The sequence below is a fragment of the Silurus meridionalis genome, chromosome 13, assembly GCF_014805685.1.
Source record: "Silurus meridionalis isolate SWU-2019-XX chromosome 13, ASM1480568v1, whole genome shotgun sequence".
Classification (NCBI taxonomy): domain Eukaryota; kingdom Metazoa; phylum Chordata; class Actinopteri; order Siluriformes; family Siluridae; genus Silurus; species Silurus meridionalis.
Window position 1 is genome coordinate 11,431,899 of NC_060896.1, and position 255,370 is coordinate 11,687,268.

General features: G+C 37.8%; 4 protein-coding genes across 7 annotated transcripts; 2 read left to right on the forward strand and 2 right to left on the reverse strand.

Annotated features, from left to right (window-relative positions):
• Positions 1-4,376: 4,376 nt before the first annotated feature.
• rassf9 (Ras association domain family member 9) lies at positions 4,377-13,406 on the reverse strand. Its single transcript, XM_046865335.1, has 2 exons — positions 13,213-13,406; positions 4,377-5,877 (listed from the first exon to the last, which is right to left on the reverse strand). Exons 1-2 carry the CDS (start codon positions 13,257-13,259, stop codon positions 4,611-4,613), a joined length of 1,314 nt encoding a protein of 437 aa, XP_046721291.1. The 5' UTR covers positions 13,260-13,406; the 3' UTR covers positions 4,377-4,610.
• A 2,008-nt stretch (positions 13,407-15,414) lies between these two features.
• nts (neurotensin) lies at positions 15,415-18,993 on the forward strand. Its single transcript, XM_046864829.1, has 4 exons — positions 15,415-15,736; positions 16,505-16,566; positions 18,216-18,428; positions 18,705-18,993. The coding sequence occupies exons 1-4, from the start codon at positions 15,676-15,678 to the stop codon at positions 18,840-18,842; spliced, it is 474 nt and encodes a 157-aa protein (XP_046720785.1). The 5' UTR covers positions 15,415-15,675; the 3' UTR covers positions 18,843-18,993.
• A 26,390-nt stretch (positions 18,994-45,383) lies between these two features.
• Positions 45,384-178,046, reverse strand: mgat4c (mgat4 family member C). Of its 4 annotated transcripts, XM_046863833.1 has the most exons (7): positions 177,672-178,017; positions 129,966-130,035; positions 114,815-114,913; positions 70,304-70,444; positions 52,334-52,479; positions 47,306-47,453; positions 45,385-46,672 (listed from the first exon to the last, which is right to left on the reverse strand). In XM_046863833.1, the coding sequence occupies exons 5-7, from the start codon at positions 52,460-52,462 to the stop codon at positions 45,516-45,518; spliced, it is 1,434 nt and encodes a 477-aa protein (XP_046719789.1). In that variant the 5' UTR covers positions 52,463-52,479; positions 70,304-70,444; positions 114,815-114,913; positions 129,966-130,035; positions 177,672-178,017; the 3' UTR covers positions 45,385-45,515. The 4 variants fall into 4 exon arrangements, with proteins under 4 accessions (XP_046719786.1, XP_046719789.1, XP_046719787.1 ...); XM_046863831.1 differs by lacking the exon at positions 70,304-70,444 and having other exon boundaries at positions 45,386-46,672; XM_046863830.1 differs by lacking the exons at positions 70,304-70,444; positions 114,815-114,913; positions 129,966-130,035 and adding an exon at positions 178,025-178,046 and having other exon boundaries at positions 45,384-46,672; positions 177,672-177,882.
• eps8b (epidermal growth factor receptor pathway substrate 8b) lies at positions 77,144-82,794 on the forward strand. The gene is made up of 7 exons (XM_046863834.1): positions 77,144-77,275; positions 78,124-78,217; positions 79,418-79,552; positions 79,695-79,785; positions 79,973-80,150; positions 82,049-82,181; positions 82,329-82,794. Exons 1-7 carry the CDS (start codon positions 77,265-77,267, stop codon positions 82,404-82,406), a joined length of 720 nt encoding a protein of 239 aa, XP_046719790.1. The 5' UTR covers positions 77,144-77,264; the 3' UTR covers positions 82,407-82,794.
• Positions 178,047-255,370: the final 77,324 nt, after the last annotated feature.

Genomic DNA, 255,370 nt, shown 5'->3' on the forward strand with positions numbered 1-255,370 from the left:
GTACCCAGTAAAAGGGAAATGCTGAAAGAAAATATCAATCGTGCAATCAATTATACAATCATGTTTCAGATGCTTGGCTTAAAAAAAAATTGGTATAAATTATGAAAAGCATGGGTTACATGGATGGAACACAGTGCTACTATTTCTATGTGTAATTATTTACTGATTCATATATGTATTTGAATTTTTCATGTGAAGACGTGTGTGTGTGTGTGGCGTTTTAAAAAAATTTGGTAAATAAATGGTGCGTTTTCCCCACAATATAAACAATCTAGTAGTCTAAATTAAACCACCATGATCATGAAAGGCACTTACTTTGGTCTTTATTTAAACTCCATATCTGACAGCTCACTCGCACCCGCATGAAAGTAAATACCTCCTGCTTGAGCGACTGTTTTGTTGCGATCCACAGCATCCCATTCATGATGCATAAAGTCATACAGAATGCATAATCTGTTTAATCCAAATGAGGTATTACATCCCTAATAGAGCATTATAATTAGTATTAACTTTTAATACTTAAAGAACTTAACAGTGACTTAAACATATTATAGGGAATGCCCATCTTTGACAGCAAAGTATATGGTTAAGAATGCTAGAAGTATGCATATCTGAAGGATTCACTGAAAAAAAAATGTGGACGAACAGTTTGATGTTTGATACTTAAGTTTTTTTAGGATATTTCAAATTATTGTATTGAATATGTTCAAAGCTTGTGCAATTTTTCTGATCAATTTCCTTCTTTCCCCGGCTTCAAAATGGCAGACTTTTCTTTCACAGACAGCTTCCTGTTTTTCAAGTTGTTTGAGCCTTTTTAAAAAAACATATACCAGTTATCACAGGTGAAACCCTGCGCTTAAAAGAAGAGTAGACTTTCAAAGTTTTTAATTGTTGAAACAATTAATTACACAGGGCATACCAGGGCAGCAAGTATCACCTGTTAGTCACATGTTCTAATATTTTAGATCGGTTGAAAAATGGGTGTGTTCAAATAAATGCAAACAGGTTCCTAGTTGTTTAACACATCTAGATGTAAACATCAGAAACTCCATGCTGAAGTTTTGGCCTCATTTTCGTCTTTTGATCTGAAACCCAAAACTCTTCTGAGTGTAACAAACACAACAGAATTGGTCTTGCTGTTCCAATCCGAGGCTATAGTAGGCAGAGGTTTACCAAAACATTTACAGGAGTTTTGCCTGACCTAACAAAACTATCCAATGACATGATCAAAGCAGGACATTCAATAGTAGCAAGGATTTAGACATGTTTAGATAGACAGACTTTTTTTTTTTACCACAATGCTTGTTTAAAAGATTCTTTACTCAGCATAATCTGTGCAGGAACATCTCGAAAAGACAAATGTAAATCAAATTTGAGGAAGAACGATTTTATTATTGTTTTCATTGCTGGCTGCATGTCCTGACTTTAATTACCACAAAATGTATAGCTTTGTGGCTGATGGCGGTTCCTCTAACAGTGTTTAGGGTTGAGGCAATTGCCTTCTGAAGCTGGTGTTGTTCAGGCATGCCATTGCTGTTTAATCCAGTGGGCTCTCTTTTGCTTCACTGACTCCCTTACCACTTTTGTAGGATTCTAAAGATTCTCTAAAACAGCATTTTAAAGATGTGCATTTTTGTGTTCTAGCAAACAAAGGAGCCAAATTTTATAATTTTTCTTTTGGCTTTATGTTCAAGATTTATCACAATAAAAAGTTTTAAAAGAGTATTGTAGTTGCTGTAATGAGTTTATTTTTTTATGTCTTTTGTATCTTATTATGCCACTAGGCCCAGAAACCAAATCCCTAATTTTTGTCTTTGATAATCATGTACAATGTAGAATCATTAAGAAATGACACTATACTTAGACCATGTTGGGGCTAGTTTAGATTTCAGCTGAATTTTTCCATTTTCCATGAAATATTACATCACCTGATCCATTATACAATAAAAAAAAAAAAATCTTTGCTTCGAATCATGTAAAACAATTTCAGATGGTTGGAATTCTTTCCGCCTGAAATACGAGGATGCCATTTTCTCAGTCTCGCATTGGAAAATTGTGTGTAGCACATGAAATCTATTATTGCATATAATGTTTTAAATAATCACTCTTTGTTATCACTAAGTTCAAACAAAAGAAGAATTGGCTTGCAGTTAAGTGAATTGCTTTTGTGTTTTTCATAAGCTGAGTAAGTAATAATCATGCTTCATGCATAGGTAATGAATTGCTTTTGAATAACACTGGAAATTTGTTTTCCTGAGTGCTAAAGGGAATGTGTGTGAAATTAATTGTCCTTGTTTTGATTAGCTAATTTGTAATCATCGGTTGATGTGATTTCACACAACTTGCTTTTGTTCAGAACCTACACCTAATCGAAGAGATTGTACTGGAAAAGAAATTGAAGATGTTGTTAATTACTTGGCCAACATGTATGTGGTTGCTCTTGGGTGTAAAGGCTAGCCTGTAGAATGACTCCACATAGTTAATTTAGTATGAACCAGCATGACTCCTCTGTCTTACTCAGTCAGTCTCTATCTTATCTCACTTGAGGCAAACCACATCAAACATGATGTTATCTCCTGTTGTTTCGGACAACAGCAAGTCTCTTGCTATGGCTATGACTCACTCATCTAATGTGATAAAACTGCTTAAGACGGTGCAGGCACATTGCACAAATTTGCACAATTACCTGTGTTTTGGGTCTTTGAATATTTTGCCCACACCTAGCCTGTAAAGCTGTTCGGTCAGCTACAGTCTAAAACAAGACGTGTTTCTTTAAAAACGGCCTCTGAAATGACTATTTATGAGACTTGGATCAAGTAACTGTTAGCGCACGAGAAGCTACTGCATCAGCAGTGGGAGAAGCAGTAATTGACGTTTTCAGCAAGGTAATTATGCCCATTTTGCAACACAACAGAGTTCTGGCAGGCCTCCTCTTCCTCCCAATGGATGAAAATAAGTCGCCATGGTAATGGCGGCATGATGAGCCATCTCTGATTTATTCCAGCACTGTTCCTTCTGGCAATTAAATTTATACAGTAAAAATATTCAGTCTATATACATAATATATATGTATAATATCATATTGATTCTGATGAGCTGTATGATTAGCATTATTTCACCCTTATCCTGATAAAACATTGTACATGATAACGAAATAACATGTCCCTATGTGAGTAAGCGGGAGATTACATTACATAGCAACAAAACAGCACTTTAATGAGATTGCGTTGGTCTGTTGCACATTTAGAGGCAAAGAAAATGTGGGAATTGCTTCATGCCAAACAGCTCAAATTTCTCTTTCCTAGCCTGAACTGAAGCCTGTGCAGTGGTGTTTCGATTAGAATTCCTCACTTACCCCATCATTACACCTGAGTCACACTGCATTCCTGCTGCTTGTGCTGTTTCATTGCCTCAGAGGCTATGATGATACAGTGTAGTTGTGAGTGGCTGTAGTAAAAAAAAGGTTTACACAATTTTACTGTGATTTTATTTAAAAAAAAAAAAGGAAGGAAGTAATGAAGGAAGGGGGTAGGATCCTATTGTGAATGGAAATTTGACATGTACATAAATTAAAACTCATTTATGCAAAAATACATTGTGAAACATAAAACCATGCATTTTTTTTCTCATTTAAGTAATGTAATAAATAAATTCTCCCCGTCTAAGTCATTTAAAATGACATGATTAAAACAATCGACTGTACAAATATGTATTAGTTCATATTATAGCTTTACAAAATGGGCTACATGGTGCAGATAAGTGTTATACAGGAAATCAAAAAATCATTTCTGAGAAGTAAGAAGTTAAAAGGTGTCTACATAAATGCTGTGGTATGTTTTAATATAAAACAATTCAACTTTTAATTATAAGCTTATTTTCATCAGATTTATTACATCTTTACCTCAAATATTTACATTTCTTATAAATAAGATGTACAAAATAAAGATTTATTTTTAAGAAGTTTTAGGAATTCTGCTCAAATGGAACGTTTAGATTTAGACCTATAGTTCCATTGAAGAGAAACTGTAAGGCTATAGCATTCAAAGACATTCTATACAATTGTGTGCTTTCAACTTTGTGAAAAAGGCTTTGGGGAAGAAACACATATGAGTGTTGATCAGGTGTGAACATTTGGCCATGTTAAATCACTGTTAACCCAGGTTTTCTGAATATATCTAAAAACCAACAATGTTCCGAATCTTGTAGAAATGTTTACTGTTGAAAGGTTTATAGATCAATCATCTTAGACCTAGCCAAGTGAAAATTATGTCTTGTATACAAAATGACACTCAAATATATGTGAACAAAATATGACTGCAAACAGCCTCTTTTACTTTTAAACATTATTCATTTAAAGAAGCGATTCGAAACACTGATACAGTTGATACTTTCTAATTTATTACTGACTGATACTGATTGAGATGTTGATTATGTCCACCATTAGCTCGCACAAGAGGTATGACTTGTCTTATAAATAATGCTTATTTCATAGCTAGGCTATTTATAAAAGCAAAATGATAAATGTACATTTTTCCACCACTATTGCCACTGATATATATGTATGCATGTTTTAACCATTTCTGTTGCTTGTTTTTTTACAGGTCTATCATTTAGACATCAGTGTCCAGGGGGGGCTGTCTGTCCATGCAAGGAGACAATGAGTCCTGACTATGAGTAGAGCTTATACCAGTATCCGAGTCAGTGTCTGTCACATCACTAGGTGAAAGTTTCTGTCTAAGAGTCCCTGTGGTCTGAGAGACACCAGGCCTGACAGAGCTCTTCGGGTAAACAGGGTTTGGTGGCTCAGCACATTCCTCCAGCTGCATTAAGCTCAACTGGGCTATAAGATGTTGGTACTCCTGGTTTCTTGACTGCAGCAATGTTGTGTTATATTGAAGCTCCTTTTCAAGGTCCTGGGTTTGGGTATGGAGGGAAATCCCTGCTCTCATACTAGCCTTCAACTCACTTTGCAAGGTATCCAGCTCTACAGATTCTGAAGACGACAGGGAAGAGATGGGATCATACTCCAAAGCAGGATTTGTAGCTGTTGCCCCCTCAAGTTCCTCAGTGTCCAATGTGCAAACGGCTTTCCTCAGCTCCAGGTCAATGTCTCTAGAGAGCTCATTAATGAGTTCCTGATGTCTGAGCACCTGTAGGTCTAATTGTGCAATTCCATCACTGGTATACAAGTATTCCTGCAGTTGATCCTCGTGCTGAAATACAGACATGGAAAGCAACTGGCTTTTTGCACTATCACTAAGCCCAAAATCAGACAGACAGCTTTCTTTCAGCTGCTGCTCCAAAAGCTCGAGCTCCAGGTCCATTTGCCTGATGTGGTGGAGCTGCTGTCGGATGGTATAATCCTGGGAGATGACAAGTTGCACCATTTTGTCAATTTCCTCCGAACCTTCCGAGCTTCCCACCTTCTGCATTTTCTCCAGTTTGCGAAAGGCCTTCTTCACCATGCGTTTCTGCCGCTCCACAGGAAGGGTCCTGGAATACTGCACTGAACCCTGCTCCCATCTCTTAGACCTGAGCCCCTTAGATTTCGAAGCCCTTTTGGGTATAAACTCAGAAGTCTTCACCAAGACAAACTGTATGAAGGGCCTCTCATCACCCCATGCATTCCACAAGCGGAGGATACGAGTAAGGGGAGGCAGAGCCCTTTCAAACCCCTTCCACCGCTCCAGAAGACAGAACTCTTTTGGTTCTCCATGTAGGAGCCTCTTACTTTCTGGTAATGTCTTATGGTCTTCCAGTAAAGCCTGAACCACATCAGCACAGGTTGTATGCTTGGTAACACCAGAAACAACTTTGTCCTCTTTGCCTACTAAAACTTGGATTTCTTTTGCTGGTGCCTCCTTTGTTTCATTGGATCTGAGAAAAGAAAAACAGGAAGCTAATTACAAAAGCTGAAATACTTGGAGAAAATTCAGTAACCACCAGAAAATAAAAGAAAACTATGCATAAATTGCTTGAATACAATAATCCACATTCATGAGTAATAAAATGTAAATGGATTTGGTTACACCAAATGTAACAAAGAAGTATAGCCAGAGAAAGACATGACAAGTTCATTACAAGGTTGCATGATTGTATGATTATTTTGATCAATACTGTTATCATATATTGTGTCAGGACAGTATGAAATCCAGCACATCATATCGGTGGAAAACTTATAATTTGGAAGAGCAGATTTAATAAACAATAGTCTCTGACTGCGGTGGTTCCCTGGTGGTCTAGTGGATTCGGCGCTCTCACCGCCTGGGTTCGATCCCCGGTCAGGGAACCAAACCCAGCCATTAGGGTTGCACAAGCCAGTGCACTCTTAGTGCCGGTCCCAAGCCCGTATAAATGGGGAGGGTTGCGTTATGAAGAGCATCCAGCTTAAAAACGTGCCAAATCAAAGACTTGCGGATCACGAATACGGACGATCCGCTGTGGCGACCCCTAATGGGAGAAGCTGAAAGAAAGTTTTAGTCTCTGACTATGGTGTTTCCACAGTTTTACATTTTGAATACAAAATCACAGGCAATCACTTTTCTGCAATCACTGAGATCAGAGCACTTCTTTCAATTTTTTTATCCTAATCACATTATAAAATTAATTTGTAAGTTGCCATTCTGTTATTTGCTCTTACAAAATTAATGTCATTCCCTTTGTTGAAATCTGTGTCATTTCCCTGTCCCCAACCCAGTTTAACCACTCACTGAGATTACTTTCCTAAGATTATTCTTTTAGCAGCAAAGGAAAAGTCTTGGTTTAAAAGTTTTCTTTTGAGTATAATATCTCCGGTACTCCTGGTCTGGACCTGAGTAGTAGAAGATGAACTAAGCCTGATGAATGTTCTATCTGGGTGAAAAATAAACGGCAGACGGAAAGGTCATGGCTTGTAAATAGTAGCACAATAGCACAAAAACTTTTCAGCCGAGATTGTTGACCTGGCCTTTTTTTTTTTTGATTTGTAGCCTGGTGCAACATTATCTAGGCTTTCACCTGGTACAGAAAAACAAGTGGCATATTGTGTGAGTCCTTGATAAAAGACCCCAAAGGAATGTAATACGTATGCAACAATGTGAGTGGCTGGTTAATGGTTAGAATATCCTGAGAGTTCAATTGAGCCAAGTAAATACCAAAGCTACTTACATTGCAAACAACTTTAAAAGATCTCCTGCATACACATAGACTGCCTATAACATGCTTTATAAAATGTACAGAGCTGCTGCCTCAGCAAATGTCTGGAAGGAATATTTCATTCTTCTGATTTAATTAAACTGTTTAAACAATGACAATGTTACTAAGGTGACATCAAAAATCCTATAGGGTTAAAACAGAATACTTTCTGTGATAAGAAAAATTAAATTCAGTGCGTAAAAGGGTCTGTGTATGACATAAAGTGGGATGTTTCTAAAGGATACATGACACGTCATACATGATTGCTGTATGAGCTATAACACATAATCCTAGTTAATCTTTTTATGGCATGTGTGGCAAAAAGCTGTGGTTAGCTTCACGTCATGTTGTGAACAAATGATTTCCAACAGTATAACCGATGATAAATTCTACTGCAGTTAGTGTACAGACACACACATTCTTTTTCCTACACAATTCCCTCCCACTGCAACCAAAGACCCAATGTGAATCTTGAACAAGTCATATTGTCTTTTAAACATGAAAAGAATTGCGGTCTGACTTTGCTATGAAAACGTTACTGGCATCTTAAAAGCGTCGATAGCACAACAATAGAGGTTAGGTAACAGAAATTAGATACAAGGAAATGGTTTTACAATGCATATTCCTGGCCTCAGCCACCTGCAGCCTTTTGGCCTCAAGTAGGTGCAAAAAAAGAAAAACATCAAACTACCCTCCAACAACTTTACACAAAATGGTATCAAAAAGTTTTGAGACTAATGGGGCTAAGTGGGTGCTATTCTGACCATGTGCTTTACAACATCTGCGATTACATCATGGATAGCAAGTTAAAACAAAGAGCAAACGTGAAATTCTGTGTGAAACTTGACAAATCTGTCCAAGAGACGTTTGACATGAAATACGTTTGAAATACGGCGAAGCTGCAATGAGTTTGTGTTTTAAATTTGGCAACTTGATGCATGAGCATCGTCGGCGAACAATTCACACGATCTCGATTCCGTCCCCGCCCTACTAACCAGAAATGGCTGCTGTGGACTTCGCCCTCTTCCTGAAGATGAAGGTCTATCACAAAGTTTTGACAATTCTTGCAAATTTCAGTACCACCTTGTAACACCTCGTACAATGCACTATGCAGCTACTGCAGTTCAGAAGCTAACATTCTTAGCTGGGTAATCAAAATCAGGCCTGCATTAATGTGTAATAATGTTACTGATTTGATATCGATTGACAAGCATATCCAGCAAATGACTGCATGACAAATGCACTGCGGTGTTATGACATGCGATTAGGACACAACTAAAGCATGTGATAGACAGAGGCAAATCAATCAAGCCTTAAATACAATAATGTATTTCTGTTAGTTGTCGTAAAACGTATACTATATTAGTGTTGGGATTCTTCCTGACTGCTTTCCCTTCATTCGAATATTCACTGCAGTGATATACTTATGATAACTACATGTGCATAGTTTTAAAGCTAAAACGAAAAACTTTGAGTTTTTACATATCGCTTAATCCATATAGTGGCTTTCCAAAGGACATATTCATACAGGAAAGTACCAAATGGGGGTTGGAAGCACCTGTGTTTGTCTTGTGTGAAAATCAGTGGACACCAGCGGCATCCTGTTACACACTTCCTGTCAGCAAATGTGCGCATTTCCATAGCAGTATCAGAACAAAAACAGAGATTAGAAGCTGAGGTAAAGGAAACTTTTTTAAAACAGTTTTGTGATTATTTACAGAGAAATCAAAAGCAGTGACTAAATGCCTGGATTTTACATTAACAAGTAATGTACTCATCTCGATAATATACGACAACCTACTTCTTTTGTGAAATAATGCTGTGCTTTCGTGACTATTAGAGACACACTGTATGTCGAATGCAATGCAGAACAACCTTGTTGTTTTCCTCCACACCCAGCATTGTGCTTGACCACTAAGCAGAAACAACTAATGCCATTTAGATGCTAATGAGTATATTTTCCAGCTTAAGGAACAATCTTGCAGGCGATATTACATGTACATTAGGAATGCTAATCCCCATGGTCAGATTCCTTGATTAATTATTGTTTGATCATGGAAATTCAGTACCAACATACTGTAGTTTGGTTTTAAATTTATCTATGAATTTCAAGTCAGTCATATAGAGTCCTGTACAATCATCAGCGCATGCAAAAAAAATGTGACCAAAAAATTATTACATTAAATGTTTCTATATAAAAAAAAAAAACCAATACGAATTTTGACAGTTTTTGAGGGAAAAAAAACTATTCAAATCTTGACAGTTTCTGAGTAACTCTGTCAATATTTGGTGTGACAACTTGTAGATTCAGGTAAATGTTTTGTCAGCAATTTAGAGATTATTACTGTGACAATGACTTTTTTTATATACAATTTTTTTTTTACATAATTGGAAAGATGCAAAAAAAAAAAAAACAGGTGATTAAAAAGGGTGACTATTTGCTCTGATCTGGACAAAGCATGATTGTTGATGATCATGAAAATGATTAGAGTGATCTGATACATACAGTGATATACATTATATATTTCCATCATCTTAAAGCATGGTCATTGCATCACCATGGTTACTAAGCAGCTATAAGTATTAGTAACTGGTATCATGTAAAAGTGCCTAATTGTTCAAGTTAAAATATAATCCTCCAAATAATCAACAATCACAAGTATGTTTAATTAAATATAATGGATGAGCTTGTGGCTTGTTAACAGACACCAGATTTAAATTCAGGAACAAACATTGATGATGATGACGATGATAATGATAATGATGACGTGAATTATGGAAATTCATTCCAAACAAATGTCTTAAAATTATGTGTATTCAGAAAGTCATCTTACATCTTTACTATATAACAGAATATTTTAGCTAGCTTTCACGTTATATAATCTGTTCTCGGATTCTTACTAGGCCACATGGATGGCATAAGCAATGTTTAATGCTCCTAAACACTGTCAAATGTATAATTGTATTTAGGTTTTTTATGTTTCAGATTTATATTTATCCGTAACAATAATCCACTTGTACTTATTGTTGCATAGTCACACAAAAATAGAACCCATTCAATTTGTACAGTCAGTACAAAACAAATATTGTTCACAAGATACCTAACAGAGCACTATTTGGGATTCAGCCACACAAATGTGTCAAGAACACTATGGCAAAATATAATGAATTATTAATTGTGTTGAGAAATTGACTTGGTAAAAAATTTCCTCATATAAACAGTTCATTACAGAGATTCATTTATTTAAATTAAATCCAGTAAAAAAAAAGCTATTAAGAGAACATCTAAAGGTGTGACAGCATGTGTAAGGTGAGTTCATTAGCGCTACTCAACTGGCAGTGTAAAGCATACAATAGGATTTTGTTGCCAGCTTTGACTGGAGATACATCAACAAGAAACACTTTTCCTGACTTTCCTAAGTCTTATCTACAGAGGATGAGGGACTCGTGCAGAGAAAAAACATGGTTGTTGATCTTTAAAAAGAACATCTTTAGCAGATAGTCATCTTCAGTGGAGACAAAACAATCTGAGAGGAGTGAACTCAGCGCAACATGTTTGGACAAAAACTTTGATTAATGTTCTGAGATTTATAATCTATCCATGGAATTACTTATATAATTAGATCCTACAACAAGGCAATTTAACTGTCACAATAATATGGATCGCCCAATTATTATAATAAACAGTCAGGACAAAGCAACCATATTGCTTATATAACTACCAATGCTCACTGGCACACAAGGACGATGCACGGGTGTATAATACAGCGTGTATAATAAGCACATGTGGCAAAGCTGTGATTTAATTCAAACCCTGGCTGGTGTGATAAGACTGCAGTAAAAGGGGGGAAAATCATAGCATAACATGCTGATGAATAAAATTATCCAAACATGCACTAGACTGTCTTTGTGCAGCACCACATGAAATAACAGACCATAGGAGTTGTGTTACTTTTGATCTGTTTTCCATCTCAACACTTGAGATAATTATAATGTGTGTTGCTTTTAAGGGGGTTGTGCTTTGATATACACACATACATACAAACATACATACATACATACACATGTGTGTGTGTGTGTGTGTGTGTGTGTGTGTGTGTGTGTGTGTGTGAGATCATACATAGAAAGATTTTATTTAACTTTTTTGTAGAGTCTCCAGTGTCAGTGATTTGTGCCCGCTGAACGTGAAGCTGTTACTTTGTGTATCGACATTGGAAAAGAGCACGCTGTGTGGTTTCTCAGTAACATGGCATACTTTCATATTTTACTTACCGGTTCACGGTTAATATTAGGCAATTTCGCATTGCAGGTACAAAACAGTACCTGCACTATTAGACATAATTTAGGTGTGTTTGCACTCTTGCTGCACAAACCTTTTCCCCAGAAAGTATTATAAACGCATCTGGATGGTAATGATGTTGAATTATCACCAGCCAGTCTACACAAACACAGCATGAGGCAAAACTGAAGTAAAAAAGAAAACGAATGGTATTCCTAAACGGTAAGATTTAATCATAGATAGGACTTAATTTGACCCTGTTCATTCATTTTACACTTTAAATTGGAATCTTTATTAGTTAATACCAACATCTACAAGCCATTTTCAAGCCTCAAGTTGTATGAAAAGATATTAAGGTTAATGGAACTGTTAGGGATATGATTAGCATTAATTTTTCCCTTGCAAAAGATAATAAAAAGAAATTTCACCCACACTGGCCTGGTTCAGTCGGATCTGTGTAATTTTTTTCATAAAGTCTGATAAGCTCATTTAAGTTTTCATTAAAGTTAAACTTATTAAAAATTTGCATTTAGCAATTTAACATTTTAGTTGTCATTTTATAATTGGTTTTGCATGAAGTTTTTCATGCTACACTGTGAGCAGATTTTTACATGTCCGTATGACTTAAACCCTTGGAAGGCAGATAGTCCACAATTGTTGTAGCATCACAACTGGAAACTGTTCAGGTAATGATATATGTATAGGCAAACCCTTTTGGTTCTTTCTACAGGTATTTCTTTTCCACTATTGTACAATGTGAGAATCTTGAGGTTCTTTAGAAGTCTGAAAAATTATACACTGTGTGTACTGTACACTTAAATAAACAATGTAATCTTTATGATTAACATTTGATCTGCAGTCTTGTTTGAGATTTATTTTGTAATATATGTTTTTAATCAGTTTTTACTCTGGCTAATGCTTTACAACAAGCTCATGCTGATAGTGGTGTAAGTGGAATAAAACATTTGCTTCATCTTTTCTTGATAAGACTGATGAAGAGAAGCTTAAGTCTTCTTGATGCCTCATTCTTACATTCTGCTCAAACAGATCAGGTTCTGAAGCTTTAACTTTCATACTAATACCACCGACACCATTGTGTTTGCCTCTCATAAACCAAGACGAATGGATCTCGGCTGCAACAACTGCGTTCTAAAGCTGCCAGACAGAGTTTGCTTTCCCCGTTTCTTCTTTGTTGGATGTCCCATTGAAAGTTTTCTAAAGACATTATTGCTCTGTTCGTTCTTTTTGGAGCTAACTATAAAACGTGACTATATCCATCATGTCCTGATACCAGTTAATATTTTCCCATTAACACCATTGTAACTGTGCGTTCAATGTGCTCTTAATGACGTCAGATCGCACACTTTTAAACTATATATGATTGAACAAAATACACCAACCAAACAACAGATTAACACCAATCGATAATGGGAACAAAAACATTCATAGACACACAGACAAGCCCCAAGCACCCGTGTCTATGCAAGCTGATCAGCAGAAACTCGAGACTCAGCCACCTTATGATCCAACAACACTGCAGTGTAAGCAAATCCTCGTATTATGACGTCACTCTCTCTCTCTCTCTCTCTCTCTCTCTCTCTCTCTCTCTCTCTCTCTCTGTATCTCTCACACACACACACACACACACACACACAACACTTAATTCAAAGAATTCTATTCAATTAAAAAATATAAAAAAAAACTAGAGATTTTCTTCAATGTGGAAACATTTAAATTATAGTTTGGAAATATGTACATACTTGCTTTTCAGTCGCGCTTTCAGAAAGTTTTTCCCAAACGGTGCCATTGTGATTCAGTGGGAAAGCGGTCAGTTCCGAGGCATCGCGCGATCCCCGGACACATACACTCCTGAGCGCAGCTCCTGCTCCTGGGCTGCTCCTGCTGCTGCTGCTGCTGAGGGAAAAGTTGGCCAACTTGTGAACAGAGTTCAAAGCAGTCTGGGGAAGCCTCCTGTCTCAATAGGCCGTCCCACCACGAGGAGGGAGCGGGGCTACGTCTCAAATCCGCACCTTACCCCACTACATAGTATGCAAAAAAAGCTTGAGGGATACTCTGTTACTAAATACTGGAGTGTTGATTTTTCTTTTTTTAGCCCAGAAGTCCTGGACTTTTATTTGACGACAAACTCACAGCATTTCAAAATGGGGACGAGAGGAAAACAGCCAGGGCAAAGCTAGTTCATTTTAATGCATGCATACTCATTTTACACACAACCATTGTCTCCCACTAGCTCAACTACTGGTAAAGGTTTTTCTACAAAGTCGAGAGAAGGAAAATAATCCAGTACTAAACCCAAACCCATTAAATAAGGAGTTCAACAATAACAACAATACAAACATATAAACTCCCACAAAATGTTTCTGCTTCTAATTGGTCCTGATCATATACACACGTATACCAAATAATATACACATGTTGACATTTTGCCCCTTTAACTGTATAGTGTACTAATCATAAGCACACGTCTGACATCCAAACTATGGGAGAACACGTATGAAATAATATAGTGAACAATAAATAACACAGAATATTTTCATTATTCAAAATAGTCATTTTTTGTTTTGATGACAGCTTTGCACACTCTTGGCATTCTCTCAGTCAGCCCCATGAGGTAATCTGAACAGCGAAAACGGAATTCTAGAAGTGTCTAAACTTTTTTTTAATTAAAAAACCTAAAATATCACATGTTTAGACCCGTTGCAACAACACTTGAAAATTAGCTCTGATGCCTCCCAAATCTCTTGATCATTGCTGAGATGTTTGTACACCTTGACTTAAATGTTTATTGAAGTTTATTGATTGGACATGATTTGAAAAGGCACACACCTCTCTATTGAAGTCCTCACAGCTGACAATGCATATCAAAGCAAAGATCAAGCCACGAGGTCAAAGAAACTGCAACAAGAACAGAGACAGGATTGTTGCAAGGCACAATCAGGGGAAGACTACATATTTTTTTTTGCTGCACTGCCCTCCATAATTCTAAAGTTGATGTGTGTCACAACCAGGTCTTTTCCAAGTGCTCGTAGTCTGGCCAATCTAAGCAATCGGGATGAAGAGCCTTAGTAAGAGAGGTGACCAAGGACCCGATGGTCACGCTGATTGAGCTCTGGACATCTTGCGTGGAGATGGGTCAAAGTTCCAGAAGGTGCAGCCTTACACTAGAGTGGCTAGAAGGAAGACTCTTCTCAGAGCAAAACCCATGAAAGACTGCCTAGAGTTTGCCAACAGGCACTGGAAGGATTCTCAGACTGTGTGGAACAAGATTCCCTGGTCTGATAAAACCAAGATTTAACTGTTTGGCCTTAATTGTAAATGTTATTATTGGAGGAAATTTTATTTGGATAAATTAATAAAAATTAATACACAATCATATGCCAATTTTAACAATTAAAATATGTCTATGTATTAAAATGAATAATTAAAAATGGATTATTTATTTTAATAAAACAAACATTTTCAAACAGTTCTAGAATTTAGTTTTCACTTTGTCATTATGGAGTACTGAGTGTAGATTACTGAGAAATAAAATAAATGTTAACAATTGTACAATCAGGCTGCAGCATAACAAAAAAAGAGTGGCCATAGATGGACTTGGCAAACATTTTCACTTTGTACTTATGCAAACAGCTCACCCAGTCATTGAAAACGTCACAAACACAAATCTGCATCTCACTTCCTAAAAAGGAGAAAATAACTAACTGAGCAGGTATAGAGGTTTTGACGTCAGCTACAAAGTGACAGACGTGTATTTCTCTCATGTCATCTGATGTCATCAAGATGCAGGATGTGAAGGTGATGGGAAAGAGGGCAGATGGGGAAGGATGGAGAGAGCAGGAGAGGGGAGGGAGGAGGTAGGATGAAGCAGCCTGTGACATCACTCCTGCTCTTATATACTGGGTGGAATGGAGCCCAGCGCTCCTCAGCTTATTCCTGAAAAAGCCAACAGGACACACAGCTCAACGGGCTGGATAAGGAACCAAGAAAAAAGTATCTGTTAGAGTCATTTTGATCTTTTCATCTCTTTTCATCTTGCTCTCTCTCTCTCTCTCTCTCTCTCTCTCTCTCTCTCTCTCTCTCTCTCTCTCTCTCTCTCTCTGATTTTACTTTGTTCACTCTCTTCACTTTATCTAGTCTTGACCTATAACTTTATGGACTCAGGCCTAGTTTAACGTTGCAATATCTGCGGGATTCTGAGCAAGATGTCAGTGCAGTTGACCTTTGTGGTTTTTGTCTTTCTGACCATCAATGGACTCTGCTCAGGTAGGAACTTCATCACTACACAGTCATCAGCACCCCATAAATATTGTTGTGAGATTTTCTACCTCACCCAATTCATCTAATCAAGTGATATTACTGAATATAAATTTGTGAGCTGAGGTACACATAGAGATTTGTAAAACAGACTACTTTATTTAATCATGCAATGCATTTGACATTTATTCAGTTAAATGCATTTATATGTGCAGATTGATCATACATCTGCTGCAATTCTAATTTTGTATTTTTTTTTTATTCAGATGTAATTTATATTTCATTAGCTGCTTTACCTAACTGTTATTAGAAAATTAAATCTTACATCACAGATAAAAAGAAAGAAATTAAAAGAAAGGGAAATGGAAAGAAAATACATTTATTTCAGTTTATAAATCATGTTGGTTAATGATGCAGTATAAAGTAAATAATAAATTCCACTATGGCCACTAAAGAACTCCAAGAGTCCACTGTTTCACTCTTCAGTTTATATAACAGTTAAATCATGCAATTCTGTGTTTAAAATGAAAGGCATTTTCTGTCTTTTTCATTAAAAAAGAAACAATCATGTAAGTGTATGTTTTAGGCAGATCTGGCCAAGTTAGGAAGGTTGTTTATTGTGAACTGAAGAGTGAACATGAGCAATTATTGCAATTTGCTAGGAAGAGAACTTCTATCTTCCCTGTAATAATCTTATTGGCTCTTGGCTAAGTTTTTGCTTTGCTTTTTTACGAGGTATATCCATGCATAACTAATGTAACCATTATTTCTTCCCAGACACTTATCAGGCCAAAGATGCAATGGAAGAAGAGATACTAAGCAGCCTCTTTACTTCAGAGGTATTACCATAGTTTAAAGCATACCATAGTCTAAAGCCACTTGCTTGGATTTAAATCATGTATAGTGATCGATTTGGATAGACACAGCTGTTTTCTTACAAAGCTAGTAAAAAGCTCCCTCAAGTGACTATAGATTTCAGCAGGAAGTCTTTGGAGTGTTGATTTGACCTTTGAGAGAAGGACGCTGTTTGACCATACTGGAAAACTTAAAACATGCCTGCTTTTTGTTAACGATTTGTCTTCTTCAGGATAAATCTTTAGAAATCGTATTTATATATAAATGGACAAGTAAGATATAAGTTTACAGTTTGTGGTGGGTAAGAAAGCTTTTAATCTTTCTGAATTGAACAATAATTGTATAATTGAATATGTTTAAACTTTATACAGAATGATATTAAGTTGGCTCCATGACACACACTATTTAATGCTCGACATATTTTTTATGAACCTTTTAAATATTAAGCTGTAACATCAAGCACTGTAAGAGCATTCAGCCTAAGCTAAAGCCTAATTATAGTTTGAGACTCATTACCTGTGTGAATGCATTTTAAAGATTCTACTCTCCTCTAGTTATCAGCACTGCAAGCACTACAGCACTAAAAGTAATAGCCCTCTTCTTTGGAAAATACATTGAATCACTTTATTGATTGGCTTGTTGACAAACTGCCTTCAGTCATTCGTCTTTTTTAAATCAGAACTCCCAGTGTTTGCTGGTTGTGTGAAGTCAAAGCATAAAACACAAGAGGTTTTGTAGTTCTGGTTGTGCTGATGTATAGCTGTATGGTTCTGATCCACAAGTGCAGATGGAGAGAGTGGACAAGCCTTGAAGTGTGCTACTTATCAGTGATTGCATCGGTTTCCAGACACATTTGCTTAACTGATGCAATTTACTCACAATCAGACATGAGACTGATTTCTGTAATAGCTCAGAATCAAATTATGCACCACATTCTCACTTAGAGGATTTGCTTTAAATGCAATTTGCTTTGCACACAGAAACATACAGCATTAATTATTTTGTAAAATATATGAAATCCAGATGTTTAATGAAATGTACAGTGTATTAGATAGGCGGTCTGCTGACCATTCAATGTCTGAAATGACTCATGGGAATAGAGGTAACGCAATGAAATATCTTCATCTTTTTTTATTCAGCTAGAAGCAAAGCCATCTCTCAGCTGAACCAGTTGCCCTCTCAGCCATAATATTGAATGATTTTTGAAGCAAGTTAATTGGATACAAAATGAATTTATAAGCTGTTTCAGTTTCTATTATGCTTATTACCATGTACCTTGAGCGCTTGATTGTAGACCTCACACAGCCGGGGAATTAAACAGGATTTATAGACCGCTTGTCAGGCTTTGATGAAGTTACTTGGTCCTGTGGATGCAATAAAATTAGTGCACTTAAGACAGAGAAACATGCAGCAATCAGGGGGGAAGTGGTAATAAGCCTTAAATGTCTATGCTATGGGCTTGCAGTTGTGGAGAATAATACTGCTTTAATTGTCACAAATAAACTTGATATACGATTCTATAAAATTTTCTCTCTCTCTCTCTCTCTCTCTCTCTCTCTCTCTCTCTCTCTCTCTCTCGCTCTCTCTCTCTCTCCCCCTCCCTCCCTGTACCTCACTTTTTCTGTGTCTGTAGCTAGAACAGAACAGACACAGCTCCCCCCTGTGGCAGATGCCTGTAATTAACATGTGCCGGATGTTGGCGAGGGTTAGTGAGCCCTGGCAGGAGGATTGGTACGCAAACAGGTTCCAGAAAGCTAATGATCAAAGGGTTTCCACTGCTGTGAGCCAAACATCGCAGGAACTCTATGACCTCCTGACCCTCTGCAGAATCCTCCATCCCAGAGAGGTGGGAGAGGAAATGTAAAATATGTGATTTGCATGCTAGCCCACGGTTACACAATCTTCTTACTCTGCAGATGCAAAATTGAAAGACACCGAATTAACACGTCTTTATAGCACATCATGCAATTTCAAAAGGAACCCAGAGCCAAAAAACAACTCCAACCACGACACGGCAGACTGCACTCTTTTCATTACACCTCCACAAACCCAGCATGCTCACCACATGAGAACGGAATGTGTATATCAAAGCTAAACCTGCTGTCTTTAACTCTTGTTTCAGCTTGACAAAGAATACCTTGAAGTGGACCAGAACAGTGACATGCCGCTGAAACGAAAATCTCCATATATTTTAAAGAGGCAACTCCACAGCAAGAAAGCAAGAAGGCCATATATTCTGAAACGAAGTTCATTTTACTGAACCCTATGACCATCAACAAACAGACACTTTACACAAATATGTTGCTATTTTCCCAGTAGTAAAAACTAAGCTGGTTTACGTGTATACTTTTGGTTTGCTCTATCTTATTGTCACACTGGAGTCTTGTCCCATGTTTTCTTCTACTGAGGGACTGGCTGTGTAAATAAAATCAATAAGCAACCACTTTATGTTTCCTTGAAATATCATTATATTTTATTCAGGGATTATTTATTTATGTTTATGACACAAATGACATAGAATTATTTAACTTAATGATGAACTCCTCAAAACATGCTTCTGATTATATGCCAAAACTAAACATTTTACACAGATATCACTTTTTTCTTTCTTACAACTAAATATAATATGGGTTATATGCTAAACATATAAGAAAACATAAATGTTTTCGTTATACGTTTACTTATAGTAATTGCAATTGGATGGCTCTTTGCTTGTATAGCAGACTTTAGTTAAAATAATTGGATCTAAAAGATCCAAGAAGTTATATTTCTGAATGATATCCAATTTTAGCCATTCTCCAATCAATATTATTGATTATTGAACAAGCCTTTAACTCCAAAGTGTAACATGACATACCAAAGAATCACTGAGCTGATAACTGAAGCATAAATCAAAATTATTTTATTAGTTAAATGTGTGGAATGAGGCATAATGATATAGCAAACCTGGATGGTTGGTACAGCAAGTTGAACAGTTAAGAAAATACTTGTGTAAATTTCTGGTCATTATCATGAACAAGGCCTGTAGTCAGCCACAAAACCAGATTAACTGGTGTTTACAAATTAGTTTAATAAAAATGTGTCAAAATGCATTCAAACGTTTGCATACCCCGAAGACACGATGTAAAAAACAAAGAAATAACATAATTACTGTATTAAAATAAGAACTATTACTTGAAAACTTCGTATATGTCTTTCTGTAAATACTCTCTACCTTACTGGTTCTGATGTGTTGCCTATCCTATTCTTTTAGTAATATTACCTGCACAGATATTATACATACGTGTTATAACCTGTAACAATCCTAGTGATACATTGTGTATGTCATAGTTTTACACTTCAGATAAGGAACTGCAGCCGAAAGCATCATAGAGGTAACAGTATTTTTCAGTTGATTGTTCCTTTTCACATTTTAGTTGTGCCTAAATGTTTATCCGAGTCAAAACAAACATAATACAAAAAATATTCTACCAGATTTTTCAGAAACTGTGAGTTTCTCTTATGCATATGTTGATCATTCAAAGCATGTTCCTGACACAGCTCATCTGCATATGCAGTATAGTGTTATAGTTTATATATTATATAGTGTTTTGTGGACACCCAAAAAACACTATATAAAAGTGAATGTGCTAAGGCAGCTATGAGCAAGAAATGAGCAATGACAGGCTGAAGGGCAAAAGTGGAAGTTATTTTGACACATCTATACCAAAAAATATGTATGAGATGTAAAATTCATGTTAATAATAATAAATGAACAGTATTTGTGTATGACTTTAGAACAGATTGGCATGTCCTTGTTTATATAGCAGCATTTCTAATTAAATAATTAGTTTCATTTGTTTAGATTTCTGTGTTTGTTTTGGCCCCTTTTTCTCAATTTTTTATAATCTTTAATTAATGGCAATAATATAACATGCCTGGGTTTTACAATGGTATGATTTTCACAATAGGATGGCTAATCCCTATCCTAGTGAACTAGCATGAGGATGGGTGTTTGATAACGACTACAAAGCACCTCTTATAAGTCATGCTGGATAAGGTCATCTGAAATATGCTATAAATGTAACTTTAAAAAAATGCAAAAATTGCAATTTTAAGCTTGACAGTACATGCCACATGTTATAATGAAATAATGCAGCAACGCATAAAAATGTAATGATGTAAGTTGATTAAGTCCATGTTTATATTTGTTAGTCTTCTAATGAACAAATTTATAGGAATTTTAGAATATCAAATTCCTTGTGTGAGTGAAGTTTTAACCTACATTTATTTGACACTATCAGAGTTTTTGAGAGTGAATGTGCTGGAGACATGTAGATATGAAAGATGCTGTGCTGTCTGTATTAGGTTGGATTATTATCTAGGTCTAAGCAGCATCTGAGCAGAAGAACTATAAGAACCCCTTTTGCTATGGAAGGTTTGTTTCCTGTTATTGTCAGATATATTATCATCATGACTGGTTACTCTTCTGTTCTGTATGTTTAATTATAAAAACAAGAAAGTGGCCATTAATTAAAAAACATTTTGACAGCCAGTGTAATTTAAGTTGTCCATTAAACCTCACATTATTTAGATGTGCATTTCCAGCCAGATTACACAAAGCTAAATTAATTTAGGTTTCCAGTGTAATTAGAACATTTATAAATGTGAAAACCATCAGTGGATGCTTATTTATACGGATATAAAAAGATATCAATCTGATTGATTATCACTAATCAGTCACACACTGCTTGCTTCGCTCTCATTAACGTAATGGGGTACACTGAGCACTCTGGATTTCATTTCTTTAATTATCTGCTTCTATTTACACGTACTATTGCAGCTAAGTAATTAGAGAAAAGGACACAGAGATGTGCATATAATGAATCCACTTACACCATCCGGCCCTGGACATTTGATAGCGTGCTTAATACAAATGTCAAATGCATCTCATTTAGGTTTAATGGGCAAAATAAATGTATCTGTACATATTAGAGGAATTCTGTTGGCACATCTAGGCCAGGAGATGGCAATAGAGAAACATAAAACGAAGAGAAATGGCCTTCTACAAACTTCTTATGTACTGTGTGTCACATCATTTATCTCACAATCAAACATAACACTTTGTTATAGTAGATGTCTAAGCACAGTGCACATATTGTTTGTTACGTTTCTCCCTATACCACAAAAGAAGCTGATGATAGCAGAAATCAATTAGTGCATCTTGTTAAATTCACATTATGCTGCCTTCAGCCTCCAGTCTTATTTGTTCATTATCTCCACCATACTTGGCATGAGCCATTATGTGCTTTCTGCTCATATGTAGAGAAGAAAACAACTGTCCCTGAAAAGATTCGTATGGCTGAATGCCAAAGAAACTAAGTCCTTCCCAAACATAATCTGTTATGCCCATGCTACTGCTTCATAGTGCATAATTGTTTTGGCCACAATCCATAACTGAGCCACTCTTTAATTTAGCTCAATTTTTGCAGATGGAGCTAAAGATGGACAGTTTAAGTTAGCCAAGGGGCTCTGTCACATTCTTAGTGCGATACTAAATGAAAGTCATCACCTTCATCTGTGCAAGGCGGTGGATCTTTGAGCAGGCCCTCAGATCAAGATAATTGCTTCTGAAAGAATTAGATTAGTTCTCTTTGTAAGAAATGTGATTTGCGAATTGGATGGTGGTATAACAAGCGTGACCTTGTTCTATGACAGCGCAGTAAATAATTAGGGCTTGCATATGGGTGCGCGGAGGATCAGGGAGGAAGATTGTGAAGTGACATTTCCTCATAGGATAGGTTCAATCCGACTTCTCTAACTGAAGCCGGTATTGCCATCATAGGATACTCTCTCTCTCTCTCTCTCTCTCTCTCTCTCTCTCTCTCTCTCTCACACACACACACACACACACACACACACACACACACACACTATTCTTACTATCCTTGTGCCTACAGACAGAGAGAGTATCCCAAGCTCAGGTTGAAAAATAAAAAAACAACGTTTAGAGTATTAAATATTTAATATAGAGAGTATTTATTATTATATGTTCAAACACATTTGCACTCCCACACATCTTCTGTACTGGTGGATGTTGGTTGTGGTCAATGTTTGCTCACGTTTATATTACAAAACTAGGTGGTTTTGTGCAATCTTGTGTGTTATTTATTTATGTTTTATGTACCATGTCCTGGGGGAACGTTGTTTCGTTTTACTGTGTATTACTGTACTGTATATGGCTGAAATGATAATAAAAGCCTATTTGACTTGGCTTGAACTCAAGGCCGTGCAGCTCTAATATTGTAAAACTACCCACTGCATCATCTTGCTAGTCTACTCAGAACACCTAAAAAATAAAAAGAGTGCTTTATTAGACAGGTTCCTGCAATGTGTCTTCACAACACATTCATCATTCATTAACATAACAATAACGGAGTATTTATGGAACACTTTTATGGAACACATTTAGACTGTGAGAGCAGTTTTATGTAATGTGACATGGAAGAGCAAAGACAGAAGATTTTTCAGTTATGTTATCATTAGTGCCTTATTTTAATCCTTGTCTACAGAATACATTAATTAAGCTCCAAAACATCAATTTCAATTTCCATTGCATTTAGCTGACATATAGGCTTCTTAAATCTAAGTGAAGCTGTAGATACATTAGAGGATCCTAACAGTGTTATAAATGCAAAATTGATTGCCACTACAGTTCGAGGGCAAATAATTAATTAAGCTGACAAACGAGCTTCTTAAAAGCAGTAAATGAATTGAGATAGTAAATGAGTAAATGAGGATGAGAACAATGTTGTTTAATCTGCAATGCATGTGGAACACAAACATATCAGCTGAGGAACATGGTAATGTATAAAGGAATGGAAATACTTGAAAGAATTGTTGTCAAAGCTTCGTGGATATGCAGTTAGTCAAGACAAATAACATCTTGCAGGTTCAGAATATTTTAAGAAATGACTGTCTCAGAGAGCCTGCTTTATAAAGAATATATTGAAATCATAGGAAGGTGTTATCAAGGACTAGTGTAGGTGGAAAAAGGTGAAGGGTTGAAATATTTGAGAGTTGACAGTTTGTGTCAGGCCAGGACCTGTTAAAGACAACTGAGATCATCGTATATAATCCTGTTTGGTGTCAGAGGAAAAAGCAACAAGGGGCATAAAACAAGCTGATTATGTTTTAGCCTGCCATAGCTAAAAAAGAAAAAAAAAGAATTCCCTCCTTGCTCACACACACGCACACACACGCACACACACACACACACACACACACACACACACACACACACACACACACACACACACACACACACACACACACACACACATTCACTCACTACTGCTTTGCCAGTCATCCCAACATTCTGTGAGGTTCTATTCGCTTGGAGTAAGCAGCAGCAACAGCAAACCAGAGCTGCTTCGTTCACTGTGCCACTGCCTCTCTCTCTCTCTCTCTCTCTCTCTCTCTCTCTCTCTCTCTCTCTCTCTCTCTCTCTCTCTCTCTCTCTCTGTCTTTCATGAACACTCTCCGAAATGAGGCACTTTTAAAGCAAAGCCCAGGGACAGCAGTTATCTCCACTCTCTACACAGGGAAATCCCCAGCATTAATCTTTAATTAAGGCCTTTAGAATGAAGAGGGGGAGCTGCAGCCATTTTTGTATAAGAGAAACAAAGACAGACAGAGAGGGGGAGTAAAGAAAGATAGAAGACCTATGGCTATGATAACAGAAAGATGACAAAGAGATTGATAACAAGCAACACAGTGCAGGAGTATATTAGAATCAATTTGTTTTTCCCTCATCATGTATGGACATCATCTATGGCTAAGCTAACTGACATTATTTTCTTTCACCACAGCACTGTTGAAAGCTGATTGGTCAGAAGTTATGAATTAGCTTTCTATGGCAGCAGCTCTGACAACAGTGCCACCTGCAAGGCCCATGTAATGCACTCATTCTGATATAATATGCTTGTGATGTTTTTTTAAGCAAAATGTGACTTCGCATAATCTAATTAATTGTATTTTATAAACATCAACATTTATAAACATTAGGTGAAGAGGAATTAAGTCAAAGCTTTGTAATGTAATGATTAGAGGTGGCTGTCCCTTTACATGTACAGTGTTCTTAAGCTCAAAAGGGCAAAAAGACTAGTGAGGGAATGTTAATAGCTGTTATGATGTATGTGATGACAGAAAATGAACTGCTTCATGCTGTTTCACACTATAAGTGCATAAAAAGATATTCAATTTGTTTAAATTTGTGGTGGTAGGATACATACATCAGGATGTGCTATAATAGAAAATTAATAAACTCCAGAACAGTGGAAATAACTCTCTGTGTTTAGCCAGTTCATACTAGTCAACCAGCATAACTTTTTTGTCATATGAAAAAAGAGACAAAGTCACAAGCTTTGTGTTTTATATTTTATATACCTTTGAATTATACAGTTGTTTTCGACATTGTATTTCCAATACAGGATTGCAAATTCCTCTTTTGTGTATATCTTGGGATGTGACTGATATTTAGGAAATGTTGGGTGGTAACTGTGACAGTGCACCGTATGCATGTCATATTGCTTATGCACGCTCCACATGCTGTTGCTGAGAACAAATGAGCAAACAGCTTGCTACCATGCTTACTGAATGCAAATCTTGCAAACTCCTCTTTGTCTGCTCTGCTTGAAAATGCTCATAAAAACAACAACAACAACAATAACACAAGCTTCTTATTCCCAAGCTGAGTGCTGTATATTATACAGTTTCACCTCCCATCTGAGTTGGTCAGCATTCAGTCAGATCAGATTATAATAAAATGCTGATGTACTATGATCTCTGTTCTTCAGCGCCGATGGCGAGCGCTGGCTTTATAGTGCTATCCCATTGAGAGTGAGTGTCATCAGACAGTAGTTAATGCCTATGAAAGTTTAATGCCTTCTTGATGAAAGCCATGGAGAGGACCAAGTGAGGGATGGCGTACTGCGCTCCGAGGGGAGAGAAAGAATAAATGGAACTAATTATCAGGTGAATGGGAATCTGGCTTCAGTTAGTGCAGTGTGTTGTGCTACAGTAGCTGGGAAGAGGCAGATGTAGGTCTTTGCTTAGCGCACTGCAGTAGTGCCAAATGAACCCAGTTGAGCTCCAGGGAAAGCAGCTTTATGCAGCTAGGGGACACAAAGGCACCTGTGGTCCTGATCAACACCTGGCTATCACAGTCAGTCTGTTATGTCATATAATTGCTTTAATGGGCTTTCCTGATGTCTCAGTAATAGTCACAGGCCTACCTAAGCCTTATTTATTCTTTTTAGTGTCGATATGCAATGTTGTAGGTCTTAGAACGGTTCTACAAACCCTATGTAGTTTCATATAAATACAGCAATTTTTATTTATACTTGTTTTATTTACTATTTATTTAACAGAGCAAACAAGTAAACACAAAACAAAGAACATGTAAAAACTATGTCACAGGAACTAGCTAACCATAATCTGAGACAAGAATAGGGACAGACACTGACCAGGAAAGACAAATGCAAAACAATGGGTGAGGTGCAAGGTGTGACTTGAATGCTCATTAGCTGAAAATGTGGCACACTTGCAAACTCAGTCATGTGAATTTCCCGTAATATATTAACATGCGAGTAATGCAGTGCGCATTTCTGTTTGACCATTTTCATTAAAAATATAAATAAATAATTATAAAATAAGCTAATTTATAAGATTCAATGCCACACACATTTATTTATAACGTCCTTTCTTTACTTAAACATAAAAAAACTTCAGTAAAAAATAAATTTTTAATAAAAAAACTGGAACAAAAACTACCATGATGCACACATCCGACAATTAAAACCATCTGTGTAAAAACACCGTGGTGTCCAGGTCCTGGGCGCGGCCTTTCTTGTCCCACCCCTTCAGCCCCAAAACCGCGGTTAATTCCAACATCTCAGAGTTTAGGGATTATGGCTATGGTGTCATGCCACAGGTTGAAAAGACGCTAGCACGCTATCTCTCCACGGGTTTGGCATCTTCCCTTAAACTCCCGACATTATGGGGCTGCTCAGGCAAGTGCAAATCCCGCGCGGTGCCCGTGGTCAAAGCCCCATGAGGTGACAGATCTGAGGACTGTCATCTCCAGGCAGAAGGCTTCGGCCAAAAAGGGCCTAACCCGACCTGTGGAGGGATGACCGGGCGTGTAGCACGGTCATCCTTTTCTTGGTGTCGGTTTTTCCCCTGGCCCCTTCAGGGACCTGGTTCGTTAACCCTGCCACAAAATGTGCTTCACGGCACAGCCAGCTACACCGAGCTCCTGAGGTCCCGCCCGGACCAGGGGGTCTCATTTCCAGAGCCATGTTTGGGCACTGCCATGGCTCTGGACACAGCGGAGGTCAGTCTCGAGAGAATGATACCCTTAAGGGAGAACCTGGCAGCTTGAAGGGCTTTGCCAGATGTGTGGGTCCTGCGTACTGTAGAGCAAGACTACGCGATTCAGTTCGGGTCTTGCCTGCCCTGGTTCAAAGGGCTCTCTCTAACTTTGGTGAGAAGCGAGCAGGCTCTGGTCCTGGAACGAGACGTAAATACTCTCCTAAGGAAAGAGGCCAATGAGGTGGTCCCTCTGTCAGACAGAGAGTCCGGGTTCTACAGACAGGACTTCATAGTTCCCAAAAAGGACGGTGGGTTGCGTCCTATACTTGATCTACGTCAGCTGAACCGCTTTTTGATGAGGCTCCGGTTCAGGATGCTGACCCCCAAGCAGGTCATGTCTCAGATCAGATCCAAGGATTGGTTTGTCACAGTAGATCTAAAGAATGCATACTTTCAAGTACCCATCCTCCCTTTTCACAGGAAGTTTCTGAGGTTTGCTTTAGGGTCAAAGAATTCCAATATTGGGTCCTTCAATTCAGCCTTGCCCTGTCACCCCGCACCTTCACAAAGGGACTTCAGGGCATCCGTATCCTCAATTATATCGATGATTGGTTGATATTAGCTTATTCAGAGCAGTTAGCGGCCCAGCATTGAGATGTTGTTCTCACTCACATGAAGGAGCTGGGGTTTTGACTGAATTCCGGGAAGAATGTGCTTTCTCCGTCACAGAGAACCACCTGCCCGCATAGCGTCCATCCTCATGGTGGTCAGGAAGGTCAGAGAAGGGCAGTCACTCACTGTCAAGCAGTTCCAGAGACTGCTCAGGCTCTTGGCAGCAGTGTCCAGGCATTCACTGGGCAGAGACCCACTCCTGACGAGTTTTCTCTGCGGCACCCAGAGGCTGAGGCATCCGATGCGTCCCAGAGTGCCTGGTTGGGACCTGGCCGTAGTGTTGGAGGATCTATCCAAAACCCCCATCAAGCCTTTGGATGAGACTTTGTGGAGGCACTTGTCCTTTAAAACCGCTTTCTTGCTGGCCATTTGCTCTTTGAGAAAAGTAGGTGATATGCAGGCCCTCTCTGTGGCCCCCTCTTTCCTGGAGTTTTCTCCAGGTATGACCAGTGCCTTCCTGCACCCTAGAGCACTAGGTTACGTCCCCAAGGTGCCCCCGGTCGTCCCACGACCTGTCAGACTCCAGGCATTCAACCCTCCTCCATTCCTGACCCCAGACCAGAAGAGATTTAACCGGTCCGGTGTTATGTCCACTGTACGAGTCCCTGGAGAAAGTCGGAACAACTGTTCATCTGCTACAGCCCTCCGAGGAGAGGCCTTCCTGCTCACAAGCAGATGCTCAGCAGGTGGATTATTGACGTTATTGCATCTTCCTACGGGTCCTCTGGTCACCCGCTCCATTCAGGGTCAGAGCTCACTCGACCCGGAGTGTGGCAGCCTCTAAGTCTTGTTCCTCTGTAGTGTCCCTCCAAGACCTCTGCAATGCTGAGGGGTGGTCCACCTCTCTCACATTTGCCAGGTTTTACAACCCTGACCTCTGTGCCACTCCTGGCACATCTGTCCTTCGACTCAGTTGTGCTCATTCACACTAGTCAGGGACTGGTCAGTGTAGTGTTATCAGACTCTCATTCCCAAAGCATTCCGACACAGCTCGAGTTTCTGAAAGGGAATGTCTCTAGGTTATGTATGTAACCCTAGTTCCCATGAAAAAAACATGAAAAACTCCCTGAGATGGCATAAGGAAACGTTGAGAGGAACGAGACTCAAGAGGGAACCTATCCTCATCTAGGTGGCACCGAATATCCATTTATTACAGCATATCGATGTTGAGGTGTGCAGTGATGGTGATCAAATGCAAACTGTAGTCCTGAGTCAGTGTAGCAGACTGTTGACATTAAGTACATTTCATTTGATGGGGAGCCAGTGTAGGCTGGCAGATTAAAACAGGGATGATGTGGTCACGTGATGTGGTTTCTAGATCTAGTTAGGAATCTTGCTGCTTCAGTCTGGACTAATTTATTTATGCACTTACTAGAACACCCAAACACTAAAGCGTCACAGTAGTCTAATGAAAATGTAACTAAAGCATGAACTAGTTTTTCTGCATCCTGTAACATATATATATATAGCAATTTGTTCAATATTTATACAATACAGAAAAAAAGTTTGGACACACCTTCTGATTCAAAGAGTTTTCTTTATTTTCATGACTATGAAAATTGTAGTCACACTGAAGGCATCAAGGGCTATTTGACCAAGAAGGAGAGTGATGGGGTGCTGCGTCAGATGACCTGGCCTCCACAGTCACCGGACCTGAACCCAATCGAGATGGTTTAGGGGTGAGCTGGACCGCAGAGTGAAGGCAAAAGGGCATCTCCTTCAAGACTGTTGGAAGACCATTTCAGGTGACTACCTTTTGAAGCTCATCAAGAGAATGCCAAGAGTGTGCAAAGCAGTAATCAAAGCAAAAGGTGGCTACTTTGAAGAACCTAGAATATGACATTTTTCAGTTTCAGTTGTTTCACACTTTTTTATTATGTATATAATTCCATATATAATTCCACATGTGTTAATTCATAGTTTTGATGCCTTCAGTGTGAATCTACAATTTTCATAGTTATGAAAATAAAGAAAACTCTTTGAATGAGAAGGTGTGTCCAAACTTTTAGTCTGTACTGTATATATATATCTTGAACAATATATATATATATATATATATATATATATATATATATATATATATATATATATATATATATATATATATATATAACAAATTGTGAATAAAAACAGAATGCAATGATGTGGAAGTTTCAAATTTCAATATTTTTATCAGAATACAACTAGATGAGATATTAGATGTTTAAACTGAATAAAATCTATAATTTTAAGCGAATAAAGTTGATTTCAAATTTCATGGCATCAACACATCTCAAAAAAGTTGGAACAAGACCATGTTTACCACTGTGTGGCATCCCCTCTTCTCTTTATAACAGTATGCAAATGGCTGGGGACTGAGGAGACAAGTTGCTCAAGTTCAGGAATAATAATGGGTTCCCTGGTGGTCTAGTGGTTAGGATGCGGCGCTCTCACCGATGCAGCCCGGGTTCAATTCCCGGTCAGGGAACCAACCACAGCCATTAGGGTTGCACAAGCCAGTGCACTCTTATTGCCGGTCCCAAACCTGTATAAATGGGGGGGGGGTTGCACTAGGAAGGGCATCCAGCATAAAAACTTGTGCCTTGTAGTTGCTGAACTGTCTTAGGTCTTCTTTGCCACATCTTCGACTTTATGATTCGCCAAATGTTTTCTATGGGTGAAAGATCAAAAATAGAAGAAGAAGAATACGGGTACTAAAATTTCCATTCTTCTTCTACGCAACGATGTGTGGTCTGGCGTTGTCATGTTGAAAAATGCAAGGTTTTCCCTAAAAGAAACGACGTCTGGATGGGAGCATATGTTGTTTTTGAACTTGAATATACCTTTTAGCATTGATTGTGCCTTTCCAGATGTGTAAGCTTCTTGCCACAGTTCATTTTAAATGAGCCTTGGCCCAGAGAAAACGCCTGCTCATCTGGATTATATTTAGATATGGCTCCTTTTTTAAACTATAGAGTTTTAGCCACAATAATGTTGCCAACTGACCTAATAAGTTGCAAATTGGTCCTCCAGCTGTTCCTTATATGTACATTTAACTTTTCCGGCCTCTCAATGCTACCTGTCCCAACTTTTTTGGAATGTGTAGCTCTGATGAAATCCAAAATAAGCCAATATTTGGCATGACATTTCAAAATGTCTCACTTTCAACATTTGATATGTTATCTATATTCTATTGTGAATAAAACATAAGTTTATGACATTATTGCATTCCTTTTTTATTCACAATTTGTACAGTGTCCCAACTTTTTTGGAATCGGGTTTGTATATACAGTATATATATATATATATATATATATATATATATATATATATATATATATATATATATATATATATATATATATATATAGCAGTGGGCCTAAGATAGATTCTGGTGGAACACCAAACTTGACCTCAGAAAGTGTAATGAACTCAACATTTACATCAACAAACTAATAGCTATCAGGCAAATTAGACCTTAGCCAGAAGACAGCTGTTCCCATTATTCCACTAACATTTTCTAGTCTAGCAGAGAGGATATTATGATCAATGGTCTAAAAAGCTGCATTCAGATCAGGCAAAACTGGTAAGGAGACGGAACCCTGATAAGAGGCCAGTAGCAGGTAATTTACCACTTTAAACAGCACTGTCTCTGTGCTTTGACGAGGCCTAAATCCTTACTGAACATTTCGAAAATGTTATTCCTAAGTAGGTTTGGTATTGGCCTAGAGTTGGACAGCTGACAAGGGTCAATGTCAGGTTTCCTAATTGGGGGTGATAACTACCAGTTTGAAATATTTAGGTACATAACCTGTGCTAATGGAGGAGTTTATTATTTTTAGACAAGGTTTAATTACATCTGGAATTATCTGTTTGAAGAAACATTGTGATGAGGAAATAAATGAAATTCATTCATTCTCTTCAATATGAGTAAAACGTTCTAATTGATTGTCTATTATAATTGTCGTGCATTCTACAAGGTTAATTATAAAATAGTTTGGGTTTATATTATATTTAGCCTGATGTTTTCAATTTTATTATTGAAAAAAATCATGAAATCATTACTGCATATTGATGGTGCAGTGCAGTGCGGCGCAGTGATTTTATTCCCTGTTAATTTTGCTACAGTATTGAATAAAAATGTATGATTATGCTTGTATTTTCTTCTATGAGGCTGAAGAAATATGCTGATCTAGCAGCACTAAGAGCTTTTCTATAACTCAGGAGGCTCTCCTTCCATGCTATATGAAATACTTTTGGTTTAATGGCATTTATGTTCTAATTTTGTGTGGTCTGTTTTAAGGGGTGCGTATGATCATTATTCCACGGTGCTATTTTTTTCCCCTGATCATTTTGGTTTTAAGGGGAGCTACATCATCTAGAGTGTAACGGAACAATGATTCTAGGCATTCAGTGACTTATTTAAACTCTGCGGGGTCAGACGGATATCTAATTAATGTGGATAACTCAGGAAGATTATTGATAAAACTTGTTGTTCTAGTTGATGTGAATGTATGATTAACACGTTAACGTGGCGAGGTACTTATAACTAAGACAGATTTAAAAAAAGATAAGGTAATGGTCCGAAATAGTCCAAAAAATGCTATGTAATTATAACTGTATTTTTTTTATATTGAATCCAAATATTAGTTTTAAATCAAGAGTGTGTCCATCGCTATGTGTGGGTCCTATAACATTCTGATAACTGCTGTTCTTAAGTAGTTTTTCTGGTTACCAAAATGAATATTAAAGTCACCAACAATTAATGCGTTGTCTAAAAAAGTAGCTAGATTTGTGATGAAATCTACAAATTCTACAAGAAAAACAGAGTAGGGCCCAGGGGTCTTTAAATTACTTGTTTTCGGATGCTAAATATTTAATATTTTTGGAAGAACTTTATATGTGTTACATTTGTGTTTAGTTTTTTGTGTGATGCTTAGATTACTATTATAAATAAACAGTTGTTTTAGCCTGTTTCCCTGCTCCCTGGCCTTGGCTCTGGACAGTCTGGTATCTGGTGTTGTTTTGTTGTTTTACTATAAGAAATGAGAGCAGCACCTTTCTAAATGGGATGGATACCATCCTGCCCGTGTCCTCAAAATTTTTTTAAATTATCTATGGACCCACATTATTTGGCGCACTATTCAGAAATCCAGCAGTTCAGTGACAATAACCTGCTGTAAGCTACATCGCCACACCGCATGGGGATGGAGCTGAGCATATTACTCCATTGGACATTGCCTTCACTAATTTACACACGTCTATAATGCTACTCTTAGTAACTTCTGACTGTCAAAGGCGTTTATCATTAGCACTTGTGTGAAAAACTATCTTAGAGAACCTATGCTTTCCCAGAACATAAGCTGACCTGCTATGTCCAGTGGCCCTTGCTCCCGGTATACACCTAACTTGTGCTGCTGGTGCCTCTAAAGGCCTAGCTAATTTCATGTGCCTCAGAATAGAGTCTCCTATAACCAGAGCTTTTTTGGGTTTCTAAGCGGGTGCTTCACTGAGAAGAGCAAACCTGTTGGACACGTGAAGCAGAAAGGAATGGTGCTCCCATGGGCAAGCCTTAGCATTAGCGTAGACCTTATACATGTCACACTCCACAAACTGAATGAGCTGGATGCTTGCCATATCAGAGAAATTGCATACCTAATGTGGTTACTGTAGTGTGTGTTCACAGTTCCGAAGGGAATATCCTCCACTCACTACATTAAAATAGAAAATAAAGTGCTGTTTCAAATAGAAAAAAGAGAAGCGCAGCTGACGTAAAGAAAAGAATACAGGAAATAAAATAAAAATTTAAGATTATTATTTAAGGGAAGAGAGATAAAAAAAAAACGTATAAGCCGATACAAACACGAAATTTGCGGCAAACAGATCAACAACAGAAAATTATGTCACATGTCACTATTACAGAACTGCTTTACTGTATTTTTAAATTCATGTTCACAGACCTTTTACTAAATATTTAACATATTCTTGTGCACAATTATGTTATGTTGTGTTGGTTACTCAAGTTCAGGTTATTATACTATATAAATACTGTATATGCAGACAGTTGCATAGATCTGATACACCTGTCCACTTGCCACCACTGTATTACCAACACCTACACTATACGCCTGCTTATTCATGCAGTTATCCTCACACATATACAAGTGAAGCAATCAGATACTGTGTTTGTTGTTGGTGCCAGATGGATTTGTTTCCTGAGATTTTCTCCTGGGATTTTCATGCACAGTCTCTAGAGTTTACACAGAATATTGGTAAAAAAAAAAGAGAAAATAATAAATCCAGTGAGCAGCAGTTCTATGGTCGTAAAATAATAATAATTATAATAATAATAATAATAATAAAACTCAGAAGGCTCAGAAATGTAAAATATCTATTTGCTAAATGGAACAAGGAGATTAAACTTAGTAAAACATGTCTAAAATGCTTAAAAATGTTATTATTGTTGTATGCTTATAATAGTTAATAATAGAAAAAATTTGATTGTGCACAAGACATTTTCACTTAACATGATGTTATTTACGAATGACGAGACTGATACAAGTTGATAAAAACCTACAGAAACTCACTTACCAGTCATTGGTAACATGGAGAGCAGCAAAATGAATCTCAGAATGAACGACTGAACATTTTATTTGGAAACACTGCAACAGAAGACCACATCAGCTTTGACGCCTATCAAACAGTTAAATATTGGAAAATCTTCGTCTGGCTTTACTTTAATCTTCAGCTGTCCACTTTCGATGACCTTGTGCACACAGTAGCCTCAGATTCCGGTTCTTTTCTGACAGGCATGGAATCCAGTGTGAAAGGCGAGCGTATATGTGTAATTTTGTTGTCTTTGTACTCATGTGTGGTTTGTATTATTGGTATTTTATGCCACTGTTACAGTACATTTCATATCCTTTCAAGGCTCAAAAATGTGTTATCCCATCTCATCTTTATCTCACTTTATACTCAGTCACAGAATAAAGCACCACTTTTTCCCCACACACTTCCAGATGCAGTCGTTTCTCATATTGTGGGACAGCTCAACTCCTGAACAGCTCATTGATTTCCATTGTGACTTGGCAATAAATTATTTTCACTGTACTCTAGCAGTCGGAGCAGTGCTGATACAGACCTCAGTCTCTGTCTGTTTTCTTTGGAGACACCCCACCCTCATCCACATCAGCACACAGATCACACCCCTGTCAACAGCAGCGCTGAGCGCGTCTAATCGCACAGGGACCTTAGATCAGCTGTCAGACAGTCACCAGCTTATTACAAGCCATTCATCACCCACATCTCTGTTCGAAGCTGTGCCGCTCCTCTGGGAGATGCTTTTCTACAGCCTGCTGTTTACCCATCAATCTGGCCGTGCTTTTCTTTGGCTCTCTTCATCAGGTCATAGAATGGCATCCATATTACTAAACATTTAGTCCATTCTGAGCTTCTCTTTTATAGAAAGTCTCCAGTCTGAGTGCTTAGTCCTGACAACATGGAAAATGCAGCCATAAGTAAATTTTTTTTTCTAAAATGGCAAAGCCAAAAACTATTAATGAACATGAGACAGCTTTTAGAATATGAGAGCGCTAATGGCCTCCAGCTGGGAGCTGTAAAAACCCAGCTCAACAGTGTTCTTACATCGAACAAACATGCTCTCAATAGTCAAAATATTAGGGGATGAACAAGAAGTTGCTTGAAGGCTGATCTCAGCAGGTGGGTAACACATTTTCAACTAGGTTTTGAATATCAGTAAACATTTGTGACTAGTTAAAAATTCCACAGATAAACATTATAAATTTTTTGCATACATTAATTCATATTAATGAAGTACATCACACACTATTTAAAATGGAAAACAGTATTTTGGATTTGGGTTCTATAACAAGCATTATTTAAAAAAGAAGACAGGTACATTATCAAGATTATGTTTCAGTTATTATGTTAGAGATGATAGATCAGCTTTGTTTCAACAACATAAGAAAAGTATTAATTAATTAATCATATCTCCACACATTACCGTTATTCTACGGTATATTATGATTGGCTTTGCATAACAGCACCACGCATAACCTGCACTTCAACCTGAAATAAGTGAACATGCCATTTTCCTGGTAAAATTGATTAAAATCTCTGTTCTTCATATTAGCTTATATAAATTCAAAGAGAACATTCTGATGCACAATAATTACAAAAAACACGTGTAGTTTTACTCTACTGCTGCTGATTATAATCTGTTTGTTCTTACTATGTAAAAAGACGCCTGCTCGGTTTTGAAGTTTATAAAATATATCTTTATACAATTATGAAGCAAATAACAACAAAAACAAATTATAAATGTATTAGTAAAGATTATCAAGTGCACACACAGAGGCAGCGCCAATGCTGACGTAGCTGATTAAAGGGAAATGGGCACAACGATGCATACCCCACCTTAGGATCTCTTCAGCTGATATTGTGTTTTTCTCATGTATTTATGCAGCACTGCTGCCATGGTAACCCAGAATCGATTGGGCGCTCTTCCACGCACAGCCTTGTCCAGGAGTTATTACACAGTATTGTTTTTTGTTTTTTTTGTGGATTGCTCTGACACCCTTTAACATGAACATTAGCGGTGATTTCCACACATCTTGCCTGCTATATTGACTCCCCCAAGTGTTAGTTTTGTTCTACCTTCGAGTGCATTTCTGCTTCAGTTTTCCTGTGCTCCTGTGAGGAAGAGAGAAACTACACTAGGTTTCAGATTCTTATCTGGAAAGTACAGGGTGCTTTGACATAGCTATGTCTGTCTTATTCTAGTCTAGAATTAGTCTATATTTAGTCTTAGTCTAGTCTTAGTCTATATTTACTTTTCATTCACTTTTCAAACACAATACCATGAACAACAGGTATACCAGAAAGATGACAATGGTATCTAAAAAGTGTATATAAAAATATTTAATAAATGAACAGAAAGCTTCTAAATATCTGTTCTTTTGAAAAAGACAAATAACTCAAAACTATGTTGTGACACCTGTCTGCAGAACATTTAAAAGAGTGTAAAATTTTGTTATTTTTTAAGGATTGTACCATTTAAAAAGCTAATTTTATTCATCTTTCAGCATTTTTTGGCAGACACATTTATCCAGGGGAACAATTATCCTATTTATACAATTGAGTAGTTAGGGACTTACTAAAAGCCACAGCAGCAGGACCATGATGCTACTGGGATTTGAACTCTTTGATTATCTGATTAGAAGTGCAACATCTTAATCATTGAGCTACCACTTGCCTTTTTTAACGTGTGAGTGCTGCATTTAGGAAGTTCCACCAGTTCTGATAAATGGCACGGAATCTGCAGTATTTTGTACAAACTCTGAGGTGTTATTGCAGTTTTGACAATTGTGGTTGTGAACAGACTTCAAAGGGTGTTAGATACATTATTTCAGGTGTCAACCTGAAGAAACCGCTAAAGGTTTAGGCAGTAGGAGTAGTAGTGGGACAGAAATCGAGATTCTTTTGCATTAATATCACAAAACCCCTATGGGGTAATTTGTTGTACATGTATGTAGCAGATCATCTCTTTTATGTATCTAATCACATGCATTTATATAAAATATTACAATAAAAGTAGCCCATTTTTTGTCACAGAGCGAGAGATGTTAGCTTAGCAAAAGATTTCATAGATTTTCATAGCATTTCTATTTGTGTATCCACTTGGCTGATTATGGTTTAAGATACAATAAATATTTAAGACGAATTAGCAAAAAGGCAGGTGTTTATTCTTTTTATGTTCAAACAAAAGTGTCTCAAACAACAAGGCACTAATTAAAAGTGGTGAGGTGAAGCACCACTATGGAAAAAACATGAACTATTTGTAATGTCTTTTTATTAATAACAATAAATATAGAAATACATTTGTGCCAAAAGTACAGAATGTTTCAAGAAACAAACAATGGTATACAATTAAAATGAAAGAAAACACGCTGGAACTGAAAACAATGAACTCGGGGGCAACAAATTAACATGGTTTTAAATAATCAGCATTCTTTGTTAACAGTTTTCTACATTTCCTTTTTGTTAGTCATGGCGTGTGAATGTGTTGTTACCATTATGGTGGCCATTTTGACATAAATCTCATTGGCTCGTGATTTTTAAATGGATTCATATTTGGATCACCAACTCCTGAATGTTGAGATTTCACCATTCATAGTGGAAATTACTTACTTACTTAGTAAGTATTAGTTCATTATTAATATTTCTGGTTTGGGTAATCAATACAACTCATTACTTAATGAACTGCATAATAAACCACTTCCAGAATGCTGTCAGAACACACACACACACACACACACACACACAAACACACACACAAAAGGTTTGTGTTAGAATAGTGAACTTAAACTTTAAACAAACAAAAATGGAAACTTTAAGTGTAAACAAAACTTGAACCACAATTAACAAAAAGGAAACAGGAAATAGCAAAACTGTTGCTAACATTTATATGAAAATGTTTGAATATTGAATACTTTTGGCACAAATGTAATCCTATATGCAAATGAATCAGCTTTGGTTAACTATTCATAGCTAACTGTTGTAACTCTATATTTATGTTAATTACTTATTGTGACAATTTTAAGCAAGTTTATGTAACTGGACCATTACAGTTTTTATTTTCAAAATGTGATTATACAGGTGCATCTTAATGAGTAATTTTTTCAGATAAAAGAAAATGTTGCATTTTATTTAGAAATCAAGGTCCCAGATTCTGGAGAAAGAGAGTCACAGAATCCCAGTTGCTTAAGGTCCAGTGTGAAGTTTGCACATTCAGTGGTGTTTGGGGAGTCATGTCATCTGCTGTTTAACATTTGGGAACTGGAGCTACATCGCAGCGCTTTGGGAACGCCTCACGTTGTCCACGCTCTGAACCACGTGTGAAATCTGGCCAATAGGCAAGTCGTAGCGTCATTGATGGGCGACATCACGACAACCAGTAGCTACAAAATGGCTGCACGGTGGTAGCGACATTAGCTTCTGCTTTTTTAGGTAAGCGTCCTGTACGAGGAGTTCCTTGAGGTCGTGACGCGGGCCGTATCCAAGTTCGAACTAGCTTGGCCGGTCGAAAAGCGGAAGCAGCACGCAACAGTAAGCTGGATGAGAGCTTCCTGCGCCCCGCACACCTGCCGCGTGTGGAAGAGACGCTAGCTATCTCTCCCCTAGCGTAGCATCGTTGCTCAAGGCCCCGGTGTTCCCTACTAAGTCATTGCAGGCTACGTCGGCCTAATTGGGAAAGGCTTATGTGGCAGCGGGTCAGGCTGCGGGTTGCCTCCACACTATGAGTGTGTTGCAGGCATACCGGGCTGACTTTCTGCAGGAGGTGGATGAGGGACTTAGCTCTGGGGCTGAGGTTGTTAAGAAGTTGCGTCGCGATGCCGACCTAACCCTTAGAGACACCAAGCACACGGCGCGGGCCACTGGTTGATCCATGGCAGCCCTGGTAGCCACAGAAAGGCATCTGTGGCCCACCCTGTCAGATCTCCCTGACATGGATCGATCTGTGCTGCTGAATGCTCCAATGGCTCCCTCTGGCTTGTTTGGCAACGCTGTAATGGCAGTCGTAGACAAGTTTCAGGAGTCTAAAAAGCAGTCGGCAGCGTTCCAGCGGTACCTCCCTCGCCGCTCCCATGGGGCTGCTCGGCGCCTGTTCCGTCCAGGCTTTGCGAAGCCCAAATAGAGAGCGTTGCCACCTTGTCCCTGGTGATGCTCTAGGTTCAAGAAGAAGCCAGCCAAATAAACGGGCCGTGGTGCGTAAGTCCTGATGGCTTGCATCTTGGAGGGCGGTGTACACCTCATGCTACAGTGCCTGTCCCTCCCCAGCATCACTGGGAGGCCAGGCCACTAGCTCTGCCACAAGATGTGCTTCAGATCACGGCCCCCCTCCAGCAGGTGTCTCCCTCCACCTCCGCCCGAAAGATTGCTGCAGATGGAGGAGGTTCGGCGCCTCTCAGGAGGCACTGACGGCTGCAGGGCGCTGCTCCAGCCGTTTGGGTACAGGAGGCTGGTCTGTTAGCCCTGCCACAAGATGTGCTTCAGGGCCCAGCCTCCCTCCAGTGGATTACTTCCTCTATTTCCACCATGAAGTTTGCTGCAGTTAGGGGGGAGACCTGCCGCCTCTCAGGAGGCTTCAACGGCTGCAGGGCAATGCTCCAGCCACTCTGAGAGGGTTGTAGGACAGCCTCTAGAGGCTGGTTCCCTTTAGGGACTTTCAGATGGCCTAGGGATAACTGCTACAGGTGTACTTCATTGTTCTGAAGAAGGATAGAGGTTCACTCATGAGGCTTAGGTTCAGGATGCTCACTCTCAAAGAGGTCGTGTCTCAGATCAAGTCCGAGGACTGGTTTGTCACGATAGATCTGAAGGACGCATACTTCCACATAGCCATCCTTCCCGCACAAAGGAGGTTCCTGAGGTTTCCCTTGGGGGGCAAAGCTTACCAATACCGGGTCCTCCCATTTGGCCTGACACTCTCACCCTGCACCTTCACAAAGTGCATGAATGCAACGCTAACCCCGCTGTGGTTTCGGGGCATCCGCATTCTGAATTATATCGACGACTGGTTTATATTGGTTCGATCTGAGCTTTAGGCGATCCGGCATCGAGTTGTCATTCTCGACTGGATGAGAGAGCTGGGGTTAAGACTGAATGCCAGGAAGAGTGTGCGTTATCCACGGCAGAGAACCACCTTTCTGGGCATGGTGTGGGGCTCGACCAGGTTGCTGGCATGGTTGTCTCCTGCCAGGATCAATGCTATTCTCACTGCAGTCAGTAGAGTAAAAGAAGGCCAGTCAATCACTGTGAAGCAGTTCCAGAGGCTGCTGGGTCTCATGGCAGCAGCATCCAATGTGATTCCACTTGGCCTACTCCATATGAGACCCCTCCAGTGGTGGCTCCAGGACAAAGGGTTCTCCCGGAAGGGCAATCCACACCATACCATTAAGGTCTCGCGGAGAACCCTTTGAGCCTTGGATGTGTGGAGAGAACCAATGTTCCTGTCCCAGGGCCCCATCTTGGAAACTCGTTGTCGTTGCGTAATGCTAACGACGGACGCATCCCTCACGGGGTGGGGAGCGGTCATAAGTGGCTGCTCCGCCCAGAGTCTGTGGAGCGGACCGCACCTCTCATGGCACATAAACTGCCTGGAGATATTGGCTGTGTGTCTGGGCTGAAACACTTTCTCCTAGACCTGAGGGCCCGCCATGTATTGGTCCACATGGACAATACAGTGCTGGTCTCATATAGCAACCACCAGGGGGGATCTCCGGTCTCTAAAAGCTGTTTATATCCTGGGACGGTTGAATTTGAGAGCAGACGCCCTTTCAAGGCAAGGGCAGAGGCCTGGGGAATGGAGACTCCACCCCGTGGTGGTGGAGCAGATATAGCAGAGGTTTAACAGAGCCCAGCTGGATGTGTTTGCCTGTTAGGGCTGGATGCCATGGTGTAAACATTGGCTGAGGCTGCGTCTGTACGCCTTCCCCCGATCGCGCTGCTCTCAGAAGTTCTAGAGAGTTCGCTGGGAAGGAGCCTGTCTCCTCCTGGTAGCACCTCATTGGCCAGGCAGACCATGGTTCGCAGACCTGTTGTCCCTCCCAGGAGGGATCTCCTCTCACAGCAGGGGGGAGCCCTGGTTCACCCAGCCCAGAGTTGTGGAGGCTATGGCTGTGGCCCCTGAGGGGGCACAGTTTGTAGCAGCTGGTCCCTCTGCTGTGGTAGTAGAGACCATCCTCGATTCCAGAGCTCCCTCCTCAAGAAGGTCGTATGCCGCGAGGTGGCATCTGTTCACTACATGGTGTGAGCACCACCAGTTAGACCCAATTAACAGCCCGGTTGGTTTAGTTCTGGAGTTCTTGCAGAAACATTTTGCCATGGGGTTGACTCCTTCAACCTTAAAGGTTTACGTGCCTGCTATCACGGATTATATTATTGCGCTTGCTGGGCAGTCGCTGGGTAGGCACTCTCTGGTGACACGCTTCCTCTGCGGCACCCGGAGGCTGAGGCCTGGAACACAACCCAGAGTGCCTGTCTGGGACTTGGCCATTGTGTTGGCAGCTCTATCTGAGCCCCCCTTCGAGCCCCTGGCTGAAGTGGTCCTTAGGTACCTGTCTGTGAAGACCACTTTCCTCATGGTGATTTCCTCCCTGAAGAGTCAGGGACCTGCAGGCTCTGTCCGTAGCCCCTTATCGCCTGGAGTTTGCCCCTGGCATGGCCAGTGCGCTTCTCTACCCAAAACCTGGGTACATACCTAAGGTGCCTATGGCTCCCTCACGACCTGTCGTGCTGCAGGCATTCTGCCCTCCTTCGTTCCTTGCCCCTGACCGGGAGAAGCAGAACCAGCTGTGTCCAGTGCAAGCTCCCCACTCCGCTCGGGGTCAAGGCTTATTCCACTTGGAGTGTGGCTGCCTCTACGGCCTGGTCCGCTGGAGTCTCACTCCAGGACATCTGCGATGCTGTGGGCTGGTCCACCCCGCTGATCTTCGTCAGGTTTAATGACCTCGACCTCAGAGCCACTCTGGGCTCCTCTGTCCTACATACTGGTTGTGAGGCTCACACACACTAAGCAGGGTCTGGTCAGTGTGGCGTGATTGGACACTTGTTTCCAAAGTGTTGCGACGCTGCTCGAGTTCTTGAATGGGGAACGTCTCTATTTTACGAATGTAACCCTAGTTACCTGAGGTAACGAGACGCTGCACCCCCTGGGCCACACTCCCTGCATCCCTGGGGCACTTACCTTCTCTCTTTTGCAGAAGCTGATGTCGCTACCACCGCGCAGCCATTTTGTAGCTCCTAGTTGTCATGACGTCGCCCGCCGATGACGTCACGACTTGCCTATTGGCCAGATTTCACACGTGGTTCAGAGCGTGGACACCGCGAGGTGTTCCCAAAGCATTGCAATGCAGCGTCTCTTTCCCTTGGGGAACTAGGGTTACATACGTAACCTAGAGACGGTGTTCGTCCACTGTGTTTTATCAGGTCCAAGGTCAGCACAACCATCTACCAGGAAGTTTTAGAGCACTTCATGCTTCCCTCTGCTGACCAGCTTTATGGAGATACTGATTTCAATTTCCAACAGGATTTGTTACATGCCCACACTGCTAAAAGTACTAATACCTGGTTTAAGGATCATGGTATCCCATGAGCTTGACTGGCCAGCAAACTCGCCTGACCTAAACCCAATGAAGAATCTATAGGGTATTGTATTGTAGAAGAGCCGAAGGCTGCTATCAGAGCAACCTGGGCTTCCATAACACATCAGCAGCGTCACAGACCGGTCGCCTCCATGCCACGCCGCATTGCTGCAGTAATTCACGCAAAGGGAGCCCTGATCGAGTATTGAGTTCTGTACCTGTTTATACTTTTCAGGAGTCCAACATTTTCTGTGTTAAAATTTTTTATTTATTTATTATTTTTTTTATTGGTCTTAAGTAATATTCGCATTTTTTGAGATACTGAATTTGGGGTTTTCATTAGCTGTAAGCCGTAATCATAAAAATTAAAAGAAATGTATATGAAATATATCAGTCTGTGTGTGATGAATCTACATAATATGCAAGTTTCACTTTTTGTATTGAATTGAATTACTAAAATAAAAAATTTTTTATTGATATTCTAACTTATTGAGATGCACTGTGTGTGTGTGTGTGTGTGTGTGTTTGTGAGAAAGTGAGAGAGAGAGAGAGAGAGAGAGAGAGAGAGAGAGAGAGAGAGAGAGAGACAGGGCAGAAAAGGGATGCTCTAAGGGAAAGTGAATGTGCAGTAAAAATGCATCATTTTGCTAATAATTTGAACATATAGGTTTCCACCTTGTTGTGATATTGTTATTGTTGTATTGTTCATGAGTGGATTTTTTTTGTATAAACACATTTTAAATGTTTTACTAGATAATGTTAAATTAACAGTAAAGTGGTGATAGTAAATTATAGATAGAGTGGAATGTTTGGAGTGAATTACACTGGAAAAAAATAAAGCTAGTATGTCTAATGAATGATTAAATTAATTATAATGTATTGTGGGCCACAATATATATGTATGTTATCTTACACACTAGCGAACAATTTAGAGTAAAATAAGTTTACTTGAGTTTTTAGGACATGTTTGTTGTTCAGCCTATCTGAAGACCGGATGTGTGCATCTCTGTAAACAGTGCGAAAAGACACATAAATAATTTACATTTTTTTCCCAGATCAAATGGCATTCATTTTTGTTTCAACACTTCAGATACAATATACAAGGCAAACAAATTCTAATGATACATGTAAAAAAATATACATCATTTTACAATATACATACAGTACCATATGACAAATGATGCAGTGATGAAATACAACATAAATATACATCATCGAGCATTCTCTTCACTTAAAGACCTATGCAGTACACTGAGAGATGTACACTGCGGTAGTAATTGGACCAATTATACCAGACCAAGTACAATACGTTGCTGGTCGAAAAATTCAAAGCAGACATTTTGGAGACAAGTAATAAAACCTTAAAACAAATAACAGGATTACTCACAATGCAATATTCTTCTCTGGCTCATGCACTGTTGAGTGATGTGTTTTCATGTGTTTCATTATTGAGTCAACAAACACCTTCCAGTAATGGTATAATTCAATTGGAAACCCAAACCCACCAGTTCCTCAGGTGGCTCTCTGAAAGAGGACCTGTGCTTTTCTTTAAAAAAAAGGGATTGAGAAAAAGATTGTTTTGCAGTTATACTTGCCTTGTTGCTAGGATAAAAAATAATTTATCCATAAAGGTTAAGAAAAATCACGATTGAAAAAGAAGGAACCTGATATTCACAATGGTAAGTTGAAGAGAATGAAGATTGGTACTTGATGAGATTTTCCCCTACTACTACACCATTATACTCATATTTTTTTAGCATAACATTTATACTGTTTAGACAATCATGCTGTTTTTGTATTGCTGCTTGGTCATTTTCCATTTATATGAGAATAGAGGACCCATCTGTTGATGGTACAGCTTTGGATACAGCAAGAAACCCAAAGAAAATCCAATTTACTTGGGCAAAATTGTGCTGAGGCAAAAGAGGGGGCAAAAAGAATGAGTGGATGGTAAAACAGGTCCGCCTCATTTGTCACTGTACTGTTCAATCACAAGCTTTCAAAGACGGGAGAATAGAAACACTGTGTTGTAGCCCATGCTTCTGAAGGAACACACCAAATTACACACTGCAATTTCAAAACACTAGACTAAAGGTGACCCTTCAGGCCTGAGGTCGATTGGACAAATGACATTCCTTTTACCATTTAGTGGGGAGACGACGTGAAGTGCAGTCGACTAAATTCATGCCACAATACATTGTATATTCAATGCCACATTGACCATATGCTTGCTGATTGAATGAGATAATGAAAGTAAATGGTTAAAAAAAATGGAACAAACAAAAATATCAAACAACAAATCTTTGTATTTATCAAGCAGCTTTATCATATGAGAATGTAAGTGGACGTCCCAAGGCTGATTGATAATGCCTCTGCAAAATGACGACACCAGCAGTCAGACTTCTGAAGAGATTATGGTATAAAAAACAAACAAACAAAAAAAACAGCATAAGCCTACAGTGTTCTTACTTGTTAATGTAAAGTCGGGAAAATATCATTTTATCAATTCATTACATACTGTTTTTTTTAATACATACATAATGTATGAAACAAAATGAAAGGGATATATATATATATATATATATATATATATATATATATATATATATATATATATATATATAATTATAAATAACCAAATAAATAGTAAACCTAATAAATAAATAATCAACCAAAAATTAAATAAATAAATAAATATACCCAGCAAACTAAATGACTGATTGTTGTGCATTTTGTGTGATAGTAGTGATGATCCAGAGCAGTTCTCATTGATTTGGAGGTTGAGTAGTCCACAGGCTTATACTTCTGATGATAAGCCATTCCTTCTGGTTGGCTGTAACCACGATGCGAACGCACTCAATATCAAAAGCAATTTTATGGTTCACGTTGTGAACCTCAATGTTCCCATGTTTAAACTCTCCTAATGTGATGTAGGAGGAGCACTGCCTGCCCTTTTTTGTTCCCACCAGTTTCTCTCCAACTTCTAACGCTCCATGGTGCAAAATGTCATTCTGACGGTCATCTGTTCCAGTGCTAATCTTAATTTTGCTGATTTTTGTCGGCTTGTTGAACACTATGACATAAAAGTCCCCGGTGGAAGGAGACTTGCCCCAGAAGTACTCGTCCACACTACTGTAAGCTTTGGCAGCATCATAGCTCTCAAACACGTTGATGTTTGTGTATAATGTAGCCGGGGGGTTATCTGGGATATCAAGTGAGTCCTCCTCGAAGTCGTCATCCTTCAGTTTATTCTCAGCCCCCTTGTACGAGGAGTAGTAGCCCATGTGTTGGAAAAGCGATGGCTTGAAGCGGATCACTTCCTTCTGGGCCAACAGGCCTCGGAAATGAATCAGCAGCCAGTCACAAGGCATCTCCTGATAGAACATGAGGAGAAAGTGTGCAAGTCTGGGAAGATCTCTAGAGTGGTAGAGCTTCCCGATGTAGCCGAGTTTAGAGAATTCCAGCGTGACCCAGTACGACCCCTCTCTGGAAGTGACAACCTTTTTTAGAGCGGTGAGAAAATTTCGTGAGCATCGCACATCGTCCTCCAGCATCATATAAAAGTGGGAGAGGTTGGTGCAGAAGTTGAGCAGGAAAGCATAGTCTACATTCTGCTTGGAACGGAACCGAACTCTATCCTCAGGGTCATTGTAATTTCTCTTTAGCCCGTCAAGAGATGGGTAAAATTCCTCGGGTGCATGAATAACCAGCAGGCGTCCTGCTATTATGTGATGTCCAAATTTGCGGGTGATCTCCTGAACCAAACTCTCACACCAAGCCAGGTCAAAATCCGCCAGGTGAACCACAACTACAATCTCTTTTAGCTCTTCGTAGCTTGACTGGTCAAAAATGGATTTGATGGTCTCCAAAAGGTAATTTCCTCGTTTTCTTTTTACGGATGACAATCCAATTGTGAGGTACTCTGTAAAATACAAATATTTAAAAGACAAACATGAAGACAAGATCAATGCCAATAATGTACACTAAATATGCAAGAATATTTGCAAAGCTCTTTCCAGCAAGCTGTATGCTTAATTATGCATAGACCAATATGTTTGTTAGAATTGATATATAACTTCCATACTGTAAACTTTTTTCTAAAGTTTGGAACATGACTGTGGGGATTTGTGCTCATTCAGCCTTAGTAAGGCTGGGCAATGATGTCTGGCAAAAAGGCCTGGTGAAAGTGCCTTCCAATTTTGTTCCATCCCAAGGGTGTTTAGTGGGGTTGAGATCATGGCACTGTGCATGACACTTAAATTCTTCCACACAAACAATGTCATCATAGATCTCACTCTGCACAGGGGCACAGTCATGCTGGAACAGGTTAGGGACTCTAGTTCCAGTGAAAGGAATTTATAATGCTACAGCATACAAAGATATTCTAGACAATCGTGTGCTATAGCTATAGGGGGCAGTGTCCACATTTCTGAATGCAACTCAATCATTGTGTCTCAGATTACAGTATATTCTGCATCTAGAAGTTGCATTAAATAACAACTACATAAAAAAAAATGCAACAGTACATCACATAGAAATGAATAAATAATAATACTTTTTCGAGGAAGTGGGGTCCCAGCAAGGTAGCGATAAGTTACGTTGATTGTTCCAGAAAAATTGGTGATGTCTTTGAAGGTGTGAACATATCGCTCAGAATTTAAGGGGTGCATTGAGACCTCTCTCAACTGCCGTTTATCCTCCTCCTGTGGACAGATAAGTATCAATACAGATATATATATATATACACATATATACACATATATATATATATATATATATATATATATATATATATATATATATATATATATATATACAGTGAGGAAAATAAGTATTTGAACACCCTGCTATTTTGCAAGTTCTCCCACTTAGGAATCATGGAGGGGTCTGAAATTGTCATCGTAGGTGCATGTCCACTATGAGAGACATAATCTAAAAAAAAAATCCAAAAATCACAATGTATGATTTTTTAACTATTTATTTGTATGATACAGCTGCAAATAAGTATTTGAACACCTGAGAATGTTAATATTTGGTACAGGAGCCTTTGTTTGCAATTACAGAGGTCAAACGTTTCCTGTAGATTTTCACCAGGTTTGCACACACTGCAGGAGGGATTTTGGCCCACTCCTCCACACAGATCTTCTCTAGATCAGTCAGGTTTCTGGTCTGTCGCTAAGAAACACAGAGTTTGAGCTCCCTCCAAAGATTCTCTATTGGGTTTAGGTCTGGAGACTGGCCAGGCCACGCCAGAACCTTGATATGCTTCCTACAGAGCCACTTCTTGGTTATCCTGGCTGTGTGCTTCGGGTCATTGTCATGTTGGAAGACCCAGCCTCGACCCATCTTCAATGCTCTAACTGAGTGAAGGAGGTTGTTCCCCAAAATCTCGCAATACATGGCCCCGGTCATCCTCTCCTTAATACATTGCAGTCGCCCTGTCCCATGTGCAGAAAAACACCCTCAAAGCATGAGGATTCTTCTTCCTCCCAACACGTTTAGTGGAATTATGACCCAAAAGTTCTATTTTGGTCTCATCTGACCACATGACTTTCTCCGATGACTCCTCTGGATCATCCAAATGGTCATTGGCAAACTTAAGACGTGCCTGGACATGTGCTGGTTTAAGCAGGGGAACCTTCCGTGCCATGCATGATTTCAAACCATGACGTCTTAGTGTATTACCAACAGTAACCTTGGAAACGGTGGTCCCAGCTCTTTTCAGGTCATTGACCAGCTCCTCCCGTGTAGTTCTGGGCTGATTTCTCACCTTCCTTAGGTGAGATCTTGCATGGAGCCCCAGTCCGAGGGAGATTGACAGTCATGTTTAGCTTCTTCCATTTTCTAATGATTGCTCCAACAGTAGACCTTTTTTCACCTAGCTGCTTGGCGATTTTCCCGTAGCCCTTTCCAGCCTTGTGGAGGTGTACAATTTTGTCTCTAGTGTCTTTGGACAGCTCTTTGGTCTTGGCCATGTTAGTAGTTGGATTCTTACTGATTGTATGGGGTGGACAGGTGTCTTTATGCAGCTAACGACCTCGAACAGGTGCATCTAATTTAGGATAATAGATGTAGTGAAGGCGGACATTTTAAAGGCAGACTAACAGGTCTTTGAGGGTCAGAATTCTAGCTGATAGACAGGTGTTCAAATACTTATTTGCAGCTGTATCATACAAATAAATAGTTTAAAAATCATATATTGTGATTTCTGGATTTCTTTTTTAGATTATGTCTCTCACAGTGGACATGAACCTACGATGACAATTTCAGACCCCTCCATGAATTCTAAGAGGGAGAACTTGCAAAATAGCAGGGTGTTCAAATACTTATTTTCCTCACTGTATATAATGTTCTTAATATTAGAATTAGTGCTCATCTAAATATTTTATAAAGCGCCAGTAACCTGCTGAAGTGACATATTTCCTTATTCACACTGTACCCATCTGTCAGCACCATAATCTAATGGAGAGGGAAAAGTGAGTACACCTATTTCTAACCAGACAAAAGATGGAGGTCTTGATGGGCTTTTTTTTTTCTCCTGTTATGGGGTTTTTCCAGACACATAATGTATCTCCAACAGCTTGAGGGCTGAGTTTGATAAATGGTTAGTTTTACTTAAACAGATGCCATGTTAGCCAAGCTCAAACATCAATTCTTCAGCAGCAGGCTAGTCCTGGTGCTGTCGCTATGTAGCAGAAGGCTTCATTATTCTGCTTACAGAGCAATGCTTGATTCTGCAGATTTCCAATAGATTTCTGCTTGTTTATTCCATGTGTTACATAAACAAATTATTAGTTTTTACAAAATCAAACTATCAGCAAAAAAAAAAAAACCTCCCAAAAAAACACCCCAGAGATTTCTATTCTGAGATTATGGTATTATTGTACAAACAAATGTATTGTACATACATGACTGGTTGTCTAACTTTCTGACATCTGTTTAAAAAAAGAAACATTGCATATATACCCGCTGACTATTTTATTGGGAACTCCTTTCATAATTCATAATGTATAATGCTATATTGAATGATCACATAAAAGGGGATCTCAGTTTCCTTGATAATAGCATGGTTATTGGTGCCTGACAGGCAAGTTCTGATATGCACAGAATGCTTAAATTTTGACGAGATCTAAGAAGTAGTTTGTAACTGACAGGAATAAATAAACAAATAAGCATTGTGTACAACTGTGGTGAGCATAAAAATATCTCATAACACACAGAAACTTGTACCAGATGAGCTACAACGGGTTTCTCTCAGGCCCACCAAAACGAACAGTTCAAAACTGTTACAAATGTTGCTTTTTTTTTTTCTATCTACCTGTCTGTCTGTCTGTCTGTCTGTCTGTCTGTCTGTCTGTCTGTCTGTCTGTATGTATGTCAATCTATATATATTTGAGATAATGTGGATTGTTCTCAGACGATCAACATGCACAATTTGGCGAATGGTTTCGACATTTTCAGGGGTTGAGCTCAATGAAAGTCTTCCTGATCTCTCGTCGTCTTCCAGTGTTGCTCTTCTGCTCTTGAAGCATGCGCGCCACTCAAAACACCCTGAACGACTCATTGCAGCATCGCTTGTATGCCAAACGTATGTCATTTCAAACGCCTCTGTTGCTGATTTGCCCAGTTTCACATTTGCGATTTGTTCTGACTTGCTGTCCATGATGAAATCACAGATGTGGTAATGCATGTAGTCAGAATAGCACCAGCACCAAAAGTCTCAGAACTTTCTAAAGCCAACTTGAATGTGTTTATGTCTATATATGATTGCTAATTAAACTCAGAAACCTAGTTTTGTAAAAAAAAAAATAATAAAAAAAAGGAACATCTGTTAAATAATTCAAAAGACAAATACACATGGTGTTGTGACCACAAAGTTTTGATCATTAACTCGCCCTTATAAAACAGTAAACAGACTTTCGCATTTGTAATGCATCATGAAATTTTAATTATGATACATTTTGAGATCCAGAATTATGCGTACAAGACATTAATTTCAATGCCACAATTTATAAGAACCTATAGAAGAACAAACAAATCTGGAAACCTTAGATTGTGCAAAAAAAATAAAATAAAATAAAAGTTTCCTCCCACAGATAATATTTTGTGGGCAGAATAACAGAAGTAAAACTTTTTGTGCAATGTCCAAAGTCTTATAGGCTCTGTTCTTGAAACTCTGCAAGAAATTGATTATGTGCCATCCTGTCTGAGTGGATTTGGATGAATCATTACCTTAACTTCATGACAGAGGCAACCATTGATTTAATGCAGTTTCTAGAATCTGAGAGTAGTTTACAAAATAAAGAATGATTTCAAGTATTAAATATTGCTTATGTCATTATTTTTGCCACAAATATATATATATTTTAGAGAAAATGCAATTATGTAAAAAGAACTTAGATTGACCTTAGATGAAAGATATTTACTTGCTCCAGCTGCCTGTGATTATTTTTTATTTCATGCAACCTCTAATGGCCATTTTCCCTTCAATAATTCTGGGGCTGACTGTAACAGGTCTGACCTGTCCTTTATAGAACTTCATCATTTATAAATGACAGAAGGAAATGGCCTTTAAAAATGGCAAAACCATTCAGTAACTGTGTGACACACTGAACCATATGCAGAAAACATGACATATCAAGTTAGTTGTGCACTGAAAAATGTACAGGCAGAATTCCTGAGTTACTGGAACCATTAGTAAAGAAAAAAAATTTAAGAAAAATTGGTTTGGAGTCATTTGTCTTAAACTCCAAGCCATCAGCAAAATACAATTGTTCTGTCAAAATGAAAACCAGGATCAAGAACATAATGCAACTGAAACAAGTTCAGAAGTTTACATTTAGAAATTTACACATCATTGGTATGTTTCCACGCAGATGGTTGTAATTGCCAGATGTTTGCATCATGGCGGCTTTTGGTGTTTGATTTAAGGCTTGCTGCATCAGTAAAACAAATGTTGAGTGATTACAATTTTTTTTCCGTTCAAGTTTTTTTTTATGTATTTATTTTTTATCTGAGTAAAGAAGGACATTGTGAATAAATGTGTGTTGCAAATAAGGTTTTAATTTCGCCTCTTTTATATTTATTGTTTTATATTTTTAATAAAATTAACCACAAATACTTTTTTTGCATTCTTATCACAAAAAAATACATTCTCTGCCGCTGAGTACAGCTCCACATGGACAGCCTAAAGATACAAGATTATTGTGGGTGGTAGCACTTAGAACCCATAAAGATGCCTTTGGCAGTTGATACAAACAATTTTGATATCATGGTTTAGGACTACAATTGCTGTGATAGCTTTAAGATTGCAAACGCCACAAACACTATACTGTGTCTTTGAGTCTGGATTCTCTCAAAGCTTTTTCTTCATATAATTTCACTGAGCTTTTCCTTTGCCACCATCTCCTCTAGCTTACTCAGAAGAGAAAATGTACAGGGATTCATTTAATTTAATATTTAACAATTACATTTTGTCTCCTCAATTAATCTATTAGCTGCTTTATGTCCATTGTTAAAAGTGCTATACAAATAAATAATTTTTGCTATTACCATGTGTTAAGATAAATGTAAGAGTACTCACCAGCACATAGCCATCCTCCATGTAAAGGTTCATGAAAAGCAGAAAGGTAATGAGAATCACCAAAAAGGGGATGGTGGAGCGCTTACGTAGACATCTCATTTTATCCAGATTCTTCAACAAAAGCCTCATGATGGAGACACTCAGATCTACCAAAAACAGAGAGCAACAACACATCAGTTGTGAATATCATGGTGCTAATTATAAAAATTACATTTTAAGTATAGGAAAATGCCAAATATTACATTTTCACTTAACAGCAGTAAGACACTTGGTGTTTAATGATACTAATTGGTTTCGGGTGGAAAAAGCAGGTTCTGTGTTAATCAGCAGCTTTGTATAAAGTGGATTGCCGAATGCTGTCTTGGCTATAAAAAGTCTAAGATGGTGCTGGGAATGGCAGACGCAAATGCTGTCATGAAAAGAGGCTTAGCTCATTGTTGCAGAACACTTGTACAATCATGTCTTCAGAGAATTATCCCAGGGCTCAAACTGCATATCTGTACAGAAAACAGAGTATAATCTATTTGTTTGTAAGGCAATGCACCGGGTAGAAATTCAATCTGAATTTAAAGCCACTTTCCCAGGCACTACATTCAGGAATTAACCTGAAAAAACAATGTTTGTACGCTACACTGCTGATTTCAGACAAGAAGAAAATGATAGGATTAATATTAAGACCCCCTTAGTATTAGCAAACTTGATACTAAGCATCTATTATTCATACTCATTAAAGTCTAAGCACGGGCAAGGCATTTGCTAAGTATTTTCCTGAAAATCCATAAAGAAAAAAAACATTTCCTTTCATCTAGGACAGGAAGAAATGGAGGACAATAGCATGATAAACCAAGATGGGATAAAATGTCTGCTTATTTCCCTAGCAGCAGAGGGCCATTTTGTTCTCAGTAGCCTTTATTTGAAGAAGAGTGGCTGCAATCGTTATCATCTTTTTGCTGGAGAAAAAAAAACAACAAAAGCGCTCCATTATGTGGAATATGCAAACTTGGGGTGTTCTTTCCAATGCTAAATTACACTAAACATGCAAAAAAAATTTGATATGAAATAAAAGTGCTGTTGAAGATTCTCATGAAAGCATCTGCATAGCCTTTTTCTAGAAATTCTGCGAACCACCAAGAACCACTAATGGAATACAGAACAGCTATATGCTAGATTCCTTGGCCAAATAGCTATCGATCTGGCTGACCACCAGTCTGCTTCACCAGGGAATAGGACAGTCAATTGCTGCCTGTGCTAACAGCAGTTAACGTGTTTAGACCAAACAACAGTCCATTTCAACACCTATAGAAATATCACAAATCACCACCTTCTGATCTTTTATGGACTTTTTAAAAAAATGTGGTAGATACCTGTTGTTAGTGGAACATGATATTCTAATACTGAAACTGATTTAGTTGTCCATGCTCTTTTCCCCTTTACTCTTGTTCTACTTTTAAAATCTTTATAGATAGGCGTAAATAAGGCCTTACATATTCACAGTGCGACAAGAGATCAGACATCTATCATCAAAGCAAAATGTCTGCAGGGTAGAACTGTCAAGGATGTTTTTGAAACTTTAGGGGCCTATGCCAGGCATTAATGCTTTCCTCTCAAGCCCAAAAATATTATCAAGCAATACAGATACACACTGCTTTGCATCGGGTGGTTCTTTGCTTTCATATGATGCATTCAAATTGTGTAACACACACTGGGCCATTGATTATCCCATTTATACTGTTGTGTTTGTGGGGCAAAATGTGACTGAATGGATAAAAATAACAGTTAATTTTTATTAGCTCTTCCACAGAGACAAAGTAGGGCTATAAAAGTATCAGCATTTGAATGAATTGAGAGAGAGAGAGAGAAAAGAGAAAGAAAGAGTAGAGGAACGTAGGTATGTATGGATGTGGATGTGTTTAAGTATGTGTGAATTAGGTGCATCTTTTCTGCATCTATACTAAAAATAAAACATTTGGTGTTATTACCTTATGCCATTTTCCATTATATTTTTCATTTTAAAAGTATCTTGAGTCACGGCTCATTTATTAGAATTGTCACGAATTCACAGAATTCACAGAATTTAAATAACACTCAAAAGTCATTCATTTTAAAACATAATGAAATTAGGAAATTGTTACTATAGCTCTATTACAAAAAAAAACTAAAACTACAGCCCCAATCTCAGAATCTGTGTAGAAAAATTTCACAAATGCATTCCTGTGGTACGGACATTATCCACTCCACAGTCCCTCTCAACCTTTGCAGTATATCTCACAATTGAAAACTGTACAATACGGTTCTATACAAGACAAACAGTGTTTCAACTTACACTTTGCCTTGTAAGTGTGTTTTTGTGGACATTTTATAGATTTCTTTATTGGTTGCTATAAATCTTGGGGGAAGAGTTTGCAACACAATCTGGCAACCCAGTTGTTAACTGTCTTTTTGGCCGCTCCTCACCCGTGCAAGGGGATTAATTAACTAATTTGTTTCCAACATGCTCCACAACATTAAATGTAACTATAAAAGTGCTCAGTTGATAAATAAGAATTGATAATCATTTGCAAATTGTTTTGGTATGAGAGGGCTATGCCAATTTATGATGTGCTGCTTTGGGTAGTATCAGTAACTTTGCTTTTTATCTGACTTTATCTCATCACTCCTAATTATTTGTCTATACCAGCATGTCATTCCTTACTTACATGCTATTCCTCCCTTGGAATTCCTTACTTATTTAAACAGAAAACATTTGATTAAAGAAACAAGCACAAAGTCACCTTAAATATATTTAGATTACAATGTCAAATCTTATTAGGATACATTGCCTGATAGATGCATGGATACATTCTTGAGGTCTACACCTTTGAACTCTGTTTTTCTCCTCCTTGCCTCAACTTCACTATTGTTAATAAATAGAGAAAAAAATCACTTTGCCAGACCAGTGGAGGTTTACTGTACAATTACACAATTGGATGGTTTTTAAATTTTCTAGTTCATGCTGTTTTGCATCTGAGTTGCACCGAGGTTATGTCATGATAATGCAGATTAATGGTGGGTCTGGATCCTTTCAGCTGTTTAGACTGCAGGTGGACTCAGCTTCGCCACGGGAGATCACTCGGGGAAGCTGCTTTACACTTTACTGCTGATGCGGTAAGAGAAACTGGGGCAGATATCTACACAGACCTTTCAGAATATGCAGCAGAGAACAAAACAGGGTGACACACCCCTGACTAACACAGAGATCCACCATGGAGAACTGCAATAGATCATGAGCAAGGGAGATGCATGTTTGAATGAAATGCATTTCTTTATTTTGCAAAAAAAAGAAGAAATGATTTATTAATATATTATGTGTGTCAAGCTTTCTCACCCCCTCAAATCACCCTTATACACACTCCATCCTCATTAGATATGCCCTCTGGCTCACTGCAAAAATGTCTATTAGAAATTTATTAAGCTGTGTGGATATCACTCATCACTAAACTCAAAGGGCTGAACTCTACTACCCATGCATACAACGATCTTGAACAAACAAATCCTCTGATGTGGGCTTTTGATTTCGGTTTTCAGATAATGTCGAATTTAACACTTAATTGTTTCAGACAGAGGCCAGACTGAAAAACAAAGCCCTGTTTACATCTTCTTGTCTGCCAAGGACCTCACTTCTGAAGAGATGCGTTTTGATGAGATTGCCTATTCAACGACTCATCACCTACCACAGTGGAAACAGTGCAATGGCAGATTAAGCATGTATACTACAAAAAGAGGTAACTCATCTGGACTGTGTTCACTGAACACACAAGATCATAGAAAATTCACTTGGGTTGCTCCAATATTGGCTCATCTGCACATTCATCTGGACTCATTAACAGATGACTGAACAAATTTACTGTTCATCTCAATTTTTCTAACATAAAAGTAGTACAGCAGCAAGCCTGTATATAGTTAAAGGAATTAAAGGAAGGCAACTCTAAAAATGTGTTTTTTTATTATTTGCACATTTAAAATAATTTTATCATTTTTTTTCTACAGTGATTTAATATAACAGTATTATTTACAAACATTTCAGCTTCATCAGTGTGTAGCATTTTCAAACTACACTAATCTTATAAATGCTTTAAAGCTCTATGTAAGATAACAGTTATGTAACAGTTTAGAACAAGTGTTTTTATCGTTACTACTGTATACATCATAGTGCTTTTTTTCCAGGGTTTTATTTATGAACTGGCATGTTAACAATTAACCACTGGTGCATCCATTAGCTGTAAAATGGCCAACCATTAGAGTCTTGCCCTGTTTCCTCAAAGCATTGTGGACCTTAACAAGACTGGTTCCAATTTCCAAACAACTACCACAAGCATCTGCACAAACAATTGTATGCAAATATTTAAATCTTGAGACACTGCATTACTTAGGATTGAAGGTCAATCCTAACTGATCCCCAACACAATATGAAAGGAACTGATGAAAGTATGTCATTAACCATTTAAACATTCCTATATCACCATGACCTGCATGTCTGTCATGCCATTTTGGATTTTTTTTTTAATCCTTTTCAGATCAAACAAACATCCAAATATATGCCCATACCAATTATTAAAGTATATACTGTATAGGGAATGAGGCCTTTAAAATGAATTACACCATCACCATCAAACATGGGAGGTGGCAGCATCAAGTATATAAGGACAAACCTGATTCCTTTATCAGTTCTATCATAGAGAATTTGCAGAAATGTAAGTAAATGTGAAACGATTTATTGTGGAATTGAAATAAAACTGTAACCAATTTAGCAAGTAAATTTATGTTAAAATTGAATGTGCAGAGAAAATTGAGCTTAAATGTATTTAGCCTGGGTTTATGTAAGCATTTTAAGTAAGGTGTAAGAATAAATATTAATATCGATCTCGCCTCACCTGCTATACCATACCATCATCACCATTGGCCCTAGAGTCTTATTACAATTGACTAAAGAAATAGAAAACCCATATTTTACTGTCAGGAAAGCAATGATTTCCATAATCTGTGTTTAAAAACTAATCTAAGAGCATGTATATATATATATATATATATATATATATATATATATATATATATATATAAGACACAATGCAACACAGAAATGGATACAAAAAGAGACAAAAATTGTATGCATTAAAAAATAAAAAAAACTTGTGTCAGGCACTTTCCCTCTAAGCTGACGGATAAAACCTGTGCCAGGTGAGAGGTTCTTGTATTAATTAGGACACAAAGGCATACCCTGCCTTAATATAAAACCTGGAGAGAGTGAATGGGGGAAAGCCAGTTTGACTAGGAAAGAAACAGATTAATAAAGCTGGCAAGAGAAAGCAATTCTCCAGCATTTGATCTTGTTATCTGTTTTACATTATTTCCCCTGGGTGTGCTGCACCTCGCTGATACACAGCTCTGCACAAATAATCAATTAAGCCTGCAGCCCTTACTCTCTTTGTGTCACAGCTTCTGCCAGTTAAATAGGGTTTTTTTGCCCCACAAAGTAGCTGAAAAATAGCAATAAATACTGTTGGGTGTATGAGATAAGACTGTTTCAACATTGAAATATATATGAAAATAAGACAGAACATTCTGGAAAGAAAAGAATAATGGCAAAAATTCTATTTTCATAGTTAAATAATGTTTATTTTTTGTTAGATAGAAATTCCTGTCTGTTGGTCATAAAAAAACAACATTTTAAAATACAATATGCAAACAGTATCACCAATAATACAATGTATGCTTTAATTATGTTTTTTAAGAAAATCTATGCTGTGTAGTAGCTTAAAAAGATGACTAGCAAATAAAATGTAAGTGCTTGTAAAAGAGGTTTTATGTTGTGTTTTCAAAGATTGCGCTCTGGATCGATAAATAACAAATAAACAAACAATTAAATAAGTATGTACATAACTCAATATGATACAGTATCTGTATCAAACAAAGTCAAATTCTCTCATTGTCATGATGCATAGAGGATGTAAAAGTGCTGTTTTGTCTGTTAATTTTAGGCACAACCGAATGGCAATAAATGTGTGAGTAATATAATAGTCAGTGCTCATATGAGGCTGTTGACTGATCATTTTCAACTGCCTCAGGAAGTGGCTAACAATACTGTTAATTATTAATGATTTAATTATGTTTCACAGCTTTCTACTGTTAACCCATTAACACCATGAATGTTGAAGCTCAGCTACACTTTATGCATGTGTGCTAGAGGGTGCCTGCATGTGTGTGTGTGTGTGTGTGTGTGTGTGTGTGTGTGTGTGTGTGTGTGTGTGTGTGTGTGTCGGAGGGGGATAGTTTAACGTAAGGTATTACAGAATGCTCCGTGAGTATTCAACAAATTCTTAGACTGTAATGTTAAAAAATGTTCAAATGCAATGTTCCACATCATTCATTTATTATGATTCAACTAAAATTTAGTTTTTAGATCCTTTTACTAATGTCAAGCTTTACATTATCATATTTAACTTTCATTTACCTTTAATTATTTGAATACACAAATCTACAGTTAATAATCAAGCTCAATCAATAATACTGAAATTAATTAATTAATAATTGTATATTTTATTTATTGTAAATACTGTAAACACTAGATAAATTTAATTATAATCCAGATATTTATCTTTCTAAGATCTGTAAAGCATCTGCTGTAGTGTAGAGAAGTCTTTTTTTTTTAGCTACATGCTAAATAGAACATTGTGCACACAAAAGTCCCAGTTAGACAAAAAAATAACATTATGGACATTTTTAAGTCAAAAAAGCTAAAGCTACAAATGTCGAAGGAATGTGTAGGAACCTTTTTACCACAATCCTCATTATCTTAACTTTTTAAATGTCACCGAAATAGTAGAAATACAATACAGTAATATGTCAATTAGTATTGATTACCTGCATGAATAATTACATCAATAGAAAGTGTTAATAAGAACAATAAATCAAGATAAATCCAGGAAGAAAAAAATTCAGTTCACCACATGCTCTGTGTGTGTGTGTGTGTGTGTGTGTGTGTGTGTGTGTGTGTGTGTGTGTGTGTGTGTGTGTTAGTTTAAAGGCACTGACAGTGTATCTCCTGGGTTTATGAGTTTTATTCATTGTCATATTTTCAGGCACAAGAATCCTCAATAGATTCTCAGGAGAAATACGCTCAGCTCGAGCCGAGTGCCTCACATATGTAAACATTCACACATATGTAAACATTGTCAGCTCTTGCTCTCTCTCTCTCTCTCTCTCTCTCTCTCTCTCTGTGTGTGTGTGTGTGTGTGTGTGTGTGTGTGTGTGTGTGTGTGTGTTTGTGTGTCTACTGTCTAATCTAGAGAATTGTGTCAGTGCTCCTGCCCACTCTTTTACTGCCAGAGACTTGAGCAGCAGCAGCATGAACTGCAAACACATTCACTTGTGCTTTATTATGTGTATTCAAAGCATGATCTCATAACCACGGGCACAGAGCACAAAGAAATCCAATTCAGGTAAAAGGTATGAATTTGATCAAGCCATAATTGGCTCCTGCACAGCGGAAAGTGACAACTCTTGAATAAAGTCAAATGTATCTAGTTTTTCCTATTATACGATTTCAATAAACCAAATATTATTATTAAACCCTAATGCCATTTATACTCACATTGAGCTTGAAAAAATCTTGTTTTATTATGTTCCTCATTTAAAGCATTGATTTCTATAAGGAAGCACAAAATACAGTATCTGCCCAAAGAATAAGATATCCAAAGGCTTACGTTGAAATGTCCACAAATAGGTTTAAATATCTTTTATTTGGTTTATCTTATTAGAAATATTTTTACCTGCTAATGTTTTTTTTTGTAGCATGAACATTTTCAGTTTAAGCTTTTTGCTGTGTGTACCACAACTACAGAATCTTTCTCTTAAAGTTTTCAAAACTAGGTGGTTTGCCTTCATTTTGATGTAACAGTAAATAAGTGAATACTGAAAATCTGCTCTGTCATCTTTATATATTTTTGTTAATCTCTCCAAATTACTTCAGTGTATAGAACTTTTACCTTGATGTTTCAATACTTTTAGAGAACACTATATGTGCCACCTTTTCATAAATGCTTGTTCCAATTGCTACTGCATGGATAAAGCATTGTGGGAAGGGTATAAAAACACTGAAATTCTCTTATAAAGTAATCTTTTTGAGGAGTCACAGATGAAAACAGTCTGATGAAATCTGAATGAAATGTGTCTTCAATTTTGAAATGAACAATCAGGCTACACAAGACTGTTGTTATTACATTTAAGAATAAATGGAAGGGAATGGCAATGCTACTGTAATAAACTTACAGTAACTGGCCTGTTTCTTTAAATGATTGCTATTTTAATGAGTGCCCTTTGACCTGATGTAACTACGTAGCACTTAGGCTTGTGATGGGGTAAAAAAAAAAAATATATGCTCTTAACACACAATTAAGAGCTGTTATTTAGGAGGCATTATCTCTTCATCTGGTTTGTATTGAGACAGTGGATTTAAGAGTATAATTATAGTGTTGCAGTGATTTGTCTCATCTTTCATTAGCCTGCACATTTTCACAAACACACACATACACACACATACACACACACACACACACACACACACACACACACACACACACACACACACACACACACACACACACGGACTGATCAGACATAATGTTAAAACCTTCAGCCTAATATTGTGCAGATCTTTCAAAACAGTTCTAATTTGTTGGAGCATGGGCTTCTCTAAAGGTGTGTTGTGTTACCTTCCACTAAGATATACTGTAAGCATCAGATATTTTAAGACATACAAAATGCACACTTGATAAATGTAAAATAATTACACAATAGCTCACCGATGTTTGTCTAACGCAGTGATCCCCAACCCCTGGGCAATTGGTACCGCCCCGCACAGAAAGAATACATAACAATAACATTATTTCCATTTAATTTATTATCTGATTCTGAACGATATTGTAGTTCCGGATTCTCTCCACCACATCTGTCCATGACTCACTCTTGATGCATGTCATGATGCTTGCCTCGGTCACATGTCTTACCTACATCCGCTACCTTCTTAAAGGGGTGCTCCAGCCGGTAACCCATTATACATTACAGCTAAATTGAAACCCCCAAGCCAGCAGAACGAACAAAAAACAACACAGTGGATTTACATTTATTATTATATTTAGAAAATACCAGTTTTCAGCCATGAGAATACCATTGGCATGGACTTGGTTTGCAAGAAAGCTTAGATAAGTAATACATTTCAAAAGTAACATCCAACTGAATGACAGGACCCAACATTTCCCACGAAAACATTGTCCACTGTGTCTTTCCATGTTCCATTCTGGTGCAATCCCCTTCCCAGGTAAGCAACACACATGCGCTTGGCCGTCCAAATGATTAAAAGGAAATGTGATTTTTTAAAACAGGCTGCATTTTTTCATTTCTTATTTCTAATGTGGCCTATTGTATGTGGTAGACAGGGGTCAGAATGGCACTTTAACCAGTTTCAGTCTACCAGTCAGAGGTAAAGTTCTCTTACATGGGAGACTCTTTGGGATAAAAAGATGCCTTTTTCTTGTCAATTTAGAGAGGGAATCCAAAATTACTTCATAGTTATAAACTCCACTCTGTAATAAAACTTAATAATGTGTTTATCAAAAAAAATATGGCTATGGTATGACAAACCACTGTATGTCATGTTATATTAGAAAATGATCAACTGTAACTTGAACCCAGCCATTAGGGTTGCACAAGCCAGTGCACTCTTAGTGCCAGTCCCAAGCTGGGGAAAGTTGCGTTAGGAAGGGCATCCAGCGTAAAACATGTACCAAATCAAATACACGGATCACGAAAGAGAAATTCATACCGGATCGGTCGAGGCCCGGGTTAACAACGACTGCCACAGGTATCGTTAGCCAACAGGGTACCGGTGGAAATTGGGCTACTGTTGGCTGAAGGAGGAGAAGGAGAGGAGGAAGACCACTACAGAGACGACAGGAAAAGGAGACGTGTAGGAGGGTGGAGCTTGCTGTTGGTGCTTTAATGTTGCTACTATTACAGGTAAAGGGAGAGAGTCAGCTGATATGATGGAGACGAGATGTTGTGTGTGTTCAGGAGACCAAGTGAAAAGGGAGTAAGGCCAAGAACATTGGAGGTGGGTTTAAACTGTTCTATCATGGTGTGGATGGAAAGAGAAATGGTGTAGGGGTGAATTTAAAGAAAGAGTTTAGTAAGAATGTAGTGGAAGTCAAGAGAGTTTCTGATAGGGTGATTATACGTGATGCTGGAAGTTTAAGGCGTGATGATAAATGTCATCAGTGCTTATGCTCCACAAGTGGGTTGTGAGATGGAGGAGTAGGAAAAATTAATGAATAGTTAAATGAAGTAGTAGAAGGTGTACCTAGGAATGAATGACTGGTGATTGGGGCAGATTTAAATGGGCATGTAGGTGAAAGGAACAAAGCTGATGAGGAGGTGATAGGTAAATATGGCTTTAAGGAGAGGAATGTGGAAGGGCAGATGGTGGTAGATTTTGCTAAAATGATGGAAATGGCAGTGGTGAACACTTATTTTAAGAAGAAGGAGGGTCATAGGGTGACATATAAGAGTGGAGCAAGGTGCACACAGGTGGACTATGTTCTATGTAGGAAATGCAACCTGAAGGAGATTGGAGACTGTAAGGTGTTGGCAGGTGACAGTGTAGCTAGACAGCATCAGATGATGGACTGTAGGATGGTTTTGGAGGTGAAGAAGAAGAGAAGGAGAGTGAGGACTAAAAGAATAATAAGATGGTGGAAACTGAAGAAGGAAGGACATGTATGAGGACAGTGTGACAGCAGTAAAGTGTGCAGTGAGAATGACAGACTGGTTCAAGGTGGAGGTTGGACTGCATTAAGGATCGGCCCTTTCCAGTTTGCAGTGGTGAAGGACAGGTTGACGAATGAGGTCAGACAGGAGTTTCCATAACCTATGATGTTTGCGGTTGATATTGTGATTTGTGGTAAGAGTAGGCATCAGGGTGAGTAGAGCCAGGAGGGGTGGAGGTACTCACTGGAGAGAAGGGGAATGAAAGTCAGTAGGAGTTAGACAGAGTACATGTGTGTGAATGAGAGGGAGGGCAGTGGAGTGGTGTGGTTGCAGGGAGAAGAGGTGGAGAAGGGTTGAGGTTTTTCTTGGGAGAGACAAGGATAGACAGGATTAGAAATGAGTTTATTAGAGGGACAGCGCATGCAGGTCGTTTGAAGACAAGGTGAGGGAGGCGAGATTGAGATGGTTTGGACATGTGCAGAGTAGGGACATGGGGTCATGGGGTATATCGGTAGGAGAATGCTCATGATGGAGCCACCAGGAAGGAGGAAAAGAGGAAGGCCAAGGAAGCGGTTTATGGATGTGGTGAGGGAAGACATGCAGGTAGTTGGGTTAAAAGAGGCAGATGTAGAGGACAGAGGAGTATGGAGACGGATGATCCACTGTGGCGACCCCTAATTGGAGAAGCCGAAAGAAGAAGAAGAAGAAGTATTATGATTCAACTGTAACGTAATTTAGATCAACTGTAGAAAGATCATCAGAAGAAGATCAACTGTAACTTAATTTTTTGCCTATAACTGCAGAAGTTGAAATTAAGCACTTCTCATTCAGAGATGACTTAATATGAAGATTTTCTTTGTCTACACTTAGCCATTTTTTCCTCTGGCACTGAGAGTGATGACAAGGAAGAACTTTTCTTTTCTTTTCCTTTTTGATGTATGAGCCACTCCATCCTGCTGCTAGAGATCTGGGCACAGTCCAGCCTGCAGCGAGACCCAGCTGCACAGGGGAAGGCTGCTTCTGCGAAACACTGCCTTGATGCTGACTACAAAGATGCTCTATATATGCTGCCTTTCTAGACGCAGGCATAAAAGAATGCAGATTGTCCAAATGAGTAGCAACAGACACAACAACAACCCAAAAGCCTGATAACATTCCAAGTGAGAAGAGTCTATTAGAAGTACAGTCCATATTTGCCTCACAATATTTCTTCCCCATTTTCAACTCTTAATTAACACCCACCACCCGGCCCAGAATTTCCCCATCATATGACAACTACAAACAGAGAAGATGGAGACTAACATGTGCTTCCTCTGAGACATGGGCCAGTTACCAAATCTTTTCAATCTGCTTCTTATGTTGCTTCACAGGGGAGCATAATACTCTACTGACCCTCTTACACATACATGATCGCACACATGCCTATGATTGGCTGTTTGAAAGGAAATATAAAATCTGATTCATGAAATAGTTGTATGACATCATTATTTATCAGTGCCATTATCTTTGCCATTTGCATAAGCCATGCATCCTCATATGTTCATATATTTTACCTCATATACATTCAATTTATGTACAGTAGGTAATGTGGGATTGAAAAGAAATACCATCCACTGGAACCTGGCGCTTTTGTTTGAGGCGCAAAACAGAACACAGATGTGAAAGTTTGCTGGAATTTGTTTTATTAAAAAAAGACAAACCCACAAAAACAAACAAACATATTTTTTTTAATTCAACCAACAGATTAATTAAACTAAATATTTTATTTAGGCTAATATTATTTTTAGAAATGTAATAGGTTTTAGCCATTTAAAGCTTTTATTTATTTATTTCTAAAAATGTGCAATGTCTTCCCAAGACATGTATAGGTTGTTACAAAGCTAATCAACTGACTAGGAGGTGGCAGTTCAGTATTATATACAGTTTTTTTATACAGTAATTTTACCGCGGTTCGAATCTCACGCCCCCGGTTTATCGCGGAATTGCATTTGCCACATAACTAATTTGTTTCGCTGATTTTCCCGCTCTCTCGTGGATAGCATTATAAACCAAAAAACATATGGAAGTTAAAGACATACGTCACCAGATTTAGCCAATGTAGGTAAAGAATGCTGTGACGTGTATCTTTAACTTAGCCTCTTTTTTTGATGTCATGGACACTTCAAACAATGAACAAGCAGAGAAACTATTCATAGGCTACTACAGAACTGTATACTGTACAGTACATGTACTCACTATAAATGTGATACAGTGTACTGTATTTTTACAAATCTACACAAAATTCATCTCGCTATATCCTTGCAAATGTTTCCTGTGTGTGTTTAAAGTGTGTGGGAGGAGGATTTATAGGTTAAACAATAAAAAATGCATTTTTTAGTTTGGGAACATAACCAGCGCGATAAACGGGGGATTATATATATTATCTGTGACAACTTTTAGACCCTCTCTAGTCTAGCAACATCAAAAGAATATTCAATATTCATCAACCTTTTTTGCCCCTCAGATTCCTTTTCTAAAAAATACCTTGATATTTACAATGCCCTTTCCCTTTTTATCCAAAGTCCATTAGTGGTTAAGCATTAGCTGACCTGATTTGCCAGAGTTTTGTGCTAGTGCAATGTTCCAAAGGTGCCATGTCGAATGGCTCTCTTTCAGCACCGTGGGGCTGAGAGTTTTGAGTCCACCTTTAAGGACAGTGTGACTCATGAAAGGCTTTGAAATTCTATCTGCAGCGAGTATAATGAGGACTGGAGGCATGAGAAATGATTTATGTGTGAGTGAACCTCTCATAGGCCCTTCTCACCAGTTAGCACTTTGACCCAGATTACAGTGTTAGCGAGGCCTGGAGACCTGGAGGCTGCTACGATACCGCCTGTTCATCTTTGCAATGAAATTCACATTTGGTCCCTCTGTTCATTTCTCATTTAAGCAATGCATCTGTGTATGTCTCTATATATATTGCAGATCCTGCAATGCCACAACCACCTTCCAATGGCATATTTAATTATTGAATATTATAAGCGGCAGATTCAGAGGCACTTATGTGCTTTCTTAAAGTGTGCATTTATCAGCAGCCAGTTAGTAAACAGACCTTTAGCAAACACAGTTCAAACTACTTCCTAAAATCTCCCTATTTTTTCTGTCTGCAAAGGGAAATCTGTGGGCACATGCCATTTCCTTAAAACCTCCAAAAAAAGGCCAAGGTGACTTATAGGATATGTGTTGATGAGAAAATGGCTCCAGGGTGAGCATCCAGTAGCAGATAACATAAAAAAGCACTATCTCCCCTCAGCACATTTAGTTGAAGGCAAGTCCAAAGCAGTCTCAAAACAGCATTTTTCTTTTTCTCTCTCTGTCAAAGAAAGCAAGACTTATGAACAGTCTTAATTTTATCCTGCTCAATAAGGCAGACAGTGAAAAAGTCTGTTAGTCAATTAAAGTTCTGCTTTATTTATTTTTATTCCACTTTATTCATTTATTTTTTATGTAGCATAAGAAAAATAGCTAAAATAATTGCCAGCATTAGTTTAACATGTTCTGCCACTTAATGTATCAGACAACCTCGCGATAAAAGTGCACTAATGCAACTATTTTTGGACTTTGTTATGTGCATGAATAACATTAAAGACAAGTTACAAGCTATTGCAGATTAAGATAAAACAAATATAATAAACAATATTTAAAAATACAGAATGTGGATTAATGTTGGCATGTGATCTTGGGAAAGATACTCCTATATGCAAAGATTAGACATCATTAGTCCTGCATGTCGCAGTGCACAGTTTTAGAAGATTGTGGAGAATTTATTATCAGTACGGTCTACAGTATGTTGTTTGGGATTGATAGATAAATCACTTAAAGTGAAATTTAATATCCAATTTCTTCTGATCTGCAGGCTGGATGGATGGTATAGTTTGTTATGTTAACTGGCCCATCAATTGGACATCGAGACCAAGCCACTGCCTTCTTCCCTGCAGGTCAGGGCCTTAGATAGGCACACCCTCCAAAAGGTGTTTTGCTGTACCAAGCCACTGCTTGTTACCATCGCCAAACAACACCAGGAATGGCTCTCGTTCCTAATCAGCTTCTCGCCCCATGCTCGTATCATGCTTGGTTTTCCCTGGCTCCACAAACACAACCCCTATATGGATTGGAACAGCGTGCAAGTCCTAGATTGGGGGGTGCCCTGCCAGACCCGCTGCCTCTCCCCAACAAGCCCTGGACATGTCCCGCCGCATCATGAGCCTCAACCTGATCTCAGCTCTATCCCAGTGGTCTACTACGACCTGGGGGCCGTCTTCAACAAGGTCAAAGCATCCTCCCTGTCACCACACCGGCCCTACGACTGCATCATTGACCCGCTGCCAGAAACCTCTCCTCCCAGTAGGCGTTTGTACCATCTGTCTGCAGCTGAGCTGGAGGCCATTAACCAGTATATTCAGAAGTCTCTCTCTGCCTGTATTATTCAACCCTTCCTTCTCCCCTGCTGTGCTGGGTTCTTCTTCATGGAGAAGAAAGGCAAGACCCTCTGCCCTTGTATAGATTATCGTGAGCTCAATGCGATTACTGTAAACAATCATTATCCCCTACCACTCATGGCTTCTGCATTCAAGCTCCTCCAGGAGGCCACCATCTTCGAATTTGGACCTGAGGAATGCATACTATCTTGTTCGCATTCGGGAGGGAAATGAGGAGTTCAAGACTACGTTTAACACCCCTCTGGACATTATGAGTACTTGGCAATGCCGTTCGGCCTGACCAACACTTCAGCAGTGTTCCAGGCTCTGGTCAATGACGTTTTATAAGACATGCTTAACTGTATTGTATTCGTTTACCTTGATGACATCCTTATTTTCTCTTGCACCTGGGATGAACACATCCACCATGTCGGGACAGTGCCTTAACACCTTCTTCTTGGTGTTCATACTCTCAGCCGAAAAGAAAGATATAGACCCAGGCCGAATCCAGGCAGTCAGGGAATGTCCTCACCCTGATTCCCACAAGCAGCTACAGAGGTCCCTAGGTTTTGCCAACTTTTATAGGAGTATTATCCAGGGTTAGAGCACCATCGTGGCACCCCTTCACCGGGTTACTTCCACCCATCAGCCCTTCCTGTGGGACTCTTATGCAGAAAAAGCCTTCTCCAAACTCAAAAACCTTTACACGTCCGCTTCTGTCCTGGCCAGGCCTGACCCCGCTTGCCAATTTGACAATCATTGACTGCTTCTCTAAGATGGCTCTCTTCATTCCCTTCGCCAAACTACCATCCGCTTCTGCTCCTACATGTGTTCCACCTACACAGCCTCCTGTGCAATATTGTGTCTGACCGGGGACACCAATTCACAGCTATCTTCTGGGGGGAACTTTGTCAGCTTCTGGGATCTCTGTAAAACTATTTTCTGGCTTCCACCCGCAGACAAATAGTCAGACAGAGAGACTCAACAAAGAATTGGAGACTGGAGACTTTCGCCCTTCCAGTTTACCCATGGCTACGAACCTTCCTTGTTTTTCACTAAGGAAAAACATAGGACATCTGTCCTATCTGCACTGGCCCTGTTCAGGCACTGCCATCAAGGATGGAGAATGTCTTTGTTGCAGCGTGCACTTCAGTCTCTGCGGCCATTTTGTGGCTGCCTGGTATTTAAGAATTTAATTCTCTGTCTCTGCCAGATTATCTCCTCGGATTGTCACTAAGATTTTCCAGGCATTTCTTCCTGCCCCTTTTCCTGCTGCCTGCATGGCTTTAAGGACTGTTCTATTGGTTTGAGTCTCTGTTTTACTAGCTCTGCTCTTTTGGAGTTTTTTTGGACTGTTTTTGCACTGTTTTTGCCTCGATTTAAATGCTTCTGTGTTTCACTTTTTGAACCTTTTGACTGATTTTTTAACTGTTTTTTTGAGGTTTTTGTTTTGGAACTGTTTGTTGGGATTCACAAAGTTGTTTTGGTTTGAGCTATAAAATTGTACACCTGGTTACTCCCCAGCTGTTTTTCATTAAAGGCTCTTATCTTAAACTCTTGGCTTGTGTCCTTCATTTGGGTCTCTCCAGCCATGACCTCAACCCCTCTGAACACCTTCAGCCAGGTCTTAAGGCTGAATGAGCACAAATCCCCACAGTCACAAAAAAAGCTAGTGGAAAGCCTTCCCAGAAGAATAGAGGTTATTGAAACAACAGCAAGATGTTTGCTGATACAGTGTACAGAATTACACTGTGACAAGATACCATTATTAAGCTGCTGTTACAATAAAACAGGAAAAACAATTTTGCTATCAATCCCTACAGTCAAAACTGAAATCTATATCAATATTATAACGTACAGGCCTCTTAATTTTAGTGGAAGGTTTTAGTTTAAGGTGTACCGTGATGGGGGTCAGTCTCTAATCCTTTTATGTGGTTTTCTGATATATTGGCACCATTAACAGTTTGCTTGGGATCTTTTCATGATTCTTTCTCATAATTTGGCATAAGGATGGGTTTGGGTGGTGTGATAGTGTGAGACAGGACCTGAAAGTGTGAATTCCATGCCAAAAACAAGAGTGTTGGCAACCCTGTCATTGTCCTTCGGCGAATGTCCTGACTATATCTAGGTTTCATGCCAACATGCTGAATCTGCTGCCACCATGTTTCAATCTGTTCATTCTCTCTAATGAAGACTACACAATTAATAAAAAAAAAAAGTAAACTAGTATTCTTAACTTTATTACAACTTATTACAACTACATGCTATTTTCTCATGTTTCCTGTTTTAGTACCTAATAGATTTACATATTTACATTTACATATTTACATATGTAGCGTCTATAGACTTGATCCCATGGCAGTAGAGAGAAGAAGCTAACATCTACCTAGGTTTGATGAGATGTAAGTTAGGCAATTTCACAAGAGAAGCTCCAGTTGAACAGCTGACAATTTTATTGCCTCCTTAACAACAGTGCAAAATAAATGGCACCATAAACAAAATTGACACAATAATGATAAAACAATAAAAAAAAATAGCTCTTTAAAATAATAAAGAAAAATTCGGTAAATTCCCCCTTAAATGTTAAATTTGTTCCTTAAGTGAATGTGGAATGTTGATCCAGAGTTCCATGAACATGTGTATTTAAGTGAACGTTAAATTCCTTGTCCTCAAGTTCACTTGTTGTAACACTACTGTGTGTGAATAATGCCTTAACTGGTACTTTTGACGTAAATCAAGATTCCTCTGGTGACAAATCAACTGCCTGGCCACTCCGTTAAAGATCATCTACCAGTCTCGCTGGGCTAGGCTCGCCATCTCGGTTCATCCAGACGTCCTAGTACTAAAAAAAAACAATCTGCACAAACGGTACAGACAACAACAATTTAGTTATCTTTTTCTTTTCTAACATGAGACCTCATTCACTTCTTTTTCTTTCAAAGTGCATGTAACCAATATGTAGGAATACACTCCAATCTATTAAGCAAGTTACATCAACTATTCACACTTACCAAATAATTACTTATAATAATATTTTCTGTTATTATGAGTTATTTATCAGAAAGTTATACATGAATTACTTAAAATTCCGCCATACATTAAAAATTACCCCATTTAACACAGGTTTAATGTTGAAATTAATTAGCATAAGTAATTAATAAAAAATATGTGCTTTAACACAAGTAAATAAATTGACCATGTACCTTGGCTATAATAAACATGTTGTATTCCATCATATTGCATAACCAGCAACTACAAAATAAATGGCATGAAATTTTATATGCTATCCGGAACTATTCTGTTCCACTTACATGCTAGCGCACCGATGCTTACGAGCTGGGGCCTTAGCCACTCCTTAGCATTGCAACACCATGAAGTAAATAGCTAAATAGATCAACCTTATGTAATAATAAGACACATTTCGTTTGGATTTTAACTTTACACATACCTCTACAAATACTCAGACTGTTTTTTATTTTTAAAGTAATTCCCCAATGAACATTTTTTAGCACACATGAAAAGTAGCATCATACTTGGCAAAACATGCTTCCACTTCCAGAGTTTCAATTGTTTCTACTTTGGCAGTGTTGCCTCAGTTTACTGTTTTCTGCTGGTTTTAGAATTTTAGAAGTTTAGAATTTCTTTATTTTTGCTGGCATTCACGAGCAGAAGAAATAGCAAATAGGGGAAAATGCTGGTAATCATAGGCTCTAATCAACACAGTCCCAAAGTGCCCCCTATGGTTGGAAGTGAAACTACAGTATTAGTACCCCTTATTTCTCTAAGGGTTACATATAGATCGTATCGAATCGTATGTTACACTTTACAGATACTCAAACCAATTACATTTTCTGACTGTTGTACAGTAGTAGTTCATACTGAAAAACTCTCAGTATGAAAAATGATACACAGAGGCTATTTGCAATAAAAAAAAAAAACAATTTGCACTGTACATTCAGTAGTTTTACAGAATGAAGCATTACTGCTTGATTCTGAACTGCAAGCAGAGTATACACTGAACAATACACACAAGAGAGGTTTGGATCACTACAAATTACTAGACATGGCAGAGAGTATGATGCACTCTCACAACCTTATTAACCAAACATTGAGATCCAATTCAGTGTGTGTTCTGGAAAAACAGTGGGCTAGCATATTGTGATCCATGTAATCCAAACAAAAAAAGCCTTGCAGTGGCCTTCCTCCAGCTCCTCTCAACAACGTCCAGCCAACTTTCAAAGCCCAGATGCATTCTTGATGAATATTTGATGAGGATGAGCATATGACTTCTCTAATCTCAGTTTCCTCCATTACATAACCAGACAGGAGACAAATTAAAGAAAAAAACAACAACATTCAGTATCCTAGTAGCGTCAGTGCACCTTGGTATAGATGTTGCAAGTCTTTGGAACAATACAGGATATTTCTATAAATGGTATTTTCATAATTGGTTGTTGTTGTAGAGTATAATGTTTATCATATAATTCCAAATATGTATAGGGTCCCTGGTGGTCTAGTGGTTAGGATGCGGTGCTCTCACCGCTGTAGCCCGGGTTCGATCCCCGATCAGGGAACCAACCCCAGCCACTCTTAGTGCCGGTCCCAAACCCGGATAAATGGGGAGGGTTGCGTTAGGAAGGGCATCCAGCGTAAAAAAACGTGCCAAATCAAGCATGCGGATGAGCTGCTGTGGCGACCCCTAATGGGAGAAGCCGAAAGAAAGTTTTTTTATAGGGTTTGCTTACTGTAAATGCCAAAGTATAAGATTAACATTTTTATATTTATATTATTTTATATTTATTAAACTCTTCAATGAGCTTTTGCATTCTGTTGATGAAGACAGAGTCATCCTACAAGAAACCACTCCCATCATGATAGAAATGGTCATCGTTCGATAAATGCAATAGAAGATCTTCATTCATATTTCAATATACTGTCTAATATGAGCCAAATATTAATCTTTATAAAGTACTGATCCATAACTCTAGACATTTCAAATTCCACTGAAATGCTGGTTATCATTTTAGAGTGACCAACAATTTTGCTATTTATAAGATAAAAGGCTATGTTCCATTTGCATATATGATTAGCATATTCACCACTCAACTCAGATAAATACATTTATTATTTCAAGTGGTTCCCAGAGCATCTGAACAGGGCAGTTAAACAAAAGATTTTTACATAAAATTGGGCAGTCAGTACTGTATGTCTATGATATAGAATCATGGTAAAGACTGTTAGATGAAAAGGTTGGATGTGGGTAATGTCCAAACATCAAAAATGTGTGCACTATGATGACCTTGATTCCAGCTCAAAGACTGTGAAAACTTACTCTTTTCTAGAATTGCCAAATTTCGGACATGCTTCAGGTATTGTGTGCTTTCTGAGATGTAGTTGGGCTGGAAAAATTAATAACCTGGTGACCCTGGTAATAATAATATTAGCTCCACTGAGTGTGTGCCTGGAAGACTATGATGGGAAAAACACCTGCTATATCAAACACAGTTGAAAAAAAGCACAACTGGGACCATTAAAAATGAGATGATAGATTATATGCTGCATGACTGCATAGTGTTGACTTCCGAATACAAGCTTACTTTAAAAATACACTAGATAGTAGCCAATAGCTTAACTGTGACAGCCTTAAACAAAATTAATTTAAAAGCTATGTCCTACTAAAATCTATGGTCATGAGCTGCTGCTGGATATCTGGATGCATACGATCTGTTAAAATAACTTTGTATTGATTTGCAGTAATTCATGTATCTAAGCAGACAAATGGCTGCAAAGCAAACCAACAAAACGTCCCTATAGCATAAGAGGCCAACCTGGTTTTCCCTTTAATTTGTCGCCACTGTTTACAACACCAGTTATAATCACTGCATCAAATACACATGGTGTCTGTTACCTAAGAATAAAGCCAATGCAAAGGCTAATTTCCACGTTGCTTACTTTTACGCAGTCATTATCATCTGATGAATTAAACTGTACTATTGCCAGAGGAAAGGACTACTTGTTGGCCCAGATTTATCACATTATGTAATTATGAACAGCTCTGAGATTGCCATTCATTTTTTTCCCAGCCTCCCTATTAAGTTAATGATTCTTAATCATGAGCAAGCTCCTTTCTGCATGCCACAATACTGTTAATCACTTAAGTGTGCTTCCATTAATAGGAGGCAGCTATCTTTTATATTCAGACTATCATTGTGCAAACAATGGATGTACTACAGTGTGTAGGAATTGGAAATTTCTAAACAGACGTGAAATTTCCATAGAGCTGATCACTGCCATTTAGAATAGTTAATGAAAAAATGTCGGCGAACAACATTATCAGATTTTTAGCAATGTTCCTCGGGCTTGGTGGGGGCGGTGGGAGGAAAAGTGCGTATTTTCTCCTTCAGTAAAGCCTGTTTAGACTGATACCCCGACAGAATTAAATGAGGCTGTAGCACATTTGTAAAGCAATCAGCCCTTAATTAATGAGCACTATTTTGTTCACTGACATTTCTGCTTGTAGCTATGTGGAATAACTTTCAGCCTGCAATCATTCTTCCAGATTTTAAGTCCTGTAACTCAGCATTATGCCACAGAATTAAACAGTCTTTGCCCTAGAATACCCAAATAATTACGAGTGAGCGTGAGATGTAGACTGTCAGAGATGCCAAGCTAAGTTTCCTATGTCAGAAATCTTTCAGAAGAAGATATGAATGCTTCAGAATTTAAGGTTTGACAGTTTACTGGTTTGACTTTAAAATGTCTCAGGAAGTCAGCGAGGATGGTTTTGTTGTCCTTAACGAAAGGAAACTCTTGCATGGATGTTCCAGACTACAGTAACACAAACAAATGTCTGTTATAAGACAGAAGTCTGTTGTGTATACAAAAAAGCATACTCTATATCATTAATTTAGCTTATGTCTTAAAAAACATGTTTTCAGCACTAATAGCAGAGGGATAGAACAACAGAACAACCAACAAAGGAGCAGCACATAGTCCCTGTGCTTTTATTATTTATGACAGCACAGGATTTACTGAAGGTAGAAATCTCTGCAACCCTTCCTTTGTTTTTTTCGCTCTGTCTCTTATTCTTGTTTTTCCTGTCTCACTCTCCAACTTGCTTTCTCTCTCTCTCTCTCTCTCTCTCTCTCTCGTTCATCTTTTGACACTGGTCTGAATCTCATTATTCTAAAAAGGAACTTACATACACCAATTCAGAATCTTTTTGTTTCTCCACACAATTTCTTCTTCTCCTAATCTAGTTCATGCAGTCTGGCTTCTAAACTTTACTTCCACAATCCTCTAACTTTTTGCAAGCTTCCAGGAAATGAATATGCATCAGTGAATATTGCAGGAGATCCATTTACATGGCGGAATGTTAATGAAGAGAAAGTGCTTTTAAAAAACACAATTAATCTTATGTAAAACGCTTGCTCGATGCCTCTAATTAGATGCCATTTTAATAACTGGGTATGTTGTACAACAAAGCCGTTTGGTAAACACTATTGTTCATTTGTTTGATGACATGCAGATGAGAGAGAGCCGATTATGTATGCCGAAATAGGACCATTCATTCTTTGATGTTAAATACACCTGCCCTTATGAATGTTTCACGTATGTGCTGTTTGAACTGCATTTCCACCACAATAAAAAAACCAACGGCTCTTTTTTGCTGAAAATATATCTCACTGAAATTTTAATAATGAATCAGTAGGCGAGAACTGTAATAACACAGCATGCACAGAGGAAATAGTCTTTTGTTTATTTAGATGGAAATACATTACATGAGTTATATTACAAGGTGGTTTCTTAAACAATTATATTTCATGTGTACAGTCACTGATGAGTAATGTGCAACATGGAACATTTAATGAAAAGTTCATTTGCTCATAAATCTGTATTTTTACAGAAAAAGTGTTTGTTTTTCTCCTGTATGCTGTTGGAGGTAAAATGTGTAATTTATAATAAAAAATAAAGCCTTGATCAGCCCATCATTTTTACTACAATACCACTGGGAATGGTCACATCTAGCTCACCATTCTATTTTTTGACACATCAATTTAACATTGTTATTGACTAAATTAAATATATTTTTCTTTAATCTTTTGCCCTTATTGCTTTATTGGTTTGAGTCCAAACTGGAGCATGAGCAAAAAAAAAGAAAGACATACTATTAAAGCATCAGCCTCTGTAAGCCTTCACTGACCAGTCGCATGAATAAATGTAGTTACTGACATTTATGGCTAATGCCACCTACCAATGTCATTATTCACCTTTGCATGTGAAATACTGGCCCAGTGAGGAGGAAATACTTAACAGCCAATATGGAACCTGTGTGTAGCCTGCGGCGATACATCACAGATTTCAAATCTATCTGCCAACATAGTCATATTAATGCTTGCTTCTGCTGTCAGTTGACTTATCAAGCAAAGGTCTGGCCTAATGGGAATTATATGATTAGATGAAGTAAATATTATAATTCAACCCTAATATGATTTTAAAGATGGATGCACAGAACATTCTAGACCTAAGTCCACCATAGCGTAAACCAACTGCCAGAGGACACAAATACCCTCATCCCAGCAAAATAACAACACAGAGACCAGTCTAGACCCCGGCTCCAGCATAATATCAGTCCAGAAAACATTCTAGACCCTGATCACTAGCAAAACCACTAACCTAGAGAGCATAGACTATAGACTTTTTGTCAGCTCAAATGGCCGTTTTTCTCTGACTTCTCTATGGAAATAGGTATTTCTGGCCTGCAAAACTGCTGCTCATTTTATTTTCTTTCTGCCATCATTATGTGAAAGACTATTATATGTAAAATATCTCAGATGATCAATAGTTTCCTAAATACTCAAACCAGTCCAAATTACCAGCAACCATGATACATCACTGAGATCAAATTATTCTTCATTGTTTAATTTGATTTGAAAGTTTACTGAAGCTGATGACCAGTATTTGCATGCTTTTTTTGCATTATGCTGTCACCATTATGCTGCATTTGTGTAATTGTCTAAATAAGCAGGTGTACATGTGTTCCTTTCAGAATGCTTGGTGAGCGTGCATCCAGAGTTCTGGTATTGGGATTTACCTATGATTTATTAAGACTTATTAACTGCTAGTTTTAATTACTACAAAAACATTTGTTGTATGTGAGTTGTTAGAAAGTAGAATATGTATCTGCGTATGTGTATATGAACGTTTATGTTTTTAAGTTTGTGTACGAGTTTGTGTGTGCACAATACAGGGCCGTAACATATAGTGCTAAGAAGCTGATATAATTATTTGCACATCTAGAGCTGTTATAAAAACTACTATAGCAACCAAAAAAGAATCTGTGCGTAGTGGAAAAGCTTGCTGGTTTCCCGTGTTCACGCTCCTAATTTATTTATAGACAGAGAAATAGACAGCCTGACAGAGGCCGGACACTGGAGGCAGTGCTTATCCTCTTCCCCTTGCTTCTGGACAAAAAGACGGGAGGAGGTGTGCACATTAAAGATGCATGGGGACCAGTGTGTCGAGTTTAAAGTTCTCCACGCTTTATGCAGGCCTACTAAAATATTCATGGACTACACTGCATGTGCAGGCTGCGGCACATCGACTTAATCTCCTTCCACTGAGAAAGAGGGTGCAGGGGCTCACAGCAAAGCAAGCGCTGGCTCTTCTGATTAAGGATGTTCGAGTCGTAAGTTGCTTGTTATAATACTTGAAATCCACTCTTTCTCATGTAGCATACTTGCAATCCTTTTCACATTCCCTTGCAGGCTTACATCGTATTACAAAGTGCTTATGATCAGCAGGATCTATAGAGACACATATTTCATTTTCAATTTAAAGTGTAACCAAAATTCATCTGTACTACTGTTGTGATAAATCTTCTTATTTTCCAATAAGAGCACTAAGCATTAGGGTAAGTAAATAAAACTCATCTCAAATTACCGTGTGCATACAAACTTTAAAGACAATGGTACAGAATGATGCAATTGAGAAAGTTTTGTCAAAGGCAATTTGTTATCTGAAAAGTAGCGGCTAAATTTCTGGATTATTACCTGGCAATACAAGGCACCTGCTGTATTTGCTCATCTAAAGCGAATATACACACATGAAAACAAACACACACACAGAGCGAGAGACAAAGAGATCATCCGCTGTTTATCCTAAGAGTCCCATTAATCCATTATTCATTCATATTCATTCATGGTTTACTTTTTTGCATATTTTTAGGATGCAATGCTGTAAAGAGATTATGTAAGGAAATAGGCTTTGCTATTATATGAAAGCCATGCAGCAAAGTGATGCAATGTTGCTGTTACCTCCCTGAAGTTGATTATATTCCAATAACATCACTTAACACATTCATTCATCATATACCACAGAAATTTCCCCATGCATACAATTTTCCACTTATTATTGAACAACACATACTTTTAAGTCTTAAATACTGTGGAAGATCTAAAAAAACAAGCTAATTCCTGCTACATCTGCTGCAGCATCTACTGTATCACTCTTTACATTTGTGTTTTCATTACGCAGGTCTAACACAGAACCAAAATGTGTGAAGATCCGCTACGACTTTGTGGCACGCAATCCCAATGAACTAACCGTGCAAAAGGATGAGGTGTTGGAGGTATGGATGATACTGAAAAAAGAGAAAAGATGTGGTGAAAACATAAAAATAAACAGAATAGGAACTGAGAGGTTGAGGGGATTTTATCGACTAAAGATGAAGTCATTATATCAAAGTGTTGTTGATATGCTAAGATCAGGGTCAAGAATTTTCTATTAGTTGGTTTTATACTGGATTCAGAGTTTAGACTGTTCTGTTCATTGGCTGTTGTTACATTGGACTCAGGTCTTGGGTATTCTATGAGATGCAATTAAATATAGATTCAGGTCTGGAATGTTCTATGGTGTCATTGAACATAGTATTTAGAGTTGAAAATATTTTAGGGCACGTTCTCACTTGGACAGCCTAATGACTGCACTTGCGAAAGATTATGATCAAGTCTTATTCATTATACAGTGAATATCGTTACTTTGATATTACAGTCCTAAAGCTAAAACTCTACTAAAATCAAATATGGCCCTGATATTCTATAGTAAACATTTGTGAAAGAGTAATGATTTATTTTTTCAATATCTGATGTCACTCAGATGAAGATATGTTTTTCCTTTTGAGTCTCAGAAAAGAAAAAGTCATCCTGGGAAGTTTTATTCTAATGTCTGTAAAGTCGATTTGTGACTGCTCTGCTTTGTAAATGTTCATTGTTAATAGCGATATATAAAATTTCATTTAATTAAATAGAATTAATTTAAAGTCAAGGGCTAGAATATTCTAAAGATTGATTTCATGACAGTCTGTGTCAGAATCTACAAATGGTGTGGAATTGTTGACCATTTGATATGTGCATGTCTGATAAGTAAGCAAGAGATATAGATGATTGATGTTTCTATTACCTGACTAATTATAACACTTTTTACATAGATTTTACATTTGCTTCATTCTCGTCGCTAAGTAAAAGGCCTGAGAATAATCAGCTCTCCAAATGTTTATAATTTTCTTTCATAAAAATGATCCATATTTTATATGTACATGGATATTACTTTCACAAAAAAAAAAAAAATTTGACCATAAGAAAATACATACGAGTTAAATTACAGCTAGGTGCAGTACACAAAACAGATTTAGCAAAACTAATTAGTCTGCAATTGGAAATTTAATGCAGACTGCTTTCTTGAATGTCATACGTAAATAAAAGAACAGCATAAAGCAGGAAGGCGGTGCATTGTGAGTGTGTGTGTGTGAGTGTGTGTGCACACACTCCAGGTACTGGACAGTGAAAAGCAGTGGTGGTTGGTGAGGAACCGCAACGCTCACACGGGTTATGTGCCCTGCAATGTGCTGGAGGAGCTAAAAGCAGGAGAACCGCAGTACAACCGTGCTGTGTTCTTCAACAGCCAGGTGAACCTCCACATCTACTGGCCTTTGCCTTCATTATTAAAGCTTTGCAAACACACAGTCACCTCCATGTGGCAGGTATAGTCTTACTTTCTTTTTTCCAGCTCGCCCACTTGCTCACACATTTTTTTTTTCCTCATTTCAGGCTGCGAATCCTTACAAAGCTACTTCTCCACCTGCCTTGATAAATCACGCTGAGAATGTGGAGATGAATAAATCCTCGCGGGATAAAGACAGTGCGTAGCTACTCTTATTCGTGCTGTGTAGTGGGTGTGAGATACAGAGATGAGTGAGTCAGGCAGAGAAATGCAGCAAGGCGAGCGTGTATAAGCGTAGATTGCATGCCAAGAACTCATTGTTTCTCTCTTTTGCATTGCGGCACACAATCTTTTCTTATTCTCTTCCTTTGACTTGTCTTTTTAGGCCGAAGTCAGCAGAAGGAGATGAACGATGAGCTCTTGAAGAGGATTACGGACAGCAAAGCTCAACCTCCTGCTCGCAACTTCCGGGTGGAACACCCCATCCAAACACTGCCTATCACTTATGACTCTCAGCCATTTGAGATTCGAGGCTGGCTCAATGCCAAGGGCTTCTCCAGGCCGTGAGCTCCCATCTGTTTGTTGATGACTTTGCAGTTGGGCCCTCAGAGTTAAAACATTCCGTAACAGCTTAACAGTGGTCAGGGTAGTGGTGCTGTTTTTTGCGGCCTATTAAGATTATTAAAATGGCGTGTGTAGTTTTCAGGTTTTTACTTGAGTACAATTCTTGGTGCAGAGGTTTTTCAATTGTGTCTAGATCACCCTTTAATACAAGTCATTTTTTTTAAGCCATTAACATTTCTGCAATAATAGATGTAGATGATTAAACAGAATGTAATTACTTGCAGTTATCACTTGCAATTTGGAAAAGCAAAATGTACATGACAATTGAAGAAAAAAAAAGATTATGTAACCTAATTAATTTTCTAATTAATTAGAAAACAAGTTACACTAATACAAAAACAGGACTCACAGTGACATAGACTGAAATAATAGGTTAACTGAGGCGAACTGAACTCTACTGCAATACATAAATATGTAGTCATTAGAAAACAAAAGATCAAAGTTTGCTCTTTTCTTTCTGGGGAAAGAAACAAGTAAAATAGGCTATATAGGTTAAATGTTCTTAAATAGCTGTCCCATATGCTGGGTGGTCATTGCTTTTCCTCTGCAATCTCCATTTCCCACTTACTAAAGAATAAAAAAAAACAGCCAGCCGAGCACCTCAGAGGAAATCAAATAACACGTTGACAAAACCATGAAAGATGGTGGCAACAAAGTGTTGGAGTTTCACATAAAATAAAAACATAGTACAAGCGTTATATGCAGTGCTTTTATAGCAGCACAACGATGCTGGAACATTAATGCAAGTGACACAGACTGATGACATAAGCCGTGTATTACAGTACATAATGTTTCACGGAAGGGGTATTTTTATGACGGTAGCGTCAAAGTACAGCTAGTCCCCGAGTTACGATGGAGATGCGTTCTGTGGACACCATCGTAACTTGAAAATATCGTAATTCGAGACATGGGCTAGCATGACCTAGAGTCTTAAAGAATAATGATCAGTATGGGGTAGAATACTGCTACTTCTTAATAATGTAACAAATTACAGTGCATAATTTAGCAAAACAGAGCAATTTATATAAAACATTTAATTCTTCATGAGAATGGTTAAGTGAACCTTATTAAACAGTTCTCTTCATTAATTTTGTACCCATGGTAAATATGTGAAACATTTGCTCTATTGTTAATACCATTGATCATTTATTTAAGAAAATCACAAAAATAATCTCATGGATAGCAAATAATTGCAAACACAACAAAATCTGATTTTAAAAAACTTAAATATATATGTGCCACAATTACTGTGGAGTCTCCTCATTAGTTCACCCCAGAGGTTTTCTATGTCAGGGGACAGAAATGGCCATGACTAGACTTTGATTATGTGGCCAGTAAACCATTTTTTGTTGGTTATTGAATCTACTGAAAGATCCCACCATGTTCCATTTTAAGCTTACTCATATTTACCAATATTACTAATGGGCACTGTAGATATACATGAATGTTCTTACTTCATTATTATAAAATGGCTAAAATGGGTGGTGTAACAGAGGCTTTACAGCTATTTAATTGCCAATACTTTATATGTTAAAGGATGCCACATTGTTGAATGCTAAAGATGTTCAAAATGAATGCTGGGGAATGTGTACTTAACAACTTGTAAAAAGATATTTTTGCACTGGCCCAGCACCATAACATACAGTATTTCCAAGAAACCCCCAAACCAAGGAACATCTCTGTTTTTGGCACCTTACCCATCATACAATGTTATTTATGACTAGGGGTGCACTAACCTTTAGTCTTTATATAAATATATGTGAATGTAATTTTAGTATGAACATGGCCCATTAGGAACAGATCGACTTTGAAATAGCTTTTCTATGTGTTGGATCAGGGTAGTGGACTGTCTGGGCATCCTGACAGGAGCTCAGCTCTTTTCTCTGAGTAAGGATGAAGTAAAGGCCGTGTGTGGTGACGAGGGCTCTCGAGTCTACAGCCAGATCAGTGTTCAGAAAGCACAGATAGAGGTCAGTTGCTCAGAAGATTACAGCAGCTTCATGTTACAGCTACATTAATATCACCAAATGTTATGATGCACACACTACTGTGTGTTTAAAATATTTTTGCATTTCATAGACCTGCTTGGTTAACTCTGTTCATTTCCTATTTTTCAGAGGGGCTATGGAAACTCGGAGCTGGAGGAAATCATGAGGAGGCGTCAGCGGGAGGTGGATGCTTTTACTTGGGACTGATTGCTCTCAAACTGCCTGTCAGTCACAACACATTTCCATCCTGTTCCTCCAGCTCACCTAACGAACTCCAAAGATTTAGCAGAGTTCGAATAAAGAACACATGGGTGCTGTAAATTACTTGTCTGAAATAATACAAACCAAACTTAACTCAACACAAAATGTTATATAATGTTTATTTATCCTAATGTTTTATTCCTATTTATTTGTCTGCCTATTTATCCACATGTATTTGCCAATATATTTGGAATGTGGTGAGCATCATATGTATATTACGTGTGTTTATATCTCTTTATGCCTCTTTAACAGGTCTGTAAAATTCAAAAAGGAATGTAAAACATTAATGTGTGATCAGGGAAAATAAAAGCTTGCAGATTCCATTAATATACTATATGTTATATGGTTGTAAGACTGGTACATGAAAAATGTGCTATACAGGGGCTTGTGTATAACACAATAAAGATTTTATCATCATTGTAATGCCTCATTTGCATGAAAACCGGTGTGGGAAGGTGGGCAAACCGCAATGAATAGTTTGCTGCTGGAAATAATAAAGTAAACAGATTATCAGACGGCCTTGTTCCAGAAGGGCAATTAAGTTGGGGGGAGGGGTTTCAATGAGGAGTGGGAGCTGTTGGGAGGAAGGTGGGGGGGCTCATTTGGAGCAGGAGCTGGTGAGTCAATTGCCACATGCATCAGCAGCAGGTTGCATAATCTCAGTGGAACGTGATTGCCAATCTAAGGCAGATTGATGACTAAGTTGCTCCAGCCATCAACATGTAAATGTACAGCCCCCTGACAGGAGTCCTGCCACTCAGCGCCTGAGGCATACAACTCTAACATAAAGTCAGCATTTAAGCCTTACACAAATCTAATGACTGAATGCGTTTATTTCTGACAGACCGCTTTCCTTTGCACTGAAAGCAGAACGGTGACTTTGTCATGTCACTTTATTTCTTTTGCTTTATTTCTGGTCTAGACGGCAAATGTTTCAGCCAGTATTGTCCCATCATGTTCAGTACGAGTCCAAATGACCTCTATCTTTCTTTCAGAAAAGCACTCAGCTGAGGAGTGAGAGGGAGTGGTCATGCATTGTCACAGTGATTCATGACACAAAGTGATTTTTAACGATGAGATTTTTCACAAAGAACATCCAACAAAGGATAAATATCCAGCTAAGTCTGGTTTAATCCTTTAAACGGCAACTCCAGGTTACACACATTATCACCACAATTTTAATATATAGTAATCGAAAATGAGTGTGTAACTTTTCTGTTCATCTCAAGGTACGTATATATGTGAAAATTGGCATGAAAAAAACCAAACCTTTATACCACTATTTAATTCCATTCAACTCAATTTAATTCAATTCCATTTATACCACTACACTTCTTCCATTAAGTTACTTGGCTAAAATCTAGTAAAACAATAATAATATGCAAACAAATTACTATTAAATGGAGCATAAACTATTTCAGATGATAGTACTGATGAACAGATAAACAAATGTATATGTGAGTTGAGTCCTTACGTAGTTCCTAAACAATGGCAGCGAGTAATATTACCTACTTTAGATTTTGCTATCGCTGACAAAAAAAAAAGAAAATACAGTACATCATGAAAAGAATTATACACTTTAGAATCTGAAGACTGAGATTCTGACATGAGACAACCTATTACTATCAATATGTCAAATGATGTTTCTCTGTCTTTGATAAACATACCATAAAATGTACTAGTGTATCTACTGTACATTAAGAGTTATACATTAGTATAAGAAAGTTGATATTCAGTTGCGTGTATAGATTAGCATCAAATCTAACACAAATTATAAAAATTACTACGGTTATAAAAAAAATATACAAAAGTTCATAAGCTGAAGGATGATAGTCATCTGACCGATTGCTGATATTCTACAGATGGCTTGTTGACTGTAGAGCGTCTATAGTGTACAAAGCAAGTAAAGTGTTATCAGTATTTGCATCATTACAGTGGCATTTATCTAACAAAGTACACACACACACACAGAGTCCTTTAGTCCTTTAGTATGACCAGGATAGTTATTCTCATTTAGCACCCCACATGACAGTGATCTAAGGGCAAGTAAAAATAGAGCAGGTTTAAAATGGTCAATGATAAATCATTTAGCTTCATTCGGAACGACTGTCCAATTAGTGAAAAGGTATGAGTGTGCACATAAGATATGGAAGATAATAAATAAAGGCTTTGACCTCTCATGGGGTTAATCAAGTTCATAATTCAATGAATAATACCCAGCCATCTACTTAATATCAAGCAATATATTAAAAATAGAAAGAAACTCTAGCCCTGTTATGCAAGCTTGTTTTTCTCCAACATTAGGCTAACAAACTGCGAACCGTAAAAGGTGTCATTAGTTTGAATGTCATTTCACTGTGAACAAGTAAACAGCCATAACTTGAGACAATTTTGGCATTTCAGAGAACCACCCGGGATTCTTCTGACAGTGTTTGTGTGTGGATTAGAGAAGCTATTCTCTTTTTTTCTCTCCTGGATGGACAACTGAATCTGCGTGTCACTCACACCTTGCTGTCGGCACGACGGGAGACAGACAGTAAAAAAAAACTTCGGCTCATCTCGCTCCTGGTGCTACTCAGCGGGAGGACACTTAAAATAGAAGACAATAACATGCATGAAGGCCTTTCCAAGGGGACAAGGATGAATGGGTCCAACACCCCATATAATACATCCCCTTCTCTCTACGCTCAGCTTTTTAATGTGGGTGTCGGTTTGCATAGCATATCCGATTAATGAGCGCCTGAAACATTAACACTTAATCAATGATCTATTCAAAAGCACACGTAGTGTGCACATGCACACACACACACACACACACACACACACACACACACACACACACACACACACACACACACACACACACACACACTCCTAGCATCTCCCAGGGTGTAGATTAGTTGGATAAAATAAAAGCCGAATTGAAACCTGCGATGCAGCACAGTATTATGCCAGTTAGAGAAGAGAGGATAACAGGATGTACAAGCAAAAAAAAAGCAAATATTAGTGAACCCCCTCCCCCCGTGTATTTCTTTACTGACAATTTTTTATCCACCACAAAATTTAAAAAATAAAATAAAAAAACGTGGTCCATTTCTGAGTAAAATTAAGTATTGTAAGATTTTTACGATTTGGATTCAGTGTGCACAGTCTGCTGGCTTGGAGGTGAACAGTGGCACATTATCTGGCTTTTTATTCTTCAAATGACATTTTTCCTCCTCCTTATAGACATTTAAGCCGTCCCCGCTAATCGTCGTTAACTAGAAGCTTGCCCTTTCTTTTTGACCTGACCTCCCTGACTTTAATAGATTTGATTAGATCAAATGTCATTCCGCACTTAGCTAATTTAATTTATAAAATTTTTTTTTTTGGCTGTGTGATGCCTGACATCTGAAGCGATTCATTTTCCTTTTTCTTCTTTGTAAATCGCCTAAGACATTAATTTAGATTTGCATCTAACAGCTTCAGGCATACAGAGGGATAGACATTGATCCACTTTAGGTCTCTTAGCATGCAATAGCGAATAGCAGCTCTCACACACACACACACACACATGCACAGATTGATTTGATGTGTGGAAAACCTCTTTTATATATAATCTGTAAAAATTAATCAGACATTATGCTTAAGTTGTTGTTCATAAATATATGCAAATGAGACAGGAAGTTGAAGGCACAAGAAATCCAGTCCATTGCCATGTGCCTTAAGACTAATAAACACAAGTAAGCACAGCCATCTAATCCTACTGAAAGTATGTAAGCATAGCCATTCAGTTCCACTGAAGTCAAACCCTGAAGCCCAGCTCAATCGTATGGTTGGAACGACATTGCTGATCACCTGAAGTTTACTAGTATATTGTGAAGCTTGCTACAAATACTACAAAGTAAAAAAATGTTTCACAGTAACAACAAATAAATTCTAAATGCTCACAAAGTGTTTATTTTTCAGTAACAGAAAAACGAATAATAATCTAGTTTAAATGCGCCATTGTTTCTATAGTAACAGCAAACCCAAAGGTTTATATGGCAGACACTCATACACAGACTAAAAAGTAAAATTGCTGATGTTTTTCTTTTGTGAGGAGATGCTTTTTGAAAAGTAAAGCTGCAGGAAGATGTCTGACATGGGAAAGTCTTCAAGGCAATGGGCTTTGTGGTTTCTGGGAAACATTATAAGCTTGCCTTATTAAAGTCTGTTTTTCGAAAGAGAAAAAAGAGAGGATTGTGTGGAAACAAACTATTTAGAACTATGTGTAACTGTAAATGGATAAAACTGGTGACAAAGACAATCTGAATAAAGCTTTTCTGTGGTATTTTGTTTATTTATTATGATGCATCAGATTTTTTCCCCAATGAAAATTAATAATTGTTGTCAGAGTTGTCTTGTCAAAGCATGCATTTTCGAACTGAACTGCCTTATCAATGTTTTGCTTTTGAATAAGAGTGATCTTATCTACCACAATCTGTTTATTCTTGGAATTTCTCCTTATCTGATGAGGTTAAACTGGAAGATTTTGGATTCAAAACTGAATTTGAAAATCCAGTTCTTAAAGTGGTGTCCTGTGACCCTCTGGTGTTTTTAATGTATAAACAGCGTGGCCCTTGTTTAAAACTCTAAAGGATCACTGTCCTGCAGGAAGCCCTGTTGTGACTGACCAAGTTTGAACTGTCTTGCTGTCTTGAGGCTTTGCTTTTGTATTTCTAAAAAGTCCTCATTTAATTATGTCACCAACTCCTTCATTAGCTCCTTTTCTTGTATTGGGGTTCAATTAAAACCTCTAGATCAGATCTTGTTTATTGTGAGGAGTTAATTGTTGCCTAGCTCCTCAATAATGTGGTGTTTGTGAGGTCCTTTTTTTATTTGTTTTATTTGCTTGTATGGAAATTGCTCCAGTGGAGGAACTTGATTTATGGAGGTCCCTTCTCTCCCTCTCTGTGGTTGTGTCTGAATTTCTTAGATTTTTTTCATGTTACCAAAGGCTAAAAATAACTGAGTTTAAAAGTAGTAGGCAGTTTTATAGCCACCGGTTCACTGTAAATTAGCTTCAAAACATTCATTTCATAAATTTTTTGAAAGATTGTTTAAAGTAACAACCGAACTTTGGACCCATGAAAAATCCAATATAGCGAATTAAAGCCTAAATTAATCTGTCTCTAACTGATTAATGTAAACAATCTCTAAACGGAACAATGTAGATGCCAAAACTGACTTTCCAAAGAAATGAATAATAACTTGAAATGTGTGGAGTTGTGAAACAGTGAGACATCATTTGTTTACTCTGGGTGTATGTAGACATTTGGTCTTAACTGTATTTGTTTTTTTTTTCATCTGTTTTAAACAAGTCTGTTAATTAGAAACAATGTATTTATTCATATTCGGTTACCTCCTCAATAAATACAAAGCCCAACTACAATTTTCCATTGTTTTTTTTGGCTTATATCTGCACACAAACCCAAGAAGGGCAAGGCAGAGTGCTGCCTGTAATTCTCAGAGAGATTGCTGCACAAGATTCAGCTTCCCAAACCCAAATCTTGCTCATCTGCTGTGGGAAATCCTCCACTATGCTCAGTTAGTCCTTAATCTAACACAGATCCAGACATGCAACACAAAGTTAACTGTATAGGCAAAAACTGCTACTATAGTCAGATGAGAATTGAGAAAATGGGGTGTCAATTCTCTTTAACAATACAGGTAATAACATACTAAAAAGTAATACCCCTATCTGTAACTTTTTCTAATTCCCCCCTTAGCATTCTGCACTTTATTTAAAATATCTGCAAATGACATTTACAGAAAAAAAAAGCATTACTATTATTTTTAAATAAATTTTAAATTTTAAATTTTTAAATAAGTCTAAAAAACATTTCTGGTAGCTGCATGCAGAGACTTATTTTAAAGCTGGCTAAGTCTGATCTCTCCATCTCTGTTTCTTGTTTTAGAGTGTGGGAGATGATGAGAAGTTGGACCGTGTTCATCATGTGCAGATGGTGGTCCATAATGAGTTTCTGACCAAACAGGACATGCTAAATCCAAACACCACAGAGTTTCATTCTCTAAGCAGCTCAGCCAGACAGATCATGAAGACGGTGAGTATTAGCTTTCAGCAGCTCAGTGGCAGAATGGTGAAAGTCAAAAATTCACAATAACACTAAATTAGTATGTCAGAATTTCTAAAGCAAACCAGCATGTACTTTATTACGTTCATATTCTTTTCTCTATAACAATCTATGTCTTGGTGACCCAGACCATTCCATTATACTTCATAGCAGCACAAGTATTAAAAATCCATTTCACACACAAAATCCTTTCACAAGCTTGAGAATCCTCACGAAGGAAAGGCGTGTGAGCTCAGGTGTGAGTGCAAATTAGTTGGAATTGGAGAATGGAAGACATTTAATCAGTCATTTTAACACCTCCAAGTTCCTCACAGGTAAAATATAGGCTGTGGATAATCTATACATTATAGTATTGTGGATGGAGTTTGTGAATGGAGGGCGGAGTTGGAGGAGAGGTGAGTGGTAAGGATCACATACCTGTGCTGAATATAGGTAACAAGTGTTCTCTGAGCAATGGACTGGGATAAAAGTGAAAAGGTGTAAGCCTTAGAAGAGAGAGTGAGTCACATAGAGCTGTGCATGTACTTGTTTGTGCTTTACTGAAAAGTGAATGTGGCAAAAAAATAAATAATAGCCTTCACACCTGCCTAAAATTTTCTCTTCTCTGAAACCACGGAGTTCTCCACAAACATATTTAGAGATTAAAATAGACATATACTGGTGTACAGTATGCCACAGTATAATGCCAGACTATAAGGCCTTTATCATTTCTTCAAAACTAGCATATAATTAATATGCCCTACACATTATTGCAAAATCATTATGTTGCAACATGTAATAAACTGTTACACCGCAACGCATTTGAATGCCCAAATCTGCAGTTTTGACTGAAAATCATATATTATTATGCTTGTTCGGACAGGTTACCTTTTCTGCAGTAACAACTACCACAGGGACCATAATATGGTGATATGGAAGGAGTCTCCAGGGTCAGCCTCAAATATGAAGCAATAATTGCCCATTTTCTAAAATGGGAGTTTTCAAGGCACAAACTGAGCTGGAGGAGCTGCAGTTATAGTGAATATGGTCCTTTTAATATTAAACCCAAATCAGCAAACACAATTGGGGTCAGGAAGAAAAAAGTCATAACCAAAAAATCATTAATAAAGAGTGTAACCCAGAGCAAAGTCATGAGAGTATAAGAAAGCATTAAAACCAGATGAAAAGAGCTTACAAAACCTCTTGAAGATAGTGTAATATATAAACAGACTTAATGAATGAAAATAGAGGGATGGACGTGATCAGTTGGCAGATGAGCATGAATGATGTAGGATAGTGGCTGGAGAATGGAGAGAACTGAAATGTGGTTTGGTGGTGGAGGAGAGGGATGTGACACTATCAGAAAGAGAGGTTTGTGATTTCTCTGTAACAGAACACTGCATTTATTTGTCTTACTGAATTTAAGAGAGAGAAAAAACAAGTGGTTTGGGAGGTAACAACCCTGTATAGATATTTAAGCAATAACAAGAACATTTTTCATGGACATTCTGCAACATTAAACATAAAAATGTATGTGATTGTGGAAAAGTGTTGGCTATGGTACTGGAGGAATAAATCTACTTTTACACTTAATTGATCTTTACATCATGTTGTGTCCTATTACTTAACTGCACTAAATAAGATCTCAGTGACTCGATGTTAGATCACAATTTTTTTTATTTACAACTGAACCTAAATACTTTCTTTCAGGGGTCGCCACAGTGGATCAGCCGCATGTTTGATTTGGCACATGTTTTTACGCTGGATACCCTTCCTAACGCAACCCTCCCCATTTATCCGGGCTTGGGACTGGCACTAAGAGTGGCTGGGGTTGGTTCCCTGACCGGGGATCGAACCCGGGCCACAGCAGTGAGAGTGCCGCATTCTAACCACTAGACCACCAGGCTTTCTTTCGGCTTCTCCCATTAGGGGTCGCCACAGCGGATCAGCCGCATGTTTGATTTGGCACATGCTTTTACGCTGGATACCCTTCCTAACGCAACCCTCCCCATTTATCCAGGCTTGGGACCGGCACTAAGAGTGGCTGGGGTTGGTTCCCTGACCGGGGATCGAACCCGGGCTGCAGCGGTGAGAGCGCCGCGTCCTAACCACTAGACCACCAGGGAACCTAACCTAAATAAGAAACCAATATTGGGAGATTGTATTTTTAATATGAGAATTAAAAAGAATTAGTATTTGGTATACTATCCTGGAATCTTAGGTTTTCTTTCTTTCTTTTTTTTTTATGTTTCTTGCTTACCTCCACACTATATGTTATTCTCCACTCCATTTGAACCCATTGTTCAGTCCTTAAACCAAGAATAACTTTCTCAGTTTATTTTGTGGATACATTAAAAATGAATAAGGGTGAATTATAGAACCCGTTTGTTCATGTCATAAGTTTGTCATTCTTGACAAATGCTTTTCTCTCTCCTGGGTGTGTGACAGCTAAGAGATATCGGCAAACATCAGATCTCGCACCACCTGACCTCCTTAACCCTGTGAGTTAATTCTATAAATGACTGAGTGTCACTGTCAAGAATCAGGGTGGCGGTCAGATTTATTAAATCATCAAGGTGGCAATAAACCCGTTCCATGAAAATAATGCTGGATGGTCTGCATTCGCTTTATTACATTGATTTTATGCTGAAGCCAAATGAAATAATGTGGATTATTTGGTATTATTACACTGTAATGACTGTGGAGCAGGTGGGAGTGGAGAGGGTAGTTTTCCTTTGAACACTCCTATTAGCTATGACATTAACAGCAAACAAGGGAAGAGCAGGAAATCAAGACTCCGAATATATGAAAGAGGCATTGCAAGGAAAATACTTTTTCCACCATCTATTTGATTCATTGCATGCTGTAGTGCAAAAATAGATGGTTATATCCTCCCACAATTCATCTCTATTGTGAAGGTGTGGTGCAGTAAAACTAAGTCTAGGTCTTAACTACTTGCAAATTCTACAATTGAAATGGCCATTCAAATGATATAGACATTTTTATAACAAAATATCAGTACCCTCCTACAGATGAAGTTAATTTTGGTTCATCTCTACACCTCCTAGACCTCCTGGTTCCACAACTTCAACTGACAGTATAAGACTGTAGAAAGGACATTATTAAAAATCACACACTCAGTTGCTCATAGAATTTCTCACTCTCGTGTATTGTTTTTATGATTTATAATTACACTCTTGATATCACCCAAATAAGGATGGGTTCCTTTTTGAGTCTGGGCCCTCTCAAAGTTTCTTCCTGATAAAATCTAATGGACTTTTTCCTTGCCACAGTTGCCCCAGAAATAAAGCGCTATAGAAATAAACTTGAAATTGAACACCTCAAACTGAGAAGTTTTAATATTTAGAAATTATAAAAATCCTTCTAAACAGCAGGCACATCTATCAAGCCACTATGTCAATGTTTTTTTTCTTTTTCATTACAGTTGATGAGAGGAAGAACACAAAACACATTTGGGGCTACTGCACTCTATAAAGAATATAATCAATTCTCTATTATTGCATTCGGGAAGCTTACAGGCTGTCAGGCTGCAGCAAAATGATATTGCTGGAGACCAGCCTAAGACAAATTTATGTGCATGGCGTCGGTGATGACAAATGGGATTGGGCGCTGTCCAGTTTGTGTGAGCCACATTAGTGATGATGGATGACCTCTCTCTGAGTGTCTGTGATGTGTCAACAATGACCTCAGGTACATCACGTGTCACTGTTGATGGCTGCGGTTTGACAACGCTGAGCGACATGATTCTCTCTTACAAAAATTACAGATATCAAACAAAGGGTCCCAACAGAATTTCTTGGATGTAATTGGGCGCATAGTAAACATCCAGACAGGTTATAAATCTTTCTGACAGTTTTATACTTATTTTACAGCCACAATAAAGGATGGCAGATCGGCAGCGTCTGAGCCTGTATTTCAGACCTGAGGATGTAGCTTTGATGCTCAGTAAGATGGCGCCATTAACAACATCTACTGTGCACACAGTAGTGCCTGAAACATCAAAAGCAGATGGAGTTCTCACTTTGTGTTTCTAAGCACCATTTAAAGACATGTTCAAATGCTTTTTGAATAATTCATCACATCCAGCTTTAATGGCAGCTATTCGTTTTCTCTCCCTCAAAACTTTTCGCTCCATTTTTCACTAATTGCATGTTTGTTTTCCATTTTTTGGAGGGAAACTGCAAGATGGCTCTGTGTAAGCAAAGCGATCAATACGCCTGAAACAAAAACAATAAATGCTGGCAATTTTTATAGCACATCCTATTAAACTAGAACATAAGCCCTCCAGGACCTGACTTTTGCAGTCAAAACCCTAAACAGTAATTGGTTTATCAAAGGTTAATTGCTCAATAGATACCAGACTGCTGGAGTTTAATTGTGCAATTAAATGCTCGTGCCAGAGCCCTGGGTTTAGGTAATGGATGTTATGATTTAAAAATATTATTTGGTGGCTATAAGACTGATAAGGTTGTCGAGCGCTGAGAAAGCAATGCCCTCAAACTCACTCGCTTACACTATGAAAAACAATGAGCTGAGTGCCAAGCATACACACACTTACTGAAATGAATAATTATATTTGACCAAGGTCTATTAATCTAAATTCAGTTTAAATGACTCATCATTCACTTGCCAGCCTTTCTATAGCTATTTGCCTTTTTATGAATGAAGCTCATGCTTCTATCAGTCAGTACTACATCAGTATATGTAATAAATGAAGAACCACACAGACAAATTATATACAAGGGTACTAAATTACATAGCAGATATTACAAAACCTTTTTAAACTAATGCTACTTGAATCGTTTTCTTTTAGATACACTACTTTACAATCTATAATGTGTCTATATGCCCAGTGAGTGACCCTTAGGGATTTAAATGCACTGATATCAATACAATATTTTTATGTTAACTTAGACTACATTACAGATATTTTGTTAGTCTTCTTACATTCCAATTGATAACTGCTTCACTGGGCATTAGCACAGTCATCATTTCACATCAGTGACCTTGAATTGTGCTTCAAAACAAACATTCTTATCTCGGCTCCATTTATAACAACCTCAACCCTGGTAATTGATCCCAGAGGAGAATTTATTATGAGAAAGAGAGAACAGCAGACATGATTTACTATTCTGCAGTGTGAGGATCAGATGCCTGTTGCTAGATGAATGATAACAATCGAAAGCATTAACACATCCCTTGTTCAAAGTTCTATTTCCACCATTGAGGCAAATTTCTGCCTTATTTGGAAGTAGGTTTACTTCTAAATCATGCATCAGAAATCTAAAAGGCATCCCTGGATCCCTGATTCAAGAGTTATGACATTACCGTTTATCTAATTAGATTTTTCTGTCATCTTGAATTTTGTGTTGTTTGTTTTAACTGTTTTAAATTGAATGTCTGCCCAAGTGCAAACAAATCTATCAGTAAAATCATTAAACAGGATGTGAAGCTATATTGCAGCAATGACTTTGTGCACTGAAACAAAACTTTAAGCTCATGAAGTGAGGTTATTGAATACATTCAGTGCCAGGGCCACCTACTGGTCCAGAGTTATACAACAAGGCTTAATATGCTTATCATCTTATTGCCTTTATTTCTAATTCAAACATAATAATCTACTTCACTTTAGTTCATCTAGAAGTTTCTTAGATGGAAATAGATGGAACTGACTAGGATAGAAGGAAAATTCCAGCCACTATACGAACCAGTTGTTCTGAGTAATAGTTCATTCAGTTAGTGGCCTAGATTATGACAAACAAGAATGATTCAGTTAGTGGCAGCTTTAGCAGGAAAGCTTTGGTTTACAATCTGATTCATTAGAGTGTATGATTAACATGAGACAAAGAAGTGAGAGATCTGGACAAACTGAAAGATTACCACTCTGATGCACTCTGATGCATCTGTTACATGTTTGTTTAGACTGATAAGCTCCAAAGGGGTAAACCCCAAAGGCACCACCAAAAGGCACTGTGGATAGTGTACACCCCTTCCGTTTGTTGACATGAAACACACTTAGTAATTGAATAACACAGATTATCTGTTCATCATGGCACCTGTTATTGGGTGAAATATATTAGGCAGTAAGTGAACATTTTGTCCTCAAAGTTGATGTGCAACGCGTAAGGATTTGAGTGAGTTTGACGAGGACCAAATTGTGATTTCTAAATGAATGGGTCAGAGCATCTCCAAAACTGTAGCTTTTATAGGATGTTCCTGGTCTGCAGTGGTCAGTATCTATCAAAATTGGTACAAGGAAGGAACAGTGGTAATGCACGTGGGGAGTGAAGGCTGACCCGTGTGGGCCGATCCAACAGACGAGCTACTCAAATTGCTGAAGAACTTAATACTGGTTCTAATGGAAAGGTGTCAGAATACACAGTGCACCAGAGTTTGTTGCATATTGCAAGGATGCACTTTGGCAAGAAGGCAGTCGATGGACGCAGTGGGCAATGTTCTGCTGGTCGCTTACCTTAGGTCCAGCTATCCATATTGATGTTACTTTCACACATACTACCTACCTAAGCACTGTTGTAGACCATGTAAACCCTTTCAAGGTGGCCTCTTTCAGACGGATAATCTGTGGTGCCCCAAAACAAAAATGGTTCAGGAATGGTTTGAGAAGCACAACAACAAGTTTAAGGTGTTGACTTGGCCTCCAAATTTCCATCCAATCGAACATCTGTGGGATGTGCTGGACAAACAGGTCCAAACCATGGAGGCCCCAGCTCACAACTTACAGGACTTAAAGGATCTGCTGCTAACATCTTGGTGCCAGTCTAGTGGAGTCAGGTCAGGGCTGTTTTGGCAGCAGAAGGGGGACTAACATAATATTAGGCTGGTTGTAATTATATATACTGAATATATATATATATATATATATATATATATATATATATATATATATATATATATATATATATATATATATATATTTCTTTATGACTTTATGATCCAGTTCATCCCAGAGCAGTTCAGTAGGATTTAGTTGCAGTGACTGGGCAGACCATAACACTCCAGGTGACTGCTTACTCTTTACATACAACTTTAGTGATTTTAGATGTTTCAATTTTATGAGAGAAGATAGCTTCACTTTACAAAACGATGACCCAAAGCATACATCTAGTATGCTTTGGGTCATCGTTTTGTAAAGTGAAGCTAGTTCCAAGTACCCGAAGTCTAGATGGATTTGCATGGTGTTGAAGTATGAAATGGTGGCTATGTAGGTTTTGTATTTCTAATTCTGCTGCAATACATGCATGGTAGATAGATATAGGGTAACATATGTCTGGTAACATCTTCTCTCCTGTTCTCTGTCTTACATAAGTTTGTCTGTTAGAGCAAAACATGTCAAATTTGGAATCATCTGTCCACAGAACTTTCTACCAGTCATTCACTGTACAATTCTTGTGTGTTCTTACCTTTTACTTAGTCTGTCGCATATAAATAAATGGAACACCTATGCTTCTCTAAAAAAAAACTACAGTATTTCAACATATGTGTCAAACAATAGTTGTTAAATAAAAAATAATTATCTGCAGTGACTTCTGATTCATGCCAAGACTTAAAATATATCTACTTAATGTGTAATTATAATATACATATCCAGTTGTATGTCTTAATTTTGGAAGCTTTTATATATACTAACCCTGAATTTTGCCACAGCAACTGCAAACATGATTATTAAGCAGTAGTTTTATGTTTTTCATTCTGGGATTCATTGTACTCAATAATTGTATGAACATCAGTTAAGTATTTTATTCATTTCTTTAAATCAAACAAGTTATTTTGTTGTTGATATTAGAACTTGTTAATTTCACTTAGGCTCTATTATTGCTGAAGTGCACAGTTTGTCCATATTAACTAATAATTTTAAATAATTGAAACACGTTAAATAATGCTTTAAATTAAAAAAAAACCTAATCCGCATTATTAGAAGCAAAAATAAGTGTAGATTGTTTGCTTGTAGAGCAAAGAGCTTAGCTCGACTTTGCAAAAGTTATCAACTGTCAGCTTTTTCCTGCCACTGTTTGATCCAAACATGCCATCCAAATAAAAACAAACACCCCTGGGACAAAGAGAACAACATTTCCAGGAAATAGAGCCAGCTGTCATTTCCAGCACAGCAGAGATGCAGTGAAATGCTTGACAGTGTCAAAAAGCAGCGTCACCGTGATCTAATCCTGACCATCGTCAGCACAAAAGAGGTACAAGCCCTTTTCCATCTCGTCTGAGTGCTGGACCTGTCAATCTACTTATTCAAAGGTCTCCCTTTCCCGGGGTGAACCTGTTTCTTTCCATCTGCCATTCACCCCTGCCTGTAAGTGTCACTTTGGTTTAGAGCTCCAGCGGAAGGATCTGTGGGACCAAGGAAAACCACAGTTTCATTAGCACTATGGGAAGGATAAGCTTTTAAAGCAGTTTCGCATCATAGCACAAGGCCCTTCAGCTTGGCTGGATGTGAGCTAAGATTATAGTTTTTGCAGATCAAATGCCACTTTGGGTAAAGTGAGTGAGCTATCAAATGTATAAACTCATGTTTAGTACTTCTACACTTCAAGTATGAATGCTATATAATTACTGGGAAATGGCACAGAATATATGTTTGAAAGTAAATAAATAAATAAAAACAGCACCACTGGACTACACCGCCGAAGCTGAATTTTTCTACCATATACAGGTATTAAACTTGACCAGTGTTTGTTGCAAACGGCCAATGAACAGGAAGATGGGGATTTTGAGAGAAAAATCCTGCAAGCGAGGTGAAATTCAATATATTGCTGAGCACAAAATGGATGACTCCTAATCTTAGCAACTACCGACTGGTTTGAGAAACAAACAATAGATTCAGACTGCCACCCATACACAAACTGTTTTCACATTTCTGACTTAACTGCTTTACCCAATAAGCTTCTTATTTCCCAGCTTTTCCACGGAAAATACAAGTGGCAAACGCTGTATTTCATGCACAATATCAAATTTAGATATGGGACAATTTATTAAAAATATCACCATTAGTCTTTTCTGAAAGTCACTAGAACTTATCCAATCATCAATCACTAATAAAATAAAAATATCAGCTACCACCTCTTGGAAGTTATTACCAAAGTTATGCTGAACTAGCCTGACATCCACCTACCCATTTATTATACTGTATACTGTACACAGGGTAACCACGGAGACACTGGATGGAAGTTGGCCAACCAATCAGACACAATATGAACAATTTGGAAATGTCAATCAACCAGCAACACCTCTTTAGACTGGGGAAAGGAAACGAGTACCCACATGACACCACTGAAGTGCAGGGAGGTACCGCAAACAACGCACAAACTTGAGAGTACGGCAAACGTGCTAACCACTAAGGTTAATTGATATCCACCAAATAAATTATATGCTTCTCCTTAAGAATACTAATTTCAACAATACTTGTTAGTGCGTCTGAGCTACTGGCCTTGCACAATTGCTTTAGCACACTGTCTGCAAAATGTTGAGCAGCATGTCTGTGACTCAGTACATGACTGCACAGACATCTGATTAAGTGGTGAAGCATAAACTGATGGGCAGAGAAGGAACAGTCCCAATGCTAATCTCACACCCAGCACATGGCATGGCTAAGCCTCTTGCCTCGCACTTCTGCATTTTGTGCAAGGACATTTTGTCCACTAATTACATTAGGGGACTGTTTTCCCATTACCAGAACACATGAGTCAAAATCAAGACAAATAGTATGAAAAATATAGGGACTTTATCCTAAAAATAATGCAAACAGTGAAATAAAAACAATGTTAATGGTAACTGTTAAAAGCTCTGTACTCGCAATCAGATCACCAGATACTGTCAATGGGTATTGTAAGCTAAAAGAACATGGTGTACAATACTGTATAAGCAAAAACCTCAAAGGTTCTTGCACCAGATTTAACACAAAATTGGATGCTAGCCAAGAAGATACTTGAGAGGAAGACGGTAGTCTACAGCACGTTGTAATAACAATGGAGAAGCAAGCCATTAAACAGGCAAGAAAATGAAAAAAGGTTTTTTTTTTCAGGATGAACTGGAAACTTTCACAAATGAGGTGTCCAGAAAGCATCAAGGAGTAATTGGTACCTATTATGCTAGAAAATATGAATCCTAGTAAAACCTAGTTAAGGGTGCATGGCTTTTAGATTTCACTTAGTGTCTTAAAAATGATGAGTAAAGACCTACTTTTTTATTCAGTACTTAACAACATGTTTTTATCTCGCACTGACGTGTGTGTTTAATACTTCTAGTCCCTGACCTTGTGAACCATTATGAGGATATGTTTATTTATAGAGACTTTAAAGCACTTTTTAAAGTAGCTCTGGATAAGGGTTAAAAATGCTACACAATACCTACACACAATACAATACCTTTCTGCACAATTCTATGTCTTTACATTGTGTTCAGGAAGAAATCAGCAAATATAATGAACTCTAGAATAAACAATGGTGTTGAAGCCCAAAGTACTTTCCCCACTGCTAACAAATGTCTAGGCAGTAATTAAGTCTGTAGATATCGATGTGCACAATTTCTGTATTAACTAATTTTTATAGCCCTTGGTAAGTTTCCCTTAAGGAGTTTAATAATTACAAAGTAGTAATTTTCTCACATCAAAAATTTACACTCAGCCTAAGTTAATGTTTTACTAGTTTGGTTTCTTTTGTTTTTATATTGTGCTGCTATAGTAAAATGAAATACCATTATAACTCAAGAACCAAAAAGAAACAACTACATAAAATCAGCACATTTTTGGGTACAAGTAAAACCTTGTGGCAAGACATGCTTCTGTGTTACCCAAACAAATCAGTTCCTTAAAACCATTTAAGAACTGGAAATGAAATTATTTTTATTATTAGATTTAAATTCTATATTTGATATTGTTTTTAGTGTTAGTGTCAAGAACAAAAACTTGATCAAATGATACAGGCCAAACAAAATCTAGAATATAAATGCATCTGATGACACACAAACACAACAACAAAATTGTTATCTACACAAGACATTATATACTGGTGCTAATCAGGGTAAAATGAGGCACATGTGCAAGTGATAGAACATGTGATGCACTGGCAATGATGGGACGTTTGGTTCAGCGCTCTTTTGGTGTTTTCAAGACACTGGCATTCGATTTTAGTGTCATAGAGTCATTACTTCATTACTTCAATATTTGTTTGTATTTCTTTTTGACAGCAATAGAAATTCATGATACACTTAAATGGTTAAATAGAGTAGAAGATGAATTTGAACTATATGCATAATATGCCCACAAATATAGGAGGCATACACTATATGGACGAAAGTATTGGGATACCTGACTCCAAACTGTTACCACAAAGGTGGAGGCACACATTTGCATAGGATGTTTTTGATGGGGAAGAAATAAGGATATTATATGAGCAAATAGGACTAAATGTAGCACCACACACAAATCTTATGGTCAGGTGTCCACAATTTTTTGTCACTGAATTATATATAACATGCTATATTTGATTGTTAGTTATTTGTTAATTCTTCAGATTCTTACTGTTTTTTATGAATGAAATTGAACGCCCATGAGACAATGCATTCTAACTAAGTCTGATCACAATACATCAAACACAAATTGCCTAAAGGGTTGAAAGATGAGTTTCTCTGTAAATCTTGATCTCGCCCACATCTTTTTTGTTTTTAAAGAAAGCCGTACATATTGTAGGGGATTAAAGCTTCATACCAGACAGCTTTGTAGGTAATCTCATTCACCACAGCAAAAACCAATTTTTCATTTTTCTTCATGTCGATTGTAGAGTTGGTGTCTCTTTCAGTAATTACTGAGATCATCATCTGAGAGGAGAGCTAAACCTAAAGTATCACTGGAAGGCCAAACAAAAGAAATCTGTTCTATTTAGTTAGTATTCAGGTAACGCAGACTGCTTGTCTGTGTATGTTAAAGAGGACTGACAAGTAGTGACAATTAAGAATTGAGACAGGTCTTTGGCTTTAGTGAGAGAAAATACTGTTTTATACTGCAGCTGTGGTAAGACTGGGTTTAGGAAAGTAGTAACATTTATAGCAAAAAAATTGCAATACATCAGGATTTTAAATGTCATACCCCCTTTGTAGCGTTCACCCTATAACATGACAGAACATTAATTCAGGACCATTGAAAAATAGTAACAGAAAATTGTCTTGAACCCAAACTAAATAGAAACCCCCCAATGTTAAGCAGTGAATGTGAACCAGGGTGTCAGCATGAAAATAAATTCCATCATTTTGTTAGCTTAATGCCCATATCTCAATTGTGACTGTCAGGCCATGACTGTCAGGCCAGAGCTCGCTGAGCTCTGTTTCTATAGAGAGCTTTCTATATGGATGTGTGCTAGACATCCATTATTCAGCAATTGGAGAGTGTATATACCAACCAACCATAACATTTAAATCTACATGCCTTATATTGTGCAAGTTCTCTTTGTGCAGTCAAAACAGCTTTAATCTGTCAAAGCATAGACTGACTGTGTAAGACCTCAGAAGGTGTGCTGTGTAATCTGGCACCAAGACATTAGCAGCAGATCTTTTATATCCCTTTGTGTAGGGATCTGATTTGTTTATCCAGCACATCCCAAAGATGCTCAATCGAACTCAAATCAAAGAATTTGAAGATCAAGGTAACAACAAGTGAATGCTGTGTCATATTTCTCAAACAATTCCTGAACATTTTTTTACATTGTGGCAGGGCACATTGTCCTGCTAAAAAAAGACTACAACCTCTGGGAATGCTGTTGCCATGAATTACTTGGTCTGCCACAGCAGTATGCAGGTGGTACATGCCAGAGTAATATCCACATGAATGCCAATGATCTATGTTTTCTCTGCAGAATGTTGCCCAGAGCAGCCTCTTCACCTGATATTGTTAATGTAATGACAGATATTGAAAGTTATTTGTTACTTGTTTTAACTTAATATGATTTTAAGCTGGCCTATTGTGATTCTTGGTCTTCAACATTGTTACGCAAGCTTAAAAAGACAGATATCTCCAAACTAATTTGATTTTATCATAATCATAGTTGATAAAGACTCGTCTAATGATACCCAAATTAAAAAGAAAATGCTAAAATTCTTCATAAAAAACAAACAAAAATTTAATAAAAAAAAACAGCATGGATTTTCAAAGTAGAAAAATCCACACTGTATCAGTGTGATAATGATGTCATCCCTCCCAGTTGAAAAAAGAACATAACAGCAATAATTTTAAGCAATGCAGTGCAGCCTTAAGAGCTTCCCTATAGTACTTAAGCCTTGATAGCTCGAATTCTGTGATAGAAACGCAACCTTTTATGCCCAGAGTAATTTTACATAGCTCTCCATGGGCAGCTAACACATTTGTCACGCTGGCTGCAGTGATCCACTTGATTGCATTCTGCTGATTGGGCTGTAAGCGGCCTGCTCTCCCATGTTCCCTTTCCCCTTTCCACCTTTCTTTTTAACACTTACTGTGATTGACCAGGCTTGAAAACCAGACTAATGCAACACCATGGCTTAGTGATAATTCTTTTGCAATATTTAAAATGGAAAGTATTTTTTTGGAACTTGAATTTTCCTAATAACAGATACATAGTAGTAAACTTTCTAGTGATAATTCCTAAATAAAATGTATGAAAAGATATTAATGTTGTCTTTCTGCTAAAAGACACAAATACTGAACAAGATGCTTCAAAACAGCTCGACATATCCTATCTGTAGCCCAAATCACTTTTTAAACAGTCTAGCATATGTCTAACATAGAGTATGTATTTAATCCATATGTAGAAATAGTAGTAGTGAAGCCTAAAGTGTGCCTATTTTTAATTTTAAGGATATATACTAACACATAAATTACATCAGCTGAGCTTTTGTCTGCGCAGGTAAACTCTCTATTAGAAAATGCAGGTCCCCCAAGAGAGGCACTATGTTATCAGCACTCATCAAAGGTATTGTCAAGAAAATGGAAAATTGGGACTTATACGGCCTGCCTCACATGCTCCCTGTATTTAAATGAGACAACCTTATTAATTCTTCAACGTCCAGACAGAACCCAGAATCTCTTTTCAAACCCCCAGACTAATTTTGGTACAATTATGGAAACTAGAAACCTCAAACACCCACACAAATGAACTTAAAGTCCACTTCCATATTGAGCTGCTCCTTTCTGCATTTAGATGTGCAGCCTATGAAGCTGGCTGTCAATACTTATTGCACTTTAAAAAAAAAAACAGTAAAACCTATTATATATAGCAAGCATATCACAATACATAAAGCATGGGTTTATAAGACAGAGGAAGCTTTATCGAAGACTTCCTGGTGGTATACAATATTGTCAAATATAGGAAAGCATCATGAGAGCTTTTTATACATCAGTAAGAGCTGTTATATACAGTATGTGTGTACACTCCCATGTGTTTGCATTTAACATCTTTACAGCTGCACTGTACAATTCTACTAGACATTTATGGATATTGCAGTCTTACATTACAGAAATTATATCTGAACCAAATGCACTACTAGCGACAATCAGACTTTTAGATAAATTGCATCTATCATGACTTTTATACTGTAGCAATTAAAATGTCAAAACCCAGCAGTAATATGCTAATTTAACATTGTTTTTTGTGCACTCACTCCGATCCGAAATGACACTGAACATTGGAAAAGGCTTTAAAGCTCCACCTACTCAGCACAATCAACTCATGTCTTGCAGTACATCCTTTAAAATATTTATATTTTCCCTCTTAAGTTCAGAAAGTTGTAGATAACCTACATTTCGCTAAATTCACTTACATTCCTAATAATATTTAATGGCTTTTAGAGGAATTGATCCAAAATGTCTTTTACACTGAAATGTTTGTTAATATCTTTATATAAATAAGTATTCCCTCACTTGAATGATAAGCTAAGACTCTCTTGCTAGTGTTTCGACTGTGAAATTAAAATTTTTCTTCCAACATAATTAAATCCAAAATGTTATGTTTTTATAAAGAATGCTTTCATGCACATTTAATTAGGTGACATCTCATTTACCTCATTTCCAAAGATAATCACACATTGTAAAGAAAATCCAATAAAAAAAAAATGCTTGAAAGTCATTGACAGACTGATGGTTATATCCACAGTAAAAAAAAAATAACTGAATGATTCATCTACTGTGTCTTGCCTTAAGGTACTGCATAAAAGATATTTGCTGTCAAGTGTATAACTGAGAAGCAGGAAAGTACTTATATCGTGACCGATTAATTGGCCATTAACAAAATTTGCAATGTTAAGACAGAGGGAGGGCTATACAGAAGCCCTGGGACGCCGTCAAAAAGTGCCGCACTGACATTTGTAAGAAACCATCCGTGTGAGAAGCCAGATGTCAGTTTTTCCCACCACATTAACCTGGCTGGATTAGGAAGCACACATTGAAAATGTCATGTGTGCAATTTCATCGAGTCGAGTACATCGCTGAGATTTGCTCCGGCCTTCGCTCTCGTTTTCAAAATTATTCGTCATATTAAGACGTGCGTCGTATTAATTTAAATGGAAATGGGCTTTACGGCCTGCATGATGGAGGGAAGGGGGGAAAAAAAAAAAGCAGCTTGACTTTGAGGGAAGTTGCAAAATGAGAAAATAAGGTGATTAAATTGGATGAATCTCTTGTTGATACATATGTAATTGGAATTCACAATCAGGTTATCATCCATGAAGGACAGCGTGAGTGTGTGCACAAGCACTGCTGCATATTTGCAGTAGAGTAGCAGTGCACTCCTTCAGCACAGACTCTTGGGGAAAAGAAAAAGACAGAAAGGGAGGTCAAATGAATATGGAGAGGAGCCTGAATTCTATAAAAATGAAACCCTTTCTCCATTTCCCTGTAGACAACACCATGGCATAAAGAGGGATTTTTTTATATTAAATCAGTCTGCAAGAGTTGGAAAAATTCTTTCTCAGCTGTGGATTTATGCACTACATCAAAGCATTCATTATCTTGATTACACATACTTTTGAATCTATTAGCAGCGGCCACTTGGCACATCTGAGGCAGATCTGACAGTGTTTGTGAGAAAAGAAAAACAGATCTTTAACGCAAACTTTTAAAAGTATAAAGGACATATTTATGGATTTCATTGTCACCAAGAGCTTTAATTTGATCTTATTGCAATTTCCCCATTTTGCGTAAACTAATGAGCTGTTATTCATATCCATCAAGCAGCATTGATCACCCATTATGTGCATAGCAAAGAACAACACAGAAAAAAGCTTTCTTATTCTTATAAACCATTAAACCATGATGAACCTGATGAGCGACAATGTAATCTATAGCATTTTAGCATGTGCTTAATAACTAAGTGGCTTTGTTGTGTCCCATGCCCATTATTTATAATAAACCTCTGTTGCTTGGCTGAAATCTGGACAGCAAAGCCAGTGGCTAAATCTGTTTCCTTTTCAAACTAAATAATCGAATTACTCCTAACAAACTTAACAATGTTTTGCACTGTTGTTTTACTACAACCAGAACATAATTGCTCCTGAATGTTGAACTAAAATAACGTTGAACGACTTGAATGACGTCACATAAAGTGTGAATGAAAAATTATTTCAAATGCATACAGATACAACCAGCATGATAAAAAACAGGAACGTTTTGATCAGATTTGCATTTTCTTTCTTTTGTTTGTTTGGTTTGCGTTTTCCCCCATAATTCTGACTCAATTTTGTTACCAGTAATTTTCCACACACCATCTATCGTTCCCATTCATAAAACCAAACATACAGTCATACCAACAGCTTAGACGGTGTGGGCAAGCATGTGTTACCTGCACACTGCTGCTCATTCAATCACAGAGCAGCCTTACACACTTGAAGCAATGCTCTATCTACCTTCTTCCACATACATGATCTCACAGACACCTGTGATTGGCTTGTGCAACTTTAAATGACAAGGAATATCCCTTCTACCCAGACAGCAAAACTTTGGCTTCTGCCCACAGATGGCTAGGTCTCTATGTCCTGACAATAGGGTAAATGCTTTTCTGTTAAACCACACTGGAACTTAGGCTCATATGTTGTATAATAATGGTAAGAATAAACCAAAATCCCTGCATCAGTTACCCTGGTGCATGCATATAAATAAAGGTTGTCTACAGAGTGTCTGGTTTAGGATGCATATAAACAGTTCATTCGGAATCTGTAATCAGAATGAATTTATTTGGATTGGCGAAAAACTCTTCGCGTGTAAACCCAGCCATCGCTTCCCCTGCGAACAGTAGATTTGAACAATCAACCCAAACAGACTATCCCACAGAGGAACACTGCTGTGTGTTTTTTCCAGTCAGTGATTCTAAAGTGGCAGGCAGACATGCAGCACGGGTGGATAATCTGTAGCCAAAAATACAGGGGACAGGGGCATCCAGCAGTATCACATGCTACAATGGTCGAGTGCTGCTGCTCTGGAGGTCAACATCCAGCCGATGGTGAATCAGTGTGGCAGGAGACACCATTGTTCTGCTCTCTGTTCTGTGTGGAGACACTAAAATCTCTCTGCAGAGCTCTTAAAAAAACACTAAACAGTTCAAGGAAATGATTATAAAATAATCCTACTTTAGTCATCATTTGTTAGACTGAATTGTTTTAAAGAGCCGTTCTCTTCGACAAATGATACTTGTAGCAGGTTTTCTTTGCTCTCTGAAATGCCATATAGTCCTTCTTAAAGGTGACTGAAGGAGAGGGAATGTGAAATAGCGCTCTGAATTGGACTGCTCCACTGAAGACAAGAATGATCTCTCTTCTTTCCCAGAGAGAAGTGTTTATTTTCATGACCTTTATTAGACATTCAAGATTCAATACAACACACAGTCACCCAATGGATTGCTGTAATTACTTTTGCAGATAGAGGTGAAAGAGAGTTCAGGAGCATCAGAAGAGGGAGACTCACATTCTCCGGGTCTCCGTATTCCCCAGGTGTATATGTCATTGTAATCTCTAATGGTTTGCTCCTGCCAGTGAATGTTTTTTTTTTATCTTTGGCCCAGTGTGCTTTCCTAAATTTAGTCATTGCCAACTCTCAGAATATAACTATAACTATGCTTCCATGACCAGAAGATGACAGCCATCATGTTTTCATTCTGTCCTACAGTGTAAGCAGCAATGCTGAATGGCTTTGTACAACTAAAGGAAAGCATTAATTATTTCACTATGCTAAAGTGTAAATGCTGTGAATTAATCTATACATTACTCTAAAAAGACAAAGAAAGACTGTTGCTTTCAGTTCAAAATAGCCAGTCTTACAGCAGACTATATTAATATAGAAACTTGCTACTTTATTGAGAAGTTTTTTGTTTTTTTTAAAAGAATTGCTGATGAAAAAACTTCAGACAATCATGGTCAGGCAAGTTCAAGTTGACAGGAAAGCTACAATAACTAGAATGACCACTCTGTGCAGCCACGATGTGTAGACCTTTCAACCAAAAACAGGAATCTGTATCTATAGGGACAATGGTTAAATTGAAAAGAATTGCCAAACTAGGCCAAGACTAAAAGCTTTTCTTCTTCTTTTTTCCTTAAACGTTGCAAACAAACCAAAAAATGCAAGGTAATTTAAGCTGTGTCTATGTCTAAGGGTTTGCTGGCCACAATGCTACACAAAACTCACATTTTTGGAAAAAAACGTAATTGTTACTTGCTCAGTGATGTACTACACTTGGAAACCGAGCCCCCATGAGAAACCATTGTTATGCTTATAACACTCTGACTTCAAGAAGTAAAATGCAGAGCCACATACTTAACACAACAGCACAGACGACGGAGCCCACGCTATTCATATCTATGTTGGCCAAGCTGCCAAAGCAATCTTTCTTTCTTCGATCTTTCTTTCTTTCCAATCCCTTACCCCAGAAGGAGGATCCTGAATGCCACAGATGCACATTCCCTCACATTTCAAAGCAAAATGTATTTCATCATTATAGTCCTTTGTCTCATTTAGCTATTCATTTCTCATAAAAGCCGATGCTATTTCGAAAAGATTCAGTGTCTTAAGAGACCCTCTGGACCTCTCTCTCTCTCTCTCTCTGTCGCCTCCCTCTTTATTTTTCTCTTTTTTCACTCTCTTTCACATCTCTGTGTCACTTTTTGACTTAACCCAAGGGTGTGCATCTTAAGGAAGCTCTCTTTGTCAACTAGTTTTACAAAACAGCTCTCCATTATAGTCCTATAATGAGACTTTTTGATCAGAAGTCAGGTGATAACAACTAACCTGCATTAATCTCTCCGCCTTTCCACCAGATCCTGGTTGCACAGGGGAGAAACAAGCAAAACTCATCAGCTCGCCAAGCCTGGCAGGCATGACTGCACAAAAAGAGATCGCTTTGTTCCACTTTTTCATTCTCACCCTTTTTTTGTCACCGCACCTGCTCGCATTAGATCAGCACAGATAATTTAAGCTCAGCAAATGCTCTTGAGGCCAAAAACATTAAAGAACATTTAAGAACTTATAACAGTGCCCTCAGCCTTATGTGAGTCTTATGATTAGATTTTTAAAGCAAAAGAAACTCGCTTCTCTGATAGGAACATGATTAGTCAATAACACATTTTAAAAAATAGCATGATCATAAAAAAGGCCATTGACTTTCAACACTTACATTTGATTTATTATTTATTTTCCCATTTACCATTAGTGCTAAAAGGCTAGTTGATCTATCAGGAAGTCAGAATGCATGGGTGTAATTAATGACAGACCGTCTTGAGGAAAAAAAGGTTCTCTGCAGTCGTTCTCTCACTAGAAAAATATATGCATGCGTGTTGTATGAAGCTTAAATTATCACGTCCATCACTGGGCAAAAAAGCCTAGTTGCACTAAATGTCTGTCAATGCTGGATTTAATTTCAATAGAGTGCATGTTTTTATTTGAGGCACTGATTTGCGCACACACACAACATATTCAAAGGTAACCTTCCACAAAACATGAGGATTTCACTGACACATGGTTAAAAAACAGGGCCTGTATGTTTTTTTTCCCCTCTACCACTCACAGTAGTACAATCCTGAGTGCTGTTTTGTTTCTTATAACATTGCCATGCCCCTGTGCTCCTTACTAAAACTTCTTTTGCTCCAGTTCCATGCTAAAGAGAGAAAAAAGTGCCCTGGAAGGACCCTGATATTTAATATGAGGCTTGGAAAGACAAAGTAACCCACACCGTCACTATCACATGTCTTCGCACCGTTCACAGCCCCCGGCTTACAGCTGCTGTCAAACGAGGAGTAACACCTCGCAATAGTGCTTCTTCATTAGAAAAAAACACACCAGCTGTTATTTCTAGCAGAGAAAACAGGATTGTTACTGTGTTCTCCAGCAGGAACAGGCTCACCTGCACTGCTGACTATTTTGTGCGGTGGTGCAGCTGCAAAGGGGGTGCTTTTCTGTCTCTGACAGATAACTGCATTTCCATTTCATCAAGGTCTGAGCAGGAAGGACAAAATATTTATTCTTCATGTTGACTGAAAATCATTATTGCAGGAAAAATATGAAAGAGACCTGTGTGCATTGCGGTGCCGCCGGGAGCGAGCACATCACGTCAGCTGTTGCTCACTGGTGAATCCTTCGTGAGTTTTTGTCAGACACAGTTTATGTTCTCTCGAGTGAATGGCTGTTTTTGTTGTTTTGCTCTGAAAGATCTTCACGATTTATTGTTCTCCTGTGAGAGTTCAGCAATGACTGTGATGAAAAAAAGCCTTTTTAATATGATAAGCACTGTCTAATCTATAATAACAAATAACAGAAATCACATATAATCATTTTTATTTGTTGTAGCAGATCTGCTAAACAATTGCTAGTGGAGCAACTGTGTAAAAGCCCATTCAGATCCTTAAAAAGAGTGATCAAGATACTACAAAGAAATCTTTTGAACTGTTTTCTCAAAAATCTTTTGAGAATGTCAGAGGAAGAGTGATTTCACAGTGTTGAATTGAAGGGCAGATTTTAATAATTAAACGTTGAATCTTGAACAGCCAAATTAATGAATCTTTGTAAAATTTGTACTTTTGTTCATATGAGGAAAAAGTAATTGAAATTTCATATTAAACAGAAAAGATTCCACCAACACATCTACTCATGCAAAATGTGTTTATATTCTAAGGAGAATTAAGAAGCCAAAGAAAAGCAAAAATCTGACACCAGAAATACATTATGTAACTGTGAGAGTAAAAAAACACCAGGTTGTTTGTAAGGAATGATGGGAATTGTGAACTTCAGTGACATTATGACTGAACAAAAGACTCCACAGAAGAGATTCAGAAAGTAAACTAATCCTATGAGCCTATAAAGATCAGAAGTGTCGGGTGGTAAACTTTTAATTTGTGTTTCCTGTACAGATGTACTGCGTTTTCACATTACAAATGAATGAGTTATGTGCATAAAACATAACACCCAAAATCAAATGAATTAAACATTCTCAGGAAAAATTCATTAGTCAAATTAAACAAACCTTTTATTCATAAACAACCCATTGGTGGTGTGTTGTAAATCCAATTAGGTCATTCAAGAGGTAAACGTGGCTAGATATCAAATCAGCAACTAACAAATAATTAAAATAGGATCAGGGTTAAAAGATAATACACAAAATACAAAGAAATGCTCTATACCGTTTTTTTTAATAATTTTTTTTATTTGAAATTCTAATCATTCTGGGATTTGTTGCACTGATTTGATGCACTGAGGAAATATAGAAAATGAATGAACAGATTTGCACAAGCATGACAAAAAAAACCTCATATCTTTTTGTACTTTTGTATTATAAATCTTGCCATTTATAGTGATTATACCTCAAAGTGAAACATCATATAGGATAGTGTCTACACAAACCGCCTGATAATGGCAGCGGTGTGTTCAATACATTAATGCACATTCAAATAAAAACAACTGGAGGGCAGGTATTACAATTGTTTAATCAGTTACAAAAATAACTTATAATGCTCACTAAGCCTGAATTTTTGTCGAAATGACATACAAGGTAACAATTTTTATACAGAAGAATAAATGTTTTAAATGTTTTTATTATGAACATTTTCTCTCTGCCTTTGATGTCTGTTACACTTGAAGTGCAATTATGTACAGTAAACGTGAAGCAAACTTTACTCTTCTGGGAGTCTCTTTGAGATCTTAAATTGGCTCAGCTAGTTAAAACATTTAGCACATGCAAAACCACTTTTCATGTCATCATTTACACAATTACGCTTTGTAAATCAAAACAACTCGTGCAATTAAGTGCAATTAATAATTTGTGCATAGAAATGACTACTCTTTATTTGCCTTTCCTGTAAATCACAGTGTGCATGCTGCTTCGGAATAGTGAATATTATTTTTAATATGTTTGTGACGGGTTTTTTATCCATTAATTACACACAACTCAGCTGCTATAAGGTAGGGTCGTGCATATTGATTAGACACAACAAACATCAAACTGTCCCAAATCCACATTTTTATCTTAGTAAAATTACATTCCTCGTTTGCATCCTTATTTAGATGTCAAGCAGTCTGACATTCAAACTGATTTATAATAACCCGAATGCCTAGAATTAACTCGTGCTGAAACGATGTAAAAAGATATATTTTGAAAAGCAACCATTAGTGACACCTTCTCTTAAACGATTAATCATATTCCATGTGTGAAAAATATATACCGTATTTTTCAGACTATAAGCCGCGACTTTTTTCCTACGTTTTGAACCCCGCGGCTTAAACAACGAAGCGGCTAATTTCTGAATTTTTCCTGGGTTTTTCCCGGTTTCACAAACTTTAAGCCAAAAAACTGAGCCCCATAACAATGAAATTTCTGAACGGAAACAAAAAAACGCACCTCACCTGTGTTCCGAGCTGCACGGCATCGGTAGAAAAAAAGTTTTTTTTTTTTTTTTACGCACGACGATGCCAAAAGATAAACTCTCGAGAGAAATAGTTGTGAAAGGAAGGAGGAAGACAGTGAACAATGACTTACTTGGTCGGCTACTGTTTAGATACAAGCCATTGTAGGACATTGAGTCTGGGTGAAAGGATAGCTCGAGTTGTAACTCCAGTTGCAACAGAAATCATATAAGCACAGACAGGTTTCCAAAACTCGTGCTTTTTAATTTTTCTTGGCAACAGCGTTAAGGGTTAGTCAAAGAAACTTAGAAATGAGCATCAGAAAATAATAAGGACATAATCCTCGTCTTGAACACATGCAGTAATAATGGAAAAATGCAGTGGCAGCCTATTCCCAAAATACCTCTATGCTCCTAAAGGAAGCGCAACATATTTCACCCGTTACACCGTGTGTAACGTGTCTTTCGTTAAAGCCTGTGTAAAGTACATTAGTGTAGACAGGCTTATAGACAGGTGCGGCTTATTTATGTTAAAAATAAAAATATTTGTCAAATTCAGTGGGTGCGGCTTATATATGGGTACGCTTTATAGTCCGGAAATTACGGTATATATATATATATATATATATATATATATATATATATATATATATATATATATATATATATATTACTGCAGCATGCAAAACTTTCAACGCAACATACATTAATTCATGATGTCCTTTCTTTACTCGGATAAATTATTTTTAATAACTATACATTTGTTTTACTGATGCACCAATTCTTAAATCAAGCACCAGAATCCACCATGATGCACATATCCGGCATTTAAAACCGTTCGTGTGGAAACATAGCAAAAGTTCCGTTTGGTGATTTACGTCATTTAAAACACTATAATTTCTTTAAAACATTTCCAAGAATATTTTGTTTTCATGCTCTATGTTGAGTTTGGTTTCACTAATAATAAACATACATTTGCAAAGATTCTTCATATTTGTCCATTCCCATGTTGATTAGAGTAATAAACAATTCAAAAGTATTAATTTAAAGTACATTTAGAACAGATAAAAATGTGCGATTAAGTTGCGATTAAACACAAGTTCACTCATGACAATTAAATATTTTGATCGATTGACAGCCCTATTATCTCACACACACACACACACACACACACACACACACACACACACACACACACACACACTGCAACAGACATAAGGCAAAAAAAAAACAACAACAATCTGATTCTACTCACTATCACAATACTGGCAGATCTTTCAAACCAGCACACATCTGGCACAATACTCCAAACTCTTGAAACATTTCAGCCGTGCTTTTTCTGCACTTTGTCTGGTTAGAAATCAGAGCACATGGCTTTGCATGATAGCATTCTGAGCTAAGGAACAGCTGTTTGGATGAATCTTTAATGCTCATTCCAATCAACATTTCCCTCTGCCACTGTACAGCTGTGCCCCCCACCCCCTATGCTGTTCCAAATGCCCATCATGCATCAGGTCTATGCTCTTCCCTGCTCATTAAAGCTTGTGTCACCTGGCCACTTTTGGCTTCAGTGCCATTATGTACGGAAGATGGATCGCAATAGAACTGGCTATTACAAGCCTGCATGTCGGACCATAAGATCAACATTAATCAATTGTTTTACAATTCAAGCTGTTCCTGTTAGAAAGACATTCTGCCTACAGTACATGTTGTGTGCTGCCCAGGGCAAAAACGAAGATAACAATGACACATAATAGCACACATAATAAAATTTAATGTAAATGAGATATTGTTGAGCTAACTAGAACTGCATGAACAATATGCTCTCAATTTGGTTTGACACACACACCATGCAGCAAGACTGAAGAGTAACTCTTTACACTCTTTTTTTTACTTGTGCTTTTAACTGTCCATGTGTCAGTACCAGCTGTTTAGAATTGCGGAATGATTAAAGGGGAAAAAAAAACAACAACTGGAGAAACCGTGATGATTTTTAAAATGTATGCTTAATTGGAAGGATACAAATTTTACACCAATTTAAGTCTAGTGTCAAAGATTTTGTGGGGACGTGTAACATCACAAAAAATGCTTTGAATTAAAAAAAACAAAGAACAAGCTTTAACAGCAGTAGTTCTGCAGGGGCTCTCTCCCAATCCCCTTAAAAAACAAAAATCGCATCAACAGACGTATGGTTATGTTACTGAGTCGACTGAACAGCTTGCTACTGCTTCAAACAAAACTGAAATTACCATTGCTGGAATAACAATATCCAATATTCTATAAGATTCCATAATTACTGCTCTTCTGTCAATCCAGGCTGTAGACCCATGCAGATGATCAGTGACTGTTTTTTGCATCATAGTGTACAAGGAAGACATGCTTTAAAACTCTTTTTTGGCACCTACTTAATGAAACAAAATTTCACCTGATTTCCAAACAGCTGATTCACTAGCAGTCTTTTAACAATGTCCACGGATCTGCTCTCCCAGTAGTACTTACAACACATGTAAGTACTACAATATTTTGGTTTTGTGTCCTTATGAACAAGTATCAGAATGTTTTCACTGATACCGACTTCATACAGGCATCTGCTTAATGCCTTAAATGTAAATGTAAAATCTAATGTAAATGCATTAGGTCTAATATTTTTAAGCCCATATCACTGAAAATGCCTCACCAGCAGTGATTGAGATGGATTATTTACTTTATCATCTGTTTTATACCTGCCAAAATAAATTTGCATGGAAAAAATAAATGTAGTTTTATTAAGCACACACTGTACAATTTATGTAAAAAATAGCAAATGACAAACTTTTCTATTAATTAATCACATTTGCTATTCAGAGATAAAAACAACATTAGCCTTGTAAGGTATTATTCTTAATAATATATATTTTCAAAATCTTTGAAATCATGAATGCAGCTGCCTTTTTTTAACTATAAAGTGGTTATGTGTAAACGTTTGCCCTCATCATTATTATCATGCTATAAATGAGACCTCATGATATAATGCATTGCTCAATTTAATGAGTTCTCATCAGTATAGAATAATATAGTACTGTTGAACTTTAAGTAATGCACATTAAATCAAACTGCTTTTAAAAAAATAAACTATAATCCCATAAATTATTTCTCTGAGAAAAAAGACATCAGTTACAGGGCAAGAACAGCACATTCCAGGCATAAATTTATGCCATGTTTTTTTCTATGTCTTTGTGCACTTAAACTGTACATAATCAAATTATTGTTAAATTAAGAGGTAAGCTTGGGCTATACTCAAAAATGGAAACCCAAGAGCAAGACTTTGACTCATGCTGCTTTCATTATACATGGTTGAGTAGTGTGACATAAAAAATAAAGAATAACACGATTTACCTGTCTACAGAGCTTAGATGTTTTTCCAAGAGATGTTTGCCTGACGGTTGTAGAAGATGACTTGCAGTGCAACCTGCAACAGTGGATCGTCTGCTAGCTCTGAAACAAAAAAAGGGAGGTGGGGACGATTGTTCATTTACAGGCACAAAAGCATGGATTCCTGTGGGAGTTTAGAAGCCAAAGCTACGGGCAAATATAAGCCGGCATGCATGAAAAGATCTGTGTGTTAGTGTGAGAGACCCAATTGGCCAAAACAGTTGAGAATTCCATTTCCTTTTATTTCCACATTGATAGAGATATACTGTGCACCCTGGGGAGGTGGGGAGGGGTTGCTGGGGATATCGAGGAATTCTCAGTGTCTGTATTTGTGTGTGTGTGTGTTTGAGGACAGCAGAGTGCTGTGGGATCCCAGAGCACTCGTGTGCACACACACACACAAGTCGTAATTGGCTCTCGATGAAGAGCCATAACCATACATCACACGGCTAGTAAAGCACCATGTCCACAACCAACAAAGCTGAAGCCAGATCTATTTCTGCTGCACACACACACACACACACACACACACACACACACAAAAACCCATCAAATATGACTCTTTATACAATATATAATACACTCAGAAGCACACAGAAAAAAAACAGATAGCGCATTTAGACTGACAGAGACACACTATACTTTGCTCACTGGTATACATTACATCAAACACATAGGCACACCCACACACACACAGGCACTAAATTACACATAAAACATTCTGGATTTGCCAGATGTGTCTCTATGTTATCTGTTCGATCAAAGAACCAACAGAGAACAGCCATACCTTGAATCATACCCGCTTTTTACACCATGCCACACACTATGTGTGCGTAAGTGTTTTGTATTCACTAAACTCACAACTCAACTTCAAGAACATCTCCTTCACGGAATCCTACTTTCTTATATAGCATTAATCTAGATGCTTCCTCAAGACACATTTAAAGCAAATGTATGTCCCCACATCATATCCAGCTATAAATCCAGCAACAAAACCTACCTCAGATATGTGATGACAGGACTTGATATAATTTATCTAATTCATGTCTGAAAAAGTCTAACCTTCACAGGAACAGACAGTCTGTGCCTGACCCTGTTTCCCTGCCTTGAGGGAGAGAGAGGAAGAAGGAGAGAAAGTCCTCCATCTGGATCTTCACAGGGGAAAGACAGCGCAGGTTCCTGCTCATTATTCTGCCCAGGCACTCGAGGCCAAAGGAAATATCTCTCATTTTTCTTGTCAAAAGTCTCTGTTAATGGTGTGCTCTCAGTCAGTGGTGAGACACAAAGCTGGATTTGGCCCGCTCCAACCACGTATGGAGTCACGATAAGTACAGCGACCCGTTCTAACGAATGTTGCCTCCTTCTGTTTCTTCCTCTCTTGCCTCAGGCATCCTGAACACTTACTGCTAGACTAAAAATCTTTGTTTGGCTGATATTTACATGCTGCACTTTTTGATTTGAAGCTTTGCTCCAAATTGAATCCTAGTCAACTTTAATAATAAAATAACCATTATACTATATATAATACTATACTATATATAATTACTATATATAATTATATATTACCCAAGTTACTATATGAACTATATATTACAATATTTGCAGTAATATTATGTAATTTTATGTTATTAAATTATAATAAATGTTATTATATGTAATGTAATCATTGTGACATTGCACTAGAAAATTGTATTCACATTGCTTGGATATTTTTTGTTTTCATTTTGTATAAAGACTGCTGTGTCTGAAAATCCCAGGAGATCAGCATTTTCTGAAATACACAAGCCATGACACATAGATCACATATGTTCCATAGTCTAATGTGAACATTATCTGAAGCTCTTGGACTGTATTTACATTTCTTACAATTCAATTGTGTCCACCAACTATTGCTTTAATATCAGCCATTACATCCTTGCAGACCTTTGACATTTCACTTGTTCATCCGTTGAGGTAATCTGATGAAATCTCTAAGGGGAAAATGGCTCCAGTCAAGCCCTGCCCACAGAATATGGCATTGCTTTGCAATATAGACTGAAAGGCTTCCTTGTTTAAGACTTTTACCATGTATAAATCTTCCTTTTATCCCCACCAAAGCACCCCGGACATTACATCCCTTCCGCCATGCTTGACAGATGGCACCTAACATTCATCCAGCATTTCTTTTCTTTTTTTCTGTATGTAACAAATGTTCTCCTTTGTGATCCAAACACCCAAAATTAAATGTTATCTTCTTCTGGCTGTGTTCTTTGGCCCCTCTTAATCTTTTCTTTTTATTGGCCAGTCTTAGACTTTTTCTTTGCAGCCCTGCCTAGAAAGCCATCATTCTAGAATCACATCTTGACTGTTGACATCTTGACTGGTGTATTGTGGGTACCATTCAATGAAGCTGCCAGTTAAGGAGGTGTCTTCTTTTCAAACTACAGACTTTGATGCACTTGTCCTCTTGCTCAGTTGTGCACCAGGGCCTCCCACTCCTATTTCTATCCTGGTAACAGCCTGTTTGTGCTGTTCTCTGAAGAGAGTAATAAACACCATTGTATGGAATCTTCAGTTTCTTGGCAATTTGTTGCATGGAATGGCATTTCGTTTTTTAGAAAAAGAATAGACTGCTGAGTTTTAGAAGAGAATTGTTTCTTTTTGGCCATTTTGGGGCTGTAATCAAACACACTTAATCAATGCTGCTGCTCCAGATACTCAATGAGCCTAAAGAAAGCCACTTTTATTGGTTCTTTAATTAGCACAACGGTTTTGAGCTGTGACACCATAATTGCAAAACGGTTTTCAAATGATCAATTAGCCTTTTAACATCATAAACCTGGATTAGTGATGTGCTATTGGGACACAAGAGTGATGGTTCCTGAAAATAACCGTCTTTACCTCGAAAGGTGTGCTGTGGTATCTGGCACCAATATGTTAGCACTACAGATGCTAGATCAGATTTAGATATAGAGAATTTGGAGGCCAAGTCAACACTTAAAGAAAACATGACACAGTTGTCTAGTCATCACAATTTTTCCCCGGCAAAGATCTTTGTTCTTGCCCATTTTTCCTACTTTATTCTTTAACCTTATCTGACTTTTTGCTTGCTGCCTAATAAGTCCCACCCCCATGCCACTGTAATGAGGTAATCAATGCACTTTATTGATGTTTGTGATTTTAATGCTATACTCATTGTGTATATACACTCTGTTCCTTACTCTACAGTATAAGCATACTAGAGGTCACAGGTAATGTAGGGTTTGAAGATTATAGGATGTTGATTTTGTATGAAAGATTGTGAGCCATGATGCAACAAAATAGACATTTTCCAGTATCCAGTCTCTTCAAACAGTACACATACATAATTAGAATAATTGAAATGACAGCAAGTCACCTGCTTCTTTCAACCAGAACTGATGCAAGTGCTGCCATACTATCTGTCATTCATCAGTCTCCCTTTATGTATCCTGCACTCTTCAACCTCTAATACTGCACATTTAAATGTGCATCCCTCCATCATACCCGGTCTGGAAATCACTCAACATAGAGCCGAATGCTGTGTACAGGAAGTGCATACAAGCATTATTAAAAGAAATGTGCACAGCATATGTTGCTGCTTAATAGAGCTGAAGAAAATAGGCTTTTACAGAAGTGCTTTTGGGGTAAATGCTGGTCAGCACAGTAAAAAAAGAGGTCAGAGTGCTGATTCCTAAGAGGCATAGATAACCCCATGTTCTGTGGTCAGAGGCCTCATCTAGACTACATATTCATTTTCTGTTTACCTTCACTAATGCGCTTCATTGTGTCCCTGAACACGAGAGGAAACAGACTTCCTAGAACTATGAAACTTACATATATAATATATAAAATCTTAGACATTTCCAGAAATACAGATCCTCAAAATGTCCCAGTTTTTTATTTGTTTTTTTATTATCTTAGTGCTCCAACCATGCATCCTCAGCAGGAAATACAAATAATTGTAGTTTCTTCTTACTATGTAATGTATATGGCAATAAATATCTATTTGACTTGGTTTGACTGACCTATGTCCAGGATAAAAAGGTCAATGAAGATGAATGACACAACCTGAACACGGAGGAGGAGTGTGTGTGCATGCTTTCAATGTGGCTGCTGAATCGAATAGGCTAAAATTAATACATTTACAAATGTACATACAGTCCCTGACAAAAGTCTTGTCGCTTGTGTACAAATTGCCGCTAAAATATATTTCTAATCAAGATTCGTTTACAAGAAATGGTTCATTTTAATGCCAACAGCTTTTGTAATAATGTTTCAGTGCAGAACAAAAACTGTAAAAAAAATGTCTAATATTCACAGCTTGGTAAAGCCCATTGAGTCAATTTTTGCAAAGACATGTGTTGTCGCCTTGTGATATGAGCCTTACTTGTGACTAATAATAGATCATTTAGGTCTCAGGTGTGTATAAAAAGAACCCCATTACACTAAACCGTCACATCAACTGCAACTAGACCTCTGCAAACATGCCTAAGATTCACCCTGAGACTAAAGTTTTAATTATCAAGAGTCTGAAGACCAGATCCACTGCATGTGTCTCAGCGTCAAGTACAGAGGATAAAAAAAAGATTTGAAGAGACTGGAGACGTTTTTGACAAGCCCATGTCAGGCAGACCCTGCAAGACAACTACTCGAGAGGACCGTTTGTTGGCTCGAAAATCCAAGGCCAGCCCATTTTCCACTGCAGCAGAACTCCACGAGACCTGGTCACCTGAAGTCTCTGTGTCAACCAAAACAGTTTGTCGGATTCTGTGTCGAAATGGCCTCCATGGTCGAATCAGTGCCCAGAAGCCAGCGCTAAACAAAAGACAATTGAAAAACCGTGTGGCATTTGCCAAGGCCCACAGCCTGCTAAAAGGATGGACGCTGGAAACGTGGCAGAAGTTGGATTTTTTAGATTAATCTTCTGTTGAATTACACCACAGTTGCCGCAAATATTGCAGGAGACCTACTGGAGCCAGCATGGATCCGGGATTCACCCAGAAAACAGTGAAGTTTGGTGGCGGAAAAATCACGGTCTGGGGTTATCCAGTATGGGGGTGTGCGAGAGATGTGCAGGGTGGAAGGCAACATCAATAGTCTAGAATACAATATCTAAAAATCTTAGCTACCTCTTATATTCCCAACCATAAAAGAGGCCAAATTCTGCAGCAGGATGGTGTTCCATCGCATACTTCCATCTCCACATCAAAGTTCCTCAAGGCGAAGTAGATCAAGATGCTTCAGGATTGGCCAGCCCAGTCACCAGACATGAACATCATTGAGCATATGTGGGGTAGGATGAAAGAGGAAGCATGGAAGACGAAACCAAAGAATATTGATGAACTCTGGGAGGCATGCAAGACTGCTTTCTTTGTTATTCCTGATGACTTCAATCAATAAATCAATAAATTGTATGAATCCTTGCCAAACCGCATGGATGCAGTCCTTCAAGCTCATGGAAGTCATACAAGATATTAAATTTGGATCTTACCGCACCACTACTTAATTTGCTGACATATTTTTGTATTTGCAGTAAATTTGTTCAATTTCTGTATGGGCGACAAAACTTTTGTCTTGCCAAAATTTGATCTTTCTGTCTTGATTAAATGATACATTTTTTTTTCAGGGAAACTAATTTATTTAAACATCATTTGGGAGGGTTTTAGATTTTCATATGAGCTATTTCTAACACCAATTGATTAATTAAAAGTCAGGTTAATAGCAGGATAATCGTCAAGACTTTTGTCAGGGACTGTACACTTCTGGTTGGAAAAAAATAAAAATAAATAAATATATATATATATATATATATATATATATATATATATATATATATATATATATATATATATATATACAGGGAGTGCAGAATTATTAGGCAAGTTGTATTTTTGAGGATTAATTTTATTTGAGGATTTAATTTGAACAACAACCATGTTCTCAATGAACACAAAAAACTCATTAATATCAAAGCTGAATATTTTTGGAAGTAGTTTTTAGTTTTAGCTATTTTAGGGGGATATCTGTGTGTGCAGGTGACTATTACTGTGCATAATTATTAGGCAACTTAACAAAAAACAAATTCATACCCATTTCAATTATTTATTTTTACCAGTGAAACCAATATAACATCTCAACATTCACAAATATACATGTCTGACATTCAAAACCAAACAAAAACAAATCAGTGACCAATATAGCCACCTTTCTTTGCAAGGACACTCAAAAGCCTGCCATCCATGGATTCTGTCAGTGTTTTGATCTGTTCACCATCAACATTGCGTGCAGCAGCAACCACAGCCTCCCAGACACTGTTCAGAGAGGTGTACTGTTTTCCCTCCTTGTAAATCGCACATTTGATGATGGACCACAGGTTCTCAATGGGGTTCAGATCAGGTGAACAAGGAGGCCATATCATTAGATTTTCTTCTTTTATACCCTTTCTTGCCAGCCACGCTGTGGAGTACTTGGGCGTGTGTGATGGAGCATTGTCCTGCATGAAAATCATGTTTTTCTTGAAGGATGCAGACTTCTTCCTGTACCACTGCTTGAAGAAGGTGTCTTCCAGAAACTGGCAGTAGGACTGGGAGTTCAGCTTGACTCCATCCTCAACCCGAAAAGGCCCCACAAGCTCATCTTTGATGATACCAGCCCAAACCAGTACTCCACCTCCACCTTGCTGGCGTCTGAGTCGGACTGGAGCTCTCTGCCCTTTACCAATCCAGCCACGGGCCCATCCATCTGGCCCATCAAGACTCACTCTCATTTCATCAGTCCATAAAACCTTAGAAAAATCAGTCTTGAGATATTTCTTGGCCCAGTCTTGACGTTTCAGCTTGTGTGTCTTGTTCAGTGGTGGTCGACTTTCTGCCTTTCTTACCTTGGCCATGTCTCTGAGTATTGCACACCTTGTGCTTTTGGGCACTCAGTGATGTTGCAGCTCTGAAATATGGCCAAACTGGTGGCAAGTGGCATCTTGGCAGCTGCACGCTTGACTTTTCTCAGTTCACGGGCAGTTATTTTGCGCCTTGGTTTTTCCACGCTTCTTGCGACCCTGTCGACTATTTTGAATGAAACACTTGATTGTTCGATGATCACGCTTCAGAAGCTTGGCTATTTTAAGACTGCTGCATCCCTCTGCAATATATCTCACTATTTTTGACTTTTCTGAGCCTGTCAAGTCCTTCTTTTGACCCATTTTGCCAAAGGAAAGGAAGTTGCCTAATAATTATGCACACCTGATATAGGGTGTTGATGTCATTAGACCACACCCCTTCTCATTACAGAGATGCACATCACCTAATATGCTTAATTGGTAGTAGGCTTTCCAGCCTATACAGCTTGGAGTAAGACAACATGCATAACGAGGATGATGTGGTCAAAATACTCATTTGCCTAATAATTCTGCACTCCCTGTATATATATACAGTGGAACCCGCTTATCTCGACCTCGGTTATCTCGATAACCCTATTAAGTCGATGTCTTTGAAGTGGAACCGCCAAATTTTTGCTTTGTCTTAGCATTTTTTATCGGTTATGTCGATTCTTTTATGTCGCCGAACCCTGATATCTCGAGCACAAGTGGGGGAAAATTCGCCATTTAACGTCGGTTATCTCGGTGCAGCCGCAGAAGAACTCGCGGAAGTAGCAGAAAAATTAAGGCTTACAGCTGCTACAGGTGTTGTATTGTATACTGGTGAATCTCTGCTGTTAGTTAGTGCACATATGCCTTTTGTTGTTAAATGTTATGCGATGAACGGGAGGCGAAAGCCGCGCCGAACGTGGGATGAACAGCAAAAGCATAGAATGAACACCGGCAGGATCGGGGGGAATCCGCGGTGCGCTTTGGGAAGAAAAGAGCAGCCGTTGAGAGAGTGCCGGTGGGAAGACACGTACCGGGATACACATGAGCGATAACAATGACCGCCGTGAAGCCACATATACCAACAATAACGGACAGTGAGAGTGTGGAAGTTTAAATAGGAGCTGGTGATGATGCTAAACGAGCACCATATGTGCGCGATTGAAGCCGGGAGCTTCAGAGAAAGCGGCCGAGAAAGCACCTGACACGCTGAAGGGGGCCGAAGGGGGCATGGCAGGTGGATTCCTGACAGATAAACATGTACTGTATGTATTTTTATAGCATGCCTTCATCAAACAAATCGCTGCAACGCTGTTGTGTAAAAACCCTTCAAAACACGTGCATGCACATTCTCATTTATTAACGCACATCATGTACATAAAGAAATTTCAAGCACGTTAATATATTGTCGCCATTTTGATTTTCGTTTATCTCGATCATCGGTTATCTCGATGCTTTTTGGCGACCCCCTAGGACATCGACATAACCGGGTTCCACTGTATATATATATATATATATATAAATAAATGCTCAATGGCAAAATATCAAACAATATTACAAATAATGATCTAAATAAAAAAATTAGTCGACAGGACATTAGCGAGAATTATAAAATAGATAAGTAAATTAGCAAGAAATAGCATTGCCCCTTGGATTACTAAGGCCTTGAAGACAGATTTTGACAGAAAGAAGGGTCAGTGTTGTTCCATTCATTGCCAATGGAATAAACTATCAATGTATCTTTGACTCCATTTCACCAATCACTGACATTTAGGACATTTGGCAGATGCCCTTATCCAAAGTGACTTATAACTATTTAATTTTTACAACTGAGCTGTTAGGGGTTAAGGGTCTTGCTCAACGGCCATGTAATCACAGCTTAGTGGTGGTGCTGATCAGTAGTCCAACATCTAAACCAATGAGCTACCTCTCCCCTACACCCAATTACACACCTACTGTACCCACAGCCAATGTGTAAAAGAACTTTGTTTTATTAAAAACTTTGCTAAGAATACATTTAGTCGAATGGTTATCTTTTGAGACCAAGCTTTGATACCTCATTTGCTACTTGATCCTGATCAGTTTTTGTCTCATGTTTGCGTGATATTGTCTAGCTGCGATTTCAAATTTTTGTTGAGCATTTTTTGTTGAGCATTGCCTGTCTTTGACATTGAGCTTGACCTACGTGTCCAGTTGTTCGTTACTGTGTTTATTAAGTTTCCCTAATGTGCACTAGCATCTGTTTACTGCCTTTTACATGACAGTTTAAGCATTGAAAACATGCTGATTTTTACATCAAACATTTGAATCATTATCATGATTTTATCTTTGCAACCTAGATAAGTATAGAATTAAATTCTCCTGTTTCTAGCTTTCCCCGTTCACTGTAGCAAAAGCCTATTGACCAGTGGTTTGATTTTAAGACATTTCTTTGCCATTTTGGACTTGATTCTAGTTCCCCCAGGATTGTATTGTAAATAATGTATTACAGACATTTGGTCAAAACAGCAGACAGTGTGACAGAAAAGACTGATTAACATTCCTGCAGCTAAGAACATAGTACACTCATAAAAACATGAAGATGAAAAGGTTGTCCGAGTTGAAACTGTTTTTGATTTCTTTAAAAAAAATGATACTAAATGAACTTGCCACACAAATGTTTGCAAAATGGTTTCATCAGTCACTCCGTTTAAAAATTCTCTTTTTTTTAACTCCCTATTAGCCTTTGTAGCATTTGATGTTTTAAAAATGTTTAGCCAAAAAAAAAAAAAAACCTCAAGCATTTTATATGTTACATCTGTGCAAATACAAAGTCAGCAATTACTGTGTGTCAGGTTTGATAAATTGAAACAGGTGTTTCATTATGGACATATTCACCTAAAAATTTGTATGACTTTTACAGAACAGCTGTGACCCTCCTTGTGACTCTAATTTTATCATAAGTACATAAAGCCTATTGCATGTGTTTACAAGATCGTGACTATCCATTTTTTATGACTTGTAAAACTAGTCGAAATTTTTCCCTTAGACAGACTCTGAGAGTGTCATGGTGTGAAGTTTTGTAGTATATACAATTAGACTACAAGGAGTTGTCTGCAGTCTTGGTATTTAAAAGTACAGAATGAAAAACCATTAAATGTGTAGGGTTTAATTTTCATCCCAGCAGGTGCATAGCAAGAAGCAAAGTATGGAAAAACTTCTAAACTCCTTAACTTGCTTTTAATTATTGAAAATGGAAAATTTCCCCAAACATTTTAAACAGAAAGTATTTTAAAGCCAATTACTGCAATGACTTGGACAAAACTGTAAATGAAACAAACACGTTCCTGCTTTCCTCCCTTGCAAAAGCCTGTACTTGCCAACAAGAACCGACCGCCTTCATCAGCTAACGATCCTGACCTAATTAACTGTCTTTGTTTAATAAAATTGCGCCAGTCAGTTTACAGCTACATCTTCCCTCAGTCTGTTTTTACATTGCTTACTGATCACAGTTTTAATTAGCTCAGGCCCCTGCTGCAACAAGACTTGTAAATCCATATTGATATTTTGCTGAGTTTGTGGCGAGGGCAAATCTTCATATCTACCCCTCCCCAACCGTTAAGCAAGAAGGTTTATGCCTCAAATCACAAGTCTGCAACTACTATAAGCTCCTGGTTTACATGCCCCCGGAGGCAATTTTTTATCTTCTTCCATTTGAAGCAGGGAATTAACTATAGCCTCAAAAATGTAAAGCTTTCACTGCAGTAATTATCCTCTGTGAACATAAAGGGCTAGTTAAACCGAGGAGCTTAGATTTTTACATGACAATGTAGATTATATTTGAGATTTGATATTACAGGTTGTAATAACTAATCTCTGGATTTGACCCGGATAAATTAAAGAACATGCTATGAATTATCTCTGAGACCTAACTGCATATTTTATTTAATCCATGCTCATAATGACTTTAACACGTTAGTCTTTAAGATAATGGTGAGTGAGGAAGAAATAAAGCACGACTGGGTGGTTTTGAATGTTCTCCTGAATAACAGATTGTGCTTTAAGTGTTGTAGTCCTCTTTTTTCACAGCAATTCACAATCAGTACCTGGGCTTGTTTTTTTTTTGTTTTTTTTGTTTTTTTTTAGCAGAGTTGTGTGTCTTATTACCTCTGTAACAGTTGTATCATTTTATACTTCGCTTCTGTACTTAAATAAATTTATAAGTATCTTTAATTTATCAGAGCATGTTTTTACCTTGGGAATGGTTTCCATCACATTTTAATATCTAATGTCTAATGATTTATATACTTTTAATTTACTTTTTACTCCACTACTTTTGAAATAAATTTTGTTTTTCATTAGTTCTAATTGAATATATAAATTACGTTAAATGCGAACCTGTAACGAGAACACAAGCATAACAACTAGCTTTTACAATACAAACTTTCTCCTAAAAAACCATTTGATGCACAGAAAAATTATACTTTGAAGTACATAAATCTTAACAATACTGTTTTATTAGATCAATAGTTTTACTATGACTATCGATTCAAATACTAAACTACCAAACTACTTTTGTACTTTATGTAGAGTTAAACTTCTACTGCAGTAATATTTATGCGGGGGATAAACTAAAACTTATATGTGTATTTTGCAGAAGCACTGACCGACATCTAAAACCTTAATTCTAATATTTGTTCCATGAAATTGTAATAATTCTCTTGGCTGCACTGCTTCTAGTACGTGTACGTGGATGTTAGATTTTTTGTCCAATTAGATTTCAGCCTCTATGTTCTCCCATGTCAATCTAATTTGCCCAGGGCCTTCAAAGTCAATAATGCTGGCGCTTTTACCATAGTCTCCTTAAGAAATAGCTCTGTTTATTTAACCAATCAGTTAGCTGGCCCAGCATTTTTCCGTCCTCTGATTGGTTGGTCAAAGGGAAACTGTTACAGCCAAATTTGACTAGCTAACATGTGTGTAGCTCTGCATTCATTAATAAATCTGAGTTAGACTTTTTTATGCCTACAGAGGAAGAGAAAATGATTTGAAATGACATACATAAAAATCCATTTTCAAGAAAAGTTAGACATTGTGAGGAGGTCGGCCAACCCCGAAGCTAGCTAGCTTGCCCAGGAAAGGGTTTGTTCGCCACTTCCAGACGAGTGAATACGAGCGGTACCACTGGATTACAGCCTCTGAGTAGTGTTGCAAATTATGAGTCTGCATCTCTGGTGAATAGTTTGTATTTTAATACAAAAATTTTTTATGTTTTTATCATTTTATTGGACAAATATTGATTCTGAACTGCTTCTATGTGGCACAGTTGTGGTTGTAGTTTAGAGGTTTGGAGTCTTAACTGGGTTTCTTGCTCTAGTAAAATGGTATTCACCCTCAATATGTGAAATGCCTCTCTCTCTCTCTGTAATGCCACGTGTTGTTATATTGCGTTTTTATATAGTATTGATGGTTTCTAAAGTTGCAATGTGATAGTGGTTTTATTAAAAGTCGGGTAAGTACCCACTGAAGGCCCAAGTACCAAATGCATGGCCTGACACTGGTATTTTATCCACCCCTGGCTATTGATAGTTGATTTAGCAGTAAAAAAAAAAGAAAATACAACTTGTTACAGTATGTTAAATCTTGAAAATCTTTCCATTTGAGAAAAAAGCTATCATTGGCATATCGTATGTTACACATCAATAATTAAATGTTTTTATTACTATATAATATTTAAAAAATATGTTTCAAAAAGTACTTGTGCATTAATATTAACGGTCCTGTTACGTGAAACTACATGTGCTGCAAAAAAGAAAAAATAATGCGCATGTTTTGACCAATCAGTCTCAAAAATACATCCCTGCTGTGATGTGAAAAACAATGATTCAACACCTTCTGACCAATCTAAACAACAGTTGAAATCTGATGCAGTATAACTACTACAACACCAATACTGATTCTGTTTGCTCATCATGAATAGTATGACATGTCAAACTCAATGTGAGCAAGCGCCCAATATAAGTGTATATTCTTCACACTTATTATATGACTTGACTTGATCTGAAGATGGAGCACTCTGGGTAAGAAACTACTCTACTGCACACTATTGGTATAAACATTAGAGATGAAACAAGATGAAAAAGATGCTAGCACTCAAATCTATGTTAAGAAATTGATGCCAAAGCAAACACATTATGTGTAAAAAAAAAAACAACAAAGAAGAAAAGAAACTCTTGTAGGAAGAAAATTATGAGGATAACGATGATTGTAATGGAAAAGTTTATAACAGTGACAAAATATGAAAATACATGAAGCACTTTGGGTTCATCGGAGTCAGAAAGAACCCCCAGCAAACTCTGCCCAGATATTTTAGATTGTTCTTCCCCTTTGAAGTATAGACCGGTGTTAACCTTTAAATGTAAATTAAATGTAGGACATGTGTAAGAGAACAAAAGGCTGGGTGATACCACTCTCGAGCCGGAGGTCAGCAGGTGGTAATCACCAGTATTTACACCTTTGCTGGTGCCGGCCCCCCAGCGGGTCAGGTCAGGGTATTGTTTAAATGATAATCGTGGTCTTAGACACCTTTCGGTTAGAGATGGTCCTTGATGGCTTGCTGCCTCTCCCAGCCTGATTAAATTAAGACTATGATTAAGATTGATACAACTGAAATTCTATGTCAAACCTACTATGTCAGATGTTTTGCGGATGAGCTTAGTTTGATATAGCTTGGGGTGGAATCTGGGTTGGGGCAGACTGTAATTCTTACACCCTCAAAGTAATGCTGTTCCATGAATACAATGTAATACTATAAAATGCAAGATATATTTAAGTATGTCTGTCTGTCTGTCTGTCTGTCTGTCTGTCTGTATGTATGTATCTATTTACATTTATTTGTTTGTTTGTTTGATTGGTTGATAAGCAAGTGAGTTTTTTTCTCTATATTTGATTGACAATAATAAAAGACTGCTACTTTTGTTTTGTGAGCAGCTTGACATTTAGTTTTGCTTAAGTAAGAATACAGGCATTTCAAATATGAAGAAGTAAAAATTTAGAAAGTGCAATTACTGCAACTATTTTCCAGCTCTGCTTCAATGACAGTACAAACATTAATTAAAAATTAATATTTCAAACATTTCATTAAATGTAGGCAAATAATCATAAATATTAATGATAAAATAACCTTAATATACATATAAACTTAAAACCCCTTACAAGGAGAGAGGAGAGAGAGAGAGAGAGAGAGAGAGAGAGAGAGAGAGAGAGAGAGAGAGAGAGAGAGAGAGAGAGAGAGAGAAAGAGAGCTCCATTTTTACTTTCAAGAAGCCATTGTCAGGTTTTCCTTCCAATAACATGTATGTTGTACCTCCCCTCTCTGTCACTTTGATGGACATACGAATTCTTGTGTGTGTGTGTGTGTGTGTGTGTGTGTGTGTGTGTGTGTGTGTGTGTGTGTGTGACAGCTTTCTTTCCCACTGAGGAGGCTGAAGGAACTTCCTCAAGCTGTCAGAGATTTCCCGGCATCTCACATCATAGACAGACTAGCCAATGTCAGACACACACCCACACACACACACACACACACACACACACCCACACACACACAGCACATACACATTTTCCCCTGTATGTCTATCTATGCATGCTTTTTCATCTATTTCTAATTAAGAAACACACATAACCTTTTCTCCTTCACAGTTTTCAACACTCACAATCATATTCTCTCTCTCACTCTCGCTCTCTCTCTCTCTCTCTCTCTCTCTCTCTCTCTCTCTCTCTCTCTCTCTCTCTCTTACATACATGTACATTAAACTGCCATACAATGCATTCACTGTTCAGCCTGCCACATAGCTAAAGATGAGGTTACACCATAAAAATAAAGCACAACATGAAGTAGATTTCTTTTTCTCACTGCATTGCAGGTGTAATGACCTGAACACATTTGTAAAGTGGCTGAACAGATGTGTTAATCCATAATTAACCCAAAGTCAATCACACGGTCATGTAACAATAAACCGGGGGGGAACTTAACTGTAAAAGTTTATCTAATTGATGACAAAAGCAGAGTGTGAAGAGCTAAGCATTTATTGTAGGAGTGCCTTGTATCTATTTTATGCTTCTGTTAATCAAAAGCTTCCTGCAGAGCCTAAAAGCATAGCAGGTCGATACAGGTTTTAAGACATGCAGCCAATAAGCACAAGAGCACAAAAAGCAGGACGGATAAAAAAGGAAGAGGATGTCAATACGACTGTAAATACATCCAGCTGCACTTACTTATATTGCTTATCCTATGGGCCATTATTGGTTAAGGCTCTCACCACACATCAACATGCCATTTTCAAGACTGCAGGAAAAGAAAGAGCAAGAGAGTAGAGAGAAAGAGTGAGAAAGAGAGACACACACATTGAGAGAGAGAGAGAGAGAGAGAGAGAGAGAGAGAGAAAGAAAGAAAGAAAGAAAGAAAGAAAGAAAGAAAGAAAGAAAGAAAGAAAGAAAGAAAGAAAGAAAGAAAAACATTGTGGTTAAAATTTTACAATGTGAGGAGAGATAAATACACTGACAAAAAAGGAAAAGAAAAAAAAGAGAAGGGGTGAGAGAGGGTGAAAATGAGAAAGAGAGCTTGTATGAGGCTCATGAACACACCCGAGGACCTGGGGAGATAGAAAAGCCATTGATTTTTGACAGAAGTGCCAGTTCATCATTCTGAGAGACACTTGCGATCGATTTCTCCCTTCGTTTGTTTGTGATTTTGTTCGTTTAAAGCAGTTGCTATGATAAATTCCTCTTCAAACTGCAGTTTCTAAGCTAAGGATGGAGCGGATCAAAGGATAAGTCTAGATGACCTCATTTCCAATGGCTTTTATTTAAAAAAAAAATGTATACAGTAATTTTACTTGAGCAATTATAACAATACGCTCTTCAGACACATCAAAAAATAAAGTACCAACCTCCAGCGAAGTGTGACAATGCACACACAGCCTTAGAAAAGCAAAAGAAACAAAAAGGATTATCAAATGCTTTTTTTTCCCCCCTGCTCTTAAAATCCTATGCCTCAGATGGGACAGCAAAGAGAATGCTGGTTTCACTATCCCAATTTATCTGCACTTCTCCCCACTAGTAATTTCCCAGCAATCTTAGAGGCTGGTCAAAAGTCAGTGTGGCATCTGTACTCTAGAAATTGTGTCTTTTTTTTGTCAACATTGTTCACCCATGAGAGATGGAGACAATTTGTAACTTGAGCATAGACCCACTAATCAGTTCACGTTTAAGGCACAAAATACCAACCCTCTCCTGGTCCAGTAGTACATTTACTGACTAGTTGAGGGTTAAAGCCCTTGCTTCAGGGACCAGCACTGATTGGTGCTGAACTTGTTACCTACTGATCTGAAATCCCAAATCTTAAACTGATTTTAAACACTTCTTCTACCGCTTTTGAAATACTCATGTTTTGCACAGTTTAGTCTTTTTCTTGCTTGGAAAAACTGGCTTTATTTAAGTAATTCGATAAATGGTTGTTAATTAAGCAGTGGTCCCATGAATAATTATAATAATAATTCACTTGAATAAAAGTAAAAGTACATCATCTAATGAAAAATAAATTATTTGGAAAAACCTTTATTTGTTTAACTATTTTATAATCTACACCAAACTTGAAAATGTATTCTATCTTAATAGAAAGTAGAAAAAAATAATGTATCATGGTTCACTATAATAGGAACAACTGTACACTTGCAGTTTTTGCAGTTAACCAATCAGCTAATCATGTGACAGCAGCATAGTGCAGAAAAATCATGCAGAAACGTGATTCTGAGCTGACTATAGATTCCTTTCAGCTTAGATCAGTCTGATCAGGCTTCTCTGATCTCTCTTATCAGCAAGGTGTTTCAGCTTGCAGACCCTCTGCTGACAGGATGTTTTTGTTATTTAGACTATTCTGTTTAAACCCCAGAGACAACTGTTTGTGAAAATCCCAGGAGATCAGCAATTTCTGAAATATGAAACCAGTTCATCATGAAGCAGCAACCATGCTAAACTTTCCCCAATTCTGATGTTCGATTTGAACATTAACTGAAACACTTGACCTGTATGATTTTATTATTTGCTGTATACATATTTGTAAATGTAACTCTAATATTTGCAGTTCAGGTGGATACTAAGTTAAGATGTTTTGCTGAGTACCTGTACTGTGAAATGATGATAGATAGATAGATAGATAGATAGATAGATAGATAGATAGATAGATAGATAGATAGATAGATAGATAGATAATATATATATATATATATATATATATATATATATATATATATATATATATATATATATATATGTGAGAAATTACTCCTTGAGCAACTCGTATATTTTTAATACAAAAAAAATCTAATTAAATTATTTGCCTCGATGCTTCGTTTAGTCGATTTATGTAACTACACACGGAACATTATTAATGGCGCAGCACCCGCTAAACTCTGAAGCGCTTTGGGCAGGTAAATGAAAATAAAGTTAGAATGAAAATATGGTGGAATGGGGAAAAGCCTGGAAGCCTGTCGGAATTAGGAAAAAAATAATTGTATGTGCTGGAAACAAGCTTACATAGAGTCAGTGCATTTACCTTTCTTTTTTTGAGTATTCTGAAAATTATTTATATATTTTTACTAATATATTTTGATGTAATATGGCAGTTAAATGCATTAAAAGGATTTAGTTTTTACAAATATTCTTGTATGCATTTTCAGCAATAAAAATACATTTTAAAAATAAAAATAAAAATACATCTACATTTTATAAAAAGGAAACAGTATGTACATATATATATATATATATATATATATATACCCTGTTTGGGATAGGGATTGCTAATCTCCCTCTGGATATCTGATCAGGACCAGGATGTGTTTATAGGTCTGTTTTTTTTTTAAAGCGTCAAGAGTTAGAGCATGAATAGCCAGTATTAAAAAACACTGCTGATTACAGGGTGTGCTAACACTTTTCAACAAAATTTGAAAAAAATTGTCTGTTGATCAAAACTAGGCATAAACAGATAATCTGGCAGGGTCAGCTTTCTCATGAGGCTTTCTGAAGCACCACACTCTTCTGTAGCTTCATCAAACACCAGCTAACAGTCATAGTGGCTTCCTGTACCCCATATCCAACACTCGGCTGTGCCTTCCTCTGCTTCTCCGCAGGTCTTTAAAACACTATTAATGCCTAATGGGCTTGCTCATTAGCTGTGCTTCCAAACATGCTCTGGCCATTATGAGCTCCATTTGCTGTTGGGTCTCATGCCTGTGCACGCAGTGTGTGTTGTCTGTCTACTTCAAATTCGCTTCACTATTCCCAATCACAAATGTGCTTCAATATCTTACATTTTTTCATTTAGTTTACTTACATGCAGCTGTTATGCCAGCCTGTCCTTTATCCAGTGATAAGACATTATGGATGGATAAAGCCTTTCGTATGAATAAGTACAATGTCCTAACGCAGGGATGTAATCGATTGTGAATCTATTATTCAGGATAAACAAAAAATATGTTCTAAACATATACAAATACAGATATATAGGAGCAATGCAAATTTTTTCTTTCTTTTTTTTCAAAAACATTCTGCTTAAGACTAGAGGTATGCATCAGGACTTGGGTTACTTCAGAACACAAGAAAATTTATTATTAAATGGACAGTCAAACATAAACTTAGTGAGATTAAAAAAAAAAAACTTGTATTAAACTGAATATACAAAATTGACTAACTTATTCATCCTTAGTAAATGACTGGTCAAAATCACAGTGGTTTACAGTATATTTACAGTTTAAATGACTAGTTTTTGGTAAAAGAAAAATAAATGATTTGTTAGTTCAAATATCATGGTTACAAAATGCAGTTAATCAAAATAATGATTAAAACAATAACATCAGCCATGCTTTACACGCTTATAGCTGAGACCAATTATGAACTTGAGTGATGTAGTTGATCCTAAGGAACTGTCAGAGTCAGAATTCACAAACCATGTTAGTGTTGACATTTCTATCTCTCATTTATATATTTGTTTTTTTGTGTTGCAAAAGACATAATGAAGGTCTAGTGAAATAGTTTGGGTTTTTATTAAGAAGGAAAAAAAATATTTCAGGTTTAGGACATAAATACTTCACATATTAAACCAAAATATAGCTCCATATACATATATTTGGAGAACCAAAAAAATACAGCCTTTTAATTAAAAAACATTTTATGTTTTTAATGCTGTGATTACATAGAACTGACACTCCATTGTGCCTAATTGCATTTTTGTACTTCAGGAACACGGCTAATTTTTTTGCTCTGTAATGATTAAATGTAATTTGACAAATAAAAAATTCTCTGTTTGGGGGTGGGGGTTTGCGGGGTTGAAAGAAAAAACATAGAAAAATCTTAATGTGTGCTTAGACAACAATAACTGGCCATAATAACTGATTGATTAACATGCAGGTCTTACAGACACAACACACTCCACACATGAAAGGCACACATAAAAAAAAATGATCTGAAAAAGAAAAAACAGTATACTTTCTCACAAAACATCATCATGTATCAACAATGACAGAAGATGCACAATGTGTAGGACAGAATCATGAACCCAAGCCTGAAAGGGTACATCTGACATTGCTTACTGACAAATAGCCATAAAGTCATAAGCTCCCATTTATAAGCAATTTAGGCCCTCTGAGGCTTTCACTCTCTCTCAAACACACACACACACACACACACACACACATCAGTTAGACCGCAGCTTTGATAGATTTGACCTCGCAGTAAAAATGACAGTAGCTAAGACCATTCGCTCACAGCCCTGCTGGTGCTGGTCAATTGCTCTGAGCCATTAAACGACCTTTCGCATAAGCCTCATTCCCAGAGAAAATAACAGGCAATTAACACAGCGAGTGGATTACAAGATTGCAATAACTTGTGGATTAATGTGTTCACTTATTCTTAACATTTCGGAGCCACCCTGAATAGATCTGTCTTTGGCACACAGCCCCCGCCAACTGGAGTGAATGCTGTGGAAATTATGGGGTAGTAAAATTGCTAATCAGGAGCTTAACTATTAGAGTAGAGAAGGCTTGTGCTGAAACAGCTATGATTTGGGAGGAGTGAATATCAATCTCAAAAGTGACAGACAACGGATGTGGATGGGCGAAGAATTGACATGTACTGCTCTCGCTGCAGCTATTTTGCAAACAACGTTCGAAATTAGCACTAGTGAATAGCTGTGCTGATTTACAACACTCTTCACTGAGCAAACTTGCATTGCTCCTTATCAGGAGAAAAATGTATGATTATAAAGTGCGCGTACATACAGCTTTTACTCTGTATCCATTCTCTGCAATTAGTGTGCCCTTTTCATGCCTTTTTAAACCTATATCTATAGTATCTCACAAAATTGAGTACACCCTGCACATTTCAGCAACCATTTTATTATATCTTCTCAAGAATAATACTATAAAAATTAAACTTGGATATATTTTAGTCATTGTGCAGCTTGTAAAGCAGTCTTTACTGTCCTTTAAGAATAACTCAACATACAGCCATTATTGTCAAAACAGCTGGCAACCAAGTGAGTACACCCTGAGTGATAACAACTGTCGTCTAGCCATGCAAAGCTACACGTCCTTTTCATCATGTTCATGTTTTTGCCTGCTTGACAGGACCATACAATTTTTTGTATCTTGTTTTAGAGCAATTAAAATTTGGTGCTTATACTGACCACTGGATGTTCAACATGGCACTTAATGGCAAAAAACTCTCTGAGGATTGAGAATTAAAATTGTTGCTCTCCACAAAGATGGCCAAGGCCAAGATCAGTAACACCCTGAGTTATAGTACATTGGTCAGGGTCATACAGAGGTTTTCCTAGACGGGATCTACTTCAACAAGCTTTGTCCTCAACCTGTGCATCAGGTGCAGAAGCTGGCTTTAAAAAACAGACGCATGAGTGCTGCCAGCATTGCTTGAAAGGTTGCAGAAGTGAAGGGGCCGCTTTTCAGTGCTCAGACCATTACTAGATCCATGTCCAGTGGTATGATGAGACTAAGATAAACTTGTTTTGCTAAGATGGTGTTCAGTATGTGTTACGATGCCCTGGTGAGAAGTACAAAGAAAACTGTGTCTTGCCTACAGTCAAGCATGGTGGTGGTAGCATAATGGTCTGGGGCTGCATAAGTGCTGCTGGTACTGGGGAGCTGTGGTTCATTGAAAGAAAAATGGATTCCAACAGTACTGTGACATTCTAAAGCAGAACATGATGCCCTCCCTTCAGAAACTGGGCAGAACAGCAGTTTTCCAACATTAAAAAACTCCAAAACACTGCCAAGATGACAACTGCCTTGCTAAGGAAGCTAAAGGTGAAGGAGTGTCTAAGAATGTCCTCAGACCTGAACCTTGAGCACATGTGCAGCTCTGGTGAATTCCATTCCCAGGGGGATTACAGCTGTGCTAGATAATAATAATGTAAAATATAATAATAATAAAAATATTGACACTTTGGACACAGTTTTGACATGTTCATTCAGGGTGTATTCACTTTTATTGAGAGCAATTTTGACAGTAATGGCTGTATGCTGAGTTATTTTCGGAGGACAGTAAATCTGTACTGATATACAAGCTTCACATTGACTACTCTATAATATATTTAAGTTTCAATTTTATAGCATTGTCCCATGAGAAGATATACTAAAATAGTTGCAGAAATGTTAGGGTTGTACTTACTTTTGTGAGATACTATAGATATTTAAATTTTGAGTTATTAACAGTTTTACAAAATGTTATTTTTTTGCTTATCCAAAGAGAATAATCAAAATAGGAAAAACTGAGGAAAGGAGGAAAAAACAGGGAAAAAAGGTGCACTATGAATAATCAAACATTTATTCCAGTGTATTGTAATGAAAAGTATGATTTAAATGGGATAAAAAATAAAAATGAAAAAATGTAGAGAATTAACATCCCATATTGTATTTATAACATTTACAAGAGATATATGTAGATTTTCTATTAAATAACAAAAAACAACAACAACCAGTATAATCAGAAGGACTAGACTCATATTTTAAACTTAAAAGTATTTTAGCTGAGAGTTTGCAGAAACTAAATATGCAGATGCCTACATTGTGTACAGCTGTAATTCATGATAAGGAAGTATTTTTTAATGAAAATAAAGTTGAAACTCTGTATATTTATATATTTGTTTGGTCATAGTAAAGCTTCATACCGTTAAAATACCTAGTTTGCATAAAACAAAATAACAAACATAAAAACAAAAGTGCTAAAAATGTGTCTTTTAGAAATGAATAAACACTAGGTGTTTCCAAATTTTTTACAGACACTGTGTATTATATATTACAGTTAAAAAAAAGCTATCCAGTTTCCATAAACAAATATTTTTGTGTCATTTGGATTATTGCAAATGTGAGAAATTTTCCTGTTAGTATAATACAGTATGGTATAATCAGAAGTCCCATTTACTTTCCTTTGTTTTGCAATTCCATAAACATAGAATTTTATTTTTTTCATTAGCCATGTTTTACCTACTGTATCATATCAGTATATCCACAGCACAATGATTAAAGTGTGATTATTAGTGTGCATAAAATACAGTAATTACAAGTATATGAATTATATTTGAAGAACACAATTAATTAATGTGAATTGATTTTTGTTTATAATTTAGTTAATTGTATTGTGCCGGGTTTACTTTTGTTTAAGGTTTCCCTCACGGGATCAATAAAGTATATCTAAGCCTACATCTAAGATTGTGAACTTGTCTGAACTGGATGGGTTTATTGAAAAAAGTAATAAAGCTGAACAGCCCACACTACCATTATGTTACAAAAGTGGGTAGAAACCTAGGTGGTCAGTTTAATAAAAAATATAAGGGTGGCTAATGAGAGAAGTTTGCAATAAAATATAGAAAGTGTGGGCGTCGAGTGTGAGATGGAAAGTGTATAAAAGATCATGCACAGACTGTGATTTTTCAGTTTTTCCATTGAATTACTTGGCTTTATTTCTTTATAATAAAGTTTACTTTTTAGCATCACAACCCTAGACTTTGGACTTAACTTTTGGGACGCAGCTTAATATTGTGGTGATTTGCCATGACAGTGTAAATTTTTTTATTTCATCGTTTTCCAAACAATGTGCTATAAATAGATTAGAATTAGCATATTGACATATAAATGTCTCATTTGATCATACAAATGTGTGTATCTTGTTTTAGAACAGTTCAGATTTGTACTTTCTCTCATACTGACCACTGGATGTTCAACTTGGCACCTTATGGCAAATAACTCCTTAAGGATTTGAGAATGTGAATTGTTGCTATCCACAAAGATGGCCCAGGCAATAAGAAGATCAGTAACACCCTGAAACTGAGTTAGAGTACAGTGGCCAGGATCATACAGAGGATTTCCAAGAAGGGTTCCATTTAAACCAGGCCTCGTTTGGGTCCAACAAAGAAGTTGACTCCTCGTTCCTGTTTGTCTGTTGCAGAAGCTGGCTTTAAAAATCAGATGCGTGAGTACTGCCAGCATTGCTTTAGAGGTTGCAGAAGTGGAGGGTCCGCTTTTCAGTTCTCAGACCAAACGCCCCAACACTGCAACAAGTCAGTTTGCATGGCCGTCGTCTCAGAAGAAAGCCTCTTCTGAAGCTGGCTCACAAGAAAGCCCACAAACGGTTCGCTGAAGACTAATATAAACTTGTTTGGCTCAGCTGGAGTACAGCATGCGTGGTGATGCCCCGGTGAGGAGTGCCAAGAAAATTGTGTCTACAGTGCATGCTTGGTGGTGGTAGCACCATGATCTGGGGTTGCATGAGTGCTGCTGGATTCCAACTTTGTAATTCTAAAGCATGATGCCCGCCCTTCGGAAACTGGGCCGAACGGCAGTTTTCCAACAACCCTAAAACACCACCAAGATGACAACTGCTTTGCTGAAGGTGAGTTATTTTCAGGGACAGTAAATCTTTCTACTATGCAAACTGCATATTGACTACTCTAAAATGTATCCAATTTTCATTTCTATAGTATTGTCCGTTAAGACAATATACAAAAATGGTTGCTGAAATGTGAGGGGTGAACTTGTACAGTTCCTATAAAATAATTGCACTTGCACACACATATATATATATATATTAACAGCAGTAAGACAACCTAGTTTAGTATGTGTATATATATATATATATATATATATATATATATATATATATATATATACAGTATATATATTAACTGAAGCTGATCATCCAACATATGAGCTTCTGTAGCTCAAATTGCTGAAGAAATTAAACTGTTAATGCTTGATGGGTCAGGACTGTTTTGGCAGCAAAAAAGGGATCCACACAATATTAGGCAGGTGGTCATAATGTTATGCCTGATCGGAGGCCATAAAGTTATGCATGTTCGGTGTACAGTACGTCAGACTCAAATCTTCCAACTCAAAGTCCAAGTCCTAAGTCCCAAGTTTAAGTCTAATATGTAACCTCAAAATTTTGACATATTGCAGCTTCTAAAAATAAAGAATATTATATGTTGCACGTTTTCCTTTTTTGCCTGACAGAAATGGGTTTTGATAGATCTTGCCCCAATTTCAAAAATACAAAAAATAAATAATTTATAAATGCAGGCTTTCCTCTGTTTTTACTTAACATTCAGTTTCAGGGGAATGAAATTTAAACACTCTTGTACAGAGTCCCTCAGGTGATTTTTTTTTTCCAACAATACAAATTAATTTATATATTTTTTTCATATATTGTGCACACAATTAGATTTGCAGTTATATGGGAAATGTTTGTCAATTTCTAGCTCTTATTCTCTCTCTCTTCTCTCTCTCTCTCTCTCTCTCTCTCTCTCTCTCTCACAAACACACACACACACACACACACACACACACACACACACACACACACACACTGTTTCCCTTGGCTAAGAGGATGGTGTCCTCTATCAGTGGTGACACCGGTGTTGGGTCAGTGGAGGGGAAGCAATGAAACTGAAAGGTTGCGGATAGCAGTTAGCTTCTGCCTCATCCTCCTTTGGGCCACACTGGAGCTGCAGGTGCTCTCTAATGGCTTATATCTTTCAGCTACTCTCAGATGATTGACATTACTCTGTTCCAAAACTTCCAAAAAAATTCAATAATAAAAGCAATAAAAATTATAATAATAAAAGTATTTTTGGTACACTGTGATTAGGAAAAATTATGGTTCTGAAAAAGATTGTGATATGATCTGCACATACATAGCTAACGAGCTTTTGCTTAATTTGTAATTTAGTAAATGCTTTATTCTTGCACATTGGAAATGATGTATGGGATACACCATAGGTGAGGCAGACAATGCCACGCACATTCATTCACAAACTCCTTCACCAGTGGGTGTAATTAGGCTTACTACTGGAAGGTATAAAAAAATATATATATTATATCTATAGCAACTGTTCATAAAATACATTATTGCACTCTTATATGTGAACACTGTTTAGTTCCAAAAAAATTATTCATATTCAGTCACAACTCTACTATACATACTGTATACCAAAATGTGTCCTTTGATATTCTGTTACATCCCAAATCCTATAATATGCATTTAATCAATTTGTGTATTGCATACATATGCACTGTATGGCGCTGAAATTCCAGGCTTTCTCATGTCCTCATGCTCCATTAGAAATAGCACCCTCTTCTCTGTGCGATCTCCTGTTAAAAAGGCTTCATATTCCAGTCAGAGCTCTGCTGCACAGCCACAGATATGATCTTTAATCCAACTCTGGCCACCGCACCTCCACATCCCTCACACAGCATGGCATGAAGGAGGCAAAAGGAGGGGGAAAAAGCCGCACTTTCATCATTGCCACTGCCCTGAGAGCTGCTTTCTGATTACAACATTAACTCTATCTCAGTGTGGCATCACAGATGAACTGGCTGATGCATAGTAGATAAGTCTGCAGATGAAATTACAGATTTTTTATGTGGCCCTACCAGTGTGATTGCTTAGAATAGACAATAAAATGTGGAGTTCATCCAAACTCTGATGACTGAATGATAGGGTATGATCATTTCTCACAGCAAGACTTTATGTATGCTTGTTGGAATTTTGAATGGTTCTAGTCCATTAGATATGGTTTAGCTTTAATGACTCAAAATCAAAAAAAGTCAAAGTGGATGAACCTTGTAATGCTGTTGTTATGGTTATTCCCTTAAAAGCACGCTGACTGAAGAAATAAGGAGGAGGTCTGAGGATGTCTGCGGCATTTAGACATTTTAATTCAATCCAAACGTGTTTAGCAAGGTTCAGGACAGGACTTTTGGCCACCTGATTCTTTCCATTCCAACTATGGCAAATCATGTTTTCATAGACTCCCACATCGCTCTGAGGGACATGGTTATGCTCAAACATAGATATATTTAGACAAAGATATATTTACATTTCCGTGGATCCAACAATTTAGGAAAGAACCAATAGAAGTTTAAATGGTTAAGTGTCCACAAACCTCTGATCAAATAGTTTATAAGGACACTCACTGTTATTAAACTTGAATGACTAAATTTCAAAATGGGCAAAAGCAAATTTACAAGTTTTTAAGTTACAAAAAAAAAAATCTGTGGACACCTGGCTATGAGATTCACGTGTTTTTTGAATATACCGTTCCACATTTATTTCCAATTTCCTGTTATAAAAGCCAAACCTACACTCTTCGAGGAAGATGTTCCACTAGATTTTAGATCATACCAAAATTCATTCAGCCACAAGGACATTAGTTAAGTCAGGTACTGATGTAGGGTGAGGAGGCCTGGGGTGTAGTCAGCATTCAAAGTCATCCCAAAATTTTTCAGTAAGATTGAGCTCTATAGTAGGCCACTCAATATTTTCCACTCCAAACCAAGTAAACCATATATATTTGGAGCTTGCTTTGTACACAAGGGCATTTTAATGGCGCAACAGGTTTTTGTCTCCTAGCTAAAGTGAAGAGAAAATTTTACGATACAAATTCCAAAGCCATCCTATACAATTGTGTGCCTCTATCACAGTGGTGTACAATTTGGGGAAGAACCACTTGTGGCCAATACTTTTGTCCAGAGTACTTATGCATATATGTATGTTGAGTTAGGATTAAGAAATTGTTAAAAACTTTTATTTCATGTTAATGAATTTAAGAGGGCTACAATATCATATATGAATTAGTCCATATATGAATTAAAATAAGTTTAAATCAGCAGTAAATCATGATAACATTTGCCATTTATCAGCATACATACATCAGAATGAAATAAATAATTACTAAAACTTTTGTAAAATATTTTGTTGTTTAAAACAACACACATTTACACAAAATGTTTATAAAAACAATAAATGAGGCCCAAGGTTTAGCTAGATTTGGATGGATTTTCCATTTTATTGTCATCACTTCTAGATACTCCACACAGGCAGACATTTTGCTGCGTTTTCGAATTCTAGTGTTCACCGGGATAAACAATCTGATCGACAAATACAGCTGTGATACCTCATTTCTTTAATCCACAGTTCAACATTATTCCGCATCAGATCAAACCTCAGAGTACGTTGCATGCAAAAAGTGGGTGCAAAATATGAGTAGGAGATTCAAGATACTAGTTGAGTTGAGGTAGCCTACAGCACATTTAAAATTCTCTTTGAAAGTCAATAAGCTCTCACTGGTACACAGTGCACAAAAACAGCATCACTATTACGTTTACACTAATGCTCTGATTTCTTGAAGGAACGTTTCTAGCGAGCAAATACACATGGAATTGTATGTATATAAGATATACTTTTATGACTGTACTGTTGCATGTTACACTGTAGTTGTTGCGTTGATTTTTGACATTTTAATGACATTTAACAATACTTTTTTGTGTTTAAACATTGATACTGTGAGGAAGGAAGTTTATTTGGCAGTTATGGAAGTAATCTTTATTGTCAGCTTTGTAACAATCAGAGGTAAAGCTGTAAAGTAATTTTACAATAAACTTCATTTGTTTGTCTTATTAATTGCATAAGGATGTAAACAAGTGTTGATACTTAAAGCATTTGTAAGTGGTAAGATAGTGGTAAAAGTACCTCTTATTATTGGAAAATAATCAACTTTGGGATCCATGTAGTCATTGATTTTTTTCTATAAAAGCACATATATTCCTTACTTATCTTCATATCTGCTCTCTTTAAAATTGGAATAAGACACACAATTCTATCACCAAAATAACGACTGAATATGTTGCAACCACTAACACACACACAGAGTTAGTGGCTTGAAGTCTTATCTGTTTTACAAGGTTCCTGATGGAGAACCTACACCTGTGTGAGATGATCTGTGGCCAATGCACATGGTTGATCTATCACACCCAGCCACTATCACCAGAGTGCACAGCAGCTGCTTTACTGAAGCACAATTGCATCCAGTTTAGTGCACACTTGCTGTTTGCCTCATATTACACACACACACACACACACACACACACACACACACACACACACACACACACACACACACATATGCTTACAACTTCATCCATTTTTCTTGGCTTGGTGGTCAGCGCTTACACCATGGCATTTTGTACAGGGAATAATCACTTCATTTGTTGCTATGGACATTTCTCTAGTATGCATTGATTTGGCTTAATAGAGGCGGTGGTACATCGAACAAGCAGGTGGACAATTCATACAGAACAGAATTAGATGGTGCATCTGTCTTATTGGAAATGGATGAAAAAGAAGCTACAAGGGTGATTAAGTTGATTGAACTTGGCATGCCGCAGAGTGGGCCAGAGTGCAATACCTCACATTCAAGTGTACACACCTACCACCAGGCATCTAAACCTGCCGCCAACCATCTAACTAATTGCGTTCATTAACCAAGAACAAGGGATACACTTCTAGTCTTGGAGAAAAAAAGGAACGCTCCTGTCAACATCCATTTCACTAAAGAGAGGGAGTAAACAATGGCAATTTGTACAAAATGAAATGTACCATGCAGCGGGGATCATTTAAAATAGCACATGATATACATTGCTCATTAAAATGCGAATATATAATGCAGATAACAATTTCAGTTGTCAGTTGCAGTGTTATAGACTGAAAGGAAAGACCAGAAAAAGAATGAAGGGTAATATAACTGGTGCATCTAAATCATAAGACAAAGATCTTTGTAATGGGTGAAATATTTTCAAGAATTTCAGTTTCCTTTTATTTGCTTTGTCCCCCATTTTTATAGACATTGCACTAGAGCTGGCATGGAATCTGGAAGGTTGTGCAAAACCTTATGATCCATTTTAGACCAAATCCATCGTAGTGTCATATACTTCACACGCTTCAACAGAAGAGATTAGGCACCGGGAACATGTGACCTTTTGTACAAAGAAATTAATATAGACAATTTAGCTCATTTGTTTACATTTAACCAGGGACCTAGAAAGTCTTTTGTGGACTCAGATAGTAAAATATTTCCATCATTCATAATAAATTTGATAATTTCAACTGAGCATATTTGATTTTTATAATGATGAATAGAGAAGAGTGTTAGGATATAGTATTTCTTTTTGTAACAAAGCAGTTGTGTGCTGTGTTGGCATATATGTGCCTATTAGTGTACATCTATTGAGAGTTCCTGTAAAGAAGGGCTTCATGTGAACAACTTGCTCAGCATATTTACTATGGATAAAAGGGTAAGACGCATTTGGATATTATTTTTTACTGCTTCAATATATTGCTGGTCCTCAGAGATTTTTTATTAATAAAAATAAAAAATAGCACAAAGATTTCACTCTGCTCTCTGAGGATTGCAGTAGGCTTTATCCAATGTCAGTGTACAAAAAAACAAAACAGGAGAAAATGAGAGACCTTCCTGCTTTGTTGTGCTGCTTGCTGGAAATTCATTTTTGTCAGTGAAAGTTTGTCTCGACTAATGCACCATCTGTTTCTTAAGGAAGCCTCATTAAAATGAAGGAGAAAAACAGAAATCTCTTTTGTCCTCTCAAACAAACCGGTGTATAACCAGTGATGCTGGGTGTGAGATGAGGAGGTTCATTTAACTCCTCACTTCATTAGGTTTATACTACAAACCCAGATACCTGACACGCTCCAATCATCTTAATTCAGAGAAACAGCCTTAGCCTGACAAAGTGGACTATGGAGTTAGAGTGTAAAACAACATTGTATTCATGTTTACATGAATACATGAATACAAGTAGACACTTCCAGCTTTGTTCAGAGTTGTTAGCTTTTTTCGATACCTACAGTACATAGGAAAATTAAGTTATGCAATGCATAGGTTTAACTTTATTTGGCTCATTCAGATTATTGAAATGACCCTCCTGACGTTCACCCTGCAATGTTGCTTAATTTTTCCTATATAGATATATTGAGGTTATTTTTTCTAGATTAAAACATTATAGGATAAAAGCAAAAAACAAGAAAAAAAAAACAGTGAGTATAATTGTCTTGAGTGTACTGCTATGGAGCCCAGACCTCCTCACTCTACATCAGTATCTAGTAGACTTTACTAACGCGCTTGTGGTTGAATGAGCATAAAAGTCCAGAAATACACCCCAAACAGTTAACAGTTTTACCGTGGTAATTAACATATCAAGTCCATATAGGTTCTTCTTAAAAAATATATATATATATATTGTCTCCTCTGAGCTTCTCCTTGCATACAAAAAAAGTCTTTTCTAACCTCTTGAGTGCTTCATGGGAGTGTGGATAATGCACATGATAATTTATGCCATCTTAATATATCTAATATTGCCTTTGAATAGCATTTCAATTCCTCCTGTTTTTGTGAGATTTAAGGTTAACTAAAGAAATATATTATATATAATATATATAATATAGTCAAATTGTGAGTATAGCTCCAGGCCAGTCAAGCAAGAAAAAAATATTCTCATAAGTTGAAGGTCAGAATGAAGTGTAAGTAAGATAGGCCTCTGTCAGTAAATCTGCTGTTTAAATATAAACCTTAAAAAAATCTATGCTTAACTCAATACTGTTAAAAACCGTTTTGTTATGATGCCAAAAAAAAAAAAAAGAAAATTCTTTCTGTACTTGATCTATATTATATTTAGTAGGTATCTGTGCACAGGTTACCTTTGGTGGAATCAATCCAACAAGAAAGAAATAGCTAAACAGTACAGTATGCTTCAAATTATTACATAAATCTAAAAGACTTGCTTATGATTTCACCAGTTCTCTGACTCCCACCACAGAATGGTGGTATAATTCTCTGCAACCAATCTTTGATTTAACTCTTCTTTCTTTTTGACCTGATATAACCTCATGCATAAAGAACAATCACATGAGGAATATTCCCATGTCTGATTTGGAGAATCAATCAATCAGAACCAGCCCTTTTAGGTTAATTTAATGCAGCTTCATGAATTAAGCATTGGTCTTTGGATAGAAACTGACTCTTTTAAAGTGTTCCCAGTTTGGCTTGGTAAGGATTACATTTAAGTAAGGTGAACAGAAAAGGTGAACAGTAGAAGTGAACAGGGGAGGTGAACGGCAGAGGTGAACGTGTTGGAGTGGAATAAAACTCATCAGGGCATTTTTTGGGGGGTATAATCTATACTAATTGTGTGAATCTACCACTCAGATGATTCTTTTCCTATAAAAGCACGACCTGTTCTGTTTTAGTTCCAAAGATAATAATTGTTGTACATTATAGAACAAGACTTATTTATTATTATTTATTTATTAATTTATTTGTAATTTCCCTCTATTTTCCCCTTAACTTGGTCATCTGCCAGTTCCTACCTACTAGGTAACTGTCTTCTAGCACCCGACAACAATAAATCAAGGAGGATGAAAGCTTACACTTACTTCCTCAGGGACATGCTGTAGCATATTTCCCCCTCATGCCAAACTTCACGAGCAGAGACACTTAGTGTGCATAAAGAGCCCACAGAGTCATGTTTGTTTATGATGCGTTGCGTATTTTGTTTTGAGCCATGTCTTCTTTTTACTTATATCCCTCTATTAGTTGCATCCCTGATGTGTCTTTATTACTTACAGCTTTTCCCGGTTCTCCATTTAATTAGGTTGTATATTTAAACCCCTGTGTCTCATTGTCCGGTGCAAAGTAATCGCTCAGTTTGTGTCACACACCTGACAATACCAAGTCGCTCTGTGTGTCTGTTCATCTGGTTTTGATCATGCTCTGCTTCCTGTTCTCAAGTGCTTAGCCTAGTCTGATCACCTGACCTAAGTCTGTTCATGTATTTGGATTTGCCTGGTGGCAAAAAAAAAAAAAAAACGCTTCAACTGTCCTACCCTCCCTCATCAGGACTTGAAGCCAGGATCTGAAGCAAAGCCAAACATATCTTTTCAAACTGTTGCTCATGCAACAGCCTCAGAGATAAGTCCCTCTTCTGCATACTGTATATGTGTTCACTGACTTACTAGTGAAGGGTTATAGATAGACAGTGAAGAGATCATGCCATCCTTTTTTTATTCTTCATTATATACAATTTTTGTCAACTATTTATTAGTATCCAGTGATGTGGGTCTGCAATACAAGTTCCTGTTGATGAGTGATGTGATAGGACTTATAAAAACACTTAATTAAAAATATATTAAAAACCCTTTATTTATATTACTGTCAAGATCACTGTCAGCGCTGCAGTGCTAGCACCTTTGCAGGATATCAAGAATTCAATAGTGCTGTGGTATAAAAGTAAATAAGTGATACAAGATAAATCTTTCACAGCATTCTCCATCTCCCGATCGCATAAATGACTTCCATCAAGGACAATTTATTTATCACTGTGGTTGGGCTTTCACTCTCTGGAGCCACAGAGTGTTTACAGAGAGCCCCTTGACACAGCACAGATCAACAGTGTGTAATCTAATATCTTACCACTATTGAGCTCCTGTGAAGGCCAGTTTTAAAGACAACAAGCTTTTTAAACATGCATTATTTATTTATTTTCTTTTTTGCACACTGACATTCTGTACATCATAATGCACTAATGCTGCAATTATTTGGATTTATCTTTACCAGCAAAGGCAGTTATGCATTCTATTAGCTGTACAAGCATTCATGTTCTTTCAGAAATAGATGTAGAGCAACACCATTATATAGTTGAATTTACCACAATTTAATATAGCAATTCATATGTTTATTAACAGGTTAAATATAGACCCTTGAAGACGTGCAGCTTGTAACAATCCATACCAAGTAATTCATGTCAAAAACTAAACAAGGGATTTCTTTTTTGTAACCAATTGTGTAATTCTGTGGACTTGCATCGAGCTACAAAAGCAGCCAGAATCTTCTTCTTTGTATGCTGAATATTTACATTTACATTTCAAATTCATGTCTGTCTGTCTTTGATGGCTTAGGGTGATCTTTGTGGATGAACTTGTGCTATGAGGGCTATGTAAGAGACAATGCATGAGGCTTAACTAAAACCCTTAGAGACAAGAGCGATGTCAGCCTCTGCAAATTCAAGACAAGTTTGACAACCTGCTATACCTGTGCTACTTACTTTCCCCACACTTGTTATATTTTTGTTCCATTTCTGTGCCCTCTGCGTTAGTCTTGGCATGTACCATTGGTGACCTTTTCCTACATCCTGAAGTGACAATACAATAAAAGAGACACTAATTAGCTTATCTTTTATTAGTTTGGTGTTAAATTTGTTTGTTGTCGGAATAACCAATTTCCATAGTCATATTTCAAAGTTACAGTATACATGATATAGCCCCAACTATGTAAACATTGGACAACCACACCCAAACTTTTGCCAAAAGTTGGAAGCACAGAACTGTATAATACCTTTCCATGTTGTAGATGATTAAGACTTTCTTCCACTATAACTAAAAATACCTACCCTGTTTGAGCAATACAGTGTCCCTTCTGCATAAAGCAATGTTCATATAGATATACTGTTTGTCTCCTTCTCATGACTCGATCATTTTGACCTTTCAGAACTCGCTCTCTCCCTGTGACCTGCTGTTCTATGCCTGTTATTATCGCCCCTAATTGCAGACACTCTGATGACGGCTTATAGAATCCCTTTCTCACTCAACAGTTTGGGAGTAATAGGTGGTGAATGGGGGATGGGATGGCGGGCTGCAGAAAGACAGACAGTGATAGGCATAGAGTGAGATGGAGACAGATAAAACAGGATAGTGGTGGAGAGAAAAATAGCTCTGCTTTGTCGACCCCACAATGCGACCTGCTCCCAGAGGAAAGCAATTTACCGCTTGGCTGCATCCAGAACAGTATATCTGAATCACAAAATAGCCTTAGATAAATTACAGCCAGCTTCTTTCTGTGCTCCTTATCGGAGGGCTGGAAACTGGTACATGGAACTAGGCTGTGATTCTAAACCGCACACCAAGTGGCCTCATGGAGTGCCGTCACTAAGCAACATTGGCCAAATTGGACATGTAGAGAAGTGATGGGTGGGAGGAAGAAAACAAAGAGACGTCATTCAAACATGCAATGCATGACTCTAACTGTGGTTCTCAAAACAGAAACTGAACCCACTGTTATATTTTACAGACAAGGACACTTCGATCACCCTAAAGAGACTTTGTTTTAGCATGAAGATTCAATAAACAGATGTTGTTCTAGTTATCTTTTGAACCATAGACTTTTGGGAATATGTGAGGAATTAGTAAACAGCCTGTTAACCTGCTTTTCCAATAGGTGTTTTCTGCTTCTTTCAAACAGATCTCAAGTCTCTATGTCTTGTTTGATAAGAAGACTAGGTATCTGTTTTCTTCTGTTTCCTGATTTCCGCTGCTCTGCTTCAGTGTGAAAGCACAAACATAGAAGAATTCAATTACATCGTGACTGGGGTCCTGACACCACCTTGGGTTTGTTTCAATCACCACGGTGCAACATATTAAGAGGTTTAGGAGAGGTGGAGAGCAAGGGCAACGAGGCATGAGGAGGCTACAGGTCCACCAGGGCCAAGGCTAAGAGATAGTACGGAGAGCAGAGTGAGAAAATCTCATAGAGAATTTCTATGAAGGCTATGGTGTATAAGAACAAGGCTTAAAGGTGTACGATTTCCCACCTTGGTACTGACTTATTAAAGTTTTACACATGTAAGAACATGTACAACTTGATAAAACCCACAAAAAGCAACCTAACTAACAGGTTCACTGGAGGATTGCATCTTTCAAAACAGCAAAATACTGTGCCATCCAAGTTTGTATGTTTACCTCATGTGTGGAGTCAAAGCAAGCAGAATAATTTACTAGTGGTATTTGCTGAAGCCTAAAGTCACATTTGGGACAACGATTGTGTGTGCAAATTAGTAAAATATTGAAAAATTGGTACTATATTTTCAGGTATTATATCAAACCACATTTCATATTATTTTGTTGCCAGCTGAAGCATATATTATACTGTGCAATTTTACAACTGAGAAGGTTTATTAAGATTGTGCCTTAGTGTCTCAAAATGATCAGTGTATCATAATGTTGTACTGACAAAGTTTCTAACCAGATATTCACTACACATTTTCAAATACATCGTGCTAACTGTGTTTAAACAGAACCTGGGAAAAGAACCAACATGACTTTAATAAAATACAGTTATATATAATTATATATAATCAATAATAAAATAATTATAAAAATGTTTTTTTTTATTAAAAACATTCCTGGGCATCTGCTAGATAGCTCACTTCACCTAATTAATATTTGCTTCCTATTTTATGTTGCAAATAATGATAATTCATAATAATTTGCATACTTATTTCATGTAAATCACTAATGTGTAAATTATTTAAATAATAATTTATGTACATATTTCGTTTGGTTCTTAGCAAATCAGCGACTGATACATAATGTGTGCTTATGCCTCAACCACCTTCCATTTAACTGATATATTTATATATATAATATCCAGAGTCTGCATCACAGCTCCAGGATACAGGTTCGATCCCACTTTAGATCTGTTTGAGTTTAGCATGGCTAGGTTCCAGATCTACTGCATCCTGACATAAATATTAAATCAATATATAATCAATATATAATCAATTTAATTAATATTAAATCAATATTAAACATTTAGTAAAGTGAAAAAATATTTTTGAAAATGTAGTTCTGTCCTTACACATCGTAGTCTTTGATTGATTCTCATAGTAGGAATACCCCTGCTCATGACTTTTAACATTCAGATCAGCTACATCACAATTTCTCAAGCAACACATCCACCTACTAGAATTAACTAAATTTCTTTAGCATTCATGAATGATAACATGGAGAACCTCATAAAAAAAAAAACCAATACTTTAATCAAATTTTCTGCCTCTTCAAGGACTGACTTGCTAATGTGTTGATGACTGGCAGCCTGGAACTTTTAAATGAACAAAGCATGGTGAACAGTTATTAAAACCCTAAGAAATGTGAAGTGCAAGCAAAAATTAATTTCTGCTATTTTACCAAATCTAATTTTATATTTCTGAATGCACCATTTTTAGAAGGGAAAAAATTATTAATGTCATTTTCAAGGTTAATCAACACTATTCTTCTTTTTAATATTATTCCCATTATTATTCTCAATATTAAAATAAAGCCCTACTGTATTTTGTATATGATATCGTTTTGTGATATCTGCACAATGTCTGTGCATTTCCTTAGAAATTATCAGTTAAATGGTTAAACTGGTTACAATTACCCCGATAAACAAGTAAAGTCTTGCAATTTCCAATTTGCTATCATAATATTATATTTCTGTTCATACTTTAATTTTGCCCTGTTTTGTTTGCTTTGGTAATTGTCTTTATGTATGTCTTTAGATATCTACAAAACCCTCATATGAAGGCCCAGTTTAAATATTATCTTCCTCTTTTTGTATTCCCAACTAACACATAAAGTGATTGAATTTGGTTTAAATGTAAGGATTTAAGATGCTTATAGCAACACTTACAATGCTTTAAAATATCTGTTGTTATAATTGCTGGCATCATTATGGTGATGTACCCAAACTAACATTATTGAAAATTGTCATTGATAACTGCTAATGTAATATTGTGGCAGCACTGTAGGAACATCAGTGCTAAACAGTATGTATGTAATGAGATGTTCCAACATATTTAGGATAACAGAAAACCTGACAAATCATTAATAGAACCAAAATGTATTCGTATTATAGAGCTTAAAAAAAACATATAACTAACCAAAAACGGGGAGCTGTTTACTGCCAGTTATTCCTAGTTTCAGTTTATTCATTGTTTGATTGCTGTTCTTTGTGTTTATCTATCTAGGTCTTGGTCTAATTCTTGGCACAGTGGGCAACAACCAACCTTCACAAAGAAATGCGTTAAGCAAAGACACAAATAAAGCCAAAAAATATCACTGAACTGCTTCTTTTGAAGTTATTAGCAAATTTCGTTTTCATGGCCTTTCAAAGCAATCAGTCGACACATAGTTTTGAACACAGCTACACTCTAAAGATGCCAACAGTGAATATTTTGAAATATTTTTGTACATTTGTAGAATACTAAGCATGCATAGTCTCGTCTACTCATCCGCGGCTGGTGCAATACGAGGTTAGAGAGTACAGAAGAGAGACAGACCTTTTCCACAGGGTGCTGCTAAGTTAAAGCCCTCATAGGGACCTCGACCATGAAAGGAGCACAGGCAGGAATCTCACTTAAAGCTCTCGAGTGAAGTCAGGGGGAATTTTAAGTACTTTGCCAAGCAGGTAACAAAGAAAAAAGTACATTTTTGTACACTCTCTTCAAATGCATAGCCTTAAGCTTCCATGAATAAAAAAAAAAATCATTTAAAATGTGCATAAAAAATGCAGTTTAGTTCCAACAAGTTATTCTGGAAATTACTTTTTACTTTTGAAGTTAACGCAGGGATTACAACAGTTCTTGGTCTCACTAAAAGATCCATCTGGATCTATAATTAATGACCATGATATTAAAGTTTTCACCTTGATACTCTACAGTGACCTTTAAAAGTGACCACAAATCACTAACTGTAAACCTAGAAGCCCTGATAAAATGCAAGGTTATACATGTAGCCATTTTTCTTCTTTTTTTCTTGCACAGTTAGAAGAGGTAAAATAACTGACAATAAAATGTATCAAAGCAATAATTTATTCAGTGAAAGCTACAAAGGGTTCATGATATCTTCTACTTTACAGACACAATAACAGACTTGTTTAATGTATTCCCTCTCAGGCGCTGCCTGGGGACAATGTTTTCATGTCAGCAGCCAAGAGCTGTTGGGGCCAGTGTGATTCTGTGCACAAGCACATTCTTTAGTGAGGAGAAAGAAGACAGAGCATATTGCTTTGTCCAGTATCTATCAATAAAGTTCTCTGCAGCTTGATGAAGTGTTAAACCATGCCGCACTTATGTGGAGTCTGCATTCTCACACTTCTCCCACAGTCAGAACATATTTCTCTATTCCCCTAAGGTTCCACTCGCCTGGATGATTGAACAACCGTTTGTCCGAGAAGAGGACCAGACCATTTAACTGCCATTTCCCCAGGGTCCACGAACGACTTCCTTTCAGATACAGCTCTAATGTGATACAGCACGGCATAGGTTTGGGTATTTGCTCTGTTGGTAAAGCCATGTAAATATCTAGAGTGCAATAATTTGTGTTATGTGAGAAAGAAAACATGCGAAAGCAACAGGAGGAGATTAGCTGAACAAAGCTACAAATCAAAACAAAGTACAAATGTTGCAAAATGATACTGGTCAATAATTTGCCTGCAGGATAGCTTTAATCTTTTTTTAATCCTCCATTTACTTTAAGAAAGAAAAACAAATATAGATTAAATATTGTTTGAGTTGTTGCTCGACCTTGCCTACCCTTTCTATGTTTTCAGTTTTGTCTGGTTCAGCTGTTTCTGTGAGGTTTCAAGGTAAAATTCAAGGTAAAGACATCTTTGTCTTTTGTGGTGCTCTCAGCATTCCAATTCATTCCAAAGGTGTTCAATAGGGTTGAGGTTAGAGCTCTATAGCAGGCCACTCAAAATCTTCCACTCCAATCTATGTGAACCATATTTTTATTGAGCTGGTGTTGTGGACAGCAGCATTGCCATGCTGGAACAGGCCTGGGTTCAAGTTCAAGTGAAGGAAAAATGTAATGCTACCAAATACAAAGTCATCGTATACAACTTTTTTTTAGAAAAAAAAATTGGGAAGAACCACATATCTATGGAAACTCCAAACACATTTGTCCATATATTGTATCCTAATCATTTCTGTTGTGCAACAAAAGAAAGGCTACTTATGTGGGCTTTTAAAGACAAGGAATGAACACTGTAGTGCTATTTATGTAATAGTAAGCATGGTTCAAGTCAACTAAATTACAGACTTCTCACTGATTAAAAGTTTTTAAATGTCACTAGTGTCTGAAAGTGTGCTGACACTGGAGAGTCCTTCAGAAAATACTTAGTAAACAAGTCTCTTAACAGGAAAAGTCATTGGAACTATAGTGCTATAGTATAACAGAGATTTGCATCCCTGATGATTATTAAACAAATATATATATAAAAAAAATATATATATATATCAAATCAATCAAATCAAATCAAATAAAATTTTATTCATCACATACACATACATACAGGGTACGACATGCAGTGAAATGCTTTATACGATGGTCCGGCATGAGGGGAATAGAATGGGGAAAAAGAAAAGAAGCAGATAAATAAAGTATAAAAACTATATAAAATAAAATATAAGAATATAAGATATAAAGGATATATAAAGATATGTATGTGAAACAAAGAGAAAAATGTATATACAAAAAAATATATACATATATACATATATATTAATAATATATACATATATATATATATATATATATATATATATATATATATATATATATATATATATATATATATATATATATATATATTAATAATATGCTAATATAGCCTTTTGTTGAAAAAACTGAATACCCTTGATATATTATATTTGTGATTCACACACGGAGAAATGTAGTCATTAAGTAACAATTTTTCTCCACTCAGTGCTGAAGTGAATCCAGAGCCAAAGTCTCGAGAACACTATGTGCAACGAAGGAATTTGTACCAGTCCATCACAGGGCAACACACACACATTCACACCTTAGTGCAGTCACTCTGTCTATTTGCTGTTTTTTAGGACAGTGGGGAAAAAAACTGAAAAACCAGAGAAAACGCCACAAAGGCATGGGGAGAATATGTGACAATCCACACACACATACACAATTCAGTAAGCCAAACTCAGAATTGAACCCAGGACCCTGGAGCCATGAGGTGGCAAAAATATTGTGAAATAAAAATATTGCCAAGTGTTAGCTCTTCATGTGTCTGTGTCTGTGATCATCACACCACCAAACACCACCATGACCTCTCTCAGTTAATCTCACTAGCCAACACTGAATGGAAACATAAGCCTGCCAAAACACAGACTGGAAGCCTGCAGACACATTTCGCATACCTTTAAAGCTCTTAAAAACATGATATTAAAGTGCTTCTGAACAGAAAAATCCCATACACCATGTACTCACAGTCAAAATGGTGTTAACAGCAGATAAGCACTTCTAAATGTAACGATTGCTATTTTAAAAAATCTGTCATAAAAGGCTTTCCGATGCAGTATTAAAGTTAAAAGTTCCTGCCCAGTCCCTGTGTTGACTTTGCCTGTGGAAACGATGAATGTACTTTTTAAAATGCGTTTCAAATTTTAATCATCAATCTCATCAATTTTTAATGCAGACTTAACTCTCAGCATGCTGCTCCAGAGAAGCGAAGCTCAGAAAGATTCATCACTTTAGCATTCAGGAAGGAAGAAGGACATGTTGAACTGTCAGACCTGAGAACTGATGATTAGTGTGGGACAGAAGAGTCTGTCATTTACACAACATCTTTACATGGCAGCCCTATGTTTGTTGCTGCTTGATGCCGATAAGACGTCTAAAATGTTCTCTTTTTTTTGTGACTTTTTTGTAATATATTCCAGCCTTTAACACCTGTGTGTGGATGTGTCACAACGGGCTGTGACATTGGAACACAATTATTCCACAGAAACGCACACACACAGACAGACCAGCTGGAGAAAACAGTTAGAACAAACAAAAAGCATGGAGAAGCTAGGCAGCTGGATCAACACAATCCACTTCTAGCAAGCCAATGGAGTGTACTATAGTTAGTAAAGTTTGTGCATTCAATTGTGCATAAAAAATATTTATTTGGAAATGATGTGCGTGGATGTCAATCTGAGTGTGAAAACAGTGCTTTGGAGATGCTGAAAGTGATAATTAGTTATATTTTAAGAACAACCTGCTAATGAATATTTAATAGCACATACTACTTGGGCACAAACATTACAGTGTGGTATATTTATTCAACCATCTATAAAAAAAGGTGATGTAAATCTTTACCAAACTGGCAAATCTGATACAGTATGCATGATGTACATTAACTTATAAAAGAAACATCATAGCATATGCACAAATGAGGATTCAGCACACACACACACACACACACACACACACACACAAATATATATATATATATATATATATATATATATATATATATATATATATATATATATATATATATATATATATATATACACACACACATACACACACACACACACACACACACACACACACAAGCTTTCAATCAAATTAGCAATGGAGATGAATACGTGGGCTGCTCTGAAAACACATTTGCTCTGTTATGATTTCAAGAGCTTATCATATCACATATTCATAACCCTATTCAAATATTCCTTTCCTCATCAGTTGTGCCTGAGGAGACTGAAATTACATCGGAATGAGTAGCACACATTATACCGGGTTTATTGCGTCTGCTGGATTTACCGTCCGCGATGTATATGCGCTATGTCTCGAAGTTAAGGCACAGAGATGAATAGTCTATAATAATAATATACAATAATCTACATTCATTATAGTATACACATGAATTATAGTTGCCAAATATAATCTTTTTCTGGTAGGCATGAATCAGTTATGTTCTGAATTAATATATTAGTGTTTTCTAAATAATAGAAGATTTTTTTGCATCTAACAAGAAATATTTGTGTGAAGAATCAAACATATATTCCAAATTTATTATGGAACATAACATGCCAAATACCCTGCCAGCCCTGTTGTAGTATTTATATATATATATATATATATATATATATATATATATATATATATATATATATATATATATATATATATATACATACACACTGTATACAAAGCAATCTCCATGAAGATATATTGTACATGGGATGGAGTTGAACATCTTAAGTGCTCTGCAATGGAGCTCTGATCTTTACCCCATGGAACACCACTGAGATTAGGTGAATCACTGACTGACCCTAGGCCTCCTCACCTGATTTTACTAATGCCCTTGTAGCTGAATGAACACAAGCACAAGCACACTACAAAACATGGTGGAACATCTTCCCAGAAGAGTGGAGGATATTATAACAGCAAATTGGGACTAAATGTGTAATGGTTGTTGGTATGTTGAAAAAGAACATACAAATTTTTTGGTCAGGTGTCTACGAACTGTTGTCCATATAACGTACAAATAATATAACATAAAAAGAGAGAGAAACCTTAGACTTCTTTTCATGACCTTGCAGAAATTTGTGAAGATTTCCGAAAATTGTTGCCAACTTGTAGCATGGGCAACTGCAGAGAATTTGCAGTGGTAGGCTTACAGTAATGCAACACTATAAAAGTGGTAGTTAATAAAGGCCACATTGTGTCTTTTATAGAGAACATTACCTTTTTCCTCTCTCCTTCTGCTCGACTTTCTGTGGCGGTGGCTGCCTCCCATGAAGCTGTAATGTATGAGATTTGTCAGTGTCAATTTTACAGCTAATCTCTCTGGTCCACTTCAGCCCTCCCATCTCCTACCCATTAATTCTGTACAGCCGTCTACACTAGATGGGAAAAAAGAGAGAGAAAAAGAGAGCGCAGGAGGGGGTGGGGGTGGGGCAATCTGATTTCTAGGAAATCATAAATACAGTGTATTCTTTGGTCAATCACACTTAGGAAACCAACATGTTACTGAATACAATAAACTGTCAATCAGGTTTTCAGTGAAAACAGTAAAAGAGAAAAAAAAAAAAACCTTAAATATACTCTCTGCATACTGCAAAATTAAAAAAAAAAATCTAAATAAGTACCAGTGAAAAAAATGGCCATGCACTCCATAATGTAAAAGCTCATAAATATTTATTATCTATATTAACTATTTGAATCACATTATTCTGGACAAAAGCCCTTTCTTGTAGCAGTGGGTTACAGACATACATCATGGATGGGATGCCAGTTTGAGGGTCAGAGTATACATGGCTTAGCCTAGGGACATCCATGTATGTGTCATAATATACAGAATATATTTTATTATACTGCATGTGCTCAAAAGTTCATCCAAAATGTAACTTCATTTTTAAGTTCACGCTACCAAACCTGGGCCCTGTGTATGCTAGTCAACTATACACAAGGACTACCAATATCATCAAATATACTCCATCCCAGGACACAAGAGTGCTTGTATTTTTGCTGTCTCAGAAAAGGTACAGCCTCTAATAGCTGTTAAAGTTTGGAGACTACCTGGAACTGGAAAACAGAAATGCAAAACTTTACACAATTTATTATAAATGTGCACTATTTCTGTAATGATTCCATATTAATGCGCAATAATAATTCCCAGTTATGCAGGCTGATACTGTACAATAATGTGGAGTATTTTATTTATTTATTCCTATCTTAAATCACCCTTATCCATATATTATTTACAATCATAATATCGTATCTTTATCCATCTTAATCCATCATTGCTGCTTATTTAAAATGAAAATGTCACACTTGGCTGAGTTGATTTGAAAAGTTTTACATTTATAATCTTTTTCATTCCACCCCATAGCTATTCATATCAGTCATTCTTAATGCTGTTCATGGCTATTCTAACTTAAAAGCAAAGTCATTGAAGTCAGGCTTAAGTCCAGCAAATCCAAAGACATGTCCCTAAGATGTCACTAAGATGATATTGGTTGTCTTAATTGGACAGGACATCTGTTCCGTTTAGATACTCAGCAACAAAAAAAAAACTATGGACACACAAGTGAGAATATGGGACATTATTAGATGTTGGATTTTCAAACATAAGTAACAGCTCTGTTTAATACTTGTACTGCTGACACTGACAGTAGGAAAATCATTCCATTTCTCTTCCATATGCTATTCTGCTGATGTGTCTCCATCTCGCCATTTTGTCTCTGTCTCTCACTTTCGTTTGCATCAACTTCAAGCTTGACTGGCCACACTCTACTCCTGATAGAACAGGGATATTAAAAAGCAAGTATTAGGTATTGCCATGGCATCCTCTTATTCTACAGAGAGATACCAGACCAAGGACTCTATCTCTCAACATGGCTTCAACTTAGCATCCTACAGTATGTATATCTCACCTGTCCTGTTTTTTTTTGTGTGTGTGTGTGTGTGTGTGTGTGTGTGTGTGTGTGTGTGTGTGTGTGTGTGTGTGTGTGTTTGTGTTTTGGGAATATTGTGGCTGTAAATAATAGTTAAACAGTTTAAGCTTTTCTTCCATTAACTCATATGACAAAGATATAATTTAAAAATGGCACAAAAAATAATATATATAAATCTCTACTTGTCAGTTAACGGTAAGATGGCTGCTCAGTGACAAATATTTGACTTTATTTAACAGATGACGAGATCCGCTGAGGCAATTGAGATAATTAAAACAAAAATTGTGTTAAGTTAATCTGAATAGCCACATTATGTGTAAATTTCTATTGATGGTAGCCAGTTCACGTCAGTCATTATTTTTAGATACGATGGGCAGTTCTTTTTAGAAGTGAATGACAATGTAGGTAGACTAGTTTGAGGCACAGAGAGCAGATATGCAAATCTAATGGATATTGTTTTACTGCTCATAAAAACCCAGTGGATGAGTATAAGACAAGGTACTAAAGATTTTCGGTGCTCCACTAAAAAACATTTAGAGCTCATGTTCAGGTAGTCCATCCCCTGATACACATTTGTGCACACACACATTTGAGCACATATTTGCACACTCATTCAAACCCAGGGGCAATTTAGCATAGCCAATCCACCTATAGCATATATTTGGGGCATATTTATGAGAGAACACAGACACAAAAACTGATTCTCTTCAGCTGGGACTATGGCTCTTGTCATGATAGAGGGAATCATAAATCGCTCTACTTTAAATACAAACCCATTTTGATACAAAACCTGCAGGCCTCTGTTAGACGGCTAAAGATTTGGATATTTTTCATCTATCAGTTTTCAGCAGGGTAAAGACCCAAAGCAAAATCCCAAAGAAAAAAGAATGCCATCAAAAGAGGAAGATCACATTATGAAATAGAATGGTCAGAGTCCAGATCTAAATCCTGTAGAAAAGCTGTGGAATAACAGGAAGAAGCCTGTGAAATTGGAGATCCTCCTATAATTTGGAAAATGTGCAGCATTTTCTGAAAGTAAGAGTGGAACAAAATTGCCTAATTATGTTGGCAGACCTAAAATAATACCAACCTAAAAATACTGAATTGTCTATTAAATGCTAAAAGTGTTTTTACAATGTATTTGGTTAGTGGAGAGGGTTTAGGCTTTTTTTATATATACATCCTTTGTTCACATAAAATGTTTTACACTTATTATTTTTTACTAATTCTTTGTATTTTGGTGGTATTTTTATCCCATTCTTAAACCCAGTATTCTCAATAATAGTGCAGAACATTCTTTAATAAATAAAGCAATAAAAAAACAAACAAATTAATACTGAATGGTTTAAGGTTACAGGACCCTTCTATAATATCTTCAGACCCAGAAACCTGCTTTTTATGCCACAAATGACCTCAAAACAAGAATCAATATCTACCCAGTGTAATAATCCACTGGTGAAAACTGCATGTGCTAGGAATTAAATCAGCCAATTGTAACAACAGACACCTAGTGAGGTTTTTTGTACTGAGTGAAATCAGATAAAATCTATGCGTATTGACCTGCAAGCAAGGAAGCAAATGCTAAAACATTTGCAAGAAAGATTTTTAATCTTATTTATTGCTATTACATGCACCACAGTACACCATTATGCATACAGTACGAAAATGCTAATGCACACACACATGCACGCAAATAGATGTACACCTGCAATGCAGAGTCTCTTGCATGAATTGTGGGTCAACCTAAACATTTTTATTCAGCTGAAATACATACACAAGCAACTTTACTACAGAAATATTCTAGCCAAAAACTATTTATACTTACACCAAATAAATTGGCTACATGTAAGTAAAGAGTTATAACATTATGATACTCGAGTTACAATCTGATTTTAGACAAACAGCACAGAGACCTAAAAATATGACTGCGAAAACGAGACAGAGCTAACCATATTGAGCATGATAACCTGATTCCTCAGCAACATAACACCACTGCTTTCACACAGCTGCCTCACAAAACTGAGCATTCCAGTCTGTTTTAAAACCCGCCACTGTTGGAATTTTTATCCACAAATTTGTATTCGGTACCCACCACTGAACACTTAAAAGGGCAAAGCTTATTTGCACTTATTCACCAGTGAACTGTACCTAATCCACATATAAAGAGTGTGAGTCAGTGGGGATTGGTAATATTTACATGTTCAGCATTCAGTAGCCACACACATTTTTTTTTATACATCAGTATTAACATTTTACTCTAAAAGGTCATTGCTCCTCTTTTTTTTACAGTGTCAAATATCAATCAGCATTCATGAGCTGTCCAAGGATTCCCCACATTTGAAATAGATACCGTTGCAATTCTTTGTAGTGTGAATAACACACATTTGATTAGCACTCGCATGTGTAAAATAGAAAAAAGAACGGCAAGCTATTGTGTGAAAATGTCGACATATAGTCAGTGATGCGTGACATTGTAGTTGCAACATTTAAAGAAATGCATTGTATATATCAAATGTACTGCTGTGCAGGGGATGCCAAATTAAGAGTAAGAGTGAGCAAAGACAAAACAAGAACTCTCACACACAAAAGCTACCACATCTGGCAATCAACTTTATTTATAACCTTTGAGTTTGCTGTGCTCAACCTTGGTTTAAATTCCTGTCATGGATTTAATGTCTTGGTTTGTAGTTGGAATGCCTGATATGTCTGTGGACTTTGTGAATGTTTCTATGAATTAAGATGAGCTCTCTTTGCAAGTGTACCCTTGTTCCATATAACATGATCATTGCAATTTTGTACGTTGAAAACCAAGCCAATAACATAAGCAAGCAAGTTTTGCTGCTTGCTTGGTTTACACCAAGATTGGCTATTACAGCATGCAGCAAATGGTGACAAATGGCATCGAAATTTGATGGCTAAAGCTATCAACCAGCATTCACCATCACACACTAAATCTGCTAACTGATAAGCCGGTCATGGCTTGCCATGCAGAAACGTAGAAAAAAGACAAAAAAACAAATATCCAGGTTGCACCTATATACTCAAGAGACAGAGGAAGAAGCTAATGAGCAGTGTCATAGAATCACCAAATTTCCCCACGCATTTAACCGTGCATGTTTTACTGTTCTGGGCCAAATGAAACAAGTGCTTGACCCTGTTATAGGCTCCAGTGGACTTCAGGCATTAGAGGAATTACTATTGGCTAAATATGTTTCTAAAGTCCTGAGGCTTTGAATAGGCTCTAGCCATGTTTAAATCAGCTGTTTCGGTTTCTGTGTTGTTGAGGTTTCCATTGAATCTCTAAGTCTTGGCTACCCATGGCTAAGCAAGCAGAGCTTACTTATTGATTGGACTAGTAGAAGGCTTATTAAAGGGGGCCTTTACAAAAAAAATTCAGCATTAAAAGACTCTGCTCATGCAACCACAACTAAGATGAGTAAGTCAGAGAAGATCAAGCTCAACAGTATTGGTCAGGTTTTTTTATACTACAACTTAACATTGGACTGAGACCCCATATTGATTTTTGAGGCCGGAACAAAACTTTTGATCTGTTGTGAGGTGCCAATTTATTCATCAAAGTAACAACTGAGTAATGCCATCTTTTGAAGAATTACAAAGGGTAGAAGTAGAAAGTACCATTTAATATATCCAGTGGTTAAATATTGAATATGTATTTTTAATTGTATTATTGAAAATTGTTAAAGGTATTTTCTAACCAAACATTTCAAAGCCAAACAATCTGTCTGTTGATGTGTTTATCTTTTGTTTAACATTGCAGTGGAGCCTGACATGGTAAAAAATAGTAATGACTGGCCAATCCCCTCAAATTTAAATTAAGTACAACTTTGTTTTATCTTCAATTTTAGCTCTACAACAGCTTCTCTTGTTTTATTATTTTATTATAATTTGTGGAGCTTCTACTTGCATTAAATATACATCTGAGGCTCAAGAAGCTATTGAGATAATTATGATAATTAAGTGTTTTACCTAAGAGTTTATATTAGTCACATGCCTCTTTTTTTCTTTCTTTTTGTATTGTCTTTTCACAGACTCTCGCCAAATGAACAAAACCACAGGGATAAGGGCAGAGAAGTGATAGTTATAAAATTGGCTCTAGAACCCTGGTGCCACTGATTTTGGGAAGCGGTTCATCCATACAAGTGATGACTGATCATAACAAACAGCAATACCTAAGGCCAAGAGACTAAATACCATTTAGCTATGTGTGGTATAAATCAAACAAAACAGAAACATAAAATGACTAGGGGTTTTTTCTCAGGCTTTAAACCAGTTCCAGAGAATGTGCTTCCCAACAAGTGTATTGTGAGGCAAGCTTAAATAATGCTGGAGGTGACATGAAGACAGATATGAGGACAGCATATTAACGCAAATATTGTTCGTGCCCCACAAAAGTCCTTCAACTAGGCAATGTAGCAACAGGATTGCTATTCCTCTTACCTGTCAGATTTATACCCTGGTCACATGCCAATTATCTTCAAAACTGCTCCCTAAACAGTCCCTAGTTCCATCTATTGTTTTTAGAATAAGGAAAAGATTTTTCTAACAGCCAATTTTTGTCTCTACCTAAATTTTCTCAGCACAGCAAATGACAGCTTTTTAAACAAATACTGCATTATTTTGGGGATGTCCATAAAGAATAGAACAGACAGAAGGGGCCAAATTCTCTTTCGGTTTACGGAAGGCATTCTAGTCCCTTCTCCACACATCCCATGGACACCACCAACATAGGCATATTGTTGTGTTGTGTTGTATTGTGTTGATCACTCCTGGAGCAAAATGTTAATTTCAGAGCAAATAGCTCATAATCAGTTGATAATCACCTTTACCAGAATGACAGCCTTTGAAATGGTGTATTTCACTCTTCAATTCTTCCCAAGTCAGCAGCCCCAATGGGTTGTTCAATCTGCTCTTTTAATGTTTCTATGGACTGAGGTGGACTTAAATTCTACTGTGTGTTTCCTGGTTAATTCATTCAATGTTGCTTATTTATCAACAACTGCAAACTGTCCAGTAAATCTTGTGCTTCGAACATGAAAAGAGTGAAAGAGGGTTAAATAATCAACACAGTCTCATGGCATTTAGTTATATAGTCACGGATTTTAACCTATTGATTCGTGTTAATGGACACAAATTACCCTCTTTTTTCGTGTAACTCAGCACGACTGCCTCCATCCAGCTCCATCTCCATAGCAACCGAGGCAGAGGATCATGGGTAATTCTGACAAAAATTCCAAAGGTAATCTTTTTTTCCCATTTTTATCAGAGAATAAGGGGGAAAAGGTAGGGGAAGGGGAAGGGTTGGGGTTATACAGTGATAAATGTGTTTGTCTCTAATTAACACAGTCTCCTTAATTAACCGGGGGAAAATGTACTGTATTTTGACTGGAAGGAACCACTGATGGTGTTTTTTAATAGTGAGTAGTTCACTGGATATAAAGCAATAAAAACAAGGAAAAAATCTCCAGCTTAAATGTTGAGTAATAGTGCTTGAAGATTAAAAAATCAATAACAAACGAGACAAAAACAATACAGCGTCTGTAGTATATAGTGGCAAAAAAAAACATTGGTGGAGGCACCAAAAATACTTCCTTTGAAATACATTACATAGAAAGTCGTCCTCAGTGATAAGAATAAAAGAGGAAATGAATGAACATGAATCAGTAGATTGCATTTCGACTTTTTAACAAAATGCCGTGAGACTGGGCTGTGATAGTTGTTGGCATGGTATCATAGTAGAAATTGTTTGTGTCACAGCTCTGTGGTCCAGTGTTCAGTCTATCCAGAATTTCTCATGTTCTCCCAGTGTTATGCATGATCTTTCTTTGGGTGTTCATGTTTCTATCCACCTTACAACATCAAAACATAATGGCAGGTGTTTTGGCTAGTCTGTATTGTTGGAGTTTTTGAATGCTCACTTGTGTGTGTGTGTTTGCAGTAAATGGAATATGCCTTGCTCCTGGTGTCTCCCTGATATGCTCTGAATCCACCATAACCAAGATTCACTAAATCAAATGACTTTTTGATATATGTACAATAATAATAATAATAAGATCTACTAATAATAACAGATCTACTTGTTACAGTATCATGTATAGAAAAATCCATTACCAGCAAACTATTTTGATATTGTAGCTCATAGTCAAGTTACTTTTGCTCGAATGACACAATTGTGTCATTTAAACATTCATGTAAAAGAAATAACAAAACATAATTAATGGATCATAGTTCAATGAATATTTTGAATATGATTTTTGTGGGCTGCTAATAATCCAGTCACAGTATTTTAGTCAGCACTGTGGGTGTCAGGTGCCACTTTTGTGTCAGGTGACAAAAACTGTACATTGTACACATCATACACCAGCTGAAATAAGTTGAATGTCATCATGCCTCAACAGCAGACACAAAACAAATCTTGCTAAGTGGTTATTGACAGATGCAGCAGTCAGTCAAGATAGAAAGCAAGCATTATAAAAAAACAGATTGAGGGAACATGCAGTGGAGAAACAAAAGAAAATTGCACAAGAATCTTTGCCATAGAGTTTTTACTTTGTAGAAATTGCAAAGTTAAATTGCGTGTGTGATTGCAAAGAGTAGGTGCTGCAGCAGCAATGGACAATAAACAGGAGACTGGCATATGGTGGAGAATTAATTGTGCATGTTAAACAGTTAGGTGATAATTACTTTGCACATTTTTAACATGTGTGTATGTTGTAGCGCAAGAGGTTCTAAATGGCCTTATGACTTTCGGACACAAGATCTGAACCCATTTATTTAGTCAGTCCTGTTAAAATATACCAACATGAACTGTTGTTCTGATGTACATTCCACAGCTTGCATCTAGGGATCCTGCAGTGTACAAAGGAATGTAAGACGGATGCTACAGATGCGCTTTTCATAAGCAACTGACATTTATCTCATTTATACAACTGAGCAGTTGAGGGTTATATGGCAGATTGGCAGCACTGGGATTTGAACCTTCCAATCTGAAATTCAACCACTAAGCACTTCAGCACTCTGAGAATTTCATGTACAACTAAACCAAAGATGCAAATTTTTCAAACCTCCTTTGTCCTGTATGAAAAACAAACTCACAACCTTTCGATTATGAGACTGATGTACTACCTACTGTGCTAATAAGGCAGCAACATAACTGACAAGAACAGCAAACACTGTAATTTTGACTCAACACAATTCAATGGGGTAATAGGAGCTGCTATAAGCAGACACACAGGATTATCAAACTGCAATGGCTCTGTCTTTTCAGAGACTGGAGACTAGAGCAGACATCGCATACCACCAGGGAATAGCATGCATCTGTCCAGGACCTTTCCCATGCTGTCCAATTAAGAGTAAAGTTGTTGTGTACTATTTTTCTTCGTTTCTGTAACCCTCTTTCGTTTGCACTTTTGCAGCACAAAAGTGATGTATTGCACTGTACTTAAGAGAGCCTATAGTGGATATACTGTATCCTCTTTATAGATATTTTGGATTCATACCATTTTTATCACTAATTTTCTCTTATACAATTTTTTTGGTCGAGAAAAGAAAATCTTTAAATTGGTCACTAGTCTCCTGGCTTTTATTGCTGGAATATTTTTTATTAATTGCATTAATCTAATTCACAATAAGTCATTTTCTATTTATATATGTACCCAACTACTGGATCGCAACCCAATACCGGGCTGTGGAAGAGTTGCTACAGGGTTGCAAGAATGTTTGAGAGAAAATGTCTCTAGATATGACACTGCATTATTTATTGTGTGCTTTGCACTTTAAGAGACACTATTTCAATTTACATACAGAACGATTTCAGAAAACATCACTTCCACACTTGTTAAGTGTTAATCAAACATGCTTCAAAAGTTTATTTAGTGTATGAGGTGATAATTGAGAGACAATGAAAACAGATAAGTAAAAGTGAAAAAGAGTGAGCAGTTTTCAAATAAAAATATGATGGCTGGTATCTGAAATATGGTTCAGTCACTTTTGGCAGTTCACATGCTCCAAAGCTCATGTGTTTTATATGCAGAGATACATTATCTAATGAGTCAATGAAGGCTTCAAAACTGCTTCAGCATCTGAAACTAAGCTCTCAGCACTGACAGACAATCTGTTGGATTAAGTTGAAATTTCTTTTTTTAATGTTGTTCTAATAAAATATTTTTAAAACAAAATTAACACATGATTTACAAAAGGCTAAAGACCCCTGTAATAAGTACAGTAATTGAGGACTTTGTGTGTTCTTGATCCATTAAAGTTTTGCAATATCTGACAATCTGACAATTTTGTTAATAGAGATACTGCACATTAAATACTCTTAACACTGTATGCATGCCCATGGAGCAAATTGCCATGTCAATGGCACTGTACTTTGTTTTCCAGAACACACCAGGGTCTTTTAAAATCCAGCCAAGGAATAGAACACCCAGTCACACAATCACACATTGAAACGCTGATGTTCTCCTGATTTCTTAAACAGCGCACCTAACTTTAGTCATCCACACAACCTATTAGTAAAAACTTTGAACTTGCTATGAAGTATCTGCTCAGCTCTGCTCTACAAATGATGTACCATGACTTCTTTTTATCCTCTTGGTTTTTGTGATTTTTGCCTCGGATATCCTTTTTGTAAATCGCCTGACCTTCTGTGTGCTTTTGACAGCGCTAAGTGCTTTTTGGATCTGGTTGCTATTTGCCATCTTTAATGAAAGCATTACCCGCAACTTAAGGTGAAAGCAAATTTATAGTGGAAATAGTAGATAATAACTGAAAACCATTCTTATTCTTTTGAGACACTAAAGTGTAAAACTTCTCAATAAAATCATCTGCAAGCCCGAATACATAATTGGACACAAACTGGACGGATTGGAGACACTGAGGGACAACAGGTCACTGAACAATCTCCTGTCAATCATGGAAAATCGATCCCACCCACTACATGATCCCATACAGAGGCAGCAGAGTTCATTGTCCAACAAACTGATTCAGCTTCGCTGTCACAAAGAATGGTTCAGGAAACAATTCCTACCGTATGCCATTGCACTGTACAAAGACTCACCAATATGTAATAGATGTTAATTGCAACTGATATACACATCCCATTATTCACTGTCACTTTATGCACACATACACTGACAATTGGCACATTTTATTCTTTTTCTTTCTTTTTAAATTGCCTGTTGCACTCTTTTATCTAGCATCATCTTTCAATATTGTTTTTATTAATATAAGTTACAATTATTTAATTATATTCCCCCCTCCCACCACTGTTTGTGTAACCTGCTGTTGTAACACAATAATTTCCCTCACAGGATCAATAAAGTGTGTCTAAGTCTAATTTTACATAAAATAACAAAATAGAATATAATTGAATATACCTACCCATTTAGGCATAGTCTTCTGTATTTTGCATATGCAATCTCCACACTCAAAGTGATTTTCAGACTAATTCATATTGTGGGTGCAAAACTAATCAATTTGTATAAATAAACATATCTATTTTGCACCTTAAGATAGAAATAAACTGAACTGAATGTTCAAAGCAAGCATGATATGCTATCTTTCTCAAGCGTATAACTTGGAGGTAGTATGCCATTGTATTGGGAATTTGATTGGACATAAGCCACTTTTGTATTTTTGTTCGGGTGCTATTTTTGTGGTCAGCAGTGAACACACCTGTGCTGACTGCACAACACTGGGTGTGACATTTGAAATCTGCCAGTGCGGTGCAATTTTACAATGCACATTGGTCCAAAAATTGCATTTACTCCTCCTATCTCCTGGGACAAAGAAAGGATTAGCACACAGGTCAGATTTTTTTTATTGGGCCTTAACTTAATTAGTTCATGAAGTGGATAAATAATTCAGAATTTCATAATTGGTTTGATTGAATGAGTTCATAGTTTAGCTTTTATTTTGCTGGCCTTGGTATATGACCTCACTAAATCAGTGTAGTGATTACATGCCAGTCACCTGGAATTCATCCTGAATGTGTCACACACTTATTTTTTAACAAGTTTTAGTAATGAAGCTAAAGTACAAACATATAGTTATCTAGCAGTTAACCAATATGAGTTTTTCTCTGACCGATGCCAAAATTCAGAAATTCTGCCGATTTTTTTGCCCAATATGTTTGGCCAATTTTCTTTTTTTCCCCTTCATGCCATTAAATCTAATTCTCAATTAATAAAATATGATACAGAAAATTGCTTAAATTAAACATTTATTGAACAACACAAGCCTCTGCAATCAGTGCACTGGTTATCAAGTTTTTCTACCTGTGCCCACCATTAGCCTAAACAGCTGTTTGAAGGGTCATTAACAATATAGGTCCTAAAAAATACTCTCATACTCTCTCCATATGTTATTTTCATTCTCTCTCCATATGTTATTTTCATTTTCTCTCCAAAATCAGCATTATGCTTGCACGGTTTGGTGTCAGATTTAACCGGCCTAATAATTGGCCTAATTTGCAGCACAATCTGTCAATGCCAATAAATTAAAAAATGGCCTGATTAATCGGCCAGACGATCAATCAGTCGACCTCTTGTTATATTGGTAAAACATGGGAGATACTGAATAATGAATCTGGATGAATTTCTAAACACAGGAGAGTAAAAAGAAATGTCAACGCAAGATTGTGGGAAAGTAAACGTACACCATATTGTTCTGGTTTTCCATGAGCATCACTACTGAAAAATCAGCTATGCAATTGCATAAATATTCCTCCAGTGTCAAGCTTAAATGTGCGTATGAAACAAACTAGAAAATGAAGGAAAAGAAAGGAAAAATGCAGCAGGCTACAAATATAAAAAAATTTTTTTTAAATCTCCAACGAGAGCAATAGCGGGTTTAAAAGATGGTTTGAGCAGACTTTTGAGTAACACAATCGAAAAGCATTTGTCTTTTCATTGGTAGATCACAAGTTCAAATGAAAAACTGGTAGAGATCATTTTTAATGACTTGCTGCCCTGTGAGCCGAACTTTGAAAGCATGCTATCAGCATCTTAGTGTCTCAGAAGAGACATGCTTGTCTTCACCTTCCTAAGTTAGTAGCTGCCATTTAATAGGGAAAATCTGATTGGTGTTTAGGAACTGATAGTGAAAGCAAATGAGGGAAAAGATGGTGCAAACATTTAGGTATCACTGATCACCATAATTAATTTAACACTCTGAACACATACAAGGGTAAAACAGATTTTTTTTTCCTGACATCAAATAGAGATTTATGTGTTCGTTTTCATACTATATAGTCATGTGAACACAAAACCCTAGTTCGAAATACAGTATGAAATTTATGCAACCCAAATATTAATTACATGCACATCACTAAATAAATTTATCTAACAAATATTGATAGTGGCTAACAATGTGAATCCGTCAATAACACCTAATTATGCCGGGGATAATTAATACAAATATTTTTAAGTACAACAAAACTAATATGTTTCATGTCAGCGCGTATAAGTAGGACATTATTTCTACAACAAAATCTATTATGCTCAGTTTGACCTTCTTAGACCCCGCTGTTCTCCCACAAGTATAGTAGACATTCTTCCAACTACTTTTTGTATATATCCCCATAAGACCTTGATAGTTAAATCTTTTCCAAATGGCTTTATAGATACTAATTAATTTCCATTTTAGGTGCTAATATAGAGAATTAATAGGTTTATGGGTGAAATCGAATCATATATCATTATAAAAATTTCACTATGCTGAGCAACTGGCACACACTCAAGTTCTAAAGAGAACTAAAATGGCTTATTTGACAAAATATAGCAGCACATTTCCTGATAATGTGTTCATTTTAACTCCTGTGTAAGGTTTCCTCCTGTGAGCACACACAAAAAAAGCTAATATGTCTGCAATACTCGCACATGCCAACAGCCCCATCCTGATTTCTGTGCTCATGACCACATTAACAGGACTTAGAGACAATGAAAGTAGGAGAAGGAAAAATGTGGTGTGGATCACCGAAGAAAAGTATAGCAATGCTGCAGCAATACAGTTTATACATACGTAACTTACAGAGGAAGATGCCAAGGCACAGGTGTGAGAGGAAGAATGTAAGACAAGCTGCATGAATTTTATTTAGTAGATTTACCTTGAAACAAACAGCTGACATTCTCTATGCTCCTTCTTCTCTTTCTCTGTCTATCCCTGTTTCACTCTCCCAGTGTTCCTCTCTGATCCTCTAAGCTTATTTTCATACTGGTTTAGATTTCTCTCTCTTGCACATGCAGCTTGGTTTAAAGACACCGCCCTTCAACACACCGCATTGGGACCTCTACATCCTGACCAAGGGTCTGAACCGAAGCTAATTATCATGACTGGCCACAAGAAGTAGTGTCAGAAACCCAGAAGATCAGTCAACAAGCTATCAAATAAAAAAAATAATTATGTGTCAAGTAGGGTGGAGGTGGTGAGAAGTCAATTACGCAAAAACTCTGAGAATGACATCAACCCACATAACGCTTATTTCTGGTATGCACCATTTAGGCCAACAGCCCAAGTGACATGTCAGCTTTTCCTAATATAAACGAACACACAGGATGTGATCATGACTGAGCTATAAATACACTGAGATATATAACAGTGCCAATAATGCACTAAAGAAAAAGAAAAATGAACCGATGCAGCCCACATCATGGGGGAATAGATTTCATTGCCAATTATTTCCATCGCTCGAACTGTGAATGACAGTGCCATGGGAAGGCAGGCAAGTCTTAGTCCTTGTTAGGTTGTCAGGAGATATTCAAGCAAGCTCCAATGCAGGTAACGCTTGCTCTCTAACACTCACCTATTCGCATCCACATCAGGAATGCAAGTATTACGCATTGTATTTCCCAAACATCTGAAATGGAATTGCATCCTAAACAGCTGCAGCATGATAGAAAGCCCTTTAATAATTAAGCATTTCCATAACCTCCTCTGACAAACACACAGTTTTGTCTTTGTTCTTCCTCTCGCTCTGATTGATGTATATTTCATTAAGAACTTTTTCAGAAAAAGAAAGCTGCTAAGAGTTGACAGGCTGTCTGCAACTGGATATCGTACTCTGCTGTGTTTTCATCCAGATCGGAGTACAACCTCATAATCCCTGTACGGCAGATCGCTTTTGTGACATTAATAAAACGGCTGTAATGTTTTTTTTGTTAGAACATTAAGCTATTCCGTTTTCCCTATCCTTACCTGAACAGCAGAGTTAATAATCTCCTACTAATGTCTCTATAGAATAGTATCGGTCAGGAAACTGAGAGCAGGTTGCAACTAAAAGGTTTCTGAATGTGTGCTCCTACTGGCTAAATCTCAAAGGGCATAAATGTAACACTGAATGTTTTTTGTATAAGGAAAGCTCATTTGAGCAGGCCATAAGCTGGAGAGTGGAATACAAGGAATTAATGTACGTCAAAATAGGCAAGCTGTCGTAGTTAGAATGCAAGAGACTGCTGCCAGGTCACTGTGTGGAAATCTCCACGAAACAATGAATAAAATATACATAGAAGGTTCTTTCTTCTTCGTCTTTCGGCTGCTCCCATTAGGGGTCGCCACAGCGGATCATCCGTCTCCATACCACCCTGTCCTCTACATCTGCCTCTTTCACACCAACTACCTGCATGTCTTCCCTCATCACATCCATGAACCTCCTCCTTGGCCTTCCTCTTTTCCTCCTTCCTGGTGGCTCCATCCTCAGCATTCTTCTACCAATATAACTCATGTTCCTTCTCTGCAAATGTCCAAACCATCTCAATCTCGCCTCCCTCACCTTGTAAAATATACATTGAAGGTTGAATGCCATATATTAATTGCACACCTACAATAAACCTACACCTTCCATAAAATACCCCAGCACAGAAACAAACAATGGCTGACACAGAAAGAAATACTCCAGTAAAGTCACAGTGTTCATTATGCTGTGTTAAAATAAAAAAGCATATGGTACATAACCTTGTACAACTATAGGGAGTGATGTTGCTGTTGCTGCCAGATTAATAAATTAGTCAAATAAAAAAATAATTTGCCTATACAAGTCAACAGCTTATGGCTATTTTTTGTTAGGGTGCAATGTAATTCATATATCTGTATATCTTTAATGCTTCAAATAGCTGTATTTTAATTATTTGTTTTCATAAACATTATTAGTATTTGTTTGTTTGTTTGTTGTTTAAACGAATCCAACTACTACTGTATGCTCTCAAAATTACTAGAAAAAAAAAACAGAGATAGAAGAATCAGCATGGTTTGTGATTTTTGGCTCTGACACTCCCTCAACCTCAGCTCAAGTTCATAACGAAGTCTGCAGGACATATTTTAATCCCATTCCTGTATTTCTTTTGCTAAAAAATCTAGCTTGTTTTATTGCGTTAATAAACATGGTTTTTATCCCAAGATCTTCATATATAACTTATAATGCTTGCCCATCGTACACAAGTTTTTCTCCATTCCTAGTAGACCTCAACCTGTTTGCTACCTTCCCTTCAAAAAAAGCTCCTTTTTTACACGTGTATTTGTATCCAATTAGAACAAAAAATATGTTAATTCCAAACAATTTATTTGTCCAAAGCAGCATTTTGTCATAAAAAATTGATGTTCTAGCACTGCTTCCAAACGGATTGAAGAAAAATCCGTTTTTCCGGATCACATTATGATGTGCCTTTGTCACATAGTGTGACAAAGTGGATAGAGCTGAGATTTCTCATTTTTTAGGATGGTCAGAGGTTGGAGAGAGCTACAAAGTCTGCAGGGGAGCATATCTCGACAAGCTGGTTGAATCTTAGAAGTTTTTAAATCGTACATGTGTGACAACTTTTGTGGCATACACCAAAACACACTGCTATACAGGCTATGACTAGGCTTGTACAAATACTTTGAAGAATATAATAGTATATAAATGTAAAGATTTTGCATGTATTGGGGTAAAGTTGACCTATAATTGTAGAGTAATTGAAGAATAAAGAGAAACAAGCTCAAAAAAAATATTGTTGCACGCATTGTTGATGCATATGCGCTGTATATGGCCATGGGGTTTAAATATATGACCTAAGATTGTGAGCACATGTGACACATTGGGAATATTAACATAGTATAGTGTGCAAGGATTCCTTATAAGAGGAATGGCTCGGCCAGGTAGCAACCATTAAAAAGGGGTCAATGCATAAACAGAATAGGTTTTTATTCCATATCTGCATTAGGGCATAAAAAAGGGATGTCAAAATTAGGTTTCATTTTGACTCCTTTATTTAGTCACCACTTGTTATACACAGAAAAAATAATGAGTATCACTCTATAAATATTAAAAGAATACGCTTATCAGGTTATAGTGAATGCAATTTCAGACAGCCTCAAGAGGTTAAGGGTTGTGCTGGTATATCTAATCACACAACTAATAATTCTATACCACCTCATCATGCTACACCTGCTCAGCTTATGCAATGAGACTGAGGTCAAGAACTTACTTGCAGCTAAGTTTGTAATATAAGAAAATAAAAAACCTATAAACATGTTCATGCAATTGTTTAGTGTTATTTTTATTTAAAAAAATTATAAGATAAAAATATTATTCGCAAAGTCTAACAGATGGCCCAGATCTCTCCCACCTCCCTCTCCCTCATGACTGCACCGTGACTCTTCCTTCCATCATCTCTGCTTGCATTCATCAAACCTCATGCTGCCAAAAAACTGTGGCTCTTTAAACTGCTTCCTCATGCAGGGAAAATTCAATTCACCTACGTCGAGAGCCCTGTGGAAAAGGTAATTTCGCCATTTACTGAGAGGAAGACAGACACAATTAGGGCTTTTGCAAGCATCACACCAGCAGCGCTACAGCAGAACTCCCACGCAAGCAGACACCACCTTGCCCTTGTTAAATCACTTGCTCGAAAAAGAGTGACGGAAAAAAAAGCTGCTCAAGAAAGCAATTTCATAATTTCCGATGTCATAACCAGAAAGTGCGCTATGTATAGGTTAATAGCAGAATAACAACTATTCTGGCGGTGGTTTCTTAACATATAAAGAGGAAATCAATGATCCATGTTGATGCAATAGCAGATATGGTGGTTCACCTTGGCCAGCATGTTCCATTTTATTTACTGTCACCTTATTAATAACAGTGCGTTGTGATGCTACGTTTCCTTGTGTTACTGCCCGTCAAATAATGATTTTTTCTTACATTTTTTTAAGTCTGACTCTATTCACTCTCTTTAACAAAAGGCACTAATGCGAAGATGTGCATGAGGTATCAGAGCAACTGTTTGGAGGAGGCCAAGGCTAAAAGCATGTCAGGGTCTTATGTATTGTAATAGATTACAAATGTGTCTAATTGAAAGAAGAAAAAAGCCACATATTATTGAATTTTTAAATCACAATACCATTGCAAAGGCACAGATCTTCTTGATGCTTTTAATATTCTACATTCATGTAAAGGTCTTGCACATTTTTCATTCCTGCAGGAGCAAAGCTTCCAGCAGAGTACATTTCACATTCTCAACTCTGACATCCAAATTCCAGCTGTCTGGGACAGGGCAAGGGCAAAAGCAAAAGGTACAGCATGTCCCTGTCTTCTTATAATGAAAGCTGCCCTCAGTGGATTTGATGGTCTTCACTTCACCTCTGGACAACACAGAGCTGAGTGAAGCTTTGTAATAAACCTTAATTATGCATTTTGTTTCCACATGCTTTTCATGAAAGCATGATCACATTTTAAATACTATTCTTATAGGCACATACGTAATGTAAAGATTCATTTATGCTTTATAAATTTGGCTGGCTAAGAGTACTTCTGGTGCTTGCCATAGTAATGTACCGCACTCTTGATTCTTAAAGAATTTGAATTTATGCCATCATACTACTCATATTCATATTCATACTCAAGCAACCTTTACTACCTCCACTTATTTATCCCTCTGTCCATCTAGCAGTTTGACTAACAATTATCTTTTTTAAATAATAACGATCTTATTTGGAGATTATTAAAGCCAACACCACTTCAGTTAGCATGCTGAGAAATGCTGTGTTCATTAGCTGCCGTTAGTCCATCTGCTCCTAACCAGCTAATTAGTAATAGTGCATCTGAAATATTATTTTTTTTTAAGCTAGGTTCTACTTACACTAACAGTGACTCTCTTTATGTGTCATGGTATTATGTGTTGTCGTGATGTCTCTCTGTCACCGCTTTAGAGTGCAAAACAAATACACAAAAGAGAACTGTGAACTGCTGGTGCCATTAAAACAAGTATTTTACTGATTGTTAAATGGTTTTTGTTGTTGCAAACCTGATATCCCTCCTGACCAAGATATTCAAGATATAAAAAAACAAGCTTTATAAACATTTAAAGGAATTCATTTTAGTCTACATACAGTAATACAGCAAAATGTATTGCATGAAAATATACAGACATATGAAGAGTCCATATTTAAATAGCTTTTTCCATATTCTTCTAACGTAAGCATCCAGAAATGGACTTATAATAGAAAAAGGTCTAGGTGAAAATGAATGAGATCAATAAAATCTACTGAATATATATATATATATATATATATATATATATATATATATATATATATATATATATATATATATATATATATATATATATATATATATATATATATATATATATATATATATATATATATATATATATTTAAAATAGTTAACATTGCAACGAGTTACCACAAGGGGAAGCACTTCTATAGAACACTCCAAGGGTGAAGAACATGTCAAACTGTCTAAAAATAAAACTTTTTTTTACAGTGAACACTGTTTAGTGTTATCAGGACCATGACAGACCCAGGGGAGTACTTCTCAAGCCAATTTCCATGGTCTGATGCCTGCTTTCATTAGTTTCACGAGCTCATCAAAAACTCAAAAGACATTTGAGTTAATAAGCAGCTACAGGTAGACCATGTTTTAGTTTAGTTATTAAAAAAAACTGATTCTCATCTTATTATGGAACAGTAATGCATTAGTTATGACAAGCCTGAGTTAAAGTCACAGAAATAAAAGCTTCTCTACAGAGTTCTGTATGACTCATCCATATAGTCCGGTTTAACATCCCAAAACAAAAACTGTGCATCACCCTGGACTAACTCGATTTAAAAAAATAGGTATAATCAATATTTCGCGTGCAAACCGAGCTGTATTGAAGTAGTGAGGTCTCGTTTTCTTAATGCATATGTCGACTGTTTATGTGCACATACTGTTTAAGTCATAGGAAATGCCAGAGAAACGCCTGTTCCTTCTGAAACACATGCAAACATGAAATCTGCGATTTTTAGAGAATTAAAAATATAATAATAAATCAGTTGGAACAGATTCAAGCGCTGCAGCCGTGCACTAGATGCATGTGGATTATTTGGACTGCCTTTACAGCTGAATATCGCGAGTCGGTCTGGAGCAAAAACTACACGGAAATCCCACCGTGCACTGATTATAACGTAAAGCATTTCACTGTAAAGTAAGTGTCGCTCTTACCGTCCAAGCAGCTCGTTGAGATTTCGGGAGAAATCGGGACTGGCATGTTTTAACTTCCCCGCTCGTGCGTTTTTTTGGTCTGTGCGCTTCCTGAGGCAGACAGCAGCAGATAAAAAAGATGCTTCAGCAGCGATCGACCAAACGTCAATAAATCACGCGGAGAAATTTGGTCCCGGTCTCCCACCTCCCTTTCCTGTGCTACACCGACATCCTGAAAAAACAATAACAACAACAACCCAAAATGCAACAACAGCAGCTCGAGCGTTTCGAGTAGGAATGCAGAATAAAAACCCGCACGTGACAGACTACATGTTGTAATAGGAGTGTGTTATGGTGGTGGGCTTGTTCCTTACAGCCTGCTGCTGACTGAGACAATACAGCAGCCACAATGCCTGAGCAGCCACTACCATTCAGCTGCCTTTAAAGAACACTAATCTCACACAGATTTTCTTTATAAAAAATAAATAAAATTTATGTAACAATGTTGTGTGCAATTATGCTTGTAAATGGTTAATAGTAATGCATACTGTAGCTAAAGTGATGACTACTGTCACTTTCTTAGAAATCCTAACCTACTGATTTATCCGGATACCTCTTCTACTTCTGCACATAATGCATAAGTCTTAGCAAGTGAAAATACTCAACTGAAGTTTAGTATTTCCAATTAGAAGATTCCAATAAACCAAATATAGTGCCATTCTGGATATTATTACTTATTTCATGCTTGTATTTTTCTTACGCTATTAGCATGTACAATCATTGTGGTTCTTTCATAAAATAAATACTTAAAATAAGACTATTTTAAGCTTAAAATGAGTACATAGCTTAAATAAATTTGGATTATTTGAATCGAATAGCAGCAAATACTAAATACAAATAACCATATTAAAGATATTTCAGTAATTCTGACTCATTTGTGGATGGTCCAACTTGATACCCTGAAGATTTCTGAAAGCAGTGATTAACTAACATCAGTTAGCTTAGTAACATCAGTGCTGTAGACTTAATTCATGAAGACCACAATGTTCATACTGATCATCTTGAAAACACACTCCTAGGCCAAAAATTACACTCCTAGGCCAAAAAATAAAACAATCACAAAATGGCAAAATGTTGTAAAGGTCTTTTAAAAGCTTTTTAATTGTATTATTGTTGAGAAAATCTGCAATAATTATATAGATTTAACTTATACAAGAAGACTATATAAAATAACTTTCATTCACATATATACATATGTGTATATAAAAGAAAGCCCCACCCCACACACCCCTCCACACACACACACACACACACACACACACACACACACACACACACACACACACACAAGAAAATAATAAAAGAAAAAAACTCTTTTTGCAAATGGTGGTACAGGTGGCCTCGGGGTGCATTTGTTTAATTCTTGTTAATTTTTAAGCAATGATTTGTGGTTAAGACCATTAAAAGCTTAATATTTGCCTTTTGGGGCTTGGCCCATTTTTTTGCTCAGGAGTGTATACTCCTTTACAGCATACATTTTTAGATGAATAATGATACAAAATGTTACTATCGAGGCTTGCCCAGAATAGGATGAGTTCCCTTTTGAGTTGGGTTTTCTCAAGGTTTCTGATCTCTTCTCAGGGAGTTTTTCCCTTGCTACTGTTACCTCTAGCTTTCTCACTGAAGATTGCAAATTCTTTATGACTATTTCTGTTTTTTTTTAATTGCTATACAACTCAATTTAAATAAACACCCTCAACTGTAAACTTAAAGTGTTTAACTGGTCAAGCTGGTGGTCACTAAATAGTGAAAATGATCTGTACCAGTTTGCGAAATTAATCTCGATTTTTGCATTAATTCTGATCCAGAAAAAGCAAAGTCTATAAAGCAATGATACATTTCACTTGGTACAGAGCACTTTAAGAAACCTACTTTCCTGTTTAAGACTTCAGGACTTTTGAGCTGAGATAAAGATGCATACTACATTACATAGCTAGAAATAGCTAGAAAGGTACTTGGTGTGACATTTGTAAATAGAAAGGAAGACAAAGAGACATGGTGGTGGAACATAAAAGTGCAGGAGAGCAAAAGGAGAAAGAGGTTGACAAAACAGAATTGGGATCAGCAGAGTGATGAGAAAAGTAGGCAGGAGTACAAGAAGATGCGGCAGCACGTAAAGAAGGATGTGGTGAAAGCCAAGGAAAAGGCATATGGGAAGCTGTATGAGAAGTTGGACACTAAGGTAAGAGAAAAGGATTTATATTGATTAGCCAGGCAGAGGGACCGAGCTGAGAAGGATGTACTGCAAGTTAGAGCAATAAAGGATGGAGATGGAAATGTGTTGACTAGTGAGGAGAGTGTGTTGAGAAGATGGAGGGAGTATTTTGAGCAGCTGATAAATGAGGAAAATGAGGGAAAGTGGGTTGAATGGTGTGGAGATGGTGAAGCAGGAAGTGGATAGGATTAGTAAGGAGGAAGTGAGAGCAGCGATTAAGAGGATGAAGAGTGGAAAGTTGGTTGGACCAGATAACATACCGGTAAAAGCATGGATATGTTTAGGACAGATGCCAGTGGAGTTTTTGACCAGGTTGTTTAACAAGATTTTGGAAGATAAGAGAAGCCATTGATGTGTTTACTGTATCATGGATAATTGTCTTTAAACAATCTATAATACCTTGACACTTTTAAAAGCCTACATAAAATAAAACTTTTTCTGGCTGCTCCTGTTAGGGGTTGCCACAGCGGATCATCTGTCTGCATACTTCTCTGTCCTCAGATAACTCCTGCCACTCTTCTCCACCCACTCCACCCTGCCTGCACTTTTTTCTTTACTTCTCTAACACAATCTCCATTACTTTGCACTGTTGATCCCAGGTACCTACATTTCATTCACCTTCATCACCTCTTCTCCCTGCAACCGCACTACTCCATTGCCCTCCCTCTCATTCTCATACATGTACTCTGTCTTAATCCTACTGACTTTCATTCCCCTTCTCTCCAGCACATACCTCCAGCTCTCCAGGCTCTTGTCAAACTGCTCCCTAGTCTCACCACAAATCACAATATTATCCGTAAACATCAAAGTCCATCGAGACTCATGTCTGACCTCGTCCGTCAACCTGTCCATCAGCACTGCAAACAGGAAAGATCTCAGAGCCGATACTTGATGCAGTCCAACCTCCACCTTGAACCAATTTGTCGTTCCTACTGCACACTTCACTGCTGTCACACTGTCCTCATACATGTCCTGCACCACCCTCACATACTTCTCTGACACACTAGACTTCCTCATACAATACCACAACTTCTCTCTAAGCACCCTGTCATATGCGTCCTCTAAATCCACAAACACACAATGCAACTCCTTCTGACCTTCTTTATACTTCTCCATCAACATTCTTAAAGCAAATAATGCATCTGTGGTGCTCTTCCTCTGCATGAAACCATACTCACAGATGGTCACCTCTTCTCACAGCCTGGCTTCCACAACTCTTTCCCATAAATTCATGGTGTGACTGATCAACTTTATTCCCCTGTATATACTGCAGGTCTGCACATCTCTCTTATTCTTAAAAGTTGGTACCAGCACACTCCTTCTCCATTCCTCAGGCATCCTCTCACCTTCCAATTCTTGTTGAACAAACATAAAATCAAATGCAAACTCAAAGAGAAAATTAATGGTCTGACCATGTAGTCTGTTTGTTGTCAGTTAAACTAAGCCCTTAGGCAAATCTGAATGTCTAATTATATTTACATGATATTAGAGATAAAAGTTCCATATAATATTAACCTTCATTGTCACCAATCATGAAAGAAGCAGAGGTCCTACATCACCTACATCTTAATTTAAACCCTGAGGAAAAGGACATGGTTTGAAAAATGTTTGGAAAATGCTGTTCCATTTTCTATCCATATAGAACACATTGCTAAAATGTAGGCTATGTGAAAAAAGGAGAGAAAGAAAAAAAATCTATCATGTCTAGAGATCTTTAAATGCCAACACCACTTAGAGTAGTTTATCTTTTTTCAAACCAGATAAGTTACAGTTACAGTTACAGTGCATTTCTTATTTTCAGATTTTATATTTTACGTGTAATAAAGTATTACACATAATTCAGGCTCTTTTGTGTTATTACACTGTATATTTTTGCATTACCCAAAAGCATAACCAAATTAAACAAAAGAATGTTAGGTTTAACAGGTAAACACTGTTGCAATCTAATAGATGTTGATTTTTACACCTGGACTACACTACAATAATATTAAAACTATGTATCTACTGGTATGTATGTTATGTAAAGTTTAGAAAGTCTTTAGTTGTCTTTGAGAGACACATGCATGTTTCTTCTTTTATAATTGTACAGATGTTAAACTATATTTTTACTGAAAAATCCTCTCTTAGCATTAATGACAGCTTTAAACCCTCTTGGCTTTTGGACAGTTAGTTTCTCCAAATATTAAGCTGAAATACTTTGCCTCTTGCAAAACTTTGTAAAAAAAAAAAAAAAAAGGTGTTGTGTAGTTGAGTATTCCTTTCTGATCTTACGATCCAGTTCATCCCAGAGCAGTTAAGTAGGATTTAGGTGCGGTGACTGGGCAGGCCATTCCATAATGGATAACAGTCAAACCAACTGTTTTCACTCCAAATAACACTTACAAAGCTAGGACGTAGGCGTCGGGTCATTATATTGTTATATTGAAAAGTTTATTCGAATTTGCCCTAGTTGCCCTAATAGTGCCCTAGTTTTTCACTTTTGTGAAAAGAACTATAGAAATAAACTTGACTTGACTTGACTACAGAAGGAATTGCATGGTGCTGAAGTATGGAATGGTTGCAATTTGGTTTAGTTTTTCTTTCTCTCTGAATATTTCTGCAACATTCCATGCTTAAAAAGAACCTAAAACTATTAAGATTCCACCTCCATGTTTGACTGTGGGTGTGTAACATCTACTGTTCTGTCCTATGTGTTACATAAATTCTTCTGTTAGAGCCAAAAATGTCCAATTTGAACTAATCTGTACAAGAATACTCTTCCAAACATTTACTGTTGAATTCTTGTATGTTTTTTGCCATTTAGCATGTTTACATATATAAACAAGAAAACACAGAAAAGGCATAACATTATGACCTTATAACATTATGAACACTAATTATGTCATGCTAGGATCAAGAGTCGAAAACCAAAATACAGACAGGACATTTATTAGCCTTGGGAAACAGACAGAAGTCAAGGTAGAAGCATGCACCAAAAAACAGGTATACAGTAAAAACCTATTGTATGAGCAACTAATAGTACGAGCAAACGGAGAAACGAGCAACCTTGCTCACAAAATTTTACCCTATTTTGCAAGCAAATTTCAAAGGTACGAGCAAACTCATGCTGTCGGTATCCCACGTTCGGCTGAGGGTAGCATCACTCGTTGTTCAGTGCAGCAAAAACGTAACTTTTTTTAGTGTTATATTTTAATTTCACTAGAAATCTGGAAAAATGTTTTCCAAGAAAACCAGTGATGGTGCTGGGAAAAAGAAAGTAAATAGAATTACCATTAAAACCAAGAAGGTTACTAGCGTGGTGTGCATCTCACACTCGCAATCATCCACTACCACATAGGTAAGTGTTAAATGATGTTTACATTACGGTAATTTGCGGTGTATTTGTTTGTTAAAATAGGCTGCAAATACTTTTAAGTGCAGAAATAAGCGATCGAATTAAGTTGCGGAACGGATTAAATCACTTTTACATTCATTCTTACGGGGAAAATTAGTTCCAAAATTAGGGCAATTTTCAAGATTGAATTATGCTCGTCCAACTGGGTTTTACTGTACTCCAAAACACGGGTAGTCCAGGGATGATCGCCTGAATGAACAGTAGATCGGACGGTAAGTGAGTGAGAACAGGGGCCTTATAAAGGAAGGGTGTAGATTAGAAACAGGTGAAGGTGATTAGAATAGAGGCGAGGCGCTGCGAGTGTGCTGAGTGTAGAGGGCAGGCATGGCTGGTGGTTTCCTGACAAATTATCTCTTCCTAATGGCACCTGTTTGTGGGTGGTATATTTTGGGCAGCAAGTGAACATTTTGTCCTTACTGTTGATGTGTTAGAAGCAGGAAAAATGCGCAAGCGTAAGGATTTGAGGTGGGTGTAAGGGATGTTTCCAGTCTGCAGTGGTAAGTATCTGTCAAGAGTGGTTCAAGGAAGAAACAGTGTTGAAATGGTGGCAGGATTATGGGCAGTGTTATCTGATCCAACAAATGAGCTTCTGTAGCTCAAATTGCTAAAGAAGTTAATGCTGTCAATTCTTCTGTCTCTTCATGTAATGCCAGACAGACTTGATAATGTTGTAAACATCAGTCTACATTGAAGGTGGTCCTTAATTGAATTGGCTGTATGTTTGTGGTTGTTTTCCTGTTGCAGAATACATTTTGGGCCAATCAATTGCCTCCCAATTGCCTGTATTTCACAGCATAAAGGACACCAACAATCCTAAAAAATCTCCAACTCCACTTGCAGAAATGCAGCCCCAAACATGCAGAAAACAGCCACCATGCTTTACTGTTGCCTGCAGAAACACAATATTGTACCACTCTCCAGCCCTTTGGCAAACAACTTGCTTTTTGCTACAGTCAAATATATAGGCTTGCATTTTTCTTTACCCTAGTTCCATTTGTCCTGGTGCATAGCTGAGTCAATTAACTTTGTTTCCACATCCGTAGTATGAATCTTTGGCCACAATTCTTCCATGAAGACCACTTCTAGCCAGACTTCTCCAAAAAGTAGATATACCTGGGTCTCACTTTTTTCTGCCAGTTCTTTGCTGATGGCACTGATGTACATATGATGTGAAAGGAAAGTGATGTGTCTTTCATGTGTCTACTATACTTAAAATTGCCCATTTTTTTTGTGCTTCTTCGAAATAGCTTGAACAGCACATCTTAAAACCCCAGTCTGCTTTGAAATCTTGGTCTAGGAGAGCCCTTGCTGATGCATTATAACTACCTTGTGCCTTGCTGCTGTGCTCAGTCTTACCATGCGGTATGACCTGTGACATGAAACTGTCTCAACCAACCTCACCTTAGTTGCAGAGTTTGGCTGTTCCTCACTCAGTTTTTAATCCTCCTACACAGCTGTTTCTGTTTCACCTAATGACTGTGTTTCAACCTACATATGAAATTGGTGATCATTAAAACACCCCCATTGTATAATTAATTAATCATACACCTGACTCTGATCCTATATCCCATGCAAGTATAAGAATTGAAAATCATAGCGTAGTACCAAATATTGTTAATATCTTTCTTCTGTTTGTTTACTTTATTCTTTAATAAACAATTAAAATATATGAAAGCATTCTTAGTTCCTACATTCTTACAGCATTTTTTGCTTTTACACAGTACTGTATGTGTGTGTGTGTGTGTGTGTGTGTGTGTGTGTGTGTGTGCGCACAGGTGCGTGTGCAATTTGTAATATAAAAAAAGCACTAAACAATTCTACTTTCACTTGTATAAAATTCGTATACACCATTTTATGTATGTAATGTATGAGACCAAGCATACGCAGGTGCTAGTTATGGATTTTATGAAAATCCACCCAGTCAAAGAAAACAAAAGGGCTGGTCGATACTCAGAACAATAGACAGGCGTTAGGCAAGGCCATTGGCAAACCTGCATAAAAGTAAGCAAGATAAATAAGAAAACAAGAAACAGGCAGGGTCAAAACAATGAAGCAAAACCATAGAAAGCCAAAGGCTAAGTAAAATTGACAAGTGCAATGTTGGAACAAGATTTTGCAAAGATGGTTTGTTTTGCTGAGTTATTTTTAGTGATTTATAGTGTGGGTGATTGTGAACACATCTAGCCAACACAATCAGTAATCTAGAGATCTTTGAACAAGCATCATGTTTGTTTATGTTCATGATTGATAATTATGTGACAGGATCATGGGCTGGGGATTATGGGATATGTAATCCGCAAATATGGGATTGTCAGAATATTTTGAATACTTATAAGAAAAACAGTGAAACTAATAATCACATATGTGAACAGAAATAATTAAAAGTTAACCCTGAAAGTGGTATTGCACCTCCTGCTGCATCATGCATACACTGACAACTACATAAAAAAGACATCTTAGTTCAGTATTTTATTTGAGCTTTTTTTTCTTCATTTGCATGAATTTAAATATCTGAGTTATCATTCTAAATTACATAAAATGAAATGGTTTTACTACAAATAGCATTACATACAATCTAAACCATTTAACCATTAAAAAACATTCCCTTATTGTTTATATTAGGTAGTTATTGTGTTTGTGCAAATTATTAAATCACTGTCATAAAAACAAACACACACAAAGAAAAAATAAAACCAATAATTGAATCTGTGTTTATTAATGTTTAATGGTCCCTACTGGTGTCTAGTAAATACCGACATGTTTTCTATGCATTGCACAATGGTGTTCATTTGGTCCCTACACATAACATGGCACAAACAGAATAAAAAAAAAAGACCAGTGGAGGCCTACTGGGACCATTACAGGTTCAAAAAAAACCATTACAATTCATATTATAACCATATTTTTAAGCAGGGGTTGATACAATTGAGAATCTTTTCAGCATCAGCCACCACAAAAATCATTTAGAGAATATTGAGTTGGTGATAATTGTAATGAAAAATTTATTTACTATACGTTAACTTATGAAACAACTGATCATGGGTGAAAAATAAGGTGTCTCATGATAAGAGGGAATTGTACGTCTTGTTTTATATCTCTTGTCACACACACACACACACACACACACACACACACACACACACACACACACACACAAACACACACACACATGCAAGCCTTCTTTAGTGCAGTTGCTATATAAAGTGTTAAAGAAATTCTACTGCAGGGCAGACCTCCAATCCATTTCATTGGGGTACAAACTCTAACATCAACTGTAAAATTACTTTGTAAGCTCTTTTTGTAATAAATATTTAAAGATGGGGTTTGTTTTAGCATATTTAGTATAATTCCACAACATATATAACGGGCTATTTTGAAATTTTTTTTTGTGTGCACAATCAAACATTATTTATATCTTCTCTTTTTACCCATTCTTCCAAATCTCCAGAACATCTGGCATTTTTGCAGCATAATAGGTTTGTTTAGAGTTTGCACTTCACCAGTCAGTAGCTCACAAAATAAATACACAAAACACACCATGTATTTGAGTAAGTTCTGAGCCAAATGGTTTGTCGTTGCAATCAAATCACACAAGAGTTCGGTTGGAGCTGAACCGAGACCACCTCATTTACAAGATCCTGGACCAGATGTTTCACTCTGCATTAAAGCATTGTTTTCACCTGCATGCTTTAAAAGACCTCAGCAGTGTTGGTTCAGTGGTTAGCAGCTCTAGACTACAGCTCAAAGTTTGTGATTTCACACTAATTCAAACAAGCTCAAATCCCAACACAGCCATGGCTGGATTCTTGAGCAAGACCTTTAGCCCTTGACTGCTCAGTTATATAAATCACTTTAAATAAAAGTGTTAGCCAAATAAACAAAATGTAAACGAAAAGCTTGATACAACCTCACCAATTATTACAGATGAGAAAGCCCTTAAATGTACTTTATTTTATTTTACAAAAGATAATTTTTGTCTTCCTTAAATGTATTTTGCATCACGATATATATCATTACACCTGTTCTCACGAGTGTGACCCAATATAAGCTTTAAGGATACATTTAGAAAATACCAAAAGAGCTTTAAAGGAGGATGTTAGTGAAAATGGTAATAGTTTTTTTCAACTAAGTCTTTTTCTGCTTCTCATTTAGAAACTGTAAAAATTAATTAATAAATTAATAAATTAAAACACTGCCCAGCAGCCGTTGCCTGATTAACATAGATCCCTGTTTAGAAATTTGTAAACTTGCTTTTAAAATTTATAAAAAACTTTAACCTGTGGTGTAGTTGATGGAAATTACCGCAAAACTGTAGAAAAACCTGTGTGTGTGTGTGTGTGTGTGTGTGTGTGTGTGTGTGTGTGTGTGTGTGTGTGTGTATGTATGCGTGCGTGTGTGTGTATATATACATACAAACATACATACATACATGCATACAGACATACATACAGATATACACACATATACACCAGACAGACAACATTATGGGCACTGATCAGGCATAACATTATGACCACCTGCCTAATATTGTGTTGGTCCTCCTTTTGTGGGCAAAACAGTCCTGACCCGTCAAGCATTAACAGCATTAACTTCTTCAGCAATTTGAGTTACAGGAGCTCAACTGTTGGATCAGACCACACAGGCCAGACTTCTCTCCCCACATGCATTAATGAGCATCTCCAGTCTCCAGTTTAACACTGTTCCTTTCTTGGACCACTTTTAATAGACACTGACCACTGCAGACCGGGAACATCCCACATGAGCTACAGTTTTGGAGATGCTGTGACTCAGTCATCTAGCCATCACAATTCTGCATTAGGTGCTTTACAATTTGCAGGCTATATAGAGTTTTTCGATCTTTGACAACCTGAAATTTGGCTACATCATATGATACACTATATGCACTCTAGGGACAAGTGTTCCCCCAATTGTCACCCAGAGTAACACAATTATTTTTTTTGAACATTAATTCCTACTGTACTGTATTTACTCCTGATTATTGACAGAAAGTCTTCAGTACTTAAAATTCCTTGCTTAAAATACCAATACTATTACCCAAATGTACATCCACACCTTTTAATCTCCAATGCAGGAAACCATTATTATCTCAGTGTTTGCTGAAATTACTCCTCTAATTAGGTATATGATTAACTCAATTAGCAAAACAAGCAAAATAGGCATCAACAAACAAAAATCAACACACACACACACAGACACACACACACACACACACAATTAACTGAATTAACTGTAAAGGGCATTTTACTTGAAATAAATATTTGAAAAGTTAAATAATGCATATCATCGAAAGAATAGTTAGGTATGGACATATATACGCCTAGTAAAATGTTAAAAGAAATATTAAAATTAAGAAGAAAATTATATATATATATATATATATATATATATATATATATATATATATATATATATATATATATATATATATATATATCACTATTAACTATAAGCTAGATATATATCACTATTTGGACAACATATTCAGACATCTGAATTTACAGCCATATGTGGTTCTTTCCCAAATGGGAATTGGAGGCATACAATTGTAGGATGTCTTTGGATGTGGTAGCACTTTTCAGCAAGTAGCAAAACTTGGTAGCAAGTTTTTACATCACTAGAAGAACTAGGAGATCCAAACTTGTTCCAGTATGTTCATACTGTTCCAGTATGCAATATGCTTTACATGGATTGAATTGGAAGGTCTTGAGTCGCAAATTTAGAGCTCTATTCAAAGCTATTGAACACCTTTTGGGATAAACTGGAATGCTGACTGCACCCCAGGCTTTCTTACTCTATTTTTTTCTAACACAGTTGTGGCTGATGGAGCACAGACCTCACAAGCACACTACAAACTCTAGTGCACCATCTTCTCAGAAGAGTGAAGGAGATTAAATGTGAAATGGGATGTTAGATTTTGGGTTATGGTCAAGTGTCCACAAATGTTTGTCCATGTAGTGAATATAAGTTTGTTTTTGTTGATGTTAAAAAAAAAAAAAATGTGTGAAATATTTTTTTTAGGTTAGTTCACTTGTGCATTATATAGATAATCACTTTTTTTGGTGTATATAATTTTTCACCTCTTTATAGAAGCTAACAAAATAAATAATTACATGAAGATAATTTTAAGTCTCATTTAGTAATACTGGGGTAATTATTTACTTTTATTGAAAAAAAAAAAACAAATTGTAAAAACATTTACACTCTAATTTCAACATTAAATATGCGCTGTGCTTAAACAGTAACCAAAATTAGACATGGCTTGTAGCAGCAGGGCCACTATCTATAAAAATAGTACACTCTTAACCTTTATCGGTGTGATATAAAGTAGGATAAGTAATTAGCATTGCTAATTAAGTGACCCATTCAAACCTCTTCAAACTTGGCAAATGTTTTGTCCAAAATGGTTTACATTTTAAATAGGGTACATCTGTAGCATAGATGGAAATAGAAAGAAATCTGCATAGAGAAATTATAGTCTTTGCTCAAAGGCCCAACAGTATTCTCTGGAAACCCAGGAATTTTAACTAATAATCTTTCTATTGCTACCTCAGAATTCTGAACACTGAGCCACCACTGCCCCCTAGTTCTGACTGCTTATAGTCAGTGATCTTATCTAGCAAGCTGCAAAATGTCATCAATTTCTATAAGCTGTCTCACATATAAGAGTATAAGTGTAGTGCACTTAATAAAAGGAAATAAGCTGCAGTCCATGCAGAACAATGACAGTATCCATCGCTGTTACCAGAAAAAAACTGACGAGATTTTTCCCATCAACTATTTTTCAAAGCGGATGAAATGTGCTTTTTTTGTGGACCAGAATTGCCTAGTGAAAGTAGTAATATAATAATTAAAGAACATAAATTAGGTAACAGGATATTATGCCTCATTAAAGCTTCTCAAGCAAACAGGTGTAAGAGTTGAAAAGTTTCAGAATATAAATTTAATTAAACTGGGTAGAAATTAAGTAGGCTACTGCAATTTATTATATTTTAAGGCAATTATCAACTAAATTTTTTTTTTGTCTGTGACCTGAATTAGCAGTCCAAATTATATTCTTAATATTTTCATGTCTTTATATTCTGTATAATGTAGTGCTGTATTGTACCATGTTGTTATTGTGTTAGTCACATCTATAAGTAACACTGATATTTATGACTCAAGGTTATCTGATTATTTGGTCAAATTACAAAGATTTATCCTGATTTTATCATTCAGATTTAATCATTTAGAAAATAATAATTGAAAAAACTTTAAGATCTTTAAGGCTATAAAAAGATCGGTAACACCCTGAAGCTTAGTTGGAGGTTATCCAAGACAAGTTCCACTCTGAACAGGCTTTGCAACGGTTGATCAAAGAAGTTGAGTCCTCGTGCTGTGCATCAGGTGTGGAAGCTTTTTTAAAAAACAGACATAGTCATTGTTCCAGAAGGAGACCTGTTCGAAAGCTGTTTGCTGAAGACAACCTGTCCAAGAGCATAAATTACTGAATCTATGTCCTTTTGTCTAATGAGACTAGAATAAACTTGTTCGGCTCAGATGATGTCCAGTATGTGTGATGGTGGTGGTAGCATCATGGTCTGGGGCTGCACGAGTGCTACTGGTACTGGGGAGCGGTTAATTGAGGGAAACATGTATTCCAACATGTACTGAGACATTCTGAAGCAGAACATGATGCCCTTCCTTCAGAAACTGGGCAGAATGACAGTTTTTCAACATAATAACGACCCAAAAACACAGCAAGTTGACAACTGCGGAGGAAGCTGAAGGTGATGGAGAGATTTGCAGATTTGCAGGTGAAATTGTACAAAATTTTTAATTTATTTTTTAACTCTGGATGATTGACACATCTAGAGTGAAAAATAGACATTTTAAATTTTGTACAATTACACCTGCAAATCTGTGGTGTAAAGATATGTATACAGATCAAATCAATTATACAAAATTTACCTAATGCCATTTTTCCCCATTAGCTTGTGGTAGACTAGTACCCAAAAATAATACATCCTTTAGTAGTGCTGCAAATTAAGGCTACCAGCTACATAGAAGCAGGTGTTAGAATGCAGTTTGAGTGTCTGAGTCAGCTATGCAATTAATGTGCCTTCCTGTTAACACAGTATATAAATACACTGTGGCTAAGCAGAGCTGTTCTGGTTGGAGTTTTCTCCTACATAATCACTATGACCTCAATATACAGGGAACTGGCATTCCTGAATGATTTACAGAGTGTCAAAATGATGCAAACTGTGTGCCATTATCCACCTGAACACAAAATTGATGTAGGTGGTGTCTTTCACCATTAAAAAAAGCCCATGGCATATTTATAGGAAAAGTTAAAAAAGGGGAAAAACAGAGAAAAGTTGCAAATCATTTATCAATTGTATTTGTATTCAGCTTTAAAGTCAGAATCCAGCATTGGATTGTTAAGTAATATACCTAATGGTTTGCTAAAATGTTTGTAGCATTTTATAATCAATGTACAACACCAATTCCAAAGAAGTTGGGACACTGTGTAAAATGTAAATGACGCAAAATGCAGTGATTTGCAAATGGTAATTTTATATTTGTTGGCTATATATTTGACAGGGCCATGTTTACCACTGGGTTTTGAAAGAAGGAATGTCTTCCCATTTGTGTTTAATACAGGATTCTACCTGCAGTCCAGGGTCTTTTTTGTCATATTTTTCATTCATGATATGCCAGATGTTTTCAATTAGTGGAAGATCTGGACTATAAGCAGGCTAGTTCAGCACTCAGACTTTTCTACTACAAAGCCATTTACTCTAATAAGTGCAGTATGTGGTTTAGCATTGTCTTGACAAATTATGCGTCTATACCTTTCAGCATTAATGGTCTCTTTCCAGATGTGCAAGCTGCCTATTCTATAGGCACTTATACACACCTATACCATCAGAGATGAAAGCTTATGAACTGAACACTGCTAACAAGCCATATGCTCTCTCTTTACTTTAATCTGGAGGATGAGGTGCACATGGTTTCCAAAAAAAATGTCATATTTAGATTTGTCTCACGATGGAACAATTTTCCACTTTGACTCAATCCATTTTAAATTAGCTTTGGCCCAGAGAAGATGGCAGCATTTCTATATCATGTTCACATATGGCTTCTTCTTTGCATAAAAGAGCTTTCATTTTTGGATGGTACAGCCAACTGTGTTCACAGACAGTCATTGTTTGCAAGTGTTTCTGACCGTTCCATACAGCTTTCACACAGAGATTTCTCTAGATTTTCTGAAACCTTTAATATTGCTGTAGATTGTTAGATATTCAAAGTATTCGCAATTTGATATTAAGGGTTCTTGATCAGGACTTGACCTCTCCTACCACTGTCTGAAACAATTGTTCAAGTTAGAGTTTATAAAAGCTGCTTTTGCCATCTGGAGTTGGTCCGGCTTAAAAAGATGGCCAAATTCTGCCAGATACAGTTCTGCTGCATTCTGTCTTGGTTGAGGTATTCTGACAAAGTAAAGATCCAAGAGAGCAGGAAGTGGATGCAAATGCAATACTTTATTTGTAAAAACAAACAAGAGATAACCAAACACAAAGGAACAAAGAAATAGGCTAAGACTTAGTAACGTTTATGGATCTTTACAAGTTGGGGGAAAAAACCAAACAAACAACAAAAATACAAGATTACAGGAAACACCACTCACTTACATAGTATTTAGTTAGATAATACCTTAACAAAGAACAGCAGAAAACATGGACCAGGACCATAGTGTTGCTTATGAGTAAAACAGGCGTGCAATATTAACTCAAGAAAGGGAAGTGACATCAAAAGTCTGCAGATGGTGTGCTCTGGAGGCTTAAAGAGGAATAGTCAGAGACAGGTCAGACAAGGGTACCCTCTGGTGTTCTGGAGGGAGAATTTTTAGGATTACCATTACTATATATATATATATATATATATATATATATATATATATATATATATATATATATATATATATATATATATATTGAAGAAGAAGAAGAAAAAGAAGAAGAAGAAGAAAAAAGAGGTCACTATTTAAATTAGATGTCAGTCAGATAATACCTGTATAAAGATTCAATCATTTCTTCAACTCTAGCAAAATTATCAAGTTGATCTACAACAATGCCTTTATCCTACAGTAGCTCAAATTGCAATAGGAACGTCTCAAGGTTATTCCTGAAAGGGAACTAGTAATACATGCTAAGAAACACAATCTAATTTGCAGTCCAGGTTATTTACTACTTCAACCAGTGCTTTTAATATATCCTGTTTGTTTTGGGGTAACAGTGGTGGACATTTTTCCCATGGTAACTTAATGCTGTACTAAATAATTGGTCCAAATTCCCCAGTGTGAAGCAAAACAGTGATTCTGATCAGAAGTCAAATATGAAAGAAGAAAGTATGAAGTAGGAGGGTAAAATGCATATACAATTTTATTGTAATGAGTCTAAAATAACCATAAATAGCAAATAAACACACTCTTAGCAGGCCTTACGCATTATCAAAGCAAGATCTAATTAGATTACTACAACAAACATTTTGACATTTTTAGGGGAACATGTCAAACTTCACCTTCATCCACTTAATAGGTAGTTTAAGTAAAGTTGAAGCCTAAACCTAAATATTGGTAGATGTCTTATTGGGTTTAGACAATACATTTGAACTACACTGTAATTTTGTGACTCAGCAACGTTATCTTTTGAGTTTACTGAATTGAGTGTAACTAATACTGCCACAAAAGGTTGTAAATTTATTGACAAAATAGTTCACTGAAAGGCACAATATATGGCAACACATGTAAATGGCACCAAATTAATTGCAAAAACGGCTTGCATCTGCTGCGGATTTATATACATACAATATACTCTTATACTCTTATATATACGGCCAGTTATATATAGACAATGCAAAATACCAGTTTATCCTGGCCTGGTTCTAAACAGATATAGAACTAACCCAGTAAGGTACACTGATGACCCAATATTTACCTTAAATGTGACATACTCAGATCAGAAAAGGTTTAAACAAAATAATCAAAATGACATTTATGAAAAAAACACTTTCTGTTTGACTTCTGTGCACACAAGCTGAGGGTGATGTATATGAATCTGGTCAAGGTATATGCTCTTTACATAGCTCCTTATACTATGTGATGATATGTTTATTAACGCTGTAACTGCAGCTTGAAAGGTAACTCAGTTCAGCCTCTACAGACGTCATAATAATGTTTGTCAGTATTCCTGGATGCATACCACAGATCAACAGAAGTAGATAATTTTATGTAGTGAAATTATGTAGCTTTGTAAAATTCAAGAGTTAGATTTATATTAAGTTTGTAATCTGGCGTACCAGTGTAGATTTATTCATTGCTAGAGACTCAAAGCACTTTGTACGTCGCTCTGGACAAGGGCGCCTGCTAAGTGCCGCAAATGAAAATGTAAATGTAAAATGTAAATGTAGTGGTAAATACAAGCAGAACAGATTAAATAAAAAATAATAAAAGTTATGTTTTGCTAATATATATCAAATTGGGTTTTTTTTTTTTAGCCATTTCTAGTCCATTGTTGCATGTTGTTTTATAGACATGACCCATATGCAGTCTGCTGACTGGAAATGTTTGGTTCCATTAACAGCTGCTTGGCCCAAATTTGTCTAAAATCTGCATCAACGATGCTCTTGCCAGGACTACTTCATTACGAGCAAGGCCATCCAACCAAGCATGTTTGACATCAGTGTTTAGATGCAAGTAAAAAAGATAATATATCTTTTAGCAGGGAAAATATCTGACTGTATGTATCTGTATGTATTTTCTCTTTAGGAAAGATTTTATGTAGCATATTTACACCAAGTTTAGAATACAGACCCATAATGACCCACATAGAGCCTGTTTTTGTCTTTCCCCTGAACTGTAACTTTTGTGAGCAATGTGTGAGTAATTATTCCAACTTGAAATCTAGCTACCTAGAAGGGTAAAGGTTAATACATACCTCCTTTTAGACATTTTAATTCAGCCAGTGTATTTTCTTTAAACTATTGTTAATGCTGTATAATTATAGTTCAGAAGTCATATTTTTATCATGGAAATTATGGAATATATCTGATTATCGCCTGATGATATAGGAAAAAACTTCTGCTGAAAAATCTGTGTTATAACCCTTCATAATGTGGTTTGTGGTTTGATATCCCTTCTCTGTGCTTATTAATATAATAATATGTATGGATTGATAATATGCAGAATCGGTACTGCATAGAGGTGTGTATGCATTTATTAAAAATCTAAACAAGAGATTGTTATGTATAAAAAAAGTCATTCAAAATTCACATAATTAATAGAAATTAAAATTCATATGTACCATAATGCAGCTATAGAATTTGTTAATTAAATATGAGAAAGGATATGCAATATTAAATTTGACTCTTTATTAGGTATTTAGAATCTTTAAATGTGGTTATTAGATAATTTAAATAAAATGTTTAGCAAAGCTTAAATTGGAAAATTGTGAGAGGTTACGCATCATATTTTATCCCTTTGTATAGCATCGGTGTTCATTTTTCCTGCACCAGACATGGCTATCTTGAAAAAGACTGTGTATAATTACAAAACATAGTATTGTATTTGGAGTAATTCAGCAATTCATGATGTCTAAATATTTTTTTAATCTTTGAAAATGTTTCAAACATAATCCTGTATTAACTACTGGGGAAATAAGAGTGAAAGTTTCTGGTTTCAGAAAACAGCTACACCAGGTAAATCCAGTGACTGAAAGAGATCGATAAGCACTTAAATGATTTATGTTTTTCTTGATTGATATGCATTTGTATTACCTTGCAGCGGGGTGTGGAAGTTAGATTTAACACTCTCTTGTCATTATATAGATCAGCCTTGACCATGATTTTAAACATGATCAGCAAAACAAAGACATGCTCAAAGAATTATGTGTTTTTAGTGAAGCCTACAGGGAATGTATATGTGAAGGGACACAGGTGTATGCTAGGCATTAATTGGTAATACATTTTATTAAAATAAGTTGGTAGTAAATGTTATTAAAGATGAACAATATAATTCTATACATGAAGAGAGCTTAAAATAAATCCTATAACTACTGTCATTATGTTGACATTGTTTTACTGTAAATTCTTTTTTTGTATTTTGTTTTTCTGTCAAATTAATTGATTGGTGCAAAGAAATAAGAGCATGATTGTAAATGCTGAAATCGAAAATTTTCAAAAATAATGCAGATTTGTATAATGTTGATAGAAGTACTCATTTCACCACGAGCAGTTCATGTTCATGAAAATTTAGGGGGTCTGAAAACCAGTCAGTATTTGGTGTGACCACCGTTTGCCTCACGCAGAGCAACACATCTCCTTCACATAGAGTTTATCAGGTTGTTGATTGTGGCCTGTGGAATGTTGGTCCACTACTCTTCAATGGCTGTGCGAAGTTGCGTGTGGTTACACGTGGTCTGTGGTTGTGAGGCTGGTTGGATGTACTGCCAAATTCTGTGAAACGCCTTTGGAGACAGCTTATAATAGAGAAATGAACATTCAATTCACAGGCAACAGCTCTGGTGGACATTCCTGTAGTCAGCATGCCAATTGCATACTCCCACAAAACTTGCGGCATCTGTGGCATTGTGCTGTGATAAAACTGCACATTTTAAAGTGGCCTTTTATTGTGGCCAGCCTGAGGTACACCTGTGCAATAATCATGCTGTCTAATCAGCATCTTGATATGCCACACCTGTGAGGTTGATGGATTATCTCGGCAAAGGAGAAGTCCTCACTAACACAGATTTAGAACAATATTTAAGAAAAATAGGCCTTTTGTGTACATAGAAAAAAGTATTAGATCTTTGAGCGTTCAGCTCATGAAAAAATGGAGCAAAAATCTAGTGTTGCTTTTCTAATTTTGTTCAGTGTTCATAGAAGATGTTTTGTAAAGCAGTTTCTTAGGCAGGTTAGGCATATATCTGAGGAAACACTGTGTTGAATACATTGTTTACCGGACAGGTAAGCAGTAATACAAAAGAAACTCTGCATCCTAGTAAAATAACCTTAAGAGAAATAGGGTTTTATTTGAAGGTTTTTTTACTTGTTTTTGAAGTGAAGAGTTTTGAACTTGAAAGGAAAAGACAGAGCTGAATGTTCTCGTCTACATTCCACATGCTGGGTCACTGAGACCTGGGAGTCTCACAGAGGCATGGAAAATAGACGTTTTTGTGATGGAGATTTTTTTTTTAAAACCATGGCTCTCTCATCTTTTGAAAAGAGAAGTGGGCATTCACAGTGATTATTGTATGACATCAGTTAGTTCAAAGTCATTTCATATAGAATACACATGCAATATTTCATGTATTCGAAGTTCCAAACGAATATAATTAGTGCCATTTAATATCACTGTGTAACATCTGCAAAGATTCAAAGTGCTGGAAATAGTTAACCAGCTTTATACTAGTCTTTAGTTTCTCTTGAACTTTTCAGCATGCTTTTGAAGATTCAGTTCATCCAGTAATGTAAACTGAAACAGCCTGACCCCTCTGAATGTGTGATTGTCTATATATCTTTGTGCATGGGCTATGTATATTCTCTTAACTGATGTTACTAAGCATTTACTATTTGTAGCTTAGCTACTTGACACTATATTGCAAGTTATACTTCACTGCCTTGTTGCCATTCATAGCTTAAATGACTGCTTTCTAAGCAGAGCTTGAAATTCACCTTTTGTGTTGGAGTTGACAAGGCCAACCGCATACCAGCCGAGGCAAAGACAATACTTTTACCAATCAAGATCAAGACAAACCCAAAAGAATATAGACAAAAGACAATATATAGACAAAAATATAGACCTATACTGGAAAACTGGCACACAGCAATGGTCATATCTTCAATGTTCAATGGGAAAATATGTCTTTCAAATCAAAACAGTGTTACAGACCATAACAAATGATGTAAAGAGGTTGCATTGAAGAAGCACTAGTGGATTTATTGAGAGGAATGAGAAAAACTGCTATGATAAATATACAGTGGTTTCTCGATTTGTCCTAAGTGCTACAACCTGGACATTTGCCTTGAATACTGACACTTACTTCAACATTTATATTTAATTGTGGCACTTTTCCAGTTGGCTCGTTTAACAGCCTGAAAAAAAGGCTACCTTATTTGCATTTCACTTTGGTAAAAGTATCTACAAAATGAATAAATGTAAATTTCAATTACTCCATTTGGGTGCAAGATAGAAAGGCTTCAGATTTTCAAAGCATGTTACTTTTAATAATCTTTGATCAGTATCTGCAAAACCATCCTGAACACTATTCTATTAGGTGGTCATTTGGAGTGACATAAAGCATCACTTTATTCAAGTTTTGCTGTTTCGTTCTGCTGTGAGTCAGAAAGTGATGTATAAGCATCTTGTCAGAGCTACTGACCGATATGTCCCGCTATTGAGGCACGGCTCAGTCAAGGGGAACTGTGGAAAAGTAGATGGTGACTCTACTCTAACATGATGTAAGGTACTGACCTAAGATGATGGATGACTTTGAGCTTGGTTATTTCCCTCAATGCAAAGTGCTAACAGAAACCACAGACTAATTCCAGTTGATTCTGAGTTCATTCTGACAAAAGTAAGCCTTAAAATTAAAATTTTTAATTTAAAATATTATTCAGTACTATTTTTTTCCAGAGTCAAAAGAAAAAGCTTAGTGTTCTATTATATAACATAATTTTTTTGTTTTGTTTTGTCCCCTAAGCAAATACTAAATAAAAAAGAAAGCGTGAATGGACAGCCATTAAAAGGCCTATATCAGCTATAGAGATCTGAGGAATGGTTTGTAAGGAAAAACCTTTAATGTTCAAAGACTTTTCAGATGTATTCTGGTGAAGCACCATCTCACTTTTTTAGGTCACAACTCTGTTTTAGATTTAACATGTAATAGTCATCTCACATTATTTTCTCCTAAAGACTCTAAGCACGTTTTGGGTCGGTAAAGGCTGGATTAGATTAAATATTTTGATCCAGATTTTTAGGTAATCTTAGATTGTAGTGATTATAGTCCTGGCTATGGATTGAGGGTCAGATTTCTTTCTTTTTAAAGTTTTATCCAGCACCTTTGGGTATAGTCTGTACTTTAGTAAAAGTTAACTACACTGCTAATTTGTAATTCCACATTTATTATTATCTACAGCTGGTTTTATTGTTTGGGGTAGTGTTGGATAATGTTGTCTTTTCAACACTACCCAATGGTTATTTATAAAAAAAAAAAACCTATATAATTTTCAGGCCGACAAACACAGGCGGAAACCGAAGTCCGTTTTACGAGTTTAATGGGACTATGACTATTTTAGATGGGACTATGAACCCCTGCCGTAGAGCTTGATGGATGTACTCCTCTATGGCAGTTCGCTCCGGAGTGAAAAGGGGATACACCCTACCTCTAGGTAACTTAGCATCCGGAACTAAGTCAATGGCACAGTCCCAGGGTCGGTGTGGGGGCAGCCGTTTGGCGGCTTGCTCACTGAACACGTCCGCGAAGGCCTAGTATTCTACTGGGATCTTCACCTGGATGGGTTTAGGGGCCTCCTCCATGTGTGTAGCTGTCAGGATCATAGATGTTTGAGGAGGGGAAGAAAGGCGGGCGAGTCAGCGTTCCTTACACTTGGGGCTCCACTCCAGGATGTCACAGGGATCCCACGAGCACCTGGGGCATGTTTAGTTAGCCAAGCCGACCTAGGATCACACTCGCTGTTGAATTCTCCAGGACCAAGAAACGGATCTCTTCTTCATGGAAGAGTCCTTTTTGGAGAGTGATGGTAGGTGTACAGTACTTTACCCATCCCCGCCCGAGTGGTCGCCCTTGGATGGTTTGGATGGCTAGTTGCCGTGTCCCTCTCTCCCGGTGGAGCTGGAGCTGGTCCAAGCTTGTCTGGGAGATGACCCCGCGGAGCCGGAGTCGACTAGGGCAGGAACCAAGATGGACAGAGCAGGGGTTAATAGGGTGACTGTGAGATTAGACATACAGGAAATGTCAGTGGGGAGGTCTATGGTACTCACCGTGGGGCGTGGAGTTCGAGCAGGATGCTGAGTGATGAGATGATTATGGTTCCAGCAGTAGAGACAAACTCCTGCTGCAAGGTGACGTTCTTTCTCTCTCTTGGAAAGTCTCTGCCATAAACTCAGGAGTTGGTCAGCGGTGGAGTGCGTACTAGTGGCGGTGCCGGAAACCTCCATAAGGTGGTTTGTGAATAACGAGTAGGATGTTACAGCCGTACTTTCTTAGCTCCTTAGCACTCTCGCCCATGCTAGCACTCTGCCCGAGAGTAAAGAGATGAGAAACGCCACTAATGGGTAACAGCATTACCTGGAGAATGACACTCAGCCGCTTCACCGGAAAAGGTGGACGGAAGAGCCATCGGGTTGCCGGAGGACAAGGCTGGGTTTTGGCTTGTCGCGGCCGGGGCGAAGGGTTCTCGGAGGGTGTTTACTACTCCGACTGTTTTAGGTCCGTTTTTCTGTCAGGCCGACAATCACAGGCGGAAACCGAAGTCCTTTTTATGAGCTTAATGAAGTAGAACAGCAAAATCAAACATGGGTAATATTCGGGAGTATAATCCGTATGGTGATCGGGAATACAGGATTTTGACACCATAACGGGAAGGTCACCAGGAACTAGGAAGCCCCTGAGAAAAGTAGGGAAACGGATCCGTTGCACCAGTGGAAAGGCTAGATCCACGGAGAAAGCGAGATGAGAAGGCTTAAGACAAGTCCTTGGGTGTTCTGCCAGATTATCTGAGAGAACAGACACGGAAGGAAGGGAGAGGGGTCTTAAGTAGGCCCTGGGCTGATGAGCGCCAGGTGCCGGTACTTAGTATGAGGCGAGGCTGGTGGATCGCTGACAATAATACAATACATATAATTTCCTGTACATCAGAGAATAAATGCAGAACTCATTACTCTCTTTTAATGACCTTTAGAAACTTAGCCCTCCACAAAACACAATTTTATACTGGATTAACAGAATAATGATTACCCCTTTTTTTCAAACAATTTAAAAAGATTAAAAAAGACACAACTTTTATTAGACAATAATGAATAGAATTTGTCATACATGCCACCCTAACAGTCTTTTTCTCCTTGCCTTTTTACTTGCCTCTCTGTCTAAAAAAATTTAGCACCTGTATGTGTATCTGGGGATATGCCACTTTCTTTGGGCCTCCCTGCGGGCATTTGGTTCACATGGGATTTTAGTAAAAGCTCACAGGATTTTTTTCTGTTCATTGCTACCACCACTACTGTCAACCCCAGGGGAAGTTTTGGGTGACACTGGAGGAGAACCAAATAGGCTAACGGAGCTCTGAGGGGGTGGCTGCAAGACCATCCATTTATCCTACACTCCTCATTTCCTCATTGAAAAGGTGGGACAGGTCCCCGCTGGGTTCAGTCCCCATTGCAGGCAGCACAATTTCTTAAGGCTATGTGGTGTAATATACCAGAACTGTATGCAAACAGTTGTGCATGATAATTTGCAGGTGGCTTTGGAACATTTTTTATTAATACACAGCTCACACAAACTTTGGAATTCTTCAGATTTAAAATTGCCACCATGATCATTGTATAAGACATGCAGAGTTTCAAAGTGCTTACCCACTCTGCACTGAATATATCAGTCACTGTCACAACTTGTTTGTTGACCTATTTTGGGAAATATTCGTGCAGCACCAATATGTTTCAGTTATTTTATTCCATTTTGTTCAAGAGGCCAATTATAATGGGAGTGTGGTTTTTTTTTTGTTTTGTTTTTTTAAGAACAAGCTTATACTGTCCAGATGTCATAATTCAGCACCATAGTAAGATATCCTCCTTTAAGTTGTTCCAGTTGTACTGATTTTAAAGTGTTGGGGTATTGTCCAAATGCTTATTTCATTATAGAATGCTTTGAATGTGTATGGCAGGATTATCTGTGAGTATTCCTGATACACTAAAAAAGAATTCCTATGAGTCTTGCATGCTCTAGTTGCTGAAATACAAGGTTACATCTCTGTCCATGTAAGATATTCATTGCCCTGCTTCATCCGACTCCACAGAGGTAATGTCAGTGTGTTATTGATATTATTTCATTGCCCTCCATCAGTACCTCACTGTATAGCCTAACTAATTGGTCAGCACTGGTCCATTAATATTTCAGCGGCTCACACTTTCACCATGTAGATCCTGATGATAGAAGTAAGAATTGTACTTTTCAAGTTTTCTCAAGCTAACAAGCCCACTGTTTCTCCAGTTCATATATGCAGTACAATGTGTTGTGGTTCATTCATGTAGTGAGAGTGCAGCCCAGAAGGTATTGCTAAAAATAAGTGTCAATTCCACAGCACCAAATGGTGTAAACGTATCCGTATGGTAAAATATATTTGCTCCAGCTGGGAAATTTAACATTTACTCTAGGCCAAAATATTTTTTTTTCAGATCTTTACTGTCCTGTGTTTGTAACAGGACAGTACTAATCATGGAATGAAAATCAAAGAACTGTGTGGGAACCACAGTAAACTAGTTTGCATTGTGACACTTTTCAGTTCCTCGAAAGTCCCTATGGAATAATTTCTTGTGAGTGTATGAAGGGGTCATGGAAACAAAGTCTTATACAAATCATCAGCACTAAAAAGCAATGGCAACAAATTGATACAGTATATTTTATATAAACATTGGGCAAATGCAAGGACTTTGAAACATTGTGAGAAATCTGGAGAAAAGATATCATGCCCAAAGAGTATGTGGCTGAATGAGCAACTTGTCCCTGAAATAAACAGCACTAGACAAGTTTACACTGCATGCTGGCCAGGTTGTGATCCATATTGGCTCATGGCTGGTGCATTACTTAATTTTCTATGCAAAGATGCCCTACTAGCTGCAGAAAGTTTTGACTTTGCATGCTCTGGAAATTAATTCCACTCATGTACCAAAAGTCAAAAACAAGGTATTGTTTGCTAAAGAAATTGGGAGTAAAAAATGTATTCAATCTCATGAATATGTGGTTCAGACAGGGTCTTTTCATGACTTGCTAATGCTCGGTTCTGTAACAGTGATGAGTCAGAATCTTTGTATTTGCCCATCAAAATGCACTTTTTTTTCATGGTTATAAAACCAAAAAGCAGGACCAAAAAGACTGGATCTATCATGCCTGGCCCGAACCACCAACAATATGTGGTTCTTTACATATTTATAGGACTCACTGCCACTATATCTACTGCCTTAGACCCTTAGAAACATTCCCTGTAAAATATATATTCATGCATGCTATCCTGGCAACGGTCTTGGTTTGTGATGCTCCCTAATCAGCACAGTCTCAAAAATAAAGACTTGAAACTGCCGCTGAAAGCAGTGGTAACAAATCACATCATAGCACATAAGACACAGTAAAAGTGACTGTGTATTACTGTCAGTTTGAATGCCTAAATGCATTTGACCTATCAAAGAAACATTTAAGGGGGAAATTTTTTTTTAGAAACTGTACTGTTTAGGCCTTAATTGAGAGGTTTGACATATGTGTGGTTGATGCTGTAACAGAGGGGAAGAACATTTCACCCTGTACCACTTTATATGAGGACCAGGATATGGATGTGCATTGGTACTGAGAAAAATCTTTCTTGGAAGTGGGTATTTTTGCCTTTCTGATGATGGGAGAAGATGTTTAAATATGTTGCTTTTAAGTCAACATTAATTAGCATGAGATGTGTAGAATGTATATAGGTTTGATAAATTTACTGCATTCATTCATCCAGCAACAAATGTTTATCCTGGTCAAGGATATGGTAGTTAAGGTAGATATTCTCAATTAGTGACATATAGAACCAACTAAGTTAAATATCACAGGAATGTTCAAAGTTTTTATAATATCTTTGGACTTACATGTCATTCAGCAAAATGTGTGTACATTTCTGCACCATTTAAAGATACCTCATGTTGCTGACACTTTTATCCCTAATGACGTACAGTTGAGACCTAGCAGAAGCTCCCAACCATGGCTGCTGGTATTCAAATCAGTAGCCTGAGGCTTTTATCACTGAGCTACCACTGCTGCAGCTCACAGCAATGTGCAAAGCAAAAGCAGACAATGTGTTTTGGTTTTCATTGGAATCAGTAACATCTGGGTCTGCTTGTTACTTGACAGCTTCTCTTCAAATGCCCTAACCTGGAACAGTAGTGGCACCTGGACTCATCCTACTACATGTTTCCCTTTTACACCTTTTTTGCCTACAGGAAATACAAGGATTATGATTCTTCTGAAATTGTACTGCATCTGTATTGTACTCTTCACATCGTCTACCCCAAATTATGATTTTGCCAAGATTTATATCGATGCACAAAGCTTTGTCCAGGGTGAGTGGTCACGTCTAACTACTTTTGCAAAAAAGCTAGCACTGCTCATGGCGTTAAAAAAAGAAAAACAATCATTTCCAAAGTCACGGCTTTCAGCATCCTCAATGGAAACTTTCACTGAGATCATTCCCCAATATGTGCAATGCTTCAAGAGGCTTTCAGACTCTCTGTCTCAGTTCAATGCCCACAGTAGAAGCATGCTGTGATGTGATCCCATAAGCAGGCTCCACCTCCTGAACTATGCTTCTATAATCCCTCTGTGAAGACCTGGAATTCTCGTGAGTCACTGATCCTGCATTACCGATTAGACAAAATCTGAGCTGAGTTGCCATAGTGACACAAGAATTCCTTCCATGAACTGGAACCATTTAATTTGCCTGCATTGAGAAATGGAATTTTCTCTCTCTCTCTCTCTCTCTCTCTCTCTCTCTCTCTCTATGTTGCGAGTTAATCACTGTTGTCACTGTTGTCAATTGAGATATCAGAGCAAATGGAGCAATATGGAGTAATGCCATCAAGCCTACAACATGATTTTTTTATCCTCACAAGCATAATAACAGTTAGCTAGCTTTTCTCTTTCAGTTGTAATTTTCACATTAGTTTTTACGTGTCTCAATGTGTTAGTGCTTAGCTCCTGTGCATTTAAATAACACTAGCAGCAGAACCTTTTAGTTAAATCATCAGACAGATATTTACATCACATATTTAAGAGAAAGAGTTCATTCAAATGCAAGGTCACACATAAACAAATTCCAGGACTAGTACTGTAATAGAAACAAAAAATATAATACTGAAAATCACAGATAAAAAAAACTAAACTAAATATTCTAGTTGTATTCTCCACATGGCTCTTTACCCCAGAGATAACCTACAGCTGTGAAGTGTTCATAAGTTCTGGTGAGACTGAATTCAAATAATCCTGTTATTTGTTGTATAACTGGATGTACTAGCAGGCTTAGCATCTTTCTCTCTAAACACGCCCAGCTTCAATTGCATCTTTTCCAGCTGTGCCCGGAGGACTCCAGGAGAAACACTGGAGTGCATAGTGTTGCAAATTCCGTACCAGCATTCGGGTTGCTTTTTTCTTATCTAGCACTGCAACAATTTTGCCTGACATATCACGTCAAAGGCTGATTTATACCACAACGTGCAATCGTGAAGTCTTTCTGGTGTTCCTGCAGCACACTCTGCTGTGCCTGAACTCAGCAGCTCTCTTGCAAACAACAGTCAAATCTGCCTCTAAACATAAAGACTAAATCACAAAGTTAAGTAATCTGGAGCTGAAATCAGGAAGGCAAAGCAGAAGGTGAATGAGACTGTCCTCATATTCAGTGGAATTTTTTATGCTAAGGATATAGACAAGAGGTAGGGCATTAAAGTACGGAGAGGATTGTGATTTAGGATGCCTTTTTTTTCTCTCTTTGACATAAATGTTTGTCTATGTTCAGTACTGAACCATCCAAAATTATTTTCCAGGGTCCCAAGTTCGAGTTTTCGGATCAGAACCAGAAAATAGATAGATAGATAGATAGATAGATAGATAGATAGATAGATAGATAGATAGATAGATAGATAGATAGATATGGCATATTAAAAAAAAAAAAAACATGCAGAGTTTGATGAGCTTATTAATGTTTTGTTAGCTAAGGGCTATTGGGCTATTGGCTAACATCACACATTTGTGTTAAGCCATATACAAATTGCACATGCTTCATTGACCTAATCCACACACTGAGTAAATACACTTTAAGGGTGTTAATTGTATAAAAATGCTGCTGTGAGACTATCAGTTCATGTAATCTTCAATTAAAACCATTAAGCACACACTCAGTCACCACTCCAAACAGAAGCACTATCGTTATTTGTTTTTCCACCCATCTGCTTGGAGTTTTTTTATTTTATATTTTTATGTCATGAAATATGTGAAAAATTGGCAGCAACCCCAAAAGAACCTGACACAATGGTTAATGTGATAAATGGATTGTAGTGGAGGCTGTCTTTTTGGAATAGGACCGACTCTGGGAGTGATGGGGCTGGTAAATAGGACACAAACACCTGACACATCAGTTAACATGAATCTCGGCAGGAGTCAGCTCTAAGGCTGCCACAGCCAATCAGGGCTCACACAGAGTGACCCACACCACTGGCTCTTTCACTCTCATCGTTTATCATTTACCAAGCTTACCTCACAAATCTGCATGACCACAGAGGCCACAAAATAAAAAAAAACATAGAAGGTCTGTGTAGGGAGAGACACATAGCATCAGAAAATATGCCATGCTCAGGTGAAGCTTGCTAAAATGCCCTGAGGTTGCAAAGCAATGCAATATTTAAAATGTAAGGAGGCACTGATTCTCTCTATTGATATTCTGGACATGTTTGAACACCTAATGTGTGAGTCCAGGTCTAGACCTTTTGATAGCTCATTTGCCTTGCCCTGTACTCCGATTTGGACTCAGAGCAATCCAACAGCAAATCAGCATCTTAATTAAATTGTGCTTTGCTGTTTACATTATCGGAAGAATGTACATTGCTGACCATTCTCTCTAGTAGAAGGCCTCACTGGATATTTGGATTGATAAGACTGTATAAGACTATAAAATATAATTGTATTAAGGTCCTAAGCATCTAATTGGATGTAATATGTATATGCATAGTATTTTCTAATCTAAACAAATATAAAGCAACATACAATTCAACAGAAATGTGAAATTTGCCTATTGCATGGATGTCTTCTAAAATATCAATAAATTCCCCAAATGGCATTTTTTCATTCAATCTTACAGAAGCCTCTTCTCCAGAGTGATTTACAATTATCTTATTTAGAAACCTGAGCAGTTGATGGTTAAGGCCCTTGCTTAAGGACCCAGCACTGGGTACTGGTGGAAAGCTCCACCTCCTGTCTTTTAGTCAATGCCACTGTCTCTAAACCATACAACATTGCAGGTCTCACTACAGGTCAATAAACTTTCCATTTCACTCTTGCAGATACCCTTCTGTTACAAATCACTCCTGCCACACTTCTCCACCCACTCCACCCTGCCTGCACTCTTTTCTTCACTTCTCTAACACACTCTCCATTACTTTGCGCTGGTGATCTCAAATACTTAAACTTATCCACCTTCACCCTGCAACCACTCCACTGCCCTCCCTCTCATTCTCACCCATGTACTCTGTCTTACTCCTACTGACTTTCATTTCCTCTTTTTTTCCAGCATGTACCTCCACTTCTCCGAGCTTCTTACTCTCACCACAAATCACAATATCATCCGCAATCATCATAGTCCATGGAGACACCTGTCTGACCTCGTCCGTCAACCTATCCATCACCACTGCAAACAGGAAATGGCTCAGAGCCAATCCTTGATGCAATCCAACCTCCACCTTGAACCAGTCCTACTGCACACGTCACTGTTGTCACACTGTCCACATACATGTTCTGCACCACCCTCACATTCTTCTGTGACACACCTGACTTCCACATACAATACCACAACTTCTCTCTCAGCACCTAGTCGTACGCTTTCTCTAAATCCACAAACACACAATGCAACTCTTTCTGACCTTCTCTACATTCTCTATCAGCATTCTTCAAAGCAAATATTGCATCTGAAGTGCTCTTCCTTGGCATGAAACCATACTGTTGCTCACAGATGGTCACCACTTCTCTCAGCCTGGCTTCCACTACTCTTTCCCATAACTTCGTGATGTGACTGATCAACTTTTATTCTTCAAGTTGTCAAGTTTCAAAATCAACCATCTAAAAGTATCTCCAACTTGTGTGGAGAAGTTGCAAAAAACAAGGGTTCCTGATCATTTAAAACAAATGACAGCATCTGCACTTTGCCAAGCATAATCATATAGTGGCTCATTGATGTGTCTTGGCTGAATTATTACAGGAATAAACACAGTGATATTATTTTCTCATTGTAAGAGCTCACAAAATCTTAAAAGTGGTGGTCATGGACATTTTGAAATTAGTGTTTATACAAGATAAGTAAGACTTTATCAAGATAAGGTCTCTAAAAATACATGGGTTTGACATTTGAATGATTACCATTCACGTTTATGAAGCTCCACCCAGAGGATCTACAGTACATTGACATGATAAATAGTGTCGAATAAATGACAGACAGGTACATACTACATAGATTATTCAATTTCTATATATTAATTTGAGCTATTTTCTTTTTTTCTTTTCTTCTTGAGTTGACTAGATATTGTGCAGTAATGTTGCATTTAGATGCTGCAGTTATAATATATATACGTTTTCATTCATTTAAAAAACACTTTAAAGAGTAGCAGTAGATGTAGCATTATCTTCAAAGAAATGTGGTATTTTTAGGGGTCTCAATTACTAGCACATGCTGGATCTCTGACTTTTAGTTAGATGCTATTTTTTAAGTGCCAAGAGATTTCACTTTTCAACTGAAATGTCTACTTAGCTTTTGTTCTGTAAGTAAAGAGAGGTGAGCAGCTGTACATTTTTATTGCAACCTTGACTATGGAAGATGAACATAAGTCAAGCAGATCTGAGTGGCAGCAACAACAGCACACTTTCCGGTTTGCTCAGGTTCAACTGTCTGATGTTCTACATCACATCATCATGAGTGGAAGTGAAAAAGGGCAGCTTACCAAAGTACACGTCACCTGCAGCATATTCACATAAATGCAACTGAAGAATGTGATTATTTTGTATTTTCATTCTTGGCACCATTATGTGTTCATCCTGTGTTTAAGTGTGTGTGGATGTGAGTTTTTTATGTGAGCTAATGTGTGCCCAGTACATTTACCTCTGCCCTTCACAGTTCATTTCATTCCCCATCTGTTTCTCATCCTGAGTCTCTGAGCTAAGGACTGATTATTTTCCATGACAAAGTGAAAGACGCTCTTAATTCACACCGCCGCTTCCCCACCGACAATCATTATCTGAACCTGCATGATAATCCAAAAAGGTCAGACAGATTCCTTCAGACTGACACACTACTCACTAAATCGCTGAGATTAAATTCCTTACTCCATTGTCACCCAGGCCTCCTGGTTGAGGCCTCCTTTGTCAACAGTCTCCTTTTACTCCCCCTCACTAATATGAGTTAATACACTAAATAAATATACTCTTTTACATCAACAATAACATTGGTTCTTAACAAGTATTATTTATAATCATATACTTGCATTTAGTATAGTATTTAAAAATTTTGTTTAACAATTATTATCATCCTTTCATTTTGCTCTCCAGATATTAATAAGAATTCTTTCATTGTGGGGTGGCCTGACGTAAAGTGAAATAACTTTAGCAACTAGAAGTTTTAACTGCTTCTTAGAACATTAATCATATTAACTATTAATACATATTAATACACACCTTCCAACCACAAATATTTCAGAATTCACACAAGAGAATGTGTAAAGTCAGAGAGTAAATTTGGGTGCAGAGGTCTAGTATATATTTTGCATTCTAGCTTGTCCCAATGGCTCTTTCCAGGTCACTTGAGGTCTTCAACTACAGTCTTGGAAAACCATGCTCTTCATGAAGCTCACTCTGTGCACAGCAGTACTGTCATGTTATAACAGATTTGGGTCTCATACCTTCAATAAATCTACAGTATATAAACACATTCTAGACAATTATAGGCTTTCAGTTTTGTTGCAAAAAATTGGGGAAAAAAACGTAGTCAGGAGTGATTGTCGGGGGTCCACATACTTTTGGCCATACATTGAATTATACAATAATTTAAGTTCGAAATGTTTAGTTTGATTTACTTCAGCCTATAGTTCATTTAGGTAAACATGAGCTATAAACTTACACTAAAAGACAATCAGCTTGACTTTTGGCTTATATATAACTTATTGCTTACAACAATTAAAGATTCATTACAAAACTGTCAGTTACACTGCAGACACTTACACACTCATGTGTGTGTAGACACTTACACACTATGTAATTCTTCATAGTGAAGAATTACAACAGAAATTGGTAAATATGTGCTGCAAACCCAAGATAATGATGTTATTTTAAAAGATAGACCAGGATAAGCATATTTTTGATGGCATATTTTCCCTGTTGGATCACGTGACAGTTTTGGTGAACCAGTGGTGAACAGTAATAAAGTAAATGTAATTCATTACTGTTCTTAAGTATTTTTTTCACGTCTCTGTTCTTTATTCAAGTATTTCTATTTGGGGAGACTTTTACTTTACATCTCTAAGTCAAATATCTTTTTACTCAAGTACATTTCGCAAAATCAGTCATTCCTTTTTACAGTGGGGCAAAAAAGTATTTAGTCAGCCACTAATTGTGCAAGTTCTCCCACTTTGAAAGGTGAGAGAGGCCTGTAGTTTTCACGATAGGTACACTTCAACTATGAGAGACAAAATGGGGAAAATAAATCCAAAAAATGACATTGTCTGATTTTTAAAGAATTTATTAGCAAATTATGGTGGAAAATAAGTATTTAGTCAATAACAAAAGTTCATCTCAATACTGTCATATACCCTTTGTTGGCAATGACAGAGTTTAAACATTTTCTGTAAGTCTCCACAAGGTTTTTAGACACTGTTGCTGGTAGTTTGGCCCATTCCTCCATGCAGATCTTCTCTAGAGAGGTGATGTTTTGTGGCTGTCGGTGGGCAACACGGATTTTCAGCTCCCTCCAAAGATTTTCTATGGGGTTAAGATCTGGAGACTGGCTAGGCCACCCCAGGACCTTGAAATGCTTCTTACAAAGCCACTCCTTCATTGCCCATGCGGTGTGTTTGGGATCATTTTCATGCTGAAAGACCCAGCCACGTTTCATCTTCAATGCCCTTGCTGATGGAAGGAGGTTTTCACTCAAAATCTCACGATAATTGGCCCCATTCATTCTTTCCTTTACACGGATCAGTCGTCCTGGTCCCTTTGCAGAAAAACAGCCCCAAAGTATGATGTTTCCACCCCCATGCTTCACAGTAGGTATGGTGTTCTTTGGATGCAACTCAGCATTCTTTCTCCTCCAAACACGACAAGTTGAGTTTTTACCAAAATGTTCTATTTTGGTTTCATCTGACCATATGACATTCTCCCAATCCTCTTCTGGATCATCCAAATGCTCTCTAGCAACCTTCAGACGGGCCCGGACATGTACTGGTTTAAGCAGGGGGACACGTCTGGATTTGAGTCCCTGGCAGCGTAGTGTGTTACTGATGGTAGCCTTTGTTACTTTGGTTCCAGCTTTCTGCAGGTCATTCACTAGGTCCCCCCGTGTGGTTCTGGTATTTTTGCTCACCGTTCTTGTGATAATTTTGTGCCATTAATACAGGTAACAAGTGGAGGACAGAGGAGCTTCTTAAAGAAGAAGTTACAGGTCTGTGAGAGCCAGAAATCTTGCTTTTTTGTAGGTGAGCAAATAATTATTTTCCACCATAATTTGCAAATCAATTTTTAAAAAATCAGACAATGTGATTTTCGGGATTTTTTTTTCTAATTTTGTCTCTCATAGTTGAAGTGTACCTATGATGAAAATTACAGGCCTCTCTCATCTTTTTAAGTGGGAGAACTTGCACAATTGGTGGCTGACTAAATATTTATTTGCCCCACTGTATTTATGACTGAATAAAAACTTAACTGGTCAAACACTCAGCAAGCCACCAATCAGGGTAGAGCGCACGCTCAGTTTTAAATTTATTTTAATTGCCACTTTAGACTTTTAAATTTAGACTTAGGCAATATGGGCAGCTGACCAGTGCGGCATCTTGCAGGGGGTCCACGCAAATGAATAAATAAATAAATAAATAAATAAATAAATAAATTGGTGTCGTCAATTATTAGATCGTGTCACTGGTGAGGACTGGTGAGGACACCACCCGGAAAAGTTCCCTCACTCATACACTCAGAAAGGAGTGGTGGGGGTTGGGTGATGTCACCTCAGTAAGGAGAGCTAAATCCAAATTAAAATTATGGATGACAAAAAAGGTCCAAACCCTCAGGAGCTCAATTTAGAGAAAAAAAAGGAAGTAATGAGGAAACATGCAAAAGATAAAGGTGTGTATGCAGCTCTATCACTCATCTCATTATTAGCATAGTGAAGACATTTAATGAAATAGGCTAAAAACTGTATATCACTTAGGTTATTCTGTGCTGCCTGCTATGCTTTTAAACTTAGAGAGACAATATTTCTTTTAGCTTGCGAAACATTTAAATTTACAGTACATAGCTTAGCATAATGTGTATCGGTAAAAGAATGCAAAGGATGGAGCCACCAGGAAGGAGAAAAAGAAAAAGGCCAAGGAGGAGGTTTATAGATGTGGTGAGGGAAGACATGCAGGTAGTTGGTTTGAAAGAAGCAGCTGTAGAGGACAGGGGCAGGGGGGGTATGGAGACGGATGATCTGCTGTAGCAACCCCTAATGGGAGAAGCCAAAAGAAAAAGAAGAAAAAATTAAGCATAATGTGTGTAGCAACAAAACAATTACAACCTAACTAGTCAAGTTGGATTGTAGTTAAACAGCCCTTTTTGATTTGGTTACCTTTAAATAAGTTGATGTCAAAGGTTGTACTGAAAAGGTCTTGAACTGGGTTCAGTAAGGGGAATCTCCAGTGCAGCTTAAAAGGCTAATTTAAAATACATATATTATAAAGATATAGATGTTGTATGTATCTTATGGTTACAATAAGCCAAGGAGTTGTTTTGTTCTTGGTTCTAAGATTTTGATCAATTGTTCAACCAAATGAGGATGGGTTTCCCTTTTGAGTCTGGTTCCTCTCAAGGTTTCTTCCTCATAACATCTAAGGGAGTTTGTCCTTGCCACAGTCACCATGGCTGCTCATCAGGGATAAATGCACACCATTCACCTTAACTGTTGATTTCTGTAAAGCTGCTTTGAGACAATGTCTGTTGTGAAAAGCACTATATAAATAAACTTGACTTGACTTAACAATGATGTATTTAATTGTGCAATAAATGCATTTAGCGTGATATTTATATATGAAAGTGAAAAGAATTTATCCAAATTAGTGGACTTCTCTGAGAATATGTTGTTACTCATCCAGTGATGGCAGCTGAAGCAGAGATGAGCTTTCAAAGCTGAAACTCATCAATGGGGAGACATTGGGGCATGGCATGGTTCACCAAGGGCACCACTGAAGCTAGAACTGTCATTGGCACACAGCGTCAGTTCAACAGCAAGCAGAACATTTAGAGAGGAATAAATGATGGAAGAAAGTCCTGACTCTAAGTCGTTGAAAACATGGTTTTAAGCTTTTAATAATTAATTTTATATCAATCAGTTGGACTCATTAATATCATCATTTTAATAGATTGGTGTGCTGAGAGTAACATTAAAGTCTTTTCACTTAAACTGAGTTGATTAAGCAAAGATAAAAATGATAATAGGAACATCACAGCCATAAAAAAAAAGCATAGTACTTTTGATACTTAAGTACATTTGTACAAATACTTTTGTACTTTTACTCAAGTGAACGTTTAAAGAGAGCCCTTTTACTTTTACTGGAGTAATATTTTACCTTCTGTATCTCTACTTTTACTCAAGTACATGCTTTGTGTACTTCATCCACCACTGGCATAAACATACCTCTGTGAGGGTGAATAGGTGTTGATAAGATGAGATGAGATGAGATGAGATGAGATGAGATGAGATGAGATGAGATGAGATGAGATGAGATGAGATTTCGTTTTATGAAAAGGCAAAAACATAAAGGATGACTGGTAAAAAAGAAAGAAAGAAAGAAAGAAAGAAATATAGAAATATAGAAAGAAAGAAAGAAAGAAAGAAAGAAAGAAAGAAAGAAAGAAAGAAAGAAAGAGCAAGCTGCTCCCTGTTGAGATTTCTCCAGGCTAAACAAGCAACATTGCTGTAAGCAGCCCTACAAATTTCTCAGTCTGTCTCTTTTTCTCACTATACCTCTTTCTGGTTCTCTGTCCAAATAAAATATTTACATATGTCTGATATTTTTCTGTGTTTGGATTACTTGAAGCATGTTTTTCTCATTCATTCCTCTTCCTTATACATTATCCCATCAAAGCAGGTTATGACTTTTAAGAAACAGGTTTTTGAATATCCTACAGCAATTAGGATGTATTCTTTCACAAATAAGCTACTGATTTCTTTTTAAGCAAGATCTTAGTCTAAAATATTTGACACTTTTTTTTCATTTTACATTCAAATTCAACATGAATGGTAAGTTGCATTCATTTTTTATTTTAGTCAACATTTTTTCTAATTCCGAAGGAAAAAACTGTAGATTATATACAGTATTTATTATTATTTTTATTTGTGACCTAATGTATAACATGCCTGAAATGGTCAACAGCTTCACATATTAACTGCTCATTGCCTATTAATTTATTGCTGAACATACATTTATGTATTTAACTAAACTATTTAATAATACTATTTGCACTTTTTTGATGCTAAACCACATTTTCTTGCTGAGTACTTTTACTATGAAATGACAATGAAGTGCTTTCTATCTATCTATCTATCTATCTATCTATCTATCTATCTATCTATCTATCTATCTATCTATCTATCTATCTATCTATCTATCTATCTATCTATCTATCTATCTATCTATCTATCTATCTATCTCACACGTGGACCAAGAGTTGGAAATCGGAGTATGGTTAAACACTTTATTAGTTTTATTAGAGCCGCGGCCCCAAACTCCTCTTCCAACACGCAGATGATGGGGCTGAAGATTAGATCCGGAGGGTTCTGGGTCCATAAGCTTGTTGGGCCCATGGATCCGGGACAGGGCGTCAGTCTTGCCGTTTTTGGAGCCCGGATGGTAGGTAATGATAAAGTGGAACCTGGTGAGAAACAAGGCCCATCTGGCTTGTCGGGGGTTTAGGCGCTTGGCTTCCCAAAGGTACTGGAGGTTTTTATGGCCGGTGATGACCGTAACGGGGTGTTCTGCCCCCTCCAACCAGTGACGCCACTCCTTGAGCGCCAGTTTGATGGCCAAAAGCTCCTAGTTCCCAACATCAAAGTTCTGTTCCGCGGGGGAGAGCTTCCTCAAGAAGTAGAGTTGCAGCCGTGTGGAGTCCCCCGACTGCTGGGATAAGGCACCCCCTGCGCCGGTGGAGGAGGCATCTACCTCCACGATGAACGGGAGCCTGGGTCTGGTTGTCGCAGGAGAGGGGCAACACTAAACCTCCTCTTAAGCTCCTGGAACCTGCACTTCTCCAGGTTGAGGTAGAGGTTGTGTTCCCGGCGCCGCTCTAGGACTTGGGTGACGTGGTCGCAGTGTTCCGTAGTGTCTCGGGAGAAGATGAGGATATCGTCAATGTACACCATCATGAACCGGTGAAGAAGCAGCCTGAACACTTTGTTGCATAAATGGAATGGGGAATGGAACAACCATACGGCATGACGCGGTACTCATAGTTCCCAGAGGGGGTGATGAAGGCCGTCTTCCATTCATCCCCCTTGCAGATGTGCACCAGGTTGTATGCACTGCAGAAGTCTAGTTTCATGAAGATCCACGCACCCTAGATCCTCTAGGGCGGTTGGGACCAGGGGGAGAGGGTACGGAAGTGGAGCAATTTGCCTGTTCAGGTTGCTATAGTCGATGCAGGGCCGGAGTCCTCCTTCTTTCTTCTCCACAAAGAAGATGCTGGAAGCAGCGGGGGAGCAGTATGGAGTGATGAAGCCCTGCTGGAGGGGTTGTTGGACAAGCCCTTTCGGCAGCTTCGTGTCCAGCACCAGGGTAATGGTGGTGGGCCGGCAGGCGAGTCACCGCCTGCTTGCTAAATACATCCGTAAATGAGCGGTACGCCGGAGGAATCTCTACCTTCGGGGAATCTGTCTGTCTGCCTTTTTGTCTGTCTCTCTGTCTGTCTATCTACTGGATGTAGTAGATTTAATCAGCAATTACCATTATTTAGGGCATTATATTTGGCAGAAATTCAGCGGTATGATATAATCCGAAGCAAATAAGATATGTGTGGAATATTGTCTTATTCCACACTGAAGAACAATTAATAATTAATAATAATTAGTGTCTAAAGATATAAAAAAGACCGGATATACCGAAAAAGAACCTTTTTATTGTGTTCGAGCAGAAAGCAACTTTTTAAAAGTTTCTTATATTCTTTTTTTTGTTTTTTTTAAACAACTAAAAAATTGTCAGAGGGCATGAAAAAATGCCAGGGTGGGTTTTAATTGCCACCTTAAAGCAAATGCCCTAAAACAAATAATTCACTTTGTAAAATAATTGACTTACTTTTCAAGCCTCAAGACATATAAAGCATCTTGGAATTGATAGTTGATTTACAAAATATGTTCTTTAAAAAAATAAATAAAATAAAATAAAATCAGAAGCAGATGTTAATCTATATCTTCTGAGTACCTTTGAGTGTCAGGTTATTTTTTTACAGTTTGAAGCGTTTGTTCGGAAGTTGAAATATGTGCACAGGTCTGCTGCAGCCTACATAAATTATGACCTGAGGCATTCATCCATTTGCATACAGGTAATGAAATACTCAAATGTGCTAGAGCACTTCGTAGACAGAGCAGCTGAGTCAGTAATGATGACATAAAGCCCCGCAGAGGAACTGAAGTGATTAATGGGAAGCGAATAAGTGTCGCAGCAACCTTATACACCCAACCAGCCAAGAAACTGGGCCAGACTCACAGGTTAACACTGCCAAGACTCTCGCCACAGAACATTACTGCCTTTGAGTTCCCAATGTAAGCTACTGTAAGTGAGATCAAGGAGAGAAATCAAATACTTTTGCTTCTTTTTAGGAGACACGAAAACATCACTGCCCTCATTTTTCATATTTGCTAAACTTCCTTCCTTCCTTCCTGAGTTCTGATTTTATTATAAACATTAGCTTATCATACTAATTTAAAACTTTTTAACCATTCAAGAGGTAAAAAAATATATTTCTTAATTCATCTTAAGATCTTTTAAGAACTGTTTAGCAAACTTCTAAAAAAAAAGAAAAAAATAGCTCAAGTAAATAAAAATTATATTTTAAAACTTGTTTATAAAATTGTAGACTTTTTACGACGGAAATGAAATATTATTTGACATGTTTTCAGACCTTTAACATAAATAATTTTTTGGGCAAATATTCAGCAGGCAAATAAGAAAACATGCTGAACCTGCAACAATGTGGATTTGCCATGAGTGTTGTCATGTACACTTTCATTTAAAAAAAATAATAAAAAATCACATTAAACACAGGCACATCACGTCACTTACTTCTACCGCATTAATGATTTAAGTACCAAGGTGTCATGGATTAATTAAAATCAAGCTGCTGATTTTCTACATATAGATTATATTAAATTAGAATAGTGAACTAATCAGTAATATAATCTCTGCTATGGGGCTTATGTCCATCACAGAAAATGTAAAGCCTGCTGTACACAGTGGAATAATATATTATGCATAATGTAGTCTGGATGAGCCAAAGGCAAAATAACACACATTATTGGATTGTTGCCAAAAGGGAGAAAGATTATTAGCACAAATAAACAGTACTGTATGATGATTTGTGCCAGCCAGCCAGAGAGAGTAGAAAATAATTTGAGCATCACAGGAAATGACAGAAATTTCACAAACACTACATTTTAGGTAAAAAGAATATATAAATTACCTACTTAGTTTAGAAATTAAATAAACTGTAGCGTGTGTAAATTTTGAACTGTAATAATTTAAAATAATTGTATGTTATTATATAATGCCATTGTTTTAAATTATGACAATAGTGTTGGTCAAATGATTGAAACAAGTTTTAAATCCTACAAATTATAATGTATTAATTTATACAGTACTTGACAGGCCATTATGAAAAGGCTTCACTTACCAGAATCAAACAGCTACCATTAAGCGATAAAAATGAATATGAATTAAATTTAGGAAGCATAGGTTTAATTATGAATATTTTAAAGGACGCAAGTACAAAATGTTTAAGATATAGTCTGGATGCATGCTTAAGATTCATCCTGTTGTGGTTGGAAAACTGTTAAGAATGTATGTCATTACTACTTTCTTTAAAGCAGTGAACCTTATCTGAAACCTGATTAAGTTTTTTCATGGGGGGCATATTAATTGCAACAAAATACATTTGGTGTAGATTGGTGGTTATAAGAGCGATCTAGTAATCTGTGTATAGTCAGAACATGTTTGATTATAGCTGTTTTGAGTGCTTACAATGCGGAAAGTCAATTACTGAAGAACAGAATAGATTAAAGGGCAATCAAATAACACTAAGATAATTTTCTATTTTTATTAGATGCCTTGTGTCAGGCTGATACAGTTTTTAATTCTGTTAGCACATTAAATTGCCATCTTTATAAGCAAGACTCTTAGTTCTTCTAGCTGTTGTATACACACTAAGGAAAATTAGAGTGACAACCACTTACACGTTTTTTTAGTAGTGGATGCAGCAGATAGCAAAAACGAATGGTCTAATCACATAGCATTTTCCCTAGACAAAAGCTTTTATCTGCTACATTTAAAGGCCAGAAGGCAAATAGGCTAGGGCTAAGCAGCTTATATGCACTGCTGGCTGTGTTGATTAGACAGGAATTAATTTTTACTGGGCAGTAGGTCTCAGCAGAACATCTTACCAGTTTTCTTCTTTTAAAACTGTTGTGGATCTCCAGATGGTAATTTAGCGCTTTAGCTCCCTTTTAGCTGTCCCGCTTCATATATTAGTCGCTGGAGGCAGCAGTCTTAAACACAGCTCTTCCTGAGTGTCTCATTGGCTGCTAGCATGCAAATGGGGCCTTGTCAGGTGAGCACTGGAATTCTCAATGAGGTGGTGGAGAACACTGGAAACAGAAGGAGACAGGTACTACTTCTGCACAACTGAGCAGCTTTGACAGCTAGTGCAAAAAAAAAAAAAAGTCTTGCTGGCAGGGAGGAGTTGAGGCTACAGGATGGGGCAGTATTCGTCTCCCTCTATTTCGTTTCACTGCAGAACTTACAGGGGATGACCAGGACCAGGAGCTGTGCCTCTGGGCCTCACCTTGTAAATAGACACACAGTGGGAATGATTGTATTCAACTTATTTGTGATAGTAAATATAAACACTAATTTCCATGACATTCGTTTTGTTTTTTCTTCTTTGTTTCTTTTTTATCAGTTTAACATTAATGATAAAAAAGATTTGTCCTTACCAACACCATCATAATTATGAAAACCTTTGTTGCCATTCTGTAAAAGTTTATGTGATTAAATGTGGTTGTAATTCATTTAAGAATCCATTGAATAGAGGACAAACTATTCTGTTTACTGTCTATTCAATTGGTACATTTAAAAGTTGTATGATTTAACTGTACCTGGCATCTGTACATAAACAGAGATAATTTGTATGTATATGTGTGTAGTGAATTCAAAAATGCAGGTAGTCCTTGATTTTCTGGCCCTGCCCATGAATTGTTACAGTAATGCCAAGAGACAGGCTTAGAACAACTCAAAGCAGCTATTTATTTTTCTCTATTACCATATTATTGGTTCTGATAAGAGCATGGGGTGACTTAAAATAGTATGTACTGTAATCATAATGAAGGCCTAGCAATGACAGCACATCTAATGGAGAAAACCAGAAGGTAACACAGGAATGCACCCTTGGACATCAGCATCCCACCACTCTACTGTCAAAAAAAAGTGATGGGGTAAAAGTGGCCAAGGGGGATTATCTATGCCCATGTGCCTGCAGCTCCGCTGACAAAACATGTAGCTGACAAAACAAATAGCTTTTAACCTAGAAAGACTGAAACCATTATGTAAAAAAATTCAGGAACACAATCAACCAATTTGAAATACATTTGCTTATATATATATATATATATATATATATATATATATATATATATATATATATATATATATATATATATGTGTGTGTGTATGTAAATGCTTGTAGTAGAAGTATATTAAATAAAATAAAGTTTTATAATATTTAATATTTCACTATAATTATTTATTTCATAATTGTATAATTATATGCAATTTTTAAGTTGGATCAGATGTAATACATTTTATACAGGTGCTACATCAACTAGGGCTAAAATGCCCTACAAATGGAACCGAAGGACTGATGTGTACTTAAAAATTGCAACAGAATTCAGGTATTTTTTTAGCTAAAATATCTGGTTTTGGTAGGGTAAGGCATGTACATTTATTATTACAACTTAAAATCTTTTCAGAAATTCTGTCAGATTAGCACGTTTACTACATGGCTAGTTCTTGCAGGTATGTTTGTAAAAATGGCAAATGTTTGTGTCAGACTAGCTAATTTTAGCTTATAGCCACATTAGCAGTTACAAATCATGGATGTTTAGGGTTTTAATATCATTCCAGGTTTGCCCATGTTTGTTTCAATGGTAGTGATGAGGAATTAGTACTGCATTAGCCATTAGGACTAGTGACTGGAAAGTTTGGCTGATAAAAATGCACTCCAAATTGACATGATTTACTCACAGTAATTATAGTAAATTGTTTCATTTGGAATGAATAATTAAACAAATAATGATATTCACTAAACAATATACTGTAAAACGTTTATGAATAAGATTCCAGCACAATTGCTGTGTAAAAACGTTGTTCAATGTTACAAAAAATGATATTTTTGTCAAGTGACTTCACACGAGACAATTAGTGTAAATTCTTGTCACTGAGGAAGGACTTAGATTATTTCTTTGGCACAAAGATGGTGGTGGTCATCTTGCAGCACTCAGGGACAACAGCCTGGCTCAGGGGGATATTTATTAGGGTATCTGCAAGCTAATCAGCACATTCCCTGAGCACTCGGCTAGGTACGTTGTCAGAACCAGTAGGCATCCATGGATTAACTCAGGACAGTTTTTCCGACATCTACTGTGGATAAACAAAGTACTTGGATTCATAGCTAATGTCACAAGTCCATGATGGACTGAATGCCATGCCATATACTCTGTATGTCTCTGGTGTCTAAAATGTGTTCATGGATACTTTGTGCATAACTTAACTTACCTCTATACCTGTATGAAATAAAAACAGTTTAAAGAATGTTTGCCTGATTTCAGCACTGCTTGCATGGAGATCTATGTTAAAGCAGAGAACTGAGCTAAATCTGCTAAATAGTTAATGCACCAAGCAAGAATTACACCAAAACATTCACACAATTCAGACAAAAAATCTATTCAGACATTTTGTCTTTGTATTTGGCTTTGAAATAGAAATTTTCTTTTGTTTAGAGGACATGCTTGTGGATGACAGTAATTTGAGCTGCAATGCAGTTGCCATTTCTGGCTAGTAAAAATTTTAACATTCAGTTAGATAAGTCAGTACCCTACATTAATCACAGTGAAAACTATTTAATGCATAGTTTGCCAATTTCATTTACAGCATCTTTCCATATTTTGTCTAAAACTTGTTTTGAAGATATATGGTCTCATGCTTCCTCTTACTGGTCTCTCATTACCAGCTCTAATAAAAACCAGTGGTGGCTGTGCATTTCACACCTAGGCCTTAAGTGGTGTCCTCCTGAATCAATCCACCTCTTAATATTATCATCATAATGCCACATCCATTTAAACCATCAATCTTATATAGAAACGCAATATAACAGAGCGCAGCTTCACAGAGAGGACTCTCATGCAGCAAGAATGAATGCCATTACTAAAGCAAGAAACCTAATTAACACAATTCAACAAGTCTCCTTTCACTGCAGCCATAGCTGTGCCCCATACATCATCTCTAGCAAAAGCATCAATATTAACCTCATAAAATGACTCTGGAACTTGAGTTGCATCAGAACGCTTTGGGAATGCCTCTGCGTGGTCCATGCTCTGAATCATGTGTATAATCAGTCCAAATGAAAAGGCATCAATGGCAGGGTGACGTCACGACCAGGAAGCTTAAAAGCACATGGAGTGAAACCAGCAGCAGCTTCTATTGTTCAGGAAGCTCTCTCTGTGTGTTTGTCCTGTAAAGATAAGAGCTGTTTAAATTCCTTCTTTTTGGCGATGAAAGTGACCAAAAAGTCGAAGCATTGCTTCCGTCCGTGCGTTTCTCCTTTGCCTCGCTATATTACGGGGGGATACACACAAACTGTGTGTCGCTTGTCTGGTAGCGGAGCATGCTAAGTCGCTTTATAGTGCCTGATCACAAGGAGAGCGCTCAGCTCCGCCTCTCTTACTCTGAGGAGGGGGTGGAGGTCTCGGAGCCCCCTGGGACCACCCCTCAGGCTGTCCTGTTCAAGTGGCTCCTAGAAGTAGTGACCCGTGTGTCACCAAGCTCAAGATTGAATGGCCGGTCGATCAGCAGAAGGCTTGTCCACCAAGCAAGCTGGACAAGTTCTTCCGGCAACCCACATCACTGCCTCCACACCAGGGCTTGCCTTTTTTTTTTTCAGACATGCACACCTAAGGTGTCCAGGTCGTGGGATAGGCCTTATTCCTCCCATCCCTTTAGACCCAATATCATAAGCAAGGAGCTGAAGGAGCCCCAGCGCTGCCCACAAAGTCCCTAAGAACCACCTTGGTGCTGGTGGGCAAGGACTATTCCTCAGCGGGTCAGGCCATAGGCTGTTTGCACACCATGGCCCAGGTGGCGAAAATAAATAAATGGAGTTCACACCATCATCTCAGTGCTCTCCTAACAAAAGTCTTTTCTGTGCACCTGCTACACTATACCTATGGAGAATGTTTTGAGTTTAGTTTGCTCCAACCTTTGAAGAGTCATAGATTTTCTGTAGTTGCTTAAGTAAGGGGAATAAACATATAAAGTTATGATGTGCCAAACTTTACGCTTGCATTATGTATGCATGTTCAGTGTATTGTAATGCAATATTATGTGGGAACCTTGTATTATAAATACAGCATGACTGATCATACTCTATGATAGATATACTGTACCCTTACCCTTTACTGTGTAAAGCAACATAAACTTATAATCACAAAGCAAAAGACCTTTCTTGGCTCAAGTCATACTTTTCTGCTCATTATCACTTCTCTGAAGTAAGCAAAAGTAAAGTTTTTGCCCAAAAGCTCTGGTCAGGTCTTGTTGTTCATTTCCTGACCTGTGGTACCTCAGGGTTTATTTATTTATTTATTTATTTATTTATTTATTTATTTATTTATAGTATTAGTTTCCACTACTGTTCTGTTGACACATATATACACATATATTTTAAATATTACTTTTTTCATCTGTTTTGCTGTGTAGATGAGGTTTCTTTATCAGTACCTAGAATTATCTAAATATACAGCAGGGGATAGGACAGTATTTTGTTAAGAAACGGCCTTCAAATTAGTGTCTAGATTAAAAACATACTTTGTCTAGTCACTTTTTGTATGCTGTCATAATCTCTGGTTTTAAAATATATACCCTTTTTAAACCAGTATACAATAATCTGCTCCCTCCCTCCCTCCCTCCTCCCTCCTCCCTCCCTCTCTCTCTCTCTCTCACTCTCTCACTCTCTCTCTCTCTATGATTGTTAAAAGTGCTACATATTGTCTTCTCTGAAAGTACAAGAACAGCAATGCCAATTCCTTTTGTTCTTGCTATTAATTGAAAACATTTTTGGTAAAATTGTGGTTAAAAAAAAAAAAAAGAAAAAAAAAGAAAAGAAAAAAAAAGAAAAAGAAAAAAATGTATATAATTCAGCTTTTATTTCCTGATATTTAAAAACAGACTACAACTTCTCATAATTCTGTTTTTCATTTTCAGCTATCCAGTTGTACTTTAATTGCTATGCTTAGGATGATTGCATCCTATTGCATGTTGCAGTTTAAACTAAGCTTCAGCTGCTGGACAGAAGGCCAAACATGGCATTGTGCATTATAGCCAAACATACTCCAGACCACCAGGCTGTAAAATTTTCTGTTTTTAATAAGATGACCACCTGATGATAAACTAATCAAACATATTGTTATGCGAGGTACGGAGGCGGAAGCCGGAGTAACGGCAAACATAAACTTTATTCAGCAAAGGCAGAGCCAACACAAAATACCCGTGCAGAATCGGGATAATCCGGCAAAAGGCAGTTCAAAAGAATACATCCACGGTGCGTGAAGAAGGAAGCGCACGGGTGAAGCGACGGGAAGCGTCTCTAGTCCGAGGTGCGCTGGGAAAGCCAAACGCGGCAGTGGAAAGTACGCGGAGTCCGGGAGGAGAGAGTATGCAGCGGCGGCAGCGGCGGCAGCGGAAGCAGCGGAAGCGCGAACACACACATGAACCTACAATAACGGACCCCGAGTGTGGGTGAGTGAGTGGTTTATATGGAGGCAGGGAGAGAGTTCATAATGCGCTTCAGCTGTGTGTGATTTGCGCTGCACGCTTGGGAGCGCGCAGCGGCAAAGGCAGCCTCTGAAGGAGGCGTGGCAGGTGGATTCCTGACACCACCCCCAAAGGGGCGGCACCGACGCCCCTGCTGCCACCAGCCCGTGGGCCCGGCACTCGGAGGAGGGCCCCTCCAGTCCTCCAGGGTCGAAGGGGACCCGGCCGGAGCCGTCACTGAGCCAGGAACAGCAAGGAAGGGCCCCAGGCGAAGCGACCACACCCGCGGAGAGCCGGGACGAAACACAGCCCCATGCGGAGGCCAGGGACGGGTGAAGTCCATGGCGCAAGCCAGAGGTGGAGAGACATCCACCACGGAGACCTGGAGCAGAGCGACACCCTCAGCGAAGGCTGCAGGCGGCGCGACGAACCCCCTGGAGACCCGGAGCGTAACGACGACCCCGGCGGAGACAGGAGGCGGAGAGACGATTCCCCTGGCGACCTGGAGCGGAGCGACGCCCTCAGCGGAGACAGGAGGCGGCTGTAGGTCCTCGGCGGAGACCTGGAGCTGTGAGACGGCCACAGCGGAGACCCGGAAGGGGGCGACGCCCACGGCGGGGACCTGGAGCAGAGCGACGCCCTCAGCAGAGACAGGAGGTGGAGAGATGACCCCCACGGAGACCAGGAGCGGAGCTACGCCCTCTGCGGAGACCGACGGCGGAGAGGCCCCATCCACGGAGCTCTGGAGCAGGCTGACACCCTCGGTGGAGACTGGAGGCGGAGGGATACCAACAGCGGAGACCGGAGGTGGAGAGACGACCCCTGCGGAGACCCGGAGCGGAACGACGCCCTCGGCTGAGACAGGAGGCGGAGAGACGACAACTGCGGAGACCCGGAGCGGAACGACGCCCTCGGCGGAGACAGGATGCGGAGGAACGCCATCCGTGGAGCTCTGGAGCAGGCTGACACCTTCGGCGGAGACTGGAGGCGGAGTGCTGCCCTCAGCGGAACCCAGGAGCGGAGCCCTGCCCTCAGCGAAACCCGGCTGCTGAACGACCTCCCCTGCGGTGGTCTGGAGCTGAGAGGCGGTAGCCCTGGAGACCTGACATGGCCAGACGTCCCTGGCAGCAACCTGGAACGGACCGGCGTTACCCAGGAAGGACAGGAACGGGACCTCATCACCCACGGGGACCTGGAGTGGAGAGACAACCTCAGTGACTACTGGAAGCAGGGCATAGCTCTCGACGGGGCTTACCAGCTGGAAGGCCTTCTGGACGGAGCCCGGAGATGGAGCGACGTCCCTGACCGAGTACAGCGGTTGAGTCGTGACCTCGTCAGGATTCGTCGGTGCGACGTCAACCTCCCTGGAGCTCAGGAGTGACCTGTCTTCGTCCAGGGAGCTTGGAGACAGGATGTCACCGTGAGAGGGGTCCCGAGGCGAGCCGTCACCTTGTGAGAGGCTGTGGGCGAGCCGCCGCCGGATGAAGCCAGGAGCAGCGGTTCGACATCCCTTCGCAGTCCCGGAACTGAGGTGAGAGCTCTGGGAATCCCTTGGGAAGAGAGACGGTCTGTGACGTAGTTTCGCCTACTGAGTGCTCGTGGGGCGAGCCGTCACTTGGGAGACTGTGGGGCGAGCTGTCGCCTTCGGATGTAGTCCGGGGCAGCGGCTCGACGTCCCTTTCGCAGTCTTGGAGTGGAGTTGAGAGCTCTGGGGAACGAGAGATGGCCTCGCCTCAGGGAGACTGTGGGGCGAACCGTCGCCTGTGGAGCCCGGGGCAACGAACGACTTCCTTCGCAGTCCAGGGACTGAGATGTGAGCTCTGGGGATCTCTCGGTGGAAGCGGAGCTCTGAGATATGGCATCGCTGTCTGGGAGACTGGGGGGCGAGCCGTAGCCTTCGGTGACGCCCGGGGGCGACGGGTCGACGTCCCTTTCGCAGCCTCTGAGACGAGTTGTGTGCTCCGGGACCCCTTTGGTTGAAGAGATGCATGGGCTTGGAACCGAGCTCTCCTTGGGACTTGGGAGCACAGAGGAGCTTACGCCAGGAACCGGGAGCGGAGCTGCTCTCGCCAGGGACCTGAGCAAAGAGGAGCTCTCCTGGAAGCCTAGGCGCGGGAAGGGAGCCGCCTGGAAGCCTAGGAGCGGAGAGGAGCTCGCCAGGAGGCCCTGGGACGAAGCTGAGCTCTCGGGGACTCTCTGAGCGGGACCGAGCTCGGGACTCTCTGAGCGGGACCGAGCTCGGGACTCTCTGAGCGGGACCGAGCCTCGGGACTCTCTGAGCGGGACCGAGCTCGGGACTCTGAGCGGGACCGAGCTCGGGACTCTCTGAGCGGGACCGAGCTCGGGACTCTCTGAGCGGGACCGAGCTCGGGACTCTCTGCAGCGGGACCGAGCTCGGACTCTCTGCAGCGGGACCGAGCTCGGGACTCTCTGCAGCGGACCGAGCTCGGGTCGCCAGGGACAGAGAGGAGCTCACGGGTCGCTCAGGGACAGAGAGGAGCTCACGGGTCGCTCAGGGACAGAGAGGAGCTCACGGGTCGCTCAGGGACGGAGAGGAGCTCACGGGTCGCTCAGGACGAAACGGAGCTCTTCGAGACCTGAGCGGAACGGAGCTCTTCGAGACCTGAGCGGAACGGAGCTCTTCGAGACCTGAGCGAACTGGGCTCTTCGAGACCTGAGCGGAACTGGGCCTCTTCGAGACCTGAGCGGAACTGGGCCTCTTCGAGACCTGAGCGAACTGGGCTCTCGAGACCTGAGCGGAACTGGGCTCTCGAGACCTGAGCGGAACTGGGCTCTTCGGAGACCTGAGCGGAACTGGGCTCTTCGAGACCTGAGTGGAACGGAGCTCTTCGGAGACCTGAGAGGAACGGAGCTCTCTTCGAGACCTGAGCGGAGCTGGGCTCTTCGCGGCCTGGAGCGGAGCTGGGCTCTTCGGCGGCCTGGAGCGGAGCTGGCCTCCTCGGAGACCGGGAGCGGAGCCGGGCTCTCTTGGAGGTCTTGGGACGGAGCCGAGCATTCATGGAGGTCCTGGGGCGGAACGGAGCTCTCCTCGGGACACAGGAACGGAGCTGGACCCACCGGAAGGTTCTGGAGCAGAACGGAGAGCTCCTGGAGGTCCTGGAATGAAACAGAGCCAGCCTGGATCTCCTGGAGCACGGCGGAGATCCTTGAGGACCTTCGCGGAGCAGAGCTGACCTGAGGGCCTGAAGCAGCGTGGTAACCTCCTGAAGCTCTGATGAGGAACGGCGTTCTCAGCAGCGGGGGAGAGGAGATGGAGATCAGCTGTGGTTATCCCGAGTTCCCTGGTGAGAAGCTGGAGGAACTGGGTGCAGGAGCTGAACTCGCCCGCCATCGTGCTCGCAGCTCTCTGGCAAGGGAGAGAGATTCCTCGGGTAGAAGAGACATGTGGAGGGCGATTTTCGCCTCTTCAGTGGGATAACCGGCTGGGTTTAACTCACATATTGATCCACGCCCTCAAAAATCCTCCATTCGGCTCTGTTGCCGGAGAAGCGAGCCGAGTCCTGTGACGTCATGAAGGGGCGTGGCGCTGCCGAGCGTGCCCGAAGCGGCTGCGAGCTTCGGGTTTTCCGGGCGGAGCCTGGCTGCCGCTTGACCGCGGCTGAACGAACCCGACCTCCGAGACACGGCTCGCGCCGGGACCACGGCGTTAACCCGATCATGTCCTTTTCCTTTTTTTTTTTTTTTTTTTCCGATATTCCTATTTCAGGGGTCCGTTATTCTGTTATGCGAGGTACGGAGGCGGAAGCCGGAGTAACGGCAAACATAAACTTTATTCAGCAAAGGCAGAGCCAACACAAAATACCCGCAGAATCGGGATAATCCGCAAACGGCAGTTCAAAAGAATACATCCACGGTGCGTGAAGAAGGAAGCGGCACGGGTGAAGCGACGGGGAAGCGTCTCTAGTCCGAGGTGCGCTGGGAAAGCCAAACGCGGCAGTGGAAAGTACGCGGAGTCCGGGAGGAGAGAGTATGCAGCGGCGGCAGCGGCGGCAGCGGAAGCAGCGGAAGCGCGAACACACACATGAACCTACAATAACGGACCCCGAGTGTGGGTGAGTGAGTGGTTTATATGGAGGCAGGGAGAGAGTTCATAATGCGCTTCAGCTGTGTGTGATTTGCGCTGCACGCTTGGGAGCGCGCAGCGGCAAAGGCAGCCTCTGAAGGAGGCGTGGCAGGTGGATTCCTGACACATATTAAATTAGCAGCTCCTGGCTGCAAATTACAATGATGTTAAAGCAGTAAGGGTGTTTGTTACTTAATATTAGATTAGGTTTTATTATCTAATGAGGTCCTGATGATGTTTTATTTTGTCTGGATATATAAATCCAGACTTGAAAAAGGATGTGCTTTCTTTAACTCATTACAGCATAATTTACGCAAGTGGATTTTTTTTAGTGTATAGTATCTCAGCTATTTGAGTTATACTCAAAGAACATTAAATAGTATTGTTTCTTGAGAAGATTTACTAAAATGGTTGCTGAAATGTGAGGGGTGTACTCACTTTTCTGAGATACTGTATATTGTATTATTTTCATATTAACTTTTTATATGTAAGTCTAGAGGTTTAATATGCTTTTCCCCTACATGAGAATGGATCACATGCATTTACAATTTCATATGTACAACTATGTGAATGTATAAAACTCACATCATCACGTGTGAAATATATGTTATTTCTATGTTAGTCCTTCAATTTCAAGGTCATATACTGAGTTTTATATTAATGTTCACTCAGCTTTGAACATGTGGGTTAAAGCACTAGATTGCCACTGCTGGCTACCAATTAAGTCAAAGAATTTTTATTATTCAGGATTATTTTGTCCAAAGGTGACTGCCCTTACATCTACTGACCCTGAAATTAATCGAGAGAATTTCAAAGGGCACTGAGGCAGATCCCCTGATATAGCCGTCCACTTTATCTTAGCCAGCAGTGAAAATCTGCAGCACAGACAATGATTTAGTGTCTGGGCTCAGAGAAAAGGTCAAAGCTCTATATCACTGCTGAAGACCCTCCTGCAAATACCTCACAGCTTCAACTTTGGGTTCATCTTCATGAACTATGCCCAAGCAGAAGTGATGATGTTGGATGTTGGATGTTGGAAGGGAGGAAGGGAGGAAGGAAGGAAGGAAGGAAGGAAAGAAAGAAAGAAAGAAAGAAAGAAAGAAAGAAAGAAAGAAAGAAAGAAAGAAAGAAAGAAAGAAAGAAAGAAAGAAAGAAAGAAAGAAAGAAAGAAGCTTTTATTGTAATTTCAACCATATTTGGTTGATGTAGTTCACAGTGAAATGAGACAACATTTCTCCAGAACCCTGGTGCTACATTAAAAACAACATAAAGCAACAAGAACACAGTGCTAAGGACTAAAGTAAGTTGTCTTAGCCACTTGAAGTGCATCGTGTGCAACCTGGTGCAAACAAAACAGATAAACAAAACACAAAATAGGTAGACCTACTGTATGTTATACAGTTATAAAGGTAAGAAAGAAAGAAAGAAAGAAAGAAAGAAAGAAAGAAAGAAAGAAAGAAAGAAAGAAAGAGAAAACAGTGTATTGCTGTTAAATGTGTTATTAATACAAGCTCAGATCATCTGGAACACTTTCTATAAGTCTGCCATATTTCATTTTGTCCAAAGGAGCAGTGTTTTTGACAGGTGCATCACATTCAGCTTATCGATTTCACAGTTACTCCACTGGTGAAGTGATCAATTTTAAGCACAGAACACCAAAAATCTATAAGAGCCTAAACTGGGAAATTTGTATACTGCATTTTACAGTGGCAGAATAGAGACTCGTGCTCCTTTATAAGTTTTTTACTCAGTTACTGTCAAAAAATCAGTACAACTAACACAGGCTCAGGCTATAATATAATTTTTACAGATGATCTGTATCTTGTAGAAATTGTAAAATGCTTATTGATTTAATTTTAATATAATCGCTTTGTGGTCTCTGAATCTCTAGCTCAGCTCAGCTGAAGTCTCGTGTTCTACAGAATTCAGCTGGACATTTCTCTTCTTCCTCACAGCTTGGGTGCAAGTCTCTTTCCTAATGCTGAGCTTTTTTCTTGAGAATTGTAAAAAGGTAGCAATGGCTACAGAAAACTCATTTTTTGTTTCGAACTGTACCTTTAGCATGTCTTTTGTCTGAGGAATATTTTCTCATCATGCAGGTCATGTAAAAATCCTTATAGACACTAAAAAAAATCTGTGGACACTCCTTATCCCCCACAAGGTCCCCTTGAAATGTTGTTTAAAATTTAATTAATCAAATGGTTCAAAAACTGAGTTAGTATTTTTGGCTTTTATGGAAAATGTACAGCTGGTGAGTGCGATAAAAATATTGTTTATTACATATTGCTTATGTTGACAGGACTATATAGGTGAGACATGTTATGATATTGAATGATATTCAATAAATCACTATATTATTACTTTTTCCTGACCACTCAGTAGAGCTAAAGCAGATAAAATAGGCACATAAAATGCAATTTATTAAAAGTTAGTTACCTGTTATACAAGATATAAAAGTGCAGATGTTAATTTGCACATGAATGTGCAAACACACAAACAATACCAAACATGAAAGAAAAACAAAAATTTCTGAATACATGAGCAAAATCCTGAATCCTGGCATGATCACGAATAAGGATAACCATTAATAACTGATGCAAGAGTGAAATGTTGGGTGTGTGTGTGTATGTATATATATATAGGTTTTTTTTTCTTGTTTTTTTGTTTTTTTGTGAACCCAAAAATTGGTTGTTGTGATCAAGACATGGACACGCAGTGGCTGCAGGGAAACATGTCCATAATCCTGACAGAGCCCCCTGATGTGCAAATCACTTCCATAGTACAAAAGGGGTAAGCAATGTTCACCGCAAAGCAGATAGGAGAAGTGCCATCCTCAGTGGAGCAAGAAGGTAGAATAATTTCTTTAAATGAGTAAACTGGAATAGGGATGCCCAAGGTATAGCAGGGAGACAGTTTCGAGTTTCAAAAGGATTGAAAACAAAAAATATTAAATTACTGAGTACATGAGCAAAAAACATAAACCTAGGCATGAATATGCCTTTATGTTGAGGACAACCATGAATGACATGCTAGACAAAGAGTGAAGTCCAGGGTGTGGCTAAGTACATGTGCTCATTAACAATCAACAGTTAACATTAACAGTGAAACAGGCGTGTGTGTGGTAAGTAACATTCTGCATGTGTGGAATAAACACATTGTACTTTTTTGAGTGTAATGAATTCATTCCTGAGATCCATGCGAATTATGAGAGCAGCCTTTATTTTATGTCTCGTTATTGCAATTCATTATAAAGTTTTGAAAACCAGAGTTTTAATAACGGCCTGTTCACAAAGGTAAATGCAAAATCTTACTTTTACTTTTCTTATTTTAATTAACCCTAATGCACTCAAGTGATTTTTTTCTAGTTTACTGCATATCAAAATAAATGTCATATTATTAACCTGGGTTACAGAGGCATTTCCACAAGTGATAACATGCTACATTTTTTAATATATTGCTTTTAAATAAAGAAAATTAACAGCCATTTTTTCCTATTTCCAGCTTCTAAAACAAAGGTCAAATATTTCTCATTTTTTTTTGGGAGTGAATGTAGTGTTTTTTTAGCTTTGATAGATCTCTAAGGTTTGAGCAACCTTGTAACAGAAATTAGTAAATCAAAAATAAATGTAACTGACAACCAGTAGCTGCTGGAGTCTGAAGTTGTCATTTGTAAATATTGTAAATAGCCTGTGTAGTAATTAAAGAATAAAGTGCTGTTTACTTATTCGCATTTATGTCTAAAATGTGCTTCAAATAAGTGTAGCTAGCTTTTCAACTAGCAGCTTAGCCGATTTTGGGGCCAAAATGGCAGACCATTAAGACTGTTTAGAAAAACCTTTTGACATGTTTACTTACTAGGAGGGACTATAAATTAAACAAAAGGGCCAAGACCAAGGACCAAGGCCCAAGAATTTATTTCAAAGGGTCATTTTAGGTGTCTTGGTAGAGTAAAATGGACTGGTTGTGTTTATTTTAGTCTTTAATTTCAAATCCCTGTGAATGAGTGATAACATGTAAGAGTGAGCTCATTAATACAAACCTATCATTTATGTTAGAAATGTAGGGCTTCTATGATGATGGTGATGCTTTAAATAACCACCAGCCATCACTGTTACACACATGCATATATATATATATATATATATATATATATATATATATATATATATATATATATATATATATATATATATACATTTAATCAACCCATCTACTCAGTCTCTCTGCAATCTCATATTGACCTTGTTCTAGCTGTCATTTGTAACTTTAATGGAAAACCAAACTGAACGTTTACTCGTTCATCCCACAACACTTGATGTAAATCAACAAATTGACAAAGAGATAATGCCTCTACATGAAATCTTTTACACCTATGAGCAGTTTCATGTAGGCAAACCACCTATCTGCATTTTTTCAGACAGTGCAAAGGAACTGGAAAACCCAGCACCACAAAAACTGCTCAAGATAAACCTGAGGATAATGAATCCCAAAATCAATAAATGACTATAACTCAGAGTAATTAAGGAATTAGAATGTATATTGTTCAGTAGGCAGCTATTTGGCATGCTGTTTATCTGAAGTCAGTGTTACTCATGATGACTATCTTGCTAAATTCCAACAACTTTTTCTCATCCTTGCTTTACTCCATATTTCAATTCAACCTATAGAAAATCTTGCATTGTCGCAGTGAAGTGATTATCATCAATTAATGTTCTTTCCTTCTCATACAGACCCATTCACCACGACATATAACTTTTTCAGTGATTAAAACATTGCATTGATGCAAAAAAGAGAAAGACAGCAATGATTACAGTTATTTTGTGTTATCCATGCACAGAGCCAGACTGGTTAGGAAGGGAAAAATCCTGTTCTTACCCCCTCTACAAAATTGTATTACAGTGCAACTGACAAACAAAAGAATTACTATTTGGTACTGACACCAAGACAGAAATTAATAATAATAATAATAATAATAATAATAATAATAATAATAATAATAAGCTTAATTTCACTGTGACCATGCATGATTTTGTATGGGGATTTGAATAGAGAACATACTGTGTGCTTGTACATATATACTTGTATACAATGTGTGTGTGTATAAAATGTATTTATCAGAATCAGAATCAGAATCAGGTTTATTGGCCAAGTGTGTTGACACACACAAGGAATTTGGTTCCAGCTGTTTGTTACTCTCAAAAGTACATACATAAATAAAAACCTATACATGACAAGACAGACACAACAAGACAAAAACAGACTATACAAGACAGTACAGACAATATGAGACAGTATAGACAGTGTGGGTAATAAATAGATTTTGTCAGGATTAATGGTGCCTGTAGGATATATGTCTTGTTGCTGTGCTTAGTTTTGCCATGGTGTATGTCCTGTGACATGAAATTGTCTTACACACCATAGTTGCAGAGCTTGGATTTTCCTCAAACAGTTTTAAGCCTCTAACACAGCTGTGTCTGTTTCAGCTAATGGCTGTGTTTCAACCTACATATGAAATAGATTATCATTAGCACCTGCTTGATATAATAGGTTCCCCATTCGGGAAATCGAGCTGCGTTGCAACGCTTTGGAAATGCCTCGCGTTGTCCACGTTCTGAACCACACGTGAAATCTGGCCAATAGGCAAGTTGTGACGTCATCAACGAGCGATGTTGTGACGACCAGGAGCTACAAAATGGCTGCGCGGTGGTAGCAACAGTAGCTACTGCTTGTTCAGGTAAGCGCTTTGTGTATGATTTCTGTGCAAGCATGGCTAACAAACAAAAATATAATTTGTTTGTTCATCCGTGCCCCCGTTTTATTACAGGGAGGGATACGCATGATCGTTGCGTTATTTGTTTGGGAGTGGAGCATGCTTAATCGGCTCTCGAGGGATTGTAGCCACATGGCTATGCGCACGCTTCGCTCCGGGAGAGTGCTCTTCGAGGCTGCTCTCTCGGGGAAGCATGCCTGGCGGCTGCTTCCTCTCCCGGTCTTCCCCTCCGAGGAGGATGAGATGATGGACGCTAGCGAGCCCACGGACTCCTCACAACCTGTGCTGTATTAGAGAGCTCCTTGAGGTCGTGACGCGGGCTGTGTCCAAGCTCGAGCTAGCTTGGCCGGTCGAGAAGCGTAAGCAGCGTGCACCCGGTAAGCTGGATAAGCGCTTCCTGCATGTCACAGCCTCAGCACCGGGGCCTACCGTTCTTTCCCGACCTGCACATCAAGGTGTCCAGGTCCTGGGAGAACCCGCATACTTTTTCCCAACATACCTTGCTATACGTAGTTGGGGCTAAGAAGTGCGGCTATGGGGCAATGCCATGTGTGGAAAAGATGCTAGGTAGCTATCTCTCTCCTGGTGTAGCGGCATCGCTAAAGGCCCAGGTGTTCCCAATAAGGCATTTCAGGCAATGTCGGCCTTAGTAGAGAAGGCTTTCGCAGCAGCGGGTCAAGCTGTGGGTTGCCTCTACACTATGGGTGTGTTACAGGCATACCAGGCTGACTTGCTGCAGGATTTGGACGAGGGACCTAGCTCCATGGCTTGTGATATTAAGGGGTTGCATCGCACCGCCGACCTAGCCCTTAGGGCCACCAAACACACGCCATTGGTCAGTCCATGGCAGCCCTGGGAACTACAGAAAGGCATCTGTGGCTCACCCTGTTGAATCTTCCTGACAGGGACCGAGCTGTGCTCCTAAACGCTCTGATGGCTCCTCCTGGCTTGTTCGGCAACGCTATAACGGCGGTTGTCGACAAGTTCCAGGAGTCTAAAAATCAGTCGGCAGCATTTCAGCGGTACCTCCCTCACTGCTCCCATGGGGCTGCTTGCGATGCTTGCGATGCCCAGTCCATCCAGGCATCGCAAAGCTGGCCGGTCGGCTGGTCGTCCTCGCTTCTAATAAACGGCCCGTGGTGCGTAAGTCCTGACGGCTTACATCTTGGAGAGCAGTGTACACCTAATGCTACGGTGCCTGTCCCTCCCCAGCACCACACAAGATGTGTGAAGAAGGATGGCGGTTTGCGTCCGATCCTAGATCTGCGCTCATTGAACCGCTCACTTATGAGGCTCAGGTTCAGGATGCTCAATCTCAAAGAGGTTGTGTCTCAAATCAAGTCCGAAGACTGGTGGTCCGGCATCGAGATGTCGTTCTCGTCTGGATGTTAAGTGAGCTGGGAGCTTAAGTCGAGCTGGGGTTAAGACCCCTGTCAGAGAACCACCTTCCTGGGCGTGGTGTGGGACTCGACCAGGTTACGGGCATTGTTGTCTCCCGCCCGGATTGAAGCTATCCTCACTGCAGTCAGGAGAGTAAGAGAAGGACAGTCACTCACTGTGAAGCAGGTCAGGGGCTGCTGGGTCTCATGGCAGCAGCGTCAAATGTGATTCTACTTGGCCTCCTCCATATGAGACCCCTCCAGTGGTGGATCTAGGACAAATCTGGGACGTTCTCCCAAAAGGGCAATCCACACAGTACCATCAAGGTCTTGCAGCGGGCCCTTCGAGCCTTGGATGTGTGGAGAGAACCAATGTTCCTGTCCAAGGGCCCCATCTAGGGTACTCCTTGTCGTCGCGTAATGCTAACGATGGACGCTTCCTTCACAGGGTGGGGAGCGGTCATGAGTGGCCAGGGTCTGTGGAGCGGGCTGCACCTCTCATGGCACATAAACTGCCTGGAGATGATGGCCGTGTTTCTGGGTCTGAAACACTTCCTCTTAGACCTGTTGGTCCACACGGACAATAGAGCGTTGGTCTCAACCACCACGGGGGTCTTCATTCTCGCTCCTTATACAAGTTGACGCGATGGATCCTCCTGTGGTCCCAGGGGAAACTCATCTCACTGAGAGCTGTTTATATCCCGGGATGGTTAAATTCAAGAGCAGATGCCCTTTCGAGGCAAGGGCTGAGGCCTGGGGAATGGATACTCCCCTCCCGAGGTGGTGGAGCAGATATGCAGAGATTTTTACAGAGACCAGGTGAATCTGTTTGTGACTCAGGAGACTTTGCACTGTTCCATCTGTTCCCTCTGTTCCCTCTGGCTCTCTCTCTCCCACCCTCCTGAATGCCATAGGGCAGATGTGGCCGAGGCTGCGATGGCGCTGCTCTCAGGAGTTCTGGAGAGAGTTCACCGGTAAGGTGCCTGTTTTCTCCTTGTAGCCTCATTGGCCAGGCAGACCATGGTTTGCGGACCTGGTGTCCCTCCTCGAGAGCCCTCCTTGGGAAATTTCTCACAGGCAGGATCTCCTCTCACAGGCAGGGGAGCCCTGGTTTTCCCATGCACAGAGTTGAGGAGGCTATGGCCCCTGAGGAGGCACAGTTTGTAGCAGCTGGTCTCTCTGCTGAGACCATCCTCCATTCCATAGCTCCCTCCACATTAGGTCGTATGCCGCGAGGTTGCAGCTGTTCACTACATAGTGTGAACACCACCGGTTGGACCCAGTTAATTGCACGGTTTGTTCAGTTCTGGAGTTCTTACAGGAACAGTTTGCCACAACCCTGAAGGTTTACGTGTCCACTATTGCGGCTTATGTTACCCCGTGGCGCCCAGGGCTGAGGCCCGGGACGTGACCCAGAGTGCCTGTCTGGGACTTGGCTGTTGTGTTGGCGGCTTTATCTGAGCCCCCCTTCGAGCCCCTGGCCGAAGTGGCCCTTAGGTACCTGAAGGTAATGACCGCTTTCCTCATGGCGATTTCCTCCCTGAAGAGGGTTGGGGACCTGCAGGCTCTGTCCGTGTCCCCGTCTCGTCTGGAGTTTGCCCCTGGCATGGCGAGTGCGTTTCTCTACATGAAACCTGGGTACGTGCCTAAGGTGCCTACGGCTCCCCCACAAACTGTCGTGCTGCAGGCATTCTGCACTCCTTCAGTGTGTCCAGTGCTCGCATCTCCACTTGACGAGACCTAATAAGCGCCTCGTTCCCTCTGGGAACTAGGGTTACATACTTAACCTAGAGACGTTATTCATACAACTAACTCTGATACTACAAAATCCCTGACTTTGTGCAAGTGTAAAAAGTGTGAAAAAGTAAGAATTAAATGCCAAAGTGTGGTCACACCTAATATTGATTTCATTTGGATTCCTGTATAACCGTTCAGTCATTTTATATAAAATGAGTGAGTCTTTCACAAATTAAAGCATTTCTTACTTTTGTTTGAAATACATAATAAAACGTGTTTATAAGAATACTTTTTCTGATACAAAATAGCTAATATAAATACAATTGCAGATTTACACTATACTTGATTACCCAGAACTGCTAAACACAATTCAATTAGACCTCTGAATGTATAGCTTGAGGATCAAATCTCACATTTCTTTCACTCAGGAGCTCTAAGTGGCACAATGTGCAGTGACCTTACGAGAAAGTCTGACTCCCTAATGATCTTCCCAACTCACTTGCAGGACAGAAAGATTTCTATTTCTGAGTGAACTGCGATAACAAGGTCTTGACTGCTTCACCACTAGCTGAAATGTGGAGATTTTCCTCTCAGTTTTGTGGTCCATCTAATGGCCTCTGATTTCCTGAGCAGCAGGTTGAGGCCCCCTGATGTTTCTGACCTTTCTTTCACATGGTTGCTATGATACCCTGAAAGTGTGGATATGCCAATCCTCTCTAACATAGCTGTGACTTGCAACTTGTGCTTTTATCTGCAACTTTAGATGATGCTATTTGTGAATCTGAAGTAGCATACTTCACTCTTCAACCCCTTTTGTGTCCATTAAGCACTAGCTACAGTTCTCTGATTTACTTACACACTTACACACTTACTACACTTGATCAGTTGTTGAGTTTTACAGCACATTTTTTTCTCGTGCATACAGTATACTTATAACTGAAAATATTGATGATTCTTTGTTGTTTGTATTTTCTCTAATAGTCAGGACAGTGCTATTGAAGGTTTACCTTTATTCTTGTGATGAACAACAGGAACTGTGAATACCTAGAATAAAATTTTATTTCCTGCTTTCAACTCCTGCTTCTGCCCACTCAAAGGCAAAAAAGTAAGAAATATCAAGGCCTAGACATCCTAAGACCAAAGGTTCTCATTTTCTGTCTGCATGCTGGCATTTGTGAAAAAGGTTTGACAAGAGAGACTGTCTTTCTCTGAGTGTAACTCTGACTCACTGTGCTGACTCACACTGGTGTCTTTTCATCCATCAGTTCATGTATTTTGTATTTACAATGCTACTGGCAGAGAGCAAAATAAAGAAATGCACTGTAAAATCTGTGTGTATTTATATCATATATTTCACTGCAAAATATTGTTTTATTGAACATTAAAGTGTCAGTTCAAGTCCTCACATTGTTATGATGGAATTTGATCAGCAGTTAACTGCTCAGTAGTATAAACTATACATTTATTTGCATTAAGCTTAGGTAAATGCTAAATATAATGTAGTAACTGGATTTTCATACAGTATATCTTAGTTTCTGTATGCAGTATATTCTGTAATAGTTATCAGAATGTATGATAAATCTGTTGCTGGTAAATTACTGTAAAATTACATTATGTGGTACTTTCATAATATGTTACTGAAAACATACAAACAAGATATTGTTTTAAAAAAAGTAGAGTCATTAGCTGTAATTATATTACATTACCGTGCTGTAAATAAATGTAATGGATTTCTAAGAATTTCATGCAAATATATCTTTTTAAAAAGATAATAATTGCTGTTTCTCATTTTGTATTCTTAATCAACAACCGACTATGTGATTTAGACACAAATATATCTTTCATTGAGGTAATGAAAGATCAATTCCACACATTAGATAAACTGATAGCTTGGAGTTGCAGTCAAAGCCGTTGAGTTTAACTCTGCTGTTTATAAGAGCTCTGAGAGTCTCCAGATGTACCAGTAAATGGAGTATGTCATTCTGCTGAGTAACCAGGGTTCTGTAATTGGGACACACACTGAATAGGCTATGAGGACATATGCCTAACATCATGAAGAAATACTGCAGCAGGTTCATTTCCTAGACCTTATCTGAGTGGTCATAAACATAAACATAACCAGATGTTTCTGTGAAAATTAAGCACTCTGCTCTGTGCTGCTGAACTTGTTAGGGCTGATATGACATTCTTGGGGGAAATGGGTCAGTATATGGGTGGTTGTCAGAGACCTTATTAGTGCATTATGTTTAATTAGCAGATATTTTATATTGATATACTGAAGAAAAATGGCTACTTTGAATAGATCATTTGAAAATAATTGATTCCAACCGGTTCCGCATTAAAACATCAGTAAAGGGATCCAAGCATAAATGTGTTTAATATAAAATACATTTATGTAACTTTGGCACATGCCACCACCTGCTATTTTTTATTCAATAGTTCGAGTTTGATTACAAATGCTTTCCTGCACACTTATATACACTGTTAAATCTGTAGTTTGTTTTTAGCCTCTCTGCAGAGAAGGGCCCTGTTCTTTGAAGAAACGTCCTAGATTTACCTGATTTTTGTTTGCCAATGGTGTTTCTGCCAGTGACACCTACTGTGTATGAGGGCAGCCATAAACATAGATTGTTCAACTATCTACTATTTCTTTGAAAGATTATATCATACAAAAATCACAAACATTCACATAACCATGTGTTTTTCATTTAATATGTACAAAAAATCATGTTAGAAACCTGTGCTTTCCAACATGCTTTGATTTGCAAATTCCTGACAATAATCGATGACATTATAATTATATAATCACACTTTAAATAAAAGGAACTAATCACAATATAATTTTCATATCAAATGATTTGTCTAAAAACCCCATTGTTAAATTCATATGTAAATTATTTTTCTGTGAGGCCTGTGTGACTTTCCTGTAAGAGTATTTTTTTTATTTATTTAAATATTTGAGTTTCAGTTGAATGGAGGCAGCTGGCACTTTGCCTCTTTTTTTTGCCTCTGTTTTTCAAATTCAGCATGACTTTAGGTGACACCAACCCATAGATCAATGGACCATGTTCATTGTTAACATTTATTTGTGTGGTGCAAACAACACAATTATGTGAAAACCTGGCAATATTGCCATGGCAACTCTGATATTTTTTTGAAAAATGATTTCTCATCATAAGGGTTTAGGTTGTTTTTGTGGAGTTATGGTTAAGGGCACAAGTGATATGGTTCTGTTGTAATGTCATTTGCAGTCTTGTATAGCGCAGATCCCTGGTTCGCTCTTGAGAAAATCACTGATTTGTCTATGGGTGGCGAAGAACACCTGAAGAAAATGGCGGATCTGCAGCCGGAGATGCTGTCAGGCCATAGCGCTAATGAGCGTTAGGGCATAAACAGGGAACAGTGTGGTAAGGTTGAGGACGAGAGGCTCTCCATGCCTCTGTATCACCATGCATTCGTGCCCTCATCAGCTCCTCCACTCATCTCTTTTAATAGCACAATGAATCATGACATTTGGGGAGGACGTGAGCAAAGAATGAGCACAATGAGGAGGGACAGAAGAGGAGACCAGCAGCAGAAGGTGGTCAGGGTGTTATGTATTTTTGAATATCATTTGCCTGCCTGCCTGAGCAAACCCAATTTGTGAGACCAGGCTCAGTAAATTCATATAAAAGCATATTTGCCTTTAATAAATAGTAGCCCAGGAATAGTCTGATTATTTGTTATTTTGCCATGAACAAAAAAGAAAATTCTCTAGGAAAGCATGATGCTGGTAATTGTGTAGAGCAGGCCAGTAAAATAAAAGGACAGAGCAAACAAATTAGCATTAGACATGGAAAACATGCCTTCCTGGGCAAAAGGGACTGCCTGGAACATCCATTTTGACAATTTACTACACCTAGACATAGTTTTATGTAAGCTAACTCAGGCTGTATTATCACTTTCATACTTTATCTGTGCTGAAAACTTTTGGAAAAATTATTACTTGTCAGGTTGCTGTCACTTGGTTTTTTACAATTTTCCATCAACCGTCTGGCATTGACACCTTGTTCTTTTAACATTTTGTAATGCCAGAAAATGATGGTGTATGTATCTGGTGCACATCAGCATTGATTAGACACAACCCTTTTGATCCCTGGACAAGTAATTGCTCTGCATCACAAATTCCAGATCAATAACTATCCAACAGAAAAAGCACAGCTTTGTTACTGTGCATATTCTGTAGTTGATTTTAACTTCAATAGGGCAAAACAATCTGACTGCAGGACCCTCTGTGGAACTCTTCTCATCTGTATAGATGGAAATGATAATGTATGAAAGAATACATTTAAATAAATATCACTTTGCAAGTAAAAAAAAAAAAAAAAAAAAAGTATTATCGATTTTGTCGTTTCCTTTTTTTTTTGGTGCCTTCTGCAATCGTGTCAAAAGTTTACTTCTTTTTTTTAACCATCAAACAGAAAAAAAAATAACAAGAATTATTTATGTCCCTAAAAAATTATGTCAGGAATTACCTGCAGAAGGAGACAGTTTGCATCCAATCAGAAGAAAATGAGTCAAACAGTCGGGTTTTTTTTTTGTTTGCAGCTCAGTTTGCTTGCCTCGCTGAGATCAGTCTGATGCAATCCTCATTAAATTCATCATCTGGCAAATATGACGAAAGCTTATTTGCTGATTGCAAATATGCTTGTGTGCTTATTATAAAGTTCTGCTTGCACACTGATAAAACCATAAAAGTGATTATACGGTCCTAAGCATTAACATAAGAAAAATATTACACAAAACCTTAATTAGCATACCGTAGACACAAAGGACTGTAAAGACTTCTATAAATTACATTTCCTTATTACTTTCTTTATTTGATATACAAGTACTAAAGACTTTCAAAAGACACAGGCTTCATGAGCTTCATTAAGATTTTGTTTCTAGAATGTTCATTTAAAATGTTATTAGATTATTAGATTATTTATTTACCTTTAAAAATAAAACTACAAAAATAAGATTTATGTAATTTTAATCTGCTTTGTTTTTGTTTATCTACTCAATGACACCATTAACTTTCCTCTGCTCTAAATAAATCAATAGAGGTCAGGTCTTGAGGGGTAATGACATGGAGAATCAAATAATCCTTTGCTATTTAGACTAATGAAATGTAATAAGATGTCATCAGAGGTCAAGATGATTTTCTGCAACAAAATAAATATTCATGATTTTGACCCCAAAATCATTTAAGCATTAATTGTAGTCATTGTGTGATAAAAAAAAATGTCTATGTTCACAAATTGAGAATTGGTTATTTGTACTTCATGCATAAAACATGTTATGTGCAAAGCAAGAATGTTTATTCTCCTGAGACCATCTGTCTTAGTTGGTGCTCTTAATAGATGCATATACTCAAGTCAAAGATGTGTATGTTGTTTGTTTGTGTATGTGTGATTGTGTGTGTGTCAGATAGGAAATGTTCAAAAATTCATTGTCATCTTTTTCGAATTTCTGGCTTTTCAGCAACACAAAAGTCTTGAATGTGACCCAGTTTCCTGGTCAGTGCAATGCGTAAAAGTTGCTTTGACTCTTATTCACTGCCCATTAATAACCTCCGTTGCTCTCAGGGCTTTGTGTCATCATTACTGACTCACCCACTTTGTCTCTGAGTTCCCTGGCTCATCTGAAAAGCTTTAGCTCTGCCCTGTAATGAGTTGTATGGGGGTGAGGATGACCTTTTAATAATGATGAAGAATGCTTTAGGTAGTGATGAATAAATATGGATGTTATACTTGCAAGAAAGAAAATGACAATAAAATGACAATCTCTCCCTCCACGAGGAAAAAAAATCTTATTATAATACATTAAAATTGAACATCATGATTCATGAAGACTAACAAGAAGATGTTTTTTTTATGTAGCAGCCTGTAGACCTAAGGGAACATATCCACTGAAGGCATTTTTGTTCCACTTTGCCAACAGCCCAAAGTGATTTATTTCCTTCTTGGTGATAAGTGAAGAACTCCACTGTTAATTTTACCCCCTTTCCAAATTGATTAGTGGATCAAAAGGCTAATTCAATCCTCAAGCAGCTGCAGTTAGACAGATATTCCCAGCGAGCCTCAGGGAACTCATCCATAAAGCGCGTGTGTCAGTCACGGCACTCAGTAACTCCCTGTGCTCTTACACACAGACCATCTTGTGATAACCATTCCAGGCACGTTGCCTACAGCCAGCCCTCCAAGTATTTGCTTTAGCAGTAATTAAAGTGTTTGATGAATAACCATGTTGAAAAGTAATAAGTTAAGGTAATATTAATTTAATTTTGAATCAAGTGGCGTGTTGTCAGTATTGTAGAATAAATATTGTGGCTGGCATCCAAAAACATGCTGATGTACATACAGAATACACAAGTATAATTAGAATGAGGACATTTTAAAACTTTTATTCAGTATGTGTGGGGATTTATCCAAGGGTATAAAACTTTTTTCTGGCACATCCCATTAAAAACAACAACAACAAAAATTGGGGTATATTTGTTAATTGGAAAGAAATATATTTTGCTCTTTTTACGCATATATTTGCTATGTAGAGACCAACTGAAAAGCTAAAAGAGAAGTTGAGGTTTGTGAGGAAACCATTACAGATGCAAATTCCAGCTAAGAGCCCCGGAGCAATGTTGAAAGGTCTTCTTCAGGAATTAATTACAGCCTGCTTTGATTACCTTTAAATGGGTTGACTGAAATAAAATCTCATACATTATTCAAATCAGCAGAAAATGCAGAAAGTGCTTCCTTATCAAGCTTTCAGAGTGGAATCTATGTAGTCTAAGTAGCTTAAGTACATGCAACTTTCATCCCAAATGTTGAGCATGAGAGTCATAGAAAAGTTTAAATTTGTGTTTTTTTAAGTATGTGGTCTGCAAACAGGAATATGGCAAGTAATTCTCTTGAGTTTTGAACCTTTGGTTAAATAAAAAAAACCTCCTTCCATCCACTCAGTGTCACCCAAATTACAGCAATAAGAGATGATTCAGGTTGCACAATGGGTAGCATTGCAATCTTATAGCTCCATGGATCCTAATTCAATCCTAAGCTCTGAGTTTCTGTGCATGTTCTCTCTATATGCCTGTGTGACTTCAGTCACAACTCCAGTTTTCTATCACAGTAGGTCCATTGGCTATGCTAAATTGCCACATAGGTGTGAATAAGTGTGTGAACTTGCGTGTGAATGGTCCATTGTGACAGACTGGCATCCAATCTAAAGTGAATTCTCCCACTGCTACCAGGATTGGCTCCAGATCCACCGTGACAGCTACTGGAAATAAATGAATAAAAAAAAAGCTTGGTCTCACAGGAAATCTTGAAGGCAGTGTATGAAAAACAAATCTTTGATCTTAAAATATGGTGTACAGTTGCATTTCTTACATCCAGAGGGGCTGTGTGGACTAAAATGTAGTTTCATATTCTGTTTAAAAAAAATTTCATGTTTTTTTATTTTATTCATACAAAATTGTTAATGGCTTTCATTGTAGTTGCACATTAAATGTTAATAATAATAAAATGGCTTTTAATACAGGAATTTTTAAAATAATTAAGTGTGTTCTGCATTAACGTCGCTCTAATTGGACTATTTTGTACACAGTTTAATGTTAACTCAGTGTGGTTTACAGTCCAGTTTTACTTCTAATCCTATCGTATTAAAAAGAAGAAAAGAACAAAGCCTCTTCCACAAATTCCCTGATCACTCAATAGCAGTATCTCTCCCATTACTGACAAACACAGTCAGGAGCTCTGTGGTAAATTATACATTCCAGATTATTGATTCAGGCATTGTGATGTGGCGTCCTGAAGGTCTACGGTTCTTTTCGCAGGCTGTAACAGCCTTTATTGATTTGGACACTGCCTTTGTGGAATCAACCTTATCATGCAGTGACTGTTGTAAGAGTTATGCTTATGAACAAATGTTAAACTTGACCCTTAACCCTTTTTTTTAGTTCTACATACAAGTGCTTTTTGATGTCATTGTTACATTGTACAATAATTCTACATAGATGGCAAGGTATGCACAAATGAATTGGTATTACCTTTTCACCATTTTTACAAATTATTTTAATGATGTAGGTCTTTCCTTCCTTATTTATAATACTTGCTCAAGAAATTGTCATACACTGCTTGCATATGTGTCATGTGATGTGCTGAATGCAGACACATGCCAGTTGAACTTGCTTTAACAGTTTCCATCTGAACAACCTATCAGAGGATGGAAACATGCTGACGCTATTCTGGGCGAGGAAGCTGGCCCTGTGTGGCGAGTTTAAAATCTGATTGGTTAAAAGAACAGAGCTATTTCTTAAGGAGATTAAGGTAAAAAGGCCAGCAGTACTGACTTTGAAGTCCCTGGGCAGAATAGACTGACAATGCAGCAAATAGAGGCTTAACTCTGATTGGACAAAAAATCTAACATTCACATACATGTACTTGAAGCAGTACAGCCAAGAGAAACACTACAAAATCAAGAGAATAGACTGTTGGGAATAAATTAATAAAATTCCATGGAACTAATATTAGAATTTAGGTTGTAAATGTAGGTAAGTGCTTCTGATAGTGTTTAGGCCAGCAGAGAAGGCCCACGCCACTGCATTTTATTAAATAAGCACCAAATAAAACCAAACAGTCAAAAAAGTGAACAAAACTCTAAAATTGGATGAGTTACTTTGCAATAAACAAAGGATACAAAGAGATATTTATGCACAAATTAATCATACACAGAGGTACAGAACACATGAAGACATAAACCAATGACGAGATGGAATGGAGACATGACATGAATAAAACACACACAAAAAATTACACATTACAAAAACAAAAGCACATGGTACATAAACACAGAAATACATTAGTAAGAAATCACACTATGAGCCAGCATGCGCTACCCTTCTTCTTTAAATGGAGCGAGGAGAGAAGCTCTGACAATATAAGCAAAAGTATTTTACACACAGGAATTAACACTCATATGCTGGCCTTCCCTAAAATGTTGTCACAATGTTGGAAGCACAAAACTGTGGTATGGTCAAGATTTCCCTTCACTAAAACTAAGGGGTCAGGCCCAAACTTGTTCCAACATGACAATGGCCTGAAGCACAAAATTAAATGGTTGCCATGATTGGATTGAATGAACTATATGGTTCTTATCATAACCCTGACCTCAACCATAATGGACAAGTGGTATTAACTGGAATGCAGATTACATGCCAAGCCTTTGTGCCTGTACATCACTGCCTGATCTCACTACTGCCCACATGGCTGAATGCATACATTCCCACAGCTACAATCCCACAGCCACACTCTAGTTTTAACCATTCTGGAACAGTGGAAGTTATTATAACAGTAAATCTGGAATAGTATGTTTTAACAAGTCCATTTGAAAGTGATGGTCAGGTTTCCACATATTTTGACCATATTGGTTACTTGAAGTGACTTGAACCATTAGGCAAGTATCCTATATGGTGAAAATATGATGAATCACTGTATTAACTCATATAGTATGTCACATCTTATTAGCTAGAAGTTAATTGGATCCTAAGACTGGGAGATGCAAAAAACAAAGAAGAAAATCCCAACCCTGTTCTCCGGTGCACACATTTCTGCTGTGCCAGCTTATTTTTCTTTGCAAACCCATACCCACAACATCTATAAAACATATTTTTTCTGTTTCTCTGTCACATTTCTTTCTCCAGCCAGTGGAGCTGGAGACGTTCAGTTAGTTAGATATCATCTACCAGGCTAAAGGGTTTTCTCTCTGCATGCATACATATTCATTTGCAATGCTATTATTGCATTAAATAATGTCAACTTAAGACCTGTTTAGACTTGGCGTAGGCCTTGAATAAATTTTATCCCCCTTGAATAAATCTTTAGTCTTACAGTCTGAAATAGCTGCAAGTTTTCCGGTATTTTTTTCCTCTTGCACATCTGGATCCTAATCATTTTGCCCATTATTGTTAGCAAAAGTGTTTAGGCTCTGGCAGGCTAAATGGGGACGTTTGGTGGACAGCAAGGCTTGCCACAGTTTACTTTATGGATTGCCTTCTGTTTAGAGTAATTCAGTTTTGTTTCAATTCTGACCAGATTTTTTTTTTTTTTTTTTTAGAACTTCCACTACTATGATTTAGTTTGGCAATTTTATGGTTATGAACTAGAGTTGGCATTCTGCCAAACAAAGCCAAGGCGAAATGTTTAGTTGTCTCTAACATGCCTTTGAGTTCATTCATATGCCTCTTTTTGTCTTCTCAAAACTAAACCACATAGCCCAGCTTTGTGGAGTGTCTGGGTTATAGTTGACCCCACTTGCCCACTCAACAACATTTGATGGGTGGCCTCCTATATACAGAGTTTCCATAACTTTGTCTTAGACTTGTTTTACTAGTTTATGAGACAGACAACAAACTCTGAGACATTCCAAGAACTGGCATATTTAAATTGAGATCGTGTGATGCTTAATTGCACACAGGTGGACTCCATTCTACTAATTATCTGGTTGCAAGTGGTTGCAACAGAACTCATTTTGGTGGTATCATAGCAACAGTAATGAGTAACAACTGCTGATAAACAAAAATCTTACAAATCAGCCGGGACCACTTTTTCTTTTTTTGAGTTCCCAGCTTTTGAAGCTATGTGTATGAGAAGATAAAGTGTAATAGAGATACAAAACAGTTTAAGGTGACTTTATTGTTTTCAATCAAATAGCCAGTTAGTGTTTCTGCTTTATTTCTAGTGGCAAACAATAATGATAGGAAATTATCCAACATATTAAATAAACTAAAATTTCAGTCAAACAACCATGCAGTTATTATTTATGTAGGTCAATATCATGGTTCAGTATTACAAATATATGATTTATTTAGTCTGAATAAGACTTTTGTGTTTTATTTTTTACTTTATTTCGGCTTCTCCCGTCGCCACAGGGGTCGCCACAGCGGATAATCCGCATGTTTGATTTAGCACATGTATTTACGTTGGATGCCCTTCCTAACACAACCCTCCCCATTTTTTCGGGCTGGGGACCGGCACTAAGAGTGGCTGGGGTTGGTTCCCTGACCGGGAATCGAACCTGGGCCGCAGCGCTGAGAGCACCGCATCCTAACCACTAGACCACCATATTTTTAATGGGACACCTTTGACATACTTAGACAAATGTCAGTATAATCTCAGTACATTTAATTGCATTCCTTCAGTATAGAAACGAGAGGTATGACCATTACCTGTCCAAGGGATGCCATACTGTTACTTATCTTGAGCTTCCTTCTAATATAGGATAAATTACATGTGAGTGTGAATGACATATGATTATGTAATACGGCATTAAGGACTTTCATAGCCAGTGATGACATGTAGTAAATGAGCTGATACAAAGCATATACAGATTTTGTGGCTTTCCAGACACCAATTTATGGGACAACCGCTATTTCTTTCCCCCTGGAATGCATTATTTCTGCCTCAATTCTTCTGTCAAAGTTGTGGAGTTGAAACAACTTTCCTGCCCAAGCCAGTGGTTAAATATAGCAATTGTTTGTGCATTATCTTCCGTAGGGTAAATGCTCTTATAAACTTAACACATGCTTAGAAATAAAAATGCTGCATCTGGTGACACTATTATATTTTCTTTTGCAGTTAAACAGGCCTATAAATTACAGTGAAAAAGTTTGATGAACTTGCAAAATTTTGAACTGGTTATTATACAATTAAGAATAATGTCTTCTTATTTTCTCTATTTGTCTAATTACCATTTGTCTTTGTCATCTGTTTGCTCTATTTACATTATGTGCATTTTTTAAATAACAATAAAATAAGTAGCATGGTAGCAATAGGATAATGGTGGGTGAATAGATACTAAGAATAAACAAGCAATAAGGAAAGTATTACAGAAGCTAAAGTTTTTACTTATAAAAATTTCGGACTACACAATAGAGTTAAATGCCACATAAGTTATAACACATTTTAAGAAAAGGTCCAGAAAAACATAATCTCCTTATTTGTGTAGACATATAAACATAATAGGCAACATTTTAGATTCTCTGTAATTGTAGATTTTAATGTTTTTTTTTATTTTTTATTGTAGCATCTTTAATTCTTTACACACTGCTTACTAATTAACAAATTTTGTAAAATGGTCAAAAAAGTCAGGCAGTGATTATTTTAGTACCATGCAATAATTTACTTTTTAAAGAAGTATATTCTAAAACTTTATATAACGTTATAAAAATGAAAAGGTTTTCTAAATATAATTTCAATTTCCATAAAGCAATTGAATCTAAAGTAATTGGATATTGACAAGATTACATACTCGACATATCTAATGAACAGTGATGAATCATAGAAATTATACAGCCAACAGGGATTTGATTAATTAGTCTGTAGTTTATGATGGAAATTCTGATGTTGTCTAATCTAAATGCATATGTTTTAAACAAATACTTTTCAGAATGTCATAGCATTCCAATGATGTTTGATATTTTTACATCACGTTCAATCATAGGAGTACAACTCATTTTTCATTCTTTCATATGCAAAATAATAAAGAAATATATTTCAAAGCAGTTAATTTGATACAGAATTTCTTCACTGGTTAAGCCCAAGCCGAGTGTTATGCATTTTTTTTATGTATGATCTAAATAATATAACACATAGCATGGCAATAAATACATTCCGTTGTATTAGCACCTGGAAGAAGATTAAAGACAACATCCAATAGTTCTGTGTATTTCACATTTGAATACAAATCAAGGGACCTTGTTGACACTTTTCTTGTTTTATTTGCTCTACTTGAAATGGTTTCCACTTTCCTGAATGCTTTCCAAAGATCACAATCTTGCAGTTCATATTAAAACCAGAATTGCGCTATAATGGGACTGACCTTAACGCTGATGACAAAGCAGTGCACCATACACTTTTATTTAAAAGTGTATAATAAAATAAACAGCTGCTATCACATTGTAATTAATGCCAAGCTATGCAATTTGTGGGTTTTTATTTTGCTTAAATGAACTCCAAAACACAAATACGTATTTATGTTCATTTCTAGTCAACGGCAGGAAAAACTGTTACATTTATTGACTGTCATAAAGTCCTTTCTAAACACTTAGATAATACATCCACTTACTAAATCTATCTATATACCGTGAGGAAAATAAGTATTTGAACACCCTGCTATTTTGCAAGTTCTCCCACTTAGAAGTCATGGAGGGGTCTGAAATTGTCATCGTAGGTGTATGTCCACTGTAAGAGACATAATCTAAAAAAAAAAATCCAGAAATCACAACGTATGATTTTTTAACAATTTATTTGTATGATACAGCTGCAAATAAGTATTTGAACACCTGAGAAAGTCAATGTTAATATTTGGTACCGTAGCCTTTGTTTGCAATTACAGAGGTCAAACGTTTCCTGTGGTTTTTCACCAGGTTTGCACACACTGTAGGAGGGATTTTGGCCACTCCTCCACACAGATCTTCTCTAGATCAGTCAGGTTTCTGGCCTGTTGCTGAGAAACACGGAGTTTGAGCTCTCTCCAAAGATTCTCTATTGGGTTTAGGTCTGGAGACTGGCTAGGCCACGCCAGAACCTTGATATGCTTCTTACAGAGCCACTCCTTGGTTATCCTCGCAATACATGGCCCCGGTCATCCTCTCCTTAATACAGTGCAGTCGCCCTGTCCCATGTGCAGAAAAACACCTCCAAAACATGATGCTACCACCCCCATGCTTCACAGTAGGGATGGTGTTCTTGGGATGGTACTCATCATTCTTCTTCCTCCAAACACATTTGGTGGAATTATGACCCAAAAGTTCTATTTTGGTCTCATCTAACCACATGACTTTCTCCCATGACTCCTCTGGATCATCCAAATGGTCATTGGCAAACTTAAAACGTGCCTGGACATGTGCTGGTTTAAGCAGGGGAACCTTTCGTACCATGCATGATTTCAAACCATGACGTCTTAGTGTATTACCAACAGTAACCTTGGAAACGGTGGTCCCAGCTCTTTTCAGTTCATTGACCAGCTCCTCCCGTGTAGTTCTGGGCTGATTTCTCACCTTCCTTAGGATCATTGAGACCCCACGAGGTGAGATCTTGCATGGAGCCCCAGTCCGAGGGAGATTGACAGTCATGTTTAGCTTCTTCCATTTTTGAATGATTGCTCGAACAGTGGACCTTTTTTCACCAAGCTGCTTGGCAATTTCCCCGTAGCCCTTTCCAGCCTTGTGGAGGTGTACAATTTTGTCTCTAGTGTCTTTGGACAGCTCTTTGGTCTTGGCCATGTTAGTAGTTGGATTCTTACTGATTGTATGGGGTGGACAGGTGTCTTTATGCAGCTAACGACCTCAAACAGGTGCATCTAATTTAGGATAATAAATGTAGTGGAGGTAGACATTTTAAAGGCAGACTAACAGGTCTTTGAGGGTCAGAATTCTAGCTGATAGACAGGTGATAGACAGATATTTTTTTTAGATTATGTCTCTCACAGTGGACATGCACCTACAATGACAATTTCAGACCCCTCCATGATTTCTAAGTGGGAGAACTTGCAAAATAGCAGGGTGTTCAAATACTTATTTTCCTCACTGTATATAGAACTACTAATTTGTTTTGCTGTGACTGCCTCTCGTTAAACGCTTTTTTGTGTAATACTTTAACCACCTAGTGACCACAGCCAATCATACTTTGTGATTCTTAACTTCTAGCTTGGGCCAATGAATTGTTCCTTCCTTTGTAGTCCTTGAAGTCTTTCATTTACAATTTACCTTTTCTGCTGACAAAACATTACAAATGTGTGGTCACGTCACAAACTGGCTAAGACTGCCCTTCACAAAACCTTGAGTATATAATTCATGGTCTAATTTCAAGGTAAAGCTATCATCAGAGCAGAGGAGTTACTCTACGGAGACTCAGCTCAGTGACTGCTAGCCAGCAGAATCCGTCGACAAGGATGAAGAGTTTTAATGAGGCAGAAAATTCGTGTTAGCAATAGTTAATTGTGTCAAGGACCTCTTTGGGTTTTTAGAATAGTTGAAGTTTTAGCACTATCCTGAAAGTAGAGCCGTGATTTGGTATTTGACCATCTTTAGCCTTAAGGTCAACAGAAGCTGTTATGAACTTAAACATCTAGTTATTGCTGCAGGAAATTAGCATTACTTTTGATCTGACACGATTATTTTTTTACTGGGAACACATCAATTATGTTTGAACAATGTGAACAAAATTGCCATGTCAGATGTTTTTGATAAAGGTTTGGTGTCGTATTTATTATTAATGATTTTGTAACTGCACATACATACAGAAATGCAATAGCAACTTTAACATTTTTCACATTGCAGCACGACTTATACATTTTCCCTCCATACAAATGATTATCTTATAGGTTCTCTAGTTTCCACCCATGTCCCAAAAACTGCTCCTAGGTAGACTGTTTATGCTTTTTTCCCCCTCCCCAGTTTGGTATTTCCAATTCCCACCTAGTAGCTAACTATCATTTATCAAATGTGAGCTACCAACCAGGGAGGATGAGGCAAACAGATGCTTCCTCTGAGACACATGAAGCCAACTTGCACATCTGGTCTAACTGATGTATTACAATGCAAACACAGTATAATTGCAATATTTTTCCTCTTCCTCATATATGGGCTCACAGGGGCTCACAATTTGCCATGATTTGTACTTAATAAGCTACTGTAGACCAGTGAGTAATAGTGTGTGCCTGGCACCCTTGCGATGGACTTGTGTCCCACCAACAATTTATTCCCTCCTTGCACCTTGCAGAGGCTTTGAGTCCACCATAGTACTGAATAGTTACTGAATCAGAATGATATATAAGCACTTAAAACAACAACAACAACAAAAAACCCAACAACAATATGACAATAAGTGAAAATATTTCTGCTGAAACAAAGAAAATGTATTTGTGTGTAGATTATTGGAATGCCACTTTTACATCTCTACAGTTGCAATGTTGAGCCACTGTCACCCTACTGACTTTCTGTGTTAGTGATAAATGTCCAAATAAAGCAGCATATAGTTGAAACATACAGCATGCAGGGAATTACTGACCTACCCTGTATTGCTAAAGATGACAGAGGGGCATAAAACAAATTATATTAGAGACCAATTGTCCACAGATGAAAGCCACTAAAGACCTATTCATGTACCACGAATAAACAGATGCCTGCCTGAGGTAAAAAACACAAGAAAACAAAAATATCTTAATATAAGTATAATATAAATTAAAATCAGTTTGACTGTACTGATAAAAAGGAAGAGGAAGAGTAAAAGTGGCCATGCAAGTCAGTGTTTTCATTTGAGTTTAGTTTGCATCCTCTAAGTATCTGGGTAAAAAAATAAATAAAGAAAAATAAAGGCATGAATTCACATAAAGCTTCCAGACCTGAGTTAAAAAAGGAAATGTATGACATCTTGTACAGTTATAACAAATATATTATATGGCCAAATGTTTGTGGATACTTAACCATAACACTTGTATGTGCTTTTTGAACCCCCATTCCATATAGTCAATTCTTATATATGCTTTGGTAATAACCTCCATTCTTCTGGGAAGGCATTAAACTAGATTTTGGGGCATGTGAGGTCAGGTACTGATGTTGGACAGGGAGGCTTGAGGTGCAGTGAAATCCAATTCATCCCAAAGCTGTTTAGTGAGGTGGTAGCTTAGTAGTTAAGGCACTGGACTTTGGATCAGAAGGTCACAAGTTCAAATCCCACTACCAGCATGCTGCCACTGCTGGGCCCTTAACCCTCCCCTGCTCAGTTGTAGGCCGCTCTGGATAAGGGCATATGCCATAAATGTTAATGCAAATGTAGAGAGGTTGAGGTCAGGACTCTTAAGTTGTTCCACTTCAGCCTTGACAAATCATGTTTCCATGGACATCATTTGGTGCACAGGGTCATTATCATATTATCTCCTTGTTCCAGTGAAGTTTCTAATCCTACAGCATATGAACACTTTAGAGTCTACACAAAGAAAGATGCTACAAATATGTTCTTCCTACTTTGTGGCAAAAGGTGTGTGTGGGGGGGGGCTTGCTATGATGGTCAGGACATAGTGTATAGCAGGTATATCAAGTTCTTGAAGCTTGTAGACATTTGAAAAGTTTTCATGTTTGAAAATGCAAATGTGGTCAGCAATCCTTCTGTAAACAACTGTGACATGCTTTATATTTTTGCAACGAAAAACAACCTACCTGAGGCATTGAACTTTCTTGTTTAGTTCTTTTCCACTGCATAAAAAAAGAAGAAGAAAAGAAAAAAAAAAAAAAAACTTGTTAGTTAGTGACAAAACAGTGTAGTATTGCTTGGCAGCAAATGCATTTGTGTTTATACAGACCAATGTTCCTTTAGGAGAACATTGTGTTTATGCATATGAATTGGATTTTCATTCCAACTTTCTGTGGTCTGCATGTTAAATTGTCTTCTTATATGACTAA

Excerpts from the sequence above, each read along its gene's own strand:
- rassf9 (XM_046865335.1), bottom strand. The coding sequence starts at position 13,259 with ATGGCACCGTTTGGGAAAAACTTTCTGAAAGCGCGACTGAAAAGCAA. Across the intron at positions 5,878-13,212 it reads AAAGCGCGACTGAAAAGCAA|ATCCAATGAAACAAAGGAGG; the intron begins GTATGTACATAT and ends TTCTTTTCTCAG.
- nts (XM_046864829.1), top strand. The coding sequence starts at position 15,676 with ATGTCAGTGCAGTTGACCTTTGTGGTTTTTGTCTTTCTGACCATCAAT. Across the intron at positions 15,737-16,504 it reads CATCAATGGACTCTGCTCAG|ACACTTATCAGGCCAAAGAT; the intron begins GTAGGAACTTCA and ends ATTTCTTCCCAG. Across the intron at positions 18,429-18,704 it reads GAATCCTCCATCCCAGAGAG|CTTGACAAAGAATACCTTGA; the intron begins GTGGGAGAGGAA and ends CTCTTGTTTCAG.
- eps8b (XM_046863834.1), top strand. Across the intron at positions 78,218-79,417 it reads AAAAGGATGAGGTGTTGGAG|GTACTGGACAGTGAAAAGCA; the intron begins GTATGGATGATA and ends CACACACTCCAG. Across the intron at positions 79,553-79,694 it reads CTGTGTTCTTCAACAGCCAG|GCTGCGAATCCTTACAAAGC; the intron begins GTGAACCTCCAC and ends TCCTCATTTCAG.
- mgat4c (XM_046863830.1), bottom strand. The coding sequence starts at position 177,717 with ATGCCAGTCCCGATTTCTCCCGAAATCTCAACGAGCTGCTTGGACG. Across the intron at positions 52,480-177,671 it reads CTCAACGAGCTGCTTGGACG|ATCTGAGTGTCTCCATCATG; the intron begins GTAAGAGCGACA and ends TGTTTTTGGTAG. Across the intron at positions 46,673-47,305 it reads GACCCCACTTCCTCGAAAAA|AGTACCTCACAATTGGATTG; the intron begins GTATTATTATTT and ends TGTATTTTACAG.